This window comes from Phalacrocorax carbo, chromosome 5 (genome assembly GCF_963921805.1).
Source record: "Phalacrocorax carbo chromosome 5, bPhaCar2.1, whole genome shotgun sequence".
NCBI lineage: Eukaryota > Metazoa > Chordata > Aves > Suliformes > Phalacrocoracidae > Phalacrocorax > Phalacrocorax carbo.
In genome coordinates, this window is record NC_087517.1 from 19,995,820 (window position 1) to 20,284,177 (window position 288,358).

Consider the following 288,358-nt stretch of genomic DNA (forward strand, 5'->3'; position numbering starts at 1 on the left):
TTGGTTTCATGTAGGCTGAAAGAATGCTAAAGGAACAGAATTGTCCTGTTTTAAAAGCCTGTCTGAATGAAAAAAACTGAAAAACTGGTTCCATTGATCACAACAGATTTTTCTGCTTCATGCATCAGCATTTGATGTCATTTTAACTATGCAGGCTTTTTTTTTTTTTTTTTGCCTTAAATGACTAAAAAATGTGAGTCATGCTTGGAGAGTCCATATGAATCTAGCAGTTTTTCCAAAGACGGCTGTTTTACAGTAACTTTGCCATTAGCTAGAAGCAGTGAGATTTGTTGAAAGCAGCAGCTTTCAGTTTTTAAAGTATTGATAGGTAAGTTTTTGCTACCTAGAAATTCATCGTGCCTAATCTCTTAATTAGCAAAACACGGCAGAACTTCACATATAACAGACAGAAGATGCTAAAATCATGTATAATGTCAGCATAATTAATAATGCTTTTTCAAAGATAGTCTGTTCATTTCCATCATTTCTCTCATTGCCAACATTTTACTGGATTTTAGTCAATTCCAGGTGACTCAATATAATTATATTGCTCTACAGGAACTAGGAACTCTGGGAATTGTAGCCTTTTAGAAGCCATTTGCTTTTGCTGCGACCAAATACCTTCAATCTGAGATTTGGAAAAATGCAGGAGAGGAAAATAATGTCTACAGTACTACCCCCAAAATGTGAAAAGTATTTAATGACAAGTATTTAAAGTTGGAAATGTGCCAATGAATTACAAACTGCCATGTCTTATTTCTTGGTACAACTAGCTTGTAATATATCACACCTACATGGTGCATTTGAGGAACCTGTCAAGATGTTTTTGTGGAGAAAAATTCTTAGGTTTTCTTTAATGAAGTAAATTTTTGTAGTATCTCAGTGATATTGAAAATAACATTATACTACTGATGCCACAAAAACATTTTAGAAACATCCAAAAGTCAATTTCTGGTTCTGTAGAAGTATTGTTTTAAGTAACAAGCTGTTGCTCTATTTAAGACTAAACTCAGTGTATGGGGAAAAAATCATAAACAGAGAGAGCGTGTAGATGAATGGAGAGAGGTGCCCACTAGACCCAATTCCCAATGTGGTGAAAAATGTGATAGCATATAACTGCTGCTCCATGGGAGTGAATTATTTCTGATTTAAGCCAACATACGAAGAGTCAAACCTTAAACGCTAGTGTAGACATCTGTTCACAGTGTAAGAATATTTAACAGTATAGAAACATCAACGCTTCTAATCTGCAGGTGTGGTGTTAAGCACAACTTTCATTCGAGGAATTGTGCCTTCCGCTATGTTGCTGTTGCAGCCGCTCAGTATTCTGTTCCTGTCCAGACTAACTCAGCAGGTCTCAAACAGGAGGACACAGAATTCTTCTGTGGGCAAACTCAAGTTGCTTCACCTACGCAGGCAGCCAGAGGCCACGTGAAGCAGTGCTTTTCAGCTTTTTGGATGTTCCTTATAATGTCGGTCAGTCATGCGGAAGCTCTGAGGAGTGACCTGCGCTCTCCAGAGAGAGGAGGTTGCTAGAACACACTCTGCCGCAGGAGGGGGGAAGACAGGTTCATCCACGGGCAGCAGCTGTGAGATGGGAGACCAGGAAACGTGTTCGCTGAGTGAACAGTGTGGGAACATGAAAGGAGAGAAAGGCATGCAGTTGGTCACATGCTTCCTGGCAGCAGCAGAGTTAAGGGAGGTCAAGACACATGAGTTATGTGTGTTACTGTAAATCTGTGCACGTAGATGGACATGCACATGCCAGTGGGGCAGGTTGCTGCACAGCTTAAATATTGAAAAGCATCACAATCTATCGTTTTCTTTAAATGTTGAACTAGACCCACAGCTAATAAACTTCACAAGGAGCTCTGCTGATTTGTACCATCTCACCTCTCACATTTGGAGTGATTGTCCCAACTGCTTTGATACCTCAGCTACATTAGCTGTTCGTGAATTTCTAGGATACTTCTCTGTATCTACAAGTTATAATTTATACATATTTTTAGCCACAGGTTTTAAATGTAAATAGCCAAGTTGAGTGTTCCTCAGCTCAAGCAAGACCAAAATTATCTCTTAAAGTCCTGAAAGCCTCTATGGATGTTACAAATGTGTATTGTGATGTGTGGGTATGCAACCCTTATGTTATTCCCAGCTTGATTTGGTTAACACAGTCTACCAATCAGAAACAGACTGGGCTTAAAGGGAACCCTGCCCAGAAAACAAAACAAAACAAAACAAAACAAAACAAAAACCAAACCAAACCAAAACCAAACCAACAAAAATAGGAGAGAGAATTTTTGCTGTTTAGAAAATTAACACACTTCCAAAAACAATGGTTTGTACCTGCCTTTAGAAGAAAAAAGCTTGAAGCAGCGGGTCTTCATGTGCTTCACTGTACCTCAACAAGAAAAGAAGGTAGCTGATAAGGCAGATCTTCATTTGGCAGGGAAGGGGCAGAGAGAGTATTGCCAACCAAGCTGTCGTCTTTCATGTTTTCCTTCTTCATTCATTGGCAGATGTCTAGGGAGCTTAGAATCTCCTTAACTTTGCAAAGTCTCCCTCAGTTGCCCCCATCTGAGATTTTTCTTCTTGATAAATGCAAAGAGAAGGGAAGGAACAAAGCCTCTTTGAGCCAAGAAAAGGAGTAAAGGATAGAGCTTTTCCTTCACTTGGACTAACTGAAATAGTCGTTGCTTTTCCTCTTCCCCAACACTCCTTCCCCAGTCCACCTGTTTTGCTCAGTCTCTGCATTAGTGTGAAATACCAAGTGATGAACTTGGACAAAAGGCGTTTTGTAAAGCAATGCTCATCCATTTTACTTTTTTTCATTAGTTTTATTTTTAATTTATACCAGACTGCTTTAAAGGTAGCATAGCCACAAATGCTTATTTAGAAAATGTGCTAGTTTGTTATTTGTAACAGACATTGATATTAGTTACTAGACTGAGATAGAGCAGAAGTTGTTAACTCTTGTTATTTAAAAAAAAACCAGAAGCTATTTCACTTTTCTATTCAGCACTCCTCTTTCAGTGGAGTATATGCAGGCAGAGGTTCTGACTGGCCCAATGGTGCTGTCACCTAGGATCTGATCCTGCAAGGCACTAAGCAGTGCGGACCTGTCATTGTGGTAGAAGTAAGAGCAGTCAGCACGTTGTAGCATTTGGACCTTTCAACAATCAACGGTAGCATGAGGCAGAAAAAGATTTGATCTTGTCTGGGAAGGGTTGGTTTATCTTTTCACTTCTAAAGGTATTAATTTAATTAATTTTTGCATCTTTAAATGCAAAGATAAGGCAAAGCCTAGCTCAACATGCACACTAACTTTAAATGAGAGAAGATTCATCCACCTTGGGTTTATCTACTGGGTGTGTGTGGCTAAAAACTTTAGGTATCATTCTGACTCCAACATATAATACATGTATCTAGTAATGTGAGGGTTGACCACTCTTTCATTACTCTGTAGCACTGGTTTAGAACAGAGGGTTTAATTTGGTTTTAGTTAAAATTTAACTGCTCCCCGACTAACTGGGTTTCACACTTGTCTGTAACCAGTTCTCTTCCTAGAGGAATTTCACAATAAAGCTTTAATGTTAGAAAACCATGTGAACATTTTAAAATATTCCAAAACAGTAATAAAAAGGTCAGTTCCTTCTAAAATAAACACAACATTTGAAGCAGAATAATATTTTAATAAAATTAAATCTAAGTATTCACAAAGCATTATGCACATACAGTACATACTGTATTTAAAGCCTACGGACCTTAAATAATTTTATTCTAATGTAATCAGCTTTGGACACAAGCTAAGCTTACTCATTTTGTAATAAGAAAGTTTACAGTTGTTCCTGAAAGTGATTTTACATATATACATATATATATATATCTATATATCTATACTCTACATGTAAGTGTAGGTATATACACACACTTGTGTGTATGTGTGTATATAAATATATACACACATACGTACCACATATGTACATATATAAAATACACACATGCACATATACAGGAATGTGTGCGTGGTGTATGTCTGTGTCCACATACATATATACCCTATCTAGGATCATTGTAGAGGAGCCAGTCAGTAAAAACAGATAACTGCAAATGACCACCCTAATTTTATAAAACAAAAATGCATGTATTTTAATTAAACAGATTATTCATTTGTATTGAGCAAAAAAGGAACAGAGTCTTCTGCATTATATAGAAATCAGATTTATTGCATTTGATTATGTTTGTGTGACAGATAAAGAGTACCTGCCTGCTCATGACAGCTAACTTCTATGACGCAATTATTTTTTAAAAAAAGAAAAGTATGGGAAACAAATTATTCAATTAACACAGTTTTGTGGATGCGACCTATGGTGATACTTTCCAGGATGTGGCAGAGTTGTTCTGTCTCTTAAAATACTGCCCTACTTCAACTGGTTTGGAAGGAGGCTGGTTTCTCTGTCCTAATTGTTTCAAGCCCAGACGACTTGGTTACCTTATTATTTCTCTAGTTTTAGAATCATTGTGATTTAGTGTAAAAAGCTCACTACAGGAAAGAGAAATCAATTTTCAAAAGTGAGCTAGAAGATTTTGCTTGAATTTTAGCTTGGTCAGGTAGGAGGTTTTTCTATGGGAATTATTGTTATTGGTCTCCTATGTGCCCTGAAGACATGTCCATAATAAAATACTATTTCCATGACAGCAGTAAATGGTAATCTCCATGCAACTTAAACTGTAATTTCAGAACATGCATGTTATTTAAAAAAAAAATATATAAGGTGCCTTGAGAATGCTGGCAGTTTTACATTTGGAACATACAGTTAGTGTGTGTATATCTATATATTTACATCAGAACTGCCCAACTTTACCTTACAAGCTTCAGATTTAGGAAAATATACAGTACTTTTGCATATAATGGTATATTCCTTGTAGCCCCTGAGTCAAGTATAGAGGATTTAAATAAAAAAAAAAAAAAAAAAAAAAAGGAAAAACAGCCATTAAAAGCACTTACATTTTTATGTTTTATAATAGTATAAAAGTATTATTTCCCAGGAAGACCAGGATCAGAAACATGCCTATGAAGACTCAAGATCCCTACAGTGCTTAGTGAAGATTCTGGCAAGGAAGGGTGCCTAATTGGCTGGAGATAAGTTTTACAATGCTGTGGGGGACACTCTACAGACTGGTCACGTTCTTGATCTAAAAAAGAAGCCACGTTGTCTTCTGAGGCTGTGTTAAGATGCACTCCACTTGAGAGGGATTCTTTGGATTTAAGTTTTGATTTTTCAAGGTCTAGAAATTCAGGACACTGGAAAGGAGAAGAAGAAACAAGATGGTAATAATTAAATTAGTCTCTTCCAGGCTCTTGTTCTGCTCAAAATTAGCACATTCAGATGGTTGCTGGAAAACCATGCTTGAAAATTAAAGAGTGTACTGAAATATTTTTACATGGCACTGCATTTGATTTAATGTAATTGAATGCAATTCTGTTGATTAATTGTAGAAGCCTGGATATCTTGTCCCCTCCTCAGACTTGCATATATGACATCAAGATACACATATGAACAGCCCTTTCTCAAGGACTGAATATTCTCGAGACCCGATCTAAGAGTATGGTTTTCAACATTCTCGAATTTGCAGTTTTGATTCAGAATGTAACTCTGACATCATGTGATTCTGAACATTATAACCATTTGGATTCCAGTCTCAGTACTCAGTTCTCCTTCACTTTTAAACTCGGAATTTGTGTGAAGTGTGCAGTGCACCTGCTGATGTTTGCGGAGGGTGGCCATATTGCTGTTCAGACAGAGATATATATGTACGTTTTTTGCACTGGGTTTACACTTCTGAAAACTACTGCTGCCCATTTGCTGCCCTGGTTATCTTTGTGCACGCAAACTGATGCCTTCTTGATGTGTTGCACTTGCTGTGCCCATATGTGTTCCAGCATACGCGTGAAGAATCTGACACAGCCAAGCACCCTGCATCATATGCTACATGACTGATTTGGGATTCCTAGGCATGCAGCAGCCTGTTTGGAAATAATACGCCACATCACTGCCCAAGCTGCTAAACTCCAGAAGTTCCAAACAAATTTGGAAAATGATCAAATTTTGCCTGAGCCGAACTGGGGTGGATAATATGTATTGGGAAATGCAGGTATGCCACAGCTCTATACGTTCATATTTCCAGCAGTAGCAAGGGACTGGACATAAGAATGCTTTTAGCCCCTCCCACTTCCGTAAGTGTATAACCACCATGCTGCATCAGCTGGACTTGTCTGGCCTGTACTTTGAGGAAAACATAGTCATGGTGCTTCTCAGGACTTCATGAATGGGATCTATGGCAGATGCACCCATGCAGGCAGGTCTGATACTAGGAAAGTGTTTGTGGTTTACCACCATGTCTAGTATTTGCCATTTCTGCTAACTTTTGTGAAAAGCATGATAATTAATTGAATCAGTCTGATTACAAGATCATTGTATGGATCTCTACAATCCTCACAGAAAATGTGGCCTCTGAAGCTGTGGTATCTAAGTCCACTGTGGAGGTGCTAGGTCAAAAAATAATTTCATTTTCCTTAAACTAGTGAACAAGCACCTAGATTGGTATGCATTTCTTCCATCATAAGCTAAGAAGTTGAGCAAACCTCTTTTGATCTTATTGGACATGTACATACCTGAGATGAAGGACTGAAACTTCTGTCTGTTTTAATGGATGCTGCAGGCTGAAGCTTTTGTATCACCCGGATTGTTGGCTGTTGATATTCTGCACCTGCCGTCACCATGCTATAGGCAGGTGGAATGAGCACTGACTGCCTTTGCAGAAGCTGCAGGATGGTTTGGATATCAGCAGTCATTTGGGATTCGAGCCTAGAGAAGTAACAAAAATCAGTTAACTCATGGTCAGGAACAGGTATATTTTAACATACCGATTACAGATGCATTCAAGAGGGACCTGCAGCATATTAATAAAGGAAACTATTGCTTGTTGTGACATGACCATGTCTTAAATAGGAAAGAACAGAAGAGGGAGTACTGAGCCCTTCCAAAGCTTGCTGGCTCTCATTTTCCTTTGCAAAACGTATCTGCATTCTTGTCTCTCTATCGTTCGGCTACATTAAGAATTATTTCATTACTGTCCCTGATGTTTGCACAAAAAGTAACACGGGGAACCAGGTCTTTGGTTGAAATTAACTGGAATAAATGTACTGCCTTCATTGTAACTAAATTGATTTGTACTGGCTGAGGATGGGACACTATTTCTGATGCATGTGACAATTAATTCTGACATTCCCAATGCTAATACAATGCACTGAAATAAGCAGAGAACAACATTTATGTTTTTCCATAGTTAGAAAATGGAAGATGCTTTCAAGATCATTAAAAAACCAACAGCCTAAGTCTCCTTACTGTGAAAATTTATTCAGCACTCAGAATTAATCTTAACATTACTAATGTTCAAATTCAGTATATTTTTTCTTTTTTGCCCTTTTTCATAAATTTGTAAATCACTTCCAAAACACTTGAGCTGCTTATGCTGTTCATACTTAAAATTCCATAGCACTGAAGTGATTTTTAAATGGTCTTGCCAAGATCCATGACAAACTCAGCAATAGGAAATGCCTATGGTGCCTCCCCAGCTGATGGAAGGCTACAAAACATGCTATGACAGACTGTAATACAGATATACAGCCTTCTGTATTGCAACTCATCTTCTGACAGAGTAAACAAATCTTTGTCAGCGGCCTTTAATGTTGTGAATGTTACTTCTTGGGCTCCCTACAGCAGCAGAATTGATCTTGTGCTGTCAGATTTTTGCTTTCACCAGGTGCTTCACTGTTTGATATTATTTTTTATCATGTTGGAGTTGTTCATTTCTTGTGTCATTTATTTATAAAAGCATCTATGAAATCAATCCAAAAGGTATGCCCAAAGGATTTTTAGGATACTGTTTCTTCCTTTATCAGGAGAAGTTGGTTTTGTGGCATCAGCTTTCATAAAGAAAGGCCCAAACCCGGAGGTTACAGTCAATCATGCCCTACTCACCCTCTTGTTCAGCTCCCCTGGGTTCTTTTCTACTTGTGCTGATCTCACACAAGCATGGTGCTGATGCCACAGGGCAAAATAGTGCACCATTGTCAGCATGCCACCATCCAGAGAGCTTCCATCTGCTAAACCTGGGCCTTAACATCTCAGTGAATAAACGGGATTTAGCATCGGAGGACTTGCATCAACAATCGTCTTTGGCTTTGAATTAACTCTAAAATTGCTCCCTTCTTACTTTGTTAGCACTTGATGGGATTTTCCCGGTACTTCAAATCAAAGAGTACCTCTGATAGTCTTTATTCATCATCATGGCATATATAACTTCTCCCTCCTTTCTCCAAAATTTAAAACAAGTCCATGTCATGCCACCCAAGGATGAACAAACAGGAGAACCTTAGATGCTTCGCCCACAGCCTCCATGAAATTCCACTTGCTTAAAGAGGAGAAACAGAGAGAGCTCTAGGGACATATTCCTTGTAAAATGGCTTTCCAGCCTTCTATATCCATTGAATAATTTGAGTGTTATGCGAAACCTCTAACTTGGCATGGAAAAGGTCAGAAAGAAGTGACCCTGATTTTTAGTCCAACAGGTCAGATATGACATAAGCAGCATAGAATATTGCCTTTTACATTCATAGACATTCATTTACATTCTTTTACAATTGGGCCCAGCAAGGCCCAAAATCCTGAAGCATGAAAAGCTTTAAAATTATGAGAAGATTTAAAGAATAAAATGATTTAATAACATCCATAACAATTTAAACCTTGTTTTATCAGCAACAACGATATTTTCTCACTCAAAAAAAAAAAAATACTGAGAACTTGCATAAGAACTTGATAAAACTATGGGTAAATCTGACATATAGCTTCAGTTTCAAGAGCTTAAGATTTCAGGAGAAGAAAGATAACCAAAAGACTACACACTGTTGATGGGGAACATGCAGCTGCTTAGTTATGTGACATTTACGGTTACTTAGATTACTCAACTTTACTGCAATTAGAAATTACTGCAATTTAGGCTTACATGTTAAAAATGTCTTTTTAATGTACATTATGGTATTCAGAAATGAAAAATACTATGGTTTGATTGCCTTATGGTAGATGAAGGAAGGAATATGTAGTTAACCTGGCTTTCCACTGATTGCTAAAATATACAGCACAGAAAGCCAATGAAGAGCTAATAAAGTATAATTAGGGCTGAGTGCATGTCATAGTATTTGTCATGGAAAAATATTGAAAGTAATAGAATTGCAGAGTGAAAATAATAAAAAAGCCACAAACCTGAGCACAGGGCAATTTAAAATTAAGTGAAATTACATGGTAAATTATAGTGTAGGATGGATCAAAATTCTGTAACCATATTTTTAAGATGCTATAAGCTATGCTGCTTAGCTGCCAGCAAAGAGTAGTGTATCAGAGAGAAGGAAGAGACATTTTATTAAGCAAAGGTTATAACGGGGTCTGACAAAAAAAGCATCTGTTTTCTGTTGAAACAGGTATAAGTATTTTGCCTTTTCATACTCCCATGCCTTACTTGTACAGACAGTTGCAAAATAAGTTAATGCATCAAAAAGGGGATTTGTCTTTTTTAAACAAGTCAGCTGTTTTATTTTGGGTGTCCAGGAAAGAAGTAGTACTTCAGATACTGAAGGTACTGAAAATTGTCATTTTGTGGACATGTAAATATCTAGGAATCACCATTAAGGGAACAGCATTCTGCGTGAGGTGGGATTTAAATTTAAGTTTAGGTGCATCACTACAGCTTCTTCATTAAAAAGCTGATCTCCTAAACAGTCAATCGAGGAGAAAGGCTTTTCTGCAAGGCAGTTCAGAGTAGCTAATGTGGGTACCTAGAGATAAGTGACATGAATATTCTGGCAATGAATTAAAATTTTTTTACCCAGCATTCCCAGAATATGTTTTTCCAAGAATCTGGAAGACTGAACTTAGGTGATATTTAGGCTCTTCAGAATACATATAGACAACAAAATGATATTCCCATCAGGCATATTTTTGTACTTTTGAGCTTCTGAACACCTGAATGCTTTTGGAAAGTTCCTGTGCAAATTCATTCCCCCTGCAGTGTCATTAAGATCAGTTCTATTGTGTACTCTTTCACACATATCTTTTTTTTGGGGTCATATCTCTGTTTTTACCTGTTGAGTTGTTCCTGAAGTAAATCTAATCGATTCTCCACTTCCCCATATATGAAATCACTTTCAGTTTCACAGATGCCCCATGTAACATGGGGTAATGCTGACTGAGTTGGTGAGTCCTGGTACTCTTCGATGTTCTCCTGCTCCCAGTCTCTTTTGTCAGTGATATCTGATGAAAAACCAACCATATAAATGTATAGTTTCATATATGTGCTGACAGCCCTCAAGCATCCCACTTAACTAATGTTTCTCAAAATCTTGAAAGTCAAATTGGTATGCTGGCACACAGCCTGAACAACTCTCTTTGTTCCTTACTACTGTTTAAGGAAAGATAAAAGTGGTCACATCCAACAATTATAAAATTCTAACCTAAAAATAGCAATCTGCTAACATTTTTAAGCTGTAGATAAGCAAGCAGATTTGTCTAGTCAGCATCATCAGTCCTGCCACTGAATGGCCTTTATTTCTTTTGTTTTCTTTCTATTATTTTACCAACAAAGCCCCAGTTATTCAACTTTTTTTTTTAGCTATTCATTGTTCACTGAAATTAGAAATATTTGTTCTAACCTGAGTGCATTAAATACTGTTCTTGAATGTCTTTGATTGTGTGTTTCAGAGACCTTGATAAAACCTCTTCTCTTGCTCTTGAATGTGCTATTGAAGTGTATTTACTGTTTAGCTTCTTGGTGTAAAAGGAGAACTTGCTGCATTGCATTTAAAGCACTGGGCATGCCTGACAGTGCATTGGAATGCCCCTTCTAGGTAAAGTTGCCAGACCTCAGCTAGCTGCCTTTCTTACCAATAATTGAAACACTGCTTGCCTTAACAAGGTTGGTGAAGTGTAATATGTTTTCTCTGAGACAGACACCATTTAATGCAGCTCATACTGCTTGCAAAGGGATACTGGTAATTACTTTCAAAAAGGAAATTAATTTTCATTGATGTAGCTTTTAGCATCACTAGTCTCCAGCCCAAACCTTACATTGCAGTGTAAAGTGGGTCTCAGAGGCTCTTACAGTACTGTGGGGTAAAAGGTGGCAGTTCATGTTGTCTATATAATTTTTGAATCCAAAAAGAATTAAATATTCACCATTGCTGGGTCAGTCAGAGATCACTTTAATATTAAATGAAGCTTCTCAGTAAATAATAAATCTTTTTTTTTTTTCTTTATTCCTGTTCGAACTACAGGTGAAATTTTGGCTTAAGATAGAGAAAAAAAATTTATTTCAAACTAAAAAAGGCCTGATTGCATAATTATGATCTTCAGAGTTTCAGCTAGCTTGCTGAATTTAGTTCCTCTTCTAATCCTTATGTGTTGTATGTACAATCTATAAAGTATGTGAAAATGTACACTTTATATGAGCCATTTATATTATTTATTTATCTCCTGCCCTTTGTAAAAAAAAATGATGATGAGTACTCCAGGCCCCACCCTGTACCTTCTGTGCCCAAATTCCATCTTGTCCCTCCCAGTTCTTGGATCTGTGATCAAACACTGCACCTCAGCACCCAAACAGAACTCAGGGGCACTCCTTCCTTTTGCTTGGATTTCTGGTTTGAGCTATTTCTCCTTTCTCTTTCAGTTTGCTTAATTGTCACCTCTGTGCATTTATTAATTAGTTTATATTCCTGGCTCTCGGCTGTTTCCTCTGTTCACCAAGCTGGTGAAGGGTTACAAATCATTTATCATAGGATGTATTAGTTGCACATACCCTTATCTGATGTAGAATGAAGATCTTGCTGTGAGCTTTGTGACATATTTAGGATGAACAGCGCTCTTTCTCCATCTACTTCCCCCCCTACCCCCCGCCTCAAGCCTTTGTTACTTTAAGTGAATTTGTTATCACACCGACAGTCAAAAATTGCTCGGTACCACTCAGATTCTCCTCTGCTGTGATAAAAAAGGCTGTTAAAACTTTAACACCTGTTCAGTACAACTCCCATTAGGGGTTGTATTTGTAATTATTTAACTACTTGAAAATACAGAATGTATTAAAAGTTCTTACTGTGCTCAGGCTGCTGCTTCAACATACAGCTGGACAAAATCCTTGACTGCTTATAAAGTGTCAGCCTCTGTTGTATGAGCAGTTGGATTTGGATCCCACATCCCCCAGTAGTCCCTGAATGGCTTGCTCAGAGCTTCTCCTAACACTTATCTTGGCACTGCATGCTGATAACGCAGCACAGGTTACATTCATTTCACACTTGTGAAATTTTTCTGAACCACCATGGTAGCCAGAGCCATGTTTCAAAAAAAGGAGAAAAAAACCACAGTGTGGGTGACATGTGAGAGGTTTGTCCAAATGTTATTAGCTAATCCTTTTCAGGCACATCTTTGAGCAGTGTTGCTCTAAGTAAAGAAATAGTAAATAAATAAATAAAAATCCTGTTCATATTCAGTATTTCAGGCAGATTTAGCCAGGAAGGGGAGCTCTCACTACGTGACTCCAAGTGGAGGAGCAGACATGCTTCTCATTTTTTTGTTAGAGAAAGGTGCTTACTGCATTGTCTGATCTTTGGTTAGCAGGTGGTAGAAGGTTTCCTGGAGCTGTAGAGAGTGTTTGAATTTCATGTGACATGACCTATAACTGATTTTATGCATGGAGCAGAAGGAAGGGGAAAGAGATTTCATCTTGGCTACGCAGAAACCTGTTCAGCTTTTCAACCACTTAAGCCAACAGAAGGAAAGAACAGTGTCAGAGAAGCATGTAATTTGATTTTAGCAGGCACACATGGCACAATTTGCAGTGTCCAAGGAAGTTGGAAAGCTCTCAGCAAAGTGAAGGGAGCAGACTATGAAAAATTCAGGGGCAAAATTTTAAACTATGGGTGTGGGTGCAATGGACGCTGTAAATCCAGTGGGTTTACTTTTAAGCAGTGAATTTCTGGAGTATAAACTGAAAATATAGGCCATACATTTCACGGCTTTTTAATGTCTGGTACAAAACAAGTTGTTGGTTATTTTACACAATAAATCATTCAATAAAATCATGTATTTTTCAATGCCATGGATTATTGCAGGGAAATCACAGCTGGTTTTTGTCCCAGAATATGTGTTGGTAGACTATTACAATGAACATTTGATTTGTGACAAAGCAAATGAATTGGCACTTAAATTATAAAATAAGTTCATACACTATAAGCAAGTTAATACACTAAAAGGTATGATATTGTACTATTCTAAGCAACTTTTCAGGTACTTCCGCATACACACATATCCCCCGAAAAGCCCAACAACAGTTACTTTATAACCAATTATGTTCTTCCAGGGCTTGAAGATTCCTAGACTGAGAACTGAATCAATAAATGTATAACTTGGTTCACTTGAACAATTCAAGAACCAATCTTATAGCCCAAATAATGACCAAATTAAAATAGAAAATAACATATTTCTGCAATATTAGGTCTTCTCAAAAGAGCCATATGTTTTAATGTTATGAGTTGCATTTCAGGATTATGAGAGAGAAGTTTATGCAGTTTCTGCCCACATTATCCAATATGTTATTAATAGGCTTTCCATTCATCAACAGTAATGACCAAAGCTTAAAACAAAACTAAAGATAATTAAGTAGGTATCAGTCACAGCGGTAATGAATTGTGCTAGCTTCATACCAGTGCATTTGTATTCAAGAATTATATATGGATTATAAACATACAAGCAGAGTTCAAAATTTCGTTATGTTTATAACTACTTTTATGGTAAGTTATAACCATTCTCTAATTAATAGCAGGAATAAGAATGTAGTTTAAAATCAAGTCAATCAAAGCTGATCCTATTTTATTGATCTTGAAGTTTTTATGAAAGTTGCAAGAAGGGTAATGAGCTTTCACACACATTACCAGAAGTGCGAGATTACAATGTGGAAAAAAGAATGTGGTCTTAATCAAAATATGTAACCTTTAGACATGCTAAATATAGCTCAGATAAAATCTGTGATAGGTTGCCTTGGAAAACGTTGCTATAGCTGCAAGGATACATTTCTGGCTATTGGTATGGGAAAGGTAAGCTTTCAAATTGCAGTATGCATGCAACAAGTTTATGTGGTGTAGATTTATATAGCCCTCAACTGAGGAGATCAGACTTCACATATTCATACCTTTGAAGTCTAAAAGATACATTGTTTGGCCTGATTGATCATTAGGATTGTTTAAAATTATAGCCTAGAAGCCTAAGGTTTATTGAATGATGGATAAATTGCCTCAAAGGAAACAAACTGCTGGGGAAAACAGCATTAAACAGTAAATACGTAATACTTCCTTTGAGGCTGAAACAATTACAAATGACCTTTCAGCAATATTTAAATTGTATATTAATCTTAGGCTTTTCATTAATTTCACTTCACATCACTGAGAAAATTAATATTTTAGTGTATTAGATGTAATTTTAATTATGTGATTTAACTCTATGTAAAATTAACTGAGATTGCTTAATAGCTTTTGACCATTTGTCATATACAAGAGGCCAAATCTTTGTTCTTGTGTTTTACGTAAGTCAGGATTTGGTCTGTGTGATGTCATGGCACTCCTTTTAACCAACATGTGCAGCAAAATGGGGTAGCATTCAAGGTTTTACGAATTTTTGTCACTTAATCTTAGTTGTGCCTTGTCAATACCGAGAACGAAACTAATTACCTGAAGACATTTTATTTTCTGTGTTTGTGCGTATGCAACTATCACTAGGTTGGTTTATCTAGCTCTCATTATTTAGGATTTTTTACTGTCACCCAACCCTGGCATATCAAACACCCTTTGAGGGATTCTTTACTGCTTTGAGTGCAGTTTTCATCTGTGGGCACTCATTGAAGTCCAGTACCAGCTGACAGTTTTAAAGGGTTCATTATCTAAAATACTTTTTCTTGTTAATCTTTCAGGAAACACAGAAGTAAGTATTATGTAAAGAATCAATAGAACCATTCAGAAACTTATTTTTGATAGTTAGACTAAAAAAAGATGGCTACTCAAACTTCACAAATTAACATCAGCTAGATTACCTTGGCAAGAATTGCTTCTTTTGTCAATAAGAATTTCTTCTGTGGCATGCACTATTTCTTCAAAGTCCGCCTCTGTGTTTTTCTCTGTAACAGGTGGGTAATCAGCTATGCCAGAGAACAGGGGCTTTTGCTCTTCTTCAATGGAGGACACAAAAGATGATGACCCACTTTTTTTCTCCTCTAAGTGTTTCTTAATAGATTGATAGTATCTGGTGGTGTCCCCTGAGGGTTCAGGATCACTCTGGTCATTCTCTTTGAAATAATCTATTAAACAGAAATAATTGTGTACAGTAATATGCAGTTCATGAAATTGTGTTGTGGTTTAGTCTCATCTGAGGATGGAGATGATTATTAGATCAGTTAGGAAGTACACTGTCTATTAGGATAAATTACTTTAAAGCATGTTTTGATTCCTGTATCAGAGGAGGTTTATATTTCTTTTGAAGTCCTAGGAGACAATTGTATGTATGCAGTATGGATTCATAGTCCCTAAACCATAAGTCATTATGCAAAAAATTGCTTATAACAAAACAGCAAAGGCTTTATCCAACACAGCCCTCCAATCTTTTTTGTGGTGAGGGTGAGATTTGAGAAAGCCTTATATTCCAAAGTTTTAAAAATTAATTTATTATTTCATTCCCTCTTCCAGTTTCTCACATCCTTGGGCATTTCTCACAATCTTGACATGCTAACAGTCATAGATGTCAGGCTCTGTAACAGAACTACCCATTTAAATTATGCCCACATAAGAGAATCTTTGCTGATTATGCTTTTCCCAGAAAAGGCAAACGTATTAATCAGCCACTCAACCGCAAAATGGCTGGGCCCACCTAAATAGCATATTTCTCCATGCTCATTACTGTCAAACCTGTATTTAGGACTGATATGGTAGAGAGAAACCCTATTGGCAGAAAAAGAAGGGAGTTCCTTGGCTGTCTTTGTGGGATCATCTCAAAAGAACTTTCCAAAGTAGCCCAAATTCCTTAGCCTTTAGAATTAATTGCAATTCTCTGAACATCCAGTCTTTTGAATAAGAAAAGTACACAACATGCTATGGTATATATGGTTGCAGAATACCAATCAAGTTGAGAATGAATCTTTCATCAATCATGTTAAAGGTCTGTAGTGAGGAACAGCAGATTTGGCCCTCTTAAGAAGTGGCAAATAAAACTAGATTTAAAGCAAATGCCTTTAAAAACACATTGTAAAAGTTAAATAGCATTTAAACCCAAGAATGATAATTTATGAATATAGAGAACTTCTGATCTCCTTTCAGCATAAACTTGAAGCTAATTTCCAATTCAGTATCTGGTCTTACCTATTTTTAACTGAAATGTCAAGATAATTCCAGTTCTGCAATTTATTTAAAACACATTTTAGCAGGGTAGTCTCAACAACATATAAATACTGTAACTAGTTTGCATTAACTTCCTGGGGAGACAGCATGATTTCCCATCTGCTTTGTGCTAATTACTAATCAACATAGCTCTGGAATGTCTTTAGTCTTTACAGCCTACAGCAGTGGTTAGTACAACAGTCAGTATGTTCCCTAGGTTTCTTCTCTGTTTTCTGGTCACTATAAGGAAACTAAACTGTGGTCTCATCTAATCCTCTTCATCTGCACACAAAGAGAATGCAATATCTGTACCGAGCACTCTGCAGGAGCCCAGACACCTGCAAACAGTGAGGGCAGGTAATGGTGAACTAATTAAAACCAGCGCTAAAGCAGGCCTACTGTGATGTACCTTCTAGAGTCTCCAAGGGCAAATAACACAACCCTGGACTGAAGTGACTTTATTTGGCTTCTGCTAAGCAGGACTACTAGCTATAAGTGATACTAGTGATATTCTGATACTGTGAAGGCATCAACATAAATGCAAATGGATTAGCAGTGTAAAGCTCTTGGGAGATGCTCAGACTGGAGAGTTAAGTACTGTGTTCTCTGCAATCCCATCTCCAAAATAGTACAAAAACAAAAGAAAGCTTAATAAGAAATTTCTAATGCAGATGTCTCCCGTGGCTTTTCTTGGGGGAATATATGGTGAAATACATACAGTTATGCGACAGTAAATTGTCTTAATTACTTACTGCTTGACTGACTTCAACCTGTGCAAAAGGCCGTCTAATGAAAGCTTGAAATTGCCATTTTTAGGGGATTTTTTATGTTCAGGGGGTTTTTTGCACTAACGGTAGCTGTAATGAGCACCCTGTGGAATACAAGTCAATCAGTGGACTAATTTTAAGAGGAGGTCATTGAGACTAATGAAAAAAATTGTATAGCAGCTGAAGTATAGCAGACTGTCTTATCTGTGATATTCATAGAATACTAAAATATCTAGAAATATGAATCCAGATTCTGCTAACAATTACACTGTTGTAAAACCAGGGTAATTCAATCTATATCCCTCTGTATCTATATCAGAAAACCAGAACATATTCTTTTCCAAATGCTGTCCAGGTATAATGAACTCACTGGCATTAGAAAAAAAAGTGGAGATCTGTTGAATGTAGGGTCCTTCCTGTTGAAATCAGGGAAGACTTGTTCATCAGCTGATCTATTTCAAAATATGCATCTTTGGCTTTACTGCTGTTGCTTTATCTGCTAGCCATCTGGCTACATTCTGAGAGTCAAAAGCTGTTTTACTTTTAAAAAACTCTTATTTAATGCTAGAGAGTCTTCTGTCTGGAGAATAATCCTGTGATACTCTGCACCTGGAGTTGGAATTAAAATGGAAACTGAATTTTTCATTTGGCTCATCAGGACCTGATGATGGTGCAGGCTCTGTACCTCAGCTCAACAGTATCTCTGTAGCTCAGTGGAAGTATGCTACGAATAATAGCTAGGTAGGGCTTTATTCAGAGTGTGAATTTCTCCAATTTCTCCTTCCTTTTGTAATGAAATCCAGTCATTGGTTTGGAATGAATTTTCCAGAGAGAAGAGTTTTCTATCTGTATATGTGTATAGATGGATAAGTTCACTTTCTATCACAGACTTGAGGTTCCAAAAAGTTTCTCTTTTCCTTTCTCTTCTGTTTCCAAAATAAATGCAACCATTACCCCCTGCCCCCCGCCAGCCTAGTGCTTTCTCCTTCCTCTTCTAGTAAGACAAGTTTCACACTCTGATTCTGATTGCTAGAAACTACATTTTGCTGAAGATTGTTGTTTTGTAACTTCCTGCTTTTCCAAACATGTACATACATCTTTTATGTTCTTTATGGGACTCGTTTTAGCCTGTTATGTGTTTTGGGTGTCTGCCAAGTTTACAGGCAATGTCCTCTGACATTTGCTGTCTGGAAATTCCAAAATCTTTGTAGTAATTATTAGAAGGTTGTGTCTGGCTTTTTGAACTTTCACTGGCAAAGGAAGGGAAGAAATGGGGCTGTCATGAGGGCGATGAAATATAGCTATGGCATAGACTCACAGAAATACTCGCATAAAATCCAGCTTGGTGAGGTAGGTACCAGAGATCAAACAAGTTTCTTTTGTGCACCGTGGTCAGCCTGTAGTATTGAAGTTTTGCATTATTCAGACACTGGCAGTCTGCATGATCTAGACATATCTTCTCTTAACATATTAGTCTGCTGCAAACAATATTGGTGAAAGTGTCAGTATATATTACATGTGGAGCAGCATTGTTTAATATTACTGTAATTTCATTAAATGGAATTTGTCATACTTAATCAGGCTAGCTATGTAGCCTAGTGTTTCAGAAGGTGGCAATTTTTTACTCCCTTTTTCAGCCATCCAATAGAAAGTCCCATAATATGCCTAGACAAATTCAATTTTGTGCAGAAAATGAGGTGAATGACTTCCTCACCCCCACAGAAAGTGATTTATATCCCAAACCATAAACCATATAATCCTTATTGTTAATATCTGCATAACTATAAATCTGTTCAGCAGACATGCCATCTTCCCTTTCCTACCATATTATTTTATGCTACACTAAGTATGTCCCTTGCTAAGGAGAAATGCACACTGTGGCTTGGAAGGAGGGATAGCTGATTGCTCAAAAGGTCTGCAGATCATCAGACTCCCAGAAAGTATTTTGGTTTAACTGTTATTAGCTCTTTCTTATGTGATATTCACAAATACTCCTGTGGTGGTCAGTCTGTCTTTCCTACACATGAACAAAGTATTTGCTAGTCATCATGACTATTTGTTATCTGTTCTTTAACTTTAAAATGTCAGTTACCTTGCCAAAATGCAGAAAAATGCCTTATGTTCCCATCCCCCATGCACCATGGGCAGCAAATATTTGGAATGAAAAGTCAGTGACCGAGAATCTCAGATAGTGTGTTAAATACAGTGCCACAAACAGGGTTGAAAAAGTGCAAAATCTCCAAGATGTTAAAAAATTACAAGCTATTGATGCATAATTTGAACACTGATGTTCAAACCATGCCTATGTTTTCCACCATATAGATGGAGAGTAGCATAAAATCAGACAGGAAAAATGGTAATCCTAATTCCTGCAATCACTGATTTTTACTTAGTGGTGTAAGAACAATATATTTGGTACATAATATTTATGTAGTATCAAAAATTACTGGTACTGTGGAGCAGGACCAATATATAATGAGGAGTCTACTCAAGTGGTATGCAGGCTAAACTACTCTATAGAATGCCAGTCAGGGACTTCAGGATTATTAAACTGCTAATTAAAATGGTCCTAATTCTTTTTCCTTGCTGTTTACTTCATACTTAGTTGAATGAGACTGGTATGGAGTGCATTGCTAAATATAACTGGGTGCCTTCTGATGGACTGGGAAATGGAAGAATATCCAAATGGAGGAAGCTGACTGCTTGTGGACATGAACATGAAAAGCAACCCAGTGTTTGATCATTTGGTAGATAACTTTCTATGGTGAAGATATACCTTTTTGCCATATTTTTCATAAACCTAAGTATAAAAGAAAGAAGTTAAAGTAATTTGCATTCCTTTAAGCTGTATTATTATAACAATGAAATCCACAGGCAAGATGTCTGACACTTTTGTTCTTGTTGCTATCTTTTCTTTGACTTGGGTCTTTCAGTTGGGTCTCTTAGCTCAATCTGTGATTAATATTTTACTTGGAAATTACATTTGTACAGGACCTTCCAATGACAGACCTCAGAATGGATTTTTAGTTCACAAGTTCTGCTAACTCTTTATTGCTTAATTTTAGTGAACTTAAAATCTTCAGAGAGAGAACGGTACTGATTTGCAAACAGTCTTACAGAAAACAGTATGAAGAACTGTAGTGGATTTATTTTCCAATGGGAGAAGGATGTGATCCCCACAATCTTTACAAATGCATGACAAGCAATAGATTCTGTATGCAACATTTGAAATGAGAGCTACTCCACATTTGCTACCAGAAAATTTGTCTGAAAACTGATTTTGACCTTGTGTATAGAGATATTCAACCTTTCTCAAACATCAGAAGGTACTATAACTTACCATCAATTCACTTAAACAAACCTAAGACATTTATAAATCTTGAATTTTAGTGCTTGAGCTCTTGTCTCTCAGAATCAACTTGGCCTATGCTCAGCCTCAGAGTCCTGTTGCTGCATATCGTGACATCTGGACGTTTGTCAAAACCACCTCAAGTCATGTCCTGACAAGGAACATGTTCCAGGAAAGGTCATCTGAAAGTCCATTCCAGAAAGTGAACAACTTGAACAAAGCACTCTACCATTTTTCAGCTGAAGAGAAATTTGTCCATTGTCAGGACAGTCTTCTATTGCCATCATGATCATCTCAGGTCATGAGTGGTGATCAGGGAAACTGAGAAGTGCTGCCTTCATAAACATTTTTGAGTGCCTGCTGAAAGCATAGCTTGCTCCAACATCTGCACATTACCAACACATCCCTAAGGACAAAATAGTACACAAAAAAGCAAAAACTTTTAAGGAAAGTTTAATCATAAAGTCCTTATAACTTGAGGTGATAAGAAAGCGTAAATTAGTATCTCTAGAGGTTTTTCTTGCTCCTTGGTGAAACATCATTGATAACTATAGCACTGTTCAAGTTAACAGAATGTCTAATTATTAGTACTAGAAGAATTACCTACTTTTTGGATGGGTTTTAATGCATGAAAACTGTATGGAAAATTCACAGATTTACTGTGAATGAAAAAAGAAAAGTGGTTTGAAAGCTGTGCAAAATGTCTATTGGATAGCCTGAGAAGTTCAGATCTAAATATTTTCCAAATGATCTCAACTGAAAAAATGGAAATTGGTGTGGTCAGGAGGAGAAGTAGTTGGTCCTAAAGCTCTGAAAACAAACTGTACTGTTAAAATCTACAGTTCACTTTGTATAGCAAGGGTCTCTGAACAGGAAAACTATTTATATGTCACATATAGTAATAATGCTTAGTACAGTGAGAAAATTAACATAAAGGCTGCCTTTCACATACACTTTACTTGCTTTTGTTAATCTAAATAATCACATAGTATTCTGTTGGTTAATTGCACTAGAATTCACTTTTGAAAGTGGAAGGTTACATTTGCAGCTTTTTAGTTATAATTAGAAGTAGTAAAGCACACAGTGCCTACCCAGCGATAAGGAGATTTCTTCACATTAGAGGACCACAGGATTACAAATTTTAGAAATAAAAGAAAGCAATGTAATGAAACCTGAAGTCATCACATATTCATTAAAAATTTAATTTAGCAACAGTTACAGATTTTTATAAGATGAGGACATAACTATGATTTTTCCTTCTGTGAACATCATATATAGTTATGCCCTTCTACACTGGAATATCCAACAGAACTTAGGTGAAACAAGTGAAAATAGAGTCTTTCTGTCAGAGATTTTTTGGCTTAAAAATAATATTTTGAAACAGTTACAGTTATATCAAAGCTTGGCCATTGTCAGAACATGGCAGAGACAAGAATTACACCTTTACCCATGCATTTCCTGAGACATTTCTTAAGCTGGTAAAAATAATTTATCTAAAGTTCCACCAGGCAGATGGGTTTGTCTATCCCTAAGTCCTTGTTCAGCACCTTGGTACAGTAGGCGCCTGTAGACCTGACAGACCTCAAAACTTGAAACAATGCCAAAGACTTACAATGGCTCCTGAAACCTGGGGTGAGGAAATCCTTATGTTCTTAAGCACATTTGTTTTCCTCCTTCCTCACTTCTACTCATTCTGTTTCCTTTCAAATTTTCCACCTATCTTAAGGATCCCCTACTTACAAAATGTACTGTCAGATATGTGTGTGGTATTTGATTAACACCAAGGAAAAATGATGTCTGCCTAGAAACTGATGCAGGAAGATTCCTATTCCTAGGAAAAGTAGGTTACTGGTGGCATTTTAGGAAAGTAAAAACATTTTCTCCTCTCAGTAGTAAAAAGTTTAAAGTTCTTATTTTTCTGTGACTGTTTTTAATGATAGGAGATTCTTTTAATTCCAATTTCATTCATAATTTGGGAACTCCTAAGTCTTCACTGGGGAATCTAAAGACATAAACTACTGAAATTTCATCATTGTAGCAGGTCCTGGCAATTTTGCTGAAAGCTTCCAGTAAGTTGAATAGTGATAGTGGAGGAAATGAACTGTACTGGAGAGAGCTGTTTGAATTACTGTTCTGTCTCAGTGCTGCCTGTGAGAGTTTGGTAAGTTAATGTGTCCTTTGCTGTGTTTCCTTTCTGAGCTATGAAGGTTTGGATGATTCTGGAAATAGGGAACAGCAGAAGATACTGAAACCTTCCCCCACCATCCTGGACTAAAGACTGGGTAACTTTTCGATAAAGATCCATGTTTCTTTTTTTAAATGGACTAAGAAAGGAGCTTGTTTTGAATAACTGAATTTAAGACACATTTAAAAAACCAAGAATTTCAAAGCTGAATTGCAATCCTTCATTTATTCCTTTGTGCTATTTTTAGTAAAATGAGATAAGTTAGGGATGGAGTGACAGCCTTTTCTCTGAATTTTCTTTGCTCTGTCTGGCTTTGTGTTAACTTCAATGCTAATCAGATAATAATGGAAGGACAATACTTGATTTATACTTCAGGAAATAATACTATACTTAAAACATCAGAAACAAAGAATTATAAACATGAACCTTAGAAGGGATTATAAACATGCATCCTCAGAAGGGATTCAGGGCAAAGGCCAAAATAGCTCTCCTATCAAGTTTAGAATTTTCTTTTATGAGGAATTCAGCTTCCATTGTAGTACTATTATTACTTTTTTTTTTTTCCAAAGGATGGCTCTGGGTATGTGTGACTGAGTACAACATTTCGATCAGATTTGGCCTCTGGAAACAGCCTTTCTGGGAGCAACTCCTGGAAACAAGAGTCTTCTGTGGAAGCTCCCTGAGGTGGCTCTTAGGCACTGTGGTAACAGCAATAACAATAACAGTAATAGGAGCAGATGGAAAAGTGTAGCAATAGGCTCTCTGATGACCATATAGTTTTTGTTAGGGGTTTCATGCTGAAGGTAGGATTTCAGGGACATGAGGTCTTGTTTCAAGCTGTATGCTGCCGGCCAAAATATTAATTGTTTCCTGGTCATTTAACCACCTGACACTCTGGCTGAATATTAGAAACTCTTTTCTAATTAAGCCCAAGCAAACTTCATTAGCAGCTCAACACAGTTAAGTCAGAGCGTCAATTTTTGTCCAGATACTTACCCTACTTTCCTGCTGGGGACATACTACAGTGCTTGGATGAGTCCCCCATTTATAAAGTAAGCATTTAAATAAATAAGCTGGGGGAAGGAGGCAAGAATGGGAGAGAGCAGGGGCAGGGGGTGTTTCTCCATTCTCTTGGTACTGCTTCACTTCATACTTTGAGGCAGGAGAATGAGTTCCTGAAAGATTTCTTTGTCTTCTATATTGCCAGCCATGGCCTCTGGATACCTTGTGTAATAAAGCCATATTAATATGGTTTGGCTTCTTAGCCTGAATAGTACCTACAAGCACTGCACACTTAAGGTAGCTATGCTAATCAAGATTCAATTAGAAGTTTTTTTTAGCTCTGGCTTCTGTGCTGTGAGAATAGATCTGTAGATACTTTTGGAAAAGTCTGGTCAAGAAGCATAACTCGTCAAATTAAATTTTGCTCTGGAGCCCCCAACACAGTAAGGACATAGACTTGTTGGAGCAGGTCTAGAGGAGGGCCACAAAAATGCTCCCAGGCCTGGAGCACCTCTTCTACGAGGACAGGCTGAGAGAGCTGGGATTGTTCAGCCTGGAGAAGAGAAGGCTTTGAGGAGACCTTATTGCGGCCTTTCAGTGCTTAAAAGGGGACTATAGGAAAGATGGGGACAACCTCTTTAGCAAGGCCTGTTTTGACAGGACAAGGGGGAATGGTTTTAAACTAAAGGAGGGTAGATTTAGACTGGATATAAAGAAAAAAATTTTACTATCAGGGTGGTGAAACCCTGGCCCAGGTTGCCTAGAGATGTGCGCCATCCCTGGAAACATTCAATGTCAGGTTGGATGGGGCTCTAAGCGACCTGATCTAGTTGAAGGTGTCCTGCTCACTGCAGGGGCATTGGACTAGACGACCTCTAAAGGTCCCTTCCAACCTAAACCATTCTATGATTCTATGAAAATTAAGTGCTATAGAAGTTTACTTAGTTAACAATATGCTAAAAATGAAACGCTGCAAAGTGCATTTTATATCCCACTTGGTTGTTACAGTCTGTGTCAACATGGGCAAGTGCATGCAATAATTGTGTAACAAGATTTTATAAGAACTTTCTTTTGTGGTCTTTTAAAATCCATGGAAATAAAAATTCCTTGTTATGAGTTCCCTGGGCCAGCTGACAGAAGTTAAAGATTAAGTATTGCTAGCTACCTGAATGTCCAGTTACTCATCTAACAATATAACTCAATTGCAGTTCTTATAATTCTCTTAGCTAGAGTCTGTGGAATGATGTTCTTGTTTTTGGATCACAGCTAAAAATCCAGAATAAGGATTTATTTCAGTAAGGTCATCATTACATTCCCAGTTAGTATGTCCATGCTGGTTTATTTAGCTAGTATTTTAATTACCCTGGATATGTTGGAAAGATTTTATATGCCCTGTCAAAAAACAAAGGATGGCTATGATTTTGCTATGTGACAAGTGCAGTTTAACCCCAAAATCAGGTTTCTCACTGGAAAGGATTTAATACTTGATTGCTTCTGGGGCTTCAAGAAAATTATGTATGAATGCCCAGAACAGGTCCAGAATTTGGATAGCCTTCAGCTAAGGGTTACACGAGTTAAAGTTAAATGCAAAGAATATCTTTTAATGAGAATAATTGGACACTGAAAGAGTCCCAAGAAGGTTAAGATTTTAGAGCCAACATTAATAAAAAGTTAAAAAAAGATGCTTGCAAAAGTAATAAACCTTGAGCTCCAGAAAAGTCTTTTCAAAGTCTCAAGTTTTCAAGATCTCAGTGAGCTTACTTGTACTCTGCCTGTAACTTTTGCATTTTTCACCTATATGTTTGTATTCCATATTGATGTAACCAACCCTAGTGATGCTCCATTCAGCATCAGATAATAGATCTGCACTCAGAACTAGCAGAGCAAATGGAACTTCTTGCCTCTATGTATTTCCCTTGAAATTAGCCAACTCCTACAGAACTACTAGAGGAAAATGAGAAATGGGCAAGAATGACTTATGTTCTGCACTGCTGGAAGAGACAACTGTATGTAGGTGGAGCAGCTCATTGTCCTTCATTTTTCAGCAAGAGACTAACTTGCCAACCCAGCTGAGAGCTTTGTTTGGAACTGCCAGGCAGGAATACTGCTTATTTTAAGCAGTCATGGAGAGAGTTTCTTGGCTGACTGTCAAGCATCTATGGCAACTGGATAAAGCTGCACCTGCACCTGTGCAAGGAATATCATCCATTATTCTGAAAGACCTACAATGAATTTCTTTTGGGTGAGAGCAAGAATAAACCATTATGCAGTGTTAACTTTTGCATGGGACCTCTTGTGGTATTGCAGTCCTTTCTGGAAACCAGAGAAAAAGCTGGTCCCTCTTGTGGCGTTGTACTCTTCAAAATCACATTATGGCAGAGCCCAATGTACTAGCTAAGATCAGTTTTTGTTGACACAGGTAAGAAATGGTGGAAATATATATAGGTGGAGTGAGAAGGCCTTGCGTGGAATTGGAAAAGTAGTGGTACTAACTGCAGTTGCATAACAGAGAGCTGTGTTGCTTTTGTTTAACCCCTGATAAAACTTGTGCAGGAAGAGTTACCATGGCAACGAGGTCCAAATCAGGCTAACATTAACTAGAGGCTGAGATAACACAATCCCATTTTTAGCACTCCAAAAGGGAGAAAATCACTGATGATCACACTAAAGATGGAAACAATACCATTTCAAGCTGCATAATATGCTAGAAGGTCAACAGCTGAAAGTAAAGAATGCCAGCAAGACTGTTTCATGAGCAACGCCTTTCCCCCCCAATAATTACAAATCAATAAGAATTTAGTGAGATATAAAATATCAGAATATAAAAGTGAGAATGCTGGGTGCCTCTATCCTGCTCAAAGTGCAGTTTAGAAATGAATATATTATTAGTAAAAGTCATCATACAACACATATTTTTTATCTGTAAGGATACTGTGACCAGAAATACATTTGCCAGCTGTGTGTTCAGGAACTCTGTCTTTTCTACTGAACTTCTTCTGAGGCACTCAGCAGGATCATCCCCAAGTATTTATCATTATAGAGTAACTAAGCTGGATCAAAATATAATGCCACTCCCTTCTATATGTAAAGTGTTAAAATCAATAGAATATTACTTTACAAGCCAATAGTAACCTCTAGTACTCTACGACCTCATACAGGATGTAGGATGGGCCACAGAAAAGTGACATTAAAGATCTATGTCTATGAGGTGTCTGGTGCAGCTATGGCAACATATAGGGAATCTGAACAGGGACCAGAGATGGACAGTAAGCCAGTGGGCCAAAAGTATACTCAGTTCTTGGCAAAGAACTCTTATAATTGCATCTTCTCCTCAGATGGACCTCCAATGTACTGTATTTCTGTCTAACCCAGACATTACCACATACTATACAGTCATTACCAGGACTAAGCAGCTTGTTGACAGTCTGTTCTCTTCTTCCCCAATGGTACAAGGCTTTTTTCAAAGACAAAACTGTGGGAAATTATATTCTTTCAAAAGTAATGCAAACAAATGTCTCCAAGAGGATGTTCAATGTAATCTACTGGGCAAGAACCATAAAAGCCTAGGGGTCTTGGTACCACACTGATACCTGAGGAGCCTATTTGTAATTCTGCAGCAGGCACAACGTGGAAGATCACTTCCATCTTGTCTAGGTGGCAGCATATGTTTTCTCATATGAAATGTGAAGGTTATTCAGGCGAAGCGCCTCTGTCAACAGATTCTTTGTGAAGAGCAGATTGAATATTTCATGGGGACATTTTCCTGACAGATTTGTTGTCAGTCTTGGCTTCCTGCCCTGAAGACACTTCTTTGATCAAATGGCAATGTCATTGTTCTGAGTGGCCACACTCTGGATTAAAGTCTTCCTTCATTGAGTGTTATACCTGCTATGTATGTTTAAAGTGTTAGCATTTATTATTGGCTAGTCTGCAACTCTAAAATTGGTATTATGCTGCATTTAGGATCAGGGTTTAACTGTGGAGTGTGAAAGCCAGACATACCAGAAACAGACAAACCACTGGACCATAAAAGTATAATGCTATTCAAGGCATTGTGCTTTCCCTACGTAAAAATGAAAATGCTGTGAGTATCAGTTTAGCTGTCTTAATGACTGTTGCTCTCTGACCACAGCTACTATCTACAGTTCCTGGTATTTAACAGTACTGAATACTGGTGACATAGTCTGATATTTCACTGAATTTTCCTTCATTAGGATTACTCCCAAAACCCTCTAAGGTGAATGTAAGCATAGAAAATATTACCTGAACTCTTGCCAGGACAACCATTTACACATTACCATGTGAATAAAAATCTGACTATGGTGAATCTACTGTGTCCTGAAAACAAAATATTTTAATTCCAGGGAGGAAACACTACCTAGCATGACGTTCAACAAAGCACTTTGCTGAGGAAATAAAATCAATGCTGCTAATAAATAATCCAATAGACTAGCTTCTCCAAACAATTTAAAACATGGTGTCTCAGAAAATAGATATTGTTTAAGGGGTAATATATATATGTGTATCTCAAGGGCAATAAGGTAGCTTAGTGTTTGAATAGCTCTGCACTGATAGGTAAGAAATCATGCAAAGGTGAAACTGATATCCTCTAGTCACATATAACCATACAGGGGACAATGCACAGACTCTTTCTGTGTCTCAGCTGGATTCTCAAGAGCTGCTACAGCAAGAGCCAACATGGGACCCTAATGTACTCAGCATTATCAAGTGAAATACCAATGAATAATGAAGCACTGCTGTCTAATGTAAGAAATGAAGTTAATTACCTTTCTCTATTTCACTTTGAAAGGACAATTTCCGTCTTCGTAGTTTGTAGTTATCTCCATCCGTATCATTAGTAGTTTGTGATCTTATTATGAGGTCAGACTTGATTAATGAAATATAATGAAACATAATGACAGATTAGTCCCATCTAAAGAGAGCAGGTTTTCAATAGGTGATTGACTGTTAATCATGTTCAAGCTTTAAGAAAGGCAATATTACACAAGTCTGGCTGCATCAACCTCTCCATCCCCAACTAATGGTATTGCTCAATGCTAAAGTTAAAAAGTTCAGGCAGATTGAGCACAACCAACAATGTCACCACCTGATGGTGAAACAAAAGTATCCGTATAAAAAGATTACATGGAAAGACATGTGTTGATGTATTGTCAGCTTTCGGAATTTGCACAGGTGTGGTTTAAGTAATCTTAGAGAAATTAATGAAAAAAAATTAAATTAGCTCTAACAGAGAATGTATACTATTGCAAGAAGTAATGTGGTAAGTGATTGTAATTAGATTTATATTTAACTACATAGCAAAGATTAGAAAGGTTACATTTTACAACAATAAATATAAGGCTGACAAACACCAGACGATTCATCCCTCATTATTTTATCTTTCTAGACCCTCCCTTCCTCTGTGTCAGATTCAGTTCATTCACTTATTTCCACAGCAGAACACAATGTGTTTCTATCCATCTTACAGAAGATGGATATGCTTTTTTTCCATAATAAATACAAGATGCATTTAACTCTTCTTTCTACTTATTTAAAAGTGAGAAATTTACAAATAACCAAATATAACACCAGTTATGCTCTTTGTGTACATACCCATGGCATTGGCTTCAGCCTACTTCCCTTCCCTGTGCTAGTGAGTTTTCCCATACCACACAAGTAAGCAGATTTGCATGTGGGAGAAGGGCAGAGGGAAAGATGCGGGAAGTGTTTCCATCTTTCTCTATTCCCTTCATTGTAAACCTGGTGGGTAAGGTGCTTCAGTGGTAGCCCACTGGTAGAATAACTGCAGGAAGAAAAAGGCACTTTTACGTCAATAGGAGGACAGGAGCAGAAGTTGAGGCAGAAGCACCTATTATTCAGATAACAAATTTGGATCTAAATGATATTTTGAAGATCAGAATGTGCTCATCACTTCTTTTGGGGGATGATTTTCTGGATTGTAATAGACAGTGGAAAGCAAGTGGAACTGGTCAAGAAAACCGATTTTCCAAGCTCAGAAGCATGGGCAAGCCTGTCCTCCCTTTCCTGTCTCTGTGAGATCTAGCAATTTTTTTTTTTAGTGGCTTGTACAGCAGTAAGAAATAACAGCTGAAAAATTTCTAGGGAACATGAGCAGTGTGGACTTTCTTTGTGTATTCTACACCACAACACAGAAGATGGAATTTTATTTCAATTTTTTTCAGATCTAAGGAAAATATAATGATAAAACATTGATAGCAATGTAATTGCAGGAAATAATTGCTCAGAGTAAAATTGTTAATGTGGATTTATTCTCAAGGAATTTTTCAAATATGTGGACTTTCAGTTTTAACTTAAATTTATCGCTAGACTATAAATTCATTGTAATGTATTTTACATGTAATTAATAATGATGACCTTTTCAATAAACACAAAAGGATGACTTTTAAAATAAAGAATAGAATTGGTCTTTTATTTTCAGAATGATCTTTTATTTTAAAAAATGCTCAGCATAAAAAGAAGTGACATTTCTTATAAGAAGTTATATTTGATTTTTTAAACTAAAGATTCACATCTGATTAGCAAAGATGTCCCTATAATTTACAGCCCAAAACTTGGCAATTTTTGTCTCGTTTCTCAGAAGGCCTTTGAGGCCAAATTACATTAGGTCTTTCTCACTGAACCTGTTTTTCCTTTAAAGTATAGTCAGAAATGACAAAATGGCAGCATCTCAGAAATAATGAAATGTCAACTAGTCATTGAATGGGCGGTGTAGCCCATGTTTCGTGGCCAGTGCTGGTGTACCCTGCAATTTCCTAGGGAAATCTTTAGCTCCAGTAGCATGAGTTGGGCAATAGCCTTTCTCCTCTCCCCTCCTGGCCAAACCTCCCCTTTCTTTCCCAATTCAGACTGACCCCAGCAGTCTGAAACAATGAAATACTGGTAATTTTTCTGGTATCTTGAAAATGCAATATGGGCAAAAGGGGACACTTAGGAGAGTCACTGTGGGAAAAAGAGACCAAGACTCTGCAAATCTGAAGACTGAGTGAAATTTCAAAATGTCTTGTGTGCTTTTAGTCTCCTAGGAGGTAGGGTGCACTCCAAGATAAGAGAATTAACAATTCATGTTTGAAAGGCAATTAAGTATTTTCTATTGTTAGACAGAATGAATCTGGATAATCTGATTTATCTTCATTTTATGGCTGTACAATTATGTTTAGTGTCAAAAGTTCCCCTTGTGGTGACCCAGACTACAGTGATCTAAAAAACCCCATATTTTCCATGGCTTTAACAAAACATCCAAAATTACTCTGGCTGAAACTTTAATATTCTTTAAATATAGAACCAAATCTTGTCAGGTTAACATCATCTGAATCATTTCATTGACTTCTGCTGAGTTTAACTGACCTCAGCAGGAGCAATCAGGTGAGTATATTGTTTTAAAATAGGATTTGGCCCCAGGCTTTTAGCTTTTAATTTTGCTAACCTTGATTTTTCAATTGCTATTTTCAAGTTTTGTTACTGTGGGACAGATTGGGCCTAATATTTAGAAAAAAAATCAGTTATTGTATGTACCTTTGCAGTTTCATCTCTCAGATTAAAAGTCAGTTCTAGATTGGTGAGGAAGAGATCAGAAAATTCAGGGTACATGTCCAAAACTTCTAATAGATCTTCTCGCTGGATCTTATGCAAGTCACAGTAAGTTAAAGCTCTCACATCTGCATTTGACTTTCCTGGTTTTGCATAAAGATGTACCATCTCTCCAAAAATATCATTTTTCCCTGCAGAAAGAAAATTGATGGAGATTATTATTTTAAACATGAATAAGCCATTAAACTGAGTGATGTATTTCTTTATAATAATGGTATAGAATACTTGATTTTACATTAAGTGATACAATCAGATTACCATTGCATATATGTTGTTGTAAATCAGAAGTATTATTATTATTAAATATTAAAAGTAAAATTATTAGGATCAGTGAAATTACATAGACATGTGACTGGACTAAGTGAAAGGAAAACCTAGTTTCATTACAGTTTTTCTTCAGTTCTGTCAAAACAGCATGACTAGAGCAGGTTCCTTTGTCCTTTCTTACAAAAACATTATTTGCTGATTTAAATAATATTCTTATGATGACAAAGATGTAATTTCTGTTGTTCAGTAGAGTCCAGGACCACCCTGGCCTGGAATCTTATTTTGTTAATAATTACATGAAGAATCAGATCATACTTGAAATATATTTTAGTAGAAAATAACTTAGTTTTTATATTTTTCAGAGGGAATGCAAAACTTCCAAAATGCAGAAGTTGTTCTGAAGGAGCTCTTTAAACATAGGTGCTTCTATTTTGATACTATTAAAATTCTTTCCATTAATGTTGACATACTCGCAATACCCATTTGCTAAAATTGTCATCTCTATTTAATTGCTTGTTTTCCCCAAATCTGTACTAACCTTCATAAATGCAGAGCAGCCATAGCCATAGACTGGTGCAAAATATGCTCTAAACTAAGGGTTGCAGGCCTTACCTGCAAAATGAGGTGTGGGGGAAAACACTTGTGGAAAAGAATAGTGGTCACAGCAACTGAGAAACCGTAGACAGGTAAAAAAGAATACAGGGGTGATTTTGCCTCTCTGTTAAACATTTGTGTCTATTATATTAGGTTACTGCAAATAGTTCTGGTTTCTCCATTTTCTAAAAAGGAAGCTGAAAACTGGGTGAGCAAGCAGCTAAAAGATGCAAAAAATAATTTAAGTGCTGATTTACAGTGTCTTAAAGAGCACAGTGGACAGGAAGATTAAGAGGTAACCTGATTATATTGCATATATCCTTATAGAGAGGAAAAATTACTTGGTACATAATGCCTCTAGAATATAATAAAGAATGCATAGCAAGAACCAATGGAAAGAAATTGAAGCATGATAATTTTATACTGGAAATAAAGCACACACTTTTAACAATAAAATTATTAACTATGGAAATAAACTGCCAAGAAAAGTGATCCCTTTTTCATCTCATTATGTCTTCAGATCAAAACCCATTGCTTTCCTTTCATCAAACACAGTTCATTAGACACAACAGATAGTTAAAGGTATGAAACGTAACAGGAATCGGTGATATACAGAGGTTAGCAGATACAATCTAATAATCCTTCTGCCCTTAAAGTTTATGAATGCTGAGGTCCCTATTCAAGGCATATGATGCCTTCTCTGCAATATGACTATTGGCATGATCACAGTATTTTTATATCTTGTCCATAAAGCTGAAAGAGGTGGTAGTTTCTACGAGGTCACCAGCCATCGCATTTTCTAAGGATTTGGCACAGAATTGCTGTTGTCAGGTCAGTACTGATCAGGCCTTACTCAGCAGCATCAGACAGTGCTGATAAGTTGAGGAAAAATGGGGGAAAACCCCAACATTTTCAGAACACACTGATTTCTGTGATGAAATTGCAATACTTGGTAAGGGTGGAAACTTCATCCATGTTACCTCTGTTGGACTGAAGTCTTTTCAACCCCAGAGGACAAAGCATTGTGTGTTTTTTATGTCCATTTCTGTGTGTTGGTTTTTCAGAAAGATGAATTAACTAAAAATGTTTGGCTAAATATCGGTAATCTTTATTAAGTTTCTGTGTGATTTCACTGCAGAGCAATTTTAATTTGTATAATCTATTCTTTTTTAGCAGATTCTTCAAGATACCACAAACTCATCAATTGGAGCCAGGTATCAGGCAGGCTCCTGCCTCATGTATTGTGCAATGGTTGTGGGCCCACAGAGCAGTTCCTTTCAGCTGCAGTTGTGCACAGCTGTGTCTCTCTTTCTGTCTGGACCACCATTCCCTGGGAGAACAGGGCTCCAACTTGTGGCCCTGGTGGAAGGAGCTGTAGGCTGAAGAGCTGCAGTGGCATCGTCCTGCATATACTTGGGTTTCTGCTGCAGTGTGAGAGCACAGGGATCTGATGTGCATAACACGTAAAACTTGACCTGTCTGCATCTTTGGTCCCAGAAGAAATTAATGAGTTCATAGACTTGTCAGTTTTTCTTGATTGTGAGTGCTATAGAAATTTACATGTGTTTGATGTAAGAGATGAAATCCTCAATGAACCACACCATTCATAATCAGGGGAAGACACTCACACAGGTAAGTAAAAACCTTACAGTGTTATGCTTGCATGCTCCCTACTTTGCTTGTACCTAAAGCTGGCCCAGCTGATGAGGTGCGACAGCATGAGATGACAAATTATCTTGATAACACCACCTAAACCTAGGGAAGGACTGCTGTAGGCACACCTTTTTACTTCTGCTCACATATCCACCCTGCAAAGTACTAGCAGAATAATCAGTCACAAGTGGATTAATAGCAACATACTGCTACGAGTCCACATTTTGCTTCAGCTACTTTTCCAGCTGTAAGTTCCTACACAGAGTGATAAATAGAAAGGCGAACATATGAACCATGTTACAGCTGGTGTAAGTTTCCATAGAGCAATATCCTTATCTACTCAATTATTGTTTGCATTCTTATTCCCTGATATTAAATGGGAGAAACAAATCGGTAGTCCTGTTTATGTAGGGTTTTAGATATTTTACTTTTAAAATTGCTGTAGGTAATGAAGTCTTATTGGTTCCACATAAAAACCATCACCAGCTGCAGGTGAAATCCTAGCTGGATTGAACTCTGAGCCATCTTCATTGGGAAAGGAGTAACTCTCCACGCTATACAAACAAGAACATGTTGATAAGAAATATAGGGGAAACACTGGTATTATTACACTTAAGTATCAGTCTCGATCAGATTGATCTGTTGTTCTTTTCCTATATGCTCAGTGAGCAGAAGCAGACATTTATGAAAACCTCTGGAAGAAATTTTGAATGCCTAAAGCAGATACATGTTTTTCTCCAGCTAGCGTATAGTGGGCCTGTGTGTCTCAGTACCCTCATACACTGTTCAAGAAAAGAGAGTCCTTGACTTTAGTTCCTGCAGCAGAATCAGAACTGGAGTAATCTGGTATCTGCTTGCCTCAACTTGCAGTTTGCCACTTACCTAGGTATAAATCTGACTCACTCCTGCTCTTATATTTTAGATATCCAAGAATGTGGGCTGTTTGGTGCGCATGAATTATTACAGTAATGTAGACTTTGCTCCTTAAACGAATTATTTCTCTGCTTGATTTTAAATAACAGTGAGTAAAATGTGTACAGATTTCCTCCCCCAGGAACAACAACGGATATTTCTTTTCAATCTCCTCACTGTTTTAACATGCCTTGTAGTAATCTACTTACCAAGAATGGCTACAACAATGTCACTCTTAAGGATTTCAATGGAGCCTCTTGACACAAAGTAAAGAGCGGTGAGAACATCTCCACAGTGCACTAAAGTGTCTCCAGGAGGTGCATGTGTTGTCTTAAATTTCATAGCCAAAGCTCGAAGACAGCCTTTACTGGCCCCCTGGAAAGCTTTGCAGTTCTGAAGTAAATTCTGGTTGAGGTGCAGACAAATATCAGCTTGTAGGCATTCTGGAAACCCCTTCAGGACCTGGAAAGACAAGTATAAGGATTTCATGTGAATGCTATGAAAGTTGCTTTATGTAATTTTAATGTTTTCTTCCTGGACAGAAAGAAAGAAGTGACATACAAATAGAGGTGGCCCTAAGAGCTGTCAGAGTATTGCAATTCAACAAGTGCAACAATATACAATATATATTGCAAAGCTTATACAATGTGAGTGCTAATGTACATACTAATGCATGTAGTGGTTACAAAATTTGTTATTAAGATTTCTTTCATTGCAAGAAATGATAACAAGGCATGTGAATGAATATACTGCAGTAAAATAACAAACAAGAAGCTAAAGGGAGAGTCTTGACTGATTTTCACCTATTTGGACTAATATGTCTATTTTCTTTTTGTCATTTATAAAAATATACATTTAATATGAGAGGTTTTTGCTCCAATAACCATGACATTGGTAAAATGAGAGCTATCTGAACAAGATCAGATATTTTTCAGAGAATGGGTGACTTAATGAGAATTTCATGTTAAATATATTCTGCTTGCAAGTGTAGGACTTAGATTTTTATCAGAAAAAAGCAACACGTGCCAGTGAAACAATGATGTTATGCAGATTTACATAGGCAGATGATCAGTTCAGCAAACCACAGGGTTAGTTGCTATGGTCCTTGCTCATCTCTTCCTCAGAACAATGGGAGTCTGCCTGAAGTGATTCCTCTTGGGTACCATGGTAACATGTTAATTTTGTTTAGAAGGAAAGAAGTGAGCTACTTAGAACATGGTCATTATGTGTGAGCTTTTCTAAATTATCTAGGATCGTCTTTCCTCTGTTTCTTTTAGAATCAATAAATATTTCTGCTACTGACTTTATGGGAGTACTGCCCACCCTGTGACTCTGCCCACTGTGTTAAGGAACCGGTCTGACACATCAGTATGCATGACCCTTTCTTTCCCTTAAGTCCTGTTATCTGCTGTCAGTGATGTTAGTGGGTTATGTGCTTTCCCTTGAACCGGCTACATCAGTAGCATATTTCCAAGGATAAAACATGAACTGATGTTACCAGTCTTATGAATTTGTAAACAGGATGTGTCTTTTTATTATTAGAGCAGTCTATTAATTATTTCCTGTTTATCCTCTGCACTGTTTTTCTACAAACATGTAAATATTCCTGCACAGAAAAAAAATATACAAAATGCATTCACTTGTTGCTATATTAATTCTTACTTCAGCACAATAAAGGTCTGTGTGCTCGCTCTTATTGCATAAAGTTATTGACAACTCATATTGATAATATATAAGCCTTCTGTCCACAGAAGCCAAGCTATGATTTACAAATGAAACATTAGTACCTTAGTTGAAATGTTTCTATGATTGCTATGGAAATCAATGCTGTGAAATAACAAACAGAATGTTTTACCACACATATATACAACAATTTTATGAGCTATAGGGCATTACTGCATGAAATTTATACATCCTCAGAAAAAGCCAGCATTCAACACCAATAAGCAAAAGAAAACATGATAAATGAAAAGCTTCTGTGGTGCCACAGTATCTATCACACCCCTAGAAATAGATTAGTACCCAATTACTATTTTTATTTTAATGTAATAATATTGAATTAGAAATATTGTTGGTTGTGGCAACTTATTTACTGAATGATTCTGAGAAACTGATAATCAAATATGTCTAGTTAATGATACCAGTGGAGAAAAATTGCAGATGTTCATTTTGAAATTGTTCTCTAGTCATGTGAGTAAAAAAGACCTATTCTGAATTAATTATTTTGCTATACACCTATCTGAATATAATTTAGAAGAGCTCCATTTTTTATAGGATGCAAAATAGGAAATATATTTCCAATTCAGAGGTACTTACAAGAAAAGATATTTGAAATGCTAGGAAGTCAAGAGCACAGCCTTAGGATAAACTGTATTAATTTTTCACATCAGCTTCTGTTTTTCTCATTTATCAAGGGATTGTACTTTACCATTAAGCAAAAACCATGCAGACCGTGTGTGTTGGTTTATATTTCTGAAGATACTTTGGGGATTTCTTTAAAGAAACAATTATTTTGGTAATTAATTTATACTTAATATGAAATTGTTCTAAAATCATTGCATATTAGTTAATAGTTATTTATATGCCAATAACATCTGAAAGATACTAGCCCTCTTTCAAGTATCTGTGATTAAAAAGTCCCTGCCCCATGGAGCTTACACTCTAAAATAGTTGTTATACACCAGACAGGAGAACATTTGCTCTTTAATACAATTGTCAAATCTCTAGAAGGACGACAGGTGCCCAAATAACATTGATTTCCAATGTAGTTTTAGAGATTACTCCACTAATGCCAGTTTAGAAATGCAAGAAAGAAGCTGATTTGAAGATAAATTTGTTAAAACGTTGCTACACACTGCATTTCTAATGGGAGCTTACCATACCATGCACATTGTATGTAGTGAGGTATTTAATCCAAGTCCAGCAGCTGACACTACACAGAATTTGATGTTTCCAAACTAAGTTCTATGTTGTGCAGTACAGACAACATCTTGCCAACCCAAGCCTCCATGTACGTTTTTAATATTCAGATTTTCATTACTTTGAGAAAATATCTCTTATTCATAAATTTTTAGCTTGTGTTAATAAAGAAGTATCTGATTCTCAGAGATATCTGTGTTTGTGTAGAGCAGGAACAATTGTATTGAAAGTCATGTTCTTATAATGTGGCAATCAACATCAATACATTATGTGTACACATACTGACAACTCTAAATATTAGAAAATCATCCATGCAGTCTTCAGAATAATGAGATTACCTTAAAAATAATAAAACTCTAAATATTGCATTTCACTTCCTTTGTTGTGAGCTTTTGGAGTCTTTAAGCACATTTAAGTCACACTCCAATGTGAGAACAAAAATTCAAAATACGCTTTTGTAAATAACTGAAAGCCAGCATAAGCTTGAAGTTATATAAATGCAGGACTCAATGATGCAAAAATAAAATAATTTTCAAAATAAAATTTTGATAAAGCTAGAATTGCTTTTTAAATAGCATTATTCTCAATGACAAATCCAAATTTAATAAATCATTTGAATACAGGTTTGGGTTGCAATTGCTCCATTCTTTCCTGACATATTTCTATTGTTACACTCAATATCTCCTCAACAGTGATTCCACCGGGCCCTGGTGAGAAAAATCCTGGATTCTCATGGTTAGAATCATAGTTAGAATCAGAACTCATGCATAATTCAAGAGACACATCTTCTAAAAAAGAGATATAACAAGTTATAAAATCAGCCTCAACCACCCTCCCCTCAATAAAAAAAAAAAAAAAAGAAAACCAGTTATGATGCCGTGACCATAGGCTCCAGTTGTCCCTCCTTGATAGTTATCAAATCCAAGTTCAGTCATCTCTTCCTGTCTGGAATAAAACTTATTCCACATCAAATAACATTGGTTTATCTACTTGGCATGCTTAGAGAGGAGGAAAGTGTCATTCAGCAAGAAGGAAAACATTTTGTGTGGAATAAGTGATTGAAGCTGATGAAGGAATAGGTGAGGATAATAGGGACACAATTCACATTGCCTTGAAGAATGTGGTCTTTTATAAGCGGAGAGGGAGTCCAGCTTCATTAACTTCTCTTTTTCAAGATGACAGCAAGGTATCAGTCACACATGTATCAGACACCTTTATGACAACAGAACTGGAGACATGTATGTTCCCTAACCTCAACCAAATAGCAAATGTTTGGGACAATGATAACTTTGTTTTGTTTGGATAAATGATAAGATTCATGACAATTTTAAGATTTTCTCTCCTCAGTTCTGGAACAGGTATTGACCTGTGTCCCATAGAAAAAAATCTAGAAAGCATCCAAGCTGAAGCAAATCAGGATATTACACTACATAATATGTAATTATACATGTTAATTGTATGTCAATACATTTATTGACAATAATTGTAATTAAACATGGAAATATCATGACATTCCATACCAACAGAACCACAGAATGTTTGAGATTGGAAGTGATCTCTGGAGGTCATCTTGTCTGACCTCCCTGCTCAAGCAGTGCTACCTAGAGCTGGTAGTCCAGGATGATGTCCAGATGGCTTTTGAATATCTCCAAGGAAGGAGACTCCACAACACCTATGGGCAACTCATGCCAGGGCTCAGGCATCCTCATAGTAAAAAAGTGCTTCCTGACATTTAGGCGGAAACTCCTGTTTCAGTTTGTGCCCACTGCCTCTGGTCCTGTCACTGGGCACCACTGAAAAGAGCCTGGTTCTGTCTTCTTTACACCCTCCCTCCAGGAATTTGTTCACATTAATGAGATCCCCCATGAGCTTTCACTTCTCCAGGCTGAACAATCCCAGCTCTCTCAGCCTTTCCTAGTATGAGAGGTGCTCCAGCCCCTGCAGTCTGGCAGTCAAAGAGATTCCTTTAATTCTGCGTATAACCTTCTGCCATCAAACATTAAATGCCAGGCTGCAGTCGAAGAGAACACAAGAGAGCTCTTTTGTATTGTAGGTCTGTATGGGGTATGTTGGAACTCATTCTGACTATGGCTTTCTTGTCCCAGAACCAGAGTCAGACTTATTTATCAGACTTATTTATGAGTAGCAAGTGTCCAGCATATAGAGGGAAAGATAAAGGTAGACTTTCTAGTTCATCTGACAATTTAAGCTGGTGTAAATTGAAAGAGGAATTCTGGTCCTTCCCCACATTATCTGTTTATTCCTGCCCTGTCTTGATCTCTCCCTGTGAAATGGCTTGAGAAACTGATCCACACAAAAACTTTGAGCAGCTGAAGGTACAAAGAGGCTGCAATAAATATACTTTGTGTCGCAGACTACACATACCTAATCTCTTCTTACAGGAAAATTTTGCTGAGTCAGATTTTTTCTTTGTTTTTGGCAGGATATGAAGGAGGTCCTTATAACAGTTGAGAGAGAAGAGCAGCAGTGTGTGATGATGAGCTAATTAATCTTTCTGTGAGATTTGAAGTCTGAAAATCATAAAAAATTAGGATATTTTGCTTTCAGTCATTGTCATGCCACAGATTTGTGTGACATTTTTATGTTGAAATTACTGGAGCTGCAGTGGATCATTCTTCATCTATAATCTTATTACAGTTTCTGAGTACATCTGAAAGGTGATTGCTGAGATATGTTATGTTGCTGGGTGAGTAGGACAGAAAATAATTTGGGTTTCTTAGACTGTTGACTTCCTCATCAACAGAAAATTTTAATGTCTGTAGAAGTTGGAAGCTGACCAGATCCGTGTCTTTCCAAAAATGTAATAATAGTTGGAAAATTGTTAATTGTTTTTGGTTTTGAAATATTAGACCACAAAATACAGTGCACTGAGAAACTGATAAAGGATAACTTTGCAAATAGATTGACATTCTTTAAGTCTTTTTTTTCCTGTGAGGTCTTCTTTTCTGTAACCGTTAAATGTAGGGATTCATGTTTTTAAGTGGTCTTGTTGCAGAAAATGAAAGAACAGCATTACAGCTAATCATATCTGAAGTACTTTCTGATAGTCTTACATGTCTTATGATTTCCATTATGACATATAGACAAATAGCAGCACCATTTTCCACCATGATTATATGTTCCTTCTGTATAACCATTTACTCCTAGTTTTTGTTCCAAACACTTCTAATTTGGATTACCCTTCTGTTGATATAAAGAACTTCTCCTTGTTATTTTTGAAATTTTATTTTACTTTTCTAGTTTTCTTGTTCCAAGAATATTACTGGCAACAGTTGTATTGGTAGAATTGTCTCGGTCATAAGAAGTGATCACAGCGGGAGGAAAAGCAAGAATAATAAATGTAGTGGTGTCATCCAGTGACCAGTGGCCAGTTTCTCACATAAGAAACCTTACCAAAGCAGTGATGAACCTGCCTTTTATTTGATACAGTAGCACTGATGGTTCTGAACTTTTGAGATAGGTGTGTACTTGCATGATCAGTGTGGCCAAGACAACTTGTCACAGGTGTAAAATCAACCATTTACTTGGATGCTTGCAGGAGAAGGTTCCATAAATTTCTATATAAAAATTCTGACGACTTCTCTCCTTTCATGGTACTGGATAAAACCCAAAATAAAAAGGAGGCTGTCTCACATCTAAAATTTTAATTAACATGTACATTTGGCTAAACACTTTCTGAAGCTTGTCCCACTTATTTGCTTCTTTGAACACTTTTTAAAGGTAAAATAAACCAATAAAGGTATTCAGATGCACAGAAGATCCATGGAAAGAAGGAGGGGGAGGGGGGGTTTGGGGGGAGGATTGTAAAAAATACATGCATAACTTAAAAAACTTAAAAAAGGATCTCAAATACTAAATATGTCGTCTTATCATCTTTTCAGGGTAAGCATCACAGGCATGCTATTATCAGTGCTGGACTGATAACGTTGGAATGAAGGGGGAAAAGAAGGCAAAGAGAGTTTAGGAAAAACAGAACAGGATAGTCTGAAAAATAAAAATTATATCTTTGAGTCTTTGGGACTGGTGACATCTTTCATGAAACAATATACACTGTAAATAATGTTTTTGTAATTTCACTTTGCCACTGTATGCCACAGGGATATGGTTTAAATTATGCTTATTTTATAGACTCAAGATTTTTATCCAGATTAAAATAAATCCCAAATCCTGTTTATCCAGTCCATGCATAATCATGTAGAACTGTTTTTATCAAAATACATTACGCAATGAAACATAATCAAAGAGATGTAGAAATGAAGCAGAGGGGCCCAAATGAAAAAATATACAATGTTCTTAGCATATTTCACCAGCAGGTGTTTAAAACTAATTTTAAGTTTAGCCATTTCAAATGAGCGTAAAGTATTATCTACTGGTTTTCAATATAAAGTGTACGACACTGTTTAGGAAATCAAGTTTACTTAGTCTTCGTGTAGTATTATTCCTGAGGTTAAAAGCTGTTTTGTTTTGTTTTTTTTTTTTTCACTTTTCCTGAATTCTTAAGTATATTACTGATGATAATTAAAAGCACCTTTTGAAACATATTCTCTAATTTTGTTTATATATATATATGAAGATGTGTGTGTCTACATTGCATGTACATATATATATATAAAATGTAAATTATTCATGCATTTCATATTTCAAAGGAGAAAGAGGACTGAGTTTTTGAATTTTCTTCACTTTTCAGTCATGAAATGAAAAAGAAAGACATTGGATCAAATTCTGCCTTCAGATACTTGCAAAATACTCCCAGTAAATGTTGACAGGAGTCAAACACATTTGTCTGAGGACAGTATTAGCCCTTTGGTGTGTAAATGCGAATATTTCATGCAAAATTAAGTTAATACCACATGCAAGTCCATCTCATATGCACATGGCTTATAGCCAAGAAAACTTCATTGGTGCTTGTGCTAACATGCATATATGGTTTGAACTAAGAGCGTTCACACAAAGGAAAATGCAGAATGACCAGCATGGCAACTTTGTCAGAGTGACATTCCTACAGAGCAACTATCTAATGCAAACCAATATGCACATGACCTTTTTTGGGCAGAGAAGCATGATTTGAGTTGTGGGGTAAAACAGTGATTAATAAATGTGGTTGGATTAGCATTTCTTAATGTCTAATTTTTAGTAACCATTTTGCCCCACATCTGATTCTACTTGGATAATTTCCCTTTGCTATCTACCCCTTTGTCATGCAAAAAGTTACAATTAAAATTAGAAAGCATTGAACAAGCTCTAAACCCGACAGATAACATGGATATTCTCCACACTTTATACTGGAATTAAATTTGATATAAATACCTCCTGCTCTTACCAGTGGGTGGTGTTATTCCATGTATTTAGGTATGAAGCAGACAGGAAAGAGATAAATCTTTCATAAGTACAACATAAATCACACAATTCTTATATTATCTTTGCACTAAGTGTAATATAGTCAAACTCACTTCTTAAGAAAATTAAGCGACTGCCATAAAACTTGAGGGATAGAATTGTGAACAGAATAAGAAATAAAATATAATAAAACAAGATACTAAACTTGATTTTTTCACATTTTATTTAAAACAAAGCCTCCAAACTGCCTCACAATCATACTGCAGAATATGGGCTGCTTAATTAATTTAGTTAGCATTCCACATTACTGACAGATCCAAGACTAATTCCAGTACACCAATTCCTGCATTACGCAAAGTTTAACCTGCCAACATCCATTCTAAGTTACTATTTCATGTGAAACAGATGTTCTTAGTACATCCATTAGTGGCAATTAATTAGTTAAGGTATACATGTTTTTTTAATATCTTCAGAAATAATTCAGTGAGCTACTTTAGCATTAGGCTGCACCCACCTGCAGCTTAAGAGCCTGATCCTGCATAGTGCTGAGTACCCCACAATCCCATTGCCATCGGAAGGAATTAGAGCCATTCAGTGCCATGCAGGATGGAGCCACTAATGCTGCATTCCACTGCAGGAATCCCCGGCAGAGGTTTATACAAGAATCTTAGTCCTGCACTGGACATAATATCCCTCTGGAGGGGACACTCACGGAAGGTGGGAGGTGAAGCCCAATATATTTAATTTGCTGTCTTACTTTTAAGATCTGCTTTACTTAATGGTAACCATAAAGTCAAGCTGTCACTGATTCAGCTTTTTAAAAGCTTTTAATTGACACCATTGTTTCTGCTTACTGCATAAAAGTGTACCACTCTGACAGTCATTCACAAACATATGTATAGATACCACATGGAAGCTGTTTGAAATTATGTCAAAATTTTGGAGATTGATTTCTAGTTAAATTGTTACAAAAATGTATAGATATTCTTCTTCTTCCCAACTTTATGGAGAGCTCTGCAAAGTCTCTAATCTGTAACTCAGAATAGCTCCAGAAATAGCATCCCTCTAGAGACACAGATTCACAGATCCTTAAGATGCACAATGCTCTCAGTGTCTTCAAATGTATGTCAACTTTTCAGAAAAAATGTTGCTGTCTCCAGAAAATAAGCCAGAAATATAGATGCTTACTTTTGCTCATTAGCAGGTTGTTAGTCCTATTTAGCTGGCCACATAATATATTTTTCTATAAGGAGCATTTACAGTTGCTTTTTTTTATCAAGAACAGAAAATATGAGTGTTGTACCTTGCCACTTCCCAGAAATGATATTCTGTGGATCGCTAAATGACTAGTAGTACTGTGTTGACTTTCAGTGCAGAATTATGTGGTTGTGGATGCAAGCAAACTGCTGTTCAGACTATCATATGGTCAGAATACTTTACTCTGAAAAGAGCAGCTAATCCACCCACACGCTTCTCCCTTCACCCACCCGAATACACCTGTTCTAAATTACATGATAGGTTTTTGAAAAAGAATTGATCTCCACAGGTTTTATGGAAGAGTAACTCTGTAGGTACAAACAAAACTACTTGTTTGATAATGGGAGTGGAAAATCAGGCCAAAGAACAAAAAAAATCTGGAACAGCTATGCCTGAAATAGGAAAGCGATGTTTTTCTTGTCTTAAGCTTGTAATAGTCAACTGCAGTTCTCAAGCTTTCCTATGCACAGTGCGAGTTCAGATTTCTGATATAGCTTGTAATAATCTAGGCAGTTAAATGTTTGGATGCCAAATGTGTAATGGCTTGGTTTTCAATAATTGCTATATATCCACCACCCAGCTTGTACTTTTACAGCTCATAAATAATGAAGACTTACAATGTCCTTCTAAATTCTTGTGCATTTATCTATTCCTCAGCATCCATGCCTGAAAAACAGAACAACATACCATGTTCATGTCAATGCCATTGGTGTATGTCCATGCATGCTGGAAGTATTCCTCAAGTCGCTGCCGCAGTGGGTTGGGGATTTGATGAAAGCGTATAAACTCCTTTACTCGCAGCATCTGCATGTGATACCGTGCAGTTCCCGAGTAGAGTCTTTGGATTATTGCAGATACATTTCCAAAAATACTAGCGTACATTAATGCTGGATTAAATAGAAACAAAACTTACTTAAGTCATATCATTGGAATTTGCAGATGATGCAACAGTTCGTATAACGTACTTTGTATGTAAAACAGCTCAAATAAGACTAGTAACATTTTCAGATATGTGGAATTGATTTACCTGAAGCTTTTTATTTGATTGTGTCAGTACCAACTCAGTTAGCAGATGAGGCTTAAATATTGAATCATAATCAATTTGGTAATATTTATCTTTGGAGATTTGTAGTCCTGAACTTAGTGTTGTAAGTTAGGTTCATCTAATTTTACAGACTTCAGCAGAATTAAGAGCTAGGAACTAAGGGTAAGTACAAGTTAAGAACAAAGGGCAAAGTTAAGAACGTGTGCATACATTTATAGGTTCAGGTTTTAAATCAACAAATAAAATATGATTATTGAAAAATGATGGGCTATAGTTTCCTAAATCCATGCAAAACTCAGCTTTCTACCCTATACAGGATTTGCTTTCAGGCACTGACACACAACACAAAACTTCTGACAGTTTACATAACAGATTTTGAGTAGTCAAGCAACTTAACTGCTTCCTGACACTGCATGAGTCACAATATATTTTCACATATAACTTTGCTTTCCCTGGGAATTTGCCCTTCTGGCCACATGATTATAATCTTATTAGCTTAGACTGTTAAGTCATTTGCTGAAACACTGAGAAAAAAAGAAAAAAAAATAAGATAAAACTACTTACAGCCAATCAACATGACACAGATGGAAAAGATTTTCTCTGAGTTGGTGTTTGGAGACACATTTCCAAATCCTACACTTGTCAGACTGCTGAAGGTAAAATAAAGTGCTGTAACATATTTGTCCTTGATGGATGGTCCAGAGCTTGCATCACTCTTATTGTAATGCTTTCCTAATTGTTCTCCTAAAGAATCCAACCAGCCAATCTTGTGAGCCAAGTAAGGTCTTTCTACATTTCCAATGGCATACCAAATGCAAGCAAGCCAGTGTGCAATTAGTGCAAATATGCACATAAGGAGCATCAGAACTGCAGCACCATATTCTGAATATCTGTCCAATTTCCGTGCTACCCTCACCAAACGCAGCAGTCTCGCTGTCTTCAGAAGACCTATTAATGTTGTTGTCTGTAAAAATAAGATATAAATAGCAGCTAATTTCCTCTGTTAGCAAATATACGTTCATGAATAATCAGCATGAATAAACCAGTGCAAAGTCCACTACTTTGGGGAATCAATAAAACCAGTAGATTAACCCATTTTAATGTAATTTTAATTTTCTTCAATCAATCAAATTGATTATAAAAACAGTGAAGAAAACAATAAGAAATGCACATTTTAAATTAAGATATATTGAAGTTGTCATTATCTGCTGAATAATCTTTAATTTTGTATATTATTCTTTATCTGGACTCTTCATTCCACCCTAATGGACTTAAATGATCCATTAGATTCATGATGTTTTGGCATGCTATGGTCTGTAAGTTATCAGAACTACTCATGATTATATGACTGGCCTTGTAGGTAATAAGTATTTATGATGTTTGAACAAAGCTGTGTGACTATATTCAGTTTTAACTTAGAGACTCCTTGCAGTGCTCTGGCACAATGTTGTAGAAGAGAGAAGGAATAGGGCAGAAATTCCCCAAAAAGTAATGATCTTATTCTGCAAATATTCTTCCTGTTTGTAATGGTCAGAACATGCTATACAGGTAAAAGAAGATGAACCACCGGGAACAGAAAATCATGGAGACTGTTACTGTTATTGCCAGACTCCAGATTAATCTTCTTTTTTGTATATTTCAACCTGAAGCTTGCAGGTATAGTGGTAGAAGCCACTAATAAAAGTACTACACCATTAAAAAAAAACAACAAAAGGGGTCAGTTATAAACCAGTAATATATTCCAAGTTTTTAGTGCAGACCTGCACTACAATTCATTGCAGCCTCTTTGAGGCTCTGATCTTTTTAAAGGCATCTAAAGCTTATTAATATAATTTTTCAATTTTCAATCTGTAAATTGATTTCATACTTGTTAATTTCCTGTAAAAGGGATTGACAGCATTGTAAATAGTAACTACTTGATTTTGAAAAGAACTCAGCTACCTTTTGCCCTCTGTTAAGTCTGAAGATATATTAAAGTATTCAGTAATACTTTCTCATCTCTCACCTCAATCTCAGTCTCAATCACTTATAAATGTCAAGACTGAATATGTTTTTAATACATTTTTTCTTCCTTTTTTTTAACATGCATGTATATTATATCACACTTAACTGGAAAAGTTTTCTGAGGCTTACAAACCACTCTGATGGTGCTATGTGTCACTTTAAACCTTTCTTTCAACAGGTACTAGGTTAGTTTTAATGTTTTGTTAAATCCTTGCATTTACCATGTTTCTGAGTAAAATCCCAAAGCCCTTGGGAAAAAAAAAAAGAGGCTTTCTTGGCTGCATTGGTCAGTGGGCAGCTCAATAGAATCTTCATATTTTCCGAGTAAATAAGCAAAAGGATAATGTAGGGTAACACTAGCTAACACTCCTTGGTTCAACTTAACATCACGGAGAATAATTTCTCATTGCCGTTTCATTGATTGTGACCTCAACAGTCTGAAAGACCATATCCTTCAAAAAGCTATGCCTAGGTTGAGCTTCAGCATGTGAATGCTGCCATTAGGTACATTTTTTTGTAAGGTAGATCAGGCTTAAATATTTATGATCCCTTAAGGAAAAGAGCAATCTTAAGAAAAGCTATCATTTTTTCTTAGTGGGGTGTTAGAACAATTCTATTTCAGATGTAGTCATATCTCTATACCATGCAAGAGGCAACAGATTCTTACAGTGCCCCTTAAACAGATCAGAAGGTGGAATGTGGATCCAAAATACGTCAACAATGTTCCACTCCATTCTTAAGATAAGACTGGCTAATATTATGCATCCTCATTATCAATCCCATGCTTAGATACTGCATCAGTGTGAGCTCTGGAGTATGCTGGAGGTGCTGGAGGTGTATAATACAACTCACCCTGATTTCAGGGTGAAATCAGCATGAGCAAGATTAGGTATGCTTTAAACCATCAAGAAAATCATCCTGAGTTTGAATTTTCTTTAACACAGTGGAGAGGCTTTGACATTAAAATACAAATACAGTTGGCAATAGAGGTGGAAAGCGTGATCCATAGATTTTGGTGTGCTTTCACATGCTGTCCACTTCTCAGTGTGGATGTAGCCTTCACACAGTAACAGTCCACCTCCCATGTGTCGTTTGGCCAGGGACAGAAGTACTTGGTGTCAGAACTACACCTCGTGCAATGTAATTTCCTTGGTGTGCTGGAATACTTTGCTCAGCATGGCACCCAAGGAGGCAGAGGTCCTACTCTGTTAGGTACCCACCCCATCTTACCCCATCCACCTTACCCCATCCAGTGCCAATATTTAACATCTGCAAACAGCAATATGGCAGATGCTGATCTTTCATCTGAATTGCTTGCTGCTCTGTTTTCATCATACCTAGCTTTATCAGCTGGACAACAAGTTCAAGAGTTGCTGGCTATCCATATCAGGATTTTTTTTTCAGTAGCAGCATTTACTGTGAGCCAGAAGCATGTAGGAATCTCATAGCTACAGAAACTATGAATTCAGATTGGTAAAAGAAGGGTACAGGATCATTTTCCCCCACCACAGCATATTCAATGCAAATGTCATTCCCTTTATGTAAGGCATTAAATGGTTTGCCTAAACTGAAATTCATTAGGACTATAGCACATATTTAAATACTTTCAGAATCTAAACCACCTACAAGACATTGAAGAAGTCTTTTTTAATTGGTAAGATTTATTAAAAAGATAAAGGTCTTAAGGTAATACACATTTAAAATAGATTCTGCCAAAACAGACGTTCTATTTCCTCAAATTTACTTTTTCATTACAAATAAACAAAATTATAGACAAAAGTAAAAAAGATCAGCTTAGATTTCTCCACTGCACTTTTTATATATTCCAATCTGCCAATCTAACATTTTGTTAACCAGTATAGCCAAAGTAATTTTGATATTTTTGCCTTGCTTGGTTATTGTGCTATTTGGCCTTTTAAAATGCCTTTTGATTTTTTCTAGCTGTAGTACAGGAGGGAGATGTGGATCAAAAGTGTATTGGATTTTTTCTGTTTTGACTTTAGTAATAGTGCAAAAAATAAATAATACAGCATGCCTACAATGGTTCTGTCATGCCTACATGGTTCTCTTCATGAACTAAGTAACAACATATAAGACAACTTCAGTTGTTTTGGAATAATTATTCAGTTCTAATAATGAGAAACTTGAGAAAGGTTAAAGTTTGTCGATTATTTTCTCTCTGGGGGAAAAAAATGACCTTTGATACCCAGGAGTTCATGGTTACTACATTTTCTAAGTACAGGTCACTGAATTAATTTTACAAAATCCTTATATATTACAAAGGGGTATCCTAAACTCTGATTACTCTTCTTTTTTTTAACAGTGTGATTAGTTTACACCCTCAATTTCTCAAGCCCTGATGCTGAAATGACCACAGAAGGGAGCTACTTTGATAGATAGCAATTGATTACAGCACAATTTGAAAGAGGAGGGCATCAGTCCATCTGATTGCAGAGGGTATCATTTAGAAGTTATTATTGTATGAGTCTGGAAGAAGGAGCTGGTATCACCTAATTAATTATCTGCATAAATGGTATTCTGCCTGTGCAAAAAGCCATTTACAATTCATTACTTTCTCACTGATGGACAAATCCTTAGGTTTCCTCTAGATTTTTAGATTTATAGCAGGGTACTAGTTCTTCAACTTCCATTGATACAAGACTGCCAAAATGGTCTATGAATAACTGCCTGCTCAAGCAGTGCTGGGGTTCCTCTTTGCCTTGTCTTAAAAAACAATCAAGGGAAGAAAAAGTTGATACTAAATGGTTCTCTGATATTAGCCAGCCACCTAAATAATTTCCAGAGTCTCTATCCTAATGCTGCATCATCCTGGACTGTACTCAGTCCACAGAGTTGCTGATGCAAAGGCAGACTTCCTCTACAATCAGCTGTGCAGTCTTTAGTGTAAAAGACTTGAAATTCATTGGAATAGGTTTTCCAAGTACATTGCTGAACCGAGCACAGGAAATATATTACTGTCTTCCTGAGATGTTTTCTGAGCTTGATTTTCAAATATATTTTAATTTGGAAGGGGGTAAAGTACTCATTCTATCAGTGGAGATGCAGGCAGGAATATTAGGTTCAATCTCTAATTCTAGAAATGTGGGATTCTTTTCAGTTTGCTTTAATGGATACACTGTGTAACGGGATGAAGTCTAAACTAATAAAACTAAGAGAACAACTTTGATTCATATGTCTTCATTTTAGCCAAAACCCATCTATTTTCTTGATGTTTTACTATGAATAGAAGACACATTCACTTTTACATTTTGTGAGTATGCTGGACATATACATCGTGATGTATTTATTTTTGTTGACATTTGCAAAAGCAAAAACCTTCATGTTTTTCTGCACATTTGAGCTGAGTGTTCTCTCTGAGCTCAAGTTAAGAAAATTATAAATATGAAAATTTTCTTGCTGAAGCCGTTATGTCTGTATGCTTTATTGCAGTAGGTTCTAGATGACAGGGAAGAAACTCTGGTTATCTATAAATTCATCATTTTTTTCCCTGCAGTGTACCTGTCTTTGAAGTGAAGAGCTGATCAATACATTAAAAAGTGCATTATTTTAAATGTATATATAAAAAAAATCTAGTAATCTTAAACAGCATTCCACTTGTACATGCATGTAATCTATGTGTGTGCCTTAAGAAGCTGTGCCATTGCAACTATTTTTTCTTTAAAATCCAACCCAGACTCCTCAACTGAGCAGATTGATTAAGAATAAACTACCAAACCCATCTACCCATTATTTTTGTCTTCTCAGGTATCAGGGATGTCACTTAACATTTAAAATACACAAAACAGAGAGAATGGTTTACTACCAGCCATAATAATTTTGTGTTGAGTCTGCTTAAACAGAAAAAAAATATATATTAGTTCCCTATTTTAGAAATTGGAAAATTAACTGTCTTACTCTGTTGCTTTCCTATGGTTGACAAAGTATGGCTCATATGGAAGCATTCAGATAGCACTGTGTGTGGTACTTGGATTATTTTCTCCTGCCCTTTCTAGACTCAGTTTGATATCAAGGTGTTTTAAAGCTGGGTGAGCACACATGGAGCTCTCTTTGGAGCTTATGTTGTTTAATAAGAAGACTCTTCAATACAATTGTTCATAGGGGATCTTATTTGAAGAATTGCTAGATAAAAAAGAAGAGCTATTTCTTAAAAAAGATAACCCTTATGACTGAAAAAGTTCTATTAAATGAAAAATGCTCCATTCTAACAGTTTTACTTTTGCTTCTTCTTGCTAAACTATCAAAAAGGGATCATTGGATAAATATTATAGTTAGCAATGTAGGAAGCAAAAATGCAGTAAGTAGCAGCTGAAAAAAGTGATTGACATATTCAATACCATAAATGAGACAGAGAGGTCACAATGGCATGATGAACTGGTCAGAATCTGTATAGTTTCATTGCTGCTTAGGTAAACAAACTAGCTTTTCCAGATAGTTCAATTGCTAGGTTTTGAGGGAATAAAGAATTAATTTACTTAGATCGGCAATACTGAAAAAGTAATTACATGGTCCAATAATTTCGGTTCCGTGTTCTATGCTTTTGTATTTGTGTACTCACCTGCCAGAATGCACTTGTTTTTGCTAGTAGTCTGTAACATTATCTTATGTTAAAGTTATCTCTTTAGCATCACTTTAGCACCTGGCACTTTACTCTTAGGACTTCTATAACAGGGGGAGGAATGGAATAATGATGTTCAGGGTCAAATCCAAAGAGCACTCCTTCAATGAACTTTGGAATTGGTCCCTATTGTAATTCTTGATGTTCCACATTTCCAACCACTGAACATAATTTTTGGCAGTGATGAGCACTCAGTGATCAGAAGTGGATGCAGAGAACAACCGAAGGGGAATGATGTGGTTCAAGTTACAAGTAATCCCATTGTCAAAACGTTTGTCTTTCATGGGTCTGTGCTATCAAAACCACAGAAGAAAAATCTGCAGAAAGACTGAGACCTACCATAGACAACGAATGCAAAAGGTGGTCAAAGTTTGTCTTGAATCTCTGAGCTTTTTAATCACCTTCTGAACAGAAAAGTTCCCTTTCGGTAAGAGAACTGTTAACATGTTCCCTTATCCTTTATGTTACTCTCTCTCTTATTATTGCAGCCCTTCAATAAAATTTATTTCTACTGCATGCTATTACCTACATGTTTCTCCAGATTCCTCATTTACCTTGAGTGTGTATGTTCATGTTCTAATTAGTGGAATATCATTATTGATTAGGAATGTTACTATTGATTTCTATGACTGCCGTACTAGATCATATTTTTATAATGATTTTTTTCATAAGTACAGGAGCCAGGAAAACATTTTCATTTCATAAAATTTAAGAAAATGAATTTATGAAAAGCATGGCTGATATTCATCCTACTTATGAAATTTTAAAGACTAAATATGTTTGCAAGACTTTCAAGGTGCATGTAGGTATGTGCCAGTTGTTTTATACAGACCCTTAAAGGCATACTTAATTAAGTTTACAAGTAATTTGTGAGGATAGCTGGGATATGCTCAGAATTCAGATCAGGCTTTTGGGGTGGACATAAAAATATTTGCTGTCACAGCAAACTACTTTAATAAAAAGGAATTAACTTTAAAATTAAAATGTTTTAAAATGAAAATGTTTTTGCATTCTCTGTATAATGATATGGAGGCATAAAGTCAGATCAGTAAATTCTCATGCTAAACGTTGCTGATTAATTTGTAGTTTTCACCTTTTTCTTCCCAATTAATGAGATGTACATATGGTCTACAAAAGTGTCTGCTTTCATTTTGTCAATATGTGCAAAATGGTGATTTTAAGAAATGGATTTGTGTCTTTGAGAAGTGAATGGTTCATATTTTGCTCAGTTTGCTGCTTTATTTTTTTTAAACTGCTGTATTCTATGCATCACAAAAAACCCCAATTCTCTACTTGTCAGTTCACTTTTCATCAAAAATATTTTATAACTTTAGCCCTTTTTAAATTAAATAAAATTCTTTGGCAGGAGGCAGAACTGGGTCAGGCATCCAGAACATAGCGTATGTTTTATACACCTTTGGGCAATTTTTGGATGCATATATTGAACAGTTTTTTAACCTATTGTGCAGATAGAGTGAGGACATCAGTCATGCTTGGCAAGGTTAACCCCATATAATCTTTTTTTTCTGTCTTTCGGTAGTCCGTATTCTTGATAAAATACACAACAAGTCAAATCTTTTTGTTAACTGGTATAGTTTACATTACAACTAATCTGTTTTACGCTGAATAAACATTTGATCTGAAGATTTTGAACAGAGAAAATTTATATTAATGCTTTATGCCAACACAACACTTATATGCATTATGAGCAGTTTTTGCAAAGCAAGCAGCAAATCTTAAATAAAAGCAGTTCTTAAATAAAAGCATTTAAACAAATCCTTCATACACGCTATATTTATTTCATTACTTGTAAAGATAGTATCAAATATGGTATAATTGAAAAATACTAGCTGAATCGTTCAACTTATTCTCCTGTCAATGAAAGCTAATATTCTACATTATTCTACTAAGGAAGACTTAATTCTAGTTTAACTTTAAAAGATGGGGTGGAGCTACTAAACAGCCTATTAACTGACAAGGCAAAAATATGTTAGGGTATACAGATTATCATAGTAAAGTAAAGTAGAAACTTCTGATTTAAGATATCATATTCATTTAAACTTACCTCTTCAGAGCCAGAGCCAAAAATCAGCAGGTCAAAAGGTATTGCGGCAACCATGTCAATTAGGAACCAGCCTTTGAAGTAGTGAATTGCTATTTTTGCTGGATCACTTACCACTTCTTCATTCTGGTTTACATATGTTGTTCTGAAGTTTATTAGAATGTCAATGATAAACATAATATCCACAATTAAGTCTACAACATTCAGTGGGCTGCAAGAATATCCACACTCTCTCCTCTTCCGTTCCTCACTATCATTCAGAAGGAAGGCAGCAGAGTAAGGGGTGAATATGGCGGTGTATATTACCAACAACAAAATGAGCCAGTCCCAGACGGCTTTGAAAGGACTATAGTGCAATATAGTAAACTTGTTGATGCGAGGTGTCTGGAGTTTATATTCTGGTAGAACATCAGCCCCTAAGGATAGAACCTAGAATAAGAAATATACCATGTCAATAATCAGGCAGCGTATCTATTCCTACTTTCAGTAAACTTAGCAAATACAGGACAAACTTTAGAAGTACTTTATTGTAGTTTTGAGGCTTAAACTTCAATTACTTGGTGTTTTGGCAAAGTAAACTTCTGTGTGATTCATGATGTCTGCCAGGTCCAATAAGTTCATTGACAATTTTACACAGCAGGTTGATTCTTGTTCTCTGTAGCAACCATTAAGTGGCATCTCTGGTCCATAAAATCTGCATAATTAAACATGTCATCAAATTTATTTATCCACCACATGGTAACTTTGCCAGCCTGTTCCTGGACAGTGAATGACTTTTCTTGCAGTGATGTAGTGTTTTTCTCTCAGAGTATATTATCATCAGCTTAAATACACTACAAAAGAGTCTACACTCATTAGAAAATGTTTAGGCAACCAGAAATAGAAAAGTTAGAGAAAGATCTGTAAGTGTCCTTGACAGCTATCTCCACTTTGATTTTTGTGGTGTGGAAAACTTTCATGCATGGACAAATTTCACTGCGGCTATAGTTCTAGTACAGCTAAAGGTGTGACAAAGAAGGGTACTACACAAGTATTGCCTTTTTCTTTACTTCTACTTTTATCAATGCCTAAAGCTGCTTGTTATCGTTCCTTTACAAGTGTGGATTTTTTATCTGTTGGTGTTATCTGAGTTGGATTTCAATTTTATTTGGAGGGGATTAAGTTTGTATGCACTGCTTGATTTGCTGACTCTAGAAGCTGAAATGTTTGCTTTGTTGCAAAGAACAAGCATAGTGTGGGCACCAGATAAAACAAATTTCCTTTGACTGCTCTTCCAGTCTGACTGAACTCTGACACAAAGAAACAAAACCTTTAAGGATAAGAAGGTAAATTACGTTTTCGTCTCTGTTCAGTGCTTGGTGTAGCTATAGAGACTGTCAGCAATGATGTTAATTATTGCCTTTTGTGCTGCAAGTACTCTCCAAATCCTATGGGACTCAGATCATTGCTTCATTTTACACAGACCAATGAACAAACATCAGATGGTGACAACCTTCAGTTTCTACCCATTTGGGTAAGTGACATATTCAAGAGATCTTATACCCATTTTCCACCAGTTACTTCTACTTATTCCTTATTCCTCTGCTAATTAAAAACAATGCTGTTTAGAAAATCAAACCTTTCAAAAGTAATTAAAATGAATAATTATACTGAAATGAAATGATGACTGGAAGGAGAAATACCTTGTCAGCAACATTGTCCGCTTTTATTTGCTTTTTGTTTAGCAGTCAGTAGTTTGGGATTTGAGATTTCATCTTGCTCAGAATTGAGGAATTTCATGCTCTTCAAACACAATCTTATAAGATTATAAGGGTCAGCACGCTCCTTTCTGTTTAGCTTTCCAACAGCAAGTGTTGTATAAACCTTAGATCCTATCCTTAGTAATCTAAGTGGCAATTCTTATTCAGTGAAGTTCTACTCTGAAAATGTTGTGAGAACACCAGGGTTAATAACCATTCTTCTCCTTTGAACTATGAAGAAAGAAACAATTAAGTGATCCAAAAGATTATATGGTACCTTCAAGCAGCCATTAAGCACCATGCTGAGGTGATGGTAGAGGCTGTTCATCTATTTTTTATATTACAACTAGGACTTGCACTTAACTAATGGTGCAGGCTATTTTTTAATGCATTAAACACACTAGCTGACAGCAAGCTGAAGCATAGACATTGCTTAGTCTCTTAAGCAGTGTTAATGCTTTCAGACCCCCACCTGGTGAGCCGACAAGGATGTTTTCCTAGTATTTGAGAGCAGTGTGAGTATATGTGGCAAGGCATCTGCTATTTATAAAATTTATATCAGAGTTCTCCAGCTGGACTTTCAGGCAATGAGGGAAATGGATTACACAAGAAGAACAATAAAGCTTACTTCACATGTTTCTTGCATTTGCTTGAAAGTTCCAGCCAGTGTGCTTCATTTCAGAGCAACACATAATGTAAATTGGACGTATTCCCCTGAAATCTGGCACCTGTTCTCCTTTTAGTTATATTTATTCCTCAGTTGGTTTAGACTGAGTTAGGTGAAACTGAAGAGTACAAAACCCAAAACCTCAACAGGGCAAAATGAGGAAAGAACAGTATAAAAGTGATTAAAGCAGAAATGGACCCAACTTGTTCATGCTAGTTTCTTAGACACATACAACAGGAGAGGCTGACTGCTGGTTGTGAGTTTCATATTCATAATGTGATATAGAACTTTACATTTCTGTACTACTTACTCCGATGCAATGGGAAGTGAAAACAAATACTCATTATGTAATTATTTTTGTTTGCTGGGTCAAAAGAAAGAAGATGGGACTTTGTTTCTCAAACAAAAACTCATAGGTGCACATACATAAAAAAGAGAAAACACATTATTGGGTTTCACGTTGGCAGTTTCAATAGACACTGATTGAATACGGGGTGAATTTACCCTTTTGCTGTTGTGTGACATCCTTGCAAAGCTTAACTACTGATGTTGGCCAATCTTGGCCATCTTGGCTAGATGGAAGACTTCAATGTACTTAGCAATCCACTCAAAAGACCTTTACTATTTCTACATGCTTAAAATAGGTGTTGACAAACTCACCATTAGTGAAAAGACATTTTATTAACTTATCTCTTCTGGACAGTGAAACTGTCCTTATAGTTTGAGTTGTAAAACAAGAGGCTTAGGGAATGAAATTTTTAAGAGTAAGGAGAAGCCCTGGGACAAGACTAATGTACTGCAGTGTTAAAAAGTCTCTGAACCTTCGGACATGACATGATAAGAAAGCTAAGCTACCTTGCATCTTACTAAAGAGAAGACTATAATGCTAAGTATCGAAAGTCACACTAGTTGCAATGGATTTTCTCTTAAAAAAATTTTAGGGGTATTCAACCTTCATGAAATACCATCTCACACTGGTTTTGCTGGTGAAAGCAGGAATGTATTTATAACAGGTGTGTTTTACAAGCAGTGTTATGTCATAAGATTTATTCTATTTAAAATGAAAAAAATTTCAAAGTTAAAAAAATTGTCTTGTATTCTGCCTTTGAGTAAAGAGTCGTGACCTAAAATTCATCTTTTCCTATGTGTTCCTGTTTATCCCATTCACTGTTAAACCACTGCTGCAAGTTAGAAGACTCTTCATTCAAACATATTTTTTGACTCTGAGAATCTTGCTTCAGGTGTTTAACACAGATAGGGCTGGTGAACATCTTTTGCTCTTTTTAGGTTCATGTGTTCACTTTCTAAGATCACAAGTTCAAGGTGGAACTTACTATAGAAGGGCTGCAATTGGATACCCAGAAAAATATGGAGCGAAATCAAAGTAAGTGTCATAAATTCACACAGTTTTAAACAGATCTATCTTTCTGAAGTGTTTGGTAGCTTTTAGTTTCTCAAAGATAACAGTAGTTCACTGAAGTTGAAAGAAAAGAAATGTAAGAAGAATGAAAATTCATTAATGGCTGCTGTTTTGCTAAGCAGAGAAAGAAAGGAAGTGTATGTACCAGAGGCACTACGAGGTGACAATTAATTAAAAAAACCCCCAAGATTCAGTAAGCCTTTATCACTTTAAACTGGGTTGCACTTTTTGTGGTGTTATCTTTTTTTTTGACAGTTCTAATATCTTTCCCCTCAAGAAAACCTGCCTGGTACTGGGTAACATTTCTTCCCTGTGTTGTGATCAAAAGACCTTGTTTTGCATAGTGTTTCTTGGTGAAGTGTCAAGGAGCCAAACTGGGCTGATGTGCTTTGCAGCACACTGGCTGAATGGTTCACTGGGTAACTGGTTTGTGTAGGGGAATCTCTTTATAGGCTCTGCAGCACTACATGCAGCAAAAGTGTTTGACACTTCTTGGAGAAACACAAAGGTTCTTCCCTGTACAATTTCTTTTATAAAATAGAATACGTAGGCAAAAAGCTCGGCAAGTTGTTGGATGATCTGGAATTAAACTCTGGTCTCTGACACTGAGTTTCTCAGTGATCTTAGGCAAGCTGAAATTTAACCTCTTTAACTTCTGTCAAGTAGAAAGAACAGTATTTTCCTACTAAACTGAAAGTATCTTGCGAAGGATAATGAGTGGAAAGCATTCATGGAAGCTGTTACACAACAGGAATGAGTTATCATCATTCTTAGTCCTCTAAATTTAGCTGATTCTTTTTATTTTTAAGATTAATTCACACAAATATTTGTCCTCTTCTGCTTTTAGTGTTGAATTTATAACTCAATGGAGACACTTTTTATTTTGTTTTTATTTCCTATGAAACAATTTTTGTTATCTATTATGCAAACTGCACAGTTTCAAGAGACTCTGAAAAGACCCATATTGCTATGTATCACATGTATATTCATAAGTTATGTTTGAGGCATTTTCAATCTAAATTTATTAAAGAATGCAAACGCATACAGTAAAAACCAAAGAACTAGAAACAAAGTAAAGAAGCATAATAGTGTATTAATAAATCATAACAGAAATAATAAATGATAAGCCACCTCTTATGAATACCACCATGAATTTTTAAAGAAACACTTCTGTCAAACCACTGCATGGATTGACAGTATGGTTTCCTAGCTATTCTAGCACCGCATAAGAGGAAGTGTGGGGTAGGGTATTATATGCTGGACCATGGCTGTTCAAGCAGCTAAGGACATGAACATGGAGAACAACCAGAAAGCATGCCTGAAGCCTTCAAGAAGCACTGAACTCGTTCTGTGAGCATATTGTGATTGCATGGACCAGATGCTATAAGCAACTTACTCAGAAAGCATTGGCCCTTCTGCACTTTCACTAAGAATTCACAATATTTTTGTGCTGTATATTTCCAAACAGACAGCAGATATATGATTAATGTACTCTCACAAACAATATGTAGCATATTCAAAATCTAGACAAGACCTTTCGTCATGGACAGAACTACCACACATTTAGAAAATGTGAACAAAGAGCAATGTTGACAAGTGGCAAAGTAGATATAAGGGGTGGGGGGAACCCTACAGTTATAAGGTATATGGATACATGGTATATCTATAGAAAAGGTAGTTTTGGACGTTTGATGGGTGCAAAGCTTAATAAATTAGCTTTTCAGAAAGATACTTTCCTATGTCTCATGACAAAGTGTGTCTCATATGAACTGTATATTTAAATGATATAGTTATATGCAGTACTAAATACTGTTTTGTTACTGCTGCTTGTGCCACAGGTGAATTTAAGTAAAGCTTGTACTAACACCATTAGCTCTTGTATAGCACCTTTCCTGTTAAAAGAATGTCATAAACATTTAATGTAACTATACATATAGTCCCAAATTACTTACACAAAACTATGGGAATTGAAATACAATGTTAAAATTATTTTTTTTCTAGGAAATACTATATGACATGAAAAATTATTATTTTGCCAATATCTACCTGGGCTCAGTCCAGTGCTAGGCACACAGTCCTGACAGATGAATGGGTGATCACTTTAAGTCAGGGAAGCTGTAGCAAATCTAACAAGATTTCAGCTCCTTGTATGCTGAGAGACTTGAATATCTTTATTATGAGTAGAGATTGAAGAGACTTAAAATTTTTTCATTGTACAAAAGGCATTCAGCAGCCAAGATATGATATTTACATGAAAAGGTAAACAAGATGATAATGGAACCAGGATAATTCTATTACAGACATTACTGTAGCCAGTCGAAAATAAGGGAAGCAATTTGGAAGAACTTTTGACTTTTCAGATCTTTAATCCAAATATATTTCAAAGTTGAATCAGAAAGCCAAAGTCATCCGTATGTGGTATCTGAGAGTAACAGTGGATGGTGACTACATTAATGAAATGTAAAGTGTGTTCTGTTTTCTCAAAGAACATAGGCAAAAGGTGACATGAGAACATTCATACCCTTCCCATTTTTATAGGTTTGCAAAGATTATTAGGCTAGGTTAATCTCAATGACCTCTAAGTAATTTCACAAAAAAATTAAAAGATATTTGAATTAAAATTTTTTTCCAGCAGCATTTTTGACTCTGTACAAGTTTATTGTTAGTGACTAGGAAATCAAGGAAGGTAGCATCTCCCAAGTTCAAGAAAAGCTAAGTAACTATTCCTGTTTGGTCTCTGTTGCAGAATGAACACTGCCAATATTATCCAAAACCCCTTAGATCTCGAGTACAATCTCTTCTTTTTAACAGGTAGTGTTGAACGTAAACATTTTCAGATCTTTATTAACAAGGCCAATAACAGTATTGAACAGGAAAAACTGGGAGAACAAAAGAAATGAGAGATGTGAAGCAAACACAGAAGCTAAAGCCACGTTCCTGTAATAATGAACCCTTTTTATCATGACCATAGACCTTAAATCTGAATTATAGCACAGTTCAAAAAAGGAAGCAGTATTACGTCAGCTTTAAAAGAGGGTATGTTTCTGCACTGGAGATTTTATTAGATTTGTGGAACTCTCTTCCCTTGATGTTACCTCTCCTGGTTCTCTTTTCTCCTATGTATTAGTTCTGCTGAAGCTACCAAGCTATAACTAGCAAGAACATCTCTTCCTTTTTCTTCTCTATTCATACCATTACTGTGAGTCCCCTACAGACTGGACCTCCTAAAGAGATCTCTGAATCTAAAAAGACCTAAAAATAAATATTACACAAGTATCACTAAACAAATGGAAATTAAATCAACATTTGTTCCCTGATGGTAGGCATTACCTAATTTCCCAGAAGACTATAAGGGTCTTTCATATTTCAGTCATGTTGCTGATCACCTTCTTTGATGCTGACATGAACAACTAAGATTACACCAGTGCTGAAAGAAAGCTGAAGTGCTTTAGATTTAGTGCGCCCTCCAAACAGAGCATTATATGCTGCTTTCACACATCAGCATTAAAAGGCATTTTAACATGTAAAAGTTATTTTTACATGTTTTTCAAAGGACACATACTAAAGAACATCTTCTTAACCAAGAAATACTAGTGGTGGGGAATGTTTATACTTGTCTTCTTGTTTTACTCTTTTGTCTGTATTAAATGCTTTAAAATTATGTAGTATGAGAATCTGTATAGAATGATGATACTTAACTTTCTCTGTCAGACAGTTTGAAGTATACCCATGAGGTCTTCCAACACAGTGTTTTAATGGTGTCCATATTTTTTAAGTTGAAGAAAATCTGCTGCTGTGTGAAAATATGACTTGTCCTTGCCTGTCCTGTATATTTCCCGTTTGGGACTTCAGATACAAGAGGATATAATCCTTTCTTATTTCAACAATGGGCGCAATATTTCTTTGTTTGCAGGGTTGGAAATAGCACAATAGGTTTTTTGGTTTTTTTTTTTTTTACTATTCCAACATATTCTCCAAGTGTAATTTTAGGTAGGCATTGAAACAGCACTTTTGTTATTAATGGATGAACCTGAAAAACTCAAAGCTTATATGAGTGTATTTGAATCATTTTTGTTCCAGAAGTCAATCAGCCACTAAATAAAGCTTTTCTGAGTTAGTTGAAGACAGACTTTGTGGCATTCTGAACCTAACTGAAATGCAGAAACATATTCTGGAGGAACTGCAATTTGGTATGTTATGTGAAAGAAAAAAAAGAAAAAAAAAAAGGGTAAGTTTTAAGTGGTATGTGGAATCTATTTGATCTAGTGTTAAGTAATTTTTGTAATAAATGTCCAAAAAATTTCAGTGAGGTTGAATGTAAATGCTGTTTGGTGGTGTTTAAGAAAAATTCTAACTGAGACCTAGACAAAACCTCTTAATATATTGCCATAAAAATGGCTAATTTGATATTGGAATATCCACAAGGAATAGAGACTGACATTGATTTAAAAAGGTGTTGTGTACCTATGAGTGTAACACTTCTGTTGTGACTGTTCAAGTGATGTTGGTGGAATTTTTCTATCTCTGCCTTAGGTAGTTTAGTTACAGTCCCATCTTTGAGGTTTTTGATATGGATCCCCTGGTATGGGTGAATATTTTGCTGCCTCCATGCCTGCTTTCTGGTGCTCTGATTCCTCTTTAGTGTCCTGCACTGTAATGTGTACAATTTGTGCACCTGAAGCTGCAAGCCTCTTCAGATAGGAAGACTGTCATCTCAAGCCTACCTCAAAATACCTGTTTCAAATTGCTTGTTTCCTCCAAGAGAGGCCAGAAATGCTGTTTTCCAGCCTTTGCTGGGAAGGCATGTGGGAAACAACACAGAGAAAGTAACATGCTGCTAACAGGGGTGTATGTGGCTCTTTGCTGTCCCTGTTGGCTGAAGTTTTAAGAGTTCTGTAGCTTCAGTATTAATAACACTGTGACAGCAAGTTGCATTTGAGCTGGAAATAGAAGGTCTTCTGGAAGACACTTTTAAAAATGACACACATATATGAATTAGAGTGTATAACTGTAAAAGGAGGTAGATATATAAGGATCAGCCTGAACAGCAGAAAAGCTTTTACTTGATGTTTCTCCTCTGTGTATCATAAATTTATATTTTAGTATTTTTGGAATTAAAAATGATCCCCCTGTATATCTTTCTCCTCTGCTTTCCATATTTTCTATTTAGGGCTTTTATTAAAATACATTCCGTGATACTAATGAATGTGGTGTTTAGATAAGCAATAATAATATTTTACATCATGTCATCTAAAACATATGTTGAAACAGAGAACAAATTTAAGATCTGATCCCATGGCTGAAACTCACACCCACACAGTATATGTATCCATCAGTGACATGACTCATCTACATACAGTGATCAGGTTGATGCCTTGAAATTATAGCAGCTGTACTGAAAAATTACAGGACTCAGACTAGTGCTTGCACTATATAAATGTAATGATATCTATGAACACTGAAATCTCCAGAAATGTAATATTACGTCAGAGAACTCAACCCGTACCACAATACAAAGCAAAAAGGCAGGCCTTATTATCGAGTAATTTGACCTTCCACATGAAAAGAAGTATAAAACTATTACTGATCTTTAAAATTTATGAAGTTTCCTCAAGAAATATTGTCCAATTAGACTTCATTTGATAGGGTAGCCTCCTTCATTGGTGATGACGAAAACTTTCAAATCTGACTCAGATCTGAGAGCACTGGGACTTCCTGGGAGTGCTGAGTGCCTTACAAAACTGAGGCCATGAAGTGCCACATTCTCATAAGGCTATCAAATAATTAGGTAAATCTATTCAGCTAAAGCTATTTAAATATGCAGTAACCCAAAATCTTCAAACTGTCAAGGAAAGTTATGTATGTCATGAGATTAAAGCAGTAGAACAGCCTTCTCCTTATGTTTGTTCAGCAAAATTGTGCAGGTTTCATGGAAATAATATTTCTGTGGATGTTACTGTCAAACAAAATTGCTTTGCCAAACTTGAATACATGTAATAATTTAGAAAACTCACTATCTCTAACCTATCATTTATGTTCTCATAAAGGTAGCTATTAAAAGAGAGGAAGTATTCTTATAGTTCATTTTCCATCCATTATTTTCCATAAAAAAATTAAGAAATGGCTTATAGATCTTAAACCTCAGGAGCCTCTTCCTGCCATTCAGTATGTAATTACTTTCATATTAGTGGGTAATGCATCATCAGAGCAACACTTAGAAGCATACGGATTTACTGAGTGTGCTTTACTGAACATTAAATCTTAAATTAGTGATATGCAGATTATCAAAGAAGGAGATATTAACAACTGACTATTTTTAGCAAATGTTAATGCCAGAATGTGTATTAAAAGTTGTATAACCCTCTTCTTTAAAATTCACTACGAGGTGTTATTTCAGAAGACAGAAAATGCGATCCTTCAAAATGCTAAAGAGTTTGCAAGTTATTCATTGCTCTCCTGGCAACACTAAGCCATTTATATGTAAGCATTTATATGTCTAACAACAAAACATCAAGGGTCACATTTGTAATAACGGCTTAAATTATTGCTGTGGTTTTTAGTCACCTAAAAGATATTTTCTATCATTTGTCCATGGCATGACAACAAAACAAAGTAGATTTTGTGCTTGTAGATGTTATCTCATCTTCCTCACAATAATAATGAAAAATTTGTCTTCCACTATTATCCATTTAGAGTGGTTTGCTAGCTGCCAAACATTTTGATGCAGCTAAAGAAGAGCATAAAAGCTGTAAGAATATCTGAAGTGCATGGAGTGAAAATGAAGCAGCTACAGCCATAGTTTGGCACTATGATTACAGTACTTACTGATGTAACTGTCTGGAGTAAAGGAGAAAGGAAGAAAAGACCGTTATGCATACATTAATATTTAAGTTTAACCTTCAGTTTTATGGTAAATATTTTTTCCATAATCAGCAAAATAAGCAAACTTTAGTTTCTAGAAAATTTACGCTTTGTAATTAGACCCCTTAGTGTTTAAAAAGGTGTGAACAGTAATTGAAACTGCTCTGGTAGCTTGGGAAAAGCTTCATTTAGAAATGTCCCTCTTCCCTTGGGTTCTCCAGGTTTTACGCCTAATGAGCATATGCCAATCTGGTTCACTTGAAGGAGCCATTTAGTCTTAGCATTCTTCCCAGGTTCCTCTCTTCACACCACTTGTAGGAAAGTTTAGTGCATTACCCAACCTTCTGCCAAGTTTGGTCAGTAACACTGCAACCAAAAAGCCATTTGGCAAGGGGAGATGGAACAGATTGTATACACATGTATGCACAATGCGATGACACAAATCACATTTCACTAGCAAAACCACGATCCAGATTTCTAGAGCTATCCATTCAGTTCATACTGGTTAGGCAGAGAAAAAGGGTTGAGTTGTGACCATGGAGAACTGAACAGACAAACCTGCCTTTCCTCAGTCAGTAGCTGCATCTTACCTTAGACATTTTTCTGTTTTTCCATCATAAAAACATTTTTGTTTTGGGGAATTATGGCAAGACATGGTAGGACCTTTATGATGATTCTTCACTAGCTACTCTGGTGTTCTAACAAAAATGTTGAGACAGCACAGCATCAGTGAGCCAAAAATAACTCCTTGAGAAGCTGGACCTCGCCTGTGTTATGCTAAATGAAGCTCATGTTCAGGAGGGAACAGGACCTTTTATTTATGTATCTAACCAGGGAGATATGGAAATCTTTTTGGTACTATGGCTGATCACATGTATGATTGCAGGCATCAAAAGCTCAATCCAGTGGAAAAAAAGCCTAGAATAGAAGCCTGACTGTAAGCTTTAATGTTCTTAGTATTCTTTGTTTTCTAGATATATTGACTAATTTATCACACTGTGCAAACTGCAGAATAGGTCATTCACTGTTGCAGTTTCCTTAGCTTACTTGATATTGTAAGTGTAAAGAAGAGAGAAAATAGACAGCATAATATATCTGGAAATCACTATCTCACACAAAACTTATTTTTCAAGCTCTGTTTTAAAACTTGGAAGGACGCTGCAGTCGGTGTGCTATCCTAATAAAATTCATCAAAATAAATTAGCTGGCCTCTTACAAGTTCTACAGGATGACCATGAGCTGCAGGTGCTGATTTCTTGCTCATTTCCAAATGCAGCAAATAACATAATGAGAGACTAAGCTGCAGCAAAAGGTGCTACTCTCCTTTAGTTATAGTCTTGTTTTGTTAACACACATACAAACTCAGTGAAACTAAACTTCTCTGAACAGAACAGATTGGTACAGATGTGAGACGATACTGTACAGCAGTTCTTCTGTTTCAAAAGACATAGGTTCCTTTATAATTAATAGAATTCATTTATAAAGTGGAACATTTTCAAAGAAGATGGATTCTTAGATTAGAAAAAAATGCAAAGCTGTGAAATGAAGAACTTTTCCCATTTAATAAATGTTTCTCATTTATTAGAGTAGTATTCTGAACAGGTTGTCTGGAGCTGAACATACCTTCTCATGCCAGTTTCCAAGATATTAAATGAAAAGCAGTTACTGCAATTTTCATATCAAAAAGATGCTGTCTTAATGCAAAATCGGCAATTCTTCGAATAAAAAAGTTATGCTTGAAAATACACCTAAAGTACCTTAAGGACAATTCCACCATGTGCTACAATGAAAGACCTATTCAACTGTCAATGCTTTTGAAAAGCATTATCTCTGAACTATGCTGGGTATGAATTTCTCTATTGATCCTGTTACCAGCTACAAGCCGAAAGCATTATCCAGGTTCTAACACATGGCAGATAATAGATGAGAAGAATGACCATCTCATTTGGCTTATTAATATTGAGGGTATTCAGAATTCATCAAACAACATACTGTGCTGACTGGGCTTAATGGTCTTTGGTTTTTCTTACTGTTTCTAACCCTGTGAAAAAAATCACAAACCCTAACCAGAAAATATTTTCCTCAGCTCCCAATACATCAAAACCAACCAATCCATATGCTTCTCTCCTACCCCCTGCCCAAGTCAAAAGCATAATAGCCTTGCTGCTGTTTCTCCTTTATATGCTTAAAACCACCCAGTTTCTAATCAGTAGTAGAAGATAAGTGTTTTATAATTATCAGCAGTTATATCATCACTTTACTAGCTGCAACTTGCAGAAACATTCTGCTCTCACATTTAGTTTATTCATCAATTTCTCTCATTAGCAATGTGTAGGAACTTAACTATTTCCTTGAAAAAGGTAATCTTTCAAACTACCCACCCATTTTTCACTTTGTGTATTAGCTAGTATTATGCTAAAAGGGAAACTTGTTACTTGCATAAATTAATATTAAATTATTAGCTGAACATACCTGCATTTTTTGTCTGATGAAAATGACTCTTAGTCATAGAATCATAGAATGTCCTGAGTTGGTAGGGACTGACAAGGATCATCAAGTCCAACTCCTGTCCCTGCACAGGACAACCCCAAATTTACACCATATCTCTGAGGATGTTGTCCAAGTGCTTCTTGATTAGTGTTAGGCTTGGTGCCATGACTACCTCCACGGGGATCCTGTTCCAGTGCTCCACCACCCTCTGGGTGAAGAACCTTTTCCTAATATCCAAGCTAAACCTCCCCTGGCACATCTTCCTGCCATTCCCTTGGGTTCTATCAGGGGTGAATAAGTAATTTCAAGTAAAACCCTAAGAGGTGTGAATATCTAATTTCATGTCAATGCTAAAGATTGTCCTGCCACGTTATGGTATTTTGTGGCTAGATCCAACATTGGTACTACAGTGCATATATTTGTGGTGTCTGAACAGAGTTCAGAATTCAGATCATTTGAGGGTAAGGGCACTCAGGTGGGAGGGAAGGAGTCTTGAGTCTGAGTCCTTGGTGTCCAGGGTTATTTCTGTGGATTTTTTTAATAGATGGCTATTTATGTAGAATAAGTAACAGGCAAAATACTCTGGGACTACAACCCAGGACTGCCTGTTTCTAAGGGAGTACTCTAAATGTTATCTACACCAGCAATGTTCCTTGTAAAAGACCAACTCTTTCTGGCCCATGCGATCCACAGCTTTCTGCCCTCTTCTCTCCCTCCTTCTGCACACCAGCTGCTATTGTTGTCTATTGCTTGCTGATTTTCTCCAGAAAAATATAGTTTATGCTGACTTAAACATAGAAACTTTTCCTGAGTTAACATGGTAACCACCCAACTCTGGTCTAACTTTGAATTTAGGCTGTTTTGAGTAGGAGGTTGGGCTAGATGGCCTCTAGAGGTCTCTTCCACACTACATTTTTGTGTGGTTCTAAGGTTACATAAGAGAAACTGTGACTCCTTTCATGTCTGTTTTAAGGCAGCTCTAACTGCATGCGTGAAGGGCATTATTTCAGGCTGTGCATGCCAAGTGGATCAGAGGACTCTGACAGTACTCTGGATCTCAGTGGGGCTTGACAGGGGCTAAGCAGGGGCTTGACTTCTTACTGTTCATGGTGGGTCAGTTCTGGTGGGTGTCAAAATTGTTGGTTTTAACTGAGCAGCCTACCAAGCTTAGAAACTGCTAAGGCCAATTGATTATGAAGTGGAAGTTTGGGGGTTTAGAGCTCTAGTCTAGAGAAATGAGGTTTGCCTAAGTGCTGCCTACACCTTGGTTTTAATCAGTTTTACTTTACTTGTAGGGCATTAGTTGTTACACCCTCAACATATTAATCAAATTAATTATTTTCAGAACAAACTACAGTGCAGTCTGAAAGCCTGTGTCTGCCTACTTCCCCCACATATTAGCATCAAAAGAAGAATGTTGCTTTGGAAATTGATCTAGTATTAAAAAACCCCATATGCTCCATTCCTTGTTAGTATCACAGAACAGATCACCGAGTATTTGGTTCAAGGAAGTAACAACAAAAAGATCACACAAAACATTAATTACTTGAAATTGTGATTCATAGAAGGTACTGGGTACTTTTTTCCAACTCAGCAAAATCAGGCAATCCCTTTCTCAGAAAAGTAGATCCTGGGGGAAGGACATGGGCTAATTAAGGATACATCCAGGTTACGTGCTTCAAAGCAGCTGGGCTTTCTGACTGCTCCATTTCTACCATATGTTGTGAAATCTTCTCAAAACACTGCAGCAGATCAGATGCCTTAGCCTATTCAGCTGTCGCAAAGAGAAGAGGTTCTGCTGGAAACAATCACCACCAAGGAATATTTTATCTTTCACAATTGCAGTGAATCTGTAACTATATTGGCCATCTTACTACTTGATGCAATAGCAAGTAATTCCAATGAAAAAGCTATGTTCTCTTCTGAAATTGATCAAAACAGTGGGCTTTATTTTCTGTTTCCATGCACTTTGTATAGCTACTTGCTCTGGTGCAAAAGAGCCTACCCTCCAGTTTTGGTGATATCTTTGCACAGGTATAAATGACTACCCTGAGATGGGGTATTTTTATTAGTTTTGCCATCACCGTGATGTTCTCTCCTTTTCTTCTTTTCACACACAGGTGTGTCACACCTTCTAAATGATAATGAAATTACACACGTTTAACTATATCTATTATTACATCTATAGGAATTACAAAGCCTAATATATAATGACAACAAAAGATTAAATTTTATTGCATGAGGGTGCTAAGTATGATTGTAAACAAAGGAAATAATTCCTATGTAAGCTATGTCAATTGGTCTATTGAGAACAAGCTATTGGTCATTGAGAACAGGACTAGCAAATAATGGAAAAAAGAAGATTCTTACTTCAGCAGAAACCAATATTTTAAACTTTCTATACTGTAACTATGGAATGCTGGCTCTACTTATGCCCCATTTTCATTATTATATGTCTGCCTTGCTGTTAATTGGAAGACATAGAAAAATTGTTTCCTCTTAATTCACAATTTTCTGCTTTATTTCAGCTTGCATTCCAAAATGAGCAGCCTTGAAATGTTGTTTGTGTGTAAGCTATTGCATGATGTTGTAAACGGAGCTGTGTTACAGCTGAATCAGATTGCTGAAAACATATAGCTCAATAATTTGGTTTATTTTTAGGTCTTATATTGCCCCTCTCTGTTCTAGATGCTGCTAGTCTTCTTTTAGCCTGAAAATCTGAAGGTCAGTTTGAAGTCATGATCATATAATAGTTCTTTTTATATCAACAGCCGAGACTGGCCTTGGGGGATATTGTTACTTATTTCTTAATCTTTTGGGGCTGACAGAATAGATCCTGGCCAAATTACAAAAACATGCAGTGAAACTACAAGGTCTATCACTTCATACATGACTCCCCTTTCACTAAGAGCTCCACTTTCAGAAGAGCTGTGGGTGTTCAGCATGTCTGCAAATCAGATTACAATCTTGCAATCAACCATGTAGTCCATCAAGAGATAGATTTACAATTTTTATTGATAATTTATGTAGTTTAACTTTTATTTTATATAATTCTATTTATGTTTCATCATTTTTCTGCTCAAAACCAGAAGAGTAGTGTATCAGAGACGGAAAAGCAGGTGAATACCTGTTGAGAACTACAAGGGCATTGCCAGGGTATGCAGAGATGCAGTTAGAAAAGTAAAAGCTCAGCTCAAATTGAAATTGGCCAGATATGTCAAAAACTACAAGAAAGGGTTCTTCAGGTTCATAAACAAGGTGCAGAAACACAAGGAAAATATTGGCCTGCTGTTAAACAGGAGAGATGGATTAGTCACCAACATTGCTTAAAAGGCAGAGGTTCTCAACACTTTCTTCACCTCTCTCTTTATGAGCACTATTGGGCCCCAGGCTTTGGGAACAAAAATCCAGGTTAATGCAAACACAGACCCACCGTCAGTGAAGGAAGAGTTGCCATGTAAACCATTTCAGGAGCTTGAGCACTACAAATCAGTGGGCCCTGACAATATCCACTCACAGCTGTTAAGATGGCTGGTTGATGTCACTGTGAGACCACTCTCCATAAACTTTGAGAAGTTGTGGAGATTGGGGGACATCCCAGAAGACTGGAAGAAGGCTAACGTCACCCCCATCTATAAGAAGGGCTTAAAGGAGGATCCAGGAAATTGTAGGCCCATCAGTCTTACTTCAGTCTCCGGGAAAGTTACGGAACAAATCCTCCTGGGTGTTATCACAAGTAAATGAAGCATGTAATTGGGAAAAGTCAGCATGGATTCACCAAGGGCAAATTATGCTCAACAAGCCTTATTGCCTTCTATGACAAAGTAACCTGATCGGTTGATGTAGGGTGAGTGGTGGACATTGTGTACCTGGATTTCTCCAGGGCTTTTGATATGGTTTCCCACAGCCTCCTCCTAGAGAAACTGTTGTGTTACAGTCTAGTGAAGTGGTCTTCGCTAACTGGCTAACAAGTGGCACCCAGAGGGTGGTGTGGTAAATAGCTCCTTTTCAAAATGGCAACCTGTCACAAGAGGGGTCCTCCAGGGATCAATATTGCGCCCAACACTATTTAATATCTTCATAAGTGATCTGGATGATGGGATTAAGTGTACCATGATGAAGTTTGCCAATGATACCAAACTGAGTGGGGAAATGGACGCTTTGGAAGGGAGAGCCACCCTGCAGGAAGACCTGGATAGGCTAGGAGAGGAAGAACCTTATGAAGTTCAACAAAGATGAATGTAAGGTCTTGCACCTGGGAAACATAATCCAGGAGTGCAGCACAGACTGGGATCTACCCAGCTGGAGAGCAGCTCTATGGAAAGGGACCTGAGGGTCCTGGTAGACAACAAGCTCAATATGAGCAAACAGTGTGCTGCTGCGGCAAAGAAACCCAACAGGATGCCAGGTTGCATCAACAAGGGCATCAGCAACAGAGATAAAGGATTCATTATCCCACTCCACTCAGTGCTTGTCAGGCCACACCTGGAATATGGTGTTCAGTTTTTGTCCCTGATATACAAAACAGATGTGAACAGGCTGGAGAGGGTCCAGAGAAGGGCCACAAAGATGATCAAAGGACTGGGAAGCCAGCCATATGAGGATAGGCTGAGAGAACTGCGTTTGTTGAGCTTTGAGAAAAGAAGGCTTAAGGGAGACCTTATCACTGTGTTCCAGTATTTAAAAGGTGGCTACAGAGAAGATGGAGACTCCCTTTTAACAAGGAATCACATGGAAAAGATGAGGGGTAGTGAGTACAAGTTACTCCTGGGGAGATTCTGACTGGACACAAGAGGAAAATTTGTCATAATGAGAACAATGAGCCATTGGAATAATCTTCCCAGGGAAGTGGCGGACTCCCCAACATTGGACACTTTTAGGATTTGGCTGGATGGGGTGCTGGGCCATCTTCTCTAGACTGTGCTTTTGCCAAAAGAGGTGGGACCAGATGATCCTTGAGGTCTCTTCCAACCTGGTATTCTATGATTCTATGATTTTATGATTTGATCAGCCGTATAACCAGTTTGGGTATACGTATTTCCTACGGGTGGCTGGATGATGAAACTGTTTTGAAAAGTATTATTTTCAAAAAGTTTGAAGATCATAGAGTTTTACCTTCCTGTAACTCAGTTATTGAGACAAATCATAAACAACAGATATATACTGGGACTTTCAACAACATGCTATATCTCAGCAGACTGATGAATTTTAAGGGGATCAGTAATCTCTGAACATTAATGATCAGGGGCTACAAAATAGTTTTTCTTAACACCATAAAGAGATCCATAGTTTATAAGTTTATTAACTGGGCCAGCCGTTGTTTGCTGTCAGTGGGTATTCAGGAATTCTCTCCTTTCTTTGAAAATAAGCATAGGTACTGACTATTCTAATCATGCAGCTCTGAGTCTGTTCACAACAAAGTTCACAGCTTGGGAGTCATACATCAATGGGAACAGGATGTGTAAGAAGATTTAAAATAAATCAGCATTTAAACAAAGGATAAAATCACTTACTGTTGCACCTCTGCACGCTGTAATTTTAAGGCCAGAAGTCCTCTTTATGAATTAATCACAAATGTTAAGGGACAGATGTCAAATTTTTGCCCCACTGCTTTCTTTAATAAAGTCTACTTTTTGTGCCTCTGGGAAGACTTGTCTTTTTCTAACAATCAGTGTCAGGTCTCCAACTGAACCTGTCAGTGCCAAAGAGTGCAGAAATTGGACTGTCCCTCTGAACAGACTGTCAAAAAAAATTAATAATGAAAAAAAGTAAGTTGGTAAGTTGAGACTCTCCTAGAACAAAGTCTAGATTAGCACCTCTGGAAATTATAATATGAAACATCAAAAAAAACCCCAAAACCCAAACCCAAAACAAAACCCTTTTCATAAGGTGAAATGGAGATGTAGATTTAATTTTAGTGACAAATATCTATACTGGGATATGACAATGCCAGTTTTCCAATAAGGACTTTCTGGCAGCTACTGCTGGGCTATTCCTCTCAGTAAAAGTCAATCTTATGCAGAAACAGGCCTCCAGATGATGTTATGCTAGTCTGCATCATACAAGGGATTTTGGTCAGTGAAGACCCAGGTGAAAGGCCAAGAGATCAGGGTGTCTACTTATTCGGGACCATCACTTGTGCAACACTTCACTGCAAGTATATCTTAAGGCAATATTTATCTCTATGTAATGTCCTGAACACTCCTGTTAAGTAGTAAGACAATATTTTTAGGGTCTTCACAGCAGAATTTATTACCTAGCTGTTTTTGAAGATATTAATTTGTATTACTTAAAAGGTAAGAATCTGAGGATTATATTTATTTATTTACTTATTAAATTCTGAAGTGAAAAGTTGTTTTTCACACCTGCATTTCAAAGTTCATATTTTTCACCCAAAGTACCAACCCTGTCCCACAACATCTGTTCCTTCTGAAATTATTTTCTAAACCTTTTTCTCCCATCTGCTCCTAATTTATTCCACTAAAATCTCACTGCTAAAGCATCTCAATCCTCTTTAAATGTTTTCTGAAAGTGTATCGCTTCCTATAAACACAATGATCATGACTCTATTCATTATTCTTCCTCTACCTTGTGAGGGTAACAAAGTGCCATCCCCTCCTTTTTCACTGTCTTCACTACCTGAATTACTTCTCCAGCTTGTGGATATGATAGAAGTCATACAGCTGTTATTTCTGGAAAGAAGAACCTCTTGTATCCTGTGATGCTGATACTGAGTTTGATAATATTGATGCATGAGAGAGAATCCAGAGTGCAGTGATCCAACTGTGAGGGTCAGTGATACCTTAGTGTGGTGCATATCAGTGGAAATGTCAGGTTATAGCAGCAGAACCAAATCTCTCAGCAAAGCTGAGGAAAGGAAAGGGAGAGAGATACACAATGAGGAGTAAAAAGAGAGATGAACAAATGTTTGAATAGTGCAATATGTGACTGGAAGTGGCCTTCCAAGTCCTGCAATCCCAGAAAAGCACATCATGCTATCTATGCCTTTAATACATTTCTCAGGCTCTGTCTAAAGACATTTGGAATTCCTGCCCTAACATCTTTATTGGAAGACTATTTCAGAATGTCACTACTCTGATTAAGGGTGACCTTTTAACTTACCATGGCCATTTTATACTCATTTGCTCTTTTAATGATATTGTCCCACAGATTAAAGAGGTCATATTGCCCTCTGTACATTTTTGGTGCTGTTTCACACATTTGCGTATCAGAGGACTGTGCCAGCATCAGCATACCCTAATTATCTCATCTGACATTTCTGCCGTATTCTTTTCTCAACACTGTGCTCAAACCTTCCAAAACCACTTTTCCACAATTCTGCAGATACAAAATGGATATATGGGCCTATGACAAGTTTTGCAAAGAGATTTACATTTTAAAGACACAGGCAGACATGCAGTGGAACATCCGAAGTGCTGATTCTTATAAAACATTGAAATCACTCGGGATTAGAAACATAAACTGGACTAAAAGTAGCCACTTGCATCTTCTAAATGTCCATTTCTAATCTAATTCATGAATAACTGGCTAACTAATCTTTGGCTATTGTATTCAGTAGAACTACATTTATTTATAGGTCCTAGGAGTTTTTCCTTGTACCAAATCCTAGAGTTTAGGATGCAACAGCAACTAAAAACATTGATAACTGAATATAATAAGAGAGGAAGGAACAGCTGTGGGAATTCTTTCCAATTATGATGAATGGTATATTATCAAAGTTTGCTACACAAATTGTATTCTGCACATTGGTTGAGATAGTTCTAGAAAAGGACATAAACCAATGTAAAATTAAATTGGAAGTCTTTTATGAACTATAAAGATTTTACAGAACTTTTCAAATTTAATTTTGAATTTAGCTAGTATCAGTGTTGCTGGAAGGTTTAGCTGATCCAAGCCATTTTTATCAGACCTCTTCATAATATATAAGTTGCTTGGAGAATAAACAGATTATTATTTTTTTAATTTATTTTTTTTCCCCATACCAGTGTCATTAGTATGTAGAAACTTGTCACCCTGGCACTAATTAGTTTGGCACAGCCAGAATTTTGAAACAAACAGTGATGCTTGACTTATGCTTACATAACTTAGAAAAATTAGTCTTTTTAATGTAACTTGAATTTTTGCCATATTATCTGTGAAAAGATTTCTATGTATAAGTACTATGAATAATTTAAAACATATCAAAATGGATCCAGAAGAGATTAAATCTTTCACAACTGACCAGGGAAGAAGTACAATGGTTGCAGATTCAAGTTAGCTATCAAAGACAAAATATATGAAAGATAAAAATCCAATTACTTTTTAGGCACTAACTGATCTCAAGATAGAACTGATAGAACTTTTATCTCTATTTCTCTAGGAGGGTGTACAATACATTTCTTTTTATATCCATCAAAGGGCATAGGAGATTGGAAAATAACTGGCATAGTACCAATGTACAGAAGCTGCAGTCTGGTCTATGGAAGGCAGGTCAGGAGTAAGTGAAAAGCTACTCTTGGCAAGATCTTCCTTATAGAATCTCTATCTGCATGTTAATACAAAACACTTGTCACCTCTTTCAGTGTGTCAGTGGATGGGTTTAAAGGGCTGACCCTCTGCTTACTAAGACTATAAAAGTTATTTGGGATACTGTCTTGTTTTAATATTTTTTTTCAGTATGCTGCACATTGGTAGCCTGTCCTTGTCAATCTCCATGTGACACTACAACGCAAATGTAATATTGATACTGAATTTAGCTGAAAAGTTCTGTTGCCTTCAGAGGGCACTGTATCTGCCTTAGAGTGAAGAAATATGCTATCTTGAATTGTTTTCAGTTTTGTTTCAATTGTATGCCTCATTTCCAAGTATGACAGAATATATCATACATCTAGTCCAAAGGTATTTGCTTTTCATTTTGACAGCCTTTTTGATATATGCATATGAAAAAGATACCCACAGGAAAGAGCATTATGAAAACCCAAAGAACTGGAATAGAATTTACAAGATGTAACTATGGCACCTCTACCAGTGGCACAATCACCTACCATTTGTTATCACATTGTGCCTTGCACTGATCAATTCATAAAGCTCAGAAAAAGAAAAAAGAATGAAAGTACCATTGATGACTGACAGGAATCACTGAAATTAGTGGATCTATTTGGGGCACCTGGTGCATACTACAGCTTTTTTCCACTGAAGAATAGAAACCAGAAATATTTTGTTTGTTAGCAGTTATTATCTAATGTTGTAAACTACCTCATGTGCAACTGAATTGGAGGTAAAGTAAGTAACATCTCAAACCCTTCAAGTTGTCTTAGAGATGTCCAAATCATTCATGAAAAGAGTAACAATCTATTGAATAAACTGACAGCTCCACAAATGGAAAAGGGACTAAAATAATGGCTATTACCTTACCTGGGTAACCTTCTCTGTTACGTTGTGCGTTCGGTCTTTCACCTTAGGTGCAATAATTGCTTTCTCTGAAGAAGGAGGAGATGAAGATTTTTTTTCACTTTTGATATCTGAAAAGTTCAGTGTGAGTTGAGGAATTTTGTTGATTGTACTGTATTTGTTGAGATTTGAATCCGATGTGGATCCCAACAGACTTGACTTGATATGATTAAAAGGCCCTGAAAAATCAGAACACATATTTAGTACTTGACAAATGCAGAGAAATAAGTTATCATTAATATTTAAGTGGGATATGTTAAAAGTGTAGTTAAAAACTATTTTTCACTACACTACTTGTTAATAGCAAAATTTATCTACATTTCAAAAATAAATATTGCTAATGAGAATCAAGTTTAGTATTGGATGTAAAAATGAAATTTCCTTTACATATAGCCCCCAATATTTTTTATAAAGCCAATGGATTGCAGAGTATATAATGCATCCATATAATGCTCCATTACAGCTCTGGCTGAATATAAAGACTATATTCTCATTTGTTTATAAAAGCAGAAATAGGACACATGATTATATAAGAGTGTCTGGACTGAGTAAACCCTCTATTATCACGTATGTACTGTTGCTCATGCTTACGTGATAGTTCACAAATGCCTTTTGGTAAACTGTAAAATTGAGTAGACCCCTGCTCTACCCCTGTTAACTCAAGTAACTCGATCCTTAATCAATGGTAATATTAACCTAAGATTTTCCTAAAAGCCTTTGATCTTGAAGTATCACAAAATGTTTCTTCAATTGTCATTACCAACAGAATTTTCCAAACAATAGGGATATCCATATGTAGAATATTAATGGAGTATTTAATATACACTTAAATATCTTATACTAATTTAGTGCATCATGACAGATAAAAAATATCGAGTTTGTGTACTTCATAGGGTACATATCCATTATAATTATTCTTTTCAATAGTGGACAGAGTTCTTTTTACAACAAGAAAGCAATATAACTGTCCAGTACATTTATTTTGTACTGCCATCATGAAGTTGGTCCAGAAGCAAAAATTATTCATATTAAGGAAAATCTGTGTTTCAGAATAATACTGCAAAAAAGAATTATAAAGATTTTTAGACAGTGAGAGCTAGGTGCAGTTATGCATTTAAGAAAAAAATTGAGGTCTTGCAGTCATTAACAATGTATCTGAAGTGTGGGATCGAAAGGTATTTCTCAGATCCACATGAGAACCTTACTACAACCTAATTCTATTATGGGCAATAATCTGATGTTTTTTCTTCTACTCTTTTTTTTTGAGTTTTCTTGTCATCTTGGGAGGGAAACAATAACTGGTGCTATGATTCAGGAACAGCCCATGGGACAGGATTAGGCCTATGAGGTAAATTGCAGAGTCAACAGCGGAACAGCTGGATGGTATTTGCAATGTGTGAATGAGTGAAATTCAAAGTAACCAGCTGCCTGGAGATAGCTGTGGGGAAGTGCTTCAGGCAACGATGAATTCTACTTTTTTTTTAAAAAAAAAATTCTTTAAATGAGGTCTGGTCTACTGTCACACCTGGCTTAGCTTGCTTGCTGAAGAACCAGACTTTTAAAATGCTTTCTTAGCTTAAAAGGATTTATATACATGCTTTCTATCTCCAGAATTCATGCTAATTTTATGTTAATCTGAGCTGAAGATAGAAATCCTCTACTACTCCATTTCAAATTATGCCACTGTGCAGAAAAAAATTCAAGATGACAAGGGAGGGCATGATGCTCTAGACTAACAGTTCATGTGCTCCCCTGGGAGATATCGGTTTGGTGGTTCTGCTCTCAAGACTTTCTATATTTTGTCCAATGATCATCTGATGTAAGATAAACAAAATTTTCTTGCTGAGTGCTCTAACCACTAAGCTACAAAATCAGTCTGTTTTTTCCTTAGACCATTGAACCTAGGATATTCTTTGTGGAACAACTTCACCTGGAAAAAGGAAGAAAGCACTTCTTTCTCCCATAAGGGCTGCTAAAAAGCCTGGTACTGAGGACACTAACAAGGACTTAGAATATTGTGTTTGAACACCTTTTGGTCCAGGTAGGACCTAAATTTATCTTCCACATCATCTATGTGAGTCTGTTAAAAAGTGGTCTTCAGAATAAATCAGGGCTCACAATCTCCTCACAAATCAGTGAAGTGGCTAATCTAGCTGGCGTGTGCTATATATGTATGGTCAGACTGCAGTTTTTCAGCTCTACCTCCCTACATAGTTGTAACAGTTCATAGTTTTTGAATATTGAGTAGGCTTAGGCATGAATGGGGTATCAAGTTGGGGCCATTTGACAGATGAACAAGATCCTTGATACCTAAAGAACTCAAAGGTAAGAGGTCACTAAGGGAGTTTAGGCAATTCCTTGATTAGATAGTAGATAAGATTTTTTTTCTTTGTAGTAACTTTATAGATGCTTAAATTGCATTGAAGTTTTGCTTTCTGGGGTTTAAATCTTTTATTGATTCTGTTCCAAAGGGAATTACTCTCTCCTTCGCTACCTAAGATGCCCTAGTGCATGATATTAGACTTAAGTTAACTGCACATGAGAATAAAATCTTTTTTTTTTATCCACCTTCTTTTGCTTTAGAAAGTGGTGAAAGGTATATATGTACTTCACTGATAATGGTAATTAACTGAAAGGCACGAACAGCTTAAGTGAGCTGATACTTGACAGCTAATGGACCTTTGCTCTGCTTTCATACCAGGAAGCAGAAAAAGAGGGCCATAACAAATTGCAGTCACAATTGACACTAATTGGCACCCTGACTGACAGTTTCAGCAGAGTGGCCAAGAACTGAATAAGCAGGGAGAATGTCATGCTTCTGTCTACCCTACAAAGGAGATTCTTTAAGGTTAAGTTTGAGCTTTCCATTTTTATGGTAGGATTCCGTTGCCCTTGCTTCACAATGCGCTGAGAAATGATTTCACTCTCCTGAGCTGTCATCTTTCACCAGCAGTAAATGCACTTATAAAGGTTGTTTTACAGTACAGAGACTACACTTTTTTTCCCCCCAAGATTTTGCCAGCATACACATGAAGCAAATGCAATGATTTCATAGTCCATGAGTGGCTTTACAGAACCTAGGTCATGCACTGCATGCAGTTTAGAGAGAAGACTTTACCAGGTACACACACTTTTTGCATCATGCATGAAGTCACAAACCATTTTTCAGACATAGCTACAAATATTGCAACTAAACTGAACATTTTAGTAATTGTTTTCTAGAAATTGAGGAAATCACTTAAGAATTATGTTCAAATTGCTCCTAAAAGATGTAGCTCAGTGCTGGTGAATAGAAACAATTTTGGAACTGCACTAAATATTATTTAGACATGAAATTGGCAATGAAGTTCATGCATGCACATTTTAATACTACAGGAAGCTTGAAACCATACCCCCTGCCATCCAGGAACGTGAAACTAGTTTTAAGGAGACAAAAGAGGAATAAGTGAAGATACTTCCACAAGGCTCCTGATTACCAGTTACTTTAGTTTTGAGATAGTTAACTGAAAACTAAGCAGCTTGTAAAAATAAATTGTTTGCTAGTGGCCCCACCCAATTGTACATGCTTTCACAGGTAAAACTCCTGGTAGCTTCAACAGAAGTTTTGCCTGCTTAAGGACAACAGCACTGAGTTAAATAACTTGCTCTGTCTCCCTCCCTTTCTTTTTTGAATTAACAGATAATTAAGTTAAATGACAGGTTAACGATGCCTTCACTTTTTCCAGGGATTGGTAGTTAGTGCTTTGAGACAATAGTTAAGGGAAAAACTAAATGTTTGACAAATATAATTTAAGTAATGCACCTGGCCCTAGAGAGGTCAGCATGAGAACGTTGCATTTGAACATTTCATACAGCAGGCAAAGAAACATGCCAAAAAGTGTGGCTGTTTGAAACACTGGAAGGTACAGTCTAGATGTATACTTTACCTTTGACATTGCGACCATTGTCTGGTTTTCAGCATAATAAAAGTGAAGAAAAAGAGAAAAAAGACAACTAAAATCTACATCAGAAAAAGCAGAAAATATTGCTTCAAAGTATGTATGTGGTTTGAATTAAAGTATTTTTGCACTTCCTTGATTATATTATGTAGACTTTTAGTCAAGATGAAGTCACTTTGCCAACTGAGAGAACATCTGCAACACTGTTTGGCATAGACCAGCGGGTAGTAGGATGGGCTTGAGCTAACTTGCCTTAACAGCAACATGACAAAATTGTTTCTCCACAAGTCCAGTGCTGGGTTGGAGGTCAAAAGTGCTAACCCATGAAGTGGTAATTAGTCACATGTAATTAAGTGAGGCTGAGGCACCCACAGCTGTGGGTGGTGGCGCAGGCTGGCTGGCTGTGTGGGGCTGCACAGGAGGCCCTGCACAGACCACCAGGCCTCACGCCTGCCCAGGACTCACAGAAGGAAAAGTTTTTACCATGGCAGCAGGCTGAGCAGCACCTTTCTGAGTAAATACTAGAGAAACACTGAGGAGAAAGATGTGCCTTAAACCTTTCTTCAGCTCTTAGGTGCCCTTCCGCAATGTAACAAGTTGGAAAGCTCTCTGGGCTCACAGGCATACCCAGCCCTCAATCCTCTCATGAGATCAAACCTCTTTAGGGAGAATATTATTATTGTTGTTGTTCTTGATACTATTAATTATTATTTTAAAGAAGCCACGCAGGTGGATAGGTAGATGCCACCCCTATTTGTGGGTGTACAACAAAACCTGCTGGCTGCCCTCCCTTCGCACTGTGCCTCTGCCTGGCTGCAGCAGCACCAGCAGGGGTGAGGGTGGGTGAGGGCTCCAGGGGCTGGCAAGGAACGAGGGGCCAGGCACAAGGATGCTGCCCTGCCCCTCTGTGCTGCCAACTACCGTGACCAGCTTAGCAGCTTGCAAAGTGCATCAGGATCAAGCTGATATTCACCTGTGGTTGTCCCACAATGACAGGCCGATTCTGAGGGCTGAGGTGGCTGTGCCCTCGTCTGCCCCAGCAGTAGCCCTGTCCCTGCAGAGCACTTGCATTAGCCCTGCTCTGGAGAAAGGCTGTGCCCTTCTCCTGTGAGGGGAATCAGAGGTGACCTTGAGCCTTGTCTGTGGCATCACATCACACCTGCTGCCTTTCTGGCTTTTCCTCAGCTTCCTGAGAACTGGGGAGCACGGGACATCAGGCTGGGCCCTCTGCACCACGGGTGTGGGAGAGTATTTAGTTCCTCTCAGCCTGACACCTCTCTGTGCCAGACGCCTGTAGCAGCAATGCAGATTTGGTAGGCTGAATTAGGCTCAAAAGCCTGCTGTTTTATCAGAAGACTGCAGGGATGTTACTGAGGTCACTTTCTGAAGAGAATAAAATTCCCAAAGAGTCCCTGTGAACATGTACCCGCCTGCAAGATCTGGATTGCTGGTGTTTCAGGTGGGAAGGGCTTGGCTGGAGTTTGGGCAGAGGGTGGAAGATGCAGTTCCTGCCCTGCTGCTTTTGCTGTCAAATAGACAAATTTAGAATGGAATTCAATTGAGTATGCTCAAATGAATTTTAAATCCTGAATTGTCATTTTTACTGTAATACCTTTCAGCATATAATGGCCACAGCTTTTAGAGTGATAGGCAACTAGGCTACATAAATTAACACATGAAATAATTTGTATTCTCGATTGCCTTATCTTAAAAATAAAACCCCAGAAATTGACCGTGGACTGTGGGTGAATTACTGTAGTTAGTATTGAACTAAATAACACTATTCTCTTCTGTCAGAATTCTATTATGCTGCTTCAGTTACTATTATTTGAACTGGAAAAGCTGGGAAAAAATTAAATCTGAATCCTGAATTGCATTTTCAGACAGAGTAGTGTTTTTCAGTGGATTCAGGGAAATTCAGAATTATTTGGATCAATAAACAAGATAAAAATGGAATGGGAAATATATTAAACCTTGTGGTTCCTTTGGTAATACATTTTGAAACATCAAAGGCCCCATATTTTAGCCTTTTGGGACCGTAGTTTACTTTTACTTATTGTATTTCACTTTTACTTAGGGCTTTACATTCTCCAGTATGCTATCTACAGCTTCTGCTCAGAATCTGTGAGTCCAGAGAAGATGATTTAGACTGGATTCTTGTTGCCTAACTTGCATGGATAATTTTATAGCAACAATAGGGTTTTATGGCTCACTGTTGATTAAAGCAAGCAGGACTTGCTGGCTAAATTTAAACATCTTTTCAGCATAAGGTGCCAAATTCTAATATGCTTGGAAGCAGATGGCATCAAGGATGGTTACTAATTCTAATGCAATTCTAACAGCCATCCTCTGTTCTGCTGTACTTTTTTAGAACACACATGTATGACCTAAACTTAGGGCCAGATTCTGTACTATGTTGTAGCTTATGCAAAGTGAAATCACAGTGACAGGGTTTTGTCTGTTTACACTGTAAATGATCACATCATATGAGAGGCCATAAGAATTCAGATGGATTATTGACTCCTTATAATGTTTATTTTCCTTAGTATTTAATATTTGAAAAATATTATTTAGTGAAATGGAGCTAGAAATTTTTGCTTCTCCACACAGCAAGTATTAAATTATGTGGCAATTTCTGCATGAGCTTTGTACCACCATAACGAAGAGACTTAATATTTGAACTGATTTTTACGCTTTGTCATCGTATAACTGTACGAAGAATGACCAAGTGGGAAGTACTTTAATGATAATAAGTTCTGAAAATAGCAATTGACAAAACAGATACCTTTAAATGTGTTTTATTTGAAAGGTTAGTTTAAATATCTGGGGAAGTTGAAACCAAAATGAAGCTTATGCAGTAGTCCAAAAAGACATGCCAAGGTTCAACCTTGGAGATTTTTGCCTCTACATCCTGATCTTGAAATTTTGGCTTGAATGTGAACATGAAATAGAGCAAAAAGGTATGGTATACGTTGGATTTAATAGAATTTTCAGGTTCACTTGAACTGAAATAAATCAGAGTCCAAAAGAAACAGAAATGAGAAAAGAAGCATTTACCTGTTGTATTAAATCCAGGAAGAGTAACTGGAAGGAACAATTAGTTCTGCTGTTCTACAAGTTAATCTGGGTAGCAGAAGAGCATTTGGACTTATATTTTAGCAGATGTACAGAAGCAAAGGCCCCTTGATGTGGACCTTACAAAGGGCAGGGTAGCTTAAAGGAATTTTACACTTGTGGTCAATGAATAGGAGAAAAACAGGCAATCATTGAAAATTAAAATTAATTTTCTTGCTAATTTATGAATCTGTGCACAGTCTTCCATGACACATGTTTCTGAAATCTTAAAATATTCCACATACATTCCTTGTCATCTGGCTTATGCAGAAAGTATGCAATTTTAGTCATTAGACCATGAGTAGCTGCAAAAGCATTGTATATGTGGCACTCTTCTGCAAAATTGAGTTTCAAAGGTGCCTCTCCATTCACAGGGCTTTCAAATACCTGCTTGCTAAGCTGTTTCCCAAGTTTCTCAAACTCCCTGTCTCCGACAAGAACTCATGGACCACACTCCATGACTTTGTGTAATCAGGAGAGGCAGTAGAAAAAGAAGGCAGAGAAAACATCTTTCTAAATTTTGCTGGTTGTGAGAGTACACTAACACAAAGAGAAAATCACACATGAGTTTTACACTAAGCATTTCATCATTTCACAAAGCATTTCAATGGAGTTGCTGAGGGTATTTTCTCCAATGTGGCAGAAAAAGCATGTCTCAGTGTTGGATCAGTGAATATACAATGTACACATTACAGATTTAAGAAAAAGAAACTGATCAGTCTCTGAAGTAGGATTTCATACAATTAAAGACAATCTAATATATGAGAGTACAGGACAGAACTGTATGTGCATTTTTGACTTGATCACCTGATTTTTTTTACCCCAAAATACCAATATTAGCTTTAGAAATGTTGGGCCCAATTTTGTTATATCCCTATACAGAAGGCAGATGGTATTCTAAGAGCAACCCCACGATTTCATTGGTCTGCTTAGACATGAAAAGTAGTATTTAGTGTAAATAAGCCTGGCACAGTTGGGCCCTTAATATTTTTGGTGTGCCTTTTAATGTATACAGCTGATTATATTTAGTTTTGCATACAAAGTGATGATAATTACTATGAAAAATTGCAATAATTCCTTTCTTAGTACAACAGAGAATACTGGTTGACTTTCTACCATACCTTCGCTTGCGTGACGGTCCCTAAAAATGTTCTTGGGATGGACGTTAAAGCCTTCTATGTCATGTACTGAAGATGCTCTTCGTATACTACAAATGCTTTCCTTTGATCTGGAGTGGGTTAGTGGATTGCTTGTCTGTATCATGTCAGGGTAAAGTCTATCCCATTGCTGTTTAGGTGATGAATGGTCAAGAGGTCCTGATATATTAACCAAAGGTGAACATTTACTTGGTTGAATCAGTGCTTTTGTATCATCCACTTCTGAAGGACTACAGCTTTCTTTCGTAGGTGATTTAAAGTGCTTCATAGCCACTGAATCATCGCTGTGCTTAGATGAATCGACTATCACTGCATCAGGGTCTTCCTGTGGTAAGGACTGCTTTCTGTATGTTAAAAGTCTCAATCCAGGTAACCGGAACCCAAAAAGTCTGCCTACAGTAAATACATGCAAAAGAAGAAAATGTTACATATTAGTTTTATGTCATGAAGATCTGCTTTTTTTCACACACAGAGTGCATAATAATAACTACTATAACTGACCTATTCGTAATAAATTACAAGGCTTAGCAATGGAATGTGCAAATATGGAAATATATAGCTGTGAGTTTGTTATAGTCTTGATGTTAAAGAATTTAGTACTTCAGTCAGACCACCTAAGTTATTGAGCTCAGAATAGGGATGACAGAATCACAGAACGGTAGGGGTTGGAAGGGACCTCTGGAGATCATCTCATCCAACCCCCCTGCTTGAGAAGGCACACCAAGAGCAGGGGTCACAGGACCATGTCCAGGCAGGTTTTGAATATTTCCAGCAATGGCGACTCCATAACCTCTCTGGGAAGCCTGTTCCACTGCTCTGTTACCCTGACAGTAAAGAAGGTTTTTCTCATATTCAGGTGGAACTTCATGTGTTCCAGTTTGTGCTCATTGCCCCTTGTCCTGTCATCAGGCACCACTGAAAAGAGTCTGACACACACCCTTCAGATATTTATAAGTATTGATGAGATCCCCCTCAGTCTTCTCCAGGCTGAACAAACCCAGGTTTCTCAGCCTTTCCTTATAGGGACTGGAGCATCTCCCTTGGTCATCCTTGTAGCTCTCCACTGGACTGTCTCCAGTAGTTCCCTGTTTTTCTGGAACTGGGGAGCCCAGAGCTGGGCACTGTACTCCAGGTGTGGCCTCACTAGGGTGGAGTAGGGGGGGAGGATAACTTCCCTTGACCTGCGGACCACACTCCTTTTAATGCACCCCAGGATACTTTTGGCCTTCCTGGCCACAAGGGCACATTGCTGGCTGGATAGTAGCATTGATTCTACAGTCTGTTTTAGAAGAGATAAGGTTATCTGTTCTGATGGTCCTTTCTAAATTAAAAACCTATACATCTATAAAAGACTGCTAGAACACTTCACGCAACTTTGTTTGGTAGCTGTTAGCCTGAGATAGGTGTTTGTGGATTCTATTATCAGTGGAAATCCATGTCCTTAAAAGTGTACTCCTATTTTATCGATTTAATGGCTACAAATTAAACAGGAAGATACCAGTGCTAATCCTTCAGGAAAGAAGAATAAGTTGTGTATCAATTTTTTCACAATCCTTTCCAATACTTACTTTTTAAGATTAAATGAAACACTTATTTTGAATGAATTTAAAATGAAAAGTAAAGGAACATGCAGGAGGAAAAAATAGCTACACAGCTCTGAAGCCTCAGTTGCACTTGTACAATGCAATTATCTTTTGTACATTTGCATGGGTGTGGTCATAGTTGGGCTCGGTCTATTGAATGGCAGGGAAGGCTATTCTGAGTGTGTGGAAAAGTAACAAATTGTAAGAAGTATCAGTAGATGAGAGGAAGTGTAAAATATTATGCGAATAAAGAAAATATTGGGGAAGAACCGTGAAATCTACAGGCTGTCACTCTAAAAAACCCAAACCCAGATAGCAAATATTTTATGGTATTGTCTAATACAACTCACAGATGAAGGCACAGAGACTTCTGATGTACAGAAAGTATAGTAAACAGTTTAGAAAAAGAAATGCTAAAAAAAATTAACAAAAGAAAATAACTGAAGTAACTTAAATGAGGAGATGTCATTACATAAATGGTCTGCCTTATCTAATAGCTTCTTGTCACTTATCACTTTGCTACATGAGTGTTTTCCACAGTGAATCAATAGCAAAATGATCTCTCAGAGCACGCCTTGAAATGACTTGTTATTCTCTCTTACTGGTATAAGAAATTCTAGCTGGGATAAGATTTCACATTTTTTTCAGTCAGTTTTAATCACCATTGTATGTAGCTAGTTAATGTTCATTAATATTTATCATTGCATACTGAAATGTTTTGAAATAGTCTTTCATTGATGCCTATGCACAACAGTAAGTGGAGAGCAATTGATAGCAGAGCTATCATTTAATGTTTTAAAATGAATGTCCTGTGTATTTAGTACTGAATTTATTTTGAATTCTAAATGAATGAAAGTGAGAGTGCCCTGCCCTTTTTAAAGGATAACCTGTGTAAGAGCTAAAGCTGCTATGCTAGACAATGCCAGAGGTCCATCTAGCACACTGTTAGACCTCTGATATTTTGCAGTAGTGGACACATGGAGAAGGAGTTTAAGAACCACTACATTGTGTTATTTGTCCCAGTAAATTTACTCAGTTTCTGGCTATCTGCAGTTCAGAAACTTTCTGAGCCACAGTCTGTGTTCAAACCACAAAATGAATGTTTGGTGCATGTTTCTTCCATGAATTTGTCTCAGTGCTGTTGAAGCACAGTTGTACTTTGATCTGCAAAGCATCCTATAGGAAACAGTTTCATAATTTTAGCATACTTTTGTGAAAAAGTACTTCCCCTTGCTTGCTATAAACCTGTTGCCTTGGGGAGGGTTCTAGTTCCTATTATATGAAAAATAGCTAATGATTTCTCCCTTTTTATAGTCTCAATAATGTTTATAGCTTTTCATACATCTGTCACATTCCTCTTTGTACACCTTTTTTCCACACTGAAGAATGCTAGTGTAACTGTATTGTGTACCTCTGATCATCATTCTCACTCTTCTCAGTTCCTTTTCATTTCTAACGTAATCACTTTTGACAGTGGCCTGAGCTACTCCCAGACTCAGAGATCAATGCAGTGACATAATGGCTTTTTGTTTTGATCTCAGTTCCTTTCTTTATAATTCCTATTATTTGATTGCCTTTTTGAGTTATCTTCCTAGCCTGTGCTAATTTAAGATATTTTCACAACAGCTGAGAGATTTCTTTCTTGATTCATAACAGGTAATTTAGTCTCTATTATGTCTGTAAAAAAATTTGTTTGCTGTTTTATCACGTGGCCACTCAATGTCATAGGATATGTCTGTAAATCTCATACCGTATTCTGAATAATTCTGTGACATCCGCAAACATTCTCACCTCGCTGTTTGCACCTTTTTTATCCAAGTAATTGAAAATTTATTCAATAATAAAGAACCCGTGAGACTCTACTGATAACATCTCAGTATTTAGAAATCTGGCCATTTATTTCCACCTTTTTTCCCCCTACTTCAAAATATAAATACATGTAACAGTCTTCCTTTTTTTCCTCATGACAATTTCTGAAAAAGCTTGTTGAATTCCAAATATTTAGCATTGAATCTATTACTCTAATGCATATACACACACAACAGTACAGTAGACAGACATCTCTATTATATAAAACAGTCATGCATGTTTTAGACAGCAGCTAGAGTGCCAGTTTTCAATCTGCACAGTGATATTCAGCAGAGTGCTCCTTGGGAACATGCATATTTCTTCTAACTTACTAAGTATACTTGAGCAAATTGCTTACAGTTCAAATTAGTGAAGTACATAAAAAATTATTTTATTATTTTTAAATGCACATAGAATTCAGTTGTAAAGCAGTTCATAAATCAATTTTGAATGTTTATTGCATCAGAAATGAAACAAATACTGTAATTCTTTTTTTCATCAATTACAATGAAGGTCTTAAAAATACCATTCATAAGGTTTTCTGGCATTGGACACTGCTAAAGACTTTTTGCTGGGACTCTATTTTAGGCATATTCATGGTAGTGCAGATGGTCTTTTCTGCTTCACCAAGTTAATATGACCATGTTATACTTCATTACTGATTTAGCTGTCTAGCTGCAGTTCAGCTGGAAAGAACACTCAGTGAGAATTTTGTGTCTTGCTAAGACTCTTGGACATGGAATAGAAAACTTAAATGAGTAGCCTTTTGCTGTTCTTCTATAAACTGTAATAAATGGTCTCAAAGTTAAAAGCCTTATTTGCTGCTTTTTAGTTTGAATATTCTTTAGAGGAGGAGTATTGTTATTCTTCATCAGCATATAGATAAAGAGCTGTATGCTGTGTTGGACATTCAGCTCTCTCCTGCAGTACTGAAGCTAAAGCCATCAGGAGGCCCATTCAGAATTTGTCTAGTTTACATTATACTTCCTTGCTCAGCTCAGTAACAATACTGTTTGTCATGAAGCAAAATTCATGGCCTCAGTCCCGCTGTCCTGGTATAGACTGAAAGGGCCAGTATAAGCTTTCCTGGCATACTGTTTATTGGGTAAAATGTTGTTTGAAAGTGGACAACCCCTGCTTTGTATAGGTATGATGTCAGAGCAGATTTATCTCGGCTTACAATACTAAAACATTTTGGAGATGCAACTAGCTATTTACTATAAATATATAGATAATGTTACATTAAAATCCTTATGTTTTATTGAAGTTGAATACCAGATTGCCAAGTTCTTCTTAATGCTGAGTCAGAGATTTGTATAATTGTGGCTTGCTAAGAGCAATTGAGGAAAGCAGTTGAGTCTGAGTCACAATTCCAGGCTTACATTCCACCTCCTCCTTTCAAACCTTGCTTCACTGAATAAGTAATTTGCAAATGAGTTAATTTATTCTCTGCGCCATCTCAGATAACCCTTAGAGTTTCTAAATAGTAGAACTCGATCCAAAAATATACTGCAGATAAGAAAGGACACTTCTAAACTGTTCGCAGATGTAGTTATCTCCAAAGTCCCAAATTCAAATCGACTTTTCTTGCCTTCTGAAAGCTTTTTTTTTTTTTTTTTTTAAACTTCTGTCTCATATTTTGGGAAATCAAAGGAGAAGATTTTAGAAGGCATGGAAAAAAAATGTTTTGGTTAATAGTTTTGTGGGGAAAAAAAAAATCGGCAAAAAGCCTATCTGGAGAAGGAATAGCCTTGCTTTTCCATAAATACTGAAATGGCAAATGTTAATATTAATGGAAAATTGCAATTCTTAAACACTGAATACCATCGTATAGAATTCTATGGTGGGGAAAAGAAGAATGAAAATCAGTTCCAGAAAGACCTTATTAACAGTTATGAACATGGTTGCAAATTTCCTGCTCCATCAATATAAATATCACTTTGAAAATGGGGTATTCTGGCAAAAATGTATCTGAATAAGTATTTCTTTAGTAACCCAATACACCTGCGTGTCAAGTTATTCCCCTGTTTTTTGCAAGCATTCTGTAACAAGGGTGGGAAATGGTGTTTGGCCTGAATATTGCCTTGCTAAAGTGAAGGTACTCCTCAAACTTCTAGTCATGAAAGTGTGTACTTACATACTAGACACAGCGGCCAAGTCTTTCCTATCCTGAGCACTGCAGAAGGGTAGCTGTAAGAGATAGCGGCTGGGAGGTCATGATAGCTCCTGAAAGAATTGCCCAGCCAGTTTTTGTAGCATCTCTAGTAGCATTGTTACTTTCATGGTGATGCAGAGAAGTAGTTATGCAGAAACCAGTATCTGAAGCTGCTTTCAGATAAGTCAACCAACGAGAAAAGAATTTGTAGCTGGGCTCAGGCTCTCTAGCTGGGAGCTAGATTTAGTCTATTAGACTCTCAAACTTCTCTAGATTTAGACTATCCAAAATCAAATCAAAGGAACTCCAATGCACAAAAAGTTTGCCCAAGATAAATTAAGTGAGGTGTAGAAACTGTCCCAACTCTTTCCTGGAATGAGGTACCACCTGTCCTCAGCTGAGAGCTAAACCAAACTCTGAGCTGCCCATGTTCCGGTACAACTGGTTAGCTGTGGTAGAGTGTTGAAGAAAATCAAGTCCTGCATAGTTTTATCATAGTGGATGACTGGTCTGGCTATAATCTTAAACATATATTACTTTTTCAGTATATAACATTAAAGAATACAACATATATATCCACAAAACTCCATCTATTCTAATCAGAAAGAGATTTCCTGGACGAGGGCAGGTAAGGTAGGTCAATTATGACAGACTATCCTCCAGAGCATGGGTTAATTCAACAATACTTCTGTTCTGAAACTTCCCCAAACAATGAGCAAAATTACTTTCATGAGAGGAGCACAAGTCAGCTCTTTGCTGAAAGATTTTCTGATAATTGAATGCCCACTGTCAAGAAATTTTTAGGATCTAGGTTATCAGAAATACAGACACTGGCAATTATTGAATTGCTACTCAAAGGCTTGGAAATACCATCGAACAGCTCATGCAACAGACTGAAGGAAACAATCACTTTTGAGAGGTGGAATCCCTAAACACTGACAGTCTAAAATAGCAGCAAATACTTGAATGTACTCTATGCAAACACTGAGGCATGTGATGCTGCCTTATTTTTGGTCTGGGCTCAGAAGGCCTTAGGACAGGGAATTACAGGAAGAGCCAATTATGGGTTTTTTTTCAGTTCTTTTACCCCAAATGTAGAGAAGCATACAGAAGTGGATCATTTTCTTGCTCTGCTCATTAAATGATCTTAATTTCTTTTCAGGCAGGAAAAGGAAGGCATATCCAATTATTAACTTTAGAAGCTTAACTTTATAATTCTCAGATACTGCATACACACAGTTGTTTTACTCTCTGGTATGGTCTACTTTAATTTTGGCACTTCAATTCTTCTTTTAGCTTTCTCTAAAGTTTAAGGTTGCACGTGAGCTTTATCAGTATTAGTAACAGCAAACTTCTTTATGTTCCCTTGTGAGAAATTTATTTTTTCTCTGTGCTGGTGATGGCACATTTTTGTCTTCAGACTATACTTCTCCTAAAAAGTGACATTGAGAATGACTAAGAGAATAATATGCTTAATATGGTTCCAGATCCTCCTGTCTCCATACAGGCCTCTGAGGTAGCCTGTCAAAACATGAAAGGAAGGGAATGAAGTCTTTGGCTACACGTAGGGGTATGCTGTGTGTGGCTGATGAGTGAATGTAGTCTGAACAATGTTCTCAGGGTCTCCCTCAAAAGGCAGAATAAGAACCTGTACATTTACCTGTCTGGTTTTCCCATTTGTTGATAGAGATGTCATTTTATTAGATCTTATTCATTATTAATCTTATTCATTATGTTAAAACTATAGAAGTTACAGTGTTTTTGTGAAAAACCCGTAAGAAAAAGAATTTTTTGTTCTCACAGAAAGAGATTTTACTTCTTGTGTTTTTAGTCCTTAGACATAATTAAAAGTGGAAAAGAAGAAAAAAGTAAATAACTGCAATGAGGAAAAATAGCAAGCATCACAACAAATTTTACATGCAAAGAATTCATCAGCTAGCACAATGTTTTGCTGTCTGGCTAAGTATATGGTGGGTTGTTTTGGTAGCTGGAAAAAAAGATTAATTCCATCAATTAAATCACGTTATCAAGAAATTCTCAACCCTTCATCCCCTTCATCCCCTTGGTTGCCAGACTTCATAAAAGAAAAAATATTTTGTCTGATACAGGAAGCCTGAAGAAGTTCTCTTTGTGTTTTAATGCTGAATTTATATACTGCTAAAAAATTCTGCAGTGTGTTTTGTCTCATATATTGATGGAAATTTTTTATGCTCTGCATACAAGAACTTTCAGTGATAATAAGCTGAAAAGTATCACTACATTTGGATTTTATATGTCATATAATTAGACTAAATTTAATAGTTTAGCTGTTATATCTATAGTTTTGCAGAAATAAGTATTCAGATGTGGGAGCAAGAGCCATATTTTGACTTGCACTCTTCTAGAATTATATAAAATATAATGAGATCTTGAAATAATGGAACCAGAACAAAGCAATAAAAGGACTTTTGTAGATAGAATTTTAGGAGATAGATTTACCTGAAGAAGAGCCACTGGAAAGGTTGTTACCATCTGAAATACAATTAAACTAGATTTACAAAAAAGCTTTAGCTTAAAAAGAAAGAGGTTCAAAAAATAAACAGACTATTAAGAAAAGAAGGTAGAATATCAAATTTCCACACATTTTAGAAGCAAATTCAGGTAGTTTGAATTCATATACAATATATGTAATCTGCAGAAGAATTCTTCTAAAAGTACATTGCTTTTTATTTGGAAAATTTAAGTACTATTCCATTAAGAAGTACTTTGATAATTACTAAGTTTGTTGCATAGATCAATATATATTTCCAATTACCAAGTTTTAAAGTTGGCTAATGTTTCAGACAGAAAACTAAAGTAGATGTATCCAGACTAATGTGCTATTTCTCATGAAATGGAACCTCTCCTAATTTCTTAGTGATAATTTCTTTGCTAGGAAATACCACTTTTGATTGGAAGAAACTTACTGAAAAGTTGAAGAATTCATAATCTCTTTAGGAAGAATAGGCTTTATTCACTGACACTTGTTCAGAGCATGACCTTAGAGAAGTTTCACGTTCGTGGCATGGCTCACATTTCATGTCTTCATGGAAGAACTCCCCAGACTATGTGTCTTTGGCAATTGCTTTCAGGACTTTGAAATGCCCAACTTGCCTGGGTGCCATGCTCCTTAATATAGTCAAGTAATAATGATAGGTTTCTATGCCTGAGAAAAAGGCATAGTGGTGCTAAACCCCCTGGTTTTAACTATAGATCTATTTTGTTTGCCTACTCCATGTTGAATAATACACATAACAAAACATATTGCTTATGACAAGTGTCCATCTGAAAGCTTCTCAAACCCATTTAAATATTTTTTTTTCTGCTAATGGAGTCCTCTTTGTGAAAGCTTTAGATACCCTGATAGTTTTGAATTCTCCCTCTTCAAGGTTAAAATCTCTATTTCGATTTAACAAGTGCACAGATGTGTTGAGTTCTCTGTGCTAGCTTTTATTATTCATAATAGAGACATATGTCTCTCTCTTCCATCAGAGAATGATACAAAACTCACTGCCTTTATACTTTCCTGAGGGTTTGTATTACAATGTGGGATGGCTTTGTAAAATTATTTTCCTAGCCTTCAAGTTACCTCACAGAACCCACCTGTTTTAAATGTCCTGAAAAGAACAAATAGATAGGAGACCTGTTAAAAATGAATGAAAATATAGGACTGGAAGAAACCTTCTGGATTTAGTTCAGTCCAAGAATCCTTTTCATATTCACTTCTCATACTTACTATGTATTTATTTAAATAGCAAAAGGGAAATTTGCAGGGTGTCTGCACAGCCAGTGTATTGTCAACTTGCATTCCTTTTCCTGTCCAGTGTGCGCAAGTCACCTCTGCTGAAAACTACTGAAAGCTATGTCATTCCCTCTTTTGGGTTTGTAGTCTCTTTAAGCAAAGATTGCCTTTTTTTTTAATTGAATATTTGAAGAGCTAATTACAGTGGCTAGAATCCAGGGAGGCTTCCTTTCTGATCTAAGCCCCAACAGTAGCTGTTGTGAGGAAACACAATATAGCCACCCCACATGTATTTCTCTGCCTGTAAAAGAAGACTAATAGAATTTATTTATCTTAATGGCTGTTCTGTTAATTAGGCAGTTAGGTATTTGTGGAGCACTGAAGGTGAAAGTACCAGAAGTCCTTCTGTCTTTTACTGTTGATTGCTGTTCAGCTATATTCCTTTGCTAAGAGTTCAACACTGCCTCAGTTCACCTAACATTCACTGTAATTTACCTTGGAGACAAATACACATATTGACACTGGGGTTGTCAGAGCTATGCTGCTGGTTGGCTAGATAGAAACCTTTGTCCTCCTGGAAACAATTTTTCTTGACTAGCCCTGACTTATGATGAATTTGCTCCCAGTGGTACAGCTAAAAATAAGACCCTGGACAAATTTCTTATTATGTTTTGGGCAAAGTCGGGGGTTACTGTTGCTTATATGTGCCATGTTCTATGCAGCAAACTTGTATGCATCAAAGAGTATACAATTTTTCATGACAATGTTATTGTCCAGATATGTTTAGAAAAAAATATATGCTTGCCTCTTACTCAACTGCTGTGCTTATTTACATAGTGAAGTGCTCTACACAGAGGAAAAAAAATACCATTTTTGAGTTAACATTTTGACTTACAGGAAAGGCCCGATTTGAATTTCAGTTGTGTTTGTTTTATTTGTAATCTCAGTGGATGCAGTGATCTCTACTCCTGAGATGTAACTCCACTGCTACGACCAGGATAGAGCCAAACTTGGTGAATTGTAAGTGCCTTGACAGATCTCTTTGCTTCAAAGGTTTTCTGATTATGGTTTCGGCTGTTTTAAGAATATTATTAGCCTGTTGAATTTCTTTGAATCTTATCCAAAAAGTATGCATTTATTGGATGCATAAGAGATCCTCTCATTTCCTTTAGAGGAAGAAACCCAAGAAATTATTCCAGGGTGTCTTTAATAGGCTTATAGATTTTGAAGTGATAAAATTATAAGACAACCCTCAAATATCCCTCTTCGGCAGAATGCAATTATGTCCTTAATCAAATAACTTTCTGGGCTTTCTCCCATGAGGTAATGAACACTGTTTGGAACCAATATTAGCTTATAGGTTAGTACTTCTAGCCAGTCAAAATGTTTAGAAGTTAAATGAATAAAACTTGTGACAAAATTACCTCCGCTGACTTTAGCTATTTTAGCCTACATATTAATAGGAGTTTTGCTTTAGAAAGGACTGGAGTAAATGTTAGAAAAAGCACTTATAGGTTAGTAAAAAAGCAGCATGCTCTAGGTGGGGCAGAAGATTAAGACAATTCAGAACTAAAGTTTGGTCTACTTTGAGTAGAAAAATTATAGTTACATTCTTCATATGAAAGTCAATATCCTCAAATCTATGACTTTCTGTCAGTGTGAAATGGCTTCTGATTTTCTCTGTGTTCATTCTGTGTCATGGTTGATTTTGATATTTTGCAGTTATTAGCATTACAGATGCAAAATATTTGACAGCTTTGAAGAACAGAATCAGGTGCCAGGAGCAAATATTAATTTATGTCACCAGTTCCTTAAATTTCTGTAAAAATTCCTCATCAAATTGGTGGAGTGGATGAACATGCCATATTGGAATGTTTGACACATTTGGGAATAAAATTGGACATTTACATTCCCTTTCCTCAACAGATGTTTTAATAAGCCATATTTATATACAGAAGTTATAGTAGCTTAACAATTTATAATAAAGAGTGTAATGAAGGTTGTACAACACACTACAGAAATTCTTACCTTATTTTGCTTAAAAACTATTACTAGAGACAAATTTAAATGATAATTCAGTACTATTCACACAGGTTTTTGCTGAACTGATATAAAATCACATCTCTTAATGTAGTTCTTTGTAGACAACCTACAGAAAGCTCTTTTTTTCTTTTACAGTGAGTCTAACAGGAGTGAATTCTATTTTCCTAAAAGCATCTTGCTAAATATCAATTATTTATGCATTATTTCAGTTGGAGTTGAAAATTTTATACAACTTTGTCAAATTATTAGATTAATGAAAATTTATGAACAACACTTTTGGGAATAATTTTTGATCGTCATAGTGACAATCAAGCAAATGTTAGTGTCTTATCAGATGTGATAAAGAACAGTCCATAAGAATGTTCCAGTAGGAGTAAAAACAATTTTTAGAGCTTATGTAGCTCAAAACTTTGATCTTAACACTTTAATATGCTAAACAAATATCCTTTCACTTAAAAAGCAGGTATCTATGTCTTCAAGCATTTCACAGATATAGTGAGATGGGGTAAAGTTATTAAGTGTTTTTATCTTTGAGTATAGAAGTTAATTTCTGAAATTGTAAAAAAATTTACATGATCTAAGTAAAGGCAACATAGAAAGCAAACAAGCTTATCAGAAAAGACTTAAAGTAAGAACAGATAGAATTCTCATATCTGGAAATGAGACAAAATTTAGAAAGAGTGAATGGATGATGAATGGACATCTATAGCAGAAATCACTTTCTGTAAGTCTCACTTTAACTGCACATTGTACAAATACATCCTCACTGGGAAAGAGGATGTTGCCCAGTCATGGGAAAAGTGCTTACAGAAGAAATTTCCTCACCTCTCTGAACGTAAAGATGGGACAGATATAGTATTAAATAAATTTGGTTAGAAGTTTAAACAAAAAGATATAAAAATGTTTTGGGATTTTTTTTCACCAAAAGGAAAGAGTTATATATGAATACAGACTTCCTTTGTTTTACTAGTGAAATGGCATATACTGAAAAATAGAATTGTGGCAAAACACAAAAGCAATGAAACAGAAAAAAAGGGAAAATCAGTTGGCTGTGATTTAGTAGTTCTTTACAGATTTGGTGCATGCTAGGATTTTCCACAATTTAGCTATTTGATTATACAAACACTGGTCAGACTGCCATAGAGAACCAATGATAAGTTCTTGCAAGGAAGAATAAAGGGAACAAAAGGATCAGCTGTAAGGATTTTTACAGTGTTATTGTGAAGCCAGTATCTTCACTTTTCACATTACTGCCTATTCAGCTTTTTGCTGCATATGAGATAGGAGCTTTTAAGCACCAGACTACAAAAAATTCTATTTGTACTCAGATGTGGTCATCAAACTACTGGCAACATACCATATTTCTTTTAATAATCTATTATTATCATCATCTGCCAAGCCCAATGCTGAGTCAGAACCTAGCAGTGGCACATAAAAAAATACAGGATCCCTGCCCCAATCAGCTTACAAACACTATTTAAAATATCTGTCAGTATTCAGCTGGTAAATTTTTAATTTTCTGCCTATCTGAAACTATATGTGTCTCTGAGCTCAACCTAGCAAATGTCAGTTGCCTTCCATCGGTCTTTAATTTGTTCAGAGGGCCCTCAGCCCTTTAACGGATGAGAATCCCTCTTTTCTATTAGAGCCTTTGAAAACAGAATGCACTGTTTGTGCGGGGCGAAATGCTTTTTTCTAACACTGTGCTAGATTTCAGCTATGAGGAGCGCTGTCGTAAGCGGTCTTGTTCAAAACTGTTGGCTGCAGCTAGCAGGAAAGATGCTTTTAGAAAAAGGAAAGGTTTTTCGAAGATACACCTGATAAATTTGATGTCAACACTTAATAAATCAATTAGAGGAAGAATGATAGTATGGAAGAGTTATTTTATTTTCTAGGGTCAGGAAAATAACTATAATCTTTTTGTTTCCTGTTCACTTTTGGTTCATCTCTCCTGCAACTGGACTCAGACATTTTTATTTGCTCTCATGTTGAAAAGACATTCTAGTATGAGATAACTCAATCTAAGGAGCTCTGGAAAGAAATCTCTCATGATCTGTGTACTTCTGGGTAGTAGTTGTTAATACAATCTGAAATCTTTTGTCTTTTGTCATTAGCTGTTGCTTATCTTGGTTGTTTTTCAGAGATGTATTGCACTTGTTATATGGCTGGTTCCCTCTCTATTTTTATTCTCTAAATTGGTTGCTGGATTTGAACGGATTTTGTTTCTTTGCCTTTTTTTTTTTTTCCTGAACCAGTATCCATTACTGTCCATTTTGTGTGTCATCCAATGAAAACATAGCACCTGCTTTACCTGTTGATGTATGTTCTAGAGTAAGATGATGGAAAATTAACTTCCTCCTAGAGAATCTGGTGGAGGGGACATGAACTAAAAAAGATATTTTTACTGGTAAAAAAATCCACCTTTTTTTGGTGACTTCTTTTGTTGCTAATTGGTCTCTTTCTGCCTCTTCTAAATGTCAAGGCTTTTGTTTGTTTGTTTTAATTAAAATCCACCATTGGCCTGTACACAATATCTTGCAGTTATTTCTGGATGTTTTGCATAGGTTGGCCTCTTTCTCAATAATTCTCTGTGCCAAGAGGAATTTTTGGCTATGTAGCATATTTTGTATCACCATTCTTCCCATCCTGCCCACATAAGTCTGCTCTGAGACCACAAGCAGCTAGGTGGTAAGAGCAGCCATGTGCCTGTTCTACTTTTGCCAGTTTCTGGCATCTGGCTGTACCCATTAGCAGGAAAATGGTTCGAGTCATCTTTCTTTGCCTCCTTTTGCACATTGATCTTTATTATGTACTGAGCTTGGAGCCCCACCTATTCACTTTTCAAGAACTCTCAGAAAGGAAATCCCCTGTGTATGTCAGGCATAACTACTGTAAAACAAGAGAAGGACGTTTTGGCTAAGTGGGTTTTTTTTGCGGATGTCCTCTTTAGCGGCTTTTCACTTTAAAATATGGCGAATGATAACACTTGAAAATGTATAGTGATGTATTGCAGATAGCAGAACAAAAAGCTCTTTTTCAGGACATAAAGCTCTTTTTCCCTCCCTCCCAATTGGTAGTTTACCTTGTATTTTGTCCATAAAACCACATTAAGCATAGACCAGCTGAACAATTTTATTTATGTTATAAAATTGTTTTTTAAACCAGGAAGTAAAGTGTTCAAAATTCACAAAATCATGGCATCCTGAAATAGAAACAGACTATGAGTGGGGTTTACTTGATGTAATTTTTATAATTTTTTTTTCTGATGCAATTTTATTATTTTTTCTGATACCCCTTAATGGGCTTTTTACCATAACATTATGAGAAAAAGAGAAATGTTTTCTTGCTATGTCAAGAAAAATGAAAAATACTGCTCTATTGGTTATTCAAAAAAACTCTGCAAACAGAATAAGAAAAGGAAGTATAAAAGCACAAGATTTTAAATATGTATTGTGAAGGATATTTACAAAGTCTCCTTTAAAAGCATGAGGTATTTGGTGAACAATAATTATTTGCATACTGCTAGTTTCCAGTAACAGGAATTTTCCTTTCCATAATCGTATATCTACTGCCATTGTAGGGTTATACAGACATAAGTTGAAAGACTTTGGCCCATCTGGAGTAATTCAGTCAGAGCTCTTTCTCCATGCTTAATGAAAATAGTATTCTTTAGTATCCCAATTAGTTATAGAAGTAAATTGCAATCTTTTCAAAATGTGAATGATTTAGCAATATTATGAGGGAACTTTTTGTTTATGTATTTTTTGATAGTCGTAGAGCTTTGAGTGAGGTCCTGTGTGTTTTGTCCAGAAGATACAGTGCAGAAAGCGTAGATTATGAAGAATGGAAAAGACTGCTTTTATCAGAAGGAACCTGGTAATGCTGTTATATGCGCAGCTGCAGGCCTGCTCCTTACAGTCTTCTCAACATAACTAGTAGAAAAAAATAATACAGCATGTCATCACTTCAGATAGCACGTAGTGCTTACATTGGGAAAGTTCTTCCCTCGCTTCTCGCAATGAAGATTGTACCAGTCTTTGTCTCCTATCTGGAGAAAGCTGAAGTGTTGATTTAACAATCAGAAAACTTAGGTTCCAGGTCCCTTTATCGTACTAACATTAAAGATTATTACACTGTGAAAAGGTATTTTCCAGCTGTTGCTGAGCCAGCCGGGGAGAGTGTTAATGCTCATTGTTAGATCATGCTGCGCTTTTAGTAAAAGCTTGTACAAATGGGGATATGTTCTGGGAAATCTTGTAGTAAGAGCAGCTTACATGAGTGCAGATGTGAAGCAGAAGGATCATGTGCTGTTGCTGCACAGAGTGAAGGTCAGCAAAACAGCACATGTTCTGCAGATAGTGGGACAGAAAGCTGCACAGTCTAGCTGTATAAGAAGTGGACTTTTGTTTTGTGTAGAGTTTTCTGATTTTGTCAATAGTTACATTCCAGAGTGGAATGAAAACAAAAGCATTTCCTGTATATCCAAAAACCCCCACATCCTTCAAGCCAATCTAAATACTTTAATTTGATAAAATCAGGATGTTTAATTAAGTTTTAACTTTCCCCCCCCCCACGTTTTATATTTTCTACTCTAATTTGATCAAACTTTCCATCAACTATTTTTTATTAGGAAAGGAAACAGAAATATTTAATTTTGAATAGCTGTGGCGAAATATTTGGGCTATATCATAATTTTTTTGCAGTTTTCCATTCACAATCAATTTTTGTCAAAGGTAAGGCACTTCTGTGAAATGTTTTACTTCTAATGAATTCATATTTCCTAGCAGTACTCACAAGATCCATGCTGTTAGTACTACCAAAGATCTGATAGATTATCTTGACAACTTTATAGCAGGTTTCTGACATTTAAATTCTTATTGTTTTGAATTATATCTATCTTAAAGGAGTCAGGCAATGGGGATTGCGTAATTTCTTTAGTATCATTACTGCCCAGGTTAATTACTCTCCCAGCTAAGAGCAGAGGTAAGCAGAGAACTTTTAATGAGTAACTTACGATTTACAAGTTTGGATGGCAATATTGGCTTGCACTTCTCGGGAGATGCCACATTCTCTTCATCTGTTACGTACTCAAAGTTAATAATAAACATCATTGCTACTCCCTCTTGATTTTTCACTGGAATTATGTGGGTGTTGCAAATGAAGGTAGATCCTGCAGAGGAGGGGGGAAAAAAAAGAAACACATAAATGAAAGGAAACTTCACTATTTTTTCACAGCAAAACCACTATTCTTTAATTAAACAGGAAGATTTTCATAGCAAGAAATACATCTTTTGATAATTTATTAGATTATTACCTCTTCCAAAAGACCTCTCCTTTAAAATGTCAATTTTACTTTTGTTTTATTCACTGTAAGTACCCATATAGACAGACTTGCGACATGGAGACATTTAGCACCAAAAGTAGCAATGTGAACACTGTTCCAACCATAACACCAGCAAAGAAAGCAGAACCCCATTCTTCTAAATGTCAAACATTCTTCAAGCTTTTGGTTCTATTACAACAGGATGAATCATGCATTAAATATTTATGGGTGTAAATATATCACTGTTCTTATTTTAGGACTCAGTCTTTTGGGGCTGTATAATGTTGTTTAGGTTTGTGTTTAAAATGGTATTTGTTATCTGATCCTACAGGGGTTTATATTCTATCACAAAAACTTCTAAACTATGGTAATAATTTTCAATAATTTTCAGAAGTATTTGACTTAACTCTTACATACAATTTGAAGTATGAATTTAAATGTACCCTAGTTTTCATATATATGGAGCATACCCAGCTTATACGGAAATGAACAGAAGGTGTAATTTCTCAACACCTCTGGTACTCATGGTGTTCTTCAAATGCCTAATTACAGATTGAAAGAATTCTTTGTGTAAATTCTTCCAGTATAACTCTTAGAAGTTTCATTTGACAAGGTCATTAGTTTTGACTTAATTCCTTCTAATAACCTAAAAAAATATAGTGATTCCAAAAATAATATGATTGCTGTAAGCATGCGCTAAAAGCTTCGTGCAAACACAACTGTGAGATGGTGTCTTTCCATGATAACTAGGGACTGGTTTAATGTACATCATCTGCAATTTATGCATGCAAACGCAGTAATCACTGGAATTTGACAGGGTGTGCAATTTGACAAAAACAGATCCTGATCTGTGTTACACAAGAATTCTGGTGTGGGTTTTTCTTTTGTTTTCCCTGTTTTGGTGTTTTTTGGTTTGTTTTTTTTTTTTTTTTCCATTGAGAGTAAACATTTACATCATAAACAAGATCAGATTCTGGCCCCTCATATTTAATGTAGTACTTGCTATAATGTGATATAAATGGCAGTTTGATCTATGTATAAAATTGACATGCTGGCCTTTCAAGTTTTGCAGCTGTACCTTCAATCCATTTAATAAAACAGTTAAGCTGTGGCACTTGCCACAGTTGCCATGGTTACAAGCTCAATGACTTTAGTAAACAGAAAATAAGCAATTTAAGACTGTTCCATTAGAGCTAAAAATAGAAGCGCTGCAGGCCAAGCATTGCAACATAGACTGGTTAAACAGAAGGTCTGAAGAGAATCTAGAAATAGCCTTTGTGTTTTTAGCTAACTGATAAAAATACATATTGAGTTTAAACAGTTAAAATTATATTTATTGATTCACTTGGAAGGAAATACTATTTCATGCTATAGACTAGGTTTTACATGCAGATTTATAGGTTGAGCAGATATCCATCAATCGGACGCCTTTAACACAAAGGACTGGAGGTGGGGCTAGGCTGAGGCATGCATGGTTTTGAAGAACACTGAACTCCAGCGGATCAAATGTTTTATCAGTTTTTGCAAACAAGGATGGCGAGGAGCCTCAGACTTCTTTAAAAACTTCCCTGCTTTTGGAGGCAAGGCTCTTTCAGCTTTTGAAATGCTTCCCACAGTGCTAAGTAATGACACTATCTCCGGTTTATGTAGAACATTCCACCCTCAAGCATTTACAAACCTTATTTTTACTGGAGCTAGAGATTCACATCTCTGTGGAGATGCAGGAGCTGTTTAACAGTCCACAGCTTAAGAAGGTGGCAAAAAGAGCACAGGGTTAAAAATTTAAGCTGTATGTAGAACTATTTTGGGAAGAAAAAATGGGAAAGATTAATATCTGGTATAATTCAGCAATTTGAAGACCAATTGCACCAGCAAGCTAATGAAGCCAGTGTAGTCCATTAGTCTGAAGTTTTTTCAGGACACCTGGGCTTTTTCAGAGGCATAGAATATTTACTTGTGTGAATGACTGGAATTGGAATTCTGCAACTTAACCAAAATACAATGCCTGTTGCAGTCACTGTTAGTGTTTGTCTTTGGTACAGAACCTGTTCTCTGTTATACACTTATCAGTATCTCTCTCTACTGAAATGGCAATAAGGAAATAAGAAATGCAAAATAACAAGCAAGACCCTAGTGTGACTGAAAAATAAGAATTGGGTAGGAAGAGAGAATAATAGCAAATTCAGAAGATAAGCTTTGAGTTGTTAGAGTTGATGGCAATAAAGAAATATTAAGAAGTAGCTTGTTTATAAACAATGTTGTTCAGTATTTGCACTCTGGCATTCCACTGCTCTTCATTGCACTCAGCATGTTTTCCCTGTTTTGTCTCTATACTGACTATTTTGAGAGTAAGAAATGCTTCTGATGAGCAACAAAAATTGTAATGAAATTTCTGGAATTTGCATTTCTCATCTAATGGCACAGGGAAGTGGATGATATAATCAGAATAATTATGAAAATTATACCTTTATAATTAATAGATTCAATATCCAGTAATATATCTGGATTTTCTAAAGATTACTGTTGAGGAGTAATTATGAAATATACCTGTTGTGCTCTCTTGTTATCATCATTGGTGGTGATAAAGAGGAAAAGCTGGATATTTTCTTTTCAGCTTGAATTCCATGGTTATAAGAGCTTTTTTTCTTTTGTTTATGGCATTTTAAAGCCCACTCTTTCATCTAGTTAAATTAGTGGCAAAATATCCATATGTGAAGAAAAGATTCTGCTGTCCTATATGCTGTGTAGATATGATGTATGATTCTATAGTTATGTATTCAACAGTATGATATCACAAGACCAGACAGGCTGGTGAGAGACAAATAACTGCCAAAATGTATTCAGAAGTGACAAAAATTATTTAAGAAAGAAAGATTTAGGATGTATTAGGATTATAGAAGTATATATTGCACCATTGGAGCAATTTTGGTGAAGTAAAGCCTATTTAAATATCTGGCTGCATAGTGTTTAAAGTTGACTTGCTTCATGACAGCAATACAAAGCAGGTACATCAAACTATTTAGTCTGGTTCATAAAATCTATTTACCTTTCCAGTGATTTTCTATAGAAGATTTTAGGACAGATTTTTATCAGGCTGCATCTTCTAGATCAAACTGCAGTCATTTATTTGAATTGTAATAGCTCTGTTTATGAGCAATTGGGAGAGGACAATACAATTAGTACAACAGTGATGGCATTCCAAAATACAAGAGCCTGCATGCTCATATGCAAACCTCTGACAAGCAAACTTTGAAAAAAGACAGAACCCAAACAACTATTTTGATTCAGCCTTCCTGGGAACAAAATTTTCACGGGCCATTACATATGCCAAGCTCAAAGGATCTCTGAAAAATGAGACACTGTGGCATTTAAGTAGTTGTCCTAATTCTGCAGCAGCCCCGTGTTTCACACAACAGGGACCCCTGAAAATCCATTGTAGTTCTACAGGATGGCTCTGCAGCCCTGTTACTCTGAATGAGTCTGACAGTTGCTCTCTGCATTTCATTATCAAAAAAATTCAGGCTCTCCCACCTCAGTACAAATTTAAGGACTGCCTTCAGTGGGGCTGAGACTGGTTCCAACATATTTTGGAACCGATCTTGTCTCCCTCCACCAAAGCATTTATGACTTTGGAGATATTTTTTGTTACTAGAACTGCTGTGGATAACTGACTAAGGCTGTAGAAAGAAAGATGTTGAGTGTTCTCTGTGTGCATATATCAATTTCTGGACAGGTTGACCTCATACAAGTTTTCTATGATTAGGATAATTTTTTCCTGCTGCAACCCACAAGTAGTCCAATGTAGGTATCTGTACAATCCATAGCCACTTCTGCTCATTTAAAACTGGAGGTGATATGGAATAAATCAAAACAGAACAAAGGAAGAGCCAACAACAGCTTGTCCTTAGAGCAAGACCAGAGACAGTTAAAAATTGAAGGCAGAGATACTGTACATGTTTCCAGAGCTAGGCAGTGCCATTCTCTGAAGACACATCTGAATGAAACACTTCTGCAATGTGACTATTTTATTATAATATAGGGACAAGAGAAGGATGCTGGCTATTCTTTGCAGTTTTACTAAATAATCACCATCAGTGATTTATTTTGGAAATAACTACCCTCCACTTCCCACGATATGATTCATGTTTTGTCACCAGAATAAATGCTCAAAATGCCTTCTCTCAGAGGCAGCAACTTAGAATGTACTAGTTACAAACATAGAGTTTATACCTTATATTTTAATTTAAAATCTTAAAGCAGCAATTATAGTAGAAATGCAGCTAAATACATTTCATATTAAATTGTGTACTAAGCTTATTCTTAATTCTATCAGCATTTTACTGAAAAGGAGCACAGAGAAGTCTGCATAGTTCTCATTTTGTTAGTAATGAGGTGAAATACATATTGTTTTCATAGGTTCATTTTTTTACTAGCTACACTAACATTATTAGAGTCTGATCACTGTTATAATAACTAGAAACTTAACATTCCTCTGCTAAGAGAGGGTTGACTTCCATAAATACAAAGAATGAAGAACATAATGTAATAAAACATAACCAATGGCATTTTGTTATCTTGCGTTCATATTTACAGCCTTATTTGTCCTTTCATCATAGCAGGGCTCATAGGGATTTCCCAATGTTAATAAGGACTTCTCTGGGGAAAGAAAAGAGATAATTTGAGGCAGAATTAATGTGGAAGATCAGAAGACCTTCTCTTGACTATACCCATCCCTCATGGAGTCTTTGTCTTTGGGATGAGAAGCCAAGGCATGGCTTTCTACTAACTCCTTAACTCCCCAAATCCAATATTCTTTTCTTCTCTAATAGATAAAAGAAACATCTTTCTAATTATTCCAGGCTGGGGCAGGTCTCGAAAAGTTGGTTACTCTGTTTCTTCTGGTCCACGGCAATACTTGTCCAGGCAGAAAGTAGAGGGAATTTAATGAAAAGAAATGTATGTTCTGGTCTTGGGAAAGGAAAGTCTATCCTGTTTTGTGTGGGCATTCAGGAAGGCTGAAGCTGTGGGTTTTGTCCGCCACGCCCAGCATGGCAAATAGAAGTAGTAGGAAGCCCCTCAGGAGTATATGAAATGCTGATAACTCAGGTCTTATTCTCTGGCCCAAACTGCTGTTTATAAACTATTTTATTGCCAGATGCTGGCAGATAAAGGACATGGACATGCCCCTTACATGTACCAGTGTGGTAGGGTCACAGGGACTGTGTGGTAGATGAATTAGGTGGAAGACTAGGTGGGAAGGGGGATACAATATGTGGTGAAATAAGGCTGTCTCTTGCACGCTGCTGATAAGACTTTGCATTCTTGAAATGCCCTAAAGATAAGCAGAATACCCTTACTTAGAGCAATTTCACATGTGATCTTACAGAATTTTGACCTTATTCCCTGTTGCTCCGTATCTACTTTCAGCTAAACTTTAAAAGAAGAAATGGAAACAAGTAAAATTTTTTTTCTCTATATGTTGTCAAGATTCTGGTAACAAACATGGTAAAACCTTGTTTTAGCAAGCAGGTGCTTTCATCAAGCTGTGAATGGTGCAGAAGAATGAGACCTGAAGATGACTAGTTGGAGAGACCAGTAAAGCAAAGCACCTTATATCCTTGAAGGGTTAGAAACAAAGAAAAGGAAATTGGAAGAAAAACAGTACCCAGTGAATATTTGCTCTGCATTGTGTAATTTCTGTGACTTATCACTAAAAAAAGTCCTTTTGTTTTATACTTAAAATTCAGAAGCCTATTTACCTCCGATTTGAGGTCCACTCTAAGCAAACAGGGTACTTAGTTGAGCTTTTGTTGGCATTTAGAGACAATTGCACTGAGGATGTGTATTGAATATGAAAGTGAAAACCAGCTTGTCAAGTATTGAAGGATGATGTGTATTAAGATGTGAGAACTCACCATGACTAATCAAGGGCTGAAACTCTATTCCTTTGTGTTTCTGTTCAAGAACAAGCCAGGAATAATGCAGCATGTCTAGGGAATCTTGTTTCCCGTGGACTTACTGGAAGGGTTTGCTTTCTTTCTCAAATCATACTGAGAACTCTATTCCTGTAGTGTTAAGTTGAAAATAGTCATGTGAGGATCCTGCAGAATTTCACATGATGTTATGTTAAAAAAGGCTCCAAATGCCTTTGCAAGCCCATTTCTGTGTCAGTTAAGACTAACTATTTACTAACAGATTTTCACAATTTAGTCTGCTTGTTTATATAATAAAAATGAGTGGAAGAGTGACTGAATCTGCCCTGAGAAAACTGCCCGGCTCTGAGGGATGTAGAACCAGATCACTGGAGACAGATATCACATAGCTACTTGCTCAATTCAGTAAAAACCTCATGAAAGGAATATCAGACAAATATTTCTGTCTGTTTTTACCTGCAGCTCTTTGCATCTTTGCACTTGATGTAATTTTTTTTCAGATCTTTGGAGGCATCTGAAGTGTAAAGACCCTATTTAAATTTTGTGAGAACATTGGCTTTAAAAGAAAGAATTACCTGTGGATTTTTCTTCCCCCCATGCCCGCCATTTATTATGTAGCTACACATATGAGGAATGGGAGGAAAGTTGATCCTAAGACTAAAGATTATAATAATATTTGTACCCATAAAGAGGATCTATTCCAGTAATCCCAGGCTGCATTGCAAATGTTGTCTGTTGCTGCCCTTCAAAGTGCACAGGTATTATTTTACTTTCTTCTAAAGGTGGTAGGACTGAGGCATAAAAAGTGTTTTATCCAAAGCTGCATCAAAAATGAATGGAGAAACTAAGGGTAACACAAAGAAACTCTTGCTCCCATTTTCACAACTGAATTACTAGATAACAGCCCCATACTATTAAAATGTGTCTAGGATATTTCCACACTAATGGGTTGTACAATTCTCTTTATCTTTTACCTGTGCTGTGTCTTTATGCCACCATTTTCCAATTCTGCCTGACTGAAAACGAGCTACCTTGTGTGGTAGGAATGGGGAATTCACAAGCTTCCCATTAAACATGCTGCAGATATATCTGTATGACTGTCTCTTGTAAAAGATTCATTGCATAGAACAACTAAAAATAGATGGCAGGTTGAAATGTATTATATCCCTTTTCAATTGAACAGCTATTTTAAAGGGGGATGGGTAGAGACAAGAAGAGTATATTTGGCTGATATTTATTAGGGAGCTTACAGTGATTAAATGGGACCTGATCCGTTTGACATTTCACTCCACCCTCTGTATCAAATAGTTATTCATTCTGTCACTGAAATGGTTGCCAATACTAAGACTTGATTTATAGGACTGATGTAGGTCTTGTAAGGTATTAACTTAGAGTGTTTATAGGTGGGCGAAGAATTTTTAAACTAGCAAACTAAGAAAAAAATTATCCTCCAGAGGCTGTGGACAAGTTCATTATTAGACTGGCCTTTATAAATATCTCATCTTCTCTTCCTTTAGTCCCATTTGTAATATAATTCAATAGCTAGATACTGTTCAGCTGCTCGCTCCAGCATTTCTTATTCTACTGCATTGACAAAATTATTGCTAACCTCCTAATTATACTATCTGCACCTACACTAATAGAGCTATTGTGATTAATTGTAATGCTGAACACATTTTATAGGGAGGACAGTTTCCTAGTGCTTTGTTGTTTAAGCATGTATAAATGTGCACAGAAGCTATAGAACAATTAAATATTTGGCAAGGAAAGAAAAATGAAATGGAAAATAAACAAGAAGTGATCCTGTATATCTATAGAGACTGAGAAAAGAGCATAGAGTGAAAAATGTTGAAAACTGTTTGTACATGGAAGGATAAAGACTTATTTAAGTTCCAGGCTGCACATAGAATAATTTTTAGGAAACCACAGCTGGTGCAGAAATTGCAAGATAGGCTTTTTTCTTTCTGTCTCAGTTCACCTTAAAACTACATTTGAGTTTCGTCAGAATGGGTTTCTCTAGAGCACACACTGAAGTCGGGAGGCTCAGTTCCTATGTTCAGTCTTGAACATTCTCTCAATCTGATCTTTCTCAGAGATACACTCTGGCACATGCTTAGTGGGGTGAAAGATGGGTCTGAAATTGTTTTCTGCATATGTTCTCATTACGGACAGTTTGCAAAGCTGGTATATTCAAACATGAGTGTTACTTGGAAAGACAGTCTAAAATCTCTTTTACACATTGTCTTTTTCTTCTAGAAGAAGAATAATATAGCAGGTAGTGCTGCTTCTGAAAAGCAATGTCTCTGACTCGTTAATGAGAATATTTCTGCCTCTGCACATGCAGTTACGTATCTTGTGCCTGGTTCCTTGCACTTACGTAAAGCCTCTGAGTGCACCACACACAGTGTATTACCAGATGCTAAGCAGTCAGACAAGGAAGGTCAAGACAGATTGCACAAAGGGCTACATCTCTGAAAAAAATTGTTAAGTCTGTAAACTCTTTGTAAGTTGGCTGTTCAATAACTGGGGAGGGTTTTTGACTCTTGTGTTATAGATGTTACAGACTATGTGAATGGGGCAAGGCCAATGGTTTTCATCTGGTTTTCTTCATATAAATACTTGATTTTATAGACACTTGTAATATAGTTGTAGTGAATGTAAGATACACTAGAGTTGATGAATATCATAACTGAACTTTTTTACAGAGAAACATTGCAAGCAACTGTGTTCTTTTAGAAAGAGAGAAACAGAAATGTTTCACTTAGGCATTTTCAGAACAAAATATGTATTATTTTTAAAGGACTATATTGAAAAGTTATTTTTTTCTACATTGCACAAGATATTCCTGTGAGACAAAAATAATATTTTGAAATGTTAATTTCACTGAAAATATATTTTAAAAGTCGTTTTCATGATTAATGGTGAATAGAAAATCCATTGTTTGCTCAGCTGCATGATACACTTGAGCTGAGGACATATTAAAATAAAAGCTTTTTGTTAAGAACTTACATGTGGATATACTCGACTAGAAATTTATGTCTATTAACAAAAGAGGACCCAGAATGTAATGCCGTAAAACACAGAGCATCCCAATATATGACAGAAGACAATAAAAAATTACCAATGTCCAGTGCCACTGGACATTGAGAAGGGTCAGTGATGAAATATCAGATTATTTTCTGAAGTTGAAGAGGTGAGTGAAAAAAATTGAATAACTTAGCCCAGGTAATAATAATAAAGCACTATGAAAATAAGTTTGTTGTGCTATGTTTTCAGTTGTATCAAGAGTCATTTACATATTAGGCTAAGTAATTTTCATTAATTTTTCAGCCTGTGTCATGATAGATAATTTTTAATTAGGAAAGGTCATAGCAGTAGAGATTACATTAATTCAGTGGAATTACATGTAATTAGAATAGTTTTGAAAACAACGGGATTTCGTTGTGAAAATGCTTTGATTTTTTTCATTCACATTTTCAGTAAGCTTATTTAAAGCACACCACTCAACAAATACCACATGTAGAGCTGAAGGTGAAGAACAATGGTAGGGCACATTTTCTCTCACGTTTATTTAACAGAAAAATAAAGAACTACAGAGCTTTAGTGTCTGTTTACAAACATGATGTGATGATGTTAAGGTTAAATATACCTTAAACATAAATAATCTCTACCAAAACCAGCTAGCTGACAAATAATGGTTCTAGTTTCTTTTTTTTTTAGCTAGTTTGTAAGAGTTAGCATGTATTTAATTGTATGTACGAAAATTTTTCTATCTTTTTCCTCTCTCTTTCTTTCCCTCATTCTCTTTTTCTTTCCCCTCCTAGCTATTCTTTTCTAAGCCCTCATTAGAAGCTATGCACCTCTGGGTATTCAACTGAGAAATGTCTTATTATGTTCATGAGAAAAGGGAGCTCGGGTTTGTTGAATATTGTCCATCTTGCAGAAAAAGTGCAGATTAAGACATTTTTGTGAAGGTAACCTCATTTATTTTCCCAAATTAAACTACATAAACTATTTTAAGAACTAATTGAATAACCTTATGAAGCAGAATGGAAGAAAAAAAAAAGCCAGAATTCCATTTCAGTAATTTGTTTCATTTGTCCAAGGTATTAGTCCAGAATATACTATGAAGTAAAGCTGTTCTCATTTACACTGTGCCATTTCAGGGAGATCAAGGGTTTTTTATGATACAGTTCTTAATAGATTTCAAAAAGAAGAAAGCATCAAATGCCATACAGTTTGAAGGGTGATACAGGAAAACAGATCAACAGCAGGTCCCCTGAGGCAAAAGAGAGATGCTGTCGTTGCGTTGCTGCAAACTTTCACAAGTGCAATGTGCATCCAGCTCCATTGGCAAGTGGAAGGAGTAACTTTTACTAAATATAGGTGCCTTTCTCATGGAAATCATACCCTTGGAAAATCATACTCATGGAAATATACCCTTCCCAATGCTTTAAGAGAGCTGATCATGAGTAGTTAGAAATACACAAAACCCAAACTCGTAGAAAAAAAAAGTCATCAGATCAGCGTCAGATGTAATGTCATAGCACATTGATTATAGTACTTAACTGTAATCCAGTAAAATGTGTCTGAAGGGAGAGAACAGACAGACAGAAAACAAGGGATTCTTGTTATATGAGGTAGCCATTATGAGGTCTTGGTTAGAGATGATGATCTGAAAACCCTCATCAGTGAGAAAGCCAATCCTGAAAGCTGATGGGAGTAGCCAGGCTGCTGGGATCATAAAACAAGTGAATGTAACCTCCCAGGACAAACAAAGTAGCTAAAAGAGATGTGGTATTCTGGAGTTTTTGATAACACAAAATTGTGGGATTTTGAATGCATATTTAAATGTAGTGGGAGGTCTATGTACTGGAGGTTTGTCAAATACACTAGTAAAATACCAAATTTTTGTAAAAAGAAAAAAAAAGTTTTCTAATGGAAAGTCTCCATGCCCAACATGATGTATTTTTAATTTAAGATCTCATTAGAATTGATAAAAATGAATAACTTACTGGACTGTTCATGTCTGCCCTAGGGGTGGTTTTCATGACCTGATTGCAATCAGTGTAGACAAACAAAGAACAAACCCAAGCAGTAAAATGGTGATTCTTCTAAATGGGTAATTTTCTATGATTGAGAAAAAAGTACGTGAAAATAATTGAGAGGAAAAATCAGACAAATATATGAATGAAAAATTGGAATTCTTAATGAAAATACTAGATAACAAAAGACTAATGATTCAAAGATGCTGAAAATCTTAGCTGCAAGTCCATCTGCATTGAATGCAAAAGTAAAGGTAGCAAATAGGAATTAACAGGCATAGAGTGAAAGGAGAAAGAAGAAACTAAATACACAACTGTGGAAACTGAGAGGCATGAAATATAGAAAGTTGACTGAGGAATGTGACAACATCAGAGCGAGACTAAGTAGGTATGTAACTACACCAAGCAAAAAATAATCCCAATAATAGTGAAAGTCCATAAAAATCACAATGCCAACAGCTGTGGTAAAATTATTAATCAGAATGTGATAATTATTATGCAACAACCAGATAGATCCTTTAATAAATGTTTCTGAAGTGTGGTAATTCTTTGCTAGATTCAAAACATCAACAGACTTGGAAAAACTGTAATCAAAGGTCTAGGTCTACAACTCAGCACCCGACAACTCTGATGTATCCTCTTAACAAATCTTGCTGAGCAAAGTTCCAGAAGGTTGGAACAATGCTAATATTGTGCTACTATTCGTAAAAGGGATATACTGGTTGAAATGACTGTATGGCAGTGCGCCTGACATCAGTTCTAAGCAAAATAATGAAACTTGTGATGATAGATTAATTTAATAAAGAATATTTGACAGGAATATGATTAATATCACTCAGTATGGTAATGCAGATGTTATAAATGGACAAGAAATCTCATTTGATATTCTTTGTATAAAAAACCAGCTGAGTAGCCATTACAGACACATGCTTTTGTAAGATATTCTAATGACTGCTATGCAATGTTCTAATAAAGTAATAACACTATACTTATAAAAATCTCATTACACGGTGTACAAATTGACTGAGAGCTTCCAAAAAGTCGTTAATGGAGGATCACAATTCAGTGCCAGAGTTTCTAGTGAAAGTCCACAAAAATGACCACAATAGCATCAATTTGCTTTGAAAGGATCTGGAGAAAATATGAAATCACTTCTATGAAATGTGTGGATGCTTAAAAAGCTAGTTGTGAAGTGGCTAATGACTTGGTAATGAGTCAAAATAGAATAATTTGGATTATTCTGTAAGTGGGACATTAAATGCAAACAAATGCATTTTGAATGGTAAATTTAATCATACAGTTATGGAACCAGGGCGTGTAGGCTGAAACTAAAAAATGATAGCTATATCCTGGAATGACTGTCTCACAAAATAAATAATAGGGTAATATGTAAGAATGGCCAGCATAGACCACATAAAGAGGTAGAATAAGAAGTCAACCTTTCCCTATGTATATGGCACTAGGGAGACTATAACTGAATTACTGCATACATTTTCTAGCATCTGAATTCTTAAAGGATATTGAAAAATTGGAGAGGGCGTAAAAAAGAGCAGAGGAATAGCATTCTTCAGAAAATTCCTTTGGTGAATCTTAAAGATGTCAATCTTTGTTGTTCAGTGAAAGTAGTTTGAGAAGTGACTTCCATTGCAATCAGTAACTTCATGGAAAGAGTGCTGAATACTAAGAAGCTGTTGAGTCTAGCAGAAAGAACGTAAATGTCTGGAGGCTGAAAACAGATAATTCAAGCAATATCCTCTGGAATGAACGGTTAGAGGAAGCAGTGGTTCCCTCTCTCTTTATGTTCTTAGATCAAGACTGGAAGAAACAGACGAGTCCTTTTAATCAACAAAATGTATGTACTATCAATCTTCATAAAGTTCTAATGTTTCTTCTGAATATCTCATATTAATTCAAAGAGGAATTCAGTGCTTCCTGGCCCAACTTTGCCATGAATACACAGTGCTCCATGAACCAAGATGCTGCCTCTCCTCTGTACTTGGGAATAAAATTTCATGTGGTCTGCTTAGTCAATTGGTAAAATTTCAAAAGCCCTTCATGATCTGGTCAGATTTCTATGTTCTGACCTTAGCAAGAAGTGGGATCACATTTCAGCAGCATGCTTTGGCCCATTCTTGGGTTATGGTGGTGTAGCAGCGAAGTAAATTCACAAGGTATAACTCCTAACCTCTTTCTCCTTCCTGCTGATGAACATGGCAGTGGGATGCGCATGCCTGTTTTTCACTCAGATGCATCAGCACTGCTAGCTTAGTACTCTCCAGGGCAATGTGTGTGGAGGTGTCGTGCCTCTGTTTTTCTTTTCTCTCCTCATCAGGAAAGTGCAGCGGTTCCTAACTCTGACCCTCCCAGTAATGATTGCTGGAGGATGGATTTGGCTATCTGGGCTGCATTTGCCGCTCAAATAGCTGTTTCCTATCTCCTTTAGGGAAAAGACACAGGCCAGATGGTGTTGCAGGGTCAAAGAACTGCCAGTGCAAAATATTTATCATAAACTACATTTCCCTGCAAATAATAAATGTTTATTTGTCGCAATGAAATCTCCCTTGTGAAATGTTAAAACTTTACCTCATAATAATTCTGTTTGAAAAAAGCTCTTTTTAGCCACCAACAACTCCACCTGATTAACTAAGAGCATAACTGTTACTGGACATGACTATGGAATTTACTCTTTATTTTTGAAAGTAAATCCAGCTTAACATACCCTAACCTTCACAGAAAGCTCATGTTCTTAGGTTGGAATCATGCCCTTAGTATCCATACTTGATGGCTTCACATGATGTCCTGACTACCCATATGTATGTCCATCTGTTAGGCTGGCATGGTGCCCTCCCACAAGTTGCTGGACTCTTGCCCTAGGACATGGCTGAGGACTGAATGCTTACTAAATGCTTCATGTGACTTCCTTTCTGTGTGTATGTGTGTGTGTGTGCTGTAACCCTCCTGTTTGTAATGGACAGGATGGAAGATATTTGCCCAATTCGCTTCAGGCAAAATAGTCTAAGTGCAATTCAGAACCTCTTTTGGTAGGGAGGTTTTGCTAGAAAAATAGCAAGCAGTTCCATGGAGTTGGATTTTCTAAGCTGAGTACATAAATCTAAACAGTTTAATAGCAAAGCATTGCTTTTTGCTAGGAAGAAGTGCAAATACTTAAAAAAAAAAAAGCCAGTGCTGAATAATATTAATGAGACAAACCATTGACAGATCCCAGAATAAAGTTTTCATGTGCAAGAAACTAAATGGAGGAAGGTATTCTTCCTAGAAGGCTGGATTTTTGGAAGTCTTCACATAGTGTTCCAGCTTGCTTGGCATGATTTTATTTTGCTAGCTTTGTTTTTCAAGTTGAAAACAATTGTTGACTAGCTAAATAGAATTGTGCTTCTCTTAGCAGCAGCTTCTGGGTGGCATCTAGTTCAGAGCACATGTCCAGGCTCAATCAAGTTTGTCAGAATGGGTGATTCCATAGTCCTGTCACTGCAAACCCTACAGCTAGTGACTCAGGCTCTTCCCCCATGAGATGCTCTGCCTGCTGTGTTTCCTTTCTATCACATATGCATACTTCCTCTGAGCTGCTATTAGGCTGTAGATCCCTTAGCATCTCTTGGCAAAAGTTACTATATAGTACACACTCACACTCTTGGCTTCTGATTTACTCCTTGGGGACAACATAGGAAAGGAAGAAATATAGACCTAGTAGAGGAGTTTCTAAGGCAAAATCACTTAAAAAAACCCCAAAGAATACTTTTGTGGATTGATAAAATTGTTCCTGAAATATGTTTCCTAATGTTTCCTGGAAGATGAAAATTTCAGTGCTGTTCAGAGAACAACTGTGCTCTGGCTCATGTAGTCTTCTGGGAGGTTCTAGCACATTCACCCTACCCATGAACATTTTTGTAGAAAAACTAGTGCATGAGGCTCTGAGTTTAAGGCCTTTTATTTGCCGTCTTGGCTTTCAATTTCCTATAACAGTCCATCAGTCTTCCTTGGACATGTGTTTCAAATGCATTACAGTAACCTGTTTGAGACATAAACTGCTTCAGGCATAATGCAAAATAGAATTCATAATACAAAATGATGCAGTGTTCACAGCCACTCTGTCAAACTGCATGTTCCATGTGCTGGTTCTTAAGCAACTTTCATAATTTATTTAGCTATCTATATGGGAAATGAATACTGTTTATAATCTTGTTCTGTTTGTATGGGCTGAATTGCAATGAAATTCCGGCTAATAATCAAGAATAAAAAGGGTTGATGCTAAGTCATCATGTATCCTGTCTTGAAAATATCCTTTAGCAGAACCCTGTCAAATACAAGTCAAAGCACATTTTTCTCAGAATAGTCTATTTGCTGCATTGAATCCTTGTTGATTTTGAAGTTTAATAACTCTAGGCATTGATTATCATTCCACTTGCTAAACTGATGACCCTCAGCAACTGAGTAACATACATCTTACTAATATTATCCGAGCATCCCATTTTAGATTTGCTGCTTCTATGGAACTTCATAAAAAGTATGGAGTAAGTGTGACTTACATATAACTAGTTGACTCATGTAAATTGGTGGCTGGCAATTTTAAGTGCCTTAGTGTCTTAGCTGTACAGTCCCCTTGAACCTATACGTTCTGAAAATATAGGTAGCGCACACACACATGAATGTAAATAAAACCATGTGTGTTCTATACATGAAACACTGTAATCAATGGTCAAGACTGTCTGACACCTTTTGTTGTAAAACTGTATTGTTTACAGTTTGTTTAGCTCTAAATTTTATATTGGCTCTTTTCTTCCAAAGCTTTATGGGAGTTTGCATAGGATTAGTAAGTTATTTACGAAAATAAGACAAGTGGGCATTTCTGGCAAGGCACTGGAAATGAAACAACTCCAGGTATTCTGAGTTATCTTCGTTTGCAAGTTATAGATGCATCTTAGGGAAATTGGTCCTGGTAGGCAATAGTTAAATACCCTATATGGTTTCTCAAATAATTTATTCATGATAAGGAGTAAGCAGTTTAAAAAAATGTAAAATAATAATGAGAAATATGAGTGCAGAAAATAACACTCAACTTCACACTTCATTGTAACATTAAAGTTTGGTAAATGACAAAAAATGAATGATCAGACCAAAACCTCCATTTTTATTTTCTTAAATGCCTGAGATGATATTATTTTTATGAAAGACTTAATGGGTCTTACAGATTTTATATACCGATTGAGTCACTTTTACTTCAATAAATTAAAGTGTGTAAATTGCATTCTATTCATGTCATTTCTGACATTAACACCACAAATTTTAAGATGGTCTATTTATTTAAAGATTATAATTTTTTAATACATACAATATGCATTTTTATGTGGAGTGCAACCACTACAGTCCACTGTAAGCTCATCCTTTTCTAATTGCAGTAGATAAATCTGTGGTAATCTGCTTTGCAAGTATGGCATAGAACATGTTATAAATACCACAAGAAGGGCAAAATTTTTTGTGTGGTAAAGGTCAAAATGATAAAGCCCATAAAGAGTATAATGAAGCCCATTGGCTGGGATTCAACTAGACAGATAAGTATATGACAATTTTTTAGCTTGTGAGAAGTCCCATTGACTTAAGTGTCCTGCTGAATATTGTCAGTAATGTGTACTTTGTGTATAGCTTTATTTATCTTTATGTTGTTTAGGCATTACAGTTAAAATCTTATGCTATGTGCAGGTACCTGAAATGACAGTGGAAGAACTGAAATATTTACTAAGCCCCTTGTGTATAAGAGAAATTAACTAAGATTTGGAAAAAATATTTAGGTAAAAAATTCATCCATACAAACATGTAATTTGAAGTAAAATATGAACTCCTGCCCTTGCTTTTTTTTACTTTAGAAAAACTTCTTGTTAGGAGTTCTCTCCTCATATTTCACTTTAACTTTCATCAGGCATTGGCTTGAGATAGGCAGAGAAAGGTAGCTGAAGCCCTCCACCTGTTTGTTGCAGCACCACAGCCCTGTAAGGCACTCCCTCTGAGTCAGCATCATGGCTATACCCACCCTGAATGCCCCTGTGTCATGTTGATCAGCAGAGTACCTGAATTTTGGCATACAGCTCTATGTGCTTACTCTGATCACTTTGCTCATCTTTACAGGACATTCTGTAAACCCCTATTAATCTGGGTATAAGGAAATTGCAGTGCTGCCTTAACTCAAGCAAATCAGGCTTTGTGCCCCTGGGCAAAGAGATATCAAACCAAGTCTGCTCCTGTCTATGTGGCAGAAAATTTAATTCAGTTCAAGGTCTTTTGAAATTAATTTCAGAGTCCAAAAGATGAGCTTGATTTTCTTTTCACTAACACAGATCTTGAGTGAGTTGCTCTTGATCTGTCCAAATGTGGGAGAGGATTTTATACCCATACTGTGCATTTTCAAAATCAATTTCACAATTGCTTTGTATCTCACTTTTGAGATTCCAAACTGAGCTATGGACTGGTTGAAAAATTATTACAGAAATACTTCCCTGTGAGAGTTTTGACTAATGTAGAATTTTCATAGTTATCTGGGGAGAAATTTTGACTTTTTCTCGGAAAAACAACCAAAAGAAAGAAACTAATATAAACTGGATCTGTGAAAACTTAATCTTTTGAATGGGAAATGCTAAATGCCTACAGTGACAGGTGCAAGTCATAGTTCTTTTAGTATATCTCCTTGTATTTGCTGGATTTTCTGGCCATGCTGCATCTCCCATGATACCTTATAAGTCAGTAATTCCTAGAATAGGCAAAGTACTGTAGAAATGTTTAAAAAAAAACCCCAAATCAATGAAAATTCCAATGGCTGAGAAAATGAAAATAATTCCATCTACATTGATTTGATATAAATCTAAAGATATGTTTTCTTCTTGGGAAAATAACAATTTGAAATTTATTAACAATCATTTTTTTCCATTATTTTTCTCCTCTCCAAAAACCTTTCAATTAGATTGTTTTAGATAGACTATATTTTGGAGCTGTACTGTTCTTTCAGGCCTTCTTCAGGTTTATTAAATTTGCATACCTGAGACTAGCTGCAAAATACTGATTTTAATAGATTCTGTGCAGTTGTAAATAATGTGTCCAAATTCACATCCCTCAATCAGCAAAACAGTTTTGGTGGGCGTGAAAATTTTCTCACTGTAAAACTCTCAGGCTGTTCCCTTTCCTTGGGCAACTCTGAAGTCAGAAAGACTCAACTCAGCTACAGTATGGCTCTAGGATGAGTGTATATAGCCTTTGGAAAGAACTAATTATTTTCACTTCAGAGAATGCACTTTGTCCATGTGCAATATTATTGTTTCTGTGTTCAGGTTTGTTGTGTGCTCTGGCTAATCTTGTGCTGTTACTGCAATGGACTTCTGAAACTCCTTCCAAACCCTGTGGTGCCATTTCACACCCAAGGAAAGCAGAGAGGCTAACCTCACTAAACCATAACTGGCAAGGGAACTGAAGAGGTGGATGGAAGCAGAAATAAATCTGACATGAGAAAAAAGAGCAGCAACACTACATGTCCTGCAAGCCAGCAATTTTCAGGCTCAAAGGAAAGTCTAGCGAGCACTCCAGATTGAGATGTCTGTAAAAGTCAGTGGGGAAAAAAAGGAATTCCTCTCTTTTCCCTGCCAAAGCCTATTGCCTAAAACAAGGTAAGCATGAATCAAGATTAAAGGGTGTCTGAAAAATAAAAAGAAAAGTCAGTTCAGATCCAACTAGGAATATATTCTGCTGATCCATCCATGAGTGATGTTAGCATGCCAGCACACCTAACTTTCAATTTCTATGCTTTGCTGGGATTTGCCATTGCAAGTTAACATTACTTTAATGAAGCATTTTGTAGCTTATATTTTTTCCTTGTTTAAACTCCCATTAGAGAAGTATTTGAGGGGTGGTACAACAGACCATAGCAATGCCTTCACGGCTTTGCCTCCCTAAAGAATCTGAATAAGCTATTATTTGCCCATGAGGCTTCCTTTAAGATATTGGAAAGCATGTAGTAAAATCCTTGCTTAGGCAATTCCTGGTGTTCACTTGTCATTAAATTGTATTTTAAAATAATAGTTTTCTTGTTTAATGGCAAGTTTTTAATTATCAGCACATTAGACTCTGTTACATAGTTTTTCTGTTCTGATTGTAATAGAAGTCTTTAATTGCCTCTTGCCCAATTTTCCTTTTCACTTTCTCTACTTAGGACCCAAACATCACCATTAGATAGGGGGAAGTTCTTTCAGCCATAACAGTAGAAATCATAAGTGAAATTCATGTCCGTACAGATATCCAGCATGAGATGTCTATGTTTTGAACAGCTGGACAGGATGAATTTTATACACACAGAAGGAAAACTGAAGGCAAATTTTTAGCATTCAAATCTCAGTGACTGTGTAGATGGACCCTTAGACCCTGTTACACCAGTTTAGTGAAGTCCCAGCTAAATGGCTCTGCTTTTGCCACCTCAGACTTATCACACCAGGTAATAACACACTTCAGAAGAGTATGAAGGTCATTTTAGCAGCTGGGTTATTTTTCATAGTAAAGGCCTCATTTAACAAAGTGTGCTGCATGAGCTGCTTAGATTTTTGAGATGAAATCTAAGTCTTACTGAAGTCATTGAAACCAAGCTTGTTTATTTTTCTGTGAAGCATTTGTGTGTCTTTTAAGACTCAAGAATTATATAAAAAAATGTAATCCTCTGCAGGGAAGGGTGTCTGTAACTAAATCCTATCATAATGTTCAGGAAAGCATCCTTACCTGAGCACACATTCCTGTTTCAGGAAGTGGAGTGTGTTAGGTATTGAGCGATTACCTGTTTGCAAAGAATGCTCACCATGAAGAGGGATGAAAACTGCTACTTAACCCCTGGTAGAGAGGGAGGATGCTTTCCTTGTCATTAATGCTAGTGATCAGACTGTTTTTCTTCTGCCCACTAACCTTTATGAAGGTGATCTAAAGCCTACAGATTTTCCTTTGTTTAGAGGACTTCCGGCTGTAGTTGACTGGCCTGGTCTTCAGTGATTCAACTTTCATTTGATAAAATTAAATTTCCATATGTTGCTCTCAGATGGAAGATTTTCGTTTTAACAAGTTCTGTCATTTGGTGACATTAATGATAGTATAAAAAGCTCAGTTCATGTTACTCTCTGTTTTGTTACAATATAAAATATGTGTCTTGTTTTAATTTGTTACCACCACAAGTAATATCTGAAGGGCTGGTTTATCAGCACTAAGCTTTGACAAAGACTAAAATCTTGCTCATGTCAGTGGTATTACAGATGTGGAACTACACTTGAATTCTGCATGTAATGCCTTCCTAAAATAGGAGGCCTTGAGTAGCATAAGCTCACAAATAGATACTGGCATGCAAGAAAGCTTCGTTCTTTTCACCTGTCTCCCTGACTTGATGGGAGTGTCTATTTATGACTTATAAAGACAGTGGTATATAATATTTGAAGTCAATGTATGTCAGAAGACCAACACCACTATATGCTGTCCACAGTGTAGACTAAAGTTATACTGATCCTGGGAAAAAAAAAAACAAACAGGCTCTTTATTTTGATTTTTTTCTATCTGAACTACACTGTTAAAATACACTTGCAGTTGAAAGGATATAATAAAATATTGAAGTCGGTAAAAACAGGTGACATAAGCCAAAGGCTGGTATTAGAAACCTATAAATTAGAAAATTAGGAGCTGTATTTCTTGCACAGTCTAAATTAACATATCTAGTCTAAAGCAACATATATGCATATATTGTCAGTGCAAATTTTGAAAACCTATTAAAAATTTAAAGAAGCTCTTTATAAATAACAAAATATAATAGAGCTTGCTTTTTCTAATAATTTATAAGTTAATATCAGTGAGATTTATATTCAATTTATTATTTTAGTACATTACAGGTTACTTCATAATTAAGTATTCATAAACTGGAATACATAAACTTTGTAATGTTGTATATACAGCATTCTGTAGCATCTCCAGCAATAATTTATTAATGAAATTGTGTATTCAATTAATATTGTATTATTTGATAAAACATTTATGTAGATCCAGATCTGATCTAGGAGCCCTGTAACTCTGATCCATAATGCTGTTGCTGTTCAGAAATGCTGAGAATAGTAAGTAACACCTGAAGCCTAATTTTTTGCTAGACTGATCTTTAGACCTGTTTCTGCAGAAATTTCAGATGGGTTCTGTCTTGATGCATTACTCTAGAAGGTGAAGAAATCAAGGTGGGAATACAATACTTTGCTAAAGGGCTTTTGCAGTCTATCCATCTCACTAAACCTTTCCTATTCCCTGGAGCAAAATTCATAAGTTATTTTTTTCTGTTTTGTTGTTGTTGTTATTTCCCACCCACATGACGAGCCAGTATCACTGTTTTTTGTTATAAATAAAATGTTATTGTCAGAGGTCAAGTCCAGTGTACACTCTCAGTTCCAGTTTGCAGCTAGGATGCTTTGGACTTGTATCATCTGATGCGTATTTCTTTTCACACGGAAGAGGCAGTTCTGTCTAGTTTCTTAGAATGCTGGTGTGTGAAACTAAAATGTACCCTTGAAATGGCTTAGGCAGGTACGTAATTTTGTGAGAGCTGGCACGGTTCTTCATACTTAATTTATATTTTCATAGTAAACATTCAGTCATGTATAATTCCTTCCAGTCCTGAGCTCTTCATACTTTTGTGCCTTCATTAGAGCAGAATACTATGTATCTGTGATTGTCATGGAGTAAAATACAAAATGTGAATGACAGTCTACATTCCCTTTCTGAATCACACAGGGATGTTTTATATTGTCCAGCACTCTTTAATATATCATTATTTATTATTTTTTCTTTATAACTCTCATCTGCCAGAAATATTTAGCTTTATTCACACCCTCAGGAAACACAAGGAGACTCTTCTACACAGTCAAGATACATTGAAATTTTGCCTCTTATGCAGACAGAATATCCCCTAAGGGACAGCATAACATCTGTGCTTTCTGCCAATGTGAGAAAACTGGTCATGCTACTGAAAAGCAACAATGGTGGCACAGGCAATCTACCTTGTCTTCCAATCTTTTCCCTGCTGCTGAAGAAAGAAATGAAAATTATCTTGCAAATCAGTTGCACTAATAAATTTTCTCATCTGTTAGATCAGATAGAGGTAGAAACGGTTTCCTTGATAGTTCTCCAGCTCTCAGACTAAGTCCTAATCCTTGACTGGAAGTAGAATTCTAGAACAAAAGGATATACCGGTCCTTCTCCCAGAAAAGCTGAAGACATGTCAGTAAATAAGATATTTATAGATCTAATAAAAGTCCTTAGCCTCTCAAAATCCTATATATGCCACTACATATATACCAGTACTAGCAAAATCTTTAAAATTACATCCCTACTACCTCTAGTTTTGAAAGTAAAAAATATCGCGTCAGTGGGAAGGGCTCACAATACACTGTCTTGGAAGTTAATTAGAGGTGGTATTAACATGAATGGTGTAGATACCTAAGGAGAGTTTGCCTGGACATCTCATTACAATTGAGTAATGACAGTTCAGTGACTGGTAGTTAACTGGTAAAATATCTGACTGCTCTTATATCATTCTGTGGTCTTAAATTCTTAAATATTCTGTGGATTATTTTTTCCTTATTTGTTATACAGCTTGACCATCTTCTAACGGGTTGATCTTGAACAGTCAATATCCTGCCTGCAAGAATTTCTGCTATGATGCAATATCATATTTAGCCGCTTGCACATATAAACAGCAGATGGTTTGAGCTGAATATACATAAGTATATGTGACTGTATGTTGCCATCCTTTAGTTCTGTTTAACCCTTAAGCAGCTCTTTGCCTTTGCCATTTAACAGTCTTGTTTGGAAATAGGAAGGAATTCAGACTGTGAAAATATGATTTTTCCCCCCTGCTTACGCTAGTGGGTTTTGTTTTTTTAAAAAATATTATTGTGATAGGTAAGAATAATCTGCCTGAGTGGTCAATGGATATGAAAGTCTGTTTTGTTTACAGCTGCTTACAGCTTCTCTTTGTTTAACAGCAGACAGATATGGGAAAGTATGATTCGATAAAAGTCACAACACATCATTTGTGAGACAGTGCTTCATGCCACTGCTACCAACCACAATTTTATTAATTTTTAAGATTCTGTCCCACTTTACTCTGTTATTATTTTCTTCTGTTTTATGCAGTAACAAGTCTACTGTTCTGGTTGATAAACTAGTAATTTTTTTTTTGGTGCTGAGTCATTTTACTTAGAAATATATGTGTTCTACATTCTTATCAAAATACTTATGTTGGATGGTTTTGACATTGCTTCATGTTTCAGGTAGTTATTTAAAATGTCAGAAACAAACAGTCATGACTTATATGAACTATGCTCAGTGCTAGCAACAGAAATATGAGCATATGCACACCTGCTTTCTGCCTCTCCTAGAAAGCTTGCAGCTGACCAGATTTCCTCCAAAAGATACTGGTGTGGAAGAGGAGTTGCCTGCCAGCCTTGTGGTGCTTCAGTGTTTGGGGTGCTTCACAGAAGCCCTTCTCATGCAGTGTGCGACGTGGTGCAGGCTCACCATAACAGGGTAGAACTGTCCCTTTAACTACAGTATGAACTAGAATGTGCAATTTGACTTCTTTCCTTGAACTCTAGGCATTTAATCCATACCAGAACTTGGCTTGAAAATATTTCTAAAATGTGTTTGGTATTATCACTGCCTTCCTCAGCAGATACTTATCTTGATTGCAACCTACTCCTGTATTTTCGGATGAGACCCAGATATGCAGTAGCCTGACCTACCCCCTGACCAATGCTTTGGCTTCCATAGATCAAGAAGGAAACCGCATTGCTTTCTACCCATCACATCACTTAGTCTAGTTCCCTGACTGAATGCCCTGATTAGGGCCTGCATTTAAATAGCTGCTAGTGTAGTATGAATAAAGGCAAAATGTAGTTTTATGTGGAAGATGACCCACTGTTAGTTGATTTGTCTACAAATACTACAGCTCAGACTTACAGTAAATCACTGGAAGACTTGCATTATACAATGGTTTTATATGGCATACATGATGATTTTTCTGTTCAGTTTTGTACATACAGGAATTATTTTCCAACAGATGTTTTTTTGTAACTATATATTTGCATTAGCTGGTTTTGTTTACAATATTTGAGGAAGTAATAACTACTTTCTAAATATTAGTTTTGTAATGTGGGTAAAATGTACAAATAGCTTTCACCAAAGCAATCACCTTTAGCCCCTAAAGTACTGATCATATACTATACATCATGTACAGGATGAAGTGTAGTCAGGCAGCAATTTCTTTTGCAACAGGAAAGATTAGCTGCTTGCATCGGGTAGCAGCTGCTTTATAAAAATGCTTTGTGAAGCATTTTATGAAATATATCTGACTCAGTTTACATATTCATTATCTGCAAAAGCCTGTACAAAACCAGAACAACTCTAGAAGAGTTTAATAAAACCACTGTAGTAGTGTTAGTAAATTAAATAGAATTTGTAATCCTTTTAGGCTGTCCATGTAACTACTCAGAAGATATTGGTGCTGAATGACAGTAGGAAATCCCATTTAACATCTGACTGTCCCTGTCCACCTTCATACCTACTCTAGTACCTAAATATGACCCCAAAGGCATACTGGAGGAGGAATTAAATGACAGAAATGGCAATTAGGTATCTGATTCTCAATGGTTTTGCTACAGAGGTTGAAGAAAATTAGAACGCTTACTACTATGTATTTATAGCTGTTCCTACCTATTAGTATATTGCTTCAGTGAAAACACATAATCTGGCTAACAAATTAAGTGCAACATTTTCACTAAACTTCCTTTAATATATACTGGCGTTACAAAGGCTATTGTAATAAGGCTTTATTAACCATAAGATTGCTTAATTCAATACACAGACTATTGGTTATAACATCTTCAAATAAAACTAAAAATATTTTCAAGAGCAAGCAATTACAGAGATCCTTGGGGGAAGGAGGCTTACAAAATGCAGCACAATACTGAAGAAACAAATACAGTTGTTCGCCACCAGAAAATTAATGGAAATTGACTTTATTTTATTTGTGTTGTACAAAAATAGGGTAAGAGCATTTATTTTCTTGTCAAATGAAGGATAATGAAAAATAACAACCCAACTAAAATATATTCAGTCTTATTTCATAATGAACACAGTGGATAGTGTGTAAGAAGGAATAAAGTTACTGAAAGTCATTGAAACTGAAATTTTTTGTTTGTTTGTTTCAATATGAAGTATAGTAACTTCCTGTGTGGAAGGGAAATAACCCAAGCTGCATAGCTGGGAGAAGGATATTTCTTGAACTTTTTTCTAAGTGTTTAACTTTTGTTCTAATGCTGAAGCAGCTCCATTGATGAGATGCTTCTGAAGAGCAGCAGCTTGCCTCTTATCACTGTGATTTATCTTAGTGCTCAGAACCACTCAGTACAGCAAAATGAGAGACCCCATGGCTACAATTGCTACACCAGCTAAAGCTGACAAGGTGCTAGGCTAGTGGGAATTTTCAGAGAAGAAATGATGATTGAGGAAGCCACTACTGAAACCGATGCTTCGGGGCTGGGAGAGAGAAAGATCTTTGTAAGACAAACAGACATCCAGACATGCACAAACTGAGACTGTAAGGATTTATGTTTTTTTTTGTTTTGTTTTAATCAAGACTTTCATCCCATAGCTAAGAGTTTTATCTCATGTTACGGCCACCACACCTTGGCCTAGATTTCCATTGTTTCCATCCAGTGTCGTTTTTGCTTTCTTTAAAATATGTTTTGGCTTTAATTTTGTACTGTGGAACTCCAGGGCCACTCTTAGATATGCTGTTTGTCTCCTTTGCTACTTTTAAAAGTGGAGGGAAGATTCTAGACACAGGTGGATGAAACCAGTGGCCAGGGTCAGCCAGTACAAACTGCAGCCATTCAGACTGGTGACAGTGAGAGAAACTTCAGGTTGTTTGTATGCACAAGTCGTTCCTATATACTGACAAAGCATAGGAATGGCCTGTTATCAAATTCACATGCAAATGCATGAGTCTGTATGTGAAACAGAGGCATCCTGGGTTGAAATAATTTATGACTTCATGTAAAAGATGTATAGATTTATTTGGTTTCAGTGCAAGTTTGAGAGATTTTAAAGATAGCAGCAAATATTTAAAAGTTTGATCAATCCCATATTTTTTTCTAAGTGTGTCTTCAACTTGAGAAGGTGTTAAAAATTGAAAGTAGATTGAATTGTGTAGGATAAAGAGATAAGAAAAAGATTTCAGAGAAACAAGTCACAACAGTTGTAACTTCTTCTCAAGTAAAGCTCAGATTCATAGAGCTATTTAGGTAATTAGGCATCTAAGGCTCACTGTAATTATTTAGAGTTACACCTCTAGAACACCCTGGGCCAGTGAATTTCAGTGAGAGAAATTTCCTTTCCAGATCCCTTCTAGATGAGATCATAAAGCTGTTCTCCTCTGATGACAGGTGGGTACTGTGAGTCCATGAAGAGAATTTTTTTGCTCAGAAGGAAGAGGAACATACAGAAAATACAATAGAATGCACCGTAAAAAAACAGTAAAATGCAAGGAAAGAGTTTTGGATAGACTGCTGAAAATTTTGAGGGAGACTATTCTTCCCAGAAAGTAAACGTTTTCCAGCTTTTCTTTTTTCCTTCCCTCCCCCCCAAAAAAACCCAAACAACCTACATTGCAAACTTTCACAGTCCTGACTGGAGTGGAATTTCTGTCCCCAGCAGTTCTAGTAATGAGAAAAAGGTTGTATACATTTTCCAGAGAGATGCAGCATGAGAGTGTTTGGCTGACTGTGTTTCCTTTGGGCTAGGAAAAGAAGTACTGAGTTCTTCGGGCTGCTGCTTCTCAGAACGTAAATTATTCTTGCAGTGAAGAAATGTGTATCACACACTCTTTCTGGTGGTTGGTATAAGATAATTCTTTATGTCATATTTATGCAATATTTGACAGAAAATGAATTAGGTTTGGTGAAATGTGTAAGTTCTGCACATTTGTGAGGTTTTTGTAAATGATATATAAAAACCTGTTAAAATATTACATACTATAATTACGATCATTATATGTGAGTACTCCCTTAGAAACTGCGGGTAGTTACTACAGTTTATCACCTTCAGAAGTATCTTCATTACTAAGAGGTTTTCCATAAATAATTTTGTTGGCTACTTTACAGTGTTAACAATTTCAAAGAGTAGTCACTATCTATATGAACAGCAGTTCGAGGCAGTGCAATTAAAGGCTAAATTTTGCAGAAGCTTTACATCAGTGTAAGCCAATGTTTCTGCAAACAGAAGCAGTCCTGGCCTGTCTTGGACTGCTAATTTCCACTCTGTGCAACCCCTGCAACCCCTTCCTTTGTGCAAGTACAGATGATTGTGTGGCTATGTGAAATCATAGTGAACTAAAATTAAGCTGGTTTTTGGCTGGCTAATATTAATTCAGTTCTCCTCCCTATTCCAGGTCAGTAGAGACACACATCCCATTGTGTAAGAGGGTAACATGGGGTCAAGAATAAGCACTTGAAGCAGACTGAGGACAAGACTCATTCTTTCAGCATCAATGACAAGCTGCTTATGGTTACAGATTCATTTTCAGAAACAGTTAGGCCTGATTACCTTATTACATAGATCATACAGGGTCAATTATTTTGCCAGCACTGCGCATTTCTTTGGCAGTATCAAGCAATAGAAAGTTCCGGCTTAAATTTTGCCTCAGGTGTGTGTATCTGTTGTGCCTACACTATGATTACCTTCGTTTTGGCCAAGGTCATGCTCATTACTCTTTGAATGATAAAATATTAACAGGTGTCAGAAAGTTTCAGCTAAAAACCTAAACTTGACTGCTTTTTAGGCAAGTGTAAGACTTTCATTTTATGACAAAGTTGTTGACATCAGTCACGTTTCACTAATGGGAGAAAAGTGTATATTTCCAATTAATCTTTGATCGTTTTCATTGATGCGTAGCCTCTAAGGACTGAAATCTGCCAGGGACAAGCAAATTGTTCAGTGAAATCCTATAGGGTTTATGCAGGCCTGGTTGTAAAATAATGCTAAGTACAGTAATACAACCAATTTTTGAAACAGAACGCTTACTGTAGACTTCAAAGGTGCCCATACTGTGACACTGTTCAAAGGTGATTGACTGTGACAGTCACAGATTGGTTAAAATGCATTACAGGGTATGCATTATATATCAAGACATAATAAATTATGAGAAACTGCTGTCAGGCAAGCAATTATGATAGCTCATCTCACAATGCTAATTACAAAATGTCTGGAAAATACTTCATCTACATTTATGAAGCTTCCTGCGTTGATCAATGAAGTAGATATGAGAGTGTAAAGAGAAGTGCTACAATTACTGAAACCTCAGTTAAACAGGTATCTAAACGGCACTGGAGAACTATTCACAAATGTACACTGGTGCAACCTGTGGAATGAATGGTGCTTGGAAGTGGATTTTGTGATCTTGGAACAGCTTTTAGATCTGTAAAGTATTTCACTCAGGTCCTCTGGAATGAATATCTTCCAACATAAACTGATGATGGTGATACTCAAATATAGCAGCTAATCAGGAAACAGGTTGTGTAAAAGACAAATGAGATCCTAAAATGCATTTCATAAGGTACATAGGAATGTCACTTTACAAGACACTGTTGGCTTTTCATCTGAAACACTAAGTACCATTCTGGGTGCTCGACTAAGAAAATTAATCTGAAATCAGCATAGGTGCAGAGGAGGGTAGCCAAAAGAATAAGAGGCTTGTCTTGCTGAGAAAAACTGATATGTAGCCTTACAAAGTGAAGGTTAAGGGAGCAGGCAGGTCCTGTGTGGAAACATATAGGGATGAGATAAGAAACCTTTGAGCCAAAGTCAACACCAGCAGTGGAAGAAATGGATTTTAATGGCTCAAGTAACATCTCAGCTGGAAATGAGATAAAAGTACATAATCATTAAAATAATCAAGTTCTGAAACAATCTTTCAAGCAGTTGGTCCAAAAACCCTAACTGTGATTGAGTTGAAACTTAGTAAGTTTACTAAACATATTATTTGGTGTGATTTTCTGCAATAGAAACAGGTGGGATTTGATGGCATCGAAGTTCTTTCAACTTTAACATTCCTGTTCCAGCTGAATTACCTTCTAAAATATGCTTTTCAGTCAGCTTTTCCATCCCTTCCAATACTTTTTATAAACTCAAGGGATTATTTTTATCCTTTGCTATGGTATTAATAGCAAGTCAATGGTTATTTCCATCTACCTCCCCATCAGTGTGTCAGTGATGGTTAAAGTATCTGCATTGCATTACACAATATCACTGCTGTACAGACTGGAGTATTCTTTTTTGCTACAACAATTTGGCTTAAAAAAAATAAAAATAATAGAAAAAATCACAAGAAAGTTCTTTTCAAGTCTACCATCTTTGAGATTGCCACGGCAAATCTGCTGTTATTTAGAAGCTACAGGTTATATATGATTAGCAGGGCAGCCTCTTTCAGTCCACAGCTTCCCTTTCTACGTATAGGAGCATAAGAGTAGCTAAAGCCATGGCATTATTTAGAATGGAATAAATAGAATTGAGCTACTCCTAACACAGACTAGCTATAGATTAATTCCCCTGATGCACAGCAAGGAACTGTACATTTCCTTCTTGAAGCTTAGAGTGAACTCTTGATCTGCACAACTGTAAGATACCATTGTATGAAGCTCCCAATTTGTGGGATCTCTAAAGTGGATATACCTAGAAATTTTGGAATATGGAGATTATTGTAGATTTTTTAGATTTCTTTTCCCTCAGAATAGTATATCTGAAATTACTAGTCACGCCTTATGAATTTTCGAACTGCTCTTTTTAGTTCATAAATGATTTCTCAGTCAGATAATCATACCTATGGAATACGTAGATAATTAAAACAAATAATTCATCAACAAGTCAGTAATACAGTACCTTAGAACTGCTGCAGTCTAAATTATTAACAAATCTGTGATAAACAGTACTGCTAAATTTTAAAAATAAAGATGTTTCCTTTGCATTTTACGTTATACACTAAGAATATTTGCTAGCAGCAGTTGCTACTGGGCAAGGGATAGATGGCCATTAACTGTTAGCTATCTCATATATTGGAAATTTGTCAAGAACTGTAACAGTACCTATGTGTCATTAGAGTCATAGTGTCATATCCTAAATTACCTGTAATACTAAGTGAGGCCAGTAAGGTCATTCAGCACAGAAATAGGCTCATGCTCCTGTATATGTATCATCTGTATGCTAGTTCAAATATATCTGGTTGATTGCCACTTTTAGTTAACCATTTAAATGCAACTGTTTTCCAGTAAACATACATTTTGTTCTCTACTGTTAGGATGCTAAATATAGATTTCTTGATTTGAAGAAAATATCACAGGCCGGAAGAGATAAATGAGTATCATGACTGAAACTATTTTTTTCGTCACTTGGGATAGGTTGTATTTTTAGCCTTGGGAGAAAAGCCATAAGGTAGATCAAAGCCTGACCTTTACTCCTCAATAATCAGACCTATATATAGTGTTTTGCCAGACAGACCTTCACAAAAGAGCTCCCAGCCCTTCGTCTCCCTATTCTGCTCGCTCAAGTAAAAGGTTTCAGTTATTGAAAAGGATACTTTGCTTGCAAGTAGATGTGGTAAATGTATTCTAAAAGGAATCCATTCCTTATCTCATCCTCCATACATTTCCTGGATTTAGGAAGAAGGCATCTTGACTTAAGTGCCTATTTTGCTGCTTCTCTCAAAATGGTGTATGGCTGCTTGGCTATGTACTTTTTTGCATATTCTTTCTATGGTAAATGAAATATTTGCAGCTTCTTATCTGGCTGTATTTCTGCTGCTGCTCCTTTGCTGCTCCTCTTCTGAAAAGGAAATAACTTTTTCTTTCTGGGAGGACCTGAGAAAATAAAAATATACCACTCTTCTTCAGCTATGTAGCACAGTTCTAATTGAGAAAGGCAAGGCTCGTTAATCATCAAAAAGGCTGCAAACATGTTCACTTTCTTAGATTTAGTGCATCATAAACAGCAACATGTACTTGCCTCTAGGGCTGACTTGACCTATGTGCTAAGCTTGCCTGCTGTAAATGTGTCATATCTCCATAATGGTTTAAAAGTTTATAAGAAATAGAAACAAAGCTCTGTGTTAGAGTGGAATACAAATTTTCAAGAATACACCTTGTCTATCAGTAGTTTCATCACATGATTATCATTTCATGGCAGTCTTTAAAACTTTTAACAGTGAACCAATGCAGAATATATTTGGTTTAAAAGTCTTGCAAAATTTTCTGAGGAAAATCACCTCTCTCGTTCATATATGTCTGCGTAGAATGTAGAAGTTTGACTGGAATTAGTGACAAAGAGGAAGCACAAGATAGTCCTGAGCCAAATTCTGGAACCAGAGTTTATAAATTTAGACAAAATAAATTATTAAATAGAATTATTTAATTACTTTTAAATTAGAAATAAGCACTTGTCATCTGTCAAAGGTTTGAAAATCAATTTCAAATCTTAATTATGTTGTGATTGTGTATTTTATAAAATTAAAACCATATTTACATCACACAGAACAGTCGCTCACACGTTTACATGTGGAAAAGATAAGGAAACAGAAAATACAGACCTGCCTACTAAAAAGACTTGCTCTATCTTCTGAAAATGCTGTCTCCTGTTGAAGCAAAAATCTCTTTATTACAGATGTTACTTGTAAATAAGATGGGCAGACACTGCACTTTCCTGACCCTGTACACAAAAGGATTTTGCATTTTCATTAAAAATATATTACTCATGGGATTCAGCTGACAAGCATGGCCATCTTCAAAGCCTGAGGATTTGCCTCTATGGCCAACCTGGTTTGTGTGTTCTTTGGCAGCTCCTTCTTTCGTTAATAATTTACAGTGGTTCTCAAATGGTTTCAGGCAGCTTCAGTACAAAGTTCTAATCGTACCTTAAGGAGAATCATATAACTGTTATGGCCAGATTCTAGTGCAATTTGAAATTAAAATAATTACAGGTGATTGAACATCTTCATGACCTAACCAAATGCAGATTTGTTTTTCAAAGAAATTTCTGTCTGATCATCTTCAAAATTTAATGGCAGATTAATAGTAATATCTATGAAAGCACTATATAAATAACTGGACTAACACAGAAACATGTTTTGGGGCAGGACCCTTTGCTCCAGCTCCTCCAAGAGATGGGGATATCACAATCAGAAATATCTGTTTCCTGAAGATCCATGCCAACAACAGAGATAAGTCTGACTACTCTTCTGATTGATAATAGGAATATTCAGTAACACTCTGCCCCTAAAGAATCTTATTTTTAAAATGAAATTTGCATTATAGTTTTTCCAGTATTCCTAGAGATTATATCAAGGACTTAATAGGAGACTTCTTTGTTTTAATTACAGGTTCCAGCAATGCTGTAGACAAGCTTGAGCAAATAAGTCTGCCCCAGTTATTCATAACTCTGATTCACTTGATTCAAAATCAGCCACAATGACTGATGAAATATTTATCCCAGAAAGGTACAGCAAGTCTTATTCATTAAGGAATACGGTGGCTAACTTTTCTGGAACTTAAAATCTGTTTCTACTATCTGTCATGTTCCCACCCATACCTTGATAAGACATTAATATGATTAAATCAAATTCTTATTAATTGGTCTTAATAATTAATTATTATATTATTAATGTGATTACAATCCATTTAAAAGATATGCTTTCTATGTATTTGGCCAACATGATTCAAAAATAGAGTATGCAAGATAGAAAATACGAAATTCTGGCTTCATTCAGGTAAGTAGACATTTTGATACTTTTTTCAGTGGGACTAGATTTTTCTTTGCAGTTTTGTTGGGCTTGTGGTTTTTTCTTGAATTTCATCTTGGCCTCTTCCTTTGTGGCTGAAGTGGCAGAATTAAAAAAGACCCAGTACCGAATGCCTTCTATATTGGCAGTCTTCAAAAAACTGATGAGTACATATGAACCAAAAATTCAGGGACATTGTGACAATTCATTGTCACCTACAATGTAAAATGAAATGAAATGTGAGTAAAATTAAAAGTAGAACAAAATTAAAGTTTGAATTAAGGTTTTCTTCAATGATCAATTTTCATGCTAAAAGTTATTAGGAAGTATTTCAGTTCAGAAGAAAGTCTTTTGTCTGTTATCTATGAAATCCTTCTTCAGTGAAGTGATTCAGAATGAACTACAAGTCACTGTTGATACCAGAAGTTCAGTGCAGTGTATATCCATCGGTGACATCCCAGAAAGAATAATACATTTGAAATTAAAATTTTACTTTAGACTTCAAAACATAGTTTCTTATATGGATTCAGTTGATCGTGTCTGTAGTAGGTAATACAGACCTAATTAGTATATGGAGCCCCCATGCACAAAGTAGTATGGAGAAACAGCTGTGTGTTGAAAGTCAAATATACGTTTCCCTTGGCAAGTGCAATCGGTTCCATTTGCTCTTGGAATGGTCTATTCATGTGTATTATTTTGAATTTATGTAGGATGGGTACTAGTCTGTCTTATATGCTACTCAAGAATTTCTTGTACAAGAGGTAGCTAGTGTGATAGTGTGATTTACTTCCTGCTAGCTGAAAGAGCATAAGAAAGGTGTCACGTGGCTGAGGATCTGCCTCCAACAATTCATGATGCAATATTATGCCAGGATGCATACAAGAGAGATGCAGAAATAGAGAACATAAGGAAAATCACATGAAAGAGTCATAAAATATCAGACCACACTTCAGTCTAGCCATGTATATGTACAGCAAGAGTAATTATCTTCAGGGAAACAATAGTTTATATCATGTTTTTTATTGGGTTGGGACAAAGCAAGCAGAAGTGTCCTTGGGTTCTGGGGAGTGACATTGAGATATCAGAAGTACCATTGCTCCTAGAGGGTGTTTTTAAGAATGTAACCTCAGTATATTCCTGTAGGTTTTTGGCACTTAGCTCAATTTTTTTTTAATATTGGTTTATTCCTATTCTGATCATTAGTCTTCATATGCAAGTCAGTTGAGTCAAGATCTCTTTTTCTACTTTTTCCATTGAAAAATTAGAATTAAATCCTCAAAGACTCTGATCCCCTACAGACTTCTACTTTTCTTGCAAGTATTATATAAAGTTTTCTCCGATATGTCCTATACTAATATTCTTGGTTCACTGTTTGTATACAGTAAACAGTCTAAATTCTGCATCATAGAAAGAAATAATTTGCAATCAGATGTATTTTTTTAGTCCCAGAAGAAATATAAAACTGTAACACTTCCAACTGCTTTCTATCTTGATGGTAGAAAAAAGACACCATTACACAGTGGTGACCTTTCTGACCAGAAAGGAGCATGAAAATGATTAGTCAAACATGCCAAAGGTGCACTTTTAAAATAGGCATAGAATACTATGTGTAATTGTATCTCAAGACGAGATGTAAATGACACAGCATTCAGATACTTTTACCATATCTTGTCATCTTCTTAAAAACACCACACTATGAGTAGGGAAATGTTAAATAAATGACAAAGATGATGCCATCAGTTTCCAAATTAACTCTGTAAACTACAATTTTTATTCACTTTAATCTTTTTAAATGGGGGATCTTTGTGACTGAAGAAAAAAGAGGATACTTTTAAATCCCAACATTCTGATTCTATTATTAACAAATCTTGGCTCTTAGTTATTTGTAAGATTTCTTTTTACGATTGCTATTTACATCTACATTTACATACCAAATATTTACATATTTAGTTGTGACAGTCATGCAGAGAATCAGCTTAATAGAAAGATCAATTTAGATATGTGTGCAGCATTTTAGCACATCAAACAGAGCCCATGTTTTTTAACTTTTTTTGTCATAGTTCAATATCTCTTTGACATGCATTAAAGACATCATCAAACATTTCAAAATGTTTTGACAAATCTTGTCTCTGTATGCACTTTGTGATAACTTGAATGCAAACCCATTTTGGCACTATTGCCCAATGGAATATGGTGCAAATTCTTCAGATTTTTATTTTGGAACACGAAAAACCCGCTCCATCAAAGGCAATTACAGTAACAAATGCCACATTTTATTAGTTCGTTTCAGTTCAGCACTATTTCCCCATATCTGGGAACCTGCTTTGTCCTTCAGGAGAACAAACCTATTGTGCCCCTTTCCTGCCCATGTGATGTATTAGCTGATATTAAAAAGATACTCAAAATTAATGCTCAAAATTGATTTGTCTGCATTCTTGTGTTGACAGTCAGAATTGGATGTATTTTTCAATCATAGTTCATCTGAGTTAGCTTAATGTGATTGAATAAGATTAATCAATATTCAGGCTGACAAATCTGATGTTCTCTGTATGTTAATCTAGGATGATCTTTAGCTTTTGTGTAGTTCTCTACTGCAGTCCTCTGCAATGTTTTCTCTTCTTTGCACTATGTACTTGGATGAACAATAACATCTGAATTACCACTGGCCTCTGTGTCAGCACCTGTTGAAGTACAGGGGAGTAGTTTACTCTCTTGTCTATTGCTTTATTCTTTCTGTGGATTCAAGAAGACATAGCTTCATAAATCACAGTCAGGTGTTTTGAGTCTGGGAAGCAAGGAATGGATCATTCTTTTCAATCCTACTCAACTGTGGAGTCCTCTGTTCTTCAAACTTTGGAACTGACATTGCACAAGCAAAAGTCTTCCAAATTTTCTTGTAGACAGTTTAACTTCAAAGGCCTTGTACAGAAAGAATTTATGTTTCTGATTATCACATCCCATGAGTGCTTTGCAAATAAGGGATCCATTCAACTGTAGTTATTTCAAGTACATTGTCAGAGTTCAACTAGATGTAGGTTTGTGTTGCAAGTTAGACAACTGATGCAGATATGCAGATATGCATGTACATGCACTGGCTTTGGATGCTAATAGAGACCTACTACCTTTGGTACTGTTTTACCTAAGTGGTAAGGATAATCCGTAGTACCTAACCTGTCTGGAGCTGGAGATGATTAAATAAATGTCAGAATAGATTTAGTTCATAGGCATAATATTACACAGAAATTCAACATGGTAATATTCTGCAATAGGCCAATATAACTTAACAGGACTATTAACTCTGTACCACTGGCACTAGCTCTTTAAAGACTGAGTATACCACAAAGATCATAAAAGAAGTTTCCATTTTCTTTAAGCAAAGTGAAGATTAAAGCAACAGGATAAAGCATTTTATGTTTCATATGCACGAAGAAGTATCTATAGTAATGTAGAGAACTACTTATTTCTTATTTTTAATGAAATAGAAGTACTTTTATGTAATTAAGATGTCTCAATTAGGAGAAATACATTCAAAACAGATTTGCAAGGGCATCTTGCATCATCATGGCTAATCTCTTGCTTTGCAGGCAGTCATGTGCTATGATTCTTTTCATTTCTTACGCTCACCTTTGCAAATGGGGCTCCAAACTTTTTTCAGAAAAGTGTTGCAGTTTTATTTAGGCAACAAAAAATATAGAGCAAGAATATTGTGCTTTATGCCTGCTCCCTCTTAAATTAGAAAAAAAGAATATAGAAGGCACAAATTAACTAATACAATTAATTGTATTCTCAGGTAAATTTTCTATATACAATTATTTTGTGTCTGCTATTTGAAAGACTTAATGCAATGCTGATTGCAGGAATATGCTCTGGATTCCGGTATTCCATCACAATGGAAGGTTGGATGATCATGACAAACCCAGGACAATCATTTAATTCAATAACATTTCAGAGCTTTCACTACTTCAGAGCCAAGTCCCGAGATGTTAAACATTTTTATTGACAGAAATCTCACTGTGAATTACAAGCGCTGATCACCAATTAGAAAATAACCTGACAGGAATGGGGGAAAAGAAATTGTTCTCAGTATTCCCTCAATACACATTCAAATATTGCATATAATGTTTCCATAAGAGTGCTGTTTTGGGGAAAATTCAACTTCAGATCCCCTTTCACCCACACATTAAATCATCAGAGATAAACTGACGTAATTAGTTGATAAATGTTAGATGCCTGAATCACTGAGGATACCCGTCTGCTACAATTCTTGGCTAAAAACTAAGATTTTTGTTTCAAGCTTAAGAGTTTGTATTTTAATAAATGCCCCGTTCAGCCTTGCAGTCCAGGTGGCAGCTGCTATACTCATAATGAGAAAACTATATATTTATGAAGCATTTTCTTAAGGCATATGAACTGAAGAGTTATAGGCTTATAGATTAGTGAGTAGCAGGGCCAGGACACCCATTGCATACTTAGGACAGACTCAGTTTCATTCTCTAAAAGATTTTGTGCACCAAAGGCTAGAGTAGTTAGTCTAATACATGATATTTCCTTTTTACGCAAACCACGATTTGCTTGCATCTTTAGATTAAGCTACCTGTGACAACAACTCTGTTAGTCATTCCTGAAACATGTCTTTTTGGCCAAACTCTTCTCAAAAATTCCTAGCACTGGACTCTCTGCTCTATTTATCCTGGAAGACAACTGAAGCAACATCAATTTCTTGCATGTAGAAAATAGTTTTGGAGTAATCTGTCAGCTAGTCCAAGTGGGAGAAGTTTTTGCACTAATTAATAGGCTTGAAGATGCCCCAGCCTTAGGGACACTCCACTGGTTGGAGGAGTTTTATAAGGCCATCCCCAAGGTTAGCTTGACTTCCTATATTAAGTGCTGCACCCCCCTGAAACATCCTTTTACTCCAGCCATATATTCAGGATTGGTAACTGAAAGGTTGTTGTCATGGGAACCACTAAGAAGACTTTTCATCGTCCAGAGTTATCCTAAATAACAGAAAATAACACGGATAAACTCTGAAATGTAGTTCTCACTAGGATACAGGAAAACCCTTGCTCTGGTGGGGAAACACATGTGAAACAGACGATGTGCGGCAGTGTAAGTGTCTCTCCAGTCATGCTGAAATGCTGAAGAAAAGCTATTTTTTCCTAAGGATCTAAAGCTTATAGGAAAAAAATATTTACATCCCAACTGTCAGAGATTGTTTTTCTACAGCAGAAGCTTAAGTGCTGATTAATATGGTGCCTGGGCATGTGTCCTGCAGAGGTAGTTAAGTGTACTGCTTTTGGCTACCACTGTGGTCTTCCAATTCGATTCTCAAAGTTACAGCACTTTTGCTGGTGGAAATTGCTTTTTGCTTTCGGCAAAATAAACAGATCTGAACAGATGGAGCATCACAAAAGCAAACTGATGTAGTTGTCTAATTTATCTCTACTTACAGAACTATTATGTACACAGGGGGTCTCTTTGCTGTTAATTCATAAGCAAAATCCCCATGGAAGCCAGTCAGCGCTGGCTGAGTGGCACATGAATACCAGGGAAACTAAGAGAAAAATATTTAGTAGGATTGGACTAGCAGCGGTCAGAGAAGTTTTGAGTAGACAATTTATCATTTGTGTTTCTTTCTTCCCAGTGTATTGGCTTACGTTCTGATTTGCTGAAAAGGACTTGGTATAGACAAACATATGCACGAACTATAAAAGGCTTGTTGGGTAGATAAATCAGGATTTAAAAATATAACTCTACTTTAAATACTTGCAAATGAACATTTCCAGTGCTAAATTTTGTCCAGTATCTGGAATAGAAGCCATCAATTTGAATAAGGTTTTTTGTGCTTTTTTTTTTTAAAACCATTTGAAATAGAGTTTAAAATATTGAGAGAAATTCTGTTCCATATAATTTACTCAAAACAAATTAAAAAAGGTAGGGAATACCCTGCTTCCCCAAAAATGTTATTTCTGCCACACAAATGATTTTTTAATGCTTCCTTTTTATACTTCTGCTACCTAGATTTTGGGAGTGAAATAGAAACCTATTTCTCAACTTGCCATCTTAACTGATAACACTGCAGATCTGGGCAAAAAAGCGACTCTCCTCTTTTTTTGGTACACCAACTTCTAATTTTAATTTTATTTCACTTTTATTTTTTTGGAATATGTATGTGTAATGTTTCAATATTAACAAATAAATTATCTCTAAATTAATGGATGATGAACTGTCTCTTTAATCTATTGAATAATTCTTCTTTCTCATGAGTGAATGATGTTACATGGTATAACTTTTTTCCTTTCCTGCTCAAATGAAAGTAATCATTAGCTTTAGAGAATAATGAATTATAAACAGCAAATAAAGATCAATGAACAATGAATAATAAATGTTCTTATCTGAAACCAAATATCAGAGCTGGCTTATATGGATGCAATTATTTACAGAAGAATATAAATTTTCCAAACATTAGTTGTGCATAAAGCCTGTTTGCTTATTATTAGGAAATAAAAAAGCTTATTCTTATGATTCCACAGATGTTTGAATGTTACTTCTGCTTAACCACTCTCTTTGAAGAATCACTATGAAATCTCAATCTCATGATCATTATTCTAAGATTACAATGAATAAATAATAAACACAGAAGTATTTAAGATGCTTAAGATATTACTTCTGTGCAAATAATAATCTTTGCTGAATCATGTAGTATGATGAATGTACCTACTCTGTCATATAATTTAAATGGATAAGGGAAACAAACCAACAAACTCTACTTTCAAAATAATTTTCAAGATTTTCAAAGGCAATAAAGGTAAATTTTTATTTAATTCCATCATAGTTTCCATTATGTGTACTTTAAAAATACTTTTTACATACCATTTACATATTAGCCTGGAATTTTGAACTTTACTTTTTAAAATTATAAAAACCCTTTTACTTAATTTCCATATAAAATATATTCTTTTGAAATGCCTTAGAATTTGGTTAAGGCAATAATAAAAACATTTCTCATAATGTTGTTTCCACTGAGGAACTTAAAGATTTCTACTATATACTTTCTAATTTTGGCTCTGTACCTTCCTGTTACTATTCATAATTCACACTGCAATTTTAATTTACAACCATAATTAATGTTAAATAAAATTCACATAAAGTATAAAATTTACAATTAAAATAAGTCTTTTATTGCGATTAGGCTGTCTGCAGAGATAGTATATAAAGCAAATGTTGCCTGCTTCTTTTTGGAAGTTAGTTTTTAAATCTTTGTTCTTTCAGAAATATCTACACAGTAAAGTACCTGTCTCTTTCAGATGCAGATACTACCTAAGCAATTTGGGCCATTTCAACTCACTGCAAACACTTTTCCTGCTTCTGACAACATGCTGTGCCATGTACATATATTGAATGCAGTAAGTCATGTTCCATGAATGACATGGCCGAGTCTGTATTTTATTATGAAGTATGGGTAAATAATACTATTTTACTGTATTTTGACTTAGTCATAAAACAGAAATACCAACTCTTACAGGAAACATAAACGGTTAACTGCTGTCCAATTGCTAGAAAGTGTGTAATTTCAGCTTCCTTAGTTTTGATTTGGGAGCTTAATTGCCCATGCACTTGGTGTGATTTGGTATTAAAAATCTGGTATGGCATGTGGCCTTCAAAAGGGACATCTTAAAAATAGTAGGTATTTTCTGTGTGCACATTTCAAATTACCGTGTAAAGCTATTTTAGTATCAGCTGTTCGGTAGTAAGCCTATGAGTTATGTCCAAATGTTTCTAAAACGCAAGTGCAATTATTGCTGTCTGATATAACACTGTACTACAACCATGATGTTTACATATCACTGGGAAGACTGTTATCACAAGGGGATTGTTCTAACCATCTACCTTATTGTATGTGTATGTATGTCTGTATATTACAGGGAGACTGCTGAAGTGTAAGTGCTGGTTAAGGTTGCATTACTCCTCGCAAATTTATGGAGAACAATACTGAAAGATTACTGAATGTTACATAAGAGAAAATTGCACCTTATTCATAGGAGATGTTTATATGTTTTATAAGATGAAAACAAGAATCCAGGACTATAGAATCTGGTATACATTATGCTAGTGTTTTCCCATAGAACTACTACTACTAAGAGAGTCCTAAAAAATATGCAAAAATAAAAATTAAAATCAGCCTTGAAAGTTAAAAAGAAACACTACATTCATTGCTGTGGTACAAACTACATGTTACTGTGTTTTAAGTGAAAATTGGATATTTCTCAGTGCATATATGGTCAGTTATGACTATGTATTCAAAATATGTCATGTATGAGTGTTAGGGGCTAAACTAACAAATTGCTTTGAGTGTAAACCTCTGGTAATGGTCATATTGCTAACAGACCAAATGTTAAAAACCAGTGTTTACAAAGGGCTAGCTATGTTTGTTCTAATACAGCTCTTCGTAAGAAGCTGTTCGTTTGTAAGAAATGCTTGTGTTTGGTGGTGAAACTAGTGTTTGTTCAACATAGTCCCAGATCAGGAAATTATCCTTGTTCAGGATATGAACAGAGAATTAGCTTTAGGAATGTGTGATTGACCTGAATGTGATTTATTAAAAATAAATTAGCGTAATTTAAATTATTACTAGCTTTTATCTATTTAATTTTAAAAAAATTTGGCTAAATTAAAAAAATGTGGCTTTAATCACATAATTTTAACTATTTTATAGTGAGATTATATCTATAAATTATCCACTGCTACATCTTTTATAAGAATAACATCAACTAGTAGATTGTTCACTACTTCTTTTAAGTTTTGTACAAACATTAACTGTTTAATTTTCATGCTGTTTCTAATAGCATTCTTAGCTGAAAAGAAAATGTGAAAAGCCCTAGGTCACAAATTGTGGCAGGATGATAAACCAAAATTTGAACCTTTAAGAGTGAACTTGCTCCATGATACTGTGTGCTAACAAGTGGGTCTTATTCATCTTTTTGATTAAAGTCACCCCAGAAGGCTCTGACTTGCTTCCAGTTACATACAGAACTGAAGTGGTTCTGCTTTGTTTAGAGTCTATCAACCCAGGACTAGGATGTAATCTCTAGCTGTTCACAGCTTTACAGATTGACAAATTAACATTTTTTGCTTGTTTCCATGGTAACATAACAGATGAACCAGAATTAACCTGAAAGTATCTTGTTTCAAGAGTATGAAGATACATTTACACAATTGGTTTTGGTGTGTTCAATTGTAAATTGTGTTTTCTACCATAAAAATCTGATTTTGTTAACTGTTTTGAATACATGTACTAGACTATGATTTTCTCCACTTAAGGAAGTCATCAACCACTCACACCAGCCTGTTAGATCAAAGCTAGGTCATTCTAATTTAATTTCTTTCCAGATATTGACTTCCTTTTCTTTGCAACCTCTTGATACTTCAGATTTTTTATATCCTTCCTTTGAAATATGTTTTACCGCATATTGGTCTTTTTCTCCCGAGTTCTGTTCTGCTGCTAAGGGACATACTTCACAGGCCTTTTTAATGCCAGTTTTAGTAACAGTTATAATAGTTAGGATATTATAATTTCAGTTTTGCAAGTGAATTTGCCCCACTCAAAGGCTAACCCTTTCAACTTTTTCACAGCATGCATTTTTTCATTTTATAGCTTACACTGTGGTATACGCATACTTGTTCCAATAACTTTTTCCCTAAGAGGCATTTTCACACATAGTAATGAATCAAATGTAAACCCTTGTTTATCATTTGATTGCATATTACATTACAAAGCATATAGAAAAAAGCACCAACAAAGACAATTGTTGGAGGAATATTCTCAAGGTCATTAATTGTTATTTATTTTCATCACCAACAGTTGTTGCTGCCTTGTATAATTAAATGTCTGTAATTTTACAGCGTTGTCTCCTATGACACCTGAAAATGTCAATGGAATTAATCCTTCCTTAGATTTTATTTCTCAAACCTTCACATCAATTTATCTTCTCCTAATCTATAAATCTGTTCCTTTAAAAAGACAAAATTACAATATTTTTGCTAAATAATGACTAGAAATAGGAGTCAGAATACCTGTAGCCCTAACACCTTTAGCTTGGCATCAGATCATCAGACTATGTTATGGAAATCATGCCATAGTCTCTTGCTATTTAAAGACAAACATAATGTCCTGGTTTCAGCTGGGACAGAGTTAAATTTCTTCGTAGTAGCTAGTATGGGGCTATGCTTTGGATTTTTGCTGGAAACAGTGGTGATAATGTGGAGATGTTTTAGCTGTTGCTAAGTAGCGCTTACACTGGTCAAGGACTTTTTCAGCTCCCCGTGCTCTGTCGGGTGGACAAGGAACTGGGAGGGGACACAGCCAGGACAGCTGACCCAAACTGGCTAACGGGATATTCCGTACCATTTTCTTATCTCCCTCTATAATAATAATGCCAAGCACTGGTAGTCTCTTCTTCTTCATCATTCATCAGAACACCACCACAAAGAAACAAACAAAGCCCAAAACCGGTAGGAATATTAACTGAAAAATAATTTCTGCTTAAAATCGTTATTCCCAGCTTTCAATTAGGAAATCTGTTAGGCTGGTTTTTTTTTTTTGGTTTGTTTTGGGTTTTTTTGCAATGTTTAAAGGAGTTAAACAGTAAAATATAATTGAAATTAGGTGAAAATTGACCTTCTAAATTCCTACAATTTCTTTCATATTTTTAATCTGAGCGGTTTCCAAAGTCACACAACACGTTTATTTTGGTGGCAGCATTAGGCTCTGTGCTACACATAGAACTATAGTTCCTGTCCCAGATAACCCAAAATCTCTGTAGATTCTACTGTCACTTTTAGACTTTTGTTTTGTCCTAAACACTCAGTTCTGAAACTGTTAACTCCAATTTCTACCAGCCCATTCAAGTAGCTGAATGTGACTCACACTTTTTTGGACAATATTGAGATACATCTGTGTCGATCTGATGCTTTATTTATAGCGTCACCTTTCCCAGTCTAATGAAATACAACCAAACAGCCCAGAATGGGTTCCCTGCTCTGCAGTTTTCTTTGCCATGACACCATAAGAGCGAGCTGTGAGTTATCACTAGGTCTTTTCTAACTCTTTCTCTTGTAAGTGTATAAAATTTGTTTTTATTTGAGGAAAGTGTATCCACTTCTCTTTTCCTTTTTTGGGAGAAGTCTTTCCTGTTCATCCTCTCAGGCCTTTTAACTGCTACATATATTGACAAACATATCCCCTTTAGCTATACCTTTGGCCAAAAGGGATGAATATGTCTGTTTTTATCAGCTGCTGAACATTTGGCCCATTCCAGCTCTATTGCAGGTTCTGCCTTGTTCCCAAGACAGAAGAGCCCTTCTCGAGCTGAAGTCTTTCAGAAGTCTATGGACTTCTGTGACTTTACTGGGAGAAGGAAAGTGTCTGCAATGGTGCCCCTTCTGCTCAGTAACATTCAGAGCTCAGCTGCCATGCTATGAGACACAATCCAGCTACACAGAAGTGGCCAATGCCAAGTGGAAAGCCCTGACTGGCAAAACCCAGGGTGCTTTCCCAGTAGGAAGCATGCACAATGAGTGTGTTTTACAGACTATTTGGAAACTTAATCTTATTTCCATAAGAGCATGTCACAGTATTCACCACTTGCTGTATGTATTCTTGACAGATAGCTGGCTGACAGCTGATTCGGTTATGATTTAAAGAGAGAAAGAAATATAGTTCTGAAAGTGGATACACACCAACCAAACGTACATAACCACAGACACTGTGTTCTGCACTGTGTTTGTTTCCTTATTCCTATTACACTGTACAGAGTATCTCAGAGCCTCTGCAGACATGTACATCGTTTCACTTGTGGGATCTGGAAGCGCTGGAACTGCCCAATCATGATATTCCTAAGAAAAGAGATTCTTTGCCTGGCATTTTCAAATATTCAATGCATCAACCTGTTGATGAGCAAATGATTATAATGCCATTAATATCAATGGAGCTAGTCTGGTTTATACCCGCAGAGTTCCTGATTAAAGTTTTCTGTTTAGCAGTGACAATGAGGGACAGAACTTGACTGGGGTCCCCGTACCTCTTAGTTACAGAGCAAAGATTCAGTGACTCCAAAATGTATTTGTCTACTGCCAAAAAAAAAGTTTATGTTGTGCATTCTAAAGTATATTTTTTTCCACTAACTACTAGTATTCACTGAAAATAAATTGGTACACACTTCTATTTGTGCTTAGTTAGTATTTTATTTGTCTCCTGTTTTTCTTCTGTGGTTTTGCTAAGAGCATTGTCTGAATTAATTGTTTTATTGTAGTGCTGAAGATTTGACCTGGATAATACTGCCTGCCTGTAGGATATTTGTTGCATCTGTTGCTAAGAGTCTGTCACTTGCAAAGACACTTATATGGTGCAGGTTGCTGTCTTCTCTGTCACTCATTCTGTTTGCTCACCCTACAGTTACTTTTCCTAATCTTCATTATTTCGTACCTTGCTGAGTTTTACATTCCACCTTCATAGTGTCTAGCTCATAGCTTTTCCAGGCTTGCTTTGTGTACATCCTAACCTTTCAGTGTTGTATCTAAATGCTAAAATCTTTTGATGCCTGTTAAACTGTTTCACAGCTGTTGCATGTATGACAAATAGTCATAACAATCTGGATATCCAGGATACTACCACATTGAAGTAGAAAAAAAAAATTATAAGGCAAGGTTTCTTTTTTCTTTAGAGAAAAAGCTATTAGCTAAGTGCTTGTTCTTCATGTCCTCTCCCACCTTTACCCTGTGCAGTGTTAATAGAATTACCGGAATTTTTCTTGTAGATTGCAACAATAATTCTAATAGTTAATAGTTAACAATAGTCTACATTTTGTTTCAAATTATTTAAAATTGGTATGTCCAAGGGAAAATGAGTATGGAGTGCCCCGTACCTAAAACCTCAACAAATAAAGGCAATTTTATCCTGGTTTTAGTATGAGCTTGCTTTTGCTGAGAGATATCCTACCAGTTCTCTGTATATGTTTGTCAGAGTGCATTGCAAATGGCTGTGTAAAAATTCAGCTGTAACTAGGACGGTTGCGGGTCTATAAACATATCAATAAATATGACAAACTGCAACAAGTTTATTTTGAAATAATTCATTTAGAGTATTGATGTTTGCTCTAATCTCATTGTAGATGTTCTTGTTCTCTTAAAGCATTACTTAAAGAGGTTTTTTGCTTTTCTTTAAATTCAGAATTGTTGGATTGTGTCATATTTCCCTATTGATTACTTAACTTTCTCAAGAAAAAACTAAAAAAAAAAATTTCTGCCTATGCATCAAAAATTAGATGTTTGGTTATTCTGCCTTTTTTAATCTCATCCTCTGCCCACTGGTCTACAAAATTGTCCTTTTAAATATTCACCATTCTTGGCTAAGGAAGTTAATCAAACCCAACTACTCCAACTACTACTTCTTCAACTAATCCTCAAATCAGAGGAACCTTGGCCAAAGTAAATTGAACAAGGTCATGTAAAGACAGTCCTCTTTATGCACAATGAAACATCATTTTCAAGCATACATAAAAGTAAGATCTTTTTGCTACCCTAAACTGATGAAATTTATTAATGATTTGGAATGAGGAAAATGGAAAGGAATTGCTACCAGGGTATTTCTCTTTTCATTCTGTAGCATTTTTTAATAATTAAAGCCCTCCTTAAAGGCTTGAAACAAATATTGCTGAAAATATTATAACTATACTGTATGAATACAGTGCATGCCTTCCAATAGAAAAGACATTGTCATGCCCTTTATAAAGTCAGCAGTTGACTAGATACTTCACCTAATACTAATAGTGTATCAGATGCACTTATATTTGATTTGTCAAATCAAATTGATTATCAATCTAGATCATTTATTTCTCTTCCAATGTATGATGCTGGATAAGGGTAGCAGTGCTGCTGCTCCTGTAGTGTTTACTATCTACTGAGTTTTATTTAGTGCATTGCTCAAGGAAGGAAAAATGACTTTTATTAATGTCAACGTTCTATATGAAATGATATTTTACATTTACTTTGGTGGCCCTGTTCCTAAAGGAACTGGACTTAGTAGACTTCTAAGTGAAAAAAAAAAAAAAGACAACCAAATCAATGTAGAGTTCTATGAATATCTGGAGGCTATCAACTTCCTTTGGTTTTGGCTGTGGTTGTTTCTTTTAAGCATTGCTAAGGTTTTTCCTTTCATAGTGCTCCCATTTCCAATTTGATCACTTTGCTTCTGACCTTGAAGATGCTTGCTACCAACCTGGTAGGAATATGTTGCATTACTGTATTGCAGTAGATGCAAGTGCTGCACACTGCGTTTTCCACGTGGAATGCTCCTCCAGGGATCCTAATTCTAGCTTAAGAAATGTTTGTATTCCCCAGTGCCTTCTGATCTTAGGAGCTCTTACAAGTGCTTCAAAAGCAGTAAGAGATATTAGAAAAAACTCCTGCCTCTTTTGGCATATAAATTATTTAAATGGACTGAATAATCAGAGATTCTAAAAAGTATTATTTTATGACATTTATACATGCACATGTACATGTTGTTGACATACAGGTAATAGAAAAGCTACAATAACTGGCTGAGGTGTTTGACTTAGTATAAATATTATAGTAGACTATTGATTACTGCGGGTAAAAGGTGAAGAATTATTTCAACAGCAACCTTGTGTAATCAGCCATGGAAGAGCTTAGCTGTTATGGAAAATTAAACTGAGCCCTGAGATCTCTCTGACTATGGAGGTGTATACAGTTTGGATTGAACACCTGCTGGTAGAGAATAAAATATTCTCCATAAATTGGGTATCTGTAGTCACAGCTGCACTGTTGTAAACCACATGAAATTACTTTTTGTGACAAAGCTGTACAAAAGTAATCATTAGACTAAGTCTTCTGAAAGTATTTGATGTGACTGCTTTAAAAGATCCTGGTTCTGGAGACACCTGCATAATATTAATCCTACTGAAATCAAAGACAAAATCTATATATGTAGTAAGATGATGACACGTTTGAGGCCTAAATCAGATGACAAATCCTTTATTAGGAAACAACAGATTTGTTTTTCTCCTTTCTGCTTCTCAGTTAGCTTACCTCTAGAAAGATGGGACACTAATGGAATGTTGAGATAGGAAATACCTGATTCAGAGAAAAAATTATTATAGTGGTAATAAATGTATATTTTTATTTTAATAAAGAATTGTCTTTTGTTTAGTTCTCTACCCTTTGACCCATAGAAGTAGTGGAAGTCTTACAATATTATACATGGTCAAATAGGAGGTTCAAGACTATTGCAAAATATATTTCATTAAGCAGCCCAGTATCAGTTATTCTCATTATCTCCAGACATCTGATTGTTTACAGTCAGAAGCATATCTTTTTCATCTTTCTCATGGCACGTACACAATACATGCACTTTTATTCAAGGTAAGTTATATAATCATACAAGCTATATGAAAATATAGTGCTTAGTATTTATACAGGCTGGTCAGTGCCTTAAGAAGACGCAACAGTTACAGGAGACTTCCCACTTGATATAGAAAGAATAAAGGTTGGGTACTATGGAGAAATTAGTTTGCCATCTTGTATTTGGAGTTTCTGTCTCAATATATCCACTTTCTAGCCTACAAATCTTCCAAGTGTAAATAGTAGGGAGTACAAGGGCTGTGGGAAGCTTGGACAGAAGTAAGACCTAGGTTCTGTGGTTGTCTGGAGGGTTTCTAAGTCCTCTGCTAGCTCCAACCCATAAAGGATTCACAAAGAAAGAGAGAAATACGCTTTGAAACATTCTGATTTTTCTTCCCCAGCAGGGTTTATCTCTAATGGGGCTGTTTATTTGTGCTTCTGTGGAGGTATACAGCGTCTGTGCATACAGCCCTAGCACTTCTCTGGTTCCCTTGGGATTTGCAGAGCTTTATCACAGGGGGAGTGGATTGACTGTTTGTATCCAAGTAGGGAATTCAAGGAAGCTGCCAAGTCAGCTATTAGCAGACAAACGACAGTATATACAAAGTAGAGTTCATGTTTCTGGATGATGGAAATTTCATTAGAGTCTATTTCCACTATCAATTATTAAATAAATTCACTGGAGTCTTTTCCTTTCTTGCCTTACTGAAGACAAATTTACTCTGAGGAAGCGTGTGCTAACCCTTGTTATGCATGAGCAGATTTGGAAATAAGAGGTATTATATCCCTTTCATGCTCTGGGCATTTCCTGGAGTGCCGCACTAAAATTCTGTGTCAGATGCTTGTTTATGCTTTTCAGGAATGAACTGATGTCAAAGGAGTACAAAAATGTATCAAACATCTAAAGAAGAGTTGCAAAAAGGGTAGTGGGGAGTAGAAAATTCTTAACCCCTCAGGCAGACACCTGAGAGAAGTGCAACTGAGTAAAGAGTATGAAATTGGGGATTTAAAATTATAGCAGTCTCTGATATTGGGTGTTCCAGCAATTTTACTGCCTAATTGAAAGGAGAATGTTAACACTAAAATGAAACTTTCAGATTCTTTCTGTGTAATCCTCAGGCCTTATATCCTTTTCTTTCTCTCTTCCTTTAGCTGGGTTCATACACAAAGAGTTCAGAACTGAGCCTTGTATGGTAAGTAAAGTACTGGACAAAAATTTATCCTCAACTGAATTATACATACCTAGAAATTTTTCTTTGGAATAAGTAATTCTATTGAAAGAGAGCTCATGTTGTTCCATGTAATTTTCTCACAGAGGCTAGTTGTTCTGTTTCTTAATATTCCTTCTGTTGTTTTTTTTTCACTGGTTGTTTGTATATTATGCTTAGCTATAACCCTTAATGCAGTCAGCTAACACCACTGTATAGCTAATATAACTGTAAAAAAACAGCTGTGAAAGAAAGGAAGCATACCCTAAGACTGAACCCATTGCCTGCTGTGATGGTATGAAACTAGGGGAGTTATCTCAAGGCTGTGATTTGCTCATGACTCATGCTGTTCTTTACAACACCACAAAGGTAAACAGAAAATTTTCTTACAAATAGTCTACAAAACAACTTTGGTTTCATTTAACATAATAATAAGACAACTTTCAAATAGTACTTGGGGAACAGTATTCTTCTGGGGAGCATCAGTATAGGTCATCTGAAGGCTGTAGAACCATTCAGTTTTAGGCCAGCTTAATTTGTAATTACTGAGTAATAGAGATCAACATGATTAAAATCACCCAGGCTGGATGGCTGTAGACTCTCCTCCACAGGATGTAATTCACAGCAATCCATTCCAAGCCTTTAGCAAGCTGGTACATCACACAGTTTTAAATAAGAATACAGGAGAATTTCACTATGAGAGCAATTCTGTGCAAGAATTCCAAACATTTACTGCTGTCAAAATTATTGTATTCCACAGGGAAAAGGAATATGCATTAATCTTTACTAAAAAAAGCCCCAACAAATGAATAGGATGTACATGGTCCATGTATAAAAGAGGTCCCTAAGAATTCCCCGAAACGTTTCAACAATTACTAGAAAACAAGCTAAATTGAGAGGGTTCTCATAGTTTCTGTGTTCTTCTGTGTAAGTATGTTAATACACTCTACAAACACCTAAGCATTTGCTCATTTGGAGTTTTGCAAACTGAAACAAAAGCCCTTGGAGCCTGGATGTACACTTGAAGACAAGCAAACCAAGTACTGTCTGCAGCTAACAAAGTAATCTTGAGACAGTCAACCACAGCTACCACCCCCCAAACACGGCTGTCAGTCCACTAGAGCTGCCTGAATCTAGAGTGTGGCATGGATGCTTTTTTCACTGCAGCCTGCACCAGCTCATGTTCTAGTTTGTTGTCCTCAAAAAAATCTCTCAAAGTCCCCTGCTGCTAGTGATACTGCCCACTTCGTGGGTCTGCGTCAATAAGATGCCAAATTGCTACACAGAAGCCAGAGAAAATCAATGTAGCCCCAAAACACAGAAATGCTGTTGCCAAAGGTCACTAATACTACTGAGACTGTTGCTATTTGGGAATGGAGTTTTTAGAGGCAATCTAGAGAAACAGCCATAGATGGGAAAAGAAATGTCCAGTTTGCTGTTCCCTCTCTGACATACTGTACGTATGCTTATGACAATACATACCTTTCATTGATGATCTTCCCTCTCTCTTTCTTTCTTCTTAAAACAGCAGTTGGTTGACGCTAGCAGAAACCAGTGGCACTGGCTGCATTGACTAGAGTTAGGCATAGCTTGATTTGGGTTGAGGAACTGAACACAGTTCTGCTCATACATTCATTCTTGTCCCACAGGACTCCACTTACTTTGTTCTGACTTGCTGGACTAAAGGGTTAAAAGACCCTATAACAGGTATTGGGAAATCCTATGACTGCATAACATTTTGAGCAGTTGCAAAAAAATGTTTGTGGTGATAGATGGAGAGCTACCTTTACAAAAGTTCACCAGCCATGCTGAGGATCTTTTCAGCTGGAAGCAACATGGATAGGACTTCCATTTTAGGATTGCTCTCTACAGTAACATTAATCAAATACTTCTGTCTGAACTGTCTAGAATGATGTGTGGGCACTACCGTGCCTATGTCTTTTTGAAGACATACCTGTTGTTAGTATGTTAGTGCCACTTAGCAGAGCATGATTTTAATCTGTCAAATCTGTTCTCCTGTTCTGGATTTATCCCCCACCCAGGCTTGTTTGAGTAAACTGTCTGTCTTGGAAGGAACTTGCATTGGTTCTTTTCTGTGGTTGTACTTAAGGAAAGTGAGGAAAACATGTTCTCTAGCCACTGTAGGAGAAAGATACTAGCACTGCCAAATAAACAGAGCACTCACATAAAGGAAAACAAAGTAAGAGCAACTGCTCAAGGAAAATGACTTATAATTGAGCTAATCTTTTAACACTCTTTGTGGAACTTAGTTCACCAGATTTTGTTAAAAAATAATAACTTTTGTTATTTGCAGCTTCTTGGTTAACCTTAACTGCTTATGAAGAAGAGCTGAATTCTGAACTTGCCTCAACAGGCTATGTTACCTGTTGGAGAAAATAAGGTAATGCAGATCAAAAGGGGACACTGCTTATTTTACTTCTAATGCAAATTGGCTTCAGTTTATGAAGATGACTCCAGAAATGGTCTGCTCCCTTGTATCAAATTCTGTAAACAGCAAGTGAAAACAGGAGAGTTGCCACTTAACCACTGAGCAAAGTTTGGTGATTGCTATAACCAAGTAACATACTCAGTTCCTACTTTCATTTTTTCTTCTCCAAGCACTTATGGATGAGAAAACTGTGAATGACTTATTTTCACTCCTTAAAATGAGGAGTTTTCAAAAGGATCAGAAAATGAGACGATATAATTTTTGTCTCATTTTAAACAGCGTGTCATATGAAAAGCCTGGAAAAGTTATGTTTTGACAGTGAAGATTGCTGATTATTTGGGAAAGATGTATTGTTTCTAAATGATTCATTAAGCCGGAATTTAACTCTCATTTTATTCTACAATTCTTTATCCTCGTTTCTCTGAATGAAAATCACAACTTTAGTTTCTAATAACTCAACGGCAGTTTTGACTAGCAGAAGTAATTCCTTTGCTCTTTAGGAAAACGAGGAAAGATGAGATGGTGCACTTCCACTGTTAAGTGACAAATTATTTGCACAACTTGGAAAACCTTGAAGGCTATTAAAAGACCAATTGCTGGAATAAAACTTTGAAGCAAATGCAAAGAACTTTATTAATTGGATTTGTCAAAGAACCCACTGAACAAAGCAAATCATTCAGCAACAGATCGTTATCTATGCTAAAGAAAATGAAAATAGATTATAGGGACAAGAAAATAATGTCAAGTGAATGCTCAAGGAAATGGAAAAGCAAAACAAAATGCAAGCAATTTTCTGTTCTGCAGTTAAACCTATGAAACAACTGGAAATTTCCCTATTATTATGCAAACATGTATGGGAAGAAAGACTAGACTACAGAAACTGAAAGACCTGAAAAAATCCCTGAGAGTTCTCCTGCTTCTGAAGTCAAGTGGATGCAAAAAAAAACACCAAACCCCAGTCATCCCCATTATTTTCCTATGTCATTTGAGATTTAGAGTTCCTGATTCTTTACATTGTTAATGTATGTTAATCATCACTGGATAGTGATTTGTGTATCCCTGCTCAACAAGGACTATGACTTGAGAAGAAAAAATGAGCACTCATCTCCAAGACATCTTATGTTTACTGAGGAATGTCCTGTAATTTATCACTTAAAATCTATAGAGGAACTAATTCTTTTAAGCACATGAAATTCTGAGTACCTCAGTGAAGCATTTTCACGAGGTAAGCATTTACTACTTTGTGGGATTTAATAAGCCTTTAAGTTTCTAAAACTGAAACTGAAAAAAATGGAAGAATCCCAAACTGCTAGTTCCTTTAGAAAACGTGTTCCTAAATGGCAAGTTCTTGGCCCTGAGTTTGTAAATATGTGAAGGAGGGGGTTCTCCCTTCAACACTTCCTACATATGCCCATAGAGGTTTACTATTTTATGTAACTCTCCTGGTAAACCACTGCTTGAATGCTGAATTCTATTAAAAAGCAGTGATTACCTATACCTATGAAAACTACTTCTTACTTAAAGGGAAAGTAGAATTTTTTAGACTTCAAATCTGTGTGGAATTTGCGGAGGTAAATAAGATCAGTATGTTTATATTGAAGTTCAGCAACCATTGCTTGAATTGTACTGCCTGCTCAGTTCGTGTTTTACGTTTGTATACATCCAAAAATATCATGTCTGTTGCATGTAATGTGACTAAGCATCATACTAAGAAATGTCTCAAGCTCAGTAATGAAATCAGAATGCTACTGTAAACCATGGAGGTACATGTAAGGGTACATGTAGGGAAAGAAACTAACAGCAGGTCCATAAGGTTTTTTTTGTACACAGCCTAACAGTACTTTCTTCTCAGTCATGTACATCTCATTGAAGTTTCCCAATGAACTGTAATATATAGATATTTTCCTGTTTAACATCTGGCTTTTTTATTTTTACTGCAACCTTTTTCTGCACAAAGCTACCAAAGGTCTGTTATTGAAAATGTATCTTATATTTTAATGAAAGAAATTAATTTGATAAGTCAGTGCTGATAAGATTGAATTTTACAGCTACTCTTTTTTTGTGTGTGTTTGCTGCGTTTTTTTAAAGCAACACTTTGATGCCAGTCTATTCATGCCAGGGAATCAGCTATAGCTTCTGATTTAGTTTAAATTACATTTTACTTTGATGGGAATTGTCAATTTATTGTTTTGTGTGATAGATAAATTTTGCTATAAGCTATTAAAATATTCAGATTGAAATAACTGTCTCATATATCAGACAGATCCTTTATGTGTACTTCATTTAACACCCTGATTAGGCGTAATACTGAGTAAATGTTTTCCATGCATAATGAGAACAATGAAGCTCCTCTCTTTATGGGTAAAACATAAGTATTAAATTGAAAATCACCATCACTGATCAGAGACAGTCACATTTCACTGACAAGGCATATCTTGATTTTTTTGGTGCATGATTCTCCGGCTGAACAAAGGGTGAAGATAAGTTATGCTACATCTATCCAAAATTCCAGAGAAATAATAATGTTAAAAACAATAAACATCTTAGGCAAATGAAAATTGTTTTTCAACCCAGAACAAAGTATTTGGGTTTTTTAAAATATTTACAACGGTTAGCTACAGATATGGTTTCAAAATTAAAAATAAAATTAGCTGTTTTCAAACAGCAAAGCAACACAGCTGTTTTTTTAGAACATTTACCTTTTAAGATTTTGTGGGGTTTTGTTTTCTTTAAGTGAACTTCAGATCCACAGACATGTTTCAAAGAGCCCCAAAAGTCATGCTTTTGGTGGAAGAAATAGGTGGGAGGTAAGATTCCACAGAGTTTTTAACCATGTATTTATGTTACATACTACTTTTGGCCACTTCATCTATGATCTGTTTGCTTTCCTCTGATTTTTCAATTTAAATAATTGAGCCCTCTCAGCAAAGATGGGTGGCCAAGCCTATCTGAAGTCTATGGAGATACGCCTTCAGTTTTTAAGAAAGCTCGTGAGGGAAAAGATGTTTGCAAAGGTTAGTTCCACCTCTCTGTTCTCCAGAGACACTTAATGTCCCGAATAGCATACTTCTATTTAACTGAGCTACTGTGGAATAGGAACTCCAGATAGGAAGTTTCCCAGGAACCCCATCAGGATGATTTCAAGTTAAGAAAAAGATTCAGCTGGAAATAATGATAACACTTGGCTAAATTGCTGAATCTTTTGTAGAAATCTGGGGGAAAGGGGGCATCCAATCACTAGCAATTTCTGAAAGTCAGAAAGAGAAAGATTGATTCTGTCTTAATATTAGAACAAAATTTTTTTTTGAACCTAAGAAAATATTATGGGACTATTTCAGGTATTAAAGTTAAATAAATTAAAAATGTGAAATAAAATGTCCTTTCAAACTGGAGGAACCACATATTTGCCTTAAAGATAAAAATGAAACTTTCAGATTTGGAGGAAAAGAGAAGGATGTTTCTCTGCTTCCTGAAATGAACAGATTTTCTGCAAATTGATATGTGTCATTCCCTCATAGCTGAATTTAATATACTTTGCTGGCAAAACATTTCCATGAAAAATAATCTGTCTTGATGAAGTATCTTTTCAGGTTGAAAAGGATCACATCAGGATATTTATTTCCTGATCTACTAAACTGTACTCTTAATATCTCAGAACACATGGACTTAATATGAAATGCAGGACAGACGGTAGACATGTCTGGTTTTTTCTTATGTTCTGTCTCTAACTTTGGTGGAAAAAAGAAAAATACTGCTTTTAGGCTTACATGCTGTTTTCTGCCTTCGGTGAAAGGAGATAAAGGTTTCTATAACCACATTAAAATAGGCCTTATAAAAGAAATATAAGTTCAATGATAAGGGTAGATTTACAAATCAAACACAATAATCATCAAATTGTCATAACTTCAGGACACATCATGCCCTTCATCTGCATCCTTTGTAATTGAATAGAGCTACCCACATACTCTGAGGACAGAATTGGGCTGTGAAATACTGAAATACTTGCATATTTATTCTCTGGAGATTTATGGGCAATTAAATAACTGATTTTCCCTTAGTGAAAGTAATGGTTATATTACCACATTTAAAAAAAAAAAAAAGTTTCTCTGCTTGTTGGCTCAGTCCTTCTGTGGATCTAACACCAAAGAGGACACCATTTCTGAACTTGATTACTCAGGAAGGTACCTACTTGCTCCCTGTTATTCACCAACTATACCAGTGCACATGGAATACATTGGGCCGCCTATCTGCAGTATTTTGAGACTGATGTTCTCCTGCCCCTTTACTGCTAAAGATTAAAAAAGGCTGCCTGAAAAAAACACCCTGCTTGGAAAAGAGCAGCATGAACATAATCCACTGTTAGAAATAACGAAGATGTAGCCAGCTGTTACACATAATGACACAGTATGATTTCCAGAGGCTGGGCAAAAATTCTTCAAATAGCAATCACGGACAATAAAACTAAGTAGCTGAACATGAGCTCTCATTCTGCATAATAATTTTACCTGAAGGAATGCAATCAAGATGGTTAGTGGCACTATATGGGAATAATTCTTACTGCTAGGCAGGTTGGAAGACACACTTCTGGTTCATTTACCCTTCTTTCAGTGTAAATAAATCAGTTGAAGCCACACAATTAATCTGTATTTTGGATGGCCTAAAACATTAGTTTGTTCAGCATCTAGGCTCTACCTTGCAACTTTGTGCACAGAGAAGCCAAAGTCTATTTTTTAAACCCTCAGGTTTAATCTCAGTCTGAGGTCCTAACCAGCACTGTGTAGTACAAATATTAGGCCATGACTACTATCTATAATGCTTTGAAATTTTAGATTCTAGTTTAATTTCCAACTAATTAACATTTTAAAAATATACGTTTCATAATGTATGGTGAAATCAGCAGCCTGAATATTGGGGGTGAAGGAGAATCACAGAGCAGTGATATGGCATTTCGTGTACAGGTCTTGAATTTATTCTCAATCTAAAGGGGAGGAACTCTTGCTTCCACTGACGTCTAAAAGATTTTTAGCTCATCATTTCTTTCTGCTAATATAATTTCCAAACCAGTAATAATGCTTTGGTGATGTAAGAAGTTGTTTATCTAAATTAACTTCAATTTTTGATCAGATTCTTTTCAAGGTTGAATGGAAGTAAAATATTTAAAGGAAAAGTGTTCGCAGCACTAATTAGTGCTGTGTTTTCTCTGTGGCAGGTTGACCTCTCTGGCGAAGATTTCCTGTGGTATTGATTAAGACTTTGTTTGCACAGTGGCAAGTCCAGTACAGGAAATAGCTTTAACCAAGAAGGGAATTGATATTAGGCAGAATTACACTCACTTGCAGTAAGATTTTATTCTGAATTACATCCTTATGGTTAATTGATATATACTCATGAGATAGTTGAGACACTTTAGTTTGAAGAAATAAGAAAGGTACAGTCTTCATTGACATTAAAAGCCACACAGATTTAGCTAAGGTTTTAATTTGTCAAATGTTTGCAGCTCATACTTTAGCTGCAAAACTAAGAATGTAAGCATTCCAGACAAGGTTACGTGGGTTGTGTTCATCTGAGTCATTGATATGTTCTTATTTAATCAGATTGATTTTAACTAGATTGTAAACAAATGCAAATTTGATAGAGTGAAAAAAAAAAAGCTTTACTTTGAGTGTTCTGCCCTGCTACTTTATAGATTCATGTTCAATTTCTACTTCGCAGAAGCTCAGTTTCCCTGCTGCCTTGAGTTGTGAGATATAGGCAGAGCAGGAGTTCAGAAAGCGATTGCTTTATGAAACAGGCAAATCCATCACAAGAAAAAATATTGCTTGCCTTTAAAGGCATCCTACCAGCAAAACAGTAAGTTTGTGAAGAGAAATTTAAGAAGGGATGGGAGGTGAGATTGTAGTTTACTGCTTTGATACAGTCTTCTCAGAAAGAGGATTTCTCTTTCCTGCCTTTTAAACCAGTGCCATTTTCCTCCTACAAGAGTCTTAAGTTAAAAATTGGGGATTTGGGCTTTTTAGATTGGTTGATTCATTGGTTGGTTTTTTTCTTTTTAATGAAGAAAAATCTACTAACAGAAAGCTATTACACCAAACTCTTGTTAGGACTAGTTTCACATGCTTTAGGTGAGACATAATGTCTGTGTGGTCACTATTGTTTTGGCTGATATTATGACGAAGAATTTCTTCTTAACTTTATGCAAATATTTTCCCCCTTCACTACACAGAGAATGATAACCTAAGTTCCCCGTATAACCTTTTTGTTCTACCAAATTTATTTTAACACTATGGATGAACTAGCATGGAAAAAAAAATATTGGTTGAGTGTCAAGTATATTGTTGAACCTGTCTTCTCTTGTCATTTTCAAAGTGAAGCTGTAGAAGTAGTGTCTAATAATTGAACTTCTTACTAGTAACATAGTGCATGGTGTGTCCTCTGTATTCAGAGGACATACAAAGATATGCTTTAGTTTTGGATTATTGCCACATATCAAATCATGAAGACAACTTTACTCTTTGATTAATACAAGAGTAAAATATGTTTGCATTTTGTCTTCTCAGTCCCAAGAAAGGTACACATTACTGATGGTGTGGAAGACTCCAGCAGAAATTACCCTTTCTCTCAGCAATGTAATTGAGATTAAAACCAGTCACATTATTTACATTGGAGAGGGAACAGGTTGCCCTTTTTTCTCACTTTCTACTACAAATTGACACAGTGCTCTAAAATTAATGTAGTTCTTTCTGATTATTTCTCATGGTTTGAGCGATTTGGCATTTCACTGTGCTGGAAAAAGGCAGTCTTGAAAAACAAACAACCTGACACAGTAATGGCAGTGAATCAATGAAAGAGGAAACTGCTGTGCTTGCTCCTTTCTTTACTCACTAATCTATATTTTCTAAACTGAGAAAAGGTTACAGAGTGTATAATGACTCTGCTTTTACCTACGCACTGCTGTTGTGTATATAGGGATTGCAATGTTGTGGGAGTATGAGCACAATTCTGATGCGTGATTTCATAATTTATCTTTAAAGAGCTTAAAAATATTTCCTTAGGTCTGTGCTAATAGCATTATACAGCATTAAAAATGAAAAAGTAGTATCGTAAGAGTGTGCTATATTTGAAGCTGGCTTGATGCACTAGCCAAGAGGATTAAGATATTATTTTCATTCTGACTGAAAATTCTGTTTGCATCATTGGCAAAATACAATCATATAATAAATTCAACAGAAATCAAATACTTAGGTACCTATATCCTATTGCTTGCTTCTGAATTTGGTGCCCATGTTGACTGTGCAAACAAATGTAGAGCTGGAGGGAAAAGTAAACTGCATATGTGATTTGAGGACAACAGATGGTCCAGAATGGGGAATTCAGTATGAAGATTATTTTAGATCTTAAACTATTGATATGTTAACACATATCATGCAGGATAACACCAGGGAGCTAGAGAGGACTCATTGGACTAGAGGTCTGCAATCCTGGAGTTATGTGGAGTCCTGGACTCCTTACAGAAGTAGCTCCATTAAATTAATTCCCCATGGCCAAGGTTATAAATTAAAAAGTAAAACAGATCAAATGACAGTATTTTATGTCCTCCCTCCAGCAATGCTGCAATATAAAGAATGTTTATATAACCTAAGAAATGCCTGTGTTAAATCTATATTATATGCATATAATTTATACATAACATATTATGCTCATGCAAAGAGAAAGGAAAATTTTTTAAATTATGGAAGAGTTTCCTAGTGTTCTATATAACTTTGTAAACTTAGAAGGAGCTTAACTATGGTCACTGGAAAGAAAATTTCAGCAAAAAACCCACAACAGTTCATTAGGTTATCTGAAGCAAGCCTAAGAGAAATCCTGAAAGAGACATTACGGATTCATGGAAATGTAAAAAACAAATTATAGAATCAGTATCAGAAGGCCATGTGGTCTGTACGGCCACTATTGTCAAAATATTGGAATTACGAGTTGTGAGTCAGGTACCTCTCGCAAAGAGGCCAGTGTGTTTCCTGTGAGGGTAATGTGCCATAAGCACACATCTTACTCAATCAAATGCACATCAATTTGACTTTCAAACGGGCATGTTGCATGTTCCTGCAGTGGTGTGATGTGTTTAAAAGCAGTGAAACACCATGTAGGGGCTTCCAACCAGATCATATATTGACTGTGTAAAATGGTGCAAGCTCCAGTCTAACCTATCTGCCACTATGGTCAGAGGGGCAAAAAGGAGCCAATATGTTCTACAGGCTTTCTAGAAAAGCTTTAACATCCCTTGTTATCACAGTAGAAACGACAAAGTAGTAGTCTGCACTCAGAGCCATTCAATAATTTCCAGATTAAATATTCTGGTTTTCAGAATACACGGAGCTTCTGGCTGCTCATTATATCCCACAACTCACATATAGCACTCTGTCCTCTGTCAGCCTCTCCTGGTTTGATATATAAATTTATTGTATCATATATGTGTGAAACAGGGAGACATAGACATCTTTTTTTTTTTGTCAGAGAGAAATATAAAGTCTAATTTTTCTGTTTCATTAAAATGTTCAAATCTGAATTTTCCAGGATTTACTAGATCTGTAAAATCACATAAAAAAAACCCCAGAAGCACTTTTAAGACTGCTTAAATGTCCAAAATCTTTATCAAACATATGCATCCATCGAAAATGTTCCGTTAAATGCTTCATTGGTAAATGAAGACAGTGGCTTGCTGAATACTTTAGAGCTTTTATGATCACATGAAAATAATTGCTAACAACATGACACTTTGCCATTAACAAGTCCAGCAGACAGCTCTGGGGAAAATAATTTGCTTTACTCTGCTAAAGTACTTTTGTAAAATATCTGATCACTCTAGAGTGAAGTATAAAAACAATGCAGAGATGTCAAGCAGTAGGAAAATATATGCCCAAATACACATTTTAAAGGGCTGCAAATGAGAGGGGAGAGGGTGGAGTAGTAAGGCATGAAGGAAACAGTCAGAAATATGTGCTTTCAGTTTTTCTTTCTCTTCTTTCCTTTCCTCATCACTTCTAAAAAAAGTTTAAATGCGTTTTTATATATCTTATAGATAAAGCATTTTTTTTCTGTGAATGCTGAACATCTACATAAAATTCACCTTCATGACTATAAATCTGGGAGATGGGATTTTTCAAATGGACTTCACAGACTCTGCTACACAAGTCCCAAAGGGATACCTATATACTAGCCGATGTAAATAAAGCCAATTGCTATCAAGCATCCTTTAGAAAGCATCGGAGAAGTAAAAAAAATCAGTATCTCATTAGCCATTACAATTATATTTAAAATTATAATTTTTTTCCTTTTAATCCTAGACACAGTGCAAATTTCTCTTATTATCTGGTGGGCCTGCAGTATGGAGTCTCAAAACGACCTGCTTCTATCAGACACATGCTTATTTTAGTTTTTAAAAAGTTTGTACAAGATGCAGTTGCATTCTGTAATCGTAAGAGAGGGTTAAAGTCATCCTCTTTTTTATTATTCCCAGTAACTACTATTCTGTGTCAATATGTTAATTTCAGCATTTCTATATAATTAACGACCTTTTGTTTAAATGTAACATGTTCTAGTGGAAGGACACATTACTCTGGACACATCAGACCTTTAGACTACCAGTACTTAGGTATAATTTTCCACATATGCTCTCATTTTTCTTTTTCTGATTCAATCCCTAATAAGTAGGTCATAATTTTGGTCATAACTTATCAATAAAACACAGCTCTGCTCACTTTTAGTACCAGATTAAGTGATCAGAATTCTAAAGTATTCAGCTCCCAGACAGAGTGAGCCTTTTTGAAAACATGAACCTGATTTGTGTGCCCAGGTATGAAGCCTTGAAACTGACCCTAAAATTCTAGTAGTGAATTGTTCCCTTGCCTCTGTATTTTGTCATGGAATATACTGAAATACAGGATGGCCACACAAATCAAGGGGTCATTGAATCCTAGATAGTCAAGGTATATTGGATCATCTCTGTGGTACTATTAAACACATGTAAAATATGAATATGGCCTGTCTTGTTGCTGAACTTTCAGCAGTCTCAAATGCTATCCTCTCCTCTTTGCTTATTCTCACAATACATTTAGTGTAATTTAGGATTATTGCAGTAGCCATCTAAGCTACTTAGGACAATTTAAGAACCATATGTCTACTAAGCAGAGGTTTACATGCTAGATATGTACTTCTGGCTTTCATGACTATCTCCATCCTAATTTTTTATAAGCCCTGTTTACTGGGGTCTATGTAGTCCCTGCTTTGATCCTCACCCAGGGAATGCGAGCTAAAAATAGCTTTTCATGGTTTCAGCCCTAGCCTTCTGGTTCAAATCAGCATTCGGAGAACTGAATAAGATTTATCAAAAGATAGACACAGCTTCTGTACCTATATTCAGTATTTTGTAGGCAACCTCAGTGTCCCTGAGCTCTAATTATCAGTTTCACAGCAGTTAGCCTTTATTTTATTAAGGATTAAATATTTCATAGTTGTAAACATGCTCAGCCGAAGTATTTTTCTTACCCAGAAACTGTCCATCTTTTAGAGCTATTTTGGGCTTTGGGGAGCTCACAAATGGAATTGAATGTGATCTATTATGAAACATGCTGTTAAAAATAAAATGTTAGAAATAGCACGTTTCTATCTAGCAGGGAATGATTGATTATTGCAACATATGAAAATCAGGATGTTAGCAGAATAAGAGTAAAGAACCACATTAGAGTTACTGTATATAAAACCGGAATCTTTTGTTGCTTAAAAGGATGTAGATTTTCTAAATCACTGAGACGGCTGCCTAGAAAATATTTTAAGATGTAAGTACAGAAATGGTAATATTTCTTATGGTGTTTTGATTAATTTGTCTTTTTTTAGACATATTTACAGCAGTAAGTTTTGCAAATACTTACACCGAAGAATATCTACTCTGCTGTTTATCATCTGCTGTTGTGAAACCTTTTCTCATCTTAGAAATGTCTGATAGCAAAATGTTCAGAAAATTATTTTTAAAAGTTAGCTTTCTTACCCTGATATTATACTAAACTTTTTGTCCTCCTTTCCTCAACATGGAATAAAAAAACAGTACTAAAAATCAGACAGCACGTTTAACTTTAGCTGGTTTAGTTAATAGCTACGTTTGCATTTGTGGGAGTAATTATGCTCTTAATTCCAACTTGTTTGTTCTGACTCTATTCTTGCCATCATAACCGTATCCCTGGGGCAAAATCAATTTAATACTCGAGCATGCACCTATTAGATCCTAGTACCACTGACAGTTGAATTAGGGTATCCTGCTCTGTTGCTCTTGTAGTGGTGTTGCTAAGAACTAGAAAAATGTAAAACAAGGGTCATCATGGAAGTGAAAACACACCAACAGACTTGAAAACATGTTAAAATTTCTGCCATGAGGCCATCCTGTCTTGGCAATGGAACTTCATTGCCTAGTTAAATATGCCATTGTTGAATATATGTCTTATAAATACCTTTGGAGTATTTGACAGAATAACATAAAAACTAGAGAAGCTACAACTCTTGATTTTTACAGCTTCTGTGTCTTTTCTGTAATATGAAAGTGCATGAACTGGGAGTGTAGTTTTTCCACTAGCATAGATGGTCATAATCTATTGACCTCAGTCACGTTTTCCCTCCCATGTCACAGGTGAGTTTGACCTCGTATTCAGCACATGACATTGTGCGGCCAAACAAATAATTATGAAATGCATACAGAGAGCCACACTGAGTTTCTGTTAGACAACTTTCAGAAGTTGTTTTTCATGGAAGCTGTTTTATTTGTATGGTTCTTTACTCAATTTTACCAAGTTGCCTAGCACAGAAAGTGATGGCTGTGGGGAAAGTTCCTGTGCATGCTCCCCAGCAGTATGGAATTAACAAGACATCTGATATTCTGAACTGAAATTCTCCTTCACATCCATGTGTTTTTATAGACACATTTTAAAGGTGACATTTCTTTCCACAATCTCCATAGGCTTTGTGATATATTGTACTTCTTTTTGAAATTGAAAAGTAGGCACATGAACCCATACAGTTTCAGCCTTTTCGTTCAGGGGTTTATGAAGCAATTTGAGTCCAAAATGCTGAAAATTCTGCTGCTGCTGTTTCTAAAATCGAATCTACGCCATGTTGGGAGCATATCATCTTGTAACCAATTTCTGTGAGCAAGCATATGAGCGTTAAAGGAAAAAGGAAATGAGAAAATTATGAGTCTGATGCTTTCAAGCAATTTGGCAGCTCTTCACCAATATAATTATTTATCCTTAGGAATAATTATTATTAACCAGTCTCATTATAAGGACAATGGTTTCACCAAAACCTTCCTCTCGCAGTATGTTTTCTACCACATCTGCATCTTCTGAATCCTTTTTCCCAATTTGATCACTTCAGTGTGCCCCATTTTTTGGCATTCCATCCCCAATAGAATATAACAATATTAACTAGAGCTGGATGGAATTTACAGATGCAAAAGTCTTATATTGAAAATAGTTTTTAATTGAAAAAGAAATTTTTCTTTGATTAGGATGAGGCAAATTTTCCTAAATTATCCACCAGAAAGTTCCTCATTTCAACTTTTTCTAAACTGAGAGCTACACCTCTTATTCCAGAATGACTTTTCACCTCAAACTTTTAATGAATTACTGTAAAGAACATGTAAATCAAAAGCTTGAGGTTAAACAAAAGCAGATCAAAAGTACCTAAAATGTTTCCACTGATTTCCCCTGATTTATGATTTGCAGCTTTTGTGGAGATTTTGATTTTTTGTCTCAATTTATAGTGGAAACAGTTTTTCTTTTTTTAATTTCAAAAGTGTTCCCAAATTGGGAAAATTATTTCCCACCTGGTTCTAATAATAGCATGTTTGAGTGGGTTGTGCTTTCAAACCTACTGTGTCTGAGTGCTTTGCCAACAGTTAAATCAGGGTAACCTACCTTAAGTTCTTAAAATGCCTGGCTCTTGTGTAAGTGCACCAGAAAACAGTATGAATAAGAACGAACTCACAGCCAGTGAATTATCCCCCACTGGCCAGAGAGGACTAAAGTTTACTTGGCTACTTTGCCCCTTGGATTGAGTTGGGCATTTTCTAAAATGATTGTTAAAGAAATAGACCCCTAGCCTAGCCCCTCTCTGAAGTTTTTGGAGTTGCCTGCAGACAGTGGGGAGCACAGATATCTTCAGAATTGAGATACAGATACAGAGCGACTTCACTGGCAAATTGAAGAGGTAGCTGGTTGCTGAGCATCTTTAGTCAAGGTTGTAGGGTTGAGACACAATGGCGCTCTTCTATTACAGTAGCTATTCCTGGTTTTGTGGCTGTAGTTGTGGGTACTGAGTGGTTAAAAAGGGGTGCATGAAAAAATGCTCTTGGGCCTCTAGCTCTGGAAGATGTCAGTCCTGGCCACATCCAGTGTCACTTTCTACTTCAGAAGGTCAGGGAGGATTTAGTTGTGGCAGAATAAGAAATAAAGAATTTGGTTAGGGAATTTAAAAAATTAAACACAAACTCTGGGTTTTTTTGATTGTTGGTGTCTATTCATGTGTCTGTGTGAGAGAGAAAACAAACCTTTCCAGCTTCTCTTTTTAAGCTGACAAAATCTGTTTCCTGGTGGTTGTATCTGAAGTATTTAAACATAAAAAAGAAAACTGTTGCTCTCAATGTTTTTGCCCCACATTTGAAAGTCTGTTTCTTTTTCGCCTCTGTAAAAGACCTTTTGGGGAAAAAAATTAAACTCTTGCTCATCTAAGCGGGTTTCATTTTTTATGGGTTGTATATATTCAAACAAATCTGTTCCTCTCTTTCAGGATGGTGGGTTTTCTTGTCAAAATGCTCAAAGATCTGTTGCTCTCCTTAAGCTCACTGAGAAAACTGCTTATGAGATTTAAAACTCTGTGTGATTGTCCACTAGTACATACATTTTTTTCTAAGGTACATGAATCTTACAGTTTGGGGCCTAAGGCATTGCAACTTCCTTCATCATGCAAAATCACTGTAAGAAAATTCTTAGAAAAATCTCATCAAAAGATATGCACCTCTGATCATCACACACGTATATTCAGAGTTTGAAAAAAATTGACATTGAAGTACAAATCACTCAGTGCATTTGTGTGATAATAACCCAGTGCAGTAACATTAGTATAGAACTTCCCTTTAACACTTCAGGCTTCTGTTAAGTCAGCAGAAACCTCTTAGTAATATATTTTTCATAAATGCATTAAAGCATCTATAAAAAGATTAACTTTACCGGCTAGTGCACATGGGAATTTTTTCAGGCTCAAAATTCCTGTGTTTATAAAGAATAAACTGTGCAAAGTAACCAGCTGAATTTATCAAAAAAATCTTATACTGGGAGAAGAACCTTGAAGATAATTGGAAACCAAATCAAACAAAACCAAAACCAAATAAATCCATATGAAACCCATGTGAAAGGCTGGCTGCCAAACACATGCACTTAATGCTATAGCTCTTTCTTTTTCCTATATTTGTTTCTAATTTTTATTTTAAAATGTGCTGAATTGGGTACCTGACTTTCTTATGTATGTGTGTGATGCACCGGGGAAGCCTAGGCTGGATGACTAAAAAATGTTCTTTCAGAATATGCTTGGTGAGCATTGTCTCACTTAGCTAAGGATGCTCATTGGTATTTCAGGTCTCAGAATAAGTTATTACAGAATAATTTTTGACTTCCAGAGAGGGAACTGAATGAGGCTTTCTGCCATTTCTTACTGAGACAGAATCAAAGATGGGCTTCACGAGTGGTGAAGACCATAGTGTACAAGCTAGTTCCTTCTCATTGCCTGCCGTGTCTGTTACCTGAGAGTTTTCTTACTATGAGGAACACTGATATAAAATGAAAAGTGGACTTGAGAAGAAGGATTTAAGAAGCCACATTTAAATGCCAGTCATGCTGAAGTGTGTGAGAGTTTTGACAGTGCTATGCTCTAGAAGTTGTATAATAGGAGACCTAGCCATGGACCAGGGCCTCATTGCCCTGGACACCTCTTCAAGACTGGATTTCATTCTTAATATTGCACTAGCCAGTTGTCAAACATTTGTACAAACACTCTAATAAAGGGGTTTGGTTACTCTTTTAGTCTTATTTAGAAGTTGTATTTGTTAATGAGCAAGTAATTACAGCAAAAGCCAGGATGGAAGAACTTTAAATGTATGTAGACTCAGAGAAGCACTTCTTAGGGCTCCCCAGGGACTCTAAATCTCTAGTATCCTACATTACTAGCATACTATGAGAAATATACCTTATTCTTTCAAAAACCTAACTATATTTTCATACTCTCTTTTTTCCTTGCCCCACCTGTGTCCCTGTCTGCCTAGAATTGAGAAGGAATTCAGCTTATTTTGGGGTTCGGTGTCATTTTTTATTGAATTCAACTTGACTGTTGTGGTAGGTGATAATTTTTGATCTGTTCATCCACTGACATGTCAGTGACTTACTGCAAACCATGAAAAGCCCAGAGATTTCACCTGAAATTATTTAAGACATGTTGCTGAGAATCATACCCTATGAAATTAAAATTACTTATGTTACTTACCCTTATAAGGAGTGCTAAGATCCTGCTAGGCTTAAGCTCCTTGTTGGTAAGTATTGGTGCTGGAAATCCAATCACCCTCACTCCATCGGAATGGAGTTAGTCTCCAGTAACCATATTTTTCAAGGTCTCATAAACAATAAATTAGCTCTGGCTTTGCAGAAAGTTCATTGCTCACTGTGCCTTGTTCTACCAAATTCCAGCTGTTTTTATGTTTCTATTAGGAGAAAAAAATATTTTGAAAAACTTGCCCTATTTGTATGCCTATACACTAGACCAGCAGATGTTAGGTAAATATTTTTGTTTGTCCCTGTTTTCCATATGTTATTCATAAAAGCACAGTCTGAGGATATTTGAGAGCCAGTCTAGTCCAGCTCCCTGCTGAGGGCAGGATCAGTTGTATCAAATCATTCCTGACAATTGTTTGTAGAACCTGTCTGTGAGATTCTCCAGTGCTGAGGGATTTACAGTCTCCCAAGGAGTTTCCTTCCCAATGTAATCTATCACAAACTGTATTGTCAGACTATTTTTTTTAATGTCTAACCTAGTTGTTCCTAGTTGAAGTCTATTATAACTTCTACTATTACGTCTTTAACCATTCCCAGTCTACATGGAGAATAGTTTATTACATTTCTCTTTGTAACAACCTTTTACATATCTGAAGGCTGAGATAATCGATCTTGAGTCAGTGAGGAGAAGAATCAGTCCTCCTCTTTCTCAAGGAGGTCGTTAATTTGTTATAATTTAATGGTTTAATTTCAATGTTGGTTTTTCTTGCTACTTTCATTTTTCCTTCATTGAAGCTTCACTACTGACATTTACCCAAGGTCCTGTAGCCTAGTGTGAACCTAGGGAACACTGAAAGAGCTTAAGGAAACACCAGCGTTACTCACCTTTAGGCATATGTCCTTGGGCTTGTCCTGCTCCACAGAAAGGTTTTCTGCTTGGCGCATAGTTGCACTATGACAAGCATGCTTTGCCGCATGCAGATATCACACACCAGAAGCACAGCTGATATCATCAGAGATGCCGAATGTGAAGTCTGACTTTTAAATCAATCCCATTTGTGTTGAGTGTATTTTCTTAGCATTCTAATTTTGTCACATCATGAATGCTCCAGCTGGAAGCAATGTCTGACAGTTGATTTGAGGAAATTTTATTTTATTTTTAAACTCAGAACAGAATAATTGTAGTCCTGCTCAGCCAAGGTTCTCATAAACATTTTAAGGATAATATTTATGGAAGGTTTTAAGGCTTAAATAGTTCTGAATCCTGAGATTGTACTGTGGTGTTTCCTAGGAATGCTATGTTTCCTATGACTGTTAGAACTATTTGCTGCAGTGTCCACATGTGTTGCATGATCTATCCTGTAATTTAAAAATAAACAAACATGTTGTATTAAAATGATTTCAAACTATGAAAATTATCAAGCATTTGTTTTTTTGTTTGGGTTTGGTTTTTTTTTCATCAGTCATACAGATGTTAGGCTGTGGAAAGGCAGACTGTGGTACCTCTATGCGTGGGTCTGTGGATCTGAGTACAGACAAAGGTCCTTGGTAAGAAATCTTCAGACCAAAATAAGATTCTGAAGTTTGTCTTAGAATATCTCAAATCATCAAACACTGATCTTGGACTGAGATTACTGGAATAATGAATTTTTTACATACTATTTGCCCAGGACTACTTTAAAAAGAACACTTACTCTGTTCTCAGACTATGCATCACCAAAAGAGAACCTGAATTTACTGCCATTTAGGACAGCAGGGATAAGGAAAAATGAATCCCCAAGTTAAATGACTTAACCATTAGTAATAATCTCTGAGGGACTATGCAAAGTAGAGCCCTAGCACAAGGCGATATTAATATTACCTGAAACTAGTATTTTTCATTAGATACACTGGGTCACTCAGCAGTGCAGAGAATGAAACTGCAGGGCTTACGCTTCTAGAAAAACTTGACACAAAATAATTTATGTGGCATGCTTGACAAGGTCAGTGCAGACGGAGAAATTAGACTGCAATGAACCGCTGTTTCTACTTTTCTACTTTAAGGCAATCCCATCTTTTGAAGTTGATCTCAAACGGCAGTCTTTGGACCACTTCATAAATGTCTTCAAACTCAACAAATTATCTACTTTTCTTATGTATTTCTCACCTATTTGACTACAGCTGATGACAACATGCTTCCATTCATTGCTGCTCATCTGGAACAGATATTTTTATCTATGGTATCTCATTCTTCAGGCCACTGTTTTGATTCCTGACTTGTAATGGTGAAAGTAAAAATTTAACATTGTTGTAGTCAGTTAAATTACACTGGTGTAAACACTACAAATGAATTCTGGTTCAATATTTTCTTGTAACTATGAGAATTTCTGCACCGTAATTCTGGGGTGGTTTCTGAGCTTGGGAACATTCTAGTCTGTACTTTGTTTTGTATCTTGGACCACTATGATCTTGGCAGGAAAGTTTTACCATTCCTCAATAAGCATCCTTGTAGCATACTACAGCCTTGGCTGTAGCTCTGCCACTTCTGAAAATAAAACTGTGATCCCATCTTGAAGACTTTCCCTCGCTTTATCTTTCCACTTAGCTTTTCATGCAACATTGTCGTGGTTCTTTAAACAAGTGGGTATACATTTATGGAAGGACTAGACTAAAGGAGCTCTTAAAAAGTCATAAAATCACAGAGCTAGATGGAAACAAACTGTTAATTGTGGTATAAATTCTAAGAAAAAAAAGTGGTTCAGGAAAGTATATTGTGATATTCCAGCATAGGATCAGACTGTGACTTTTACGAAAGCTATATTTAACATGAACAGTAAAATAAAGTAGAACCTTAGTATTTTTAATTTCTTTTTCCTTATTTTGTAGAGTTAAATTTTTATAATACTCAGGAAGAAGCCTTATTTATGGCTTAGTGAGGGAAGACTGAAAGACAGAATGTGCTGTAGCGTGTCGCATGCAACATTGGAAGCAGTTCCACCTCTGGCTTGTCTTGAAAGCTTCACAAAGTTACAAAGCACAGTTATCTTTTCAGCTGTCACATGAAAACTGTTGAAAGCTATGAACAGTTATAAATTTTATTGTATAGTCTATTTTATCTAACTTTAGAGCCCACTGGGAAACAGACCTTTCAGTTAAAGAAACACTGCAATTCCTGAAGTTCTTAATCAAACCTAGATGAACACTCTATTCCTTGTAGTAAAACCATCATTAGGGAAGCTCCTTCCACACAGGGGCAGAACCCTGTTCTACACTTTCTGCTGGGGCTAGTCAGTCTCATCTTCATCTAGTTATATGTGACCTGTACTGCCACTACCTTCCCCTGCAGTTGTGTCATGCAGGGGCATAGAAAAGAGTTGCTTGCTTTCACATTTGCAATCATGCCAAGGAATGGTCACTCTGGACAGAGGTTCCTTATACTTGTCGTCACATCTAGAATGCCTCTAAGCTCTCATCTAGAACTCCTTGAAACATCTCATCTACACACCTCTAACAATACCTGTAAGATACCCAATACCAGTCAAATGTAGGGGAGGGAGAGGTCATTCCTTTCACAGAAGGAAGAGAGTCACATTCTGAAGCAGGAAAAACAGGTTTACAAGCCAAATAATAAGCAAAATAGAAACCAGATACAAATATCAACATGATCATTTGCAATTTTTGCATAAACATCCAGGTTACTGCTCATAGAACCTAAGTGAATCTACGAATCTGTAAGGATTTGCTGCTGGATCTAAATGAATGCAATTTCCTTAACACTGACAAATGATGTGGTAATGGACTTCCATTAGAAAATTATGATCTTGGTACTCATAGGTATTAAAGACAGGCCAGAAATTAAACACTTGGAGGCAGTAACAGAGTTGAGAGATTAATTATTCTACATGAATAAAGGTCATTGAACTATAAACAGTAGCGCACACACAAAGAAAAGATACAGGAAAAACATGTAGACCAATTAGAGTGAAATAATCTGCCAAGGAATGTTTCTTAGGCAACGATTCTGAGGTTCTCAAAAACAGATTAAAGAAAACACCTAAAAGAAAACAATTCTAAAGACTTTAATTTCTATTCTGAAATTGAGTTCTATACCACTCACTCTTGTCTGTTCTCTTAATTTAGTCTCTATTCTATATGCATCTATGTTTCTAAAGAGTGCCTTCATTTTATTGTTACTTATTTCAGAATGCCTATTATGTGCTTGGATATAAGCATAGTTTCTTTAAATCTCTATTAGAAAATGGAATTGGAATGACTACTGGAAAAAGTTTAACAGAGATAGAGGGAGGAAAAGAAAATTATTTCCCTGTCCTAGTAAAGGTGACCATTCAGTGTTTGAAGAAAGTAATTATTTTTGCTATTCTCTACCACAGCATTCGTATAATTGCTAAAATTTCAAATATATAAGAGAATATAATCCTGCTCTCAGTGACACCTAGTAGAGTAAGTATTTCTAGTTTGACAACTGGACCCATAAGTCAGTTAACAGTATTGTAGGTTAAGACTTGGCTGATGAGTGGAACACTTGCTATAGTGGCAGATTAAAATTATGTTTCTCAAGAGGTCTTCACCCATCACCTATGGATGATGTTTAGCCTTCTTACCATTCAGCTCATGTGGCTGGAGTTAGGCAAAACAATACAGAAACAAAGCTGCTTCATGAGAGCTCCCCATAGCTCCGACTGCCTTCTGCATTCTGGTATAAGTGGAAGTATCCAGTGACAGGTGCTGTGGAAGAGCGCCTCATGTGCTCAGAGTCACAGAACTGTTGAGGTTGGAAGGGACCTCATGAGGTCGTACAGCCCAAGCCCTCTGCTCAAGCAGGGTCAGCTAGAGCAGATTGCCAAGGTCAGTGTCCACATTTTTAATACCTCCATTGATGGAAACTCTTTGGGCAATCTGTTCAACTACCCTCACAGCAAAAGTGTTTTTTCATCTGTTCAGATGGGATGTAAATGTGTTTAAATTTGTGCCCATTGCCTCTTGTCCTGTCACTGGGCACCACTGTGAAGAGTCTGCATAACTCTTCTTTACAGCCTCCAATGAGGTATTTATACACATTTGTAAGATACACTCGAGACTTCTCCCTTCAAGGCTAAACAGTCCACTTTCTCAGCCTCCCCTTGTATGCCAGATGCTCCAGTCCCTTAATTATCTTTGTGACACTTTTCTGGACTCACTTCAGTAAGCCCGTATTTTCCTAGTATTGGGGAGCCCAGAACTGAACACAGCACTCCAGATGTGTGTCAGCAGTGCTGAATGGAGGGGAAAGATCATCCGCTTCGACCTGTTAGCAGTGCTCTTCCTAATGCAGTTGGACTTTTTTGCTGCGAGGATGCATTGCTGGCTCATGTTCAGCTTGTTCTCCACCCAAGACCCCAACGTCCTTCTATGCAGAGCTGCTTTTAAGCACGTACTGGTGCCTGGGGTTAGTCCTCCAGGTGCTTCATGGCATACTTACTGTTCTGAGTACAAGGGCAGGAACAGACCACATATTCCCAATAGAACTGGACAGAGGTTTTGAGTAAAACATTTCTAACATTTACAGAATGTTGACAAAGACAAAATGTCTTTCAATACAACCTTCCTACAGATCAAATGGATCATTCTCTAAGCACCATGGATTTTTGTTGACTTTGGCACATGTTCAAACTTTTGAAAAACAAGATACAAGGGAAGGAGGTTTATTCTTTTGCCACTCTGTTCTCCCTTTGCAAATTTCCCTAGTGTCTGCCAGACTCTGAGCCCAAGTACATGCTCAATGGAGACTGATGGTGACTTACTACATAGCTGCTTTTAGAAATGGACAAGAGTTTCGAGATGACAATGATACCTACCACTTGTGAGACAGCCCCGATGGAAAAAAAAAAGCACAGATCCCACTTGCTGGTCTGCAAAATATTCCTTAGAGAGACCCTGAGTATCTTGAAGTGTGCCAACCCAGCTTTTTCAGATGGGACTGCTGAGGACTTTGACAGCTTCTGAATGAGTACAGCTCTGTCAGAATAAGTGGGAAGAGCCAGGGCCAGGGCCAGGGTCGTAGCCAGAAGTTTGTACCACCTATACACCTCAGAACTGGTTGCAGGTTTGATTTCTTTGGCATTGAATGAAACAAAGTGAGTATACAGAACATCTCCCTTATGAGGAAAGGCTGAGAGACCTGGGTTTGTTCAGCCTGGAGAAGACAAGACTGAGGGGGATCTTATCAATACTTATAAATATCTAAGGGGTGGGTGTCAAGAGGATGGGACTGGACTCTTTTCAGTAGTGCACAACGACAGGACAAGGAGAAATGGGTGTAAGTTGGAACACAGGAAGTTCCACTTAAATATGAGAAAAAGCTTCTTTCCTGTGAGGGTGCCAGAGCAGTGGCACAGGCTGCCCAGGGGAGGCTGTGGAGTCTCCTTCCCTGGAGACATTCAAAACCCGCCTGGACGCGTTCCTGTGCCCCCTGCTCTGGGTGTCCCTGCTCAAGCAGGGGGGTTGGACAAGATGATCTCCAGAGGTTCCTTTCCAATCCCTACCATTCTGTGATCCTGTGAAAAAGGGTTTAGCAGCAGGACTGACATCAGTGCAGCTGGATTCAGTCTGCTGTGAAAGAAAAAAACAGATAGAGGCAGAGGCAGAGTAATTATTGACTTAGCTTCTGTATTTGAGAACAGGAAGAACATACTGCACTAGCCTGATTCTACGATGCCCTATTTGTTAGCTGGTGATAGGTAGACAGGTTGGGTGCGTGATTCACTTCACACCCTGGGAAAGACAGTGTTCAAATACAAAATGAGTTCTTAATGCTATGTCCTCTCTCACTATTCTTCAACCTTGAAGAAAAGTACGTGCTCAGCTCACTTTCTCACATCTTATACTTAGCCTGGGATTTGCTCATTGTTTACATTTTTCTAATTAACATTGCAAATCCACAATGTATCTAATAGCACACTGATTCTTCAGGATATTATTCCCTGCGGGGAACTTAGCAGGATGCTTTTGAGCATTCATATTATTTATAAGTAGCATTGTTTTGGCTAAGTCCATTTTTGCTGACTTAGTCAGCAGCTTTGTTTTGTCCTGCAGATGAGAACTTCCCCTTCTGTTTTACAAGTATACTGACAAGGGAACACAGACAACATGCCCTGTGAACCCAGTCACAGTCTGACTGAGTCGCATTCAAGTCATGGAGTGCAGCTCCATAAGTTCAACTTTTCTAGTGATCTTAGCAACACTGAAGTAGGTAGTGTAGGAATATAGTCAGGCAAGTGTCTTCATGTCATGGTGAGAGTGATTCCATATGTAGGGTACTGGATCTGAACCTGCAGGTGGTTTAACATCCAGGCAGACTCAGGAAGAACAATGCTGAGACCATAGAAAGGTGAAGCAGTTAGAGCTGCTTCAGTCTTTCATACTCTTTGGTGCAGCTGGATAGCTGAACAGCACACAGTACCAGGAATAAACCCAGGCTGAAGAAAACAACCCAAGAGAAAGAATGGAAGAGCTAATAACTCCAGGAAGCTCTAAATGTGGGAGACTGAATTTAAACTCTAGATATGGGAGAACAATGGAAAGAGATTCAGACAGTCCTGTCATTCTCTATTTGCAGACAGAGTGTACCAGAAAAACTGAAGGTAGTCTTAGTTTTTTAACAGAGTTTAATGAGTTTCATGTTTTTCAGTTAGGTTGGCTGGGAAGATGTGAACTTACATTGTTATAAAAACAGAGTCTGCATAAAACAAGAATACATAAGAGACATATATCTCATTATCCTAATTTCCTGAGCATACAAAATGAAAATGAGTTTGTACAAACACTTTGAAGAAAAAGCTAACCAAGCCTCTGGTAAGATTTTGATTTGGGACTGAGACTGAAGTGAGGAACTGGCAGATTACTGGGAGACTCTGTCTTGGACCTTTATAATAAAACAGCAATTTTAAATTTTCAGTTTGAAATAAGGTGGTAGCAATGTTATTAATATGAAAAAAGAACTAAAGGTAGTGACACCTAGTGATATCTTTAGAATCTGAAAAATATGGCAGAATAGATTTATGCATAAATAGGAAACTACCAGAGGTAGTAACTAGAAAAAAAATTGCAGTAGAGCCGTGGAAAGAAAACTTATTAGGCTAAACATATATCCAACTGTGATTTTATCAGAAGCATTTACCCATTTAGATTTTCAGCAGGGTAAATAAGTGTGGGCTGAGAACGACACTAAAACAGTGACCCTGCTCCTAATTACAGAAGTGCCTCATTCAGTAATAGTACAGGCATCTGTAACAAGTACTATACTCATATACTTGTTGAGTGAACAGAGGAATAAAACGGTTACCGGAGAAAAAGATGACAGATCCTTTAGGTGCGGATGCAAAATAATTAAATAAGTATGTTATAAAAATATTATTTTCTGCTGTTTCAAAATAGAAATTTTGAAGGCTAATGGGTGGTGTATATTTGAAATACTGCCCGCCCTTTCACTTACAATCTATTTGAACAGCAATACTGACAGATGTACAGTTTATTCAACAAGCAAAGCAAACACTTTGATTGTGGGCTTGACTGCACAAAGCAGGGATGTTGTCAGTATAAAAAGAATGTTGTGTTCCTCTTACATCTTCTGTTTTCAAAGCAACAAACAGAGCAAGTTTCCAACCCCCAACTTTCCAACCTTACACTGATATTACCTTAAAAAAGAAAAAAAAAAAGTGATTTTTAATGACAGCAGGCTTCGACCTGTATTCATTACAGTATCATTAAAATATTTCTGTTCTGTAGTCATCCTGTAGTTTTGATCTTTCCTGGTATAAGATACATCATTTCATCAATGACTCTTCATGTAATAGCTTAGCCAGGAGCAAAATCTGGTTGAACTAAAACAGTTGCTTGAAAATGGGAGTTCTGTGTTAGCCACACTAACGATAATATTAAGAATGTGCATGATGATCAATAAACAGAAATTTTCTACTGTACTTAATTTTCCTCTGCAAAAGTAATATTTTATAGCATTACAAATTTATGTGTGTTATTGCTCTGTTTTGCTCCTAGTACGTTCTTTAGGTGAAGCTAAGAGTAGTCAGTATTTTATTGTGTAAGCCATACTGATAGCAGGAAAGTAATTTGGTTGCATTTCTGCAATTAGTGATGGGAGCTTCCTCTCACTGCAGTAGGTTTCTTGTATGAGATTGGATCAATTGCTTGAAGTCAAGCCTTCCACAGTGTCCTGAACAGTGTCCAGAGTTATGCCAGGCTTCTTACAGAACTCTTCTCTCATTTTATCATCTGACAAGAGCTAGATTTTTGGAGCAGTTCAAAAGCCAGAGAGTCAGGTTTTTATGAAGCAGCATAACAAATGCTGGTGATGAAATGCAGCTGGTCCTTTTAAAAAAACAGGTCTTTAAAATAACTATGTCCGTATTCACCCTCTATGTATCATTTCTCCACCTCTAAAATTGGGACAATATTGAATGTATCTGCATACAGTACGGGAGGGGTGACCATGAAGTGATTTGACTTTGATGAAATACTTAAGTGTTCTGGTGGTAAAAGACTATTAAAAAGCTATGTGGCGAATAAATTAAAAACAATAAAGAAAACAGAACTTTTCTGTCCTATTTTGTCCCAAATATCTCCTTATTCCCACTTTCTCTCTACAGGAAATTTTTGGAGCCTTTACTGCTTGTCTTTTCTGGAAGGCTGCAGCAAAAAGAGGGTTTTATTGACTTTTGCCCCCATGTTCTCACATACGTGTACAATACCAATATGAGGGATGAATACTACATTGTTTACTCTTGACTGCAGTTTATACTGCAATATTGGTATTTTAGTTGTCCCAAGCAGCACATTTTCAGGAATATAAATTAGATGTGTACCTTTCTCTCCCTAATTGCAAGGTCCTGGGATCTCTTTGTGAATGAGATATTGTAATCTAAGACTGGTTTCAGAAAGCAAAATGTTTACTGAGGTATGAAACTCATCATGGGTACTGTGGAACTTTTTCCTGTTTCCTTGTAAAATCTTCAAATGAGGTGAATATGATTACGCTTTCTTTCTGATTTATACCAAAGAATAAATCCTCTCTAATTTAGAGAACATAAAGGTGTAGTGAAGGTTTTTAGAATAAATCTTTCATGACAATTACAGCTAAGCATACCCCTGGAAGATACAAGCAGAATTGTCCAGCGGACAGCTATTAGCCAAATGTTTGCAGGGTTTATTTTTAAATAGGAATCTGTGGGTTAGTCACTTAATAACAAAACATTAAGGAAGTCTACTCCTTTTAATTATTTGCTTATTGATAACTAAGCTTGCGGATATATTCTACCTGAATTTCCTTTCAGTGCTTCCCCTCTCTATACCTGTTTGTGATAAATAATGTCAGCTTACGTGGTCTATTGCAAGGCCATTTATGTAATTCTCTGAATTGGTGGGTATTTTTAGTCATGTTTAAACTACTGAGAGCTGTTGGCTACGGCCAAGATAAGTAAGCAGAGAATACTGTCACTGTAGGGTTTGCTTCGTCTGTTGCTGCTTAGGAAACAGTCACAAGTCATGCACTGATTGACAGGGCCTCACTGCTACTCTTGACAACTATCAGGAGGGTTGTCATGTAGTTTGGATCACTCACATAAAAAAGGACAAAAGAATGGAGGTTCATTATTCAAAGCACTTTTTCACTAATGATAAGCTTTGGGCTTTTCAGAAAAACTCCTATGTAAGGCTATGAAATCTTTTCTACACTTATCCAAACATAACAAAACTACAGAACAGTGACCAGATAACTACTCTAGAAACAGTACTACTGATATTAGAAAAGGGGACCAATAATGGTAGTAATAAGAGCATGATCGTAGGCACTGGTCCAAAAAAATGGAAGCAATTATCCTGCCCAGTTTTGTACTTATCCCAACTTCCAATTTAAAATCACATCTAGCCTAAAGCAATTGAAGCTATTTCTTACTCAGTGGTTATGCCTGTATAGAATATTTCCCTTTGTCTTGTAGGGGGGACACTCTTTAGTGTTCAAAAATAAAACCTAACACTCAGGCGTTTTCTTGGCCATGAGACCTACCCACTCCCACAACTGGCAGCACAAGCTTGCCAGAGGCATATGCTGCTCATTTCTGGAGTGACAGAACAGCATATCCCATTCTGTCTTCAGTGCTTCCCCATGTAACTCAGTTCTGCCTAACAGGGTTCCTGCAGAAGAAAGTTTCCCTAGTCTCCATGGAAGAATATAATCTAAAATGGGTGCTGTGCAGGTGATGTTTCACTGATTTGAAGGCTGTTAGTACCGGCTATTGTAACAGGAGGCAGATTATATACCATCAAATAGAACATGATGAAGTAGACCCAAGGCTTAAATTTCAGGCTCATAGATTGGAAGGAAACTGTAAGAATTGTTTCTTGTTCTTGTTCATAAGATATGATTGAAAAAGTGAGCTGTAAACTGGTAATTCTCCGTGATACAAAAAATTGCCGTATTGGAATGATAAACTATGAATGAATCATATCTCAGCAAAGTTGTGACAATTTAACTTTGATAGACCAATGGACCAATAGTTGTTAGACAGACCTTAGATAGAAATGGCCAAGTAATTTGGTCACAAAACCAAATAATTCACACCCTACTTGCATTTCACTATTCTTGACATGCTGATAAAATCTTTCCTTATGAGTACCTTAATGCAGATGTGTTCTGACAATTCCATATTGAGAATGTATAGAAACCACATGGAAGCAGTTGGCTTCCAGATCATCCTAGTCCCAAAGATACATAAAATGCCTAGCTGCAACTAGGTAACTTCAAATCAGTTAGCTAGTCACTTCTCATTAGCTAGCATGACTATATTCTGCAAAGTTAAAGAGATCTGAAAGCAAATGCCTTCTGACCTTAATAGGAGAAATGCATTGTAGTACAAAAATAAAACTAGAGACACTAGAAAACAGAATATTATAAAGAACTGCCCTTTGAGAGTCCCAAGAGCCACCATTTTTTATCTTCTTAAGACATGTGAATATCAAACCTTTCGATGCTCTGTGTATCTGGTAAATTAATTTTCACTTCTAATTTTGGTCCACACACCAACAGAAAAATGCAAAACAGTTCTGTCAAGCAAAAATATCTTTATAGTTAATTTTCCTAGTGAAATCAGAAGTATCAGGACTTCCTCAGAAAACCCCATCTCATGAAATTGTCAGACCAACCCTGAGTACTCAACAGACTTTGATAGTTGTAGTGGGTTTTAGGTTACAAAGTTAGTTAGGCTACTTACTAAGTACGTTTAGGATCTAAACCAAGCATCCTTACATTAAAAAACTAGTAATACACACTCTACTTACAGGCTTTACGTCTTTCTGTTATGCAACTTCTTTTTAGCCGTTATCTCCCATCTCTATGATTCCAGAGGTGATGGGAACCAACAGGCTATGAGATCAGTAAGTTACTGCATGATTAAAGTATTTGAGTGTTGTAAGAAATGACAGAGACTTTTAGGTTGACAGAAGCTATTACACTGATCTTTTTAATGGTTCTATTTTATACCAGGTTTTTCCACCTCACATACCTAATTCTACCAATGTACTTACTTGAGAGCATTTTTATTCATTTCATAATTGTCTTTTATATGTCACAGAGTGACCCTTGAAATGGAACTAGTGCAATGATTACAAAGGCTGCCTTGCAGAGAGTTTGCAGAATCTCTCATTTCTCATTCTTTTTTTAATATGTACTTAACACTTTCTCTGGCCATCTATGGTAGTCATTTGTATGCTGGTTCTTTTAAAAGATCTTTCTCATTTCTGCAAAACTTACTGGAGTTGAATCAAAAGACAGTGATTTCAGTGGACTTTGGATCAGTGATTTTTTGTCAGTAAGAATAGGGAAATAAAAAATTTGGTTCAAGCTGGATTACCAAAATGCCTTTAAATCTTTAGGACAACAGGGGCTTTGTTCCTGAAGCTATATTTGAGTTGCATGTGAAATGCTTATATCTATTAAATATTATCCTATGGATATGAATGTTTGCTTTGTCAGATGCAGTGCTTTAACTTAGATTTCACATATGTGCACAGGTATGACAAGAAAGGAGAAGACAATGGAATAAATGAATTAACATTAATTTCCAATAGCTCACTATCCTTCTCAATGTTACAAGCACAGCAGCACACAAGCTGGTTTTACACACCAGAGTCTCTGGTGCTCCAGCGGACCTGTAGCGTGACTTGAAATGCCAGCAAAAATAGTCACTGTAGAGACCCAGATACTGCGTATGTGCATAGTCACTGTGCAAAAAGAGTGCATATTTAGAAGAAAGGCTTGGAATGACCATATCTAATTAAATAGGTGGTGATTCTGGGGAAATCTCTCCAGTCTCTCAGTGTTTGGTGGTACATGATCAGAGAATGACAAACCACAGAATCACAGAAGGGTTAAGGTTGGAAGGGAGCACATGAGATCATCTAGTCCAACTCCTCTCCTCGAGCAAGATCAGCAAGAGGAGGTTGCTCAGGACATTGCCCAGCTGTGTTTTGAGTATCTCCAAAGATGAAGAAAACTCCACAGCCCCTCTGGGCAACCTGTTCCTGTGCTTGATCACCCTCCAGGTAAAAAAGTTTCTTCGACTGTTTAGATGGGATGTAATGTGTTTCAATTTGTGCCTTTGCCTCTTGTCTTATCCCTGGGCACCACTGAGAAGAGTCTGGCTAACTCTACTCCATCCGTCAGGTATTTGGTCAGATACACATTGATAAGACCCCTTGAGCCTTTTCTCCAGGCTAAGTGGTCTCAACTTTCTCAGCGTCTCCTTGTATGTCAGATGCTTCAATACTTAACCATCTCTGTGGCCCTTCTCTGGACACACTCCAGTATGCCTGTGTCTCTCCTCTACTCAGGACCCCAGAGCTGGACACAGTATTCCACAATATCTTAAGGTTTCTGCATTTCTTTATCAAAATGCAATAATTGTCTCGATATTATGGTCTAATGAAAAAAAAACAAAACAAACCAAAAAACCCCAAAGTTTTTAAATGTTATTCCATGCATTGTGTATAAACTGATGAGTTGAGATAGTATAGGAGATTACTAATTTTTACTACTTTATTTGCTACTTGATTCCTTTTTGAATTCTTTCCTGTCTCATTCTTAGAGAGCCAACAGTAACTTCCAAACAGTAACCTCAGTAGTAAGATGAATAAATCTTCACTTAAAAAGAGAGAGTGCAAGGAACCAAAAGGCTTACTAACTCCTGACAAGTGCACCTGGACTGTGCTAGTAAATTTGGTTATCAGGACCATCTGAAAAAGAGAGGCTTTTGTTTAAAAGGCCACAGAAGGCTAGAATTTGATTTTTAGGCAGGGTGTAGGAACTTTGGTTGCAGAGGGAGAGTATGGCTAGTGGGACCTTCCTGGAAAGGACAATGTGTAAGGGAGTGAGCCTTGACACTCAGCAAGTCTGGGAAATATTCAGAAAAGTCACATCTGCAGGAGGTTAAAATTCTGTGAGTTAACAGCAATTTCTTTGGATTCCTAGCATTCAAAGATCCTTTGGCAAGTGGTTTTGGGGAGAGGGCCCAGCAGATCATGAGAGATTTCATGGGAAAATGAAGTCCAGAGTAGCGAAAAAGTCTATATTTAATGTTAAGGTTCAACAATGTTTAATTATTTTTTTCAGTTTTGGTGTGGAGAAAACCCTGAATGCTATTGCTTGAGATAGCATCCACAAACCTCTCACAGAAGGACGAATCCTAAGAAAAGGTAGGTCAATTGAAAAGCTGATAGATCTTTGGACCAGTGCTACCATCGTAGTAGTTATACAATGCCTAGTCATAAGGCAGCATTATATCGGCTGTGTTACATTTCTATAGCTACCTATTGTTAAACATATTTTATTGCAGTAGTCTATTTTATTGTCTAGAATTCAAGTGTAATGTGAATTTCATTTCAGTGTTGAGTTTGTAGCCCACTAATGAAATCTTAGGGTGGCAGTTTTTGATACACTTTTGTAAAACTCCAGAAAATGTTTGTCTTGGTGCTCTGGGCTTATACTTATCTCTTTCATCAAGACTGAAAGATTAAATGTTGAAAAGAGGGGAAAGCTCAAACCATAAATACTGTGAGGGCCTTAGTTTCTTCCCTGACTCATCAATTGACTTTCATAGGGGAAGTCTGAGATGTGAAGTGAAATGCTATTGCATATGTTGTCCCTGAAGAATTAAGCAACTTAGAGAAAAACCTCCACCAAGGTGACTGCCCAGTTCTCAACCAAAGAGAAGCAAAAGGTCCTATTTAATGTCACTGATCTCTCATTCTTCCTCTGTCTTCTCCATAGTGACTATAAATATTATGTAATAAGAATGTATAGTAGGCTCAATGTGTGAAATATGCCTGTGCCACAATGTTTCAAGAGAATTTTGTTTATTGTGATGGTGGGAATTCAAGGGAAATGAGCTCCAATTAGTCAGACAAATAGAAATAAGAATAATGGTACTTGCTTCAGCACCGTAATAATGACACTTTATGAATTCTTCATAATCAAACAATGCTTGATTACCTGACCCTGTGAACACCTGGCTGCACAACGGTCTCCTACATAACAAATGTGTAATTAAACATCTGTATGCCATGAATTAAACAGACCTGCAGCCGGTCAGCCATCTGCAGAGTGGTTGTTCTCATGGAACTCTCTGCCTGTTCAGTTAAATGTTTGCTTCTCTTAAACTCTAGCATTTGTGATAGGTTTTGTATGTCTACCTCTTAGTGTATGCTCTGTTTAATCTTTTCTTTTTTTTGGTGATGATATGGGCTTTCTATCAAAGTATAACTGAAACCCTGGTGGATCTTGTGATCCACAAATACTAAATGCTGCTGATGTTTTGTGCAAGTATTAGAACTGGATTTGTAGACATATTTCTCATTGGAAAGACAATTAAATACTACTGAATATTTGGACTCTCACATGGCAATTATCGTAAATATTACATTTGTCATTCTTTGTGTATAAATTGAATTTCTTTGTATCCTACCATGTTTCTGACAGTAATAGAATATTGTAGGACATGTTGAAATGTTTTCAGACCTTGAAAAGATGTGAACAACCATTTTAAATACATCTAGCCTGCATTACTGGCAATGCAATTAAATTAGATAGGACCCTCAAACAGCTATGCTCTGCAAATACTCAAAATCAATTTGAGCACCCATGAACAAGGAATTAACACTGACATTCATTTTTGCTTGGTTCCATTCTAGTATATAAAGCATTTTCTCAAAACAGTAACTGCTTGGGATTTATGTTACCTTTGTTTTGGGCAATATACTTCGGAGTCTAAACAAATTGTCAATGTACCTTTAAAACAGGTTAGAAGAAAAATCCAAGAGAGAACAGCTGTAGCATTACAGTTACAGGAAGCAACTCTGCTTTCTCTAATATTTCCATGGGATTTTTTCTTGCTGTCCTAATTTTCCCTTGCTTTGTAATTAAGCTCTCCCTGGGTCAGCACTGCTCCCTTATGAGGCCGTTATTCTGAATTTCACAACATGTTAATTATCTTGTCTCTTTGGACAACTCTTCCTTCTACACCTAGTATGCATTTGGGTTTTAAGAGTTTTCACTGTTTCCACTCCCACTAGTATGATTTTAATATTTACACTCTATGTGGTAAGCACTGCAAACATAAGTCTTCAGACTTTCTTTTGAATCAATTCTGACTGATTTTTGGGTGCATGCAATATAACTTCAGTGCATCTAAGATTTATTCTTAGTCTCAATGGCTTTTGTGTGTTCTTTACATACATTTTTCAGCATTTTAATTTTCTGCATTTCTTAATTCTGCAGTTTCCTTAGGGAAATGTATGCATTCTACATTCTTTCAAGCTTCTTAACATACCAACACTCTGCTCTGACCTGCATTTTTTATCTTTGTTTTTTGGGAGATCTACATTTTAATTTGGGGGCAGAGAGAAATCTGGCTTAGATCAGTTTGCCATTCTGAAATCCTACATCTAGGACACATGGATGTTAATCTAAATAACTTGAAATAAATCTGAGGCTTGTGGATGCTAATCTGATGCTGGCAATGTAGATTTTTCAAACTGTCATTCATAAACTAGCAGAGAGAAGCTAATAAAGCAGCCTAGCTAATCCAGCAGCAAAGTCAAGTCCCCAGCTAAGTGAAAATCAATTAGGTGAAAAGTTTTTCTTCTGTTTCAGAGTCTATGTGGAAGGGCCAAGGGCCAAATCCGTACTGTCTTGCTTGTCATACAATTTCCTTAGTAATTTAATCCCTAAAGACTCAGCAAGAATAAGGGTCGTCTGCCCATTTCTCCTCTGTACGCCAAGAACTGGCAAAACCAGTGCTGGAGGCAGTGAATTAGGTCTCCTGCTTGCTTTCCCCCCCATTCGGACTGCAGCTAAGTGGTCCAAGCCTGTGCTGATTGGTCTCTTCATCTCATGCCTGTTTGGGAGAATATACTGTAATGTAACCTTCTAATGATTGTGTGATACTTATACAGAAGAGTTCGGCGAAGAATGTTTTTTCCTTAACCGGCCTTTGTGTGCCAATTCTCCTGGCTGAGATTCTGAGACTCTCTTTACTGGAATCTAATCTTCCTTTTTATAGAAACTTTAAAGCATTGTGCCTTCTGTTCTTGAGAACAGGAACTTGATGCTTTTCTTAGGTCAAACCTGTGTTAAATTTTTCAAGGAGCATTTTAGGTTAAGCTTTCGATTACATAATTGTGTACTGGCAGAAGGCCTAGTATAGCTGTACCTACAGGAGCTGAAAAGAGCTTTGCTGTGATAACTTTTGTTTACCTGTGGCACTGGTTAAAACTACTTTGAGGGTAACACACTTTGCCAGCAGAAAGCGTATCTGCACTTCAGGATCTAAAGCTACGCTTGTAGGTGTCTTCTGCTGTAGAGCAGGATTCTCTAGTATAGTACCTGGAGTAAAGAAGATGTGCTGCACAAGGAGATGTGTCAAAAACTAGAATACTGCTGTAAGCAGTGTGAGTATATAAAAGACTAATTCACTTCAGTAAATCCACAGTGACTTAGTGACTGTTTAAAAGCTGCAGACTGAGATAATCCACTTACCACTAGCTCTGTTGGTGATATATCAGCATATATATGGTGATAAGAACCCAAAGGACTTGTAGACTCAGGTAGGCAAAATGTGATTTTTACCAATGCTACCACTAACTGTCCTTACATTTCATTTTCCCTCTTATGATCAACCTCATAATTTGATTGTTTTCAAATTCTGATACTTTTAGAGTTACATGGAAATTTGAAAACGAACTTGTTAGTAAACTTTTCTTACATGTGCTGATTTTAAAATATTTGAGTTTTATTTTATATTGTATGATTTAGTATTGAGAACCTATGGCTCAGACTGACCTTCTGCAACTTCTAATAGAGCCAGCAAAAGGCCTTGGAAGTAAGGAAGCTTTTGAAAAGCAGAGAGATTTATTACAAAAACAGTTGGGCCCAGTATACTGGAAAGGTCAAGCTGACAAAAATCTAGACTCAGAAAAGCTGTTACAAGGTAAGAATGCATTATCAGGAGGAAAAAAAATCCAGTGAAAGTGTTCTTGGGAAAAATGTAGTTCCGACAGTGAAGAAAACAATGTAGTTCTCCTGCAATACTCTTATTTCAGAAAGCTCCCTGTGGAGGGACTTTTCTATAGAGAGTAGCTGGAAAGCTGTTGATGCTTCTGAAAGAAAATGTGGGGGAAGGATTCAAGTAAGATGCAAAATGAAGCAAGAGAAACCCATGGCAGAACTACTAATAACAGTAGTTAAGATATTCACTAGCATTGAATACCATATTCAAGGCTTTCTTCTAAACTAGGCGTGGCAGAAATTAGGACTGACATTTCCCATCTATAAGGTGAGCCTTTTGGCTAATGGGAGAAGAGGGAACTGGGAGGGAGGGGAACTTGAAAATAATCCCTGTTAGATCCCTAAAGGATCTAATGGTCAACAACGGTCTTTCTCAGACAATTCTTAAATGCTTCAGTGAAGATCGTGATTCTTCTGATTTAATATTTTTGTTTTCCTCATGTAAATTAGAAATTAATTCTGGAGGAATCAGTGGGATTGTACAAATCAAGGAGAAAAGGAGCTTCAAAATATGTTCTTGTAGGTTTATGAAGGTTGTACGGAGAGCAAGAAGTTAGATGTTCTATAAATGGTTACTGAATTTGTTTCCATTGTAGTAACTTTACAAACAGAAGATTTGAGATCACTCCCATAGAAAACTTTTCTTGTTTGTGAATGGGATTTGTGGTTTTAAATTTTATATACACTGACTAAAGTTAAATACCTCCTTTTGCATTTCATTCAAAGTTCACCACAAATAACCTTCTGTTCAGCAAAACAAAGGCACATAATTCCTGGTCTTTACAGGAGTTACAAAATGAACTCTATTCTGTACTTCTGATGCCCTTAAGAGTTAAGTTTTGTAAAATGTACCATGGGTTGTTGCTTGACTAAGGTGCTCCAGCATCATGCGATCCTCTTAAGAGGGATGTACCCTTGCTAGGGGAACTGGAATGAATCCTATGGTAACATCAAGTTCAAAATGACACTATACATCGGACTTCTTGCAAGGATGGTCAAAATATTCTTTTTTAAGAAAGAAAATAATTTGTCAAAAATAGAGCAAGAAATTGTGTTCATGTCACTAGTATTTGTACTTGAAGCCCTCAGTGGAAAACTTCAGTATTCTATAATAATATAACTCTCAATAGACTTGACTTCTGTATTTCTTATCTACATTTTGTTGGGGTTTTCTGCTTGATTTAAAAATTTTGCCATTTCACATTTCTGTATAGGCTGTAGGTTAAAAACTGTATGTTGAATACGGTGGAAAATCACTCCATTCTTTAAGCATACAAAGATGCAAGAATATATGCTTTCACTGGAACAGTATCATTGCCTTATCATGTAAGGAAATAAATTACGTGCTCAAGTGCTTGGAGTACGTTTTTGGACTTGAGATCTGAACAAGTTACCCTGTTATTTAAGAAAATGCACCAGAAAGACTGGAATAACAACATAAATCAGGAAAATACATAAGAAACTAGGCTGTGCATCTTTCTTGGTTATTTAAACACAAAGGATTGTCCTTGTATTTGCAGTAATGCTAATGATCCAGTCAAATATTTGAGTCAAACACATCAAATCTTGCTGAAACAAACTAAGATTTGTGGTTTGTACTCTAACGACATCTGACCTTTCCTAGCCTGGCTGTGTACTCATTTATGTGAGCATCTGAACAGCTTTTATTGGATGAAAATGTAATGCAGGCCTTTACAGTGCTGAAGTTAGTTTTGAAATATGAGTTTGAACACGTGCTATAAACTTACATCTGCAACTGCAGTACGTTATTTAGCCAGCAGTAGTTGTTTTCAGTGCCTTCTGTATCTCACACAATATTTTGCTTCTTCCAAGGTTAGTGGGATCTGTGCTGAGGATATAATAAATTACTGTAGTTTATTCTGCAATATTCAATTTTGTGATACCTCCCAAATCTGGACAAACTAGAGCTCTTGTATGTGCCAGAAGTCAAGCTTTTCTGAAGCACAGAGCATGAAGACAACTGACGTGAACTGGTTCTACCTCAGTCCCCAAGTGAAACTAAATTACACCAATTTACAGTTATCAGCATATGTTCCCATTTTTTTCTAATAAAGTGTTTAAAGTGAAAATAATCTCTCTATTTCAAAGTATGGACAGAACTTCCCTATTTAAAAATAATCTAAGTTTGTGTTGATAGTTTGAGAAAAGGGAAAGGAACATAAACAAAAGTATCCCTTAATTTTGAAAAAAGGTCAGTGTTATTTTGTAATACTTCAGATTTTACTTTCCTTTCTGAGGAAAGCAGTGATCCTCCCCCAGGAGCTGATAGAGATGTGGTATTAGACCTTTCCAGTATTGCAGCAGCAGACACATTCATTCTTCATTAAAAAGATTGATGCATGAGTGTTATATACCCAGAAGTATCAGATCACCTTTCTTTAATTTTGTCATATAATTTTAAGGGCATGGGGAGGTTCATAATATTCATTGATCTTTTGTTCTTGTTCCGAGGCAAGCTACAAATTCTTAATACAGACAGCAATATAGTTTTTTTTTCTTGGGGATTGCTGTCCACTGGATAATTAAGTCACATGAGCAAGCTGAATGACCCAGACTGTTAGACAAGCACAGCTTTTTCATCACCAGCTTCCTGAAAGCCATTTGGACTAATGACTAATCTTTGAGCCAACCTTCCCTCTGCCCCATGACACTCACATATGCCCACTTGAAACTCACTTCTGGTCCATTCCCAAAAGTAGCTAAAATTATACTGCCACAGCTGTCTTCAGTTTTTTGGGTTGTTTTTTTTTTTCTCCCCCCCCCCCGCCCTTCTCCTTTCAGAATGTCATGTACCTTGATATAATACTTAGTTTCCTTTTTACAAATCCAGTTCTCCAACAGAGCCCTGTTAAAATGGATTAAGGATGCCCTTATATCTCTGTAATAACTTATACACTGTGCAGTGAAAGCAGCATTTCAGCATATATTACTACAATAATGAAATATATTATCCATGAAAATGTGTTACTTAGCTAAATGCATGCATTCTTTTTGCCTTTTGATTAACATACCTACATTTCTCATTGCTACCTCTTACAAACACTGTTTTTAGATCTGTTTTCAACAGAACAAACATACATACCATAAATCTAACATGCAGGCGTAGAGTTGCATTCTTGCTGTATTTGATGAGAAAATGTCGTCGTGAAGCCTGTTTTGTATTTGAAACATGATTTCACACATTACTGAAACTTAAATTGTAAGAAAAATGTAGCAGTTTGCATTGAATATCAAGAAGTACCAAATTGTGGAGACAGCTTTTTTTATCTAGCGAAAGCTTTAGACACTCCACTTCTCAGATGATCAACCTCCTATAAGGAAATCCAAAGTACTGTTTGCTGGAAAATAACAATTAATTCCTACTTTGCATTGGGTCATCTCTTAATTTGTAAAGGATTGAAGTTGTATAACAGAAAGGACAATGATAACTGTTCATACCTGGAGCAAAGAGAAATTAGCAACTGTGAATTTTTTTTTTTCTTACCCCCTGCCACCCCTCCTCCCCTGACTGTGTTGCCTGGAGCTCGCTATAAAGTTTCTAAGTAGACAGGCAATTCTGCAAAAAATCATATGCTTCAGTATTCATGAATGCCTTGAAATTTCTATTGAATTATTTAATATTTAACAAAGATTTCATAAGATAAGAACAGCGTTCTTGTGTCCCATGTGTAGGTTCCCCCTTATGGGATTTTACAGTTTATACAGATTATGTTTATGGGAAAATTTCACTAATCTTCATTCCTCCTGGTACCTGTTTCTGTTTCCAACATTCAGTACGTTTTATCACTTTTCTTCTTCACTCTAATCTGCTTTTTCTCAGCTGTCATGCTCTAGGATGTTCTTCTCCTATCACTTTATTCCAACAGTGCCCACAGCTAGAAGTGTTCTTTAACATCTGCTAGACCACAGAATAACAGCTTTAGGCAAGATGGAATTCCCATTACTTGAGAAATCTAAAACAAGATGAAGTAAACAACTAAAGTGTATGGAGCGACACCTGTATCAGCAAGGTCTGGACTTGAGAACTTTGAAAATCCTTTTGAACCATGACTTTTTTGGGTAATTTTTGAATGCCTGACTTAGCCACTGGAGAAAGGTTGTAGCAAAGATTATTATTTCACTTTGCTGTTCTCTCTCTCTTTTGGTTTTTTTTCTGGGTATGAAACTAGAAGGTAAGCCTAGAAAATGCCAAAATAGCTCTGAGGCTTTGCACAGTACACCCCCATCCTTAGATGTCACTTATTGTCTGTCTACCAGCAAAGATTGAAATACAAAATGTTTAGCTCACCTGTATTGTACAAGGCATAAAATAAAGAAGCTTATCATGGGACAAAATTTACAACTTAATGTCCAGCCAAAAATCACTTGTTCTGGTATTTATTTAATGTGTTCCTGAGAGAACATTGAGTTTTAGTTTGTGTTTTTTTCCTCTAGTTGGTTGAACCAACATTTGCAAAAAAGGGGTCCTGTTCCTTATCTCTAGAAGTTAACAAGAGTTTTGCCACTCTCACTGAAGTGAGTAGATGCAAGATAAGGTGTAGGAGAAAAAAAAAAGTGAAATCCTTCATTATACTTGTCTGGAATGCTAGAATATTCTCTTTAACCTTATCTCCTATGAGTAATGGGAAAAGTATACTTGCAATTTAGGCCTCCCTGGGAGACTTCACCTTGATGGTTTTTTCATACTGGCTCCTTGTTCCTAATAAGGTATGATTTGGATAGCTAGGTAGTAAATGCCCATGTTAACCTTTGAAACGTCTAAACTTAGCCAGATTTTGGTTGTGATAGCTAGAGTAGTATTTGAACTTCCATCAGGAACCCAAGGCTGGATGTAGTATGCTTCAGATTAATTACACTTTTATTGATGAATCTTATTATAATTTTTAAAAAATTAACTTGTTAATTTACTAAAGCAGCTACAATACTTTTAGTATATTAAACTTTTTAATAGCACAGGTGATACGTTTTAGAGCTAGGGAAGCTGGTTGAAGGTTACCGTTTGCAAGTATGAATTGCAAGTCCAAATAGCTGAATGGCTCAGTCATGACATTGTACCTCTGGGTTTGAATATTTTTAATTATACACCAAAAGACATTTTTTTGGTAGCAGTGTTTCAGGAATAACTAGCCCTTAGGAATTCCCATATCTGTCTCAAATACAGAATATTTATGCAATGATTCAGCAGGTCTTCATCCATCAGTGTTCACTACTGGTTATTCATTACTTGCCTATTTTCAAATTTGCAGCCATTAAGCCATGCAGCTAAGAGCTATGCCATGTGACTGATGAGACCAACCACTTACATCAAGACTAAATAGCAACTAAACAAAGAAACCCAACTAAAATACACAAATAACCAAGAAACACTTCAGAAGATTAAATGTACATTGAAAAATGCTTGAAATTTGTCAAATTATTTAGCTGTCATTGGGAGCAGATTATTATATAAAACATGCATTTTCTTAGGGAGAGGAGTATGTATGTGTATAATTTATAAACTCAGAAGTGCATATGTAAGTGTATAGTACAGAGGGAAAATTACTACATCTCTCAAACTTTCATTAATTATGTGGAAACTCAGCTAAGCTGTCATTTGATCCTAAGCTTATACTAGCTGGAGAAGGGAGGAAAAAAAGGCCTCATTATGTCCACATGCAGCACTTTAAACTGCAAGAGAACACTACAATTCACACAATCTCAAGGTCATTGAAAATGACACTGATTTTCAAATTAATTACAGGGGAAAAGTTTGGTTATATGCAATAACGCTGTTTTATCCAGTCAGACCAAAAGTTAAAACTCTTTATGGTTAATAATATATGAATAATCTATCCAAATTTATTCATTAATGGTTTGAAAAGTTCACTTCAATTTGCAGATGATACCAAGCTGGTAGGGGCTGCAGGATGGCAGGACTAGAATTTAAAATTATCCTGGCAAAATTAGATAAAATGGTCAGACAAAATAGGGTGCAGTTCAGTGGGGGCAGGTACAAAGGTCTATAGCTAGGTAGGGATGTGCAGCTAAGGAAAGGGCGACTACAGAGGAGTGCATCACAAGCAGAGACATCGCTGTAAAACATGGAAATCTGCCTGCTCTGTGTAGGGCTTTTAGGGTGTCTCTTGCAATGCTGTGGGTCTGCTGTGGGAAGCAGTGTTAAAATTCAGATACTTCAAGAAAGATGTGGATCAGTTGAAGACAGTCTAGATAAGACAGGTTAAACATAATTAGGGACAGAGAAACATGACTTCTGAAGAAATAGCAAACTGAGTTTGTTAATCTAGAGAACTAACAGGAAACCCAATTGTTTACATATGTGAACTATGATGGAACAAAGGAAGGAATAAACCGGTCTCTGTCCAAAAAGACAAGAATTAATAAATAGAATCTGCAGCTTGGAAGATTTAGCTTAGCTGTTTTGGGAAAAGCTTTTAAAGAGGAGGATATTTTTATGGGGGAAAGACTGCAGAGGGAACTCATAAAATCCATGTTTTTCCTCTGAATCACATTCTGTTGTATTTATTCACATTTAAAGGCAAGTAGAGATGATAATGAAGATAAAACAGAACCACAGAAAAGTCAACATCTATTTGGAATCAAAATACTGGATTATTGAACTGAATCAGAGAAAGGTAAATAAGATGATTTGGAGAAGAGTCAGTCAGCCTAAGGCCGCTTTAAAATGGGGTTTGCAGTTTGCTGTGTAACTGCAAACCTGTCTATACTCTGTAGATACAGAACTGAATCCTATAGCAGACTATTGACTGTAACAAACTGGTAGGGAACTCAGATGGCATCTGCTGTAATCGGTAAGATTTTAACCTGAACTCAGGGATACTTCTGAGTTGAGAATGACAAGAAATTGAAATCTGTCAGTGACCCAGGAACATGATCTTTGAAGGAAATTTTTAGGTCATTTTTGACTATACATCGGTCCAGACAGTCATAGACAGAATAGCATTCCTACATGTTTGAGAGTCAGTATAAAGCAAAGGATATATTTTCTGAGAGTTACTCAGGGTGCTATATTATGAGAATTTTTGTGTTGTATAAAGTATTCTGTATTAATTATTTAATTTTCCCTCTGTATACACTGAGAGTTTTTTGAGCCATATAAGTTTAAAGGTCTTGATAAGCAGAGACACAATACAGTCAAGGATTAAGGTTCCCTTGAGATTGCATTTAAAATGATGATATTCTTTTTCAATGCAATGGAAAAAAAGATAAGTGCATAGAAAATGTTTGAGATGAAAAAAAGTATGGATTATGATGACTCATAATGAGGCAAGCATCTGATTTTTCCCTTTACTTTGAAGTTTTTCCCAAAGTAATGGTAACTGCAGTCTGAACACAAATGAAAAGGAAGGGAAAAAAAAAACCCAATAAAGAAGTGTATTTATCACCCAGCTAAACTATTAACAATTTGTTTTCTTCTTTTGCTTTTTTAATTAGAGACAAAAAAAAAGAAATCAATGCATGTTCTGAATATTACTCCTATTACAGTGGATAAATAGACTTAGCTGTCTTCTGTCTACCTTCCAGGAATACTGAGGTTAAAGCTTCCTGTGATGGATGCCAACTTAGTCTCATAAATGCTCAAGACAGCAGGTCATCTTTCTCTTCAGATGTCTTAAAAGAAAACAAAAATGTGAAACTGAGTGTAAGGAAAAGGGGGACAACCTCCTCAGCTGTATAGGACCATGGGTCTTAGAGCACAATTGCAGAGGAACACAGTTTCAGAGAAAAGAATAAAGTCAGCGTCTGCAACATTGATATATACATTTTTCTGCTAGGCGTAACACAAGACCTCTAAAGAATATTTCAGCTAAGAGGAAGCTGGGGCTTTTAGTGCCCCAACAGCTTAGCTGCTATTCCTTCAGTAAAAAGAAGGGTAAGAACATACTGACTTGGACTGAAACCAGCATCTGATATGAATTATATAGCACATAGTTATCTGTTCAAAATGGAGTGTGTGTGTCTGTGTGTGGTGTGAACCTATAATCAACCCAAACCCTCTTTCTATAGGTAGTATTAAATAAGTTTTTAAGACACTTTCACTGGCAATTTAGCAAAAGCCTTCATTTTGTTTATAAAGAAAATCACAGAATCACAGAATCTCAGGTTGGAAGGGACCTCAGGGATCACCTAGTCCAACCTCTCTAGGAAGAGCACAGTCTAGACAAGATGGCCCAGCACCCTGTCCAGACGAGTCTTGAAGGTGTCCAACGTAGCCGAGTCAACCACTTCCCTGGGGAGATTATTCCAATGGGTGACTGTCCTCAATGTGGAAAATTTCCCTCTGATGTCCAATTGGAATCTCCCCATTCCCCCTTGTCCTCTCCATGGGACTCTGTGTAAAAAGGGAGCCTCCATCTTCTTTGTAGCTATCCCTTAAGTACTGGTACATGGTGATGAGATCCCCTCTAAGCCTCTTTCTGTCAAGGCTGAACAAACCCAGCTCTCCCAGCCTAGGACTGGGCAGGCTTCCCATTCCTTTGATCATCTTGGTACCCCTTCTCTGGAGCCCTTCCAGCCTGTCTGCATCCTTTTTGTACAGCGGGGACCAGATCTGCGCACAGTACTCCCAGTGTGGCCTGACAAGCACTGAGTAGAGCAGGATAATGACTCCTTTATCTCTGCTGGCGATGCCCTTTTTGATGCAACCCAGCATCCTGCTGGCCTTCTTGGCTGCAGCAGCACACTGTTCGCTCATGCTGAGCTTCCTGTCCACCAGGACCCCCAGGTCCCTTTCCACAGAGCTGCTTTCCAGCAGGTGTTAGCATTTGAGCAGGTGAGAAGTAATAATTTGTTTAATGAAGAGGCAGTTATTTATGATAGAACCTAAAAAGAAATAATTTGAGATATTGATAGATAGAGAGTTTTGGGGGAGGCCGAATATGCAAACATATATACCCGTAAGAAGACAGTTTAGGGGGTATCCACTACCTCAAGCAAAGGTGAATTCATAACGCTCTTTATGGTGGTCATCCCGCAGCTAACTACAGTTTGGCTTTAAGACCTAGATTAGTGTTTTGTAGAGCATGAGTAGGTCTTCTCCCTGCTCTTCTGTGCATTTTGTTCCAAGTCTCACATGCCATCGTGTCCTTTCAGGAACAAGCCAGGGAATAGTGGCCAGTTGGCTAAGGTCAACCCTTTTCTACTCCTGTGCCAGCTAGCAGAACTGAAGGGTGATGTAAGAAAGGTACATACGTTGCTGAAATTGGAAAGAACAACCTGATTCTTCCTAATACAGACAAATATTTTTCCTATGGAGTAATGGTCCTTCACACTTCTTATATAAACTGTATGTTAAAAGCACTGTCCAGCTTTAAATTATGGAATACAGCTCCCTCATCTGTCCAACTCTGTGCATTAAAATATGTCAAAGGCCAAATAAATTTATGATTGGTGGTGTATATTCCCTTTTTAGCCCAAGGTTTTGTCTGCTTGAAGACCTATGGCTAGCATACGCTGGTACAATAATTTAATTTCTGCGATGCTCATTTAGTATTGCGAATTTTTCTGCAAGATATTCATAATGATAGGGTTAAAGGTGATCATCACAGAAGAGAAATAATTCTGAAGTGGAAGATCCTTTGATGTGTTTCACAATTAAAAGAGTCAAGAAACTTGGAAAACATAGTGCTTTCTTGCCCTGTTTCATACACTTCCTTCTGATTGCATCTTTGTTTTATTTCCTTATTTGCTTCTGAGTGCCACCTGCTGAACTGGTGGAGCTTGGCAGCCTTGACCTTCTTTAGAGGAGTTCCAATATAAGAGCAGTACAGACTTATATGTCAATGTCACATAACTTGTCCCTTGTCCCTCAACATTCATCCACAGTACCCATTTCATTGTTTGGTATATAATTAAAAATGTTCAACAATCATACTAAAAGGAGCCTACTGTGATGATATTCTGATGTGCGTATTGCTGACTTGAATACATGCCATCAAAATCATGTCACAGGCCACCAAAAGTCATTTTTACTGTCCTCTATGTTACTATGCTATTATTCAGGATTTTTGATTAGAAACTGAAATGACTTTATTATGACCCTTTTATTGGAATATAAATACTGAGAATGTCCATCTCCAGCCATTAATCTTTCTATTTAGTACATTGTAAAATATAACATAGTGGTGAGTATATTAATGTTCTTTTCTTTCACTGAGATCTTCCTGACTGTCAAGCTTAACGCTATCATTTCAGTTTTTGTCAGTGTCGCATACCCTGCTCCTGAACAAATAGTTCTCTGAAAGATTTTAGCTATATGCCACCCAACAAAACCAAACTGTCAGTTAGCTTCACGCTAAAGCGTACTGATTGCAAACTTAATTTCCTTACTCAGCATTGACATTTAGAGGGGAAACAAAAAACATCATGTTGCATGCTGTATCATAGCAATATCACAAGTGACTTTCATTCTGGAAAGGCAACAAGATATTTTGATAGAAGAGTTTGAACTTTCTTAATGAATAGTGTGCCCATGATCTGAACTGTTTGCATTGTTTATATATAAAAACAATGTATTCTACAGTTGTATTCATGTCTAGTTGAAGTAGTACATGAGGGATAATGAGATATATTGATATACCAAAGAATGACATTTGGATGACCTAGTGTTCCAAAAACTGTTTACTCAGTTATCATCAGTGCTGTGATTTTGAGCGCTGGCAGTCACTGCTGTCATTGCCACTGTAAACACTCTTGCAATATAACTATGACTTAAATGTTGACTGTCAGTTTGGCCCTTTGTATTTCACCTGCAGGCAAATCAAAAGCAGAAACACCAGATTTTTTTCTTTGCTTATATTACTAAGGAGGTAAAGCATCAACTGCCTACACAGCTAGGGTGTGACGAATTATGACAGAACAATAAAAACAATCTCCTTTCCCTTTGTCTTACTGATGAAGAAAAGGCCCTTTCAAAAGGCCTGGAACAGGGATATGAAGCTAAGAACAGGCACATTTCTGACCGAAATATGAAGCTACAGATATATAGTTTACAGTGATCAATATATTATGCTGATTGGTGTTAATGTTTAACAGTTTTCCTCCACTGGGTAAACATGAAATTCACCCTGGGCTAGTGGTAGCTGTGTGGGCCTTATTTTCTCAGATCTTGTAAATTCAGAGAACCCTGTGTTTTATTTTCATTTTCCTTTCACTGAAGTGAAAGCTGGGTGGCTGCAACTCTGCAAAATCTTGCTGATGTTGTCTATGGGGTCAATTTTGTGGCAAACACTTCTACTTCTTTTGTCTTCATTCTTCCCCCCACCCCAAAATAGTTTCCACAAGATAACAGAAGATCTCAGAACTTGAGTCTAAACATGCAGTGACAGGCCATTTGGATGTTCCAGACCACAAATGTAGGAAAGCTGTTTGTTTTGTAGCCATTACAAATAGGTGTGTCCAGCATATCTGGAAAATGATAGATGAAATTCAGAAAGTTACCTTGGGTGTCTTGTCATGTTGAACTATAACAAGGTATTCAATTTCTTTCCCAGGGCTTTGGAGCTTAATGGGTCATTACCTCTTCTAAGAGTGGAGGTTCCAAAAGTCTTTCACACAACACGGGATATAATATTAGTTTATCCTCAGAACACATTAGTGACATGCTAGCATTTTGCATTTTATCCATGTGTACATTAAGTCCCAACAGCGGAGTCACCACTGTCCTGCAGGCCACACTAGCTGAATGAATGTGATTGATTAGTCTAGTTATACTGGACAAAGTACAGTTTCATTACGTTTAATGTAGGTCAAATGTTGGTGTGTGTTATTAAATAACAAGCTTAAATATAGTTTGCTGAACCAGCTCTTGGAGAAGCTTTTAAAAGCTATTATTGACCAGCAATAATAAAGTGTATTGGGAATTAGTCAATTGATACATTCTCAACACTTCCATAATGCAGTACTGGGCCATGAAGAGGTGTTCAAATTTTATCCTTTTATTCTTTCATCCTGCTCCTTTAAAAGATCTGAGTTACATGATAAATGTTCATGCTCTAGTTTGCATAAAACAAAGCTCAGTTTCAATCTTTTAGCCAACTGCAACATCTGCCCTACAAGGTTTTTCCCTTTTATATACAGGCTTCCCTGAAGATATAAATATGGTCTTCTTAATAAACAAACACATTTAAAATGTCTCCAGAGAAGCTTCCATAGAGGGATTAGCATGCGGCATTATGAGACTCACTAAAAATGTTTGATTCACCTTAACAAGAGAAATGGAGGTCACCATGGCTTTAATATGAACCTAGCACCAAGAGGAGTTGCAGACTGTAAATAAGGACAGAATGTGGCTCCTGATCGCTTCATATTAATATGCTTTAAAACTAGAAACGGATGAGATACTCCCTAATGTAATGAGAGGCATACTTGTGAGCAATGTTCTCATGAGCCCACTGGAGTGAGTGCAAAGTCAAGCCATTCTGTCTATCAGTGTATCAAGGGGACATCCAGTCTTTTCAGCTGAGGTGATCCTTTATGATACTTATCACGGAAGTAAAAATGTGAAAGTGAACTGTAAAAAGTACTAGATCTTCTGATTTTCAAAAATAAATGTTTCTTTGGTACTGTAGTCTGCTATAGTATGACAGGACAAATGTCACTCATCTGAAGCCCAATTAATCTATCTGATTATGAGACTCTACTACTTTCCAGTTTGGAATAATACTAATCTCTTACTGATTTGGGTGAACACATATTACTGTTTTATACTTGACTTTAAGCAAATCCTTGGCCATGGTCAAACTTCCTGATCAAGCCAAAGCACCATCAAAGCATCTGCAACCTGTTTGGTTGGCCATTTACAGAGCATGAGTGGGAGACTGTGGTCAACGTATCCACTATAGGAAGCTGATGTGTATTTTCTAAGTCTGGACAAGAAGGTATTAGAATAACAAATAAGAACAAAATGACATAATGGTCTATTTGGGGGGAAGTGCAGTTTTGGGGCCATAAGCCCCCTAAATTGGGTACAGTTTACAGCATCCAAAGTAATGACACAAAGTTTAAGCTTTTTCCTTTATGGTTATGTCCCTTCTCTATACGCACTCCATATTTCTGTATTCATTCTGCATACGTTTGAAATATGTCATATTTTTGAGAACTTGCTAGAGTCTAAAGTTAGAAACGCATCTCACTGAAAAGCAAGCTTTGGTATCTAGCTAGAGATGTCATCACTGATGTCATGCTCAGAAGGGGTGATTGGTGGTTGTGTATTCACAGATTACAAAGCTGAAGCCACACATATGAATCTTGTAACTATTTTTGAGGTGTGGGGCTCAGGAGGCTGCATAACCTTAGAGATCTCCATAACCTTAGTGCTCTCTAAAATTACATTTCCATGACCCATATCTGTTCTAAATTCAAGATGGCGATGAAGAAGGTAATACTTTCTAACTAATAAGGTTAGCAAAAGCATAGTCTATTTTCTTTTTTCTATATAGGTATATATGCTGTTTATATATGAGGCATACCTAAGCACAAAGTCAATCTTTATCACTTTATTTCTAGGTGAAGTTACTCTGTGGTAGTGTTTGGCTGTATCACAGAGATGATAAAAGTAAGAAAATTAAGAGTGGCAGCTGAAAGCTGGATGCAAACACTAGCTCTGATTCTACTTTGCTATTGGATCGTACTCCAAGTGAAATTTTAGATGAGTTTTTCAGCCTACAAAGGCTTCTCAGGAAAAGGACTATTGGAAAGCATGAGAATGAAATTAATTTCATCAGGTCCCTAACAGTTTTATCTACTAACAGGGTGGTCACATAGCTCAGGAGAATAGTAATGGAAAATTGGCATATTCACTCCTAGTTCATTGGTTTACATCTGGCCAGGATGGTAGAAACACCTCTTTCTTACAATCTAATGATTACTTGATGGCCCATGTGAAATAAGTGAAAGGTTTCTCTGTTCCTGCAGATCCATTTCATCCAGGCCTTCAAACGCACCGAAAGGATTTGAGCTCAGTGTCATTTTCCGTGAGCACTGTAATTTATTTCTAAAGGAAATAGGTCAATGACCCCTTAGATTAAATGTACTGATACATAATAAAATGAAGGGTTTATGGTGCCTTATATTTTATTTGGGCAGCCAGGCTGTGTGTTACATATATTGATTTTAAGAACAAACACTTCTTCTCTTCAACATAAGGCATTAGTAGAGCTGAATGCTTTCTAGTGATGCAGGGAGACAGGCTAGGACAGTGTTTGTTACACAATTGAGAACATTTTCCTTACAGGAGCTCAAATTGCTGAAACTGATCCTGATGGTAAGGACACTTGATTATCTAAATTTTATCTTACTGTGTGTTGAGAAGAAATGTCAAAGGGTTGAAGGAAATTTGGATGGGTAAGCCATGTTAACAATCTAACTGTAGAAGCACCTGCTGTTGAACTTAGTACTGTTTAATTGAACCGGAACTAACTACATTCGAGGACGTATTTTATAAGTGCCAGCAAAGGCTCGTACTTAAAAGAAGGCATCTAACTACTACTGTTGTTCATTAGACATTAGGCATCTGATTTCTAGCTCAAGATATCAGACACAACGAATGTCTAAAAAAATATCATGACTGAGTACACGAGAACTTCTTGAACAATGTTGGTACAGAGGACGACTCACTAATACTTGGGTGGTAATACTCATTATTGTTTCAGACCCAACCGTCAGAGGTCAGTCCAAAGAAACACTAAGACAATACATACATCACCCAGACTCTCAGTTTTTCTACGTGCCAAGTTTTGACATGGTATTAGTACTCTTTCTACTAATAGGTCTCTCGTGGTGGGCTGGACAAATGTGTAAATATCAGCAAAAGTGTTACCACCTTTTTCTTTTTATAGCCAGTGCAATGTTTTTGCCTTGATATGTTGCAAAAAAAATTGTTCAGTAAAAGCCACAATTCCGCCATGTGCTAATGCTAGTAGTATAATGAAGTAACATACGGTGAACGCAGATTCTGAATATTTTTATATGAGTTTGTCACTGGTAGGATCCATCAGTTGAAAGGAGACAATGAATTAAAATATTCCTTGTCAGAGACATGAAAAGATTATCTGTTCACAATGAATTAAGAGTATGATGTGGGATTTCCACTTAGCTGTGAGAATCCAACTGAGCACATGAAATCTGTCTTGATCATCTTGCTCAAAGCATTATCTTCCAAGTTCATCAAAATGAAGCACATTCTTCTGTTTAACATCATTCATGCAAACATACATATTATGTATGAACTACCTAATGCTAATTAAAATATCAGTCTGAATTATGTGATTATAGTAACTTTAATTTTAAAAATTGGAATTTAGATCTGAGAGGATCTTTTTTGTTGGTCCTATATATTTGTCAATGATAATAAATGAAATGTTTCTCTCTTTCTGGCTTCTTGCCAGTAAGAGCTGACACTAACGTTAGCTACTGTGGATCCAGGAACGCTGTATTGATAATGTATCTCCACTCCGTGAGGACACAAACAAGCTTGCGGACAAAACCTAATTTGCAGACACTGGATTAAAAAACCAAAAGGATTAAAATTTGCAGCATGCATTTGTCTACAGTTCGTCTCCCTTTTCAAAGGGTGTTTAGTTTTCTTGAATTTTTTTTTTTTTAATTCTGCATCACTACGTAAATTACTATACCTTACTAACGTACATGTAAAAAATTTACATATTTAAGCACATTCCCTTGCATGGCATTTTATAACGGCTCCCGGGGTGAGGCGAGCAGCTCTCACACCGTTCGGCCAGTCCCAGGCCTGCAGAGCCGTGCGCATTCACCACCTCTCAGAAGCGGGACACGCCCCGCGCCGTTCACCGTCGCTGGCGGCGCCAGCACGAGCCCTGGGAGCGCGTTGTGAAGAGGGGACGACGCCTGTGAGGCGCCCCCGCGGGGTGGGTTGGGGCGGCCGAGCGGGCCGCGCCGGGCCGGGCCGGGAGCTTTCGCAGGGCTGCCGGGGCGCCCCGGGAAGCGGGGCGTTCGTTCGCCCGCACGGAGAGCGGCCGCCGGCGCCGCCCGGGCCGCGCCGCCCGGCTGCGGGAGGGAAGGGCCGCCGCGCCCCGCGCCGCTCCTCCCGCTCGCGCCCGACCTGCTTCCGTTGCCTGTGGGTTTTTTCATTGGCATGTGATTTCTGGAGCGGGAGATTAGTTCATAAGGATATGCCTGATACTTGGAAGATATCGAGTCCTATCGAAAGAAACGGAATGCGGCCTGACACGGTAGCTCTCTTTCTGGGCTTGTATATTTGTGTACCAGAAGGTTTGGGGTAGGAGCTTGGCTGAGTTCGAGGCAGAAGAGCGTAACCAAAACTCATGCTTGAGGAGTGTTTGTTCCTCAGGCATTACTACAGGCACGGCCCACCTTTTGGTCTTCAGCAAAATATAATGTGATACTTCCTCATTTTGTAAATATCTCTGAAGGCACTGTGTCTCTAGTTCAGCCCCTTTTACAATACCATTCACATCATTTAAGAACAGCTGAATAGTAAAATCCACTGATGTTTGTTCATAAAAGATGAATATTCAGCTAATTTACATTGGTACAGGCCTCACAGAGGTGTTATTGAAGGCAGAATTGAGGATGGTTCATGAGAGTTGAGTGCCCTGTCATACCATGTGTACCTATACCGCTTGCCAGAATGCTCTTTTAAGAAAATTTGAATAGATAAACATATGATTAGAAGGAGCAAACAAATGTATAGCAAATTAGTTCTTGGCTGAGGCTGCCTTTTTCACATAACAGTGTTTGTAAATAAATCAAAGCATTGGGGTTCGTTCAGCAGCCCTTAGAGAGCTGACCATGATACCCATTTTGGTGAACCACCAGACTGAAAATTTATGGAATATTTGCATGTACAATATTTGCACAGCTTACCCAGAGTTTCCCTACAGCCATAACATCCATGTGACCTTCACATATTTTCACCTTTTCTTCACTGTATGAAGCACCAGAAAAAAGAATGATTGCTGATTTTGCTCAGTTTTAAGAGCTGGAAACAGCAGTGGGGAAGTCTGAGGACTTGACACCAAAAGAAATACAGATAATGAATGGTTCTTTAAATAAAAGCCTTTCAAAGCCATGGTATCTTAGCAGTAAATGGAAATCCCGACTAATAACTTTTGTGATTCTTCTTATTTTCAAAAACAAAACTACTAAGCTAAATTACGTTATATGCTCCCTAATATGATTTCATTACAATCACTTAAGGCAGAGAAGGATAGTGTACCACTCAACTGAAGTGATACTGTACCAGCTATAAAAATGCTGGAGATCTCACAAATGTGAAGGTAACAGTGCAGTGACACATGAGAATTTAGCCAAGGTTTCACTGCAGAATCCTAAGTTTTGTGAGTAACACAGTGACTCAGATAACCTACTCACAAATTAAATCATTTAAGCCTTTAATTCTAGCCAGCTGAGACCTGGCTGAGGCAGATGCTTAAGATGTATTGAGGAGTTCATATTGAACTCTGTCTCAAGTGGAGGAATTGAAACTGTGAAAGACAGAATTAGCAAGCTGCCAGAGGAGAAGTTACCACTTAGAAGTACCTGGCTCCTGTCTTGCTATCAGTTCTTTGATGGTGGTTGCTGTCACTGAGATTACTGGTTTCCCAGTAATTCTGGGGTTGACCTGGCCGATTGACCAATCTTTTGTTTGCACAGAGGATGTTGGATTCCAATAATGCAAGATTTACATCTATTTACCTTCACAAAATGAAATTATGTCCTATTATGAAATATGACATATTTTTGAAATGAGAATGTTCAAAATAGTCTGATTACACTCATTCTGCCTGTTTTATCAACTTGCTGTTACGATATTTGTGATACACCTCCTACGGTGCCTTTCTAGAGATATAAGATGAAAGAGTAGCTGATGTCAACGTATCTGAAGATGACATTGTCACAAATTTTTGTTTGTTTCTGTTAAAAGTCCTTAAAGCATAATGACTACGTAGCAGGGGTTTTGTGACACTAGTGGTGCTTCATCTGTGAGACCAGAAACCCTAATCAACTAATCTGGGCAGAAAGTGGATAGAATCAACAGGCTTGTAATTTTATTTAAACAAAGATTTGCTCCTAAGGGACTGTCTTTTCCTATAAACATTTAGGCAAAACATTAATTATATTTTTAGTACTATCACAGTTTTTTCCACGGCTACAGAAAGAAACAGGGAACAATCAATCAGGATAAGAAAGCTTTGAGGAGGAAAAGATGTCTTACTGATGATATTCTATGGTTTCTAAACTATTTTCCTTAATTAGTCCTTTTACTTTTAATTATTATTATGCTTTTCTTTGTTTTTAGAAATCCCCCTTTTAAATTTGTTGAGTGTGCTCTTGATACTGAAAACCAGTTAGGAGAAAAAATATAAAGAGCATTTCATTTAAAACCAGAAAAATGCATTCGACATTAGAAATTTACCAATTCTTTAGCAGCTCACTTCATTTTTTTTGGCAAGGAGAACAAAAATTTCTCAGGGAGAATCTACCAGCCACATCCTACCAGAGAGAGATTACCCCAGGACATACATTATGATGAGGTTTCACATTAATAATATCTCATTATATTTTGCCAAAGGTATCACAGAACAGGTACCTCTGTTATCTGCAATATTCTAAATTATTAAAACCCAACAACAAGTACTATAGTAAATGAACTAAGTCCACATCATCATCCATTATTCTTTGTTTTTAATCACACAGGTGAAACTCATTACCCTGTGAAGGGAAACATGAAGCTTGCTTCAGTGGCATACGACGGAAATGGAACTTAATCTGTACATTTCTGATGGTTTCTTTGGGCCACCACCCTCCATCAAAGTGATCTTGAAGGAATTTGCTAATTCATGGTATTCAGTAATTCCTGGGGGAGAAAATCATCCCTGTCAGTTCTAGTGCAAAAAGCAAAATTCTTGCCCTAAAAGCTCTAGAGGGTGTGCTTTAGACTGAAGAGAAACACCTTTAATGAAATACGGATTCTGGTTTTCTGTTTTGTTTTTAAACCCCATTCTCTGTATTAATTATTAATTAGCACTTAAAAGTAGAGAGAGCAGTACTAAGTGGATACAGTTATATTTAGATCCCAGCTGCCAGTAACCAAATTTGAAGTGGGTGTCTGGTCTCATATTTTTGTAGCGTAAAATGCTGCACTCAGAGGTTTTAAAAAAAAAAAAAAAAAAGTCGTTCCTATACTGAAATATTAAAGCAGAAAACTGGTACAGTGAGTGTCTGCAGAAAATAGCAGGCAAAGGAATCCCTCTTTACCTCTGGGAGGAGACGATGGGAAGAAAGGGGAGTCCTCAATCCTCTTATGCGAAAAGGGGAAACAAGGAGAAAAAAGAACTTCCCATTGCTCTCAGGGAGAGAAAAGAAGCATCATCATGAGAAAGAATAGCAAAGGGATTCCCTCCCTGCACAGAGAGAAGACAGAAGGGGAAGGGAATTCCCCCTCTCCATTGGGAAAGAACAGAAGGGAAGGGAATTCCCTTTGTTGCGTTTATACTTTGAGCTCTAATTAATCTTGAAGGTTTTACACTTCTGTTAACATCAAAGCAATTCTGTACATCAGACAAAACCTGCTTTCCTTGAGCTGTGGGAAGTCAGTCTCAAAATTCTGATGGAATTTAGGGGTTTATATCATTATTGTCATGTGGCCAGATGCAGTCTATAACTTTTAAACACAATCTACACGGGGTCTTTGTTGCTTTAGCCTCAGGCTTGCAGAGATTTCTATTACAGCTTAAGATTTGTTTTATTATGACTTAATTGTCACTTCAGTTAAAGGGCAAGCAGCAGAGGTGCCAGTAGAGCAGCAAAAAGTGCCAGGAGCAACATATGGGACTGAAATGCCTTATAAAGTAAGGATCACATGAACCCCGTTGCCTGCAGGGGGAAGGTTGCATAAGCAAATATTTAACACGGAAAAACAGTGAGGTCTTTTCAGTAATCATACAAAGATCCCAAAATAGATAATGAAGACACATAAAGCATACAATTTCCCTGGCGTGCTGCGGCCCATGCGCACATGGTTGAAATAGCATGTTGGGTTATGCCTCTGTTGTGAAGATGTTTTGAGTTTTGCAGTTCTAGTGTAGGATGAAGAGGGGGCAGTGCTGGGTACGGTGACCTTCTAGAAATCCACTTGGCTTCTCCACTGCTAAACAAGGTTAGTTCTGACTAATTTTCTGAATGGTTTGATGGCTGGAAAAAGTGGCAATGGATCAGATGCAGTTGTGATCATGTCGCAAGGGAAAGGTTACAATGTTCAAAGACTTTTTATACATATTTCATTGGCTAAAAGGTTGAATTTCTTATCCTGAAGGAACATCAGGACTCTGTTATTTCTCTTACCTTTATCTCCTTACTTTATGTGCTAAGGTAATGCTAATTAATGCCTGGATGGAAAAATCAGCTAGCGTATCACCATAGATAGCAAAGAAAACTTGCATTGGCAAGTTCTCAATATTCTGCCCAATTTTGACTTTAAGTGGGGGGTGCCACAATCGCTAGTTGATTTGTGACTTGATACAGTCAGCTGGGGACCCAACCAATTTCATGTGTACGTAATTTGCTGTACAATTCCCAGAAGATACAGCTGTTATTTCCACCCACAGTTAACAATCTCTTAAATAACACTTAGCATAGGCAGAACAGAGTTTGTTTTACTCAGCTGGCTGTAACAAGGTTGTGGTCCTAGCAATCCTTAAAAAAGGACAGTGGGGGATGGAGACTAGATGTTTGCTTGAAGAAACAAACTTCTAGGGTATCTAGATGAGAGTAGTGTGTGTATTTTGACCTATTTTAATTTGTATCGCCTGTGTTTGAAGCAGTGTGGGGAAACCACCTGCTCACACTGCCTTTCTTCAAAGTGCAGACTTTAGATAAGGACACCAAATATATCACCCTTTGATAATGTGTCAAAACACTTTTTTTTTCCTGCTTCTGCCTGCAGAGCAACCTCTGTCTGAAAGGCTGTTCCCAGGGTAAATAAGGAAATGCATGAAAAAAATTTGGGAGAGGTACCAACATTGATCTTATCTTTTGTGTCACTATGTTTTAAGGCACTGAAGTGGTAGTGAAGAGAATACTTCAAAAAAAAATTGTAACATTCTCTCTCCCGCTGACATATCCCAGAAACAGATTTTTTTTTAACTTGAAAATTTGCTGTGCTTTTATACCTGATCTGAGTTCCAGAGTGTGACAGACATTTAAGAATAAACAAGATTACTAAAAGAACTCTCTGGTTTTGTACTTTATCAAACATAAACTGGAATATACAAAAGCAGAAAGAGTTTTCTAGAGTTTCATTAAACATTTATGAGTGCTGCTGTAATTCTCTGAATTAAATTTATTTTTATGCATGGAAATATACCTCACTGCATTAGTTGAAAAGAAACAAATGGTTCATTGAAAAGATCATGTCTTACATATTTTAAATAAAACTCCTCCTACTCTCCTATTTTCCACTTGGCTCAAAAATCAAATGTACTGAAAATTGAGCTAAAACAAGGGAACTGCTGACTCCATTACTGCAGGTTCAGGGAAGAATACATGGGAGAGAGAAAACGAAAACAAATAAACTCTGTGACCAAAAATAACATCCACTAATGCTGGACTTGGGGATAAGTATTCAAAACATTCTAAATGTCTCCCAAATGACCTTTGCTAAGTAGTTTAACCGTAAATATGATCAGTCGAGAATTGAAGTTTTTCAATTTAGGGAAGATAATATTGAGACCATGGGAGGAATACCTATGATCCTGCTAAGGGAAAATGGGTGATATACAAAAAGGAACAGTAATGTGGAAGCAGCAAATGTAGAGAAGTTGTAGGAAGGGCAGCATAGTTCCAAAGTCCAGTGTATGCATCATAGACAGGAGAGCAATGAGAAGCAGTGAACCATAGGAATAGCTCTTCTACCACTTCATTTATGAAAAGTCACTTGCTGTGAAGCCGTTGGGATCTGAAAGGTGAAGTTTGCTACACATAGATACTGAAAAGCTGTTCACAAGGAAACAGTATGGCACGACAGCCTGGAACCAATCTTCTCCCGCCCACCCTAAAGTGCTATTTACAAGCAATTCACCCACTGCAATATGGTTATTTGAATGTAACAGAGGACATGGGAAATGTATATTTTGCTAGAGAAAAGTAACATTGCCAGGTTGCATTAAAAATTTGTTAATAGTTACATCTAAATAGAAATAACAGGTCAGCTCCTCAGCTCGGGGAGGCCAGAATGGCTTTCTAAATTGAATGAAGATAGTCTGCTTAAACTCTGTGAAGGATGCAGCCTGCTGGCCCTACGTTGTTCTAAGTAGTCAGTAGTAACCATCAGTACTGGCAGAGCTCAAATCTTTCATTAACACCGTGGTATCTCAGTTTACTATATCATATGCCTAGTTTTGGGAAGTTGGACTATTATGTAAGAGTGCTGCCACTCAGGATGAAGAAGGTTACATGGGCTGAGTTCATCAGTGTTAAGCTATATATTACGGCAGAGGTAAATAATCTCATGTAACAACACATGGATGAGAGGCAAAGCACTGCAGATACAGTACATGATTATCAAAATTCCTCAGCTGTTATTGAGTAAAAGCATTTGGCTACCTTACTGTCCACTAAGTAAAAGCTTTTGGAAATAGTTAGGAGTTAGATTTTACATTTCTGAGTTTCATTGTGCTTAGATTGCCACAAATTTGGGGCTTACTTCCCAAGGTCTCGGTCTTGGGCTTGCTATCATTGACACTGGTATTGAAAGAGAAAATCATCATGCCTGTTTATTAAAAACACTCTCAGTAGCTCTAGCAAATACCATAGGCTGCTATGCCAGTTGTTTAATGTCAAACTCTTTACTCATTTTTAATCATATATTAAAGATCTGTCATCAAGAGGGGAGAGAGAGAGGAAAAAAGAGAGAATCAAGCAATGAAAGCACACAAACTTAAGAAAAGATCTTGACTTCACGGTTGCTAGAAATATGTTTGACATGTATGCAAAGCTACTGCTGGATAACCAGGGAATATCATTAACACTTGGGCAAGGGAGAAGACATTGGGAGAGTGAGAATACTTACACCAGTTTTTTCCAGCTGGTTAAGAGGAGTCAGATAAGCTAAGGTAATATATAAAACTAGCAGAGATTCTTGGATGGCAGGAGGTATCAGCAAAGTTTAGCAGAGAATGGGCCACAGTTATTCCTGTTTCTGCTTCTGGATGCTTTTACAGAGAGTTTGTCCTGAGGCCCTTTCCACATGAGTTCAAATGTACTGAAAACTGTCAGACTTCTTGCTCCAATTTTGTGTATGTAACCTCACCATAGCATGGAGGGCTGATGAACCAAATAACGTAGAAGTGTATCACAGTCCTACGGTTCTTGCTTTGTTTTTGGATTTTATGAACCAGCCTCCCAAAACATCAGGAAAACACAAATGTGCTTTATTTCTAATTTCTTCTCAACCAATCCTCATGCTTGGCTATGCCCAACCACACACTGAAGCAAAAGTTTAGAAAAACTTTCCTGTAGTATGAATGTGTTCCTTGACATAGATATAGAAATCATTAGCTTGTAAGAATCATTCAGATGCCTAGTAAATACCCAGGCACTAAAATATTGGCAACATTGCCATATTATGAAACATGCAATTAGTAATCTGCTTGCTTTTTATGTAAATTTTTATGTGACACAGAAATGGTAATCCTCTGGCTGTCATAGAATATTTGGTGTCTGTTGTGCTTGATCTTGTATAATGTGAAAGGGAGAATATAAAAGATCAGAAATACGGCTAAAGTTAAGGTATGTGAGAATGTTTCAGAGTCTAGACCTCAAAAAGAATAAACATGGTCTGGTGTATCTAGGTTGGCAAATAAGGAAAACAAAGCAAGGTCTCACATATATGTTGGCTAAATAAGTACATTTTCTGGTTTAACTCAGGAAATACTGCTTAAGAGGTAGGAGGAATAAAATTTTTCTTTATTTTAAGATCTATATTTAAAGAGTATTCTCATTATTCCCCAACTCGAATATTTTCAGTCCCTTCTAAATGGATTAGTGAAGACTGCCAGGGAGAAATAGAACTTGCTGTTAAAGTCTAAGAGGAAAGGTTTACCCCCTTTATTTGGTGCACTTCAAGTGGGTCCATGGTAAATAATAAAAAAAATCCTTGAGGGACAGGTTGTATTAGAAAGTTTGATACAGCAGCGCACGGCAAGTTCTTAGCCAAAGGTACATTTAATAGTTACAGAAATGTCTTTCAAATGTACCCAGGAATGCTTTTAAAAAATTAGGAGCAGTGAATCTAAATAAAAATTTATCCAACAGCAGTTTATAGTTTAGAAAGTATAAATGCCCTGAATCATGAATCTGTTGATACCAAGAGGACAAATCCATAGATTTCAACAGGATTTTTAGCCAAAGACTTAAGAAAAAACATTCATTATATTTGCTTCTTATTAATACTGCTGCTGCTGATGGTGGCACAGATGAGAAGTTAGGTGGCAATATCTTCATGAGATGAGAGGTAAAGATATGACAGGGAATCCTCCAAACATAACTGTCATGATAAATCATTAATTCAGTAACATCAAATTTCTGACTTGCCACTTTTCCAGGCACGATGTTTTATTTCAGATTAGTCTGCCTAATTGTTCTAGGGGGTTTTGGCTTATGGTTGGGTTTGGGTTTTTTTCTTTCCCAGATATCTGACATTTTGACTAAGATCTAGAAAATACCTGAATGTCATAAGTAACATCTGGATAGGGATGATCTGGTACTCCAGTCAGTAATGAGAAGCAAAAGGTGACTAAGCAAATAACTGCTCTTTTATCTTGTATTCGCCCTGCTGTTCATGGATGAGTGCCTCTACCCCATTCCACCATGTCATTACAACTCACTATCAGCTGTCTTTAACTTACCCCTTCCCATCCGTCAATAACAGCAACTGATATCAGGTCTGTCTGGGAATTCAGTTGTGTTGAATTGTTTTGCTATATTTTGGTTTACTAATGGATTTCTTTCCTCCTAAATTTGTCAGTGGCTCTTAATGTGAAAGACCCACAGCTACTGTGTATCCAAAAGGCTTTCATTGTGATTCATGCTTGCTAGCCAGTAACCTGTGCATTCCCATGACAGACCCTCACTAGTGCCTTCCTACCTGTCTGCCTTTTATTTCTTTCAGATAGACTGTATTTCATAGTTGAGCTTCCTCATTCTATTTATTTTAGTTTTGGTACTTAAAGTGATGTAAAGTTGAACAGAGCACAAATTAAGAAAAAATAAAATAAAATCTCAAGTCAAAACATAGTAGAAAATTCTGCTCTGTTCTACATGTGTGTTCCCATTAAAATCAAGGAGACTGCACAAGCAGAAGACAGTTCAGAACACGCTTTGACCCCATTGCTATTGTGCAAGGGGATTTATAACTCTTTTAGCTGCTTGGCGTAAGGGCACATGACACTTGCTTCAGTGGGAGATATCTATTTCGTTAAACTGAACAATTAGCCTCAAGAATATCTATATATTTGATTAGTTAAACCATCTTTGTAGGTGCTTATTAATTAGTAGTAGGAATAACTTGTACTTTACTGCAATATCAATCAGGATTATATGTGTTAAATAATTTATTCATTAGGCAATACAATTATGCTGCCGTTAAAAAAAAAAGTAGTTTTTCTGTAACTGAGCAACATAAAGGAAAACATACAGCTATGCTTATTATAATAGCAGATGATACAACTAGGAATATATACCATTAAAAGAGAAGGTGTGATATGACTTTCTTGCCACAATTTCCTTGAATTGAAGCTGTCTTGAATATTTGAATAGCTCCATCAACAAGTTTCTTTTCTGTCATATTTTTTGATGCTTAAAGATTACTATAGCAATTTCTTTTCATTGCCCCCCAAATCCTTCACTGCAAAGTAAACCAGATTTCTCATAAAAATCAGAATACAGGGAAAGTATTTCAGCAGTGCACTATACCATAAACTTACACAAAGATACAAGTAATAACTAATATAGATTAAAATTAACTGGCAACATCAGCAAAGGAAAGAAGCTTATGTATTGTAAGAGTTCAGTTACATTTTGATCAACGACACTTCACTAATAAGCAAAAACAAATATGGCAATTCCAAACTAAAGCATCTCCTTTATTTTTCTAATCCCAAAAATAAGAAGTGTGTCAGTCTCAGCTGTGGCAAGCCCTCTCCCAGCTCATCCTTCTGACTTTTAAACACCAATCCAGGTTGGCTTAAAATGTATGCAATTTTCAGCCCAAGTTCTAATTCCAATTAAACTGATGCACGTATCTGGAACAATTTTAGTGAAGCGGAGGTACTACAAAGGTACATTCAAATCAGAGAAGTGCTGACTGAAATAGACCTACACTTGGATATCTTTAGTTTTGGGGTTAATTCACAGAAGACTATTTTAAAATACACTCTATTGTTTGCAATAAAATAATCAGAACTTTGCAGGCTTTGAATGGAACTGATAGAAAAATGCTTTTGAGCTCTTGCTTAAAAGCTTGAAAGGCATTAAAACTCTTCTTCTGAGTTTATCCTGTCATTGTGAAAGGCCTCTCACCTAAGTGACTTGAATCTGTATTGGATGAGACTAATCTTTAGGAAGCCTAGCAATTAGACTCCAGTTGTGTGTGTTTCTTCATCTAACAAAGTCTGTTATGGAACAGTTTTCCCAGGAAAATTGAAAGAAGATATGTGAAGAGATTTGTTCAAAACAAGTCATTTCAATCACAGTTGTTGTTAACGAGTAAGGAACAAAACTTATCCTGTTATCCCTACAGATTTCTCCAGCACTCCTTTAATCCTATATCAGGGTTATATCAGGGACTGCTCTGACTCTCAGAGCTGCCAGAAACCTGGTATCCAGCTGTTCAAACTCTTTTCACTTCCCCGCTTTAGACAGCATTTTCTACATGCATAATACAAGGTGCTTATACAGAATCTTGCCAACTGTCTTGTCCTAAGGGTTTCTGTCAATTATAACAGCATTACAAATGGCTTTGTAATTTCAATTTATGCCAAATACATTGGAGGAAAGGGCTACTGCATTCATTTTTGTTATGCCTAGACCTTCAAGAGCAGAAAGACAATCAAGCTGGTTTTTTTGGCATTATAAAAGATATATATACATAATTACATTGATTATATATATCACTTAAGCCAAAATATTTCTAAGGATCAATGTAAGAGCTTTTAAATTAAATTAGAGAAATTTATTATTTTTTTAAAAAATAGTAAATTTACAGTAAAAGCGAAAGCAACCAGAAACTATTTATGACTTTGGATTGATTTTGGGAAATTTTCAGTCAGAGAGCGGATGGGAGTTTTAAAATTTTAGTATGTTTTCTTTAGACAGCTTTGTGGTGTGCAATTGTGAATTGCACCACTGATAAGGTATTTGGTAGCTGAAAAAATTTCTTTTGACACTTAAAAAACAAACAAAAAAATCCAAACCAATCAAACAACAAAACCCCAGGTTTTCAGCTTTCCCGCCTTAGAGCAGTAGTTTTGGAATTTTTTTTTGTCCATTCACTTTATTGACACTCCCTGCCCTCCCCGCCCAACACTCCTGTTTTCATTTGACTCGGAGCAGCTTTTTTTTTTCCTCTCCAGTTTTCAGTCCACCAAACAGAAGAACCACCAAATAGTGGTTCACACCATTCTTCACGCTCATTCATAACGAAAGCCAAGAGCAAAGCAAGTGCTTGACTCCCTGAGTGCTCACCAAATGCTTTCCATTTCTGTATGCAGGAGTCTGAAAAGCAGGCAGGAATGCAAACGAAAGCAAGCTACACCTTCTCCTACCTGAGAAAGCTTAGGCAGAGCAGAGAAGGTTTCAAGATAAAAACTCCCAAGCCCTCTTTTTACCTGTTTAGCAATTGATTATCAGCCCATTTCTGCTGCTGCTACAGTGCCTCTGCAGCTTGTGACCTTTACTCCATTTGTTTTGAGTGGTTAGCACTTAACTGGTATCCAGTAGAGGTAGGCTGTTTCTCTGATGTTTCCATAGCATACGAATCACTTACTAATGCTGTGTGTATCAAGGAGCTTTTGGCTGTGGCTTCCACATCTGGGGCAGCCTTCAAAAAGTAGTGGGGATGAGAGTCGCCAATGTCAGCTGTTGTGAGAAACAGCACGCTAAGCTGGCACTAATTTGTGCTGCTTCTTCATCAGCTATTCTGGGCCCTATATGTTCTGAGACCATGGTCAAAAACCCCACTATGATACCTGTAGCCATTGTAAAAATTGCATTCCTCAGATTTTTCTCTTATTTTCATTTGGATGCTGGGATGCAGAGCCAAATTACACCTCTAGATTTAAGTAGCTGTTAGCAGTCATACCAGCATTTGTAGAATTCAAAATAGTCATCTTTACTACAAATAAAGCATTATTAGCCACACACACTCTGAAGTCCTAGGGTAACACATGAGTTATGCCATCCATGTGAATATTTAGCTCTTGAAGGAGGGCTGCTACATTTTAAAAGAAGCATTAAATTAAATATTAGTAATACAATTTCAATAACATAATTAGTAACTCTTAACCGTAATGGGTCTAGTCCTATTTCTGCAATAGGCTGGAAGAAATTGCCTAAGTGTTATATTGATTTAAAAACAAGATAAATGTGAATACAGTCCACTGCAATTTAGTATATATATTGTTGCAGCAATACCACAAATATATTTAAGAGAAATAAAAATACTTAATGGAGTATACCCCAGTCTTTAAATTGGCTTTTTGTACTATTTAGGCCCTTGATGATTTGTACAATATTCCTATAATTTGCACTATATCAGTATGTATTTTGCTGCATAATTCAAAGCACAGTGAGCGCCTTTATTGTTGCGTTCTTAGTAAGTTTCTAAGCTGGCCAGGAAGCGATGAGTTCAAGTCCCACACCAAGACTTGGACTGAAACCCAGAACTGATACCGCAATGCAGTATTAGAGATAATACTGCATTTGATGTTCATTCTTTAGGATAAAATGTTAAGCTTGTGTTTGCTTCATTAACCTTGAGTAGTGGTTTTGTGGAAGTGGTTCAGAATGAAGCTTTTTAAAAAGAACGTATAATAACCCTATTTCCTGGTCAGCTGTCATTTCTCCTCCTACTCAATATTTAAAAATTCTCTTACAAGCTGTTAGGGAGCACACAGTAGTTGCTACTTTACACATCTGATAGGTATGTCACTATTTTGGGAAGTAGTTAGAGATGAGCATGATTGTATCAGGTCACATTCTAGTTTTGCACATCTAACACTCTTTGGGCTCTAGAGTTTTTAAGAAAAAATGTGCACTGAAGTGACTGTTGAAAGAGTTCTGGTGATCTGGGGCACTGCAGTAAAAACCCTGCCATCTTTTAAATGGATACAACTTGTAAAGCTGTGCCGATAAATACGCAAGCTTGTATTACCATCCACCAGCTCTTTGCATAAAGCTACAAAGGAAAAAGATTACTGAATTTTCAATCTACTCATTTTACAAGTGGAAGACTGGAAAAGCAATTAAAGTGTATATAGGTATCTGGTTAGATTTTGCCCTGATCCCTGAAGTATCTGAATGCTCCATACGGACCTTATTTCTTAATCTGCTGTCTGCTCAACTTCTACCACCTGCTTGTTTGCCTATGTATGACATGAAATATTTTTATTCCATGAAATAATTTAAGGCATAATGTGTAACTAAGTTTCGAAGAAAATTTATGTTTGGAACTACAATTTACCGCTTTTTAGTTGTTAGTGAAAAATTGTGTCTGAAATTGTGTAATAAGAAGGATATGTGCAAACATTGGTTATTTTATTTTGTCCAGAAAAATGACTGTTCTTTTAAGTTCTGGTGAAAAGCTTCTCCACAGGAATCTGTTCTCAGTCTTTGGTTTCTGTATATAACCTTGAAACAAGTATCACAGCTGATCATGACTCAACTATTAGTCTTGACATACTTGGTTTCTGCAGCTTACAGGTAAAAGTTGTGCAAGGACCAATTGGTGCCTTCAGTTTAATTAAAAAGTCAGAGATTTGTCCTGAGCTTCTGCTTACCTGGTAGACTAATTTATACTGCGCCCGGGAGCATACAGTTAAGGGGTGGTGGCAGAAATAGTGCTTTATGCAGTAAAAAATATTTTTACAATGGGAATTGAAATTCAGTTTTCCATTAAACTGTCGAATGTCTGACATTTGCCCTGCGTAAGCTTGTATGGCTGTACAGTTAGGAAAGTCCTGGTGTTTCTTGCTGGGATTAAAATGAAACACAACTGAAAAAATGACAAGAATAAAAGACAGACCGGAGGGGAGAGTGTTAAACAGAGCACAGGGAACTAGAAAAGATAGTCAGAAATTGGTCTCCTGTTTACAGCACTAACAATGCCTTTAGAAATAGTGAGTATCAGTACCTTCACTTAGATAAACAGAACTTTAAAAATACAGCTTAGACACTGAGGAATGATAAAACCAGAATGGAGTCTCTGGGAGGCAGGACAGGCATTTACATTTTCTAAAATTTTATAAATGTAATTAGAAAACTTTTAGACTTAAACCATAAAATAATGATGGGTAAATCTTAAACTTTTATTTGGCTGTCTACTTTTATAAATATATGTATTAAATGAAAAGACCATAGATTTTTTTTGTAGACTTTTACATAACACAAAGGATACTACAGGATCCTAAAGTAGTTACATCACAGACCTACTTGTATATTATAAGTAATTTTAATAACCCTTATGAGATACATTAAAAATCAGATGAAGATATATTATCCATAATAAAATACAGGCAAAAATGTAAACTTTGTCTCTCCTTTAATTCTATATCACTATTATAATTACTGAATTTGACAGAATCTCAGAGGTTAAATGTATTAGAAGGTCAAAAGCTTTTTTAACCTGTTTTTCATTGTCACTCACAAGAAGACTCCAATTGGTTCAGAGTGAACACTGTAAGGATATAATGCAGATCTAAGGGTGAACTCAGTTTTATAATTTCAGATTTCAAAACTATTATACGTTTGAAACTTGAGAATTTTTAAGCAGGTTTTGTTCAAGAAACTCTATGCCCATATTTTTCTTGATTACAGGATGTTTGGGATCAGTATTTGAGTTCAGATATGGTTTATTTTCCCCTTTGGACATTTCATAAAGACTTATTAATTACTGATATTAATAAGAATTATACAATGGGACTAGTCACATTTTTCCATTAAGAATTAATGAAATTAAAGTAGTATTTTAATCTATACATGTCCGTCTTTCTCCACTGTTTGTTTGATTGGGTTTTTCCCCCTAGATCAAACATTTTTAAGTAAAAACTGATCTTAGGTCACTCTCACCCTAAGTTTTTAATATTTTAGTCGTATTCAGTTCTCATTTTGGCAGTTTGAAGCCAAATGTTTTGGCTCGGTAGATACAGCAGCCTTGGCTCAGTAGATAGAGCAGCCTTCTCTGTGTGCTGAAATAATGCTTGCTTTTTTCCAAGCTTGCATTTTGGCTCCTGTGTTTTCTGCTGGCCTTTTTGCTGTCTTCAGAGATGTCTTCACAGAGGGCCACACTTTGCATCCAGTGTTTTTTTAGCAGCTCAGTGGGAGGGGGTCTTCGCTTTACATCCAGGCAGTTGAACTCCTGTTGATTTTACTGCAATTCCATTGCAGGGCATGTGCCTCCTTATAGCTCTCTGCAGAACCTGCCTTAGGTACCTGATGGAATTATGTACCTCAGTTAGGTAATACCTGTATTTGAAGGAAGTTTGTAAATAATGTATGGCCAATGAAGCTGTATCGTTAACAAACAGGCAGAGATGAGTCCTTTAAATGGCAATAGTCAGAACTTTATTTTAACAAGTATCTGGAAATAATTTCTTTATGTTGGTGATTTTAAGAATAGCTATTTTGCACTTGGGAGCAATCCAAAGAAAAAGATGCTCTTCAATTTACATCAAAGGGATATCTTTATTACCTTGATGCATCAGAGGGATGATAGGAAAATATAGTTTGTTTTTAATATGAAGAAATAAAATGGCCTTTCAGTGAAAGACCTTTCCCAATGCAACATCCCTGAGATGGGTATGGTGAGAAGGGCTAAAAGGTCTGTTGGAATTTTTCCATCGACTAATTCTCAGGTTGCGCTGACAGGAATAGTGAAGTGAGACTGCTTCTGCCTTAGGAGCCGTGCGAGGCTCTGACCATCTTCTAGTTTCCATCTTCTAGTTTCAGACGACCCAAGGCTTAACACTGGGTTGAGACTCTTGAAATCTCTGAGTTTTCCTGGGCCTGGGCTGCTGCAAGTTTCTCTTTCCATTGCCACATACTGGAACTCTAATTTCCTAAATAGTAAGGTGGGTGCTTAGGAGTTAAGTTTACTGCCAGCTGCGTTAACTCATAGTCCTTCACATTCACATCTACGTGAATCTGTGCTGGGGATCTGGGTCGTATTAGCACCTGTGTGCTGTGGATACAGCTGCAATGCCAGGGGCACCACTCAAAGTAGTTCAGGCTGGTTTGAAAAACAAGCTGTGAAATTTACAGTGGATTCCCAAGCCAGCTGTTAGCACGCTTTCCAGCACACCTTGCTTTAGCCTCTCCTGGAAGTCCCTGTCCTGTACCAAAGATGATGAATGGTGTCCTGCTCATGATAGAGAAGAAGAAGCAGGAAAGAGAAGATCAAGAACTGTCCTCTGAACTGAATTTTCAGGCATTACTCACTACCCTGCCTTTCATTCCTGGCCCTAGAAATCCTTGGACCCTGTTTGGCAATTACTTCTTATGACTGGGAGAGAATGCTTGTCCGCAGAGACCCTTCTGCACAGCTCCATGGCTTCCTGCAGAAGTGTTTTTTATTGTTATGTGATCTTTTAATGCAGAAAGAAGCCCGAGCATTTGACAAAAACTGTACAGAGCTGGCAACCTAGTGCATTGTAGTTAACAAACTGAGTAAATAAGAGCCCTGGCCCAAATTACAGTATTGCAGCACTGTACGTGTCATAAATCAGACCTTCAGAACTATCTAATTAGGTAGCATACAAAAGTCCTGGGTGATTGCTCCCCAGTTACTTTAATCACATTTTTTTTTCTAATGTATTACTTCAGAAAACAGATTACATACAGTGAAACAAAAGCACGTCAAGAAAAACTAGCATTCAAATAATCTACACACACACCTTCTCACCACATTGCTTTACATCTTACATCTTCACCCTGCTACACAAAAAATCATTAGTCTGACATTTTGCTATCCTATAAATAACCATGCTTTTATCAAGGTTCAGGAGAAAGAAAAACAGTTTAAAACACTTCCAAGAGGGAGTCTTGACTTTCAGTCCTCTGCTCCGCCTAGCGTGTGCTTGTTTCAGTTAAGGTAGATGAAGGAAAGGGGTGTTAGCTCACCTTCCTACTCTTCTTATAAGCCTAGATAAACGACAAAAACAACTCCATCCTGAATGATGGCATTTGTAAGAATTCCCATGGAATCAATGTGTTAATTTTACTGTAAGGTCTGTGTTTCCTCTTCATGCTCTCTTCCCACCTGGCGGATACATGCTATCCAAGATTTGCCTGTGTGGCTCTTTTGCATGCTTTCTGCCTGCTTTGTGCTATTTTGTAAGTAGGTTATAAGCCTTGTATGTTTGGAACAATCATTGTAATGAAGATGCTGTTTACTGGCACAAGCCCAAACCAACCCTGAAAGTTTAATTTTGAAGATGTTAGGTATTTAAATTTCCAACAGACCTCAGATCTAAATTTCTCATGGTAGAGTAAAAATGTCCAAGCCAGTCTTCCTGCTTTTGAATTCAGCTATTTTAAATATGGGTACAGAGAATTTCAACATTTGCAGAAATGACTCAGTTGAAACATGACATGAAAAGTTAGGAGGGTGGAGCCTGAAAGGAAGTATTTCTGTTGTTGCTATCCCACAGTTCTGCCAGGGACTAAAATATTTCATGCAGTCTCATGCAGTCATTTATGCACATGCTTTCTTATTGTGCTCATGTATTTCTTACAGTGCTTATATTTGCTTTCTTTCCTTTTGGAACGGTCTGTAATATACAGCTTCTCCAGAGGATCCTCACTCTTGAAGTCTGAACAAGGGCTCCAATTCAAGTGCTACATCAAGCTGTCTGTTTGACTTTTGCACTTTAATTTAATACAGATCCAAGCCAATTTCATATGGTAATATTGACTATATCCTTGTTTGATAAATAGTGTTAGGCATCCAATTTAATTGTAATTATATAATTATAAGTAATTACAACCACCATAGTAAATATATCTGAAGCTATTTACTACATTTCCCATAAACTGTATTAAAGCTAAAAATCAATGTTGGTACCAAAACCAAGGAGTGTTCTCTGCTGGATATTGCCAGTTGCTCTGAAGAAATAATTTGTAGAATCGTAGTGAATTTGTAGTTTGTCCTTTTTGTCTTTTACCGTACCTATGATATTTATTTTAGAGGTAACATGAAAAAGATGTGCAAATAAGCATAAGTAGCAGCAATGAAAAAGACAACATTAATACTACATTTATCTCTAGATTATCATTTGTAGATACTACTGCATGCAGTATATTATGAGTTTTAAAATTGCAGAAGATAGATCCTTTATGATATAACAAAGATAAAAACAACAGTGAACTATGCAGCAAATCAGTTTATAACTTCTCTAAATTTTCAGCTCAGGCTAGACTATCAGGAAAGATCAGCTCTCATTTAGGCACCGAATGCAGGCCATTATTTGCATACCCCATAAATAACCAAAGTAAAAATCCTCACAGACAAAGAGCTGAGTATTGTAATTCAGTAAACTTTTCTTGAAAATCTGGCCATGCATTGTAATGCCTGGCCTGAAGGAAAGGTGAACATACATCATAATTTGAAAAAAATTACAAGGTTAAACTTGTGGGCACCTCTGTAAAGAAAGGCAGTATGATTCTTGCCAACTAGCAAACTACAGTATTGAGTAAACAGCTACTTGCCAGGTGTGCTCAGCTGATTCATGTTCAGCATATGACCATACCAGCTGCTTTACTTACGTTGAGTTGAAAGAGAATTTCAACAGAAGAAAATAAGTAATTCTATGTATGCTTGAAAATCCACATTCCCCTTCCTCTCCCCACTGAAAGCTGTGGTAATATTAAAGGTGAAATGAGCTTTATGCATGGCGCTAACTGGGAACTTCTCGGCTGTTTTTTCATGCTTTTCTTCCACTTGCTTAAACACATAGACTTCTCAGTGACTCTAAGACTGTAGCCCTGAGATCCTAAAATTTCTCAAAATAGAATTGACTTGACCACCACTGATTGAAAGCCGATACACTTTGCACAGCTAAAACAGATTTCAGCTTGATTCAATCCTATTAAATTTTAACTTTGTGCACTGCTGTTGCATGAGAACATCATCGGTTTGCTCAAAGTACTGGTAGCACAGCAGAAGAAGACAGACTCAAAAACTTCCTATTTTTCTCTGTTCAGTTTTCTTTAGCAATTTTTTTTCTCCTGCAATATATAGATGATATGTCCGTGGCAGGACATAGTGATCTTTCTTTATAATTCTTGAACCCCTTTTGGAAAGATTCCTTTGCAGATAATACCTAAAAGATAGCATTTTAACTTTGATCCTCAGTCTGGGCTCAGCATCACAGTTCAGGTATTTTATCTCCATAAAATGTAAGACAGTATCAACACAGGTATGCATGAAGGCCTCTATACTGTCTAAAATGTTGAAAGGAAAGGTGAATTTACCATTGCAGGCTTTGGAAAAAGCAATCTGGGGTGATGCACAGTAGCCTTTGGCCAGTTTGCTTACCCTTTTTGCTGCACTTCAGAAAGGCTGATTAGGAAGGCTTAATGGAATTGTCAATCCTGTACTCAAAAATGGTTTATATTTGGCATTACCACTTTAAAATAATACACTTCTTTTTCACAGCCAATAGACCTGGGCAGTTCCATGGTTGAACTCAGTGCCCGGATCTCCAAAATTTCCTATTATATTCCATTTGATTATCTTGGGTTTCAAGGAGAAAATGGTAATTTCAAAGAATACTAAAAATGCCATAACCCTACAGATTAGGACTGTAGGTAATATAAAATTACTTCAATTTTTAAATCTAAGTTATTTTGCTCTCATAATTGCTTGCAAAATGTACATTATAATATATTCAGTATCTAAAAAAGAATGACTCACTGATCATTAGAAGGGCGATCTGTTCAAGGTCTCAAAAAAGCATATACTTGCAAAGCTTTTATCAATTATCTAAATATCAAATATGTAACTATAAAATATTTTCAAGCTTTTCAAATTCAAATAAAAACACACAGGCTTTTCAGTTATTCAAAAACCTTATTGGAAATGGAACTTATTTGCTGTGGCAGGTTGGGTTTACTTTTTGTTTTAGATAAAGACGATAAATAACTGGGAAGGAACCACCATTTCTGGTGTTATGTCAGTCATAAGGGTAAGCTGTTTTGTAATACCTGTTTGTAAAGATAACTGTATTCCTCTGCAAAGCACAGCGTCAGAAGCAAGGCTTAGAAAAGCCATCCTTTTGGCTGTTGGTCACATTCTGACTTTACACGAGCCTTGCAGGGCCAAGTATCGTTAACGGTTGTTCTTGACAAAAACAAGTCAACATTTGCATTTGGCTATTAACAGGCAATCTGACAATGACAATTTGGTCCAGTCCAAGAATGAGAAATGATTTGTGTATTTTCATTCCCTTAAGTTAAAAATAAGACATATGTCACAGTGCTATGTACACTAAATTACCTCTAAGCAGAAATGAAGCACATACAAGTAGCTACCCTGAATACTGTATCTGTTACATGCAGAAATGACTGCAATTATACTGTCAGTGTATGAATCTCTCATTTACTACTGTAGAAGTAAGAATGGCTTTGCATCTGAGTTGAAATAGAAAACACATTAAAAAAAAATCAGAAATTCTTACATAGTACTATATTGTAATGCACATGCTAGATATGTTCTTTTCTGCATCATCAAATTAATTGATTGTAGGGGCAACCAGCATTGGTAACGTAACGCCAGCAACTGCTATTGTACACCCCCAAGATACTTCTATCTGTTACATGGGAAGAGAGTAAACAACAGCTTCTTTTAGACAGTGGGTAAAGCAGGTTTTATCAATGAACTTTTTAACATCACATTAGGATGATTAAAATCCAGCATGAAACAAACAGATTTGTAAGTGTCAAGCAATACTTACAAATAGTAAGCAAGCAATAGGGAGAAAAAATATTTTAATAATTAAAATCTAAGATTTAAAATATTGTCAGTGCTGTTTTAGTTAGTGGAAGTATATTTAATGAAGCTTATCAACACTTTCAAACAGCAGTTGAACTCATCATTAATAATATTCATTAAATATGCTTTAAATGTCACATTGTGTTTGTTTAACATTCCTTGTCTATATGTAAAGAACCGAAAGAAAACATGGAATGGGTTAAAGATCTGAATAGGCTGTCAGGCCACACAACCAGGGTGACTTAAAGCAGTGAGATCATGTCTCAGTTACCTTTTTAATATCCTCAGATGCAATCACATTCCTAAATGATCAGTATTTGAAACGGCACTGCTTAAAACCATGGATGTGACATGACTGCAGTACCACAAAACTGCAGGATTCCCGATGCTCTGCTCCTGACATGTTATGCTCCGTGTGTCAGGGGCCAGCTCCAGCAGGGTGCTGAGTGTGATCAATGCTGGCAGCCAGATGTGCTGAGCCTCTGTCAGGAGGTAGTTAGCACACTGCGATATTGATTTTGTTGTTTGATGGGATAGGGGAAGGGTAGTCAGCATCGGTCTAAAGGAAAAGGGCAGTATTAACCCTTGAAGGAAATAGCAGATTTCTGTCTCCCCACGTCAATTAACCTGGAAGAAAGAGCACAGCACAAATCACTGTATCTATCATTTCTTGAAGAAAATATGAAATTAAAACTGGCAGAAGAGAAATGGAGAAGAAAGTGATGTCTTTTGCCATGACTTACATACGGAAACGTTAGCAACAAACTTTTCTTCTGAGATGAGACAGTGTTTCAGTGAGGTTACCTCACTACTGAAAGCCACTACAAGAATTCCAAATGTGAAAAATATTTCTCTCTTAGAAGATCTGTCTTTTGCACATCTTTAATGATGGGAATGAAGTGCTGAATTATGTGTGCCAGGGATGCTCTAGCTGTTTGCCAGTGGCAGTTGCATTTATCTTCCAGTATAAGACAATTGATTAGCTTCTTCTAAAACTTACAAGAAGACCTCCACTGCAATTATCTTTAGCATTAAGCTGTTCAGATGACTGTAATACATGGCAAAATAAGCATTAGAATGTCTGTTTTCTTTTTTAACTCAAACGCATGTTCATATAAAAAATCTCCCAAAGAAAACTAAGCAGATGCCTATGGGCCAGGCAGATTGGCATCCAATACAGGAAAGCACTGAGCACATAGTTCCTCATAATAAAATCAGTAGCAACATGGAATTTATACCATGTAGCACATTAGTAATGACACTTGGAAAAGATCTTCTGGCAAACAATATCTAGGTTGCAATTTCAACCATCTTTAATGAACAATGGAAACAGGAGTTCCTAATCCATGTATAAGTGTAGCTAAGTTACATAAAATTTCATGTATAAAACTTGACATAATATTGAACGTTCAAGTAAGAGGAATCTATAGAAGTAGTACAGAATGCCAAGTAGTATAATGAAAGATGGGTAAAGTACCTACATATGGGCTACTGAATTTTTTTTAAAAAAAAGGTAACTAACTTACTGGTTCTTCAAACTTTCCAGAGGGTATGGCTCAAACACCCTCCCTCATGCACAATAGCAGTCCATCCAAATACTCAGAAAAATGAGTAGATGTATCAGAATACCAGATGGCTCAGCAGGGAACTCATGACTGAGCTCCAGTGCAAAACAAACAATCAAAAAAGACATATAAAAGAGGTGGGAGCAAGGGCAGGCTACAAAGGAAGAATACAGAAACACTGCCCAGGCATGCTGGGATGGTCTTAGGAAAGGAGAAGCTGAGCTAGACTTGAAACTCTAGGGATATCAAGGGCAACAAGAAGAGCTTCTGTTGCTAGCTATGCTAGCAGTAAAACAATAAACAAGTATAATGAGAGCCTGCTGCCGAGTGGGCAGGATGATTTAGTGACAGTGGATGCAGATAATCCTGAGGTGCTCTATACATTCACTGCCTCAGTTTGGGAGACATTTGAATCTTGAGACAGTATTCAAGGTAGTGGGAGAGGACTGAGTCAGGGATCTCTTGAGAGATTTGAATACAACTGTGTCCAGGATAAAGCATGCTGCATTGTATCATCAGAAGCATAGCCAGTAGATTGAAGAAAGTGATACTTCCCCCTTCCACAGTTCTCATTAGGTCACACCTGGAATAGTGCATCCAGCTTTGGACCCCTACTACAAGAGAGATGTTGATAAACTTGAGTGACACCAGCAGAGGCCACCAAGATGGATATGGACTTAGAGCACATGTCCTGTGAGGAGAGGCTGAGGAAACTGGCCTTGGCCAGGAGCCTAGAGAAGAGACAGCTTTAAGGGATGTAATAACAGCCTTCCAGTAGCTATGAGGAAATTACCAGGAGAGGGAGGCAGGTTCTTCACTGAGGTACATGGCAGGAGAATGATAGAGAATACTTGAAATTAAAATGGGGGACGTCCTGACATAGTATAAGGAAAAAACAGTTTCAATATGAGGGTAACTGAGCACTGGAAAGGTTGTCCAGGGACGCTCTGTGGTCTCCATCCTGGCCTCCAACTGGACTAAGCCCTAAGCAGCCTAGTCTGAATTTTGTGTTGCTCCTGCTTTCAGCAGGAGATTGGACTAGACGACCTCCTGAGTCTCCTCCTGACCTAAATTCTTCTTGAGTCTATGAAAATATGATGGCTATAAAAGGCCAATCTAATAAAAGGACTTATTTGCTATACTGGAATGGTAAAATGTTATATATTAGAATATATGCCATGCTAACAGCATGCTTTCTGAAAGCAAACAGGGCTGAATGATTGCTATTTAAAGATTCACATGTGAAACAAAGCATTACTTGTTATACAGACTGTGCCAGTTTATAAAAAACAAGATACACAGAAAGGGTGAAATCCACGAGAGAAAAAAGTTACAATCTAAACTACGTTATGAGAATATCCCTGGTTACTGTATCAAGTCTAGAGATGAGCTAGTTGAATCTGAACAGAAGTACTATATCCTGCAGAAATGTCCGTTTTCCCATTGGTAACTTTATGTAACTCTCACAAGTATTCAGGATCGTGGAGGACAGACTCCATTATACACACCTAAAAAGCTGAATGAAGCTTGAGTCTGATGAAATTGCAGTTATTTGAATGTTTGGAGAGTGAGAGGTTTCTTTTTTTTGGGGGGTGGGGGGTGGAGGGTGGGGGTGGGGAATAAAGCCTTTTCCATTACATGATACTTGTAGTCCCTGTTAAAGACAAATAATGCTCAGCTAAGATACAGTTTTGCTTTCTTCTAAAATAACAATGTGGTTTAAGAATGATTCATAGGCTCTCTATGACTGATTTGTGGTTCTCCTGAATAAGTACTACAACTATCACATCGAAGTCCAACGTGAGACTTGTAAATAAATGGTAAGTTTTTTCTGTCTGGAAAAAGTGTGAGCTTAGCAGCCACTGATCTGTCTTAACCACGCCTCCCATATTTTTTTCTTTGTTGTTTATCTGGCAGTTCAATTTTCTGTATCACATTTGGAAACCCTGAGGGCTAAACTTGATGCAGGGCTTACATGGGAAAAAGATGAACAGGACTTGATTCCACCTTTGTGCTCTTAAACCCTGTGACAAGAGAAGGAAGCAGTTGGGCCCCTTCTGCCATTCAGAATAACCCCAGCTATCTCTAACCCCATTCTAGCACTCAAGGATCATTACAGCATGTATCCTATCTAACATAAGATGTCACTTCTCTAGAAATTATCCTTTATTACAGACAAGACAGAGGTATGTACAAAACTGCATCATCCTAGGGTGTCCTTTCTTGGACCTACACCATGGTCTCAGATACTCATTTAAGAATAATTCTTATTCAGTGCAATTACTACTAAAGATTGTTTTACAGAACTATTCCCTGTTGAATATCATTTAATATTCTCACTCTGTTATCCATTTCTTGGACTTGATCATGTTGGGGTTGGGGTGGCATTTATTTATATATTGCAACGCTCTTGTCTATACTGGGAAGTGTTACAATGCACCCTTGGCGTGCTCCCTTAGAAAAGAGAGGAGGATATTGCAAAACTACAGTAGAGAATAATGATTTGGAACTGTGAAATTTTCAATAATAATCTGTCTTTCAAGGTAAGAGACTCACTGCATTAGTCAATCAGATCATTAGGAGTCACTTTAATGTGTTCTTTAGTTCAGACTTCCTCTGACTGAATGCATTTAATAAGAATAAAGCTATATTAGTAAAATTGTTGTGAACTATAGAATATCAGTTTGTATTCTATGGTTCTGTGATGGGGTAGGAGGTAATTTTGGCAGCTCCTCAAAGTGGTTGTTAAACGTCTTGAGAGGGAGAAAAGCCCTTTTGTAATATATATATATATGGCACAATACATATATAATGGAAAATCTAGTCCTAAATTTGCTTTTACATGTAAAAGTTCAGGTCAGTCATTTCCCGTGAAGTAACTGAACCTCAGTATGATCTTCATAACTATGATACTTTAGTTACATCTGATATTTTAGTGCCTGTGGCCCCTAAGGGGCAAAAAAGTTTGGATAATCTACTTTCCAGGTAACAATCAAGGTTAAACATGTAGAATTGTTTCTCCATCATTTCAAAAACCAAGTGATACATTTTCTTAAATTCCTCAGAAAGTGGAAATAAAGTGCTTTATCTGCAATTTTTTCTTTTTTACAGAAAAGTGATCCCAAGGTGAAAGGAAAAGGGATTAAGACCAAAATATTACTTAAAAGGGAAACAGTTCACCCAGCTCCGATGAAGCAGGGACAAATGCTTTTGCACATGCAAGTGTGAGAGATCATGTTTGAAATTCAAGCAGCCACACAGAATGTATTTATCTGGCTAATAATTATGTTTTGCATATGTTGAGTTCTGCAGAGACAGTGATGCTACTGGCAATTCTGCTTCTGCAGGATGTGTTTTTTTCATAAATGAGGTCAAAAGACAACCAGAAATGAATGTAAATAGATCTGCATGGTCTATTAAAAAGCTCTCTCAGCTGTAATATTCTTGGTTTGTGTAGTTGTTTTTATAAAAGAATTGCATACCTGTCAGCTAGGAAGAAGAGTTTTCTGTGGACCATGTATTCCTTCCTCTTTTCTCCTCTTTAAACAGAGACTAACTAGAGAAGGGGGATGCCACCTGCACCTAGAGCCTGATCTACAAACATCATACATATCAGGCACTAACTCTGCTTGTAGCTGCAGTAGAAGTTAGCAGTTTTTATTAAATGTTAAGCACTTGGAAACAGCTCCTTAGACCCCAGTTCTGCTCCTGACATGAGAGAAGAGATTTGGAAGATTAGGATAAAGAGAAACAACATCTTAATACAGTTTTGTGCTCACCCACAAACAGTACTCAAACTCTGCTTTATCCCTGTAAATACCTTGTCTTTGAAACTGTGGGTAAAACACTAAAGCTGCTTCTGTGCCACCTCATATTCTTGGCACCATAAGCAAGCAGTATAACTTACAGAAGCACTAAGGGTCCTCTGAACTGTGGACCAGCATGGACTGGCTCAGGACTGACATTATACATAGGCTGTCTTTCACACCAGTTCACAAGCCACTCCATTAATCCACAGAGAAGGCTCAGATGTTGATTTGTAAATACTTGGGTTTGTACTTCAAGGCCATTATTCTCTCACATAATATGGTATGTTGCCCATGACTCCAGAAATAGTCCTTTTGGGAAGTGTTGTAATTTCTGTTGGATGGACTTTGGTGTTAAATTGATTCCTGGTATATTTGATCATGCAAAAATAATGCTAGGCATTTATGACGGAAAAAAAAGGAACACATTTTCCTTTCTTTTATTATCATTATTTAAAATTACATGGACTTGAGGTTTTCCTTCCTTTCCTTCCTTTCCGTCCGTCCGTCCGTCCTTCCTTCCTTCCTTCCTTCCTTCCTTCCTTCCTTCCTTCCTTCCTTCCTTCCTTCCTTCCTTCCTTCCTTCCTTCCTTTCCTTTCTTTCCTTCCTCTCCTTCCTTCCTTCCTTCCTTCCTTCCTTCCTTTCCTTTCTTTCCTTCCTCTCCTTCCTTTCCTTCCTCTCCTTCCTCTCTTTTCCTTCCTACCTTTCTCTCTTTCTTTCTTTCTTTCCTTTCTTTCCTGTCTGTCTTTTCTTTCTTTCCCTTCTTGCCCATTTGTGAACTGAAAGCCATTTTTCAAGCAAGTAGACAGAACTGCAATAGTATTTTACCTTAAATATCATGACACTAGGACTTATGGACTACTGAGTTTCATGTTGTTTTGAAAGTATAAAAAGAAATGCTTTCTTGTTCAACAGTCACAAACATGCAAAATATTAATGAGATTATCTGGCATTTTTTTTCCAGAGAGGAAGGAGTAAAGCAGATTGGCACAAATGGGTTTTGAAAGGAGGAAATTTGCAAGCTATTTTCAGAGATACACTTGCATTGATTTGAATGAAAATCAGCAGAGAATGCTCTAAAAAAGAAAAAATCTCAAAAGGGCACAGACTCCAAAGTCTGAGAACAGCTGGGAATAAGTGCTTTAGAACATGTGTGTTAGTGATGAAACATATTTACATGATGATTAACTGCTTTTCAAGCAGCCTAGGTATAAGACAAAGGCAAAACCCGTAATATATATCTGTGTTCTGAAATCATCTCTGCCTCTCTACACTGTGAATTAAAATGGAGAAAGGTTTTGGCTTTGTTTTGCGTGTTTCTTTCATAACTTGTTCTCTTAGTATGTAGCAGCTCAGATCCAGCTCATACTTTTTAGCAATGGCATAATCTTCTCTACCAGCAGTGCTCTAATACGTAAAGATCAGGAATTTTTAGTGTTGCAAAAATTAAACTTTGCAGTTTAATTCTGTGAAAGCTGTGGGTGCACAAGCCAAGTCCCGTATCTGTATTGATCTTGCTCTCAGGCCTTTAGGAGTGTTTCTGGGAGCAGAAACAATCAGTTACTAAACAGTACTAAACAGTTACTAAGCAGTAACTTCAGCATTTGCTCTGAAGAGGCCAACATTTAATAAGTTGATACTGTCAAGGATCAGTGTATTTAGGTATTGTGATAAATCCTAATTACCTGGTATTTGAAGTAAACTCTTGTCATGTTTCTCTGAACTGACCTGACCATCTAGGCGACACTCTCTGGTTTCCACTGCAGTCTCACATGGCCAATCAGGGATTTAAATGAGGTTATGGAGGAACAAGGACACGAAAGCAAGAAATTTCAGCAGGCAGGAAGTACTGAAGGCAGCTGTGGTTCCTGGCCTAAGCTTTCTTCTGGTCATTTCCACTCAACTGTCAGCAATTAAATAGTTAATAATGTTGACATTTAAACAGCATCTTTAGGTCTTCATGATATGATGGTTCTTTGTTAACAATGGAGCTGGAATATATTCTTTTTGTGGATAACACTTCAGGGCTATAATCGAGGGCGTTATCAAAACTAGCTACCTCAAACTAAAGTCTGGCTAAAGAAACAGAAAAAGACAACAGGACATCTCCTTTATACTCTTTACTCTGACTTTTTTTCTGATTGAATTTTGTTGTCCTTTGTGGTGATCTTTACTGATGAGATTTCACTGTGATTACAGAATTAAAGAATTAAGAAAAATAGAAACGAAAAGGCTATATTGTACTAGAAAGCTGGTGAGGGAGTTTAAAATGGGGTATCTATGGAAACGCTGGAGGTCAAAAAGCATTTTGTGACTAGTTATGGCTATAATTCTGCTTTCCAAATGAAATTTTAGCTTAATTTCTAAGAAATAATTCAAATATGTATGTTATTTCCTTAAAAACAGTATACTAGACTAAGAAGTTCAAGATATACAAATATATAACACCAATATTTCTCACCTCAGAGATGTGAACTTTCAGAAATGTAGACTGTGTGAGACCAGCTGTAACTATAGAGCCACATTACCCCACTGTCATTGTCATGCATCTGCTCTGCCTAGATCTAGGTTCACAGCTACAGCTCTGATTGCTCTTGAGATACGTGGTTTCCAGAGTGAGGTAGCAATTTCCATAGTCAGCTTTGTCTCGCTACTCTGAATCGTATACTGCTTGATTAAGCTTTTTTCTTACTTAGCTGGGAAGCTTGGAAGAATATGGACTGTCTAGCACATAGAGTGAGTCATACACGAAATCAAATATGTAGGGAACACTTTAAAACTGGACTTGAAACCACTAAGATAAAATCTAATCTACACCATTATTCTCTTTCCATTGCTTGAAACCAGAGAGAAGAGCACCAATGCCAACATTGGTACTATTTGAAGTGCGATGTTCTGAAGTTTGTATAATACCAAATATGCATAAGGCTACTATTAGAAAAGCAGTTGCTCTTCCCCCATGTCTATTGCAAGGTATGATGCCTGATTTGCTCTGTGTCTCTTTTTGATACACGGGCCAATTCAGTGGAGAAGAGAAAGAACCAATCGATAATGCAAATTAGGAGTACGGAATAACTCTCTTATCAGAATGTAACATTAAAAAGGATGCATACTGAAGATGGAAAGAGAACACAATAAAATCATGTGAAGCCACACCAAAAAATAGACTAACAGCTTCTGTTCTTTTTGTCTCATAACTCAAAACCAAAATAATGCTCCTTTCACTAAAACTGAAAGGAGCATATTCAAAGCAGATAAAAAAACTTTGCCAGGCAATGGCTAATTAAGAGGTGAAACTCTTCTCCATAGGATATTATCATTCTAAACAGCTTAGAAAAACTTTAGTTTTGAGTATGTGTATCATATCATAACCTTCTAGTGCCATTTGGCTCCAGAATGTGACACCTTTCTTACCACTGTGGTCTCTCTTTTAAAAAGCTGGCAATCACTGATTCTTTGTAGCTCAAGCAAGGGAATTTTGTGTCCCTTGATTAGTGTAAGGTGACCCTATGACTTTCTGAATCCTGCTGTAAAACTGTACTATGGATGTCCAGTGGCAGAAGAGTTCCCTCTGGACACTGTCCTGAAATGAAAGACTCTGGATCCATTAGCCTGCAGGTTTTTTATTCATGCCATGGAGGAACTTAAAACTGTCAGAAGGGGTTTTTCCAAACTGAGTCAGATTTTTTTTTTTCTGTAAAAGATGCAGTAGCTATAGTAATAGCAGTTAGAGTCTTCATTAGTTGTTAAAATTAGATATATCTAATCATACCTTTCTGACCCTAAACACTGACAAAAAGAATAATTTTAAAGGCAATTTAATTTTTTCCCCTTTTTATTCATATACTGTCTCTCAGTAGCAGAAATACATGAATGCAAAAAATTGGTCTTCTATAAAAGCTCCCTTCGTATTGAAAATAAATTCATCTTAACCTGAGAAGAATAAAAGCACATATTGAAAGCCAAGGAACTGAAAAAATATGGCTGAAATTGGCCCATAGATAAACCTTCTTAGTATACCTGAGCGCTGCTTTATCATAATCATTAGGTATCCCACGTGAAATGTGAATAAGAAGTGACCCACAGTTCTGGGCAGGCACAGGAGCCATAACTGAATGGGGATGGGTAAATGAGATATTCAGATCATTGAGGTATCGGGTTGCTGCAGATGGTGCTCCCTGTTGCAAAAACAGCAATACTGAATGGGACAAGGGACAGACTTGTCTCTTAGAACAAGTATTAAAACCTAAGGTAGAAACATTACACTACAGACAGAGGACAAGGTCGTCTATTTCCAATAGTTCAACACCTTCAGTAATATTCTGGATTTTGCCCAAGTTGTTTTTTGGTTTGGGGATTGTTTTGTTTTTTTAAAGGGTGTTTGGAAAAATCTCACATTAAGACAGATTTTTGGAGAGCTTTTTGTTGGAGGCTAACACTTCATTTATCAAAATGCAGTCAGATAGTGCTTCTTAGACGAAGAACTACAGCAGCAGGGTATTAGGAAGTGACTTGATTCATTGGCAAGGCATTGAATCTAGTCAAAATTGCACTTGCTGACCCTCATGTTAGAGCTACTCTAAGGGGACTTGACATACACGCAAGGGTCTTTCTTTTCAGTTGTACTTTTAATTGATTAGTAGGTTCACAGCAGTTATAGAACACAAACAGGTGATACAACACTTACGCTGGCTGAAGTTTAGATGATAACCTTCTAAATGAAGCCCTAATCTTTCTATTTTAGAACATTTAATACCACTTCCCCTTTATTTTGTCAGTACATTTACACATTTTTAAATTTTCTTATCCTCAAAAAAGAGCTTAAATGGCCTTAAAAATATTAGTTTGGAATCTTAATGTGTTTTGAAAATACAAGTACGTTTAATTTGCAGTCAAATGTAACAAATTACATTTCTCAAACTGGGTAAGTGGCAAGTAATTTGTGAGGTCTGTAAACACTCTGCAAATAATTGCTTAATCTTATCTTTGCTCAAACCTATACTCTTCTGTAGTGCTTCTTATCCCTAGAATATCTGATGTGTATAGGGTAAGACTAAATGATCTCCTTACCTGCCTTTAACAGGTATACTCTGTAAGCTTAGATATAGCCCACTGTTGTCCACAAAACGTAGAGTAAGAAGTAAAAAACTACTCAGCGTGATACAATCCTTTCTGATTATCACACATCCATTCTCAATCCCAAAATAATTATACTTTTTATGTCAAAAGCTTTACAGCTTTACCACCTCAAGCAATATTTTACAGCTGTCAAGAATGATTTATGCAATAATGACTTAAACTACAAAATGGAGTCCTCAGAGGAAGAGCTGTCAAACATTTCACCACAAATAACTTTATTAGAGTAAGAATTGATATTCTGTATAAACAACATCTTACCTTCAACTATACTACTGATCACATAGCTATATGGTTTGTTAAAATGAAGTTGTGAGATAGTGAGGAATATACTATACTGCTACTTTGATATCAGAGTATAATTTTTGAATTAAGCAGATGTTAATGCCTAATGGGCAAGACTTTAAAAAAATCTGATTCAAAGTAATAGTTCTCGTGATTTGTCTATATTTATCTATTGTTCTTTTTAAAAAGGAATATTTAGATTAAAAAAGAAATTTACTGTCTTTAATCCCATGAGTACATCCAGTGATATTTGTGGAGTTTCTTCTGTGATGAGAACCTATGAACTTGGACCCTTGGTTTTGGTGTCCATCTGTTTGCATTAACCATTTCTCTCAGTAGTAATTAATTCTTTTGATAACTATGTAATCAGCTACGGTGGCACTACTCTAACAGGACAGGGGACGAGAACTTTGCTGGATTGTGTAAATACCCTTCTAAAAGGAAAAAGTCAGGAGAAATTAAAACCAAATGTAGGCTATTTTAACAATCTTATTCTGATACAAATCAAATTCTGATACTGCAAGGGGAGCTAGTAAGGCTTTTAGCCGTCAAAGTTAAAAAACTTCTGTGAAGATATGGCACCGGTGTGGTTGGGACAGGGCCTGCCATCTCCATGCCATCTAAACAATTACACAAAGCTATCACAAGTGTTCTCCCCCTCTCCTCTGCACCCTCCCCACACTGCACAGTGGAAGGAAAACACGCCCACTCTAGGTAACACATTTATAGAACCATGAGACACCAAATTTGAGTTCTTCTTTGACCACCGGATCTTCTGTCTGCTGTGTTTAATCTGGTCCCCTTTCTGATATCAGCATTGCTGGACTTCTGATGACAAATTAGCTTTACAAGTGAGGGGATATATGATCCCACTGACATTTGCTTTACTTTGAAATATCAAAATAATTTTTAATATAATCAGTGGCTTGTGTAGAGTAAATGATAGTGTGACGTGGAATACGGTTTTATTTGCAATTCACTGGGCATTTATTCAGGACTGTGTAACATGGTCTCCAGAAACTCCTGTTCGTGGAACCTCAGGAAATTCATACCTTCATGACCTGTCTTTCTCCTCTCCATGATTAGTACTATGTTAAATATTATACAATGGGTGGCTATGAAATATAATGTCAAATCAAACTTTCAAGCAGTGGGTGGTTCACTGGAGTAACTTGGGTTACTCACATGGAAGAAGTTACATTTCTAACTGTGCTGGCATTGACCTCTTAAAATATTCTCATATTCACGTACAGCACGTAGTACCGAATAAGCCACTAACCAGGCACTAACGTCTAAGATTTTTAGAAAACTCTTTAAATTCATTTTGCTTCAGAACCTGGGGGAAGTCCTTGTTGAGTATCACCATTCTGTATATTGTTATAATACATAGAGTATGTTACATATAGTGTGTGTGTATATATACACACTGTATATATTGCAAAAACAAATTTCCAAATTTGAAAAAGTAAAGATGAAAAGCGAAGCATATCTTTTCAGTAATTTAGAATAACTAGAGAATATGTTTACTGACATTTATTATCTCCACCATATAGGTAGTTTCAATTTTATGATATCACATAAACTTCAGATCTTTTTATCACATTTTGTAAAGAAATTTAATATTATGTGGAATGAAACAAAAAGGTCTGTATATACAAATGATCAAGCTGTCAGACATTTTCGCATTTGAGTGTCAGACCTATCTTGCATTTTGTCGACTTTCACCTGTAATCAGTGACTCGATATTTTAAATTCTGTTCACAATTCAAAATAATTCATCTGTAATTGTTTAAATTTAGCAGTGCATATAGTGCACATGGTGAGTCCTGTTCACATTTTGACCAGTAAAATTTTGAGGAATTCAACTCAAATTTGTCTAGAACTCTTGTCTGTAGCTTTTGAAATTCCTTAACCTTCAGATACGTGGTCTAGTACTTGAAAGAAACTATTCACAGAAGTGAAGTTACTGAAAATCCTTATGCATAAGATTGTTTACATTGAATAATCAATAACTCTTATTTATAATGTGCTTCAAAATTCAAAACTATTTACAAAAGATACAGCAATTTTTAGGGACAGTTTTCCTTTGGTTCGCCTCAAACAGCTTATGGTGTGTTGCATGACGCCAGAATTCAGCATTTTAGAAAAACAGACATATTTACGGTAACTGACAGATAAGCAGTACTTTAGTTAAGCGCCTTTCCCTCCCTCCTAATATCTTGGGAGACTGAAGCACTTTTAAACGACCAGATCTCAAAACAGAGCTCCAGGCTGGTGGCTGTGAAAGTTAGCAATGACATTCTCCTCCTGCAATATTATTTTTAACACACGCCAAGTTAAAACAAACACAGGCTAGATGTGTAAAAGACACACAGTGTCAGGCCTCCTGAGAAATCTATGTTCAAGGCACAGCTACAACAACAAATCTCCACCAAAATCTGCTCCAGACCACCAAACCAGATCGAAGAATAAAGGACACTACTGAGAATCTGCTAAGAATATACTTAACTATTGGTAGCATGGGTAGAATGGTTGGCCCGAGTCCTATCTGAATTATACTAGCCTAAGCTAAAAATAATATTACTGAAGTCTCTCTGAGATAATAAAAGAATTATTGAGAACAGGGTTTAAACTCTGTGACTTTAAAATGGGAGAGCATCCATTGCATGTGATTCTAAAATTGATGCAAAAAACACACTGGCACCTCTCCAGAACTAATTTAAGCTCAGCATTTGAATATGAATTTCCTTTTCCTTCTCCCAAGAGTGTACACAGCAAGAAACAGAATAAGGTACACCACACTTACCCGTTACTGAGATTTCTTTGAAAGATGGATGTTTCTGTAAATAACCCTGGGTAGTTAGAAAAAATGCAAAACCCCTACATATAACCATTATGTATCATAATTAGTTTCATGTGTATGCATTTTTTAATCTGCAAATACAATCATTTATTAATTTTATGCTCTTAACAGGAAAAAAGCATGAGCATAGCAGATTTAGCCATTCCTCCTTATATCAGCAATAGTGTCAACTATAGAGTCTTCACTGAATGACAGTGAAACTCTCTGTAGTTTAGCCATCCCAAAATTTTTACTCTGACCACGTAATTCTAGGACAACCTCTGCGGTTCAGTTTTAGGTACTCCAACTTCACAGTATCTCATCTCTTTCTTTATAAGTTCACGACAGGCCAATTTTTGCTACTTTTAACCTTGTTGTACTTTTTCAAGTAAAACACTGCATTTAAAACCAGGTGTGGTTCCAACTGCGTGAGGCGGGCAGAGTTAAGCCCCCTGAAACTGATACACCATTCCTATGCCCTGTGAGATGAAACAGCTCATAAAAATTAACACTCACAGGATGTACCCTCTACGCTTGTGGTGTCCATTCATTGTTGTAGGGCTGTTTACTTCAGGAGCTTTAGATCTGCTTTAAACAAACTGAGAGGAGAACTTTTTTTCAACAGTCGCAAACACAGTGCTAGCTTCATTCAGCTGTCAGAGTCAGCGTACAGCGATACACTCTATACACCCACTACCTTCAGGGCAGATTCCCTTACTGGTACACATGAGTGTACTTCACTGGACTTCAGAGAATATACAACACTGCTCCAGCAAAGGGTCTGGCCAGCAGATCATACACGCTTCTTTTACCAACCAACTGATAACCAAACACACAAAAAGTCTTGAAAATAAAATAGACTTTACCATCTTTGTGATAATAAGTGACTTCTACTTTCCTCTCCTCTGACCCCAGCAGTGCTTGAGCAATTTGGGCAATATGATGTCTTTTGGTTTCTGGCCCATGAAGAAAGTCGCAGGTGCAAGGTTTCTGCATGACATCTGGCCTGGAGAACCCGGTCATCTCACAGAAACCATCATTGCAGTAGATGATAGCACAATTCTGCACTCTAGCATTAGCAATGATGAATTTTTTATCTGCAATAAAAGAAAGTGATGCATTTTTTAGTACTCTCTCAACATTTCATAAAGTGTCGATTGCATGGATGGATGCTAAAAAAGTCTTCTTTTCACAGGGATGCCTGAAATGCAGAGATTTTCAGTCATTCAATGTAGCTAATTTGATCCATAGCTTTTAAAGAAACTTCAATAAATTTAGAACACATTAAAGATGAAGATAGTTGTCTTTTAGGCAAATAAAACCAGATTATGCAAGCCTTTTGCAAAAGTCCTTTTTACTTCAAAACGTTGCCTTTTAGCTTCACTGAATCCCAGGTGATGAGCGCCATCCTGTCAGCCATCACTCCAGGGAAGTCCTTGAAAAGTTGTTAGCTTCTTTTAGGGGGAAGTGGGGCCTTAGAAAGGGGGCTTTACTCAAGTGAGGGGTTTCCTGGGATAAAGTCCAATCAGCTCAGTCTACTCTGTAGGGATTTTCATTGAGGTGAATGACAGCAAGTTTATAGTCAGTATTTTAACACAACTATCTAGAAAAGAACATGACAATTTTTTCCCTCCCTGATCGTTTTAGAAGTTACATTTATAAAAGAAAATATTCCTTAGTAGAAGAAAAAAGGATTATGAAGGTATGTAAAAACCGAAGACTGGGATGTTGGAAACATTTTGCACAGTCCGCTGAATTACTGTGCCTCAGTCTGTCATCCTCCCCCAAACCCTCACCTGACAGAAAGGTTCAAAAGTTTTCAACTGTTATTTCATTTGTTTCTGTTTACCACTATAACACGCTACTCCCGTTGTAATGATAAATGTGCAGCTTTGATACATTTACTGTTAATAACATGAATTTCTGCTTACTTAATCACACTAGTAGGTCCCTTGCTTTATAAAAGACTTTTTACGTGGCACCAAGTTAGCAGTACATGTCTTGAAAATGTTAAAGCTATTCTGTCTTTGAACACCGTGAAATCTTTGCAGAGAAAAATATAGATTTCATTCTTGCTTTTCCTACTGTCTTTCAAGCATGCTGAATTTTCTCTGTCACTTGCCTAGTTAGTAGGTAGCGCTTTATTCTCTTTGAAATATATACACTGTACTGCCTAACAACTTTACTTAAGTAGCAACACTGACTTAGCATTTAGATAAAGTAGGACTATAAACACCATCTCCAATTTTCTCTGATAATATAAATATTAAATGGATAATGCGGGAAGTATATAAGTTGTAGTTAGCTGTAAGGGTTTGCGGCAGACTGACACTATAAATATGCTAAATATTTAAATAAATGTACATATATCAAACCTACTGTTTCTAAATAAAATTCATTTTAAGCATCAAGTGTTCCTTCTTACTGTTAACAGTAAACCAGAGTTCCGGCCAGGAAAACCACTTCAGCTTCAGCCTCCTCGACAGGTAGTAAACTGCTGCATTGGAAAAGACCTCACAGACTCTCCCTGAGGATGCATTTGCTCTGGTTTGATAGATATTTTAGGATTGCATAAACAAAGCAGAAATATTTGACAGCTATATTAAAATGCAGTCATGACAACAAGGTAAGAGCATATTTTTCCCTTTAATAACTCCTCTGCAGTTTATCTGTTTCCTCTAAATCAAAGTCTGGCTGTTCTGCTTTCTTTTGAAAAGACAATTATAATTAGTAACAATAACAACAATAATAATAAATCGAGCGGACTTTTTTTTTTAGATATTGCACAGGCAGCAAGATTGTACACCCTGCTTTTAGAGCCATCTCACCAGTTCAGAACAAGGTAAGAGATATAACTTCTGTAGCTATACAATATGGATACAGTCAAAGATAAAAACTATTCCTTGAAACAAGGAAAAGAATAACCCAATAATTCAAGTCGGTAATCTGTATTCTAGATCAAAAACAACGTTACTCCTGCCAGGAATCCCCTTCTTACCTCTGGGGTTTTCTTTACAAGCTACAAACTTAAAATAGTCTGGAGCTGCTGTCCATTTAGTCACAAGCAGAATCAAACTACTGTAGCAAAATAGATAGAAAGAGAGAACTTACTTTGCCCTTCAAATTTTCGTATGATTGTACCCAAAAATGTATTTTGTGGTGCCACATGACCTCTGCGAACAGGCATGTTTGTACAGGTCTTCGGTTTTCTGTGCACAATGACTTCTCCAAGGATCTCCTACACGGCTCCAGCCCAAAGCACCGAGCCAGCTACCCTTTGTGACAAATCATCGTCCTCTGGAGCTCGGAAATCTCTTCCCATTAGCACCACTTCTAGATACACGCTTTTCCTATCGGAGTCAGATCCATCCCCCAGTTTCTTTCTTTCTTTCTTTTTCTTTCTTTCTTTCCTTGCTTTCTTTTCTATTTTTTTCCTGGAGGAGCTCGGACGCTATTGTCTGGGGCGGGTAGGGGTGGGGTAAGCAGGAGGAGGTGTGGGGGGGGAGATTACAAGGGTAATCGATCTCTAGCACCAAACATCGCCAATTTTCCAAAGCAAATGGCTGTGACCCGGCAGTTTCCGACGCTGTAGTGATGGTTAGAGGGCTGGAAGACTAGTGTTGCTCCGCTGCCAGAGGGAGTGACGTTCCCCCCCTCCGGGCTTCACCACGGCGCGCAGCAGCTCGGATTACTCAAGCGTGGCTTAGCAAGCGCCAGCCAATAAATCTCTTCAAAACTCAGCGACAAACAGCGGCATCAGGAATGAGCTACACCCCGGCAGCACCGCGACGTGCCACATCCCCCCCCGCTGCGGCTGCAGGGGGGCAGCGGGAACCGAGGGCGCTGGCGGCGGGGGGGCCCCGCCACCTCCGGCCGCCCCAGCTCCTCCGCCCTCCCGGCACCGCCGGCCCTTCCGCGGCCCCTGAGCGCGGCCCGCCGGGTAGCCCCAGCCCTGCCGGGGCCGGGGGACGGAGGGAGGGACGGAGGGAGGGAGCTTTGTACACGCCCCGTCTGAGGGTGGGGGGGGGGGAGGCGCGAGTGGGGGTCGGTTTTGAGCGGGGGTGGGGCGGGGAGGGAAGAGACCACCGGAGCTCTCGGCGTCCTTCCCCGCCCCGGTGGAAGGGATCGCCCCCTCCTCCCGCAGCGTGACACAGACGGGGACTTCCCCGCGCCCCACGCACCCCTCCTGCCGAGGCAGGGGGATCCCCCCGGCGCCGGGCGCTGCTCGCCGGGTGCCGAGCAGGTGCCGGGCCCCGCTCGGGGGCCGAGAGGGCGGCGCGGAGGGCGCGCCGGGGCCGGCGGCTGCGGGGGGTGAGGGCCGGCGGGCAGCCGCGGCGCGGGGCGGGGCGGGGCGGGCACGGAGCGGGCACGGAGCGGGCACGGCGGCCGCCCCGCCGCGGGAGCCGGGGCCCAGGGCCGGGCCCTGCCCGCCGCCCGCTCGGAGCTGGCCGTGGTGCTGGAGTCGCCCCGCCGGCGCGGCCGGAGGCGACGCTGCTCCCGCCCCCCGCCGCGCCCCGCCCCTCTCAGCTTCCCCCACCCGGCCGGGGTAACTGGGGAAGCTCCCGAGGGAAGCGACTATTATTTTCAGGTTATAATTAAGGCTTCCCCCACTACCCGGCGGGGAGAACGGTGTGCGTTCAGCTCCGGCACGGCGGGCACCGGGGGAGCTCGGCGAGGTGATCCGGGGAGGGAGCTGGGGGCAGCCATGCGATGCTGGAAAGGCATCTCCAGGGTAGTGCAAAGCAGCGGCGGCTTCTAAATAAACTCACAGGGTAAAAAAAAAGAGAGAGGCACCTGCTCGCCGTTCTTTGTAATAGCAAGCACAGGATATTGAGCCGGCAAACCACCGCCTCCCACCTGTTCTTCCGCAACACAAACAGGTGTTTCCTTATTCCCGTGGGCTTTTCTCAGGTGTGGCCTTTGTTTCACTGTTACCGTGTGCCATCAGAGGAGGGACACAGTCTGTTGACATTTCTGGGCTAATTTAATTTAATCTCAGTGGAATCATTCTGGATTTACACAACTGTAAATGATGTCTGAAAATACCATTTATATGTACATAAATTGTATTTAGAAGCCCGCATAGTAATTGACTGTGTACTAATTGCAAAGCTACAGCTACATTAAGTGGTATGTAATCAGGTACATAATCAACCTTAGGAAGTGAGTGTTGCTTATTTACGGAAGCAACTGTTTTAATCCCTATACGCTGAGGTATGAATCAAAGGAATAACAGCTATATATTCTTTGTAATCATAAGATTTGGAGAAGTACAACATTTTTGTGACTCTGACCAACACTAGAGAATAAAACTCTTAAAATATTTCTACTCTTTTTGTGTTGTTCGAACAGTGGATGAGGCTGCAGGTTGAATTTTTCTCCTTCTGCTCTTTGTCTTGACCAAGAACACCCATATATTGCTCTGAAAATGCACTCAAGTTCCCAAAGACAGTGGTGGAACTCACGTACGTAAAGTGAGAGGAGGATATTTATTTTAACACCTTATATAATACCTAACATCTAGTCAAGTCATAATGGCCAGCAGTGTCTTCGTTATAATCTTTACATTAAAAAGTGGCACTTTGATGTTTCTATAACAGCAACGGAAAAAAATCACAATAAAATTGTGACCTATACTGAACAACCAGTGTTTGTTTCTAGTGTCCAACAGTTAGGTGTAAACTAAATCAACTACAGGCTGGTGGAGTCCAGCGCGCAGTGCTTGAGGTGCCTGGCTGGAAAAAAAAAATATTAAAAACATAAAAAATATTTTGAGAATTCAGATCTCACTGAAGCTTGCCTTTTCATGCTAGGTTTGAGAGGCATGCTATGCTTGCCTGAAAACTGAAATAGCAGGGGCCAGAACTCCATGAGTCTGGAAGTCCTCTTCTGTTCTGTCTTCTGATGGTGGCTAGAAGTTTGATATTGATTATGTGAATATACCTTAAGCAGAGTCCATTTTTTTCCCCCCACCTTGGTTAGTTTAGAACCTGATCAAGATAACTCCAGTCAAAACAAGATAACTGCTGCTGAAAGGCAAGATCTGAGATGTGTTTTTTAGTGGGAGATGAATTCACAAGAATGATGGGATGTAATAACTACATGAGCAATAGGTGGCATCAGAAAATCTTTCATCTCAGTGATTTACACCCCTGCAGTCTTGTAGATTATCTGTTGCTCCTGGAGTGCTTAATACTCATTGTGCATAATGCTTTGTAATTTTCTGTGGCAAGCCAATAGTGAGGGAAATGTGAGAGGAAAATATATTAAAACTGGACAATTTACCACTAACACAGAGAAAGTAATGTGAAAGAATTTGCATTTGACTGGGAAAATATGCATGCAAGTGGGAAAGTTTGAATTAATCATAAATGTGCCTCTGTGATGAAAGAAATGGAGAATGCCATGGAGATATATGTTTTATCTATAAAGTTGTACAGTTGCCAGCTCTGCAAGAGACCAGAATACCGAGGGAGGGTGTCTCCGGAGCTAAAATTCACCCAGCACTACTGATCCCCTTGTCCTCTGCCCCCGTGTGGCATTGCCCCTCGTGGCACCACCCTCGCCACAGCCCAGCGGTGGCTCCCCAGCGAGCCCTGCCGCTATGCAGCAAAATTATATCTGGCATTTCCTGGCCTCAAGGACAGCAGCTGATTTTGAAATAGCAATTTCAAGGCTTTCGCTGGCATTTTAACCACTTTCTTCTCAAGCTCCTGAAGAGAATTTAGGGGAATATGTGCCTCCAGATGTGTTGTTGATCTGTTTCAACATCTTGGCATTTAGCAGTTAAACCTGTTATTGTTAGGAAGAGATAGCTCTGGGGAAATGGCTCTAATCATACTTCCCATCATATTTTTGCTGAAAAAAAAAATGTAAAAGAGACAGTCAGTTTTAGTCCAGCATGCTTATCATACTTGACTATGCCTTTTACTCTTTGATGCTCCAGGAGTCTCTCCCTAAGAGAAATGTCTTTCCACTTCCAGCTTAATCTTTAACCATATGTTGTTACTTTTCAAAGTCCTATGTTTTCCATTTCATTATTGTCATGATTCTATGGTTTTCCCTCCTGTAGACAGGAGTTTACTAGCGCATTTCCATTTGAATAAATACTTTTTGTACTGGAACAATATGGTCTTAAGCCTTAATAGTTCTTGGGTTTTTCTTTTTTTCTTTTTTTTTTCTTCTCTTTCCCCCCCCCCCATTGTTCTAGCTAGCATGGGATATCTGTGTTGCTTTTACTGTGTATATCCTGTGTGCCCTACCATTTATTCATCCATCTATGCTATATATGCTTCCAGTTTTAAATAAGGCTGGGAGTGTCTTCAGACCTGTCAATTGAAATATTGAAACTTTATTTTGAATCCCATTTTATGCTAAGATGGCCTTTGTGATTCCTTGACAGATTTATGTCTCTTAATAATCACCTTTTCTTTTTTATCATTCTTGCTTCCTTGTCTTTTTTCTGTTTAATGTCTTTCCAAAATTTCAAATTATAGCTCTTGATTTTGTTTTAATCCTTCACAATAATAATGATCATCAGTTAGATTATGACTGGCTGGGCTTTAGGCACAGGCAAAGTATGCAGTTGCCTGGGACAACAGACTGCCAAATTACCTCTGCTGGAGAAGATAGAAATCAGCTGTTCGAACATCATGAGCAACCAAACAGCAAATCTCTGCTGATGCTACCGAGAGAGGCATAGGGTGCATGTGGTGGAAGTTGCTGCTGCCAGACCTGGCTCCTTCGAGCAGTAACTTGTCTTTGCTTGCACTGTGCTGATGCCCCAGGACTAGTAAATCCTTCCTAATCCTACAGGCACACAGTCACCTACATAACAAAATGGGAATACTCCATTATCGCTGTTAGAAATTTCACCTTGAATTAGGTCTGATTATTGTTATTTTGCATGTCGTTTTTGCTCTCTAAAAAAAAGGCTCCTATTTCTGGCAGGACCACTGATGTTAATGAGATTGCACAGATGTGATTATTGTCTTTGGCCTTAAGGTTTACTTCTTTGTTGTGTATGCATATGCATCTTATTCGTATTCAGGACTTCAGATTATCTCAGTGGGAGAAAGGATATCAAGATTTTAGTATCACAAAAGGACAAAAGAGGTGTCCACACCATATTACGCTCTAACAAGTGATTACAAATTTCTAGTTAATTTTACAGCTAGTTTAATCCCTCAATAGCACAAAAAATAAAATATTATGTTATACTTATTTTGAATCTTGTTCAATGTGTATTTGACATGTAATTCTCTCTGGGGGACTGTAATTTGATGACAAGAATATGAATTACAAATGTAAAATCTGTAATAGCAGAACTTCTGTGAGCTAAATTTCCTAAGCTGGTAAAGGTAACATCACATGGCAAAACAGTAAGACAGCAGGCAACTTAAATTTTTCTGGAAAGGTTCATAAAAAGATACGTTTGCTCTTCTAGCGTATACATTGCTGTTATTAGGTGCGATGTTAGAATGCCTAGGGATTCCAGACCTCATGATTTAGGATCATTTTGGAAGTAGTATATACGGGTCATGAAAACAGAATTATAAAAAGCACCAATATATCCATCTACTCAATGCCCTGCCAGTGGATCGTTCCCTTCAGTATATTTGTGTTTGTATTATTCATTTAGGATTTAAATTATTCAAGCAATGAGACTTCCATTTCTTCCTCTGAGAGACTCTCAATATCTCTCTGTCTCACCACAGGGTTTCAGTCCCTTGTATTAAGCCACAATTTTGTGTGGGCTCTCGCTTAGGGGGTTTATATTATTTAGATGCTCATCTTGTTTCCCTGGGTTCTTGGCTAATAATGGGTGCCTCAGACTGCTCCTTGCTGGCCCCCTCTGCCCAATTAAGAGTGACAGAAATGACCCCAGCATGTGCTGTGCCTCTTGAAGATTTTCCAGCTAGATTAGAGTGCTATGCCCGTCATGCTGGCTACGTCCGTCGTTCTGGCAGCCATCATTCCAGAAAGAACATTGATTATAATTAGGCAAGACATGAAACATACTTCTATTATTTTATTCTTTTCCTCATACTATATATAGAGAAATTTTAATGGTATACAAAAGCAGCACCCTGCTCCATATATTTGTGAGTAATTATGTACTGGGGGAAATGTAACTGAAGATAAATAAAAGCATTCTCATGTAATCTAATTTCCATTATAACAGAAATTCAGAGATGATATTTTAGAATAATAGTTCGTGTAAGAACTGTTACAACTAGATCACATATCTTAAGTTTGGTCTCTTCAGAAGTGTATGTGTAACAAATACAGAGTGAGCTGGCAAAAAGGAGCAAATTCTTATCTGCGTGCATTCATTGCTAGAGCATGGGAAAAGTAAATTATTGTCTGTAAATTATTCTTTTAACTAGATCCATATATTTCTAAAACTAATTCTCTTTGTACCCAAGTTCCCACTGCCTTCCTCACAGTATATTCAAACATTAAGTGACAGAACTGCCATCTGTCAGGTGAAGTTCATCCCTTTTCTTATCTGCTCCCTGGGGTAAACTGTGTAGTTAGAATTTCTTCTTCTACATCTGCACATTCCACATGTGTTTTTATCAATAATGATGAAAAAGTGCACCTTGTATTTGAGCAGGTTCATGGTGATTCTTGGCTCTCATCCTGATGCCAATGAAAGGTAGAGCAGTGGTGTAGAGCTTCCTGAGGTTGCAAGGTTTCTGGTTTTTCTGAAGTTCCTCCTAGTTCAACTGCAGCAGGGTTCCAGGGACTGTGTCCCCAGCAAAAACCATGAGGAGAGCTAGCCTGAGCAAGGGTGGGTAGCTCCAGCTCATTCTGTGCAGGCACAATTTCCTTTCACAAAGGATTTCAAACTGTTGCATTTCTAAGCAATAATAAATAAAAATGTACATATCAGATTCTTTCACTAAATGGAATCACTGTTCCAAAGCAGCTTTGTAGACACAGTGGGGTTAACTTCAGAGAGGTCACAAGATGAAGAAGGGTATTTCTGCTCCTCAGCCTTTTTTTATCTTGGATCAGGTCATGGCAGCTGAATTCCTGCTCTGATAGCGTTTCCATATGTTGCTACCTTAGCAAGCAGTAGGTAGCCAGAGCTTCTCTTTTCCTTTCCTCTGCCCTGCGGCATCTGACAGTGAGGCATTGCTGAACAGCTGTAGGGGTGAAAAGGACAGCAGCTGCGCTGAAGGAGCTTGGTTCATGTTGGATGCTTTTCTTGAGAGTGACCAAGAGGCAGTGAGACCTTTTAATCTCCTATGGACAACATCAGATTGGATGTGTTTTCACACAGTAATCATACATAAATTTCTTCCCACCACAGACTCACTTTAAGATCAATGAAATGCAGTTTTGAAGCATATAAAGTGGTTCCTTTTGGGCGCCAGTGTCCTGGCAGTAAAAATATTCTTAGCAGAGTTTTGATTTTAATAGTTCAATACGGGTTTTGTTTTGCTTCCCTTCCTTGGGCCAATCTGTTACCATTTTGGATAAATTTCATTCCCTTCCACCCAGAACCCATTGTGCCATGTTTTCCATCAATCTCACCATTCTATCTTCCCTGCCTGACTCTTATCTACTGGTTATAATTAGTTATTTGTGTATTTCAGCCTCAGAGACAGAGGGAGAGGGAGAACAGGTAGAGGGAATTATAAATGGGCCAGAAATTAACTGTCTGCTATGAAGAAGAGAGGCAGTTTCATAATCCAGGGTCAAAGGGTTCAAGAGAAGAGGCTGAAACTGGCCAGAAATTACAACTTGCAGTAAACTGTGGTAGCCCAAAATAAATATAGATTCAAAGAGTTTAGGGGCAAAAATTAAAAACTTACTTCCACCAACTCTAAGTACAATTTCAGATGTTTAGTCCAGCTTAAGTGTTTCCTGAGAATTACGTTTCCGCTATTCCTAAGAATGATTGTTATACATTCCCAAAGACCTTGTAGACCTCAGTCAGAGAGCAGTGAACTTGATATATTTGGATATGGTGTCCCAGAATGCAGCATAGCAAATAAATTCCTGATTCACTCAGAAGAAAAAAACCACTAAAATAGTATGAGCCTTTAGTGCCAATGGCTCCAGACTGGCTTGATGAAGGTGGTGGGTTTTTTCCCCCCTAAATACCTTAGTAGTAGCACACTGTTTCTATGTTAATCAGAAAGCCCCGGCAAGCAGTGTGCTTTTTCATTTTTAGTGTTCTATACCTTCTTTGCTCTTTCTGCATTCTGTTAACATACTTTACACAGTCACTTTTTCTAAATAAGGTAACTGCAGTTTCTACACTGCACTTACTTAGTCATTAACAATTTTATTATTAGCACATTCTAACACTCAGTTCTGTAGGCGAAGCTTTCTGCACCTGGCATGTATATTTTCTCCTTACAACTGTATTTTTCCACATCTAATTTTTCAGTATTATACTCACAGTAATAATATTTCTCTGTAACTGTGTAGAGTCCAGAATCATATACAATAATTATTCCTGACACTGTACTTATCAGTGCCGTTGTTCACATTGCTGTCAACAATAATCTGCAAATATCCAGGTCACATATTTCTCTTTCAATATTCCCAGTTCTCTTTCATAATATCGTAGCATGAGATCATGCCCAATTATATTACAAAAATTGGCGTTTGTCTAATTCATTTGAAGAGATACACATATCCTGAAACAGCATTTTCTGCCACAAAGGTAGTGTATGAGCTGATCTGCTGTCTCTGCAGATAAAATACATGTAATATAGGCCACGTTTTCAAATCCAGGTGCCTGTCTGAAGCTAGCATCTCCAGAATTATATTGATGCAGCTGCAAATGAATGGCTAGATTTTTCATCAGTGCTAAGGACTATATTCAATAACCCTGCTGAAGCCAATATGAACTGCAGGTACTTGGCAAGTGAGAGTTTTGCTCATAATCTATGATGACAGAAAGAGATACTCAAATGACATATGTTGTTCTGTGAAAGGGTCTTTTGCTGCCTAAAATGAAATTTATTTAAATAATCTCTCCTGCATTTTGCTATCTCTGCCATTATGTCTATTTCATTGCAATATAACTAAGATATAGGTTGTCAGTCTCCCCCCTTCTAGTTTTCCAGCACTTGTCTACCATCCAGTGCAAGTTGTTTGGCAGGATGAATAATAATTTTGGATGAAAGTCAACTTTTCTCCCTGTAAAGAGTAATGAAAACACTACTATACCCCAAAATATATTCAGAAATACCAAGATTTCCTCATCTTTACACATTCATTTATTTTGCATCTTTTCTATTTATCATTCTTTGTTACGACAGGTGCATATTATATCACATTAGAGATATTAATTCTGTTGATGATTATGATAATTTTTACTATTTATATACTACTTATTTTCACAGTACAATAGCCAAAATATTCTGGTATGCTTTTTGAAAGAGAAGGTCTTCTGTGCATTCTGTGGGACCCAAAGCAGTCGCTCAGAAACTATGCTTTATCTTGGTAATGAGGCTATTCGTAAGTGTTTTTGAAAGCCTAGTTTCACAACTCTTGGAAAAAAAGATCAATGCAAACATACACTAATTAATTTTTATGTCATTTGAGCTAGATAAATATTCATTTACCCATTTCCCTTATGTGCTGGGTCAATAGCTGGAGTGAAAGCACATCTGGGATTTAAAAATCCACCATGTTCTTGGTTCTTGTGTCAAGTTAGGACAATAAAGTGCAACTCTAATGACTGCCTATCCAAACCAGCCTGCAGACTTCCAGAACATCCACATCCTGGCAGACCCAGGGGCAGACTGAGATGCAAAATTCTACTGCTGAAAACATACAGCTTGCTTTTTCCCTCAGTCCCGATTTATCATGAAGAAAACAAAACTATGAAGTTACATTGACTATTGATAGGAAATATTTCCCAGTGGTGTTTTGATTTTTTCTTAGTAAAACTTACTTTTTTTTTTTTAACTTTCTGGGAAATACTGATGTTTTGGGAAGTGGACATTCAAAATCAGAGGGCAGTGCTGAGGGAGAAATTGCAATCATCTCAAATAGTGATTTCATTGCACTCGATTCTGAAAACTCAAAACTGCTGTGATTCAGTTGAAAGTGAATATCAATTTTTAGACCATGTCAAAGGTCCCAGTTTAGGTATACGCATCCTTTGAGGCTAGGCAATTCCAAATACATCTTCAGTTTAGGACAAAAATATAATCCCATTTAGTGCTGCAATAGTCCTTTCTCTGCTAATCCCACAGAGACATGATGATTGCCCACAGAAGCTGTGCAGTCCCCTTCTTTGGAAGTTCTCAAGACCAAACTGGATCAAGCCCTAAACAGCCTGGTCTCACACCTCGTCCCTGACACTGCTTTGGGCAGGAAGTTGCACTAGGTGCCTCCTGAGGTTGCTCACGACTGTATTATCATGTGCTTGTATGCTGGTATGTATGATAGTTTCAGACATAATGAGACTTGTTTTCTGATTATGCAGAATGTGCAGGTGAGGTATAAATTCTGCTACCTGTGCTTTCTGCCTGCAGTATCTATGCGCTGGCCTCATATGGCTCCCTGAAGCACGTGGATCCATTTCTGTATTAAATGAACTTACCAATGCTATGAATATAATTCCTGAAGCTTGAGATGTTCTATAATGATACATTATTGACTGACACTTTAAAAGGCTGTCATACACATGTACGCTACCGGGATACTTGTCTGTGATATCTGAAACCTTTTCAGAGTAAACATTAAATACAAAACCACAGCCTTTGCTTGTACCCTTTGTGCTACTTTCGTAACCATCTTGACAGAAGCCTCCTTTTTCCTGGCTCTCAGAGCTCCTCTGTATCAGCACTACTTTTCACTAATGGGAGTTAGATGTTTTACAGTGTTATTAATTAATCTGCCATAAAGTATTTCCAGCTCTGTAATTCTTTCCTTACATTTAGGGATAAGACTCTTATTTCTTCCACAGCTCCCTTGTGCTAGCACAACACAGGAACTTTGCTGATCCTTCTCACAGGTGAAAGTCTGTGGCGTCATTGCTTGGTTACCACATTTCCCTCTTCCTTTTTATTGTGTCTCTCTATCCTCAGCACTGACATGTTTTCCTTTCCAGTAGTCATGTGAGCAGGGTAATATGGATAACCGCTATAGTGATAAAGACACAAGGAGTTTGATTTAATTTTGTTTCAGTTTTATTATATGAAATGTAATTTGATAGGAAGTAGTAGAATCACCATGCAGATGGTAAGTGTTAGACAGATCTTATTACCTGGAACAATTGAGCACTGTCTGCCTTCTCTAGTTTTAATTGGCCTTCCCCCATTTTAGAGTGAAAAAATCACAATGCTGGTCTTGATGAATCCTGACAAAGGACAATAAACTAACTTAGTTCTATGACAGGCAGCAAAGGTAGGTACACCAGCCAATGCTCAAAGGAGACAGGCGTGTGGACAAGTGATAGACAAAGTGTGCACCTCATTAATAATTTGAATTGGAATAGTCATGTTTAAAAGACTAAATAGTCATAAGGGAACACTTTATTCATATCAGCTCTCATGAGTTAACTTAAGATCCAGCTGTTGTCATCCAGCACCTTCTGGGATGAATGTCTCATTTGTGTCACTTGCTTTAGACCTGATTAACCTCAGGACTGTGTTTTGTATGTTACGGTCTCTCCTGTTGGTCTGCTATTTCTTTTACTGCCAGAAAGAACCACTGAAAGTGAAAAAGGAAAAGAAAAAGGAAGACAGGAATTATCAATATGCGGTGTTATATTAATATTGATAGGCTTACAGCTGCTGCTGCTTGAATGCACACAGTTTCTTGGGTGAATTTCAGACAAGCCAATTAATACCAGTTAGTAGAACATACTTGCTTAGCCAAAAAAATTACATGTGTGTTTTTACCCCACAAAAAGTGGACAGCTGTGGGTCTTGGGAAACTTAATCAATTCATTAATCTAAGCACATACACATGATTGAAATCCTTCTGAAATAGTTCACACTTGAGACAAATAATGGGATATGATAATCTGACAGTGGAGCCCTGGCTATAATACCATCTGCTTTGCCTATGCGAGAATACCTCAGGAAGGATAGTAGCGTTATAGCACTATATGACCATCACTGCAAAACAGCACATCTAGAGCAAGCCAAAATACCTTCTCAGAGAACATGAAAGGAAAAGAAGTTAGATGAGGAGAGAAAATAAGAATCATTTTTGCCTAGAAGTATGTCGAATTAAAATATTTATACCATTATATTTAATAAATTTTGTCCATAATTATTCTTAAATAATTCTTATTTAGTTTTAAACCTTTTAAATCTCTGGATAAGTAACAAATTGGCAATCACTTCTGTGTGTAGTGATTAAAAGACAATTTTAATGTCTCCTATCCTTAACACCTACTAGCTAAATAATTTGTTTTACCTTCCTTTTTACTCTCTGTGCTATATAATGTCTCTCCATAGTTTCTAGGTTTCCTATGTAAATCACATTTCATGGACTAGCTGAGGTTCACATATGTAGTTTTAGGATATTCTTCAATGGTAGGATATTTTTGAAAGATATCAAAAGATTCAGTCTTTAATTACCAATTTTTTGTCATAAATTATTGTGAGATTGATTCACTAAAACAAAAAGTTACAGGACTGGAGTTTAATAAAAGAAGAGGAAAGACGTGCTTTTTTTCAGGGGATCTTAACCTATTTTAAATCTCTCCAGAACTCTTAACTTCCCATGGGTAGAAATCCCTCTTCTCCCCCTCTTCCTGCGGTTTGACGTGTCAGTCAGATTCTAACAAGCACCATTTCACTTTTCGTCTAGCTTGTGTTCGTGTGGCCTTTTGCAGATTGTGTTTATTTTTAGTTGGGAGGTATTTACATGATTTTCTTGATACCATCTTTTTCTCATTCTTTTTTTTTTAAACACTCTTCTGCTTTTTTATATATATTAGTGTAACTTTTACTTCCCTACTAACAAAATCCTCAACAAACGTGTGCTTTAGGCAGAATAATGCCTAAAACATAAGCAGCACATGACAATAGACTTCCCTGCAGCCTACTGCTACTAAAACATTTCAATACAGCAAATCAGCAACTTTCAAGCTCACATAACTCTATCACCTCTAGTAATTTTTAAGGGAGCTGATTATACTTTTTCTGTCTAGAGAGCCCTGTGAATTAAGAGTAACTCCGCTGACATCAGTACTGCCATATAGTACAGAATTAGGGTCATAGAGGGGAACAATTGTTGCCTGATCCTCTGGTGAAATTAAAAGGTGCCATGGGATTAGAGATTAAATTGGGTCTATACGCACCCAAGTTAACAAAAAGATACCAAAATTGTTTTCTTGTAGACTACAGCAGAAATTAGGCATCTGGGTTTACACAAAGTAAGATTTCTGACACCTAGTCCAGTTTCTAAAAATGTTGCCTTCTAACAGTAAAGCACCAGACAGTTTTACCAAGGATCTCGGTAGCAGTGTTTAGATAGCTGTTTGTTAAGTGCTGAGCAAATGTAATAAAATCATTCTCTGTTCCAAGGGTATTCTATTTCTATCTTTACAAAAATATGGAGGAAAAAGTGAAAGAACCCACCTGAGGCGGCAGTGAGAGGCTGACAAAAATGCCCAATAAAACCTGAAAGTTCTGTTTTCTTTTGTTGTTTTTTTTGGGGGGGGGCCTTTTTTTTTTTTAATTATAGATTAACTACTTATTCAACTTGCTGTTATTGTGATAGTCTTTGAACTTACTTCAAACAAACAGGCAGGTTATTAAGAACAGCCACAGTCCTTTACCTAGGTAGTCCAAACATGAACTTAGAATTAGATACAGATATCTGCCTCATGGACAGGAGTTCCTGTGTAAATTCTGCCTACTTTTGGTCATATAATTGCATGGCTATACAATGTCCCCGTGATCACAATGTCACTATAATATTTGTATTTTCTTCCAAGCTAACTGTATTATGAAAGCAGAAAACCTTCAAGTTACACAGTAATTCATCCCTGACTGACAGAGTAGCTACAATTATGATCGCGGGAACAAGTAATCTACAAGAATGTAATTACTCTGGGCTGTGTTCACCAGAAATCATCCATGAAAGCCCATGGCAGCCACTGAAGGTCACGGATCATGGCTCAGCCAGGCTGTTCACTTGAGCTTGGCCAGCTTTGTATGTTTTCCCCTCACCTTTTGCACACAGTCATATGCTAAGCATGTACACCTGGCCACAGTACAGATGTCTATCCCCCATTTAAACCTTTGCCTGTCAAAAGAACGTAATGTGTCCTACTGACAAAATAATGAATCCATCTCAAGGACAGCTTATGACTCCAGTTTATAAATACATGTGTGTGCATTCTTCATGTATCTACTGTGTATACTGCACACTATAATTATGTATCTATACAAATACAAAATACTTGCATGTACTATACTATAGTGTAACTGGCCAAATTCAGTTACAGTTTTCTCCTCAACATACATCTTTTCATACACCGGTGATTTCTCATTATTTGCAAAACAGAAAGATTGGAAGCAACATAAGTATTCTGCCCTGTTTTACTACTCTAGTTCATAATTGATCTATAGGGGCCTCCACTGGCCATGAAGGCCTATCAGCTGAATCAATTCATCCCTTTGTTGTTTTTTTTTTCCAGTTTTTCATATTAAAATAAACTGTTCATTTTTACTTAAGTGCCACTCCCAGATATTTCATGCAAATTGCACTACGAGTTCCCACCGAGTCCTACAACCTCCCAGATTTAACTTTAAATAACCTGGACTTAAATCATAACTTGAAGTGCAATATGTGCATAAATCTTTGCAGGTCTAGAGCTTGAATACCATCTCTTACAAGAGTAAAATAGGATCTCTAATCTCTTAAAGTAATGTCAAGGCTACATCTTTTAAATCATTCAGACAAGAATGTCAGGAAACAGAATATGAAGTTTTATCAGATAAATTAAATTGCACTCCAGTGTATTTTATGACACTAATTGCACTTTGTATGTTTTTTATGGTAAATCTCCATTTCACAATAACTATAATAACTATAATAACTATAGCACATTTCTGATGCTGAGAAGTGGCAGCAAACAGAATTTTAAACAATGGCGATAGTAACAATAACATAAGCCAGGTGGATTGTTGCATTTTGAGATTCATATACTCATGCTTTCATTTCTTTGGATGAAAACCTACCTTCCTAGAAGAAAAGCAAGTTTTCTTCACTTTCTGGGGGGTTTGGTACTAACTCATGTTTGACAAATTTCCTGTCATACTGTTAACCAGTGCAGGTACAGACATGGTCCTGTACCTGTTAACCAGCTAAACTGAGCTTTTTTTTTTCTAACAGAGAACTCAAGGGCAAAGTGGGAGAATAGGAAAATGTGAAAGAAAAGGGAGGCAAAAGAACTGTGATCGCAAGAACACCAGCTTTGCCTTCTAGGGATATCTAGTGCTCAAACAAGCTGAATGGAGGCAGCAGCTTTATGTGAGCCCTTTCATTAGATTTTTGTCTTGGAATGGTGGCTTGAGCTCAACAATGTCTTCTCAAGATACAGTGGGAATGACTCTCTCCATGGGTACCAGTTAGACTCCCAGTGCTGGTACCAACAGCATTCCTGTAGGCAAGTAATAAGTTCAGACAGTAGAGCTTTGGAGTCACACCTGCAGAGCAGTAAAGATTTAATTTAAAAGACCTAGTGCCAGGATTTCCTTGAATTTTAAGCTTAGCCTTATTAAACTAACAGAGGTGCTGAATTATGTCCAGGTATACTGACTCCCCTGAGAAGAGAGAACATGTACCTTCGACACTGATTTTGAATCATCATCTTTAAATAGAAATACTATTGATGGAGGGAAAAGCTGCTATCAGATTGCTATGCTGTTGCTATAATCTATTTACTGTAAAATGGAAAATGACCCAGGGAAATAAATGTGCTATGCAAGTCTGGGTAAGAAAGGTCTAATAGAAAATGTTTATTTAAAGAGAAACATAGTTTTCCTGCGTGTGTGTCACAGATTGAAAAAGCTCTAAAACGTGACTGCACTTTGGAGCTGCCAGATTTCTGTGCTGTCCTTGCTAATGTGAAGGGAACCCCGAAGACCATGTTGACGAAAATCCTTGCATGTTTACATCGTGTCTGCTGGGTGTTTACATTCTTAAATGGCATGTACCCAGGAACCTAAAAAGAAACCAAGTGGTGATAATTTAACATTTTGGAATAAAGTGTATAGGATCTGAACTTAAAAGCAGGGCTATTGCCAATTCAGTCGGTCACCAACCAAAGGCATTAGAAATAAACAGGCATGAATAAGAAGCGAATGTGAAGAGTTTAGTTTTTATATTCATCTTGCTTGTGAATAGACTCACTAAACAAATGGCAACAACAAGAAGAGTACTGCTGTGGAAAGTGTGAATATTTTAGATTTCATTGAATATTCTCATTATTTAAGTTGTCAAGGAAAAAAACCCAAGCTGGTAGGGCTAGCCAGGTTATTTCTGCCACTTATTTGGATGAGCATAAATTAAAACTTTCAGGTACTTGTCGCCATGTATTTATGTATGACCTAGATTTCTTCTCTTTTTTTTTTTTTTTAAGTCAGTATTACCTTGGTTCTTGGTTCATATCAGCATAAAGCAAATTGGAAAATTATTTCTTCTTTTCTTTTTTTTTCCATTTCTGAATAGATAAATCATTTGGTATTAAAATTGGTAAGAACGTGAAAATTATATGTAAGATATTTTTATACATTACTATGTAGAGTACAAACATTTGGGCCTATGAAAATGCTATTTTGTGGCATTGATCACATTTTATTCTATGAACATTCTTAAAGAAATGGATCAAATACTCAAATTTTAATCAGAACACTAGAATTGACAAAGAGTTTCAGCTAAATCATGCCAAGTACCATGAAAATACATTAAGTGGCAAAGTGGAATATGAATAACACGCTCTTTATAAATGCATATTCCCTAGTTATCATCTGAATTTTGTCATAGTGTCACAACATTAAACAGGTAAGTTCTATCTGACCTGTAGAGTTAAATAATAGCTAACATTAGATTAAAAATATAGGGAAAATAAACAGACTTCAGTTTTGATCATTAAATGAATGTGTGGCAATTGAATAAGTGAATGCCAAACCGTGCAGTTAGAGGATTTCACACAAAGGAAGTGTAGAAACACTGGATAAAAATAGACAAAAATGGGAATTCCCTGGGTACATGAAAAGAATGTGGGGGAAAAAAAGAATAAAAATTGCTGGAAGGAACATCATGCACATGGGAAGGTAAATAAATTAAGTGACTTTTTCTATCAGTCTGGCTTAAGGTCTAAGCAATTCAGTATTATTTAGTGTTGTCATATACCGCTGAAATGTCCAAGACCGTAACAATCAATTGAAAACTGTGACTGATCAGGGATTTAAAGGGATTATAAGCATTATTCATGCTTTTTGTGCTTCTATGGCCTTCAAATTTGACAGAAAATCCATTTCTTACTACTTTAAACTCCTAAGCTTCACAAGATATTTAAAGAATAATTTTATAAAGTGCATCCTTCTCTGGAATAAAAGATCACAGATGCACTAATTTCAATAGGGCTGTGCCAGTTTCTGTTTTTCACATACCTGGCCCAAATCTTTATTGAAAAATAAAGCTTTGGAAATGTGGCCACATGAAAGCTGACATAGTGTTGACTCTCACAAAGAAACTGAAAAAAGTCAGTGGCCTCAGATACATAAGCATACACCCCCCGTATGAAACATCAGAAGGTAGAAATCTATGACTGTATCAGCACTGAAACATAAGTGATTCCAGTCAGATCATTACTAGAGTGTCTTTCTAATACCCAGCTTTGGATTAAGGCAAAGCAATTTTATTTTTTTGCAGAATCATCAGATTTGGAAACTACCTAAGGTCTTAAGTGTCTCATTCTTCATTAAATCAGAATAAATATTTCTTTCTCATGATAGCAAAGTAAAGCTTAATTATTGAGTTTGATGACAGTTTTACGTAGCCCCTCTAAGAGAGATGACTCCAGGGCACCACTGCTTTGGCGTGCTGACATCATGGCTTCAGAACCTGTCACCAATTATATTTGCTTCTAAAAACCCAGCCTTTACCATTTCTGTCTCCTTGTTTTGCTCCTGTGCCGCCTACTCCCGTATGCCAGCACAAGCGTTCATGCACTCACAGTCCAGGTTGAAATCAACCTAGAAAAAAAGATGGTGGAGGACAACGTTCTCTTTTAGCAGGAACGCCAGGTTATGTATACTTAAACCAACCATGTTACTTAAGAAATGTGAGTAAGATACTGGTGAGCCCTGCTATTACCAAGCAAGCGGAGGATACTTTCTGCTGTGTTTCAAGAACAGGAAAAGCCTCATCACCTGTCCTTCTGTTCCCCTGACCCCACCGAGCTGCTGCAGCTGCTTGGGGTAAGCGTTAGAACTAGAAACACTTGGTTCTTCCCCCAATTCCTCAGAAAAGAGGGGTTTACATTCTTTTAGAAGGAATAAAAATGTCCGTGCATTTATGGGAAAGGATGAAGTATTTCTGCCTTTATCACACCAATAGAGCAAAGAGGTGCTGCCTAGGTTAAGAGTTGAAAATACAGCACAGAACACCCTAGGTTAACTCGACCTAGCCTTGATTGTCTTAGGCTTGAAAACAGATTTTAGGACATACTCTTTAAAGATCTGCATATAAGATAACAGTGCTGGTTGGAAAACACCCATTAAACACCTTTGAACAGAGAAAGTGAACAGCCCATCAGACAGAAAGTGGTTAAACAGGTCAGGTTTCTGGGTTTTTTGCCTTGCGATGTGTGCTTACAAGCAGTATTTTTAATGGGAATGAAGCTAGCAAAGAACTAAGGAAAGAACCAAAATAATTTTTTTTCATGGTTAGAGAATGTTTATTCAGATAGGAATAAAGAAATGTGACTGCAGGCCACCTGCTCTGAATAACTGCCTGACCTCAGGTAAGAAAGTGAGATTAAAATCATGTAGCTGTGGCACATAGAAGAAATTGTGCAACTAGATATTAATTTGCTTAGGAAAGGAGGCAGGGGAATACTTAACCTCTGTTTGGAGACATGACAGGTAGTAGAGTTGGTTAATTAAACAAATATTTGTGGATAATTTATCTGAGATTGTTAGAATAAGATCTTGATTCTCTTTTGTTTAATGACTATTACATACAATGAATTTATGGAACAGGGCAAAATTATGAATAATTTACTCAGTGATTGATGGGGGTTATAATTACTGGTTATATTATTGGACTTTTTTATTTGGCTAGCCCTGACAGATAATGAATAATCTTTCAATGGTCTTGGTTATCACTAAAATGGAATGAACTATTTGTAGTCACGAAGACAAAAATAAAAACATGTGCATAGATATAAAACTCAAGATATTTGGTTTCTAATCCAGACAAGCCAGTGATTTTTTTTTTTCTTGCCTCTTTCTTCATAAGGTACTACTTCGGATAGTGTGTATTTTACACAGAATCCTATATCTGTCATGAGGTGTGTGATGATACAGCGAACACAAAGCCCTAAGAATTGCCAGAATTCATGCAAATTTATGCAATATAGTCAAAACTCATTAGGAAACACATTTATTCAGTGATAAAGATGTATGGACATGTCATACACTTATGATAACAATGATCTTCCCGAAGAGATAGATTATTCTCGAGGCAGAAGTTTATGTTCTCATTGCCTTGGGGCTGCTCTAACTCAAACTGCACCCGCCCTCGGAGCGCAGGAGCATCTGAGCTGAGCTTCTGCAGCCATAGCTACTCTAGTGCCTCATATGCAGTTTGCTCTTCTTTTTTTGTTTTGTTTTAAAAATGAAGGAGAAATAATGAAAGTCATCTATACCAGGCCCTTACCCTTCTAAAGTTTTTTTGGGAAACCTTTAATGGCACAGCAGAGCAGAAAACAGAAATGTTTGTAGGCACAGACCTCAGTCATGCTCCCATTAATACTGAAAGAGAAACCTGATGGGTTCAAGAAACAGCCTGTGTTCGTTCCTTTATTGATAACTCATCTCCAATGCGTACTCGCTGTGTAGTCTGCCAGTCACCTCTGTGTCAAGTGCTCTTCTGCCTTTAAGGGGGAGACTGCTTAGTACAACCACTGCCTTTAGAAGAAGAAAGATGGCATGTAAGGGGTGCAGAAGATGTAGCCAGCATGCCTAAGCTTTTCTGATGGAGCGTATGCAATGTATAATGCAGGGGGAGTGGCTGTGCTGTTGTGCACTCTCCCATGCATATTGCAGCTGTGTCCGGGCCTCTTAAGATGTTGGCTCTGGATTTGACAGACCTGCATTTGGCTGTCCACAGCCAGTCAAGCCAAAAGCCAGTTATGTTTCTGTGAGACGCTGTCTCCTATTAGTAAAATGCATGTATTAAAAAACCAGAAGCATTCAGTTTCCCCAACATATCCCAGTTAAGAGGGCTACATAAATCCTAGAGATCATTTGATTTTTTTTTTTTTTAAAATCTTGGTAATTCCCTGGAAAATTAATACACTATCTTTCAAGTGAAATACTTCTTGTCTGAAAGTGAATGTGTATTGCCCTTAGGAGTTGATTCTGATGTCTTTTAGTGGGATCTAGAAAGGAAAGACCATCCTTAATACTGCTTAGTGAACTATTAATATAATAGGTATACAAGGACAGAGAATCAACATTTTGGACTATTAATATTCAGTGGTTTTTAACACCTTTGCTGTGATGAGAATAAATAGAAACTTCCAAATGGTCCTGTGTAGGCTTGTATTCACCCGGTTCCTAAGGTCTCTTGGAAAAGGAAGCAATTTTCATTTAAATAATTTATTATCAGAGTCACAGTGAACCTACATCTGAAATGCAAACTGATTACAGCTTGCTCATCGCCATGCATTCAAAAGGACTAAGTCAAGATTAAAAAAAAAAGTAAGTTTGGCTTAAAAAAAAGGGAAATTAAGAGAAAAATAGGTTGACAGTTTTTTATTTGCTTATCTTTTTGAAAGTTTATACAATGAACTTTCCACTACTGATCTAGTTAACTACATTTACCCATCAAAATGCATCTGGTGTTCTGACATTTTAAAGCTCTTTCCATTTCATGGAGTTCAAGATTTATCCATTTCCCATTTTTCTTTCCACTTTCTATTTTATGAGTATAGATTCCACATTTTTACTTTTTGCTTAAAGAAAACCCATGCATTTTAGTTAAAAGATAAGACTTTTAATAAATAAAGAATTTTAAAAATACATAAAATGTGTTGAAGAAAATGTAGAAAAAATGAAAAGTGAAAAGTCTTAATAACATGAAAAACTTCTAAAACCCTTTTTTCTCACCCCCCTAAAATCTTATTTCTTAGGGAAGGTATTTTAAGTGAAATACATCAGCCAACTTTGTATATAATGCCTGCCAATTATGTGTTTCCTTACATTCTTATTGATCTTTGTATCTAAATATATGAATATATTCTTTGAAAATTTATTTGATTTGCCGGACAAACTGGCTATAGGATAACTTCCTCAATCAAAGCAGTTAGAAAAGAATATGTATCTCCAGAGGTGATGACTTTCCCTGTTTGCATGATAATTTTTCTGTCCTGTGTTTAAATGATACGGGGCTCTGGAACTTGAGGGTCATGCTAATGAGGATGTAGGCGAAGGTCCATTGGGGAGTTGCCTGGGGAGAGTCAGCCAGCTCCATGCATTATGACCACCTCTGTTAAGAAGAAAAGGAGGGTAATTGTTGTAGGCGATTCCCTTCTGAGGGGGGCAGAGGGCCCAATATGCTGATCAGACCCATCCCACAGGGAAGTCTGCTGCCTCCCTGGGGCTCGGGTCAGAGTTACTAGGAAACTCCCTGGTCTGGTACAGCCCTCTGATTACTACCTGCTATTGGTTGTGCAGGGGGTCAGTGATGAGGTTGTGGAGAGAGGCCCATCTACAAGAAGGGCCAGAAGGAGGATCTGGGGAACTACAGGCCTGTCAGCCTGACCTTGATACCAGGGAAGGTTATGGAGTGGCTCATCTTGAGTAAGCTCACCAGGCATGTGCAGGACAACCAGGGGATCAGGCCCAGCCATCATGGCTTCATGAAAGGCAGGTCCTGCCTGACCAACCTGATCTCCTTCTATGACAGGGTGACCTGCTTAGTGGATGAGGGAAAGGCTGTGGATGTTATCTACCTGGACTTTAGTACAGCCCTTGATACTGTCTTACGCAGTATCCTTCTACAGAAGCTGGCAGCTCATGGCTTGGACAGGTGTACTCTTCGCTGGGTAAAAAACTGGCTGGATGGCCGAGCCCAGAGAGTTGTGGTGAATGGAGCTAAATCCAGTTGGCGGCCAGTCATGAGCAGAGTTCCCCAGGGCTCAGTGTTGTGGCCAGTCTTGTTTAATATCTTTATCAATGAACTGGATGAGGGGATCAGTAAGTTTGCAAATGACACCAAGTTGGGTGGGAATGTTGATCTGCTTGAGGGTAGGAAGGCTTTGCAGAGGGACCTGGACAGGCTGGATTGATGGGCTGAGGCCAATTGTATGAGGTTTAACAAGACCAAGTGCCGGGTCCTGCACTTTGGTCACAAAAAAACCATGCAATGCTACAGGCTTGGGGAAGAGTGGCTGGAAATTTGCCCGGCTGAGAAGGACCTGGGGGTGTTGGTTGATAGCTGACTGAGCATGAGCCAGCAGTGTGCCCAGGCTGTCAAGAAGGCCAACAGCATCCTGGCTTGTATGAGGACTAGTGTGGCCAGCAGGAGTAGGGAAGTAATTGTGCCCCTGTACTCAGCACTGGTGAGGCCACACCTTGAATATTGTGAATATTGTGTTCAGTTTTGGGCCCCTCAGGACAAGAAGGACATTGAGTTGCTGGAGCATCTCCAGAGAAGGGCAACAAAGTTGGTGAAGGGTCTGGAGAGCAAGTCTGATGAGGAGAGGTTGAGGGAGCTGGGGTTGTTTAGCCTGGAGAAGAGGAGGCTGAGGGGGGACCTTATAGCTCTCTACAACTACCTGAAAGGAAGTTGTATCAGGTGGGTGTTGGTCTCTTCTCCCAGGTCACTAGCAATAGAACAAGAGGAAATGGCCTCAAGTTGTGCCAGGGGAGGTTTAGATTGGATATTAGGAAAAATTTCTTTACTGAAAGAGTGGTCAGGCATTGGAACAGGCTGCCCAGAGAGGTGGTAGAATCACCATCCTTGGAGGTATTTAAAAGACATGTAGATGTGGCACTTGAGGGCATGGTTTAGAAGGCATGGTAGTGGTGGGTTGACGGTTGGACTTGATGATCCTAGAGGTCTTTTCCAACCTTAATGATTTTATGATTCTATGCTCTCTTTTCTGGAGTCAGAACATGCAATCCAGAAGCCGTTCTGCTCCTTTGTCTCACAGAGAAATAAGGAGTGAACCAGACCTCAGTGATCCATTTCCACCCCCTTTCCATGGGGTGAAGCACTGTCCCTGCAGAAGGGACACAGCTTCCAGTGCCGTGTAATGCCAACTTCTGAGCAAAGAACAGTTTAGTGCTTGGCAGTCAACCTGCAGTACTGTAAAACCTTCCCAAGGTATGAAGAAATGTTTCTGAAAAACATTGGAGCTCCACATTTCCTCTCCCTTGGATCTTACAGACAGGATAATGGATATTCCCTTTTAAAGCATTTGTGCTATAGATTGTCTAGTAGGCTGTATCACTGTTTTACAAAAAGCTGTTTCCTCATGTAGTTCTATATTGATAATTCTATTTACTTCTGAGAAAAATATTTACTTCAGAAGGTCCCAGGCAGGGATTTATCATCCTGGATCAAATGAGTAAAAACTCATAATTCAGAAGTTGTTGGCAAGCAAACAGCAGCCCCATGCCAGGTCATGTTCCCACAGGCTTCTCTGATAATCCCTAATTGCTCCAAAATCATGTACTCAAAACAGAAAAGATAGCTGGTTTCATGGAGTGACATCAATTAGAGGAAGAGATGACATACTACATCAGCCTCCCCATCAACACCATGTTTCTTCTACTTACCAGTGGCACGTTTATTCTCATTTTAAATAATGAAAATCCTGAAGATTCTGCCATTTTAGTAAGGAGACCATTCCCACCTGAATACAGTTCACTCAAATAATTCCTACAGACATGAATTTTCTTCTGATTTTCCTCCTTTTATATCTTTAAGCATTTATAATGTGTCCAATTAGTTTTATAATGGCAAGTTATACAAGTTCTGGGGAGTATGTTCTAAATTAAAAAAAATGGGAGTTAGGCATTGATTTTCTGTAAATGCAGAGCACTTAACTGCACAACAGTCTGCTCTGTCCTGGGCCAGATCCAGGAAAGGATTTAGGCACCTAAGACAACAGCTGGGGAGATACAAATTATATATCTAAATCCATTCAGCCACTATTTAACCTCTGGGGAGCCTAAATTTGACAAAGAATGCCCTGTTTCATCTTAAAATCCCTAAGCACCTAGACGTGTGCTTTTGTGGATGCTCAGACTAGGTGATGGCTACGTAGTCATTATTTATTTTCTTTCTAAATATGACTGGAACCTCCAAAGTAGACATTCCTTTGCTTGAATCTACTCTGAGACTTAATCTAAGAGGTTTCTTTGCAGCATGCCAAGAGCACATCTACAGAAACAGGCTGCCTCTTTCTGCAGTCTTCCTTTCTCTAAGTTGCAGGAGAAAATGATGATGCTGTTCAGCTTTTCCTACCAGGTTCTAGAGTTCGTCAGCTCACTAATTAGGGTCTGAGTTCAGTTTCTTCCTCAGTCAGAGAGCATTAAACACAGCTTCTATCTCAAAGGAAAGTGCTTTCACCATGATTCAGGCCATCAGCTACATCATCAGGAAAGAGAGGAGAAACCCTTGTACCTTTGGTTGCAGTTGTGCCACCCCAAGGCAAGGAGTGCCGGGGTCTTTGGCCAAGGAGACCCTGCCACGCTGTAGCCTGCAGCATGCCAGACAGAGCATCTACAAATCATCCTGACCTGTTGTGTGCAGAAGCCAAGGGAAACAATATGTGAGTCTGGGGGTCCATTATTAGTTTCAGGTACCCAAAATGTATATTTGATATGTGTGGTTAGCCTCTGTCCTCAAGTTAGTCTAGCTCCTTACCCATACCTATTTTATTTTTCTTCTGGGAACATCTCAGATTTTAAGAAGTTAATTTTAAGGTTGGGGGAATTTCATATTAGAAACATTTTCATTCTTTTAATTTTAAGTTCTACTCTGGATTTATATTTTAACTTTTCCTGAACATTTCAGCTAGCATTACACATCAATTATTTCTTTCTCAGCCTTTGATCATGTTTAGATATCTTTTTCTGGGGCATTTCTTGCCTTTGTACATCTATCTGGTATTCAGATTTAACAGAAATTGAGCAGTATGTACTTGTTTATTTTATCCGTGTATTACACTAAAAATTCATGTTTGAATTGTTACTCAGTCTTGTCACAAATGTGTCTTTACAGATTCCTCCTTTTTCTGACATACATATTTTTGAAACTGTTTTTCTTGAGGCTGTTAACTTGCAATTTTTAAATTTAATTGTAATTGTTTTATTAATAATTGTCTTCTCTCTCTGGGTCAATATATGTACTTTTTTTAGCCATAATAATGTTGTTTTTCTCACTTCTTAGAAGAAAAATGCAAATGCCATCTTGCTGTACGTTCCTGGGTAGTCTTTTACACTACTCTGATGTATTTGCATATATTGAGAACCCTCACTTAAGACTTTAATCTGCCAGGATCCTTTCATGCAAGCCACTTCAGGTCGTTTTATATGTCACATTTCCTGAGGTGTTTTTTAAAGGGCTTTCTAAAATTTAAATGTAAATATATGATAAATATAAATATTTCAAACCTACTGCTTCACTTCCATCTATTGATTTTGTAATTTTATCAAGAAGATTATCACCTTTGATAAAAGCTCTTGTTTGCAAGCACGTGTTGAATATGGCTTATAACATACTAGCCTTGTTAAGCTAATATGCATTTTGAAAGCCACGTGTTGAATATTTCATGAAAAAGACTGTATTTATGTATTGAGGCTCAGTGGGGTAAAGCAGAATGGTAGCTAATTTACAAAGTTTAATTCTGATTTTAGAATACTTCTTTCATCCCAGTAAGCTGTGTTATTACTTTGTCAGGGCTCATCAAACAAATATTTTGAATAAAATCGAGTGTCTGGATTGTCTCCAGAAATCTCAGTTTCACCATCTATTTATTGTTTCTTATGCTATATGCTCATTTTCATAAATCAGGAGACATTTTCCTCTTCCTTATGTGTATAACTTCAGAAGTTAAGAGGAATGCTTGCAAACATCAGCCAATGTCTATTGCCTTAGGCTTACCTTTATGTACTACATTCTGGGAAGCAGTTTGCATTTCACAAACACTTCCAAAGGAGCTGAAGATCAGCTGTGTACTTTCAGACTGCAGATAGTGTGTTGTGGATTAAGAACTGTTATTATTGTGAGAATGAGTTGTTGGATGTTTTGTTCATTATAACAAAAACCCCTGTAGTAACTTCTTGTTATTATTTTTCAGTAGATAAGAGCAAATTGAAATCTCCATTCCAACATCAGCAGAAATTCTGCCTATAATGGGGGAAGAATTAAGTTATTTATTGGCTTTTTTTCTTCATATTGAATCCTTTAACTGCTTGTTCAACTTTTTGCCCTTTTCCAGCCATTTTTGTTTCTGTCTTAAGAAGCCCAATCCTCCTCCAGCAGAGTCAATGAAATCTTGCCATTAACCACGAAGAAAATGAAAAACGATCTCCTCAGAAATCATTACAGCCTATTCTCTTTTTGTCCTGCTGCTTCGGTCTGTGGTTTTGGTCTTTCATAATTCTTCTGTTTGTTGTTTCAGTTTGCAACTGTTTCCTCAAGTTTTGGCTCATTGATTTTGCTTCCTTGGTTCTCATAGTAGCTTTACTACTCATTCTGTTTTCTTTTCTACAAAGGAAATAGGTATTTTGCTATACACACAGGTTGTTTGTTGGATTTGATGCAACAGCAATCATCAGCCCTCCATTCAGCAAGGTTAATATCCTGTGAAACCAGCTAGCATTAGTCTACTGCCATTCCCTCTCATGTCCATGGCTTATGAGAAGATCACATTTTATTTGATGGACTTATCGGTGTTTTCTTCTTTTTCTGGTAATTGCCTGACCTGCTATGATTGTTGTTTGCAGTATTTACTGACTCACAGATCTTTCTGCCTACTTTATCTCTGCTCATTCTTATCAGCAGAGGCTCATTGACATTTTGTTTTGTCAATGCCCACACACAGGCTTCTCGTAAAAGTTCCCATATTCTAATGATGGGCACTTTGACCTCTGTAAGGTTTTCTGGTTTGTATAACATTCAGGGGAAAAAAAACCTCTAAAATAAATGTCATCTTTATGTGATAGTGTATTGGTTTTTACTACATACTTAAAACAGAAAACATTTACTTTCTTTTATATGCCCTGACAGTCATAAGTTTTTGCTATAAAAAACTCCCATGCTAATCTTAAAATATATAGAATTAACAGTATTTTCTTAGAATAATGCCTCCCCCAAATTTAATTTTGTTTTAGAATATGTCTTTGTTTATCCTTGTACTGCAAAATGCAAAGTAAATGCCATTAATGCCTTTACACACTGTGCTCTGTGCAATTTATGCTGAGCAGCAACAGACTTCAGCAATAAGTGGCCACATAGTGAGATGAACAGTTATATAACCACAGACAGTAATTGGATGCTATTAATGAGAATTTGGGATAATACCATTTTTTAGCCCCAGACATAGTTAGCTTTATATATCTCAATTAACGCCATATACGCTCTTTTTACAATGTATAATTATTTTCCTAATCTCCAGTTGTGCTTTGCAGAGTCACTGAAACAAGGACGTCTCTGCGTTACCCTGATTTGCCCAAGTGCCTCAGATTATGTAGCACAAATATGGATTTTTAGATGGTGCTTTGCATACAGGTAGGTGAAAACTTGTCACCTCATAGGCAGCTCTAAGAAGAAACTCTACTTTTCAGAGTCCTAATTCTTCTAGCTTTTTCCTTTCATTCCCTCTGTTCTTGTGAATAAGTGCCTGTACCCCTAGAAAGGGGTGTCTGCTTATATTACACCTGCTCAGACAATCTATCTGGCCAGAAGCCAAAGCAGGGCAAAAGCAAGCATCTGTTCATATTTTATTTTTCCTTGCTATTGGCTTACAGAAGGGAATAACTGGGGAGCAGGGGATAGGCCCTGCACAAGACCCCTATTTTTAAGGTGCTTTCCAGCATGACAATCCTCATTCTTCTTTAACTACATGAGCTCGGGACCCGACCTGGGATGTTGGCAGCTTAAAAGGACGTGGCTCCAGCATCTGCTGTGGACAAATAGACACTTGTTAGCAGAAGGTGTAGCAAAGTAAAAAACACCCTAGTCTTCAAAATGTAGAGTTTTCCACTGAAAACTGTGGCCTTGCCACGTGAGTACGAGCGCGATCTGACCTGATTTCCCGGGTAACTGCAGTTGCTGCAAATGAAGCCAGCAGGAGCTGCAGGTGCTCAGCACTTTGGAAAATCAGGTATCAAGTAACAAAGCTGAACTTGCAAAGAATGTTTTTAAAAGAATACCGGTTGATCAATGTTCAGTTAAACACCTCAAATTGTGCTGTATGTGATCATATTTAAAGGACTTCATACCTATAGCAATCTAATACAGCACTGCAACTGAAAGAAAGGATAAAAAGAAATTCAGGGTATTTTGCAATTCAGGGTGTTTTTTTCCAATGTGTTTTATTTCTTATTTTCTGCTTAGAGTCACTGAGCTCTATCCAACTGGCAAATCTTTTATCTTTGATCAAAGTCTGTGTCTATAGAAATTAGTTTTTACAGGAAGATTATTGCTCAGTGAAAAGCCTGGAATTTTGGATAAAACAATTTGTATTAGGACCTTGTAGAAAGTGATGAAACTACCTTCTTGTTGATTCTTTGAAGACTCTGAGAGAGTCTTGTCTTACCTAGTTTACTATGACTTGTGCTTTCTAGCCCAGGACACCTTCTCTAAGTAAGCATCCTCACTTTCCCTAAGCTTAAGCAGACTTCGTACCAAGAAGGTTGGCAAGCTCACTAACACTCCACCTCCTTGAGCACTTTAAATGAAGGGGAAATTTGAATGAAAAATTTTAAAACAAGGCTGCATATGGCTACAAGCATACTTCTCTGCAGGTGATTTTGTGTAGTCTCCATCCCTGGAGGTTGTCAAGACCAGGTTGGATAAAAACTGAGCAACCTGGTCTAACCACACCATTGACCCTGCTTTGAACAAGAGATTCAGCTAAAGGAATGACTTCTCTTGCTGCGTTCTTCCCAGTGTGACAGGGAGGGCTGGCTTTGGAAGCTCCTGATTTTCAAGAGGCAACATTCCCTTGGTTTTGAGCTTATTAAAGGCTGGAAGCCAGGCAAGATGCCAGGCGAAATGCAAGACCTAAACTATAAGAAGTCACATAAGACCTCCAGTATTATTAATATAGTAAAACTAAACTTTCCTTATATTTCAATTGTCTGTAATATATGTCAATGATTCATGCTAGCACTATATTTATTTTCCAAGAGAACTGTCTCATTACCTCTGAGTATATGTATTATTTCTATTTCTTATTTTGTATCAGAACTACCTGAAAAGTGTGTAATTCAGTTTATGGAGGGGAGGGATTGCAGAAGAAAATACAGGAGCACTACATTACATTTTTTAAAAGACTGAACACTTTTTGAACTAAGACTTTCAGAAGCAAAATGTCTGAATGCTTCTCTAAATGAAAAGTTACTATAAGGAAAAAAAACGGAAGTGTGAATTTAAAGCTCATAAGCTACTCCATACTATCTGCTTTTGCATCTTCTCTTAGCTAGCAATAAGTGTGAAGTAATTTGCTCCACTTCTGAAGAGCCTCTGTAAGTTCACACCTTGGTTTTGACATGGAGGAGGTTATCTCACATTCACTGTGCATTGAGTGCCTACATGAGTAACTAGTGTGTTGCAAACTCACAAACTCTCATCAACGTATATGTATAAAAAAACCACCATTTATGTGCATTTTGGAGTATTCAGACATGTTTTGGAAAGAAAACCAATGTGATCAGGATCAAGGTAAAGGAATGACCAGAGTAATCTTAAATGTATTCCAGCGGTTGTTCCTGAGGCATGCGGCAAGTCTTCCTGAGATTCAGCGTTGCTACTGCTCCAGGTTGGCAGTGAACCTGAAACCTTGTGTGGAGAAACAAAAGTGGGAAATATTTGACTGATTTGAGCATCCAACACTAGTCCTCCACTCCTTCTAGTACATGCCTTTCTTCCATCCTGTGTCCCTGTTAAACAAAGTGTTCTGGTATTACAGATTGCTTCTTCGTGCCCTGCCATAGAAGGTGTGGCAAATTCAGACCCCTAGATCCTATGCTATGTGGGGCGGAGTGAAACCTGAACATCGTGGCAGCCTCTGCCTCACCAAGAGCCACAGAAAGAGTCTGGGTCTGCTGCCCTGCATGGGAAGCATCTCTAACTTTTGCCACTCTCCTGTGTAACTTTAGGTGCTGCTTGACAAGATAAACAAACGTATAGCTAACAACAATGGTAATGGCAGGGTTCACTTGTCAATAGGCATATTTTATGCCTGTTCATACTAACCCAAGAGCAAAGGTCACTGAGGGCAGATTTAGCCTTCAGGCTATCTCATTATAAATATAGGTTAAGCCCTCCCAGAATATTAAAATTCATTGCACAGGAGATAGTATTCAATCAGTTTACTAAACTGACCAGCAAAATTCAGCAGCTCTCAGTTCAGTTTGAAAAACTTCCCCAAACCTCCTGTGCTTAATCAGCCTTTTTGATCTAAAAGCTAAGTGGGAATTCTCACTATGGCTTTTTTTCTTGCAAATTTTTCAGCACTTTCTGTCTCTCACTAAGCCAAAAATACTGAGGGAACAGTCTTTTTTGTGGCATTTTGGCGCTTGTAATCCAGACTGGAACCACACTGTGCGGAAAGCTTTAAAGCTCCAGGGAAAAGCTAGCTATACTTTATGAATCTCAAAAAAAAGTTCTTTTTCAGGTGAAATGATTATTGTCTTCAGAAACAATTTGTCCATTCCCATTTCAAAATCATGTGATGGCTACAAGCAAACTAGAAAAAAACAGTTAAGCTATAACATTTCAAAATGGATTATCAAAAAACTCATATTCTTGAGAATTTAATGTTTGGAAGACACTTGTAATTTATGCCTATGCTCAGAACCTGTGAACAAAAAATGATCTTTGTAATGAGTTCACAAGCTAAAAATTCAGTCTGATTGAAGTCAACAAACTACTTTAGTAGAGCTACCTCCAATTGTAAACCATCAAGAACAGGGCATCCAAGAATCATTAGAATGGCCAAAAAAATCAGGAAAAGATTAAGAACAGAAAAATGAGTTCTCTGTATATGAATTCAGATTTTTGAACATTCTTCTTTAAAGGTTAAAGGGTTTCTCTTCAAATGAGTCTCAAATAATCACACAACTTCAGGACTGAGAGCTTTCAAAAACATGGCCATTACCCACCATATAATTAGAAAAGATAAAACCGCATATCCTTAATAGTCAGGTAAATGCATACCTAAGACTTTACAGGACGGAGACTTACATCAGACTAACTATGGCTGTATCTGTACTGCACCAGTGAAGGAATGGAGATACCAAATTAGTTGTGAGTGGTGGTCAGTCTGGAACTGGAAACTGTCTGTCCAAGCTCATACGAAGCTGAGACACAACATTTGTTAGCTGAGGTGTAGCTGACTGTGGGACTCCAGCTGCAACAGCGCTGTATTTTGTGAGCTTTCTAATCTGTTATCATGACAACTCTGTACCACATCCATTATGTCATGTATCCATGTTCTGTATGACTCAAATGGAGATGGTCAAATATGAAGTGCCTGAAATGTTTTAAGGGTTGTTTATTTCTGAAACATTTTGTCTTTTAATATAATTTTGCAGTTTCGTTTAGCAGAGAGGTATTCCTGCAAAACAAAATCAGAGGAGGGACAGGAGGGTTCCACGTCTGAGAAGCCCCATAAAGGAAGGATGCTTCAGGAAGTGTTCAGGACAATAAGTGAGGAAGGTACTGTAAATATATAAATGGGGATAAAGGTACTGAGGCCTGAGTCCCAGAAGAGGGGAAATCTGAAAAAAATGTCTATTTGATTATATCAACAACTATGGGAAAAAAATCAATTAATCTACATAATGAAAGCTGTGACACAAATCAGAAACGCTGAGCTAACTATAAGGGCAATATAAATGACCATCAAGAGGCTTATTATTGAATACTTTGGTTAATGTTGCTGTTTTAATTGTGCTTACTTATATTACAACTATACCAAAGAATTCAATATTTACGTATGAAGACAAGAGACATTCAGTCAACAGTTGTAGAGGGTACAAGCAAACAGTAAAAGCAATGCTGGTCAGTATGATAGGCAGCAGTCTTAAGACATGGTCTACTCAACCTTTGCCAACATTTTGTAGGTGTCATTGAGGAAAATTTTGAAGGTGATTAACCAGTGACTTTTGGCCAGGTCATTTTGAAGGTGGTTGATCAGGTATTTATGGGTAGGTTACACTGCAAGTGAGAACAGGATATTTGGCTGTGCTAGGTGGAATGATTCAGTGAGGGGGATGACTGCACATACAGTATGAAAGGGAGATGTTTGTACCATGCAACTCGAGAGGAGAGTTGCAGACAGGTTTTCACTGTCAATTCCAAAGACTTAAAACCTCTGGGCAATGCGTCTCAAGTGTACAGCAGCACTAGGCATACTTCTCAGGTTAGCCCATGTGATTGGTATTCAATCTGAACACCCACCTTAATTCCATTTACAGCATCTTGCCGATAAGCAGCACTTGCATTGTGGCATCATCACTAATTTCTCAGCCACCTAGGGTTATCTCTGGGAATATCTCTTTATTTTTTTAAGATGTCACACTGTTTTTCCCTCACTGTGAGCTGCACTTGCAGGAGGGGTACTCTGTCCTTGTTGGAGTGTAGGAAGCCAGAGTTTTCATATGGATCACTACAGCAGTTGGGTTAATTTCTGCCCAGATTTAGGTGGATTGCAATTTCTACCAATAGCAGGGTCAATATATCATTAAATCTTTTATGTGTGGATTATAAAAAGGTTTGGGCTAAAAACAAGAGAAGGGCCTGACTTAACTGAGAAGTACCCTTAGAGGCAAAAGGGATTTTCTCTTTCCTTATGCTCCCCTGCTGGTTTGTAGCCTCTTCTTTCAAGCTAAATCTTTTCCTTCTGGATTGCTCTTCCCTGATCTCTCCTCCCCAGGAAGCCACCAGGCCTTCCCATTCCCCCCAGCAAGGTACCAGTCTTAAGTTCCCTACTGACACCTCTGCCGACAGTGTCCCTTCCCTGTTCCCCTACACCACCTGCTCTAGGAGGTGCCTGGCAGTTAACCTCTCACCATAAGCTACATTCCCATGGGCTTTCACCCTGCAGGGCAGCTTGGGAGCCTGTGAGCACCAGCTAGTGAAGTTTGGACAGTCCAGGAAGATGTCAAATGCAAAGACTGTTAAGTACAATCTAAGACTGCATGAACAGTATGGATGCACAGCCCTCCAGAAAGAGGGTTCCCAACAGATTTTTGTGAATTTACGCTCAATAGAAAAAAATAAATAAATTGAAAGAGTCAAAATAATTTACAACAAAGGCAACTTAATTGTCCTTGTTGTTTGATTCTCAACCTATTGAACCTCTAATGAAAATAGAAAATACTTTAAACTGAAAGCTCCCTTTATCTGTGATGTTAATAGGGACACATTGTACACTTCAGGTTTTTTCCATTCATTTGCTCCTAGATAAGCAGTACGCTATTACTCTCTAGTGGTGCTGTCTTGAGGGACTATTTCTGTCCGGCACTTGGGAGAAAGCATTATGAGATGTCAGCATGTGTGAGCAGAGATAGTATGGCTTGTCATGTACAGATAGGCCATATTCTGCTATAGAATGATGGCTTTGTCTTTTATCACTGTCACAGTCTTACTTAACAAGCTGTGACTCTGTGGTTCATCACAAAGAAAACTGTCATCCCTAGATATGTGCCTTGAATGCCCTTTCATCTTCTGTGCAGGTAGGATCTGCCATGTGACATCAAGCAGAACAGTAACTCCAGATGGACTCTGCTAGTGCAGCAGTGTATTAACAAAGGGGTTTGCTGGCACAAATCCAGGCTTTGCACCTTAGATTAGATTACAGGGATGAGGAAAACATATGTAAGCTTTTAAACAAAGCAAGACATAGTAATATGTCATAAATATAATTAGAAAAGGAAATGCTAGTAATCCATCGTGTTTAAGTGATAATTTATTTATCATGGTGTTATTCTGAGCAACAGATAAATCAATTAGAGTTGCTTTCAAAAGCAAATAAATAGTGTTGGTTCAATGGAGTGATGACAGACGAAGTGTTTTGAGGAATTCAAAAGTTCTGTAGTTGGATTTCTCCACATAATTATATTTAGGGTGAAATCTGGAGAATCACCGGCCTTCACTATAGAATGTGATGCTGTTAGCAATTTTTCTGTATCTTAGCGCTTCTATTCATAAAGTCACGGAACAAAGAAACAGTGTCCGTTGCTAGGATCAGAGACAGACGCTTAAGGAGAAAAGCTTTCAGCATTTCCAGAGGGCACATATATTAAGTAGTTATACAGGGTGTTTAGTGAGGCTTTGCACCAAAGCCTGCAGGTCAGAATTTTTCTAGCAGAGGAGTATGGACATATTCTGCTCACTTCAGCATTTTATATGGCCACGGGACATATTATACTGCCAGAGTTGTGATTCTGCAGATCAGATTAGACTACTTTGTGGACATTAAAATATAAATATTTCATGTGAGCTTTTATGGGGCTGCATTTATACTAAGGTGCTGAAGTACTTCCCCACATTCCTCATTCTTGGGATTTTGTATTTTTAAACTAGTCTTCCCTTGCATGTAGTGTTTCTTCCATGGGACTGCTTTTTAACTGTGTAAGTGGGAAAATCAGAAATATTAACCCTCGTGAGGTGCAGGCTTCCAATCCCAGTGCAGTAAAGGGAAGGAGAAGCAAAAGCTGTCTGTCAGTCAACAAAAGTGTCTTCTGAGGGTGTAATATTACAAGGAATAGAAACAGGGTAGTTTGTCCATTGATGGAGAAGTGCAGCATTCACATATAATAGTGCTGCCAGGATTTGAGGGATGCCAAGGAAACCTGTGAGGACATGTTACCAGTGCAAGTGTCTGCCTGGATGATGCTTAAAAATAGGAAAGAGGGTGTTGAGTACGTAGAAACTGATGTTGAAGAATTTCTGACCTCTCTATTTTGAAAAAAATGTCATCTCCCTCTGCCTGATTTGAAGTGTTCTCACCCACAACAGTGCTCAAAGATTTGAAACAAAATATAACTCCCTGGAAATGAGGTTACAGATAGTCCCTACCTGGATAATGTTTCTCCATTGAGTCTGAATCCATGCTTTTCACTGGTGACTACTTTTAGATGTACTGAAGATTGGTATCACTACACACAAATAAGGACCACACACCATTTGGGCTCATCTGTCAGAAAGGGAGGAAAATGAAACCACTGCTATGCTCGGGTGAGTGTGAGTGGGCAATGGATTCATCTTTCCTCTCTCCAATATGCTGCCAGAGGGATACCCAGCTCCAAGGTTCCCATTCAACTTGCTTTGACCATAAGTCCCACTGTAACTTCTGGATGATTTCTTTGCCTCTCTCAAAAGCCTGTGTTATATTTGTGTGCTAAGAGTTAGACTGAGACTAAGCACACATTCACCTCTAGGCAAAACACATATAAGGTATGATTAGGCCACATTAAAAAAAAAAGTTAATTTTTCACTTGCCACATGGTAAGATTAATTTATTACGGCAGCTCCATACCCTTGGGCCTTTGTACTTTCTAAAGGTAAGTTCTTGGACTTACCTTTTATTAAAAATAGATTTTGTTTTCATCCTGCATGTAATCTGCCTCCCATGGAGATCAGAATAATGAAAGTATATGGTGATGAAAGTCCCATTGCAGTGACCAAAGGCTGAAAATTTCTGTGTCTTCCTGACAAAAGGCTCAATGATGCCAGCTGAAGATTTTTTTCATCTTTTACAGTTGGACCACTGCGGGAGTTGCACAGTTTATGGTGTGGGTGAGTTGTGTAGCTGACACTTTCTGATGTGATAGTCTGCTACCATGTAAGGTTGGGCCACTAGTGAATTTTGCAACAGCGAGGTTAGGTACTGATGTTCCCTTTACACAGCAGAGAAAGAAGGGGAATCCACAGAAGCCAGCATAGTGAGGAGGAATGCACCTGAGGTAGTTTATGGAGAGGAGAGGTAAAACTTAACTCTTTCCCAAAAGCTTAATGGACTTACTGATGCTATCTTAGCCCCAAGCTTTCTCCTGGAAGGAGACATTCAGCCCTTTTCCCAAACACCAGCAAAGCTTTTCAAAACCAGCTGGTGGTACTGCAGCTTATTTCTGTAATAATACCTTAGTGAAAGCCTCATGACTGGGGCACTTGTCATGCATACTAATTGTTATGCTTACTTTTTCCCTCTCGGAGGAGACTGCATTTCTGTGTGTGCACAAGCGTGCAATAGGCAAAATATTAGTGCTGTTGCAATAAACCCTGTGTGTGTGTTCATGCACACTCATTTAATCTATCTGACTCAATATTACACACATTTAGTAACATTCACAGGATATCTTTGGAATCAAAAATGGTATGCAACATACCAGTTACTATTTTTCTGCCCCCTTTTCATATGTTGCAGTAAGCCAGTGTGCATAATGGCTTTAGGGTATGATAATTCAGGTAGAAATATGTTGATTTAGCTAAACCATTAATTACAACACTGATGTGATGAAGACCTGTCCTCATAGTATAAGAATACTTCCTGAATATGATGGTGCTACAATGTTGTTTACCATACCCGCCTTTGTTTTTCAACTTGAATTAAAGATCTGTTTTATTCTGTCTCGATGAAAGCAAATGATATACTGCTTTTTCTCTAGAAAACAAACTGTTATATCTCTACATGCCAATTTTTCATTTCAACACATTATGTAATAGTTCAAATGAGAGCATAAAACAAATAACACAAAAACAGCTGGTGGGAAACTTTACTCAACATTAGGCACTTTCAAGCCTGAACAGTGTAATGTGCATGGCTTAATGCATCATATGTCTTTCCTAATTTAAGCCTGGTTGTGCAAAACAGGCTGTGTAGGGACACCGGTGGACAGCTGAAATTAAAGGTCTGCCTATATTTGCTGCATAATGGAGCCAGGGTTATTTCTACTTCCCATTTTGTGTAGTTTAAAAAGTCATGATGAAAACATAGAGGTGGAAAACTGGTTTATATTCACAAAATGTCTGTGCAAATAGAAACATTGGAGAAGAGTATTATTCTCTTGGGTAGTATTTGAAATTTAGATACTAACATCAGCTTTTTAGTTCTTGGACTTTCGGAATTTGAATGGACAAATATCAAGGGTTTTGGAGTCGTAATTAGATTTTTTTCTGTACTGTGCACTTTTTGAGCCCATTTATGTCTCTGATGGTGCTGCCTTTTTGATACTTCTACAATTTCAAGGTTACTGAGTAGGGAGATGCCGACAATTTTGGCAAAGCTACTTTGAAATATTGTTTAAACAGTCAAAAAAACCCCTTGATGTTAATTCTTGATTTTGTTCATTTCATGTAGCATTTCATAGAATGCCAACAAAACTAGATTTCAATATAAATACAATTATGTGTAAACTATGGCTTAGAAATAAAAAGATGTATATTATTCAGAAGGTGAAGCCTTGAATGTAATTATATGTAACAAATGTAATTAAAAGAACTGGTCAGGTGTAACTTTTATAAAATGATATTTACTTGGGATGAGAAAGGCCATTTCAGGAAAACAAAGTCAACTGAGTCATTTACTTTCTCCAAATGCCTGCAAGATAATTATTGGTGTATTTCAAATTACATCACTAACCATGACTTCCATGAGAAGTCATCTCTGTTTAACCTTTACAGCATTATCCATACTTTATTCTGTCTATAGAGCCAGCTGAGTCCCCGCCCTCATTGACAACAGCTCCTGTACCTGGGACATAGGACAGAGCTGCAGAGGCGGTGTGGTTGCAGTCATTGGTTCCTCCCATTGCTACCAGTTTCTGTGAACAGTTGTCTTGCAGAAATGTACCCCATGGCACACTGGATGTTTTTCAAAGCTTCATGTTGTTTTTCAGATAAATTCTTAACTGCTTTTCATATGTTGGAAAAGCGTGAGAGTGCACTGGGCACCTCTGTTCTGCACTTGATGTACTTTCTCAGACTGTAACCTCCCTGAGAAAGAGACTGCCTTTTTCTGTGTCTTTATTCATTCCCTAGGGCAGTAAAACCCCCTCAACTCAGCTGGGGTCTGTAGGCATAAGTACATAAGGAAATAAAAACCTGTCATATACAAATGCTGAACACCAAATAATGATGTTCTCGGGGTGCAGATCCATTTAGATGAGTGAATATTAATGATTAAATCTCATTTATAATTTATCTGTTTACTGCCATTCTGTTTTTATTTATGTATTATATAAATATCTATTAAAAATATCTTTCTTTTTTAGCAGAAGACAGTTTGGGGTCAGTATAAACATAATAAAACTGTGCTACATGGTCCTTACAACCAACAGGTTATAAGGAGTAAAATCCTGACTTTCAAAAAGGACTTTGTATTACAGCACAGCAATGAAAAACCATTTCAGGTAAAGATAAGGAGTAAAATTCTGGCTTCCAAAAATAACTTTTTGTTACAGCACAACAGTGAAAAAACATTTCAAGTACTGACGGACCACTCCTCTTCTGGTTGTTCTAGTCTTTAGCAGGCTATCCATTATCTGAATAATAGATAAGGCTGTTGCTTCCAGACCTAGAGCAGCTGCTGCAGAGTGATCTCTGAGCCTTGTTCTGTTCACCCAAGCACAGGGAGACCCACCAGCAATGGGGTGAAGCACAGAGCCAGCTTGGGAGAGCCAGGGTTATTTGCCAGGTTCCCAGCTCTGCAGCTGTCCCATGCTGGCCCAGCCTGTGTGGCCAGCTCTGCACCCGCTGTGTGCTTTGCCTGCATCTAAGTCATCCTCCTCGCCCTATACACAATGACGGAGAATGGACTGACTTATTTGGTACTGTTTGGACTGATTTATTTGGTTCCCAGAAAGTTGTTCCATAACATTCGAGAAGGCTTGGCAAAATCTATGACTTTTATACAACATGTGGGAAAGATTAACCTGCTTTGCACATAATGAGAACAAAGTAATTTGTGAGGCATGATTTTCATGTGCTTTGTTTTCCATTTTTATTAATCCACTGAGAGGTGTGTGTTTATTTACTGGAACTCTACATTCTGTAATCATAAGAAATTTATTCTACTAAAGAAAATTACTTTCTTCAACCTCCACACCCGCATCTTTTTAGCAAGGCAATGTAAACAATTTTTAGTGTTTTCTGTTCCTGAACATGAAACTCCTTGTTGTAAAGCACACATGTGTTACACTTTCCCCCATTATTCACACCATTTTCAAATCAGCTTAGCTGCCCTGGGAGACAGGTCAAGGTTACACTCCATGCTGTGCCACTGCTCAGGTGTTAATCTTTGCAGGGAGAAGAAATTATGTTCTACAGGGCTGGCCTGGTTTAAATAGGAGGTGAAGGACATGGACCTTATTAGCTTCAACCCCTGTGCCAAAGTATTTCTGCGTGTGTCTCAGGCAGGGAAGCCTTAAGGACAAGGCAACCTCCAGAGAAAGCATAGGCCAAGGTTTCTATTTTGTTATTTAAGTAATCAATAAATGGGTTTGTCATCCTTCATAGTTAGACCTCCTGGTATGCTACAGATCTCCTCATGTGAGCCTTTAAGGTAAAAACTCAGTTTGTGGCAATTAATTTCTTAGTGAAGTTTCTGTGGAATATTTTGAGAAGTTAAACTTTTGTTTCCCCAGTTTTACTTCCCATTCCTTATTTATGCTACTGAACATAACAGCTTTGTATACAATTTTGTTCCTTGCTTGGACTGAAATGCTTTAATATTTCTACAAGTGTCAAAACTGTATTATGTTTCCTCTTAAGGCATTCTAACACACCCAAAGTTTCTGTAAAAGAAAGTGAACAGATCAATTGAAATAAAATGAATATAATTGAAACTGTCATTGGAATCACATTTATTGGTAATGAGGGAAAAAAATTAAAATCTTTGAAATGTTTCAGTTTCTAAATAATGAAGCCACTGCTCCCCTTTTAGGTAGACAGAATTTTTATTTTTACTTCTGCAATTGCGATTTTGTTTTTCTGCTTTAAGGGAGGGCTGGGGTGGTGCTGGAGAGCTGGTGCTGTAGGGCCAGGAGCAGCCTGGGGCTGGGAGCTGCCTTGCAGATAGGTGGTGCAGGGGCAGGATGGAGTCAGGGAATCAGGTGTGGTAGGGAGGAAGGCAACCCTCCTTCCCTAGAAAGGCCTTCTGGAGATGTGGCAAGACTTGCTTAGATCCCAGTGGTCACTGGAGCTGGCTGAAACACAGCTGAGAGGTGAGGGCAGACAGTGAGAGAGTGAGACAGGTGCTTGTCATTTCATGATTAATCAGTCGTTGCTTTTCCTAATGATGAAGTAATTATCAGAGCTCCCACTCCCTGATTTTTTGTTTGTTAGTTTTTAGGCCTCTTGATCTTATTTGGTGAGCTCCTTATAAAGAAAGTCAAGATAGATTCTTTGCAACTTTGCTGATTAATTTGCCCTCTCACATTGCCATAAAAACTATATAGGAGTAAGTATGGGTTTTTTACATTTGAGCACCTGTAAATAAGGATCACTCATGTCTATTGTTTTAAAAGCTGCTAAAATTTCAAAATCATATTTGTTAAGAATATCTTACAGAGGAAAAAATGCTGATGAATACCACTTTTTTCCACTGAGTACTGCTTTATAAGACAGCATGAGGTAAGAGTCAAGGATTAAATCTGTGCTTGAGGCAAACTATTGCATTTTCCATTTCACACCATGACGTTTTTGTGGCTTGAGCGAAAAAAGAACAGTGTGTGTGGCTAGTTACTTTAATCAACTTAATAACAAATACTCTGCATGAACTGGAGAAAGTTCTTCTAGATTTTCTACAGTTTTTGTAAGAGTAGGGAGTGCTTAAAGGCTGAGCACGATGTTGATGATGCTATTCTAATTTCAGATTATTGTTTTAGCACAGTTCTGTGGGTTCATAGAATAAGAAGAAAATGGGCTTGGGGAAGTCAAAGAAAATAAGAAAGAAAGTAAGAAAGGAAAACCAAAAATCACAGATGGATGATACTATAACACCACAATTGCCAGCTATTTACAGACAGATCAGTTAAAATCAATAGAAGACAATGACACTTCAACACAGACAAATATAGAACAAGGAGGACTTTTACAGAGCCATGTGTTTGGCAGTGCTTGTTTGGGAAATGGTGGGAAAAAAAAAAAAAGGAGGGATAAATGTGCTGGGACAGATACAGAGCTGGTGTATGTGGGCAAGGTGCAGCTTTTCCTGGTTATTTAGCTTCCCTGTCAAGTAAACACACTTCAGAGACAATATGTTCAGACCCAATTACCTGCAGCAAGCCTGCAAGTGCCTACTAAAGGAAGGAAGAATTAAGAAATAATATTGGGTGGAAAAATAGTAGCTGAAATTATTTGATCTAGACCTTTTATTTCTGCTTGGACCTTCCGATGGAGGCAGCCTGCCCTGTAGTGTGAACGTTGTTTACGTTTGTCTAAGTCTGGCCAGATCTCAGCCTTAGATTCCTGGTCCTTGGCTTTGGCAGGGGGGAAAAAACCTGAAAATTTAGTTTACTGAGCTTGATGTAGATTTTGGCAAGGGGAAATACACTGACAGTACAGGCTATCAGAGATGTATGGCAGAGGCAAGAACAAAGTGTCACCTGTAACATCTCTCACATCTGACAGTCCTAATGCCATGGTCTTCCTTAGAAAGTCATGATATGCCAGGGGTAACAAGAGTTATACTGTGTCTTCCCAGTTTTGCACCTTGCTGTTTTCCTGCTTAAAAAGTGTGATTAGAAATCTTCATCTGCCCCTCCCTTTACTCTGGTGCCTAGTAAAAAGGGCTAATAAATGCTGCCGTTCTCATGAAATATCATTTTATACTCACTCTACACAAGTGAGAAAGATCACACAAGATTGTGGGTACTGGAGGGAAGGTCAATATCCAAAAGGATGATAAAAGGGAGACATGAAAGAGCAACAACTAATTCATTTAGGAGAAAGAAACAATACATTACGAGAGCCCACCGTGTTCAGAAAAACTTTCTGCTGTTGCAGCAGCTGGTCTGCTTTTCATCTCCAAGTCCAAACCCACAGAGCAGGGAGACTTTCCTGCTTTTCCCCACCAACATGCTACAACAGGATGCAGATAGCCCCTGCATTTTGCTGGGCGCTACGTCTTTAGGAGACGACAGTGATCCTTGCGTCTTCATTTCACCCTGCGTTTACATTGATGGATGGGAATATCAGTAGTCTCTTGTCTCTATTTCATCTGCTATAATGGTTTAGTGGAGTTCTGGCAGTGAACGGTGCTTTGTTGTTGTCCTGTTACCTCTGCTTTGCACTCAGCTCTGCCTATTTCATGACTGGAACACTGGGTTTGGAGAAATGGAGCCCATGAGCTATGCAGGGCTCTGCTACCTTGGACTCTACTTCTTGAAGGAAAGAGGGAGGCCAGCCATTCACTGGAGGTGGTTTTTAATTATTATTATGGCTCTCAGAAGCCTTCAAACATTAAAGATATGTTACTGTCAATATCCTAAGATAATTTTGTAAAACTTAAACTTTGCAATAGTCAATTTGTTATCATTGATTCAGTAGCACTGTTGAGTCCAATTTCTCAAGCACTGCTGAGTATCTTCTAAACTGCTGCTGAAATGACTTCCTGCAAAAGTGTGAAACAACTTCTGTTATTGCCTTGTAGATTTGAGAGGCAAATCTATATAGGAAATAGTAACTGAAAATTATCATAAGTATGTGTCAGAATTCCTCCTTACAGAAGCCCAGTGAATCTGGCTGAATGGATAGATCATGTCTTTATAATACCAAGCTCAAAGGACTGAGAATTGTAAGGAATCCCCATGGTATATGCTTCAGTATATATGGATACCAACATGTATCAAGGGTGTGTGGCAAGTGAGTAACTCCTAAAGAGAAACCCATGTGTGCTGTTTTTTGGCTGGGATTGAGTTAATTTTCTTCCTAGTAGCTACTATGGACCCATGTTTTGGATTTGTGCTGAAAACAGCGTTGATAATGCAGGGGTGTTTTCATTATTGCTGAGCAGGGCTTACAGAGAGGCAAGGCCTTTTCTGCTTCTCACCCCACCCCACCAGCAAGGAGGCTGGGGGTGCACAAGGAGTTGGGAGGGGGCATGGCTGGGACAGCTGACCCCAACTGACCCAAGGCATATTCCACACCATATGGCGTCATGCTCAGCATATACAGCTGGGGGAAGAAAGAAGTGAGGGATGTTCAGAGTGATGGCATTTGTCTTTCCAAGTAACTGTTACACATGCTGGGGCCCTGCTTTCCTGGAGACGGCTGAACACCTGCCTGCCCATGGGAAGTAGTGAATTAATTCCTTGTTTTGCTTTGCTTGTGTGCGTAGCTTTTGCTTTTGTTATTAAACTGTCTTTATCTCAACCCGTGAGTTTTCTCACTTTTACCCTTCCAATACTCTCCCCCATCCCACTTTGGGGGGAGTGAACGAGTGGCTGTGTGGGGCTTAGTTGCTGGCTGGGGTTAAACCATGACACCATGTTTGTACAGATAAAAGCACATAGGGAGAGAGCACCTGGAACAAGATTAACAAGGATCAGTTACATCACAGAAACTCCCTTAGAAGCTTAAAGGACTAGAGAAGGAATTTGGATTCAGTGATCTGTTCTTGCAGTTTCCCTGGTGATTTCCCCCAAAAGAAATGGCTTCGTGTGGCCCCTATGCCAGAAATAATATCTCAGGATGTAAGAGAACTTGTCTCCTGACAGTTGTGAGGACAAGCTCTTTGAGAGAAGAGAGGGACAAATCCTCTTGCGACCGACAGCCCAAGCTAACAGTAATGGATGCTTGCTTAGAAGAAGCAAGCAAGAGAGTGACACCAGGCACAGAGGCTGTCTAGCCCCGCAGCTAAGTCTAGTAGCTAAAAATGCATCACAGAATTGGTTAAGTGAGAATAATCTGCTAGCAATGGACAGTAGAAAGAAAAGTTTTTTCATCTGACTGCAATTCCTGCCAGTCTTTCTTGTCCATTAGCAGCAGAAATAGTGCACACACTGATAGGAGTCATCATAAACATATATTCTCTCCCACTGGGAGGTTTAATAAATATTGGTAGCTCCTAAATATGGCTATAATGTTTATTGATTTAAGCCTCTGAGATTCTACTAGGGAATAATCTGTGGGTTTCATAATGTAAATTATATGGATGTCTATATAGAGTTTTGAAATGCAAAGTCACTGCTGTAAATCCAGATGCATTATTTGTACGTGTATCTATTTGGGGCACAGATTGATGCCTGTAGTCAGGATTGTGTAGTTCTTTAGTGGGATGAAACTTCTGTTCACTCATGTTTAATTTCTTCCAAATTTGTTTATAATCCACCACCTGAATTTAAAAAAATCAAGGAGTCCCAGGTTTGAAATTTAAGGTTATCTTTGTAACATGACCTTTACCTACTCAAAGTGGTAGTGTTTCCGGTTGGGTTTTTTGGTTTGGGTTTTGAGCATAAGCCTAGAAATGTGATATACTTTTTTTGGGGGTCAGATTTAAACTCTCTTCTGGGGACTGAGATCCCCATGGAAAGCCAGGAGAATCTCCCAGATTCTGTAGCTAAACTGGTATTTGGATAGTATACACTGAGTGGCACACAGAGCCAATGGTAGAACAAAGAGAAATGGTAAATAGTGATGAGATGACTAAAGTACTTTGTACTCTAAAAACAGCTGTAAACACAGCAATTGCTCAGTTAAAGATTGTATCATAAAAAATAGTGCAAAAAGCCTGAATTAAGGTTACATTAGCAACTGAGGATTTACCGGTCTCTCCTTTGGGGGACTGAGCATCAATATGTTTCAATCTCAATATTCTTCACAGGTAGTGTTTGAGTAAATTAATATCTGTGTAGTTACAATCTCATCTGTAGTCTCTATGTAAATCTATGGCATGGTTAATATATAGTAGAAATATAAATATTATTACAATAAAATTGTTGCTTTTTTTAGTATGTAAAAGGCTAACACTTAAAATTCAAGTAGTTACAGTTCATATAGCTGCCAGGAAAAATTCAGTTCCAGTCTGAACAAATGAGCTATGCTACTGTGTCACCTGATGCAGTGACACACGCTGGGTAGCTGATGAGAGGACTGGTGGAGAGCTCAGCCCTCTTAGGTCTTCACTCTCGTGCCTCAGCAAATCCATACGAGGTAATCTTAGGCCTTTCCTGTTGTTCATAGGACCTGCTTTTATCTCCAGCTATATCCAGGCAGCCCTCGGTAAAATCCATTATAGCTCAGCAGGTCTGTCTGAGAGCAGACTGTATGGGTTAAGAGCCCTAATTAGTCACCCAAGGTTGCATTCTGTTTGTTACTCTACAAAAATTAAATTGATGGGAGGCATATGTAGCTTCCAAACAGAAATAATATCAGCTTTTAGAATGAAGTAATGGTAATCTTAAAAGAGGGGAAAAGAGAAGATACAACAGTTGCACAAAGACCCCTAAATTACCACAGGGGAAGAAAACCCTCCAAGAGCTGTGTCTGTGTACGTGGCAGCTCTTAACCAGTGGGTGCTGGGGTCTGTCCCAGCTAGAACTCTCAAATCCTTCTATGCTTTTCTGTCTCACCACTGTCATGAGGTAGCAAACAGCACTTCTGTTCACCTCTGCTGTACCACGTGTACCTCTGCTGAACTACAAACCTCCTACAAACTTGTGATAATGTAGTAAGCTTCTACAGTTTTAGGATTATTTTTTTTTTGTTCCTCATGGATGCTTAAATGATTTACAGAGTCCTTGTGCACCCATGCCCCTGTGCCATAGCCCTGAGCAGGGATCTGGCTGTCTCTCCCAGCCTCACAGAAAAGGGCAACTACAGCAGCTCAGGCTGACTGTGAAGAGGGGTCATGCAGGAGAACATTAAATGTAACAAGGCAATGGCAATTTCTCTTCCTTGTATAAATGTAACAACTAAATACTGTGGCTGGGTGAGAGTGATGCTAGAGTGGATTAAATGTCTATTTGAAGCAGAAAAATTTGGGTTTTATTACTTCTAGACTCCATTTGGATCTGCTTCGCCCCTTCTCAGTTGTATGACTTGCACAAATGTTGGCTAAGCTTTGTTATATCTCTCAGGACATCCATCCTTTCAGATAATTTTGGCCCTATTCTTGGTGACAGATAATAAAGTGCCTCCTGTTATACTGGGACTAGTT

General features: G+C 37.2%; 2 protein-coding genes across 2 annotated transcripts; both read right to left on the bottom strand.

Moving 5' to 3' along the window:
- Window positions 1-4,039: 4,039 nt before the first annotated feature.
- LOC135313626 (potassium voltage-gated channel subfamily H member 7-like) lies at window positions 4,040-28,745 on the bottom strand. The gene is made up of 5 exons (XM_064453238.1): window positions 28,619-28,745; window positions 15,193-15,456; window positions 10,202-10,370; window positions 6,677-6,869; window positions 4,040-5,305 (listed from the first exon to the last, which is right to left on the bottom strand). The coding sequence occupies exons 1-5, from the start codon at window positions 28,743-28,745 to the stop codon at window positions 5,039-5,041; spliced, it is 1,020 nt and encodes a 339-aa protein (XP_064309308.1). The 3' UTR covers window positions 4,040-5,038.
- Window positions 28,746-44,165: 15,420 nt separating this feature from the next.
- On the bottom strand, window positions 44,166-201,848 carry LOC104047568 (potassium voltage-gated channel subfamily H member 7). Its single transcript, XM_064453239.1, has 10 exons — window positions 201,749-201,848; window positions 101,407-101,562; window positions 93,068-93,100; window positions 84,860-85,396; window positions 82,159-82,257; window positions 76,759-76,973; window positions 54,171-54,596; window positions 46,030-46,429; window positions 45,108-45,307; window positions 44,166-44,228 (listed from the first exon to the last, which is right to left on the bottom strand). Exons 1-10 carry the CDS (start codon window positions 201,846-201,848, stop codon window positions 44,166-44,168), a joined length of 2,229 nt encoding a protein of 742 aa, XP_064309309.1.
- Window positions 201,849-288,358: the final 86,510 nt, after the last annotated feature.

Excerpts from the sequence above, each read along its gene's own strand:
- LOC135313626 (XM_064453238.1), bottom strand. The coding sequence starts at position 28,745 with ATGTTTCATTATATTTCATTAATCAAGTCTGACCTCATAATAAGATCA. Across the intron at positions 10,371-15,192 it reads AAGAAGCAATTCTTGCCAAG|ATATCACTGACAAAAGAGAC; the intron begins GTAATCTAGCTG and ends GTTTTTCATCAG. Across the intron at positions 6,870-10,201 it reads CTTCAGGAACAACTCAACAG|GCTCGAATCCCAAATGACTG; the intron begins GTAAAAACAGAG and ends TTACTTCTCTAG.
- LOC104047568 (XM_064453239.1), bottom strand. The coding sequence starts at position 201,848 with ATGACACTGAGCTCAAATCCTTTCGGTGCGTTTGAAGGCCTGGATGAA. Across the intron at positions 101,563-201,748 it reads TATTTCACATGGGCCATCAA|GATCTACCTTCATTTGCAAC; the intron begins GTAATCATTAGA and ends CCTCCTCTGCAG. Across the intron at positions 54,597-76,758 it reads TAACAGAGAAGGTTACCCAG|GTTCTATCCTTAGGGGCTGA; the intron begins GTAAGGTAATAG and ends TTCTTATTCTAG.